Raw genomic sequence first — 288,358 nt, forward strand, 5'->3', positions numbered from 1 at the left:
TTTCACTTGGGGTGGAGGAGAACGGTGACGTTATCTTTGATATCCTATAACTTTCTCTAGTCGCATGAGACACATAGCAGATGACAAAAATCTTATATCTCACTCACTTCACATTGTATGCCGGACTAACAAATGAAATTTGCCATTTCATAACTCGGTGCAGGCATCCATAGCAAGGTGACAATGGAAAACAGATTCCGACAATGGTCAACATGGTAACACAGTTTTTCTCTTAAACATGAGGTGCAGACAACAGTGACTGCCGCTTGAAACCACCAGATGATTTCTGTCCACTCGAGCATTTTGATTTTTTTTTTAAATGTATGACAACATTGTTTGTACATGGAGAAAACATACATTTTGTTAAGCATACACTGTATTTTCAAAAAAGAGATGCTCAAAGCAATGTTCAACTGTATCATGGGATGATTCCAATCATAGTCCCACTTAGCTGGTCTACATCTACATTTCATCAAAGTCAGAGAAACATCACTATGAACCATAATGCCAAGTGACTGGGTTTACAAATTCTGATAATAAGAAAGCTCAATACTCCCTTCGTGACCACAGTTTGAAACCTCATATAATGTGTGAAACATGCACTCACATATTCAGTTCTATGACCAGGTGAGTTTGCTTGGCTCTATCCCACAATGCACAAAAATTTGACTTCCTCGCAGAAACGGTTCCCGCACACACAAGCCAACTTGTGAATCCAACTTCTCATGCCGTTAACCCGTTCCATATACTGAATTTTGAAACCCCCATAGACTGAATATACAGGCAATCAGGTTCCCGTATGGAACAGGTTAGTTGCATTATTGAACCACGATCCCACACTACATGACATGCATTGGACAGCTACATAACAATCTGCCTCACATTTGTTTCCAGCCTTGACAATAAATTAAGCGCTACTATGTATCTTCACATACAAGTCACTCCACAACATCTGAATCACCTGAACATCAGAGCCTTCCAAATGCATTTCTCCCGTAAAAGTACTGATGATCTCTCTGCCTTTTAATGCCATTAGACTTTTGAACAGCTCAATGGCATTAGCGTAATGAAAACAAACGACCAAACAAAAACACACATTTTGGCTGTAACATGAACATGCTGACACAAGAAACTGGCCTCTCAAAAGACTAGAGAAACAATGCAGGTAGAAGACAAGGGATATTATGAGAGGAAACTGCCTAGTAACTAAATATTGCTCAATTGGGAAGATGGAGGTATTTGGCTTAATGGGAAGAAAAGCTTGAAGAGTTTGAATGCATAACAAGTTAACTCCACTCTTGTTAATTTTGAGATATTTGCAATTTAAGTTGCTTTAAAAAACACACACACACAGATAATCACAAGAAATTATAGGATATTTTTTATCATTACTTGAAGTATGTTTTTTGTTATGTAGCATGTGAGGCATCATTGGAAAGGTATTATTTTGCTCCATTTGATGATGGGCTTACTATTTTAGAATATCTAAAGACAGTGCTTGATTGATTACTGTTGAGTCAGAAACCCTTTATTGACATTGCCCCCATGCAGACAAATTAATGGCCATGGCAGAAATCTTGGCACTTCAGGATGTCCACATAAAGTGTTTATAAATCCTTTTACCTACACTGTACTACTGCAAATTGTGTTTACAGTCTTTGAATTCTGCAACCCCCCCCCCCCCCCCAACAAAAAAAGCGCCAGATCACGTCCACTTTGTTTTGTTTCATTTTTGTTTTTGTTTTTTTTGTTTTTTTTGTCATAGACAGCAAGTACTTGGTTTCACCTCTGTCAATGAGTTACTGTTTGATATTGGGAGTGCAATATTTTTGCCACATTCACCAGTGTGTAAATTAATCTCTACTCTGTGCAGGTGCAGCTGCACCCTAGTCCAGGATGAGGATTGTTCATACATCATGGCAAATTGGAAATAGCATGCGGAAGGATTGTACATGGTGGAACCCACTTCCCTCTGATGCCCATAGTCATAACATCAGTCAAAAATATCTGAAGGTCATTGGTATGCAAGGCTGAAAAGTGTGGAAAGCAAAACTGAAACATGAAAATACTTAAATAACGGTGTACGAGATGAGGAAGTAAAATTTGCACCAGCTGTTTTGTTTTTTTCTACACACAGATTACATGTAGTCTAATCACAAAAATATTGGGTCTGAGGTTAAAAACAAACAAACAAATGAACATATTCATTTTATTTTCATTTTTTTCCTTTCACTGAGGCTACTGGATCACATTCTACTAAAACATTGTATAAACTGACCGACAAGAGTTGTGCATGGCCTGTAATCCAGCTGCCTTTCAGGCTCCTGAAAAGTGAAAATGGACAGAGAAAGACAAGCTATTTCACACACAATTCACCTCACATTATAGTTAGCTGTTTCTACAACAGTGTCTCAACCGCCTTGCACCATCCACGCCAAACTAATGATTTAACTGATAATTGACAGGTGTATGAAGCAACTCGAGGTATTCTTACCTCTAAAAACAATTTCTGCAACTTTCACAACAAAAAAGAGCCTGCATTATACATTCATAAGGAACTCATATTTCGCATTTCCTTACATGCAGTGTTTCTTCTTCTTTTTTTTCGAACAAATGCTACCACTTGAGTTAAAGGGTTTGCCAGTGCTACCACTCCCAGCCTTCTGCTCTGTTTCGAGATATAATGGCTAAATAATTCCATATAACGGAATACACAGAGGCAGTTTAAATATCATCCATGGGTCATGTTTATTTAAACGTGTGTGACATATCGGGCATGCCAAAAGACATCCAATGACTAAAGCATGCTATAAATACCGCAATGAGTATGAAAGGTGTGCCCATGTTGATATAGGCTACATTTGCAAATTTATGCCAGTGACTCCTTTTCCCTCATTATACCCCTCCTTCTAATTCTTGTCCCCAAAGTCATCATTGGCAGCTACTATATTCACCAACTTTGTCATAACACGAGCTACCTCTGAAGCTCCGGCCCAGGGCCTGTTTTTTTTTTTTCTTCTTCTTCTTTTCTTTTTCTTTTTTTTCCCCCTGTTTTGAAGAGACTCAACGACACCCTAGGAATTGAGGGCGCTACAACCTGATGATAGCAAAAGGGAGATCCTAGCTCAACCGCACGAGCGGCCTGGAACCCTGAACACTTTGTGATAGTGCTGCAGCGCGACTCTTTCTCACCTGATGTATCTCTCGATATGGCATAGCATCATGGGGACCAGAGACCAAAATACAGGGTTTTGTTCGAAAATTTGCAGCCGATCAGGAAGATGAGATACTTACAATTATCATAGGTGGAATCGACCTCAAATATAACCTGCTATATGAGTCCAATGAATGATTTTGTCTGTGCCTTCAGAGGCCGAGAAATCGTCATATACAGCTTACATATACACAGCACATGCACAATCATACATTATGCATGTTACCTGCATAAGTATGATGACTTGGCCCCTGAATGAAGTGCGCAGCAAGAACTAAAGGCACAGAGAAAACGGTTCATTGGACTCTTATAGCCGTTTATATCTTAGCTTAATACCTATGCTGATAATTGTGTGAGATGTGAGATGAGATGTATCTCATTTCACAGGTCAGCTGCGAATTTTGTAACAAAATCCTGTATTTGGGTCTCTGGCCCCCATGTTACTAAGCCATATCAAGAGATATATCAGGTGGGATAGGGTTGCGCTGCGACCCACACACGAAGTGTTCGGGCCGCCAGTGCGGTTACTAGCTTACAAGTCATGTATGTATGTATTTTGTGCTTTTGAAAGATTCAAAGAACAGACTAATACATGTATATCACATGTGCTCACTCAATGGCATGACAACGCTGGTTGGATGCAGACTCTGAAGTATATCAGAGTCGCTTTCATTCTGGATTTTTTTTTTTTTTCCAGGAATCAGCTGGCAGAGGTAACTGCAGAATTAGTACATCATACAGAAAAACTCACATGAGTCTAAAACAGCAACATAGCAATCAAGGAAAGACGTTTGTCCTTCAGTTGAATATTTATAAAATTCGCAATGCTTCATGAAGACTTCAATAGGGATATTTTTCTACCTTTTTTCCCTTTTTTTTTTTTTTTTTGCACAAGAAGAGTGAAATGCATCACTTTTTTTCAGAGCTACTGCCAGAGTATTTATTTATAATTCATGCCATGCACGAAGAAACAACAGCCGGGTCGCACTCTATTCCTGATAAGATGCTGTTGCATTTGTTAACGTCTTTCTTCCATTGTGCAAATACATGAGTAAATGTCGCTCCATGCATACTGTGAAATATTTTCTCAAAGGAATAAATATCTACCCACTTTACAGATACATTTTTGAATATCCACGGAAACCTACAACCTTTAATAGTAACAATCAAATATTATATATCTGGTCATTAGAACCAAAAAGAAGCCACTCATATATATCTGGAATACATAGAATATGTTAAAATTAAGACCAAAATTTACACCAGGTTTCTCATAAAATGACAAAATACCTGAATGGTAAATGCATAATAAGTTATCGGCTACACATACAAAATACGCTATACCTGTCTCTTCTGACAACTACAATATACGGTTTTCAGAATGTGTACACCTTGTTACACACATACTAAGATACAACTAGACCTACCTACTACCTAATAGATATGTGTAATAACAAGTTGTATGCATATCGTACATACGTCTCATTCATTCATGAACGGCTACATCGAAGGATGCTAAGAGAAGCTCACCACATCTGGTGAAAGCACTCCACTTTCTTATTTCATCTGTCCACCATCCACAAGATATTCGGAACGACAGAGTTGTGCTCTCTCTTTAATAGATTAGAGAAAGCTGCCATTCGAATTTCAAAGTTTTAATTCTAAGGGAAAGCGCAATCTCATTCCTTTCCTAAATGTTGTGTGTTTCATAACTCAGCTATGACAGGAGGTCTACATGTAAATCAATCTCCTATAGAAGTCTGAACATCTTTCCGGCTTTGACAAGTAAGTTCCAATTTATTTGAACCTCCCATTGTGCAAACAGCAACTGGAGCAAAAGACAGGAGCAAGCCATTCCACAAAACTCAACGATAAGAAGAAAAAAAAAAGAATTCACGAAGATTAGAAGTGTCATAGTTGCTAGTCATTCGCATAGTTAGTTACTACTGAGGAAGTGCATAGAACAGGAGTTATTCCACTTGGCACAGTCATATTGACATGACCTTGCAGAATATTGTATCTCAGCCAAAAGTGAACCAACTCGACCTGAACACTGCTGGTAAAAGCTTTCAGGTATGGATTATCAAGTTTTGTCACCCCTTGTGTTAAAATCTAGGGAGTTGTGGGTTAACTGTTAACTTTCATCACTTATTGTTCAAACGGGGAAAGAGAACACCACAAGTGGAAAGGCAGAAATGGGCTTTTGTCGATTTGTTCGGTCGCATTTTTTAGTTTCATTTTTTCTTTTTTCTTTTTTTTTTTTGGGGGGGGGAGTACGAAACATGATACATGTACTTTTTAAGTATGATTATTGTACATCTGGAAATACAGTTGGTAAAATACAACTGCTTTTTTGCTCTTTTTAAAGATTTAAGATCAAAATCAAGATCATATCAGCATGCATGTGTGAGTGTGTGTGAGACGAGCTCACAAATTGCAGTTACCCTTTCTGTACGACATGCAAATATTGCTGTAATGATGGAAGCGGCAATGCCCTGTTTAAAAAGTACATATCTGGCCTTCTCGTTTGTTTGCTAGTACTGGAATACTTCCTACAGAGCAGTCAATTTTGCCACCTGCCTTTTTCCGTCAGCTACAATTCCATATCCCATCCTTCGGGAATAATGTTCACTGTCAGAGCAGTACTACAGAGAGCCATTGGGGAATTTTCCCCCACGCAAATGCCACTACGCTCAGCTCAAGAAAGTAGTAGATCGAGCCAGCTCATTAGCCGCGGTGACACTGGCAAAAGATGGAGAAGTTGACGATCGCGAGGCCTTCACGATCTCTGGTTGTCCGTTCACACTGGCAGCCAAACTTGAATCAATCTTTGGATAGAAAAGATTGGGCCACTAGTGCGCATGCACAAGAGAGAAGGAGTACGCCGTCTGACAGCTGGTGATTGTGACGTAGCAATGCACACCTGTTCATCACAACGACGACGGCATGGTTTGGAGGCACGGCCCCAAAACAGGTGGTGGACTGGTCACATGACAAACTTCAAGAAGTTTCAGTTTCTAGCATTCACAGCGGCAAAAGATGGAGAAGTTTGGCGGGAGTGGGGGAAATGTCCCTAGTTTGAGTGGGAGGTTTTGCAGGAAGTTTGCCGTCACACTGGTAAAACTTTGAGATCTTAAAGATCGGAGTCTGAAACTTCTCAATCTTTTGCCTGAGTGACTTCAAGGCTATTGCTTGCTTTGATCAGGTTCACCAGAGATACATACTCTTGAGCGTAACCTCTTATCAGAAACTACAGAGCAGAGAGTGTGTGTGTGTGTGTGGAAAATGAGTTTGGTGTACCACGCTACCAATGCAAGCAAGAATATTTCTGTCTTATACACCAATCTAATCTTCCCTGCTAACTACTATTGTTTCACTCTCTAACAAGACCAAATTGCAGATTTAGTTTTGTTCAGAGAACAAAATGTCCCATGCTTCACTGCTGAGTGGCAAAATATCAACAGGACTATCTACTCCAGACTAGAATATTGCTTAATCAGGCCTAGCTTAGATCTGGGATTTCTTGTGATATACACCAAAATCTTACTTTTCTCAGAGACATATATCATTTAAATGAGAATCCAACATTCATTTTCTTTTTTTCTTTTTCTTTGTAAGCTGTGTTTGTCATCACTGACCTTATGTGAAATAAGACGACTGACTAGCCAGGCTGTTTAGCCCATATATTTCATGGAACAAATGGTGTTAAAGAAGTTCAACAAATATCCTGAGAAAAGACAAATGTAAACGACATTTGCAGGAAACTTAATACATGAAACACTAAAACTTTACTGACCCATATTACTCCATATGTATTTAATAATAAAACGTATCTTACAATCTAAAAATTGCCATATAATATAAACTATTAAATATCAGACACATGTACCATCTTGTTTTCTTCTAGCAAACAAACTTGTGCTCATGTCCCCACATACCTACTATGCACAGAATATCTCGCACTATTGCATTGCTAACCCATCTGTTATGTACCACACACAGCTGACGGAATATCTGAGAGCATTGAGTTATGCACTAAACCTCATCAGAGCATTCATTGTGTGCGTGTGTGTTATGTCCCTCTCATTCTCTCTCTCTCTCCCTCTCTCGTGAACACATGAATTCAAGCAGCAACTGAGGTCTGGACAATTACCTGTCCGTACTTGGCCAACACTTCCCTCTCTGCCATCATCCGTTGTACACTCTAACTGTAAAATAAAAACAACACCACTGAGACACCAAGCAGGTGACATGAAACCCAAGTCACACCCTATGTGGGCTACATGCCTCAGCAATGTCCATCCACCTCTCGTCCCACACATTGGTGGCGTCCTCCCACCCCCTCCTCTCTCCTCCCTCATACAGCCCGCACGCCGAGGACCGTTTTGGTGTTCTCGTAGACCACGTAGCCGATGCTGACCGCTGGGATGACCTTCATGAAGTTTGGCGTGATGCCCCGATACAAGCCCTTCAGCCCCTCGGACCGGATGATGTCGGTGAATAGGCTTCCCATGGTTGCGTTCCGTGATGCTGGTGAGATTGTCAAAGGGTTATCACAGTCAAAGTTATATTGCAGCCTACTTCTCTTGGCTTCACCCGTCGAGGATGGGCTGATTTTGCTACAACATGCATTTCCCACAGACACTTGCCTGAGTTTACACGTGACTCATCCTCAATGGGTTATAAAGATAACCAAAAATTAGCTGAGTGCAGGTCTAACTCTAATGACTTACTTGTATCCTTAACAACCTACAATTGCCCTTTTCGTGAAAATAAAATCCATGTCACTTCTTTACGGGCTACACTAGAATAGACTTCTTTCATTGCCCGCAAAGCATGACTGGCCATTTTTATGAAAGCATGGACTCAATACACTCATGGGCTATGAACGAAGGTCTTTCTTCCATCCATCATCATTGCTGCCACTTGATTATGTGCATCTTAATGAATCCATTCACATGTTTTAATAGACAATGACGATTGTGTAGTCATGCATTGTCACTGACTAAGGAACTGTTTCCCTCATTTCCGTCATATGTGGCCGAGGTGCCTTTTGAGACTCAACTGCCTTTGACTAAACGCCAGTGATGGGGAAGAGCAAACCTCCAAACAGGAACAAATTTGGAGTCACAAAATTGGTAATTACTGAATTGGACACTTGTGGACACGCATGTAAAGTTTCTTTAATAATGGTAAAATATACATGTCGTCTACCATTACTCTGCATGTTTACTCTGAAAGAATGTGTGAAAAAGTGGAAAATTAGATGAAAAATGACATTCAATCTGCCAGACTATTTGCTTTCTCTTGTAAAGTATGTGCCTTTCCCACATGAAATTGCTTGAGCGATGATTACCAAATACACACTACAACTGCACATGCAGTTTCCTTGATATACAAGTTTTGATCTTCTGCACATATAACTGTTGGATTTTTCAAAATGTTGTGTTGTTAATATCCAGGCTGGCTGCCAGCAAATTATGATGAGATCAAAGCAGGTAAGCATGTTCAAAATGTTATTGTGATGCTTTTGACCGACACAGGGGCATAAATTAATCAACGAGCGGTGAATGTCCATGTGCAGTAGGTCCATGATCTCAGGTAGGACATTACTCTTAAACTTGTGGCAAAGTTCAGAGTCAACTTCTGTTTCACTAAATCACAGTCCAAATACACAATATACAGTATGCCCCCCCCCCCCAAAAAAAAAAAAACCACCCAGATTTCTGCATTGTTATCTTTCAAAATGATTAAACAATCAGAATACCATTTCAGAGTATAAAACTGTAACTTCTTACCTACATCTTGCAGAAAACCCAATTCAATTTGGTTAACTGGTCACCGAGAAATGTGGATCATTGTAAAGCATGTCATGGGTCCATTCTTCAAAGTTTAGCACTTGCATGATCTCAGCATTTTGTAAGGTGTGAGCACCCTGGACAAAACTTGGAGGAAAGGAATTCCTGACATGCTCTACAAATATCCCAATTTCTCTGAAAATCGCAGCAAATCAAAAGGGGTTTTCTACAAGATGTACGTAATAAGTCATAGTTTCATACCTTGAAATTGCTTTTTTATTGATTCACCATTTATAAAGTTATAATTGCAGAAAGTCTGATTGGTTTTTTTTTTCCCCTTTTTTATTTCATTTTATTTTATTTCATCTATTTACTTTTTTTTTGTGGGGGGGGGGGGGACATATGTTATATTGCTTTGACCTTGCTAGCACATCTTATCCAGCTTAATCTCGTCTTTGAATGGTCTCTTTGTATTTCAAGACACTTCACACTTCACACTTCAGGATCAAAGCCAAATGTGGGACTATTGCTCAGAGTCTACTTTTTTTTTTTTTGGGGGGGGGGGCATAAAAACAAGAACATGATCACATGGAAACTGAGAAAACCCTTTCTTCTGTCATAGAAGCCTATAATGGTGTGACTGAATAATGGTGAGTTAAAAGCAAAAGTTAGCATTAAGCCCAACTAACAAAGTATTTCATCTACAACCTTGGGAAAGTCTGTCTTGAACTCTCTTGAAGTGAATGTTACTGCACTGTATTCCATTTGATTCATACTGCATAACAGTCCTAAAACTTAACACTTGTCACACTAACAAACTTGTTACACTGTTGAAGAGTAACAGTTATAGCAATGACCAGGAAAAGTAGAAATTACGCGGTGCGTAATATATGTCCCCGCCGGAAGTAGCATTTTGTAACAAAATGTGCAATATAGGTAAAAAATCAAGGTCAAAGGTCAAAGAAGTCAAAGGTCAAAATTCTGTGTAGAAGTTTTGAAGCCCTCACCTAGTGCCATCACATAAAGCAAATGGAATCGAAATTGGGTAAGAAATGGCGAAGGAGTAGCATTTTGTAGCCAATGTACAATATAGGTCAAAAATCAAGGTCAAAGGTCAAAGAAGACAAAGGTCAAAATTCTGTGTAGAAGTTTTGAAGCCCTCACCTAGTGCTATCACATAAAGCAAACGGAATCGAAATCGGGTTAGAAATGGCGAAGGAGTAGCATTTTGTAGCAAAATGCACAATATAGGTCAAAAATCAAGGTCAAAGGTCAAAGAAGTCAAAGGTCAAAATTCTGTGTAGAAGTTTTGAAGCCCTCAACTAGTGCCATCATATAAAGCAAACGGAATCAAAATCGGGTTAGAAATGGCGAAGGAGTAGCATTTTGTAGCAAAATGTACAATATAGGTCACAAATCAAGGTCAAAGGTCAAAGAAGTCAAAGGTCAAAATTCTGTGTCGAAGTTTTGAAGCCCTCACCTAGTGCCATCACATAAAGCAAACGGAATCGAAATTGGGTTAGAAATAGCGAAGGAGTAGCATTTTGTAGCAAAATGTACAATATAGGTCAAAGGTCAAGGTCAAAGGTCACAACTGAAATTCTGTGTAGAAGTTTTAAAGCTCCCATGTAGTGCTATCATATAAAGCAAACAGAATCAAAATTGGCTCATAAATGACAGAGAAGTAGCAAGTTGAACATTTTGATCACACACGGACGCACACACGGACGGACGGACGCACGCACGCACGCACGGATGGACGCACGGACACACACACGTACGGAGCCCGTTTCATAGTCCCCTGCTCGAACTCGTTCGGCGGGGACAAAAATAAGTGGAAGAGTTTTATGAATTCCAATCAAGCCACAAAATTGCCTTGCACATATCTTTATTCTTGCAAAGCCCTTCTTCGAAACTTTTAAAGGACAAGTTCACCTTCATAAACATAAGGATTGAGAGAATGCAACAATATTAGTATAACACATCAGTGAAAGTTTGAGGAAAATTGGACAATCGATGCAAAAGTTATGAATTTTTAAAATTTTTGTGTTGGAACCGCTGGATGAGGAGACTACTACAGCTTGTGAGTCATATGCGTACAACAGTATAAAGAAAATGTAAAGAAAATTCAACATATTTTCACTTTTTCCGCATAATAAAAGAGCACTTGACTTGCCTCTTTCTAAAGGCAGGGGGAATAATATTACCCATAACATTTGTCGGTAACGAGTCGGGGGAATGTGTACTTTTTTCAAAAGATGAAATTTTGTGAAATTCTCTTTATATTTTCCTTATATTGTTGTACGCATGTGACATCTAAGTTATTCACACACTGCAGTAGTCTTCTCATCCAGCGGTTACTGCACAAAAACTTCAAAAATTCATAACTTTTGAACGGATTGTCTGATTTTCCTCAAATTTTCAATGATGTGTTCTACTAATATTGCTACATTCTCTCAATCCTTATGTTTATGAAGGTGAACTTGTCCTTTAACTCATGTGAAAGCAATTAAGTGAAACATTTAAACAAGTAAAAAGAAACTTCTCCTTTAGAACATGTCCCAAGGTTTACATATGAGAAGGTCATTATAATCATTCCAGCATTTACCAAGACCATAGCAGGTGCACTTACTCTGGGCCTGTAATCTTGTTCGGACCAAGGCGAGGGGGTAGCTTGCCAGCTGGCCACACGTGCTGGACACGGTTCCGCACCCTAGTAATACCACGGTGTTTGGGACTGGCGAGTCGGCGTGACGACTGATCCACGCATTCTTCACTGTCTGCAAAGAAAGTATGGGACAACCATCGAATTGTAACAAACTTGGTGCTGTTTTATAAGAAGCCATTTGCATCTGCAATGCATTTGTTGATGCCCCGATAAAGAAAAACCATCATTTGAGGCATATCATGGCAACTCATCATGCAGACATATTCTACAAAACTTACATTCATTTCATTTTCCTTTGTGTACAAAATGAAAAAAGATGATGGAACAAATATCAATGAAAAATTGCCATATGTGAATTCGTCTTTTCTTTGTAGGCAGGGTAAAACATAAACCCGCATATCGTTCCTGCACATTTGGAGAAAAGTTGGGTCATCGTGTGGGGGAGTGCTACCTGTATTCATCCTATTAATGCAGAATATACCCTGTGAAGCAAACCGTCTGACCTTTGACCACTATGACCCTTAACCTTGTCTTCTGCTAAGTCAATCCCTGCATAAGGGATGATTGCTATCTGGTATCTATTAACTTTATCCTCCTAACACAGAAAGTATCTACTGACCGGTACCCTTTGACCTTTGACCACCATGACCCCTCACCTCATACACTGCTAGGTCGATCCCTGCGTACGGGATGATGCCCAGGCAGTTTGGAATGTACCCTCGGTAGAAGCTCCTTGGCCCCTCCTGCTTGTAGATCTTGACTGCACAGTCCAGGATGCCCTTGTACTGCCCCGTCTTGCGGATGGCCAGGCGTGTCTTCAAGACCTGTTGTCATGACAACCGAGAGTCAATAATGAATGCTTGACTTACATCTCTATGTGCCCAATTTTTCTTTTGCGTAAGAGTGTGTGTATGTGTGTGTGTGTATGTGTGTGAACGTATGTGTGTACACATTTGTTTACATTCATGTTTGTGCCTGAGGAAGACAGAAAGCAGAGCCATACACACAGCCCTCTGAAAGCGATTGAAGTTGGAAGCGGGTGCGTTCTCACCTGCCTGACAAGAGCAGGAAATGCCAAGTATGACGAACAAATCTGCCACTAAATTCAAGTAAAACAGATTTGTCAGACTATATGTGACACTTCATTATCTTGTTCTGTATCTTTACTTTTAACATGATTTTCCACATAAAGGCACATCAAAATTCCACTCAAAGTCTTTCAATATTGGGGGTGGGCAGGAGTGATTAAAGTGCATTTTCCACACTTTATCAACATGGCATTGCATTAGATGTGAACAAGTACGGTCTCTCCTCTCTCTCTCTCTGAAGTTCCCTCGTCCCCTCCTTGAACTCAGTGGATCATTTCATTGACTGTAGGTAGTCTCCTGTTGGAGACTGTGGTGACAGCATTTGTGGATAGAGATCGGAACGTGCACCTACACGTATGCATAAATGCCTTCTGAAAGGCATGTTTTCAAAAATGCCTTTTGTCCCTTTCTTCCTCGTTAACAGTGTATTGAAAAGAAGATATAACCATGCCCATTTATTCAACTCATTGGATTGAAGAAAGCATTTCGATCCTGAAGACACTGAGAAAAATAGTGAAGAAATCAATGAATTCTGGACAATTTCATAATTCCAATGCCAAGAATGAAAATTTGCTAAGCAATTTTTTTCAATTCTTTTAAATCAACTTAACTTAGAAGTCAGTACAAGTCTCAGAAAATACTGCTCTGGTCTTCAAGAAGATGACCTTTTAAAACTTACTGCACAAAGTCACACGATATGTAGTAACACGTTACGGTGTCTGAATTGGCAACTATCCTACGTCTCAGAGCTACTGTACCAGTTTCTCTGAATCCCCACGGGAGCGGATGTACGTAATTGCTACGAGTCTGGGAAACACACCGCCTCAGCAGCCAAGAGCGTGGGAGAAGTCAAAGTTAAAACCCCTTGCGGCAACTTTAAACTTGCTACTCTAATTCTCATCCTCAGCTCAAATCTGAGCTATCTCTACTGTTTCTCCATTTCCAGACTATTTTTTGAAACTTACTAATTTATGTACCGGTAGTCTTAAACTAATATGTCACACTTGGCAGGGACAAGCCAAATATGAAGAACATCTCGGAAACTTCTGGAAGATGACATCTTCTCAATGGCACTTATGAACTAGGACATAAGTTTTAAGGGTGTCTGGACACAGTACCACCTTAACTGAAGTTGTGTTTTGCTTGCTTGGTTTATGATTTTTGTTTAAAAAAAAAAAAAAAGCATCACAACCTGGATTCAACAAAAGCAAGACTTCAATAAACAATCTCTGCATATACGTTATTTGCCTTTTCAATGTATGTTCACAAGTGCTGAAGTACATTAGCTTCATTATTCATCATAGGCATACAGTCATTTGACATAACAATTGAGTAATAAAAGCAACACTTGGAATTATTTGTGAATACAGGTATTTCTCTTTCTTTCTTTTAATTCTTTAACAAGACATAATGCTTACAATACAACCATATATTGCCTTTAAGTCATTCATAAAATTGGCAGAGTCGGGATGTAGACTCATAGCTCATTACTCATCTATAGCGACCCCTGCATGCCAGAAACGATTCAGAACTCTATATTTAGAACCCACCACAGCTTGTAGAACGGAACAATCCAACCATCGCATTTCTGCCACCGGCACTTAGAAAAAGAACAAATCTTCATGACGAGCACTTCGATATAACACAATATGATTAATTTCAACAAGGAGGTATGATTCATATGGAGAAAGTCGAAAAGGTGGGGGGAGAAAAAGTTGGAACATCAAAATATACACCCTTTTGCATGTGTGACTATGAAGTTACATACTTAATATTCAAACATCTGACTACATGTGCTTCAGTATAAGAATGAAAGATGAATGATTTCAAATGAAGCATAAGAAATCCAGGGTTGCACTTTTGCTAAAAATAAAAAAATGATATCACAGCATTTGACACTGATGCTTTGATCCATAATTAAATCCAAAAGTAACTCCCATCCTCTTGACACTAACATGCCGTATCATGCTTCACTCTCATATTTTTATTTGATTGAAATATTGATTCATGGTTGTATAAATCAAGAATATTACAGAAAGACGACTGACAAACGATTAATAGTGGGACAGGACAGAAACACCTCAAAATATAATGCATGCCTCTGTAAACAAACTCGTAAAACAAAGGGAACTATCACTTAAAAGAATGCAAATGTCGCCAAAATAATTCGGTATTTGCCTTATAGCATAGAACCCCCACCCCAACCCCCTACAAAAATAAATAAAGCAAAAAAAAAACAAAAAAACAAAAAAACCTACATATACATACATGTACATACACACAGAACTATTTCCTTTTTTTTCAATGGAAAAAAAAAGAATTTTCTTTCAAAGAAAAAAGAAATTGCTGCCTGGCTCCAATAGATTAAAAACTAGAAATGTCGCTAAGGGGACTGGTATGCCTTTGCCATAATGCGTGATTCTCCTAACAGGTCTATAGTACATGTGGACAATGTGTGATTACATTTTCACAAAATTTGCAAAATATTAAAATGACAAGTTTGTCACAAATGTGTTGAATGTTCACCTTCCTTGACCTAGGTTTAATTGGATGAATAGGAGAGCATGCACTTGGGGATTTAAGGACTTTAACTTGACTTTGACCCATTCATAAGTTTATGCACTGAGTAATTTTCAAGGTATGGAGAAAAAGTGCAATTTCTGTATTGAAAAGTACATTGTTACCATTTTCATCTGGCCTTTGACCCTAAAATTCATTGGATAATCAAGGCAAAACATGCATATGTAGTAAGTTTCAAGATAACTTGAGCCACTTCCGAGATATGGAGGAAAAAGTTAGTTCAGCACTTTCCCTTGATCTTTGACCTTTTGACCTTTGGGGAAAACAAAAAAGGAAAAACAAAAGTTTCCAGAGAATTTCTATTAGGTTATACATGCATATGCCAAGTGTAAAAAAAAAAATAATCCTGCTGGCATTGCATAAATATGAGGGAAATAGTAAAATTTTGAAGTGTTGCCCTTGACCTTTGACCCCTGACCTTTGACCCATGAACCCTAAATTCTCTAGATAATCACTGCCAGTCAGTACATGTATATATACTATGTTCCATGAAGATACCTCGAACAATTTCCAAGGTACAGAGAAAAAAGTGAAGTTTTAATATTTCTACTTGACCTTTTGACCTTTGACCTCATGACCCCAAACTTTGACCAGAGAATCTTAATTGGGTAATACATGTATACACTACGTTTAAAGAAAATATCTTTAGGCATTGCATAGATATGGTGGAAATAGTGATATTTTATGTATTGACCTTGACCTTTTGACCTTTGACCTTGAGCATGTGCACCCAAAAGATGATAGGCACAACTTCACCCCCTAATACACATACATGCCAAGTTTCATCAGGATACCTCAAAAGGTTTTTTAGTTATGCTGTCCACAAAATTCATTACGGACGGACGGACGGACGGACGGACGGACAGACGGAAGGACGGACGGAAGGACGGACGGAAGGATGGACGGACGGACAACCCGAAAACATAATGCCTCCGGCACCACTTCGTGGCGGAGGCATAAAAAACTAAAAAAACACCCCTGATTTTAAATCTTTGAATATCCGACAAAACAAAACACAGAAATTCTCGGGAACCTTGTCAAGGGGACAAAAGGGGGTTTGGGGTCAAAACAGGTGCTGGAGTCTACAAAGGCAATTAATGCCATTTTGCAATTGAATCGTGTCTCACCTCCATGGGATATATCGTGGTTTGTGCAATGACGCCCGCTAGCGACCCGGCAACGAACCTTTCGTACACTTTCAGCTCTTTGCCCTCTGTGTGTAATAACCTCTTTATCTGTCAAAGGGATACAAACAAAGATAATGAAAAATAATCACTGAAAAATTCAATTACTTGAGAAAAAAAGGCCATCACCAGCTGTCAGTTTCTCCCGTTTCAGATCAACAAGCCAACCAAACAAAACTATCTTGAGCTACTGGCAGAGATATAAATAATTTTGACCACTGAAAAGTACTCTGGGAAATTTCTCTCATGATTATATAAATAGATAATTGACAATGATCAAAGAAATGCTGAGGGAGGGACATTCTTTGATCATCCAATTCAAATCATTCAATTTCATGGAATTTTCATGGAATTTTCTCTCATATGGAGTCTTTGTGAGCACAACTACATGCACACACATGTACATGTTTATGTTAAAAACATGACCAAAATGTGGTTTCAATTGGAAAAAAAAAGTCTCCTCTCTTTTACTTTTGTTGTTGTACATAAATTAGCCTGTCAGTGAATTTGAGAAGAATAAATTTGCTATCAATGAGGAGATGTAAACATACACAATCATGCAGTATACATGTACAGTGTAGTATCTTTGCATTTCTTGTCCACAGCCATGGAACAAATGTCTGACTTAGAACATGTAAAATTTGTGGAACAGTCTCTTTAAATGTTGGAAGAATTTTATGCCAGCAACATCAAAAACACATTAAAATGACCCTCCCTGTGAATGCGGCACTATGACTATGTAATGGTAACGCGCTTGCCCTAACTTTCTTGAAACTTCCATGACTTTGACAAAAAAAAAACCCTTCAGATATTTCTGTTGAATTGCATTCCTTCAATATAACTTTTTACCGAGCAGCTTTTCATTTCTCTATTAATATTTGAAAAAGGTCGCATTTGCATTTCAAACAATTTGTTGTTACAAGAAATGGCAAGAGTCGTCAAACAAACGGCATGACTGTGTATAAGGTGCAATTGTATGCTGCCACCATGAGGCAAAAGCCACAACAAAATAATCTGACTGAATCGGGTGAGATCTAACATGATCGTTTCCTTCTGAACACAATCTTTCTTCCACCCCAAACGTTACAAAAGGAAATTCCATGTAAGGTATAAATTCATGAGATTTAAACCTATCATTTCCTTTTCATCATAACCTTTCCTACACCCCCACCATAAAGAAGGAAAATCATTTGTCTGGTAAACTCAGTCTGTCATGGATAACACACTACAAATTGATGCATACACTTTATGCATCTCCCCCCCCCCCCCCCCAATAAAAAAGAAAGAGTAAATTTAGAAAAATAAAATAAATTGATCTCTGTAGCATCTGATTGAAAAATTGCCCTTCATTGAAAGTTAGTAGCTATAAATTAGGTTTAAGAAAGGTTCTTTGTGTGTGTGTGTGTGTATGTGTATGTATAAGTGTTTATACCAAATTTGTTTTGGTTAGAAACGAGAAAAAAAAAAAGACAAAATACTTTCCCGGAGTTAGTTTTCAAATACCAGTATTGCCTATCGCCTTCTCAATAAATCCCTTTACTACAATAATTTTGTTTTTTTTTTGTCACATTTTTATGTATGCATGTTTTATCAAAAGAAAACTAGAAATATCACTTAAGGTGATTAATACCTCCGCCCCATGACGACAGTCTTACCCAAGGAATGATCTTTCCTTGATCTTCTGCCATTTAAATGCCGTTACCATGGCAACGCAGCTTCCGACACGTCCGAAAAATATGTCTTGCACATCTTCCCACCAAGACTATTGTGTGCCACATTTCATAAGCTTTTGTCAAAAACTGAGGAAGTAGTTCAATCCACAAGATCTTTCCTTGATCTTCCGCCATTAATATGCCGTTACCATGGCAACGCAGCTTCCGACACGTCCAAAAAATATGTCTTGCACATCTTCCCACCAAGACCAATGTGTGTGCCACATTTCATGAGCTTCAGTCGAATACAGAGGAAGTAGTTCAATCCGCAAGATCTTTCCTTGATCTTCTGCCATTTATATGCCATTACCATGGCAACGCAGCTTCCGACACGTCCAAAAAATATGTCTTCCACATCTTCCCACCAAGATCAAGGTGTGTGCCACATTTCATAAGCTTTGGTCAAAAAACTGAGGAAGTAGTTAAATCCGCAAGATCTTTCCTTGATCTTCTGCCATTAATATGCCGTTACCATGGCAACGTACTTTCGGGTACTGTCAAAAAATGCGTCTTGCACATCTACAACCAAAGGCACACATCTGTACCAAGTTTCATGGAAATTGGGCAAAAACTGAGGAAGTAGTTTGCAACACAAAATTTTCCATCATTTTGGCTCATAATATGTGAGCTGTTACCATGGCAACATACTTTTTGTCACTGTCAAGAAATGTGTCATGCTGACCTATATCCTAAGACAAACATTCAATATGAATTCCATGAGAATTGGAAGAACACTGATGAAGCAGTTTTGCCATGAAGCATTTTGCCCTATATTTTACCAATAACATGCCGTTACCATGGCAACGCACTTTTTGCCACTGCGGAAATATGTGTCTTGCACATTAACATATTCAGATGAACATCTGTACCTAATTTCATAAAAATTGATCAAAAACTGTGGGAGGAGTTCGCGACGCAAGATTTGTACCCATTTTTGCCCATAATATGCCGTTACCATGGCAACGTACTTTTGGGTACTGTCAAAAAATACGTCTTGCACATCTACAACCCAAGGCACACATCTGTGCCAAGTTTTATGGGAATCGGTTGAAAACTGAGGAAGTAGTTCGCGACGCAAGATTTGCAACGGACCGACCGCCCGACCGACCGCCCGACCGACCGCCCGACCGCCCGACCGCCCGACCGCCCGACCGTCCGCTGATTCCTATATACCCCCTTCAAACTTCGTTTGGCGGGGGTATAATGAATGAATGAATGAAAAAAAAGAAAAAAAGATCATGTCTATGTCGATGAAGGGCAATTTGTCAATCAGTTGCAATAAAAACAACTTCATGCAAGATAATCACTATGATTGATTGTGTAAGAAAGCAGGAAGCAATTCCTAGGGGTCCTCACCCTTTCGTATGCAAAGAACTTGATGGCCGACTCGGGAGCAATTTTGATGACGTTGATGCCGTTTCCTCTCCAGAAGGATGAAATACCGCCCTCTCTGTACATGTGCTTGAAGCCGTCGGATATTCCCACGTTGGGCTTCTTTGAACCAATCACCTGACACAGACAGAGAATGTGGAGTCAAAAAGTCACGCATCAAGCATCTCTTGAGGTATGTTGCTATAAGATCTGCATCTCTGGCAATAATTTTTCCCTTTTCCTCCCTCCCTTCCCCCTCCTCCACCCCCCCCCCCCTTCTTTTGATACAAGACCAGTTCTTTTTCTCTTTCTCTTTTCCAAGACTAACTGTCATAAATCCTCACACCAGTTATTTCAAGGTTCAGTGTAGCAAAAATCGAAGGGACTTGTGACCCAAATGTTACAGTCAAGTGCCATGTTTGACCCATCAACTGAAATCCAAGGACCAACCTTGTGTTAAAGCACTGACATCGCATTTTGAACTAGAAATGTCGCTATGGCAACTGGTATGCCTCCGCCATAATGCACGATTCTCCCAATAAGTGTATAGTACAATGTCGTCACAATGTGTGATGACAGTTTCACACAATTGGCAAAATACTGAAATGACAGGTTTGTCAGAAATGTCTTGAATGTTCACTTTCCTAGAACTAGGTTTGCTATAATTGTCTAAGAGTGCAGACCAGTATTTGGGGAACTGAGGACTTTTACATGACTTTTGAGTTTGACCGACCCTTTTATAAGTTTATGCATTGAGTAATTTTCAAGGTATGAAGAAAATGTGTAATTACAGTATAAAATAGATTTTTTTTTTTTTTTGCATTTAAGCTTGGCCTTTGACCCTTACCCTTTGACCTTCTGGCAGGAAATTTCCCAGATAATCTCCATTAAATACATGTGTATATTAACCCTAACTAGGCCGGGCTATTTAGGTACTTGATAGAGCCGGGGGGGGGGGGGGGGGGGGGGGGGGGGGGGGGGCTCCCAGGCTTAGTTAGGGTTAAGTTTTAAAAATAATCCTGCAAGCATTGCATAGACTACTATATGAGGGAAATAGTGAAATTTTGAAGAGTTTACCTTTAACTTTGACCCCTGACTATTGACCCATGACCCCTAAATTCCCTAGATAATCCCTGCCAGTCAGTACATGTGTATGTACCAAGTTCCATGAAGATACATTGAACCATTTGCGAGAAAAGTGAAATTGCAACATTTTTGCCTGACCTTTGACCTTTAGACCTTTGACCTTATGACATGAAACTCTCTCTGGAGAATCTTCACACAGTAGTACATGTCTAGACACTAAATTTCAAGAAAATATCTTCAGGCATTGCATAGATATGGGGGAAATAGCAACATTTTTAGCATTTGACCTTGATCTTTAGATCTGTGACCTTTTGCCAATTTCACTAAAAAACTACTCAACTAATTGCCCCACCATACGTCATCCTTGAACCAAGTTTGGTGAAAGTTGCTTCATCCAGTTTTGAGTTTTCACGTAAACAGATAAAGTTTAGGATTTCATCTTGATCTTTGACCTTTGACCTCTGCCCAATTTCACTCAAAAACTAATCAAGTAATTGTCCCATCATAAATCATTCTCGGACAAAGTTTGGTGAAATTTGCTTGATTCAGTCTTGAGTTATCGCGTAAACGGATACAATTTCATGAGTTGACCTTGACCTTTGACCTTTGGCCTTTAGCCGATTTCACCAAAAATCTAATCAAGTAATAGCCCCATCATACGTTATACTGGGACTAAGTTATCGTGTAAACAAATGCGGACGTACATACGGACGTACAGACATACGTATGGACGTACGTACGGACGGACAACCCGAAAACATAATGCCTCCGGCACCACTTCGTGGCGGAGGCATAAAAACAAGTAGTGATATTTACTTTTTGGCTATGCTATGGAAGAAAGATTTCATTTCTATTGGCTGCAAAAAATCAGTGGCACATTATGGACTAGACAATCTGGGAATTTTCCAGCAATGATGTCAAAGTCACACAAACAAGCTATTTTGGAAGTGATGACTGTTGCTCCATGCAGACATGACTAATCTTTTTTTTTTACTAATCTCACATTCATTATCATTTGACATCTTATGCTTAAGTTTTATAGGTGCTGCTCTCAGTCGCAACCTCCCATTTTTGTATGCTGTTTGGTATGATGCTTTTATAGTTGGTGACATCTCCTTGCTTTACTGGGTTTGCACTCAGCTCTTCTCCACACTGATGCCAAGGGGCTTTTCCACGTGCATTGAGATATGACACTCCCAAGCACTGACAGACCCCTCCAATTTATTTAAGATCTATCTTCGGGATGGTATGAGTTCAGTGAAATAATTTTCTGTCTCTGGGTAAAGTTCACTATCTCCCCATGTGGCACGCATTGCTATCACCAAAATAAATTCTTATCAGACCCCTGAGTGCTATTTTTGAGGATAACCTTTAATCAATTTTAAAGGATGTGTAAAGAGGGATTACAATTTTTATTAACACCACTGAAGTACAGGTAACGTAACCGCTATTCTACTTGTCATGTTTCATTGTATAAACTTGTACCTTGTCTCCTATATAGTCTCAGTCCCCAACTCCCTCTCCCCTCAAAGTCAAAAAATTATAAAAAGAATTTAAAAAATAACAATAACTCTGAAGCAAGCAAATATTACACTTTTTAAATGTAGACAAGAGACTCTGCCTTACGCAAAGTTTGCGTAAAAATTCTGTGTAAATTTCTGTGTAAAGTCTGAGTAAACTTGATAGATAAATATCAAATTGCATATTATTCTACACTATTGTCTGATTCAAGAAAAGACTGCTTAATGAATGAAATGAAGGAAGCTGAATACTGGATGCTTAACCCATTGAGGACGGGCTGATTTTGCTACACGCATTTCCCATTGACACTTGCCCAAGTATATTCGGGACTCGTCCTCAACGGGTTAAGGTTTTGTCATCAAACACGAGTAATCTATTCTCAGGCTGTATCAGCAAATGTCTATGCCTGATGAAACTTACAGCAGACTCTTATATACCATACACAACTTGGGACTTGTGAAATCACTGTGATATAATGTATTGTATATGTTGAACCAACAAAATACTTTGAAACTTGAACTTTCAGGCAAGACAAAATCACAGTTGTATAATTACAGATTGTTGTATTACATGAAAATTCTTTATAATGAGGGTCCACTGTGTTTTCAGTTCTGGAGCAACCCTCTAAGCAAAGAAGAAGAGTAAGGTGCTTTCTGATTTGTGCGTACAGTAAATGCAGGTGGATGGGGTAGCAAAGATATCACGAAGCTAAAGGTATAGTGCTGCAGATAAGACTAACAGTGTTCATTCATAACAGGAGTATGCAATATGCAATATTTGCCGACAGTTACAACTGTACAAGGTCAGAGTCTATGTTTGCAAGTATACACAAGAGTGAGCAAGCAGTTTCATCATAATGGGTGATTTCAAGTTCAGTGCTAGTACTGGTGTTAGCTCCCAATAAACTGTCTTAAATCAAGCTCCAACACTAACAGTTAGATCAACGCAAGCAATACCCATCAAAATTATGGATACTCAACACTGGCGCAATCTTCACACCATTGTGGAATCGTGCAGGAATTACTCAACCAAAAAAAAAAAAAAAAAAGTGATGGTACTTGGTTTAGGTCATATTATGAAAAGATATAGCAATGGATGCTTTGCTCTAGGCAAGTGATGTGGAAGAAGCTCTAAACTGCCACAGATATATATCAACATATATCTCTGAAATTTAACAATCTTAACCCGTTCCATACTGAATTCTAAAATCTCCATAGACTTAGTACACAGGCCGCCAGGTTCCCGTATGGAATGGGTTAATTTTGCTCCCAGGCCTAAATTTGTGTGGTGATATCTGTAATGTTTGTGTGCTTTCAATGGGTGACTCCATTATGTATTAGCTGAGACTATGCACATACTTGATATGAGTGGGATGTGACATATGAGATTTAATGCACTTCATTTGCAGCTCAGTGATTTTTGTTTTTGTTTTTGTTTTTTGGCTGTGTGCTAACAGTGGCAAATAAAATTGATTTCTTTTTTTTGCATTACAATGTAAAAAGCAATAATAACTTCAATGTGTGAATGCAGGCAGCTCCTACATCAAATAAGTTTCTGAATGGTGGCAAAGCCACTAAATCCTTCATACCACAGAGATTATCTGGGGTCAAGAGAGGGTCAAAGTGCCATACTTTAAAAATTTAGTAATTAAATTGTAACTGTTATTCAGCAAATCTAATACATATTCTGCACTGTAAAACCCCAGGAGGATGAATGCTTGAAGGTCCAAGTGCAATTTTGGTCAAAGTTTGCCTTTTCAGAAACACTACAGAAAAGCTATGGAGATTGAAGTACTCAAAATTTCATACACCAGTCCAAACAAAATTCATGCCTTTAGTTTTACAGTGAATCTGATATTGGTTTCCACAGAATGCCATCAACTGTGCATTTGATGAAAACACCTTAAATGTCTTGAACCAGACGAATATCGGGTCAAATTAACATGTTTTGTGTGTTATTCCTATGCAAGTGTTTGTGGGCAAGTAGAGGAGAGGAACATATGCATGGCTCATCACAAGCTGATTGAGAAACCATGCCTCTCCACACAACACACAAAACTACAAACGTTGTACTTAGTATATGATGCAGTCAGGAGGAGGTATTTTGCATTGCCGGGGAATAGACCAGGCTACACACAGCAAACGAGAGCAGACAATGCACTGTCGGCTCACGCTCCACGGCATGTATGGTCCCTTGTCACATTGTGTGAAGAAAAAAAACAAAACACAACTTCATGCAAACTATCGCCCGTTTCTGGCTCAGCGGGCAATTACACTGTGAATCCCAGTCAGCTGACTGCCCAGGCGCAAGAGTGAATAGAAAAGAAAGTCTTTTGCATGGCCAATGGCTCTCTGGGGTATGCTAGGTAAGGATCTCTCTGGCCATGCACAAACTCCACTATTAGCAACGCACCCAATTTTCATGCATCAATGGTAGGAAGAAAATTGTACTCCCCCCCCCCCACCTCCCGACCCCCCATCCCCTATCCCCACCCCCATTAAGGCTGTATAGCTGGAAACACTGCCACGATTAATTCAATTCTGGTGTTCATTTTTTTTTCCCCCACACATACGCTGTTGCCAAGATATAAGTTTGCAAAATGTCCATTTGAATAAACGGTGATTTTGTATAGCATCATCAATGTATGTAGACTCATGTGTGTACATGATACTTAGCAATGCAAGATCTCAGAGGCGTGAGAATACTGATGCCAAAATACATAATGCACTCTAATCTAAGCTTTGTCCAGGGGGAACAGCAGACATGTGATGCTGTCATGTTCATTAATTTACACTCGACTTGTGATATCATGGTCGTGTACCGTTATTGAAACCTCCAGTTACCCCACCTCTAGATGTAATCTTATCAACTAGAATGTTTTGTCAGTCAGATTACTTTTTCTCTGAAATCTTTCATTTCCACCACCCTACCCCCCCCCCCTCATTTTGGCTTATTCCAACCTCTAAAGTTCACAATCTCTTCATACGATCACTTCACTTCAAACATTTAATCTTTCAGAAAACACTAGAACTTCTCTCTGAAAACTTCCCTTCCCCTCCCCTCCCCATCTTGGCTTACTCCAACCTCCATATTAATCTATTTCTAGATACCAAGTCATCACTTGTGAAACCATTTATCTTTCGGAAGGTACACAAGTACTAACTTTTCTCCAAAAACCCTTCCCTCATCCCATCCCCACACCCCATCTTTGCATATATTCCAATCTCCAAAGTACCTAATCTCTTCATATGATCACATAACTTGAAATATTGCATCTTTCCAGAAGATATGAACTTTTCTCCAAAATCTTTCCTGTCCGCCCCCCCCCCACATACACACCCCTCTTGGCGTACCTGCAAGATGACCTTTAACCTGTCCAGCGGGGCGGTGACCGTCCTCGAGACTGCTCCGGCCGCCCCACCAGCTGCCAGTATCCTCCACCACATTCCTGTCTGCCTCTCTTGCTCCGTAAACTCATCCGGGATCATCACATCCTCACCGATGTCCAGGAACTAAGGGGAAGCGAGGCACATGAAAGAAAGAAAAAAAAAAAGGTATCAAAGAGCTTTCAGAAGAAACATACAGCACCCTAGTAGTTGGGAAGGATGTTCTACGTTTCTACAAAGGCCTTACCACTTTCAAAAGCTTTGTTGTTGTTTTTATTAGAGTCACTGTTGCTGTATGGTCCTCTCAAGAAGTCTCCCTCATTAATTTTTGAGTGTGAAATGGTAACCTTGCATGAAAAGCCCTCATAAATTCTTTATCTATGAAATGGTACAATTTCACATTTTCTGTCAAAGATTTAGAATGTATACATCATGGCACATGAGCTGACCAGTAATCCCTGACTTGAGTTCATTTAGCCTCCAAAAATCAATGTAATCAATATCTCAGTTACTGAATGCTCACTTGAAATTGAATCCAGGCGTGATGACTATTTGTCAGTTCATCAGATGCAATCACATTTGATTTTTAATTGTCACCATGCTCATTTGAAGTTGAATCCCAGTGTGGTGACTATTTGTCAGTTCATCAGATGCAATCACATTTGATTTTTAATCGTCACCATGCTCATTTGAAGTTGAATCCAAGTGTGATGACTATTTGTCAGTTCATCTGATGCAATCACATTTTTTTCTTTTTAATTGTCACCAAGCTCATTTAAAGTTGAATCCAAATTTGTCAGTTCATCTGATGTAATCATACAAGTTATTTTTGTTTTGCATTCATTACATCGTATCTCCAGTAATATCGATCGATCTTAAATTCAAATCGAGAATTCTAAAATCCTGTACAGTGGAACCTCATTCTGAAGTGATGGCATTATAACAAATTCCTCTTATAACAAGGTATATACTGCGAGTCCAAACCCTCTATATTCCTTTGTTTCTGTACCCTGGTATAGAGAGAAACAACATACATTGTACGTGTACAGTGGACTCCCGTTATAATGGAGTCCTCGGGACCGGCAGTTTTCTCTCGTTACATCGAAATTTCGTTATAACTGGACAAATGAACAATAGAAAAGCATAAAGTCGATCGTGTTGCAGCCTACATTTTTAATTCGTTGAAACCGGGATTTCATCATAATCGTATTCATTATAAAGGAAGTGCACTGCACCATGATATAATGAGAAAATCCTCCGATTAATATGATGAGAGCATGCTATGGCTTTGATCTGTGAAAACAATCAACTTTAGAAGTACTGATAATAGCAAAATATATATTACACAGCGTGGTAATTGTCAAGGTTCTTAGGTCCTCATCATGACAACATTCCCCTTATTACTCACAGTTGCATGCCTCCAGTAGGCATAGATATCTCTGAGATCAGAACTGGGGTGTAGCAGGAGATAATTCCTCCATTCATTCCAGTCCACTTTCAGCGTCCCATCCTTGTCCATACTGTTTGCGCCATGAAACAACAGCAACAACAAAAATAAAAGATTAGATCAACAAGAGCACACAACTGAAATTTGACATAACAAGTACATGTATCATCACTTATCACAAACAAGTTCATCTATACTTCAAGGCTCAGGGTGAACCAAAGGAAGACTTTGCCTAGTTTGAGCATTTAAAGTCACACGATAGCTTAATCATCTTCTGTACTGGGCATGAATACTTGTACACTGTACATGTACACTAATAAAACAACCATATATAGAATTCCTTTTGTAGCCTCAACAGACCTACAACTAGCACACAACCGTATATCTTTGTACCTTGGTCTTTTAAATCACTCTTACATTCAGAAAAGTCAGAGTGTTTTAGAAATGAACATTAGCAAGACAAAACATGAAAAATCACTCTATTAGCTGTACACTTCAGTACACCAAGATACTATTACCTCCTCTCTCATGTCATTTTCATGCACTTCTATTCATCCTGTTCAATAAATTGTAACTTTGTAAAAAAAAAAACAAGTCCTCCAGCCATTATGATGCAGCATTGTAGAAATGAATGGCTTTGATCTTTGACAAAAATAATGATTCTTTTTTTTTTTAAAGCAACTTCCCTACTACAAGTAAATAAACTGTACTGTTGTGGCTTTTCTGTTTTCAAAAGAAATCTTTGGTAAAACACATAGTGCATGTACATGTAAAATGCACATTCTGATTACATCCTGTACAACTTACATGAACATACAGTCTCTATGTGGTACATACAATGTACAATGTATGTACTTTTTATTTGCTGTCAAGTATGTTTTCATCACTCTATCCTTGCACATTGTGGCACTAAGTATGGTACATGTATCATGTGATTAGCAGATGTAATTGTATGTACAAAATGTACTTACAATGTACACTAATACAACATTTATCAACAGTATCTTTCTAGAGATACACTTGTAACATCACCCACTGACATTCACTGATTATTGAGGAAATTGCATCAACCTGCAAATATACCGCATTTATTTGCACTGGTAGTTCAGAGTTCATTGAATACGGTATTCACCTCTGCAGAGGTACAGTTGCACCAGACACAAACACTGCTACACTGTTATGGTGGTATTAATTACAGTACCCAATACAACATCATTTGAGGACAAGAAAGGCATTACTACTGTACAATGCTCACGGAGTTACAACCTTGTGCATTACACAGAGTCGTTATGTCTGGTTCAAAGAGCAATTCACTTTACAAAAATGTAAGCTCACTAGTAGCAACGGCAGGAGAGAGCGAGAGAGAGAGAAAAAAAAGAACAACCCATACCATCTAACCCATTACCACATCTAACACAGCAGATCGCTTAGCAATGCTAATTTTTGTTGATGACTTAAGGGGGATGGGGGGGGGGGGTGAAAATTAGATTAAGTGCTCCATCCATTTTGTCCATCGGGACATCATGGGTATTGGTGGATGCAGTCACTGGTAATAGCACAAAGAGATAACTACAACACTGCCCTTCAATTTGGAAAGCTATAAATGAGATTTTCTTTGGAATGCACATTGCAAACAAGAATCATACAACTGCAAATGTGCAGTATTCCAATTGTTTTTTGTGTTTTCAGCATATTACCCCAAAACACATCTTGATAGCAAGAGATAACTGACAGCAACATCTTGTATGAGGTTATGACATACATGTATCATGCGTTAATCATTTCTCACAAACTCACACACAAGGACCATACTTCAGTGGTCTTTTGGCTTTAAAGCCCCCGTTCCACTATCACGATTTGGACCCCGATCTGTCCCGATCTAGCAGATCGGGAGAGAGCGGCAAAAGCGTACGGGGATCGGAAGCATCGTAGCAGCAGCGTGTGGAGGTCGGGGTTGGAGCGGGCATTTTTTTCAAATCGGGAAGAAATTTTGAACCGGTTCAAAATTTCTTCCCGATCCCCCCGATCAAAATTGACATATTTTTAATCGTACGGCAAGCGGGGAGAGCGTAGTGACAGCGTAAATGCAGTGGGGAGAGCGTAGTGACGGCGTAAACGCAGCGGGATGAGCGTAACAAGGTCTTTCTGAGCGTAGTAACATCGGCACAAGAACGGGAAGTAATTTTAGCTGTAATTTTCGAAGAAGAAGAAGAAGAGATGAAGAAAAAGAAGAGAAGAAAGCAGCAAAGCAGCTACCCAAAAGGCGAAGAAAGAGAGACTGCACGTACATGTGATGCTGAATGAGGAGGAAGAGGACATAGCAGAATTTTGAAGAATATGAAATCATCTACAACAGCTGGAGGAAGACGGACTATAAAAGCAAGGACATCAAGAAAAAGCCTTGGAAAAATGAGCACGTCTTTGTTTATACAATGCATTGCTGCAAAAGAACCATGAGTTGAGGAGCCTCTTCGAGATCCACAGTATATTTCTTTGGTTCTGCTGCAGACCGACAGTCGAATCGGGGTACATCGGGACACATCGGGCACTTTTCAGCTCTCTGAACGGGGTAACAGCGTGATAAGATCATATAGATCGTTTAGAGCGTAGATACAGCATGCATCGATCGGATAACATCGGCAACATCGCACTGACAGCGTAGCTACATCGTTCTAAAGCGTACCGGCAGCGGCAGAGATCGTAATGTCTCATTCCCGATCATCGTAGTAAGAGCGTAGCAAGCACTTGGTAGTCGTAACTGCAGCGTACTTAGAGCGTTCTAACATCGTACTGTGTCCAGATCGGCTCCCAGGTTTTACCCGATCCTTCCCGACCTGAGAAAATTGTCAAATCGTAGCGAGAACGGCATAGTGGAACGGGGGCTTAAAGGGATGGTACAGTATTGGTGAAGATGAGAATTGGGCTCTTAACTTTTTGTGAGATACCAAGAAAACACTTACAACAGTGTAGTACAGAGCATACCATTTTAAGAGGAATTCAAGGTTTATTTGATGAAAATCAGGTTTGGAATGACTGAAACATCCAAAAACAAAGTAAAACAAAGCAAACGTAATGAAGTGTGGGTCCCACACTTTATTAGAATCGCTCTTTTTGGGATATCTCAGCCATTTCAAAACCAATTTTCATCAAATAAACTTTGAATTCCTCATAGAATCACGTGCTCTTTCATATTTCATAAGACGTTTCTCATTATCTCACCAAATAATGTTAGAAACCTGAAATTACGTCTCAACCAAAATCCCTTTAATATGTGACAAATAAAAACAAAGTCCCCTCACATGGACATCATAAATGGTTATGTACTATTGTGACTGTACAGTATGATTTCTGTAGATTCAGAGATGATCACATGATTTACAATTGTACATACAGACAGGGCATCGATGATCTATCCTTTTTAAAAAAAGGAAGAAAAAACAGGAAATGTACAATGTTTTGGGTGCATAGACAGACAGACAGCCCCAAAACATACATGATGTAGTGAATCTGGCACCATTCTGAGATGGAGGCATGTTTGGCATGTAACACTGTAGAAATGTAGACCACATTTTTGTACATTGTAATGCTACACTTTCTCTAATGCAAGAATCAATCTTGTAACTTTGTCAAGTAGTGTTCCTACAGGGAAACAACATTGCAGAAGTTTAAGGGCCAAAATGGCATGCATATTTTTGGTGAGAAAACAGTACCTGTATTTTTACCTTTCTTGCAAAACACATGTATAGTGATACAATTTGGGAAAAACAGTATTTCCTCTGAAACCTGCAGTATTTTCGGCAAAAAGAAACCCCTCAATTAAAAATATTGAAAAAAGAAGTAACAGTTACATGTACATGTACACTGTAATTGCAGCATCTTGGCACCAAATGGAAAAAAAAATCACAAGTAAATCTAAATTTGTGTATTATTGTAATCACATTTATGTTCTATATAAATTTATGTAACCAATGCAGCCCATCCCTAACTGTGAAAACCCTTGCCGCATTGTTGTTGATTAAATCTTTTTTCAAAATGAAACCAAAACTATAATCATATTCAATACCATGTCAATGTACACTTGTATGCTGTTCCACAGTCCTTAACCCGTTGAGGATGAGTCCCGAGTATACTCGGGCAAATGTCTGTGGGAAATGCATGTTGTAGCAAAATCAGCCCGTCCTCAACGGGTTAAAGACACAGTTGTGTGTGGAGAAAAGGGTGATCCTATTAGATTGATCCTCATTCGCTGTCCACTGCAGTACGTACATTTGAAAACCACCAATAGCACAGGCTTGCTAGAATAGAACTAATTATATAACGCCTGAAGAGATCCTTGTCATTTGATTGGTTGTTTGACATTGATCATTCGGCCCATTTCACTATGACGTCATCATCCGTGCAATTGCGGCTCCATTTACCGTGCAATTTTGGATCCATATGATTTGCTCCATTGCACGCTCGCTGAGAGCCCTGCACACTACGCGTGTAAAACGCTTGCGATTGCAGTGTGTGTATGCGACAGCGCTCAGTGAGCGCTGTCGCTGAGCGCTGTCTAAATTAATAAAACATCAAGTGACAATGATCTATTTTAGGCATTATATAAAACAAATAATAAATGCTTTTCATTCGTGCAATGGACAGAATATTTCATTTGGTGAAAGATGAAATGTTCGATCCATTCAACTCACTGCGCCTTGTTGAATGGGTCATTTCATCTTTCACCTCATGAAATATTCTGTCCATTGCACTCATTATTTGTATACTGTCAGCAAATATGCGCATTGAAGCATATCCTCATACAAGTGTAGGTACAGTAATGTTTGATTCCAGTCAAGATTCTTCAGCTGTGTGAAAGAGTTCAGTGATACAATTTGTTACAGATTTCTGAATATATCTGAATATATTATTCGAGTTGGGCCAGCCTTCCAATTGCATGGTATCCCCATACTGCTGGGTCTATAATAACCACGCATACCCCCCCCCCCCCCCACCACACACACACACACACACACACACACACACACACACAACACACACATATTTATGTATACAATTGTAACATGCTGGTACAATGCTCTGGGGGTATGGACTGGCCCAGCCAGACTTGTATTTCATCAGTCCTGTTACTCTGCAGTTGTGCAACCATCTGCCTCCCATGTGATTTTCATGTACACTACAGCTGTATGAATCATCACTCCAGCAGAAATCAAAATGATATTATTATCAGACAAAAATGTTTTCAAAACACCATTAAAAAAAAAACAAGTCCTGAGTGAGTAGATCATCTAAGTTCACAGTTTTGCACTGCAATGAAGCTTGAACAATAAACGCATGATGCATATGTTTGTATGCCTGCTTTGAATACACTGTAATACTATATACTCCATGCCTACATGCATTACACATTTGAAGAACTGCACACTGCAACGCTCTCTGTGTTTAACAATAAAAGGCCTCCTAATTTCCCCAAGCTTTCCAATGAGTTTGATCAAATCATGCATATGAGGGTCAGTTCAGCGACATGACTGTGATTGAAGTCAAATCTTCTCAGCTGTTTGATAGGCCACATGCAGTGCACACTTGCCATTATACTTTTAGGCTCTTTGACTTTGGCCACAAGATGTGTATTCGGGTCTGCATCCCGAAGACTAGCTACTGTACCAGGCTGACCTGGGAACATCCCACGGCTTCATCTCATCCCTAAATGTCACTCCCATCATCTCCTCCTGCCTAGCAACCACCATCTGATGAATATCACAGCAGACAAAAGTCACTTAACAGAAATTTATAACAAAAAAAACAAAAAACAAGCACAAGGATTATTAAACTGGACAATGCTGTGATACCTGTCACTTGATTAAAAGAAAATCCCTATGCACCTATTAACTGAAAGCACTGACAAACTGGATTGGGGGGGGGGGGGAGATTCTAAGATAATTATTTGAAATGGCTTAATGTTCGTCATTAAAGGACAAGTTCACCTTCATAGACATGTGGGTTGAGTGAATGCAGCAATATTAGTAGAACACATCAATGAGAGTTTGAGGAAAATCGGACAATCCGTTCAAAAGTTATGAATTTTTGAAGTTTCTTCTCAGTCACAGCTGGATGAGAAGACTACTATAGGTTGTGATGTCATATGAGTACAACTATATAAAGAAAGTATAAAGCAAATTCAAGATATTCTCACTTTTCTCACTTAATAAAAGAACACTCGACTTCTCTCTTTCAGATGTCAGGGGGAATAATATTACCCCTAACATAAGTCAGCAACAAGTCGAAGAAATGTGCACTTTATTCAAAAAGTGAAGTTTTGTGAAATTCTCTTTTTATTTTCCTTATATAGTTGTACGCAGGTGACATCATACACTGTAGTAGTCTGCTCCTCCAGCAGTGATTGCACAGATATTTTAAAAATTCATAACTTTTGAACGGATTGTCGGATTTTCCCCAAACTTTCACTGATGTGTTCTACTAATATTGCTGCCTTCACTCAATCCACATGTCTATGAAGGTGAACTTGTCCTTTAAGAGCAGCTTCGGTGCAAACAGCCTGTGCATTCATACAATTCACTATTGAAAACTGAGCATGCATTCACTGTGACATTTGATTTCAATTCATGCTTTCCGTTCACTATTCACTCACAATTACCAGCCGGGCAACAAGGTGGGTGACTGAAAAGATCACGTGGAAACACAAAGGGGCCACAGACCTGTGTGCTTTCAATTATGGGTTAAGTTATAATCCCCTATTATCATCCTCTAATGTAGGACCTACGTGTCCTTGGCAGGCATTATTCATTTGGACCTTCATGTGATTGTAGCTTGTCTTCAGAGTGCAACTTGTATAAAGTGTATCAACATACAGTGAGCCACAAAGTTGGTCTTCAATCTTCTAGGTGAGTTTTAAAAGGATCTTGTCTTTTCTCTTTCCTAACCTTTGTAAGATGTCTTCCAATGGCAGTGTGGGTCTAAACCTACATGAGATCAAAACTGCATTGCTACAGGATACTGACAGTCAAATAATGTCCAGATCACAACAGTGATTACTTTGAGCTTAAATGAGACCTCATGTCATTTGCTTGAGCATTCCACTACCAGTACTGTTTATCAATTTGCAAAATAAATTTAGCACCTCATACACAATGCCACTCTGAGATGAGATTTATTGAGTGAAATCAATCATTCCAATGTCTGTCTTTCATGGAATTATGATTATGTAAAATCACCCCCCCCCCAAAAAAAAAAAAAAAAAAAATGTGCACAATATGGAAACATGACGAAAAAAAACAAACAACATTTAATACATGTACATACCACCTTGGGAGAAAAGGATGTACCTGCAACGATCTACCAATGCATGCTTGATTGATTGCCCTTTTGAAACACAGCAAAGATGCACAAACAGTTGTAAAAATAAATTTGATTTTCAAATGGACACTTACACACACACACACACACACACACACACACATACACATACAATGTACACAGCAGGGTGACAGTAGAAATAAACAAAAACAAACAAATCATTACCCAGAAGTGGGTTAAATAGTAACGGGCTAATGACACATAGGATTGCATTAACTACAGTGTACCAGTACACATCCACGCCTGACACTCCAGTTTTATAATATTTCTGCGAGTTAACGCACAAATGACAAAATGCAAAAACAATCCCTAAATCAAGGAAGCTGGGATGATTACGTATTGTGTTTTAAAGAACAGAGAGATACACTTGTATCATCTTTTTTTTAAAATCTAGATATTTGTATAAGGGCAGTCAGTGGCAGCAAAAGATTACAAATGTTGTTCTTGTAATGACCTACAGTACAATTGTAAACAACCTGATTGATCAACCAGGAGGAACTGGTTGGAACACTGCCATTGTCCGTAACATTACTCAGGTCAGATTTACTGTAACCACTTGTTGACCAGCATACATAACAGGCAGGCATGTTGGCTGCATGGTACATCTTTCTGCATAATGTGAGGTTATGTACATAATATGCAAGAGGATGGAGCCGCACCATGCGAACGTACACCACCACTACCCTAGAGTAGAGGTACGGCAGAGGGGACTTTAATTAGCTCCGTGACTTTGGACCTGGGGAGCAGAGAGCAGCAAAAGCAGAGAAAATGCATCACTGATTTCCTCTCCTCAGTCTGGCTAATAACACATGACATAATGAGCATTAGGGGAAGTTGCATTATGCATTATGATGGGAAATATTTTTCCAGCAATCTACAGGCAGGCGTCAAAGAACAGAATGGAAAGCCGAGGTCATAATCTATTAGGCTCGGTCACTAGTCTGCTGCATGCAGAGACTCACTGGAAAAAAAGAAAAAAAGAAAAAAAGAAAGAGACTTCACAAAAAAAAAGCATCTTTCAAATTGCGTTGCCAAGGTGACCATTAACTTCACCAAATGATAATGTATCTCCCTTTCCCTCATCCCATGATAAAACGTGTATGAACATTCCAAATACAGTGCTCGTATGTTAATTGGGTACCGCTTTAATAGCCGGAACCCCGCCTAAAGTGCAACACAACTTGGTGTAACAAATTTTTCACATGTTATTTCCACTTTAGTGTGACACAAAAAGAGGCAACAGTGACATTTCACACTGTGACATTCACGATGACTTGTGAATGGAGTTTAACACACAAATAGGGTAATGGGGGCTTAACTTAAGTCAAACCTTAGCAAAGAAAGCTTCCACATAAAATAGATAGTAATGACCATCTACAGTACTATGATGATAGCTCTGTGTTCAGAACAAGACTCCCACTGACATGCAAACAAAAATTCTTTAAACTTCAATCTGTAGCATGAAGCCAAAAAGAAAAATTATTCCATTTGCTTCATTTTTTTTTTTTTTTTTTTTTTGCTGCAGTGCAAATAAAAATGACTTACACATGGGATAGGGCTAAATAAGCAACACCAAGCATGCTCTCTCTGATATTTCTGGGAGAATGGAGAGCAGATGACAGCATCACCAATGCTAATTTGCTTATGTGGTCAAATTCATACCTCTGTGCAATTCCTTGCCTTTGTTTGATTTTGCTGAAAACTCTACTTCATTTATCAAAATTCACTTGAACATAATGGTTGGTATGGAGTTTCATTGGCAAAAATCATGCAAACTGTGGCTGTCCATCACACAAGTCCTCACCAGCACATACTGTACATACACTTGTACATTGGACGTCATACATAACATGCAGAACTGAAGAAATGGTAGTCTTGCGGTAAATCTCTTCAGACCCAAATGCTACAGATATGTCACAGGCATGCAACAAACGCAGCCCCTAACGTTGTACATACAGCATCCCCAAAAGCCCGAGCTGCAACCAAGACCAGACCAACAAACATGGTACAAACTCACATGGAAACTTACTAGCACACACATTCTACCTCTCCATGCTTAGTATCATGAAATGGGGTCCGCTCACGACATCCTTTGCAACCTTTTAACCTGCAGTCATATGTGCGGAAAGACGAAGCAAGTACAAGAGACAGAAAAATGTATAATAGATTAGCAGACTTTTGTTCTTGCATGCAGGCAGAACTCAAAAGCAACAGAAAGTAGGACAGCTTGACACTGACAACAAAATAAGAAATCTTCAAATTGAGAAAGCAAGTCAGGACTATGACAGTATCCCGAATATGAAATGAAAAGGAGTAAACAGCTCATCAAACTTCAAACAATTAACACTGCTCCGCAACGTGCAAGACAAACTGGTACAAAACTAACATTGCTGAGAATATCACAGACAAAATAAAACTAGTCATATATTTTGGAATGTTTAATATGGCATGCCCAAAACTTTTGTACCAACAAGTACTCAGGGTCACCTGATATCAACTTGACTCAGTAATAATCAAGAAGTGCATCAGTAATGTTGAAAATCAAATCAAATTATCATTTGAAGTGATCGGTTGTACACTTCCACACATTACTCTCATTGTTGGCAGAGTATTTTTCAATTTGCTTAAAGGACAAGTTCACCTTCATAAACATAAGGATTGAGAGAATGTAGCAATATTAGTAGAACACATCATTGAAAGTTTGAGGAAAATCAGACAATCCGTTCAAAAGTTATGAATTTTTGAAGTTTTTGTGCAGTACTCGCTGGATGAGAAGACTACTGCAGTGTATGAATAACTTAGATGTCACATGCGTACAACAATATAAGGAAAATATAAAGAGAATTTCACAAAATTCCATCTTTTGAAAAAAGTACACATTCCTCTGACTCATTACCGACAAATGTTATGGGTAATATTATTCCCCTGCCTTAAGAAAGAGGCAGGTCAAGTGCTCTTTTATTATGCAAAAAAAAAAGTGAAAATATGTTGAATTTTCTTTTACATTTTCTTTATACTGTTGTACGCATATGACTCACAAGCTGTAGTAGTCTCCTCATCCAGCGGTTCCAACACAAAAAATTAAAAAATTCGTAACTTTTGCATCGATTGTCCAATTTTCCTCAAACTTTCACTGATGTGTTCTACTAATATTGTTGCATTTTCTCAATCCTTATGTTTATGAAGGTGAACTTGTCCTTTAAGTACTACCGTAAAGTTCCGTGTATAAGACGCACTATTTTTTCGTCGGAAAACGTTGAAAATCGGGGGTGCGTCGTATACACGGGTACAGTCGAATCACGGAAAAAAAATCTGTCATGTACACCCAATTTTATAAGGCCAACTTGGGGCTATGTATGCCCATCGACGTTTGGAAGGTAAGCAATCACTAAAACTTACGGATAAATGAGCGATCTTTCAATCTGGACACACACAAAAGCTGCAAATATGAGATAAACTTACATCGGCTTTGTGCAGTAACGATATATCGATCTGGCCATAGACAACAGCTGTAACAGCACTGCTGTATGCTACCGATGTCAGTCTACCAAGCTACCAACAGCCAACCTAGTAGCTGGAATACGCGATGTACAGGTACCATTGCTAAATTACCGATACCGTAAAACTTTCAATGTACTAGTATCAATATGGCCATAGACAAAAGCTGTAAAATACGGAGTAGGATCGACGCTATGTCACCGTCAATGTGAACGATGTGTGAAGCATGCATGCATATCCATGTCGTTCGTTTGCTCTTCATTTCACGAGGCCACTGTACCTAGGATAGCATAGCTACACTGTACAGTAGCTAGCTAGCTAGCTAGCAAGCCTTATGGCAAAGGCAGCAGCTGCAGAGAGGCTTTTGCAATGGACTCACGTGCACACAGCGATCGGATCGAAGCGCGCTTGTCCATTGCGCGCTGTGCGTGGAAGTCCATTGTTCTCTGTGTGCATGTACTGAAATTATCGCGAGCTGCCTTTTGCAAAAGGCTAGCACTGTGCATAAAAGCATGGTACAATGTACTAGAGACACACATGTTACTGGTAATCTCTCCGGGCGAAACAACAGTGAGTGTAATTACCGTACGCACCGTACGTCTTGCCGTATGATCCCTCTGCTACACTTGTTGATGTTTTTCTTATTTTTCGTAATGAACCTTCCAGTCTGACATGCGTCAATATGCGAGACACCCTCTGCTACCACAGCAAAGATCGTACTGTACACTCATGAGTACGATATGCATGACATATGTACCACGATTGAAAGGCGAAACAATACTGTAGCAAGTGAGTACCGAGACAAGTAGCGCATTTTGCGTCTTCCATATTTTGCCGATGTCCGATGAATACCGTTAAAAGAAAGTATAAAAGGAAACAAAAAATAGAGCAAATACATGCTGCATTCTAGGGAAATTTTGAGCTGAAATAATATGTATTTTACACACGCAATATCTGCGTGGAAATTTTCGTGTGTGTTTTTTTTTTTTAATTTTAGGTCCGAAAGTAGGGGTGCGTCTTATACACGGGTGGGTCTTATACACGGAACTTTACGGTATTTAAAAGTATGTGTGTGTGTTTATGACATACAAATTGTATGTTATAAGATACTGAGTCTGACATTCCTCAATATTTTCTATTTTGATATGTCAGGTGACTGTAGGTGGGAAAAATTGTGTTGATATAATGCAATGTATGAGGAAATACTTTTTAATTTTAATCACACAAAAAAATCAGAATGCTTGTTATTACATAAGTGTTTGCAAGCCAAATCTTTAAAAGAAAGAAAAACACTCACAAAATGAAGCTGTGCACACTCTAAAAGAGCCTTTTTGTTTCTTCTTCTTTTTTTTCTTTTTTTTTTTTTGGGGGGGAGGAACAATCAAATGACACTATGTGCTCATGATATGCACAAAGCAACAAACAAACAAACAAACAAACAACCAAACAAACACACACACAAACAAACCAGAACAATAGTCACACACCTGACATCCAGCAACTACATACCATCCTTGTGATTTACATTGTACCTGCTACCATGTGCTATGCTTTGGATACTGTTTAGGAACACTTCCTCAGCATATCATATAAATATTTTATCAGAAAATTATTTATTGCAAATATGCCAAAAATTTGGTGAGGTTTTAAATTTCTGCGAGTCGGGTGCTATTTACGAATTCATAAACATGCAGAAATATTAACTCTGACCCAACATGAATGTGATGTGCACGCATACATTTCTCCCTCCAGTACTCCACTCCACAATCTGGAATTTAACCACTGGTGAAAAGTGCCAGGAAGTCCCGATTCATGAAAAATTAGACTTGTTAAATATATGGCATACAGAATATGGTAAGCAAGCTATTTACAGTATATCCCAACTGATCACTTTCCAGCAAAGCCACACACATTGACATCACTATCATCGTCTCAGGGCTCAATGAAAACTCTTCATTTGTACTTCAGTGAACACAAACTTGTACCGACACAAAAATGTAACTGTCATCTACCATGATCCAGTCTACTTGTTGTACCCCTAGAATTCTATGGTACAGTACATACGAGTATTAAACTGAATGGTACATTGTACATACATCCTAGGTACCCATATTTGTACACTTTGTGCAGTAAAATCCTTCAAGGCAGGATCACAATGGTGACGAGTGAACCGTGATGTTTCCACCTTGCCCTCTTATAGTGAAAGAACCCAAGGCCCACTCTCACGTGACTGGGCATTGTCAACATACTCGTATAGAGAACAGAGGTGTAAAATGCATGCACCATCATCTTTGAGTTGTAATACTAGTACCCCATTCAGACTAAGCAGTTTTCAATGCGTGCACCTAACTGCATGTGTCAGATTTGACTGAAATACCTCCCTCAAATGACCTATATTTCTCATGCCTATGATTTTCATGAGGGTTTCTTGGCCCGTTAGTCTTAAATGAGGGCAGGAAAAATCATCGATGAACGCTAAGACTTTTGGCTATCGAGTCCTTGAGGAGTAACCAGCGGGTACATCGTAAGGTCAGTCTGAACGGGGTATCAGATGAGGGGCAAAAAAGTTGCAATACCAACCCACACACACTGTGAGGAAGTGAGAAATACAATAATCATGAACAACATACCATCATCCCCTACAGAAAACTCAGCAATGACTATTCCAAACAGGTAAGGGTGTACAGGCTATGCAATCTATGTTGTAATGAGACACATCCAACCAATCCCCCCCCCCCCCCAGAAAAAAAAAGTGGAAAAAAAAGGAAAGAGTACTGGTAATGCTAATAATGATAAAATAAGAAATCAAGTAAACGATTCAGTATCCATTAGAGAGTACAGTTTACAAATTTACACTGTATCTACAATATGCACAGTACCTACACAGGTTAGCAGGAATGGTACCTGCTTTTTGTACAAAAGGACAGCTGAGTGCGCATTATAACTTTTACATGTTATCACTCTGCATATTGAGCATTTGAGATATACAGCTGTATACAAACTATTCTTCTACAATGCACCTTACTGTATCATACTTGACCTTCATGACTTCCTAAACTGCAGAAGTGGTGATTCAAGGGGAAAAATCTTTCTTACCATTTTCTTTTTCAGAACATTTGCTGCCTTGATTAATGATTCACGCTTTTATCTCAAACTTTATTTCTTCTTAATAATGAGCAATTTCAAAAATATAGTGTAATACCGTGAATCATTTTATAGTTTTCTGCCTGCAAAGTTATGTGCAAACTTCCCTCATCTGATTAATGACACACACCAGCTGACTACACGCTTGTGTACATTTGTAGCTTATTCAAATCATTCAAGATACATTAACGGAATAACCCCTGGTACCTAACTGTAAAAGTGGAAATTTTCATGCGAGAAATTTTTCACGCTCTGCCTGGTAAGATAAGTTTTTCTTGTAATTATGGTAATTCCACAGTACTGAAATATGAAGTATCACATGTATATAACAAAAAAAAAAAATCTAAACCATGTATTTCATTTTCACATGAATTGTACAAAAATTTCCAACTTTACAGTATGCCAGTTCAACCCACAGCTATTTTTTGATTTATAATTCATATGATGTTGTCAACAGTAGGCAGTTTACTGCCAAAACCTAAGTAAGGATTTGCCAAAAACTAAGCATGTCAATTTGGCCTATTAAATATTAAATGGGGATAAGTGTATGTACATAGGCATCTTGTCCATCAAACATATTAATGACTGGAATACAGAGAACCGTACATTGTGTAGCTTCCTGCAATTCTGTCAATACTAAGAAGCACAATCATGTCTATGGTGAGTGCCAATACAGTGTGTAGATAAAGAAGAAGGGGAAAAAAATAAGGAAACATGGAAATACAAGGCTTAGACAATGCTGCACACTGGCACTGGTCCACAACCAGACCAGTAAAAATTACAGTTGGACCAGCAACTTTTTCAGGAATGGACCAGTAAAAAATGGAAAAACTGGACACCTACACTATGTACTGGTCCAACAGATAGGTCAGACAGTCTGTAGAAAAAGATGGGTTAGTGTGCGGCCCTGGCTTAGAAACCAGAACCAGGCAAAAACAAAACACAACCAAATAAAATTACCAAGGTCATGATACCCTAACCAGGAACAGAAAGTAAATTCAACATATTATTTGAGTGTTAAGAAAACATATCAACACAATATAAAAGAAGAACTAACTGATAAAGGAACCTCAGCAGCAAAATTCACACAAATGAAAAGGATTAACAGAAACCTCTGTAACCTATGTAGTAGGCCAATGTACTGCATGAGCTGTTATTTTTCGCGTACAGATATTTTCTCGAATGAGGAGATCACAGATATTTTTGCGAGATGATGGTTTTGCCTATTGACACCGACGCTCGTAAATGCACTATTACTGCAGCCCAGGGTGACATTTTCATGTTATTAAATTCGCGATCCAACTTTGTTTCGCAATTCGCCAAAATTAAACCCTCACAAAAACAGCTTTACAGTACATTATCCCAACTACACAAAGGGCAATACACATTTCACTCTGTGATATTTGCCAGAAATACTTGGCTTTAATATGTGTGTTAACTGCAACAGTTTTTTCATCAAATTTTTGGAACTCAAATGCAGCACAGAATATCACAGACGTCACGAACGCACAGTGTACAAGCTGTAATGATTATGAGGTCATCATAAGAATGTACAAGTAGTTCTATCAGTTACATTGCACTATTATCAGTTTGAAGTTTATCACTGTCACATATTTTCTTTGATTAAAGCAAAACAATATACACATTTATGGACACAGTATAAAACTGGCTCTAAGGTAAAGTCTTTTGTCCCTTTATGAAAAATTCTTACAAGGCTTGTACACTCAGATGTACTTTTTGAATATTTGTCATTCAGACATCTAGATAAGAACAGATACATTGTACTCTTGGAGAACAGTCACTTCTCTGAACATGTGCATTCTGGATTGGAAATCTCAATGACAGAAGGTTCACTATTTGAAACTGAGCTCAGACATGATTTTACCATGTACAACTGTATACAATCAAAAAGAATCTTTACTGAATATGTAACATTCAATCATCCTTTAACTCATATTTTTCACCACCCAACTGGCACATCAGCCAAGTTATAAACCATAACCACTTTCCATTCATTTACCTTTTGAGCAGCTTGTCTGCTTCATCTTTGCTGACGTTAACCCCAAGCTTCTTGAGCGAGAGAAGAATCTCATGGACGTCCAGTGCCCCATCTTGGTTGTGGTCGATCTTCTTAAAGACAAGGCGTAGCTGTTTCTCATGCTCTATTACATATTGCACAAACTCAGCAAAGTCCAAGTGTCCATCTTGGTTTTGATCACTCTTTGACATGAATTTCTGGAAAAACAACAACAACAAAAGAGGACAATTGTATTTGTTTCAAATGACATTAGTTCAGTAGTCACATGTTCAGCTTTTTTGCTTTCAGTTTCATTACAACACAATATTAGAAACACCAGCTGGCATGTAGGACAACTGTACAGGCATACAAGAAAAAAAAAGAGGTACAATCAGAGGTACTGCATGTACTCTGATTGTACCTCTTCTTTTTTTTTCTTCTTCTTTTCTTTTCTTTTTTTTTTTTTTTGGGGGGGGGGGTGTAAACCAGAACTTCTGTTCAAACAATGAGAATGTACTTCTACAGTAAGATCCTTTTACCCAAAACATACTGTAGTCCTGTACATGTATCTTGAGGGATGCAAACACCATGTTTGTATAGACCACCTACATTTTTGTACATACAATGTAGATATAGACCATCTACCAACCCAAATAAACAGTAGATATATCTAAAGAAGAATGCAGCACATCACAAGTTACAACCCTCATCTATTCATAGGCCTACTTGATTTGAAGGCCTGAAATAATCATCTTACCATCAAAACATAGTGCATTTCCCACAACAAACTGAAGTTTCAGCTAGAAATAGTAGAATCTTATTTTCCCCATTTAAATAGCTAATGAAAAGGTTCTTATTCTTCTTCATCTTATGCGAAATAAATTTGAACACTGGCAATGAATTTACATGAAACGTGCATCCTTTCTATAATCATACAGATCTATTGTATATTTGCAGTGAGGTACTATACAGAAACCATCATCAAAGTAAAAATCATACATTGTAGAAACACTGAATATACTATTACTAGACTTTGAATTCAATGACATTATTCTCATCTAAAAACAAAAAGGATAAAAAATTCTCCATACTTAGATCTAACACTGAACAGCTGGAATGTAAATTTATAGTTCTACGCAGGCGAATGATTGATTGCAATGAATTCCCAGACTACAGCCTAACCCCATTAAGGCCATGCATGCAATAAAAAAACTCATACAATCACTGAATCTCTGAACTTTTGAATGAGAAGCAGTCCTTTAATAATAGACTATTATTACAGGACTGCTTCTCATTCAAAAGATCAGAGATACTCAGACAGTAATAGTAAGAATATGAATGGGCTCTAGAAACTTAGAATCTATGCCAGTGGCAGGAACTACATGTACAATATAAATTGACAAAGTGGTGGTGTGGAACTGGAAGTGCATCGCCATCAGAGATAGAAAGACATGATGCACTGTCGATTAGTGACAGATTTAGTGCTGAATGTATTTAGCACTGACTGTTGTAGTGTATTCTATTAAGCATCAGTTTGTGCTTGGTGAATGTGGTGGCCTCTCAGTCTCAGCTACTAAAGCTCAGCCTGTTTACCAGCGCCCACCACGGCCAAAGCACCGCCGACATTGCCGACTGGTCCCCGTATTCAGCACGACCAGGCAGTGTCTGAAATGCCTGAGAGGAGGCGACATTACACAGAAGTCAAGATAAGCCTACAGCGTAGCCTACGGCTAACCCGGTTTATTTTGAAGTATCTTCCTCTGTCTGGTTGTTAATCTTTATAAAATCACGATATAAAATGAAGTCATTCAACTCAAATACATAAGTAAAACGTATCATATCGATGGGATACTGAGCTGACATCATATTTAGAATCAACGTTTATCGCTTACTTCAGCATGGTTAGGCACCATATGAACACCCAACCGTGTAAGTCCCTCTTGCAAATCTTCAACGTCTATTCGCCCATCACCGTCCACGTCAAGTTTGGAAAACAGTTCCGCATATCGCTCTTCCTCCTCCTGAGATATCCCTCGGGGTGACATCCCATCCTTGGCATGAGCCTCTATCAAACTCATGATAACTGATCATTGATGTCAAAATACACATAAATTCCCTGTTAATATTCTATCCGATAGTCCGTGGTCAATCATTCCGCCGGCTCCCAAGTTAGATGTACCACATCCACAGCCAGCACGTTAGCACTGCACTTGCACTACGCTGCAGCTTTACTGTGGAAATAAACACACACGTACGTACCTACACGAACACACGAGATCGCGCGCGCCGCTATTACGCGCCGCCCACTTGTACTAGTACAATCGTTTACTATTCATGTACTGTATTCTGCTCTTTTTATCCACGACGTACACAATCGCTACGCTGCAATATGATATTGAACTAAAATTCGTATCACAATGGAATGATGCCATGCGCGCTCTACAAACTGCGTACACGTTTATTCATTCACGGCTAACTTCACATTTACGTTTTATTTCACAATGTCTCACGAGTACAGTTGTACTACGTTAGTAAATGAGAACATCTCATCAACAGTAATATAAAACGTCACAGCGCGAGAATCTGAGTGCACGCTTCTGCATGCGTCACTACCAAGTATTCGTTCGGCTCGATGAGAGTGAATTTCCCTCCCACGCTGAGATGAATGGCTCTTCCGCATTTCCCGGTAGCACTTGAAAGAAATCTAGTTTGAACTTTACATGAACTTTCCAAGTCCGGAGAGCAGAAAGGAGAGAGACAGCTAACACTCTGCTTGAATACTATAATTGCAGGATGAATATGAAAATGAATGCAGAAAAAAATCAAGCCAGGAACTTACTGAGCTGATGATGAACAATTAGAAAGACACAAATGGATCAAAAATGTAGACAGATGTGGATATATTGAGAGATACTCAGTAGACAGAAATATATAGATGTAATGGATATAAAGATGTCATTGATCAAAATAGTAACTTCGGTCTTAAGAGTGTGAAAGTTGCAGCAATCAAAATTGAAATGACATTATATTACTAGTATATCATTTTGACATATAAACTTTAAGTTTTTTTTCTCTTTTTTTTTTGGCGGGGAGGGGGGGGGGGGGATGTGGTCAAGATGGGTACCTTAATTGGCATGTCCAAACACATTGATATGACATATTTCAATTCATGACAATGCTTAAAATTTGCATAGGCCTATAAGTATATTGTGTTTCTATGACTAGCAGACTATGAATATTAAGGCCTACATTTTCTCTATTAAAGGAAACTAAAAGACCATAAGTCAAATACAAATGTAGGTTGAGTAAAAGCAGCATTTTATTTGGAGAACGTATCCCCTTCCAGTATATAAAGATTTGAGGAAAATCGGATGATAAACAAGCCTTTTTTCTTTCTTTTTTTGTACAGTCTTTGCTGGATGATGACACTATACTGCAGTTTATGACATCATTATGGAAGATGACATAAAGAAAATAAAGGAGAATTCCACAGAATTTAATTTTTAACAGAATATACACATTCCATCAACTTTAATACCACATAAAAGGGTATAACACTAAATTCCCCTGCTTGGGCGAAAGATGTACGTAAGTCAAAGCTCAGCTCTTTCGCAGAAAATATAAGGTAGGCCCCCTATATTGAATTAGGCCTATACATATTTTCTATATATTGACAGTCTGATTTTATTCAAACTTTCATTGATGTGTCCTACTAATATTTCTCAGTCCACATTTATATTTGGGTTTTGGTTTCCGAGTGCAAAAACATGAAATTTACACTTTTGCCTCTGCCCTCCCTCATAAAATGAATTTTATAATAAGAGACCCCAGTGTCTTCTCTTGCCTGTGTATCACAATTAACCCTTTCTATGCCAATGAATCAAAAGCACACAAATTTCACACACAAACCAATGGACAGGTGAGAAATGTGGCATACAGAGGGTTATATAACAATCAAGTTTTTGTAGAACAAGATTTACATGAAGAGTTTGTTCGCAAAAACCGATAAGTCCATATTTGCCATATGGAGATATTTGCGATTAAAGGTCAAGAAAAATAAAGAGAATGATAAGAGAATTTTTGTTTCTTTTGACCATAACTTCGAAAATGTACCTTTATATGTAGTGACCAATATATCATTTAAGAGGTTTAATTTTGTACTTTATGACATAGACCGTACTTCAAAATCTTAAAAAATGGACTTGTCGGTTTTTGCGAACAAACTCTTCACATGGTAGGCCTATATAGAAAACTTGGGGTGGGGATCGAGAAGATGACAGATTTGAGGGCTTCCAGGGGGCATGGTGTCCATTTGTATAATATTTTATCACATAATAATAGCTTGAAAGTATGTCTACATTCAAAAATGTATCTACTCAGAGTAATCTTCGGTTTTCAAGATTTTTTTTTTTTAAAGATTCTCCTGCTTTGCGAGTTCTGGGGTCCCCTGGGGGTCCCCAGGAGGTGGAGCTGCATGGTACTCATTTGTATTAAGACGCATTCTGTTACCCTTGATATTAGTGATAACGCCTGCCAAGTTTGGCGACAAATTGATAATATGTTTTCAAGGAGATAAGAATGTGAAAATTGTTCCCAGATATGCCATTAAAAACAAAAAACAAAAATAAAAACCTTGAACTGGTTTTCAATGCACTTACTCATTAGCTCTATCATTTCAGTTTTATAGAAAAGATTTTTTGAAAGATTCCTTAATTTGGGGGGGGGGCATGGGGTCCATTTGAACAAATTGAGATCCTACTAACCCCCTAGAGACTTTGCCAAGTTTGGTGAAAATCTGTCATGAGGTTTTCAAAAAGAAGAAAATGTACAAAGTTTATGCACAATGCACAATACACAAGAGATGGTGAATGATCATAATAGCTCACCTCAGCCATAGGTTCAGGTGAGCTAAATATCCCTGGACATTAATTTGTTCAGTATTGATTTGAAAAAATGTGAATAGCTTATATCAAGAACAAATGGCAAACCAAATACACACCATGCATTGCATGTGTTTTCCTGAGAACTGCTTCCGGTATAAACCTGTTCGTAGTTCCACTTTGCACACAAGTACAATCACAGAGTGTATTTGTGATAACAGGCATGTTGGCATTCAAAATTCACTGAGATAAGCATCTGTGATGTGAAGTGATTATTCATGTAATCCTTCCAAACAACCCTTGTCAGCATTATCCATCTGATAAGAATTCATCAGAAGCCTGGTATTTGGCACTATAATGAGAGAAAAAATGCACAATAATGAAATAGATTTTTTTCCCTAGACATGATATTTGTTAATTAATGGGCCATTCTGGTCACCTGGTTTCATGTAAGTTCATTATTTGTTTGACCATGAATGCCACACACTGCCCACACTCGGGCAGGTGTCTGTGGGAAATATGTGTTGTAGTAAAATCAGCCTGTCCTCAACGGGCTAATTAAATTTGGAAATATATGAATTGCCCAAACCAACTGAGAAAAAAAAGAAAAGAAAAGAAAACCAGGTTGTATGGGGAAAATGTGCATGTATGAGCCTGAGCTAATTACAAACCAGCTTATTCACCTCCTGAATGCTGTTTTTAAAGTCTAATCTGCTGGTCTTGGTGTACCATCCAAAGGAATTAATTATTATTGCTCTGGAAGTTGGCAGCCAGTGTTGCAATCTCAGGGGAGCTCATTAAAGGACAAGTTCACCTTCATAAACATAAGGATTGAGAAAATGCAACAATATTAGTAGAACACATCAGTGAAAGTTTGAGGAAAATTGCACAATCGATGCAAAAGTTATGAATTTTTTAAATTTTTGTGTTGGAACCGCTGGATGAGGAGACTACTACAGCTTGTGAGTCATATGCGTACAACAGTATGAAGAAAATGTAAAAGAAAATTCAACATATTTTCACTTTTTTTGGCATAATAAAAGTGCACTTGACTTGCCTCTTTCTAAAGGCAGGGGGAATAATATTACCCATAACATTTTGTCGGTAACGAGTCAGGGGAATGTGTACTTTTTTCAAAAGATGGAATTTTGTGAAATTCTCTTTATATTTTCCTTATATTGTTGTACGCATGTGACATCTAAGTTATTCATACACTGCAGTAGTCTTCTCATCCAGCGGGTACTGCACAAAAACTTCAAAAATTCATAACTTTTGAACGGATTGTCTGATTTTCCTCAAACTTTCAATGATGTGTTCTACTAATATTGCTACATTCTCTCAATCCTTATGTTTATGAAGGTGAACTTGTCCTTTAAGGCATCACACTGTCCCGAAGTTGAGCTAAGATGGACTTATGTTAAAGGAAACGTTCCAATTTGGTGATTGTACAATCGGGCTATTTGTGAGGGCATCAATTGTATAACTGCAGGTGAAGTTTCCTTGGTTGCATGCTACCTAAAGATTGTACAGTGTACTTGATTTGTGCACCATACAAAGGAATACATAAGGTGTCATCACTTTGGGCCCACCACCCCACCCCCCCCCCACCCCCACTTTTTTTTTAACCCAGAAGTACATAAGAGGCACTAAAAAGAAATAGATATATAGAGATCTTGAAGTGTGATGAGCGGTGAGGATCTTTTTTTTTTCTTGCTTGTAAGCTGAAGAAACCCGAAAGTGACGGAGAAAGATGAGCTGAAGACCATTTCTTCTTTTTTTTTTTTTGCTTGTCAGCCGAAGAAACCCGGAAGTGGAAGGGGAGAGATGAGCTGAGGACCTTTTTTTTTTTCTTTTTGCTTGTTAGCTCAAACCCAGAAGTGCCCCCCCCCCACACGCACACACACACACTTTTGAAAATGCTCCGCCAGCGCTGCTTTATACTATGACTTGGAAATGTAATGATTGTTGTTTTTAATGTGGAAATAAATGAAATTAAATGAAATGAAATCTCAACTTACTCCTATGATACTGTACTGAACTTTCCCTGGCAGCATTTAATAGCAAAAATCAGCATATTCACAGAAGCTCATACATACTAAATTGCACACCGATGGCCAGTCCACAGGTCTAGAAAATTCATTGGTCAATGTGACTATACTGCATTTCAATTATTCACTGATGAATTATTTAGTAGGAGTGGTGCCCTGCTCAGCCTTTCTACTGGCACCTGAACAGTAACATGCCTTGCTCAGCTTTTAATTCTACTGGCTCACGAACAGTGACAAATCCACTCATCATTGGCTTTTTCAGCTCGAGACAATTACTGCTAAAATCATAAAGGGCCTTTGAAAAAGACTATACATGATGCAGGGATGATGTCATAGGAGTAGTTTGGAACCAATGCCAGCTCAGTAGTCACAGCATGGTAATACGACTTGGCTGCTTCGAAAAATTAATGATTTTCTCCCGAGTGTTTTACAAACACTGCCTTTGGAATAGCTTTCTAATAATGCCTAACAAACCAGTCAACAATACCTCTCTGGCACGTAGCACACATATCACATAAAATAAGGTCACAACCAGACACAAAAAGAACACAGCAACAGCAATATAAAAAATTCTTTTTTATGCTCCCTGGTGCTCCAAATTTATTACGTGTCACACAGCAATACCTAGGTATGGTTACCAATAAAAAAATAACCTCTAGAATTATGCACATGAACTTTCAAAAACACACAATCTATCTTGGATTTCTGAAATCCTGAATACTGGTACTGTAGTTAGGTAAAATCTGCAGCCGAACCATGTTCGGCTTGACTAAATCCACACTTATGGACCACACTACTATATCAACCTCTAGCTTCCTTTCAGTATTACAGCTGTATTCCAGACAATGTCTACAACAGATACATGTATACAACTTTCTTTTTCTCTTTTTCAACTAATGCCACATATTCACCCAATAAAATGCACAGAAATCTAAATGAATCGAAAGTTGAATGTGTCTCTTCCAATTTTTTCCAACATGACCATGAAGCAGCATTACTGAAAAGAAACACAAAATATATGAACAGCCACACCCACCAGCGAAATATCACAAAACACACAATAAATGCCATCCTCTAATGTACAAGGTATAGTATTAACCCGTTTAGGACGAGTCCCGAGTATACTCGGGCAGGTGTCTATGGGAAATGCGTGTTGTAGCAAAATCAAACTGTCCTAAACGGGTTAAGACCAAAGGTTTGGTCATCAGTCGGAAATTGGAAGGGTCAAAAACTCTGTGGACCTTGTACGGTGTAAGTACATTTTCTGGTGCTCAAGGCAAGACCTCACAGACATCAAAGATATAATTCATCTCTAAAAGAATACATGTCATTGTGAATGGAAGAGGGTACAAAGGACTCACTAAGGCTTGGAAAAATATGAAGAAAAATGACAGAAAAAAAACCAGAGTAAAACCGTTCGGTGGTTAACAGGGGCGGATCCAGGAATTCTGTAAAAGGGGGTGCCTTTACAAAATTCAAGGAGAGCGTATGCCCCCCCCCCATTTTTCTTTTTATTTCTTTTGTTTTAATAAAATTAAAGGGGGGTGCGCAAAGGGGGGTGCGCGCCCCTGATGCACCCCTGCCTGGATCCACCACTGGTTAAGCAGAGCCATAAGATTACTTTCTGATCATGTGACAGACATTAACAGCACTTGGTTCTGTGCTACAAAGCACCAAAGACATACCATATATGCCATACATTTATATTTAGCAAGTTCAACATTTTGCAAACTGAGACTGGCAAGACATCTTTGCAATTGGTTAGATTTGCAATCGCAAACTGCAGTGAGAGAATTGAAAATAAATATAATTGATCTTCACCCATTTTTGGGACCATATACACTGCATTTCTGTTATGGGAGGAAATATTTTCATGCACAGTTAATTGTGTAAATACAATTGTATCAGCCAACCCACAAAATCCACAAAGATGAAACCATTGCAAAATACTACAGTGTATACACATTTATATTGTAGCTGCATGGATTTATATGATGAGGTTAATCTGCCTATCTTTATCATTGATGTGTAAGAAAATATTGCTCTTGATATATCATGTGTATCTTTGGAGTAATTTACACATAGAAATTGCCAGGTGTGTAGCTTCACACAATAATGTGACCACAGCAGTTCATTTCAGGGACTAACAGGACTGACATTCAAGCTTTAACTTCCTTTCTGTCTCTGCGATGTATTCCACTCTTATGCAGGCTATGTATGTGCTTACCTGCACAACAAACATTTTGTGCTTTATGAACCACAGTCTTTGCCACCAGCAAGGCCACATCAATCTTCAAATGGTGTCTAGGACTACATCATTTGTCTCATGTTAGCTTATGGAAAAAGGAAAAAAAGGGAGGAACGAGACTCCAAAATCAGGTGACTCGTATCATTTCCAGATTATCATATCATTGTCAAATGTAGCACAAGTGTGATGACTTTCTTTATAATCAGGCAAGATAGTCTTGTAATGCAGACAGCTTTCGGAACAAAAAATGCTTGTTCAGAAGAATACCATGTGATGTTCCCACTGAATCAGTTGTAAATTCGCACTTGGTACTTATGACTCTTACCTTACTAAAGTGGATAGTTCTTAATGTATATCATTGATTCTTACATGTTAATTTCTGCACTGAATGCTATTTCAGACCATGTGTGATTCTTTTCTTGGAAAGGCAGAAAGAGATAAATAATGAATAAAATAAAGAATTTTAAAAGAAGATGTTTGCAATGCCATTGTAAAAACAGAGATCCTGCATTATCATCGCAATATCAGGTTATACAAACATTGTTTCATAATGGAAAATTACCCAGAAATTGATTCAAGTGATAGCTTAAAGAAAAAAAAAACATAAATGTGATTGCATTAAATGTCTGATTGTTCAATTACATGTTCAAGGTGTATATTCTTGGCTTGTTTATATTTCTTCCCTTCTCATATTGCTTAACACAAGGCAATCGCCAAATTGTGTCTCGCCCATTCGCGTACATGGAATTAATATTTTTTATAACTCCCAGAAGTTAATCGACCTGCTTATGACCTTTGACCTTGTGGTGACCTTCAACACCCTAAGGTACATTTACCATCCAAGTTTGGTCACAAACGGACAAAGGGATCAAAAGTAATGAGCCATAATCGAAATGCGCCATAAAAACTTAACATTGGGCCCTAAAAATTTGTTGACCCCTGTCTGTGACCTTTGACCTTGTGACGACCTTCACCTTCCCAAGGGACATCTTCCATCCAAGTTTGGTCACAAACGGACAAAGGGATCAAAAGTTATGAGCCATAAACGAAATGCGCCCTAAAAACTTGATGTTGGGCCCTAAAAGTTCGTTGTCCCCCATCTGTAACCTTTGACCTTGTGGTTACCTTCAACTTCCCAAGAGACATCTACCATCACCGAAGTTTGATTGCCATTGTAGCAACATGTGCTGAGTTACGTGTGATAAGAGAGTCTTGCAAGTAAACTTTAACGTATGACCTCCAATGACCTTTGACCTTATCATGTGACCTCTTACTGCACCATAACATGAAGGTACCCCCAGTGCATCCATCACCCAAGTTTGATTGCCATTGTAGCAGCATGTGTCGAGTTACGTGTGATAAGAGAGTCTTGCAAGTAAACTTTAACGTATGACCTCAAATGACCTTTGACCTTATCCTGTGACCTCCAACGGCACCATAACATGAAGGTACCCCCAGTGCATCTAAGACCCAAGTTAGGTTGTAATCCAAGCAACTTATGTGAAGTTATTTGTCAAAAGAGAGTCTTGCAGGTAAACTTTAACATAGAAAAGAGAGTCTTGCACATACTCTTTAATATATGACCTCAAATGACCTTTGACATCATCACATGACCTCCGACAACACCATAACATAAAGATACCCCTAGTGCTTCTATCACCCAGGTGTGGCTGCCATTGCTGTAACAGTTGCCAAGTTATGCATCATAAGAGAGTCTTGCAGGTAAACTTTAACATTTGTGACGGACGGCGGACGACGGATGGACGACGGACGGACGACGGACGACAGACGGACGCCATTTGGATCCCTTAGTCTCGCCTTCACCTCCGGTGGGCGAGACAAAAAGCATTTTGGGGCAATGTCGTTATCAATGCATATTCCAACTGTATGGTGTTATCAACCCGTGCAAGTACCGTAATCACACTTTAATTCTGTTCATGATTCGCTAAATGCAATCATTAACATGACCTTTTCACCTGATGTAAAACCATGTGTGTATACAAGAAACATACAAAGTATGGGCAACCTACAGTATATTTCATATGTTATTGCAAATGTAACAAGGCTATCAACACACTATTTGAGAGATCAGATGGAGTTAACTTACAGAGAGCATAGCAAGAAGACTTAGATATGCTCCTAAGTTGATTTTGGAAGTATGTATTGGTGTGCTGAGCCTTTTATTTCAGTACATTGAAAGAATAAGAAGAAGAAAAAACAAAAATGTTTTGTGGCTAACAAGTTCCCTTGTTATACATTCATATCATCTCAACATTCACAGCATGTCATCAATTCTGTGTCTGCACTCTACTTACTGCATACACCGAATATTTCGTGGGGTTTTTATTTTCACGAATTTCGCAAGTCAGGTGCTATTCGCGAAATTAAAGACACACGAAAATATTGACTCTGATCCCGATGTAATTTGACGTACGTGAGTACACTTCTCTGTTCAGTACAGGACCCCACGATCGTGAATTCAACCACTCGCGAAATCGTCGGGAATTCCAGATTCACAAAAATTTAGACTCGCGAAATATATGGCGTATACAGTATTTAAGCCATGCATGAATACAGCAAACACCACAATTCTGGATCTATAAGGAACATGGTTTCACAAATAAAACACATAAGTCTGAGGTTTTTAGTTTGTATCCCTGCACTATCAACTTGAACATAATATCAATGACACATAGTTCACAGCAACGCTTCTTTGATGTCAAACAAAAAACTAAGTCCTAGCATGTCTTGTTACAATATACGATGTATTTGCTCTTTTGCTGGAGAATTTACCCCAAAGAGAATGTTATCTTTGCACCTTTACAAAGTATCAATGCTACTAATGACTGTTTTAAGTTTTCATTGGGTCTTTTTCATACAGATATGCTTTCACATTGCCCAATGGGTGGCAACCAAAGTAAACCATTAGGAGACCACCACAAAATGTTGACTCTGCACAAACTGTCAACACAGTACTTCAGCTGAATTTGTTATTCTTTTGAACTTCAGATTTACATGGAAGAGGGATCACTTTCCCAGTTAATATGACCACAATAACAAATAAATATCAACCTCATCAATAAAAAAAAAAACATTTTTGAGTCAAACGCATTGTTCACCCATGAAACTTATCATGGGCTTTATGATGCATGGTCACAATTCATGCATATATCTTTGGGGTAAATTCTCCTTTGAAAGAGTATTCCAACACACTGTTCTTTCTGCTGCACTCTTCTTTGAAGCACAAAATAGCATTACACCATGGGGGTGCACCACATTGATAGGACGCCCTCTGCAGGTCTTTACTGTATATTGAGTACGAGAATCCCTCTGCAGCCACACATGCTGATCAGTTTTTGCAGGCGCCGTCTTGCACAGCCCCTCGCAGGCGGTGGTATTCTTTCAGCCTATCGTCATGAAGAGAAAGAAACATTGAGATATGAAAAGAGGAGGAAGATGTGATGGAGAGAAGGAAGAGAGAATGAAAGATAGAAGGATGGAGGGAGAAACAGAGCGAGAGTGACATTAAGCCAATCAGACAGTGATGCTGTGAGCCTCCACTGGGATGAGGTTCCTTCATTTTGCGCTCTGACAGGGCTGCCAACATTCACACATGAAAATGAGGGAGATTGTAAAGAACAATCAGGGAGAAACCTGTGTGTTACACACATCTCAACGGGCATAAATAATTCGAAACTCGGGGAGATTTTTATTGTCATTTACTGTCAGGCAGTACATGTACCAAGTTCCATGAAGATACCTTGAGCCATTTCCGAGATATGGACACACACACACACAAAAAAAAAGGAGTGAAATATCAGCATTTTCACGTGACCATTGATCCTTATGGCCCAAAACATTCTCCACAGAATCTTTATCAGGTAATACATGCATACATTACGTTTCATGAAAATACCTTCAGGCATGGCAGACATAGAGAGAAAATAGTGACAAATTTGACCTTGACCTTTGAACTTGACCATGTGCATCCAACAGTTGATAGGCACGGCTTTGTCCACTCATACATACATATGGCAAGTCTCATTTGGACACCTCACATGGTTCTCAAGTTACACGGTCCACAAAATCGATTATGGACAGACAAAAGGATGGTTAGACAACCGAAAATGTAATGCCTCTGGCGACACTTTGTCGCGGAGGCATAAAAATCCTGCACATAAACTATTGTTAGCCTGTTTTCCACAGAACACTCCTATTTCCTTTTGGTGGTGTTTCATAAATGACATATGAAATGAATTGTGCAGTAGAGAAGAAAATTAGGCAATATCAGAGACGCCAACTCTCCCGTTTTCGACGGGAGATCTCCCGCCAAAAACCCATTTTTGCAAAATCTCCCGTTCTCCCACTTGAGATTTAATTTCTCCCGCCCTGGCTCTGTGTCTCCTGTTGGAAAGGATTTCTTACTTTAATATTGCTATTGTATGTTGAAAAAAAAAAGCCTTAGATAGCACCAGAGAGCATCTAGAAACCTAGGAACTTCGCGCTTCGTATACCACATCAAAATGGAGTCTCCCGTTTGCTAGGGGTTTCAGGCGGGAGAATCTCCACTTCAGAAGGTGCTTTGGGTTGGAGTCTCTGCAATATCAATTGTCTACACAGTTTCTCCATTTTCTTCTCAATCTCTCAATAAATTCATCTTACCTGACTGCATTGACCTTGATGAACCCAAGGGCATCTACTGGCTCATAGTCTCCCTTCACATCCATGCTACAGCGCAAGAAAAGATGAAAAGAAACACAACATGTGTTTAATCAATGTGCGTGTGTCCATGCATGTGTATGTATGTATGCATGTACATGTATACATTTGTATGTAAGTGTGTATGTATGTGTGTGTGTATGTATGTATATACATGTATGTATGTGCTATGTACAAACGTATGATGCATAAACTTCTTTATTCATTTATTTATGTAAGTATAATTTTTGTGAACCTGAACCCAAATGGTGTACCATCTATCATTTATCCCTGTAATTGTAAATTCTGTAATTTTAATGTACTCTGCTACATGACCACGCTATCTTTAGTCAAATGCATAAATACTGCTAATGATGATAAAAATAACCATAAAAATAATTATTCTCTACCTCTAGATGTGTGTCTCCCACTTGAAATATAGCTTTCTCTTTTTTTTCCAAGTATGTACAAAAAATAAGGCTACGGGAGCATCACACAGCATCTATAACTCAAGAGCTTTCAGAGCTTTTTAGTGGGCCCTGCACCCCACCCACAAGGGACATTGCTCGTTGTGTTAGTGATGTGCACAATATTGTGCGCATGTTTGTGCAACAAGTATCCAGTTTGCTAGGATATCCATGTGAGAGAATCTCCCATAAGAGACACTCACGGTTGGAGTCTCTGCTGCTATGAACCAGTTACTTTTCAACACCACTTTGATAATGCTATGACGGTCTCAGTGACCAATTAAGAACAGGAGGATTCCCCCCAGGTGCACTATCTGAAACCTGACCAGCTCTGCATTGTGACCAGTTAAGAACAGGGGAATTCCCCCAGGTACACTAACCTGACCAGCTCTGCATTGTACAAGCTCTTGGAGGATTCCCTTGCATTGATGTACACATGGCCTTTGAAGACAGTCACTGTGACTGTTCCTTCCACGTCTTCCTGGCTTCGAGCAATGCAGTCGCGGGTGAATTCACACTCGGGGCTGTACCAGAAGCCTAGGCAGAGAAGTCCCAAATACCTAGGGTGAGTCTGGTTACGTACAATATCCACTTTACACACAGGCCTAATCTGCCAAATGCACGCCTTTCTCTTTTCATTATTTTTCTCTTCTTTTTGTTTGGGGGGGGGGGGGAGCTGGGAGAGTTTGCACAACACTTATCTGGAACAATGTTGACTTCTCTGTGGTGGTATATTCATGACCAACAATAAACCATAAATATTATTTAAAATCACTCTTATGGCAAACATATTTACAGTATTCATGAAAAAAAAAAATTATCCAAAAGATATACTTATGTATATGTCTGTGTGTCGAATATATCACAGATTGCTATTTTGCATTTTTTCTTCATTTGAGAACAATCCATGTCACCCTTTCATTACATCTAAAATCAATTCACATTCAAGACATGAAACGCTTGTGTGTATACGTGGTATTTCTCCCCTAAGAGTAAAGATGTTGAGTACCTTCATAAACTTGCTCAGAAAAGCGTAGAGAAAGCATCTGCTTTATCCTGCGAACAGCCTGTCAACAAAAAAACAAACAAGCAGAGCAAGTTCTTCAGTTCTAAGTCAGGTGGTGATGATAATAAGCAATAGTAAACTTACTAGTAAAGTAACTGTCACATTTAACTACCAAGAAACTTTCCTCCCTTAATACAGTAAACAGATATTCCAATACCAGAATTTTTTGAAATCATGTATTCCTTATGTATATCATGGAATTCCCTCGTTAGATACTGCCTGCTGGATTTATGACTTGCTTTAGTAGTGACTCAGTTTAACATTTGACTCATGCTAACATTAGCTACCACTGCCACTGCTAGAAACACCACCATTCCCATAACAAATTGTGCTAAGTATCAACACCGTTATCATCCCTCAATCATTGCAATCACAGATTCCTAAGCAACTGAAAAATATATACATATATCTTTTTCCTTAACCACACTTACTTCAACACTGTAGTACTGTAAAACCAGAAATGTTCGTGTGCATTATAATTTCACAAATTTCGCAAGAGCTAAGATTCACAAAATTAAAATGCACACGAACGTTGTCTACACTATGTGTTGATGTTAGTGACAATTCACGAAACTTTCATGCCACATAAATGGTCGTCAGCTCCAATTCGAATATTTCTTGCTTTACAATATAAACTGGTACCACTGCAGACTATTTCTTTCATACTATTGTGATAAACCCATCTCTCATTTTGATTACAACACAACTACAATCACATCATATATACCATCCTTGCTAAATGCACAAACATTGCATTATAAAATATCATCATCAATCTGTTACCACACACTTCCTGTAGGCCGCCCACCATCATTACTATGACAACCGACTGACGTCCAGTCGTTATCTGCCACAGCTACAATCTCCAACACCATAATTGATGAACAACTACTGACCACCAGTATTGCCACTCCCAACATGCTAGTACATGGCACTACATTTTCACTAATGCCACTCCAACCATCGCTCCTACAGCTGTACCTATGCCGTTCCGATCGCTGCCACTTCAACCACTACCGTTGACACTGCTATCGTCATTTCTACCACTCCCGCTCTAGACACTCCAAGGCCTATCACTACTACGGTATATGCCATATATCTATCGAGTCTAAATTTTCGCGAATCGGGACTTCCTGACAATTTCGCAAGTGGTTAAATTCACAATCTTGGAGAACTGTACTGAAGGGAGACATGTATACATGTACGTCACATTCATATTGACATCAGAGTCATTATTTTCGCGTGTCTTTAGTTTCGCGAATAGCACCTGACTCTCGAAATATTCGGCGTATACAGGATTTAAATCACTACCACGACATTTCAACCACTGCAACTCCTATCACTCTCACAAATATACTCTTACCACTAACACCTCAACCACTGCTAAATCCACCACTACAACTGCCACTTTGACAACAACAGAACCACTGCCTTTTAGCAATACCACTCCAACACTATCACTCTCACAACTACTCTTACCACTAACACCTCAGCCACTGCTAATTCCACCACTACTACAACTGCCACTTTCACAACTCATACACTGCCTTTCAACCACTGCCACTCCAACACTATCACTCTCAAAACTACTCCTACCACTAACACCTCAGCTACTACTAATTCCACCACTACTACAACTGCCACTTTCACAACTCATACCACTGCCTTTCAACCGCTGCCACTCCAACACTATCACTCTCAAAACTATTCTTACCACTAACACCTATGCCACTGCTATTTCCACCTCTACTACAACTGCCAGTTCCACTACAGCTTCTACCACAGCCTATCAACACCTGCCACTCTAAGACTACCACTGTCACAACTCTCAACCACTGCTAATTCCACCACTACTACAACTGCCATTCAGCCATTCCAACCACTACCACCACCACTCCTACCACCACCACCACTCCTACCACCTGTTCACTACCTTGTCCATGGTAAATGTCTCAATGTCCGTGTGTGCTGTGATAAGAATCTCTCCAGCAGGACATTCGTACACCCCTGGATTAGGGGAGAGCAAACAGAGAAACACAGGCCTCATAACTTGGGCTATAGTATGGCTCTCAGTGATGGTTACGTTTTAAAGTGTTCACATAATACTGCATGAGCCATTCATCTTGTGGTGCCATTAATTTTGTGACTTTTGCAATTTGAGTGATATCGACATGAATACTGGTAACACTTCAATAATTAATCGGCTCCTGCAACACAAATGTAATGTATGTACATGCATATCGTCTCCACGGTAAATTATTACAAACTTTTCTCTTGAAAGGTACTGCTTTCTCATTTTGTCATTGTGGTTCTTGATGGTAGATTCAATCACTCGGAAAATAGCATTACAAGTCAAGAATGCAGGAAAAGTTACAGCATCAAATATTATTACTAATTTGACAAAAGTGATCATGTACCATCTTAAAACTTGATATGAACATTTACACTCTTCTATTCTGTTCAAAGTGCATATTGAGCAAGATATGTCACCATGCCTCTAGTTTTACACCACTTCCTAATTTTCAGGACACATCCAGGGAATGTACATATTTAAAAAAAAAAAGACAGAAAAAAAGATGGGCTTTGAGAGTCATACCTCTAGACTTCATGCCGATGTATCGATTCTCAACAATATCAATGCGTCCAACGCCATGTCGCCCCCTAGCATCAGAGCACAAATGAAAATGATGAGAAAGCATTTAGGATTTAATATACATCTGAGTGACACATCACAAAACATCACATGCTCTTTGTATAGCCACTATAGGTATGTATCCTCATGATCTCTCTTGTTCATCATTGGCTGATACTGTTTGCTGACCATTTAGTATTACTACTGTAAAACACAATATTCTCGCGGCATGAAATTTTCGCGAATTGGAGCCGACGGCCTTTTTCGCAGCATGAAATTTTTGTAAGTTGCCTCTAACATTCAATGCGTACAGTGTAGACAAGACAGGAACTTTCATGTGCATTTCAATTTCACAAATCTTGGCTCTCGCAAAATTCGCGAAATTAAAATGCACGCGAACATTCCTTGTTTTACAGTAGTTATCTCGGACAAACTGCAAGGGGTAGGTATGAATTATCCATGGCTCGACATTTGTGGCGGCCTGGCGGCCCAGGGCCACTAAAAATTGATGTCGGGCCACCAAATTTCTGAAACGGTTATCTTTGGCTGGCCCTGTCGGGCAACTGAGATTTATAGTGGATTGTTATGCTTGTCTATATTTCAGACCGATACATTTCTTTTTCGGGCCGTGATATTTCAGATTTAAAGATCTTACTAGCCCGATGATAAATGAATGAGGAAAATGCTATCAAAAGGTAGTCAGCATGAGCATAACATGGTTGGCTGAGAACAAAATGAAGGTAGGCCTCAAGGGGCTGCTCCTTGGACCAATGGTAAACAGAGTGAATGATTGAAAGTTTAAAACTAAAATATAGCACTTGTAGGGGCTCAAAATTCATCATTTATCAATTCAAATTTACCAGCAATAACACCAAACTCTACTGAGAAACCTGTCTGGCTGACGTGATTTGTCGGGATAATGAGTTATCCTTTGGTAGTATTTTGTTATCAAGAGTGTGAAATACTAATAGCTGGTATAACAGAATTTTATTCCTGAAATGCCCTCCCCACTCAGTTGTGGGTATGCAGAAAGCTGCTAATACGTGATGATCAAAGCGTGTCCAAGCAGCAGTATTGAATTGCATGCAAAAAAAGCTGCTGGCAATTCACTCTCACACACAATGGATACTGCTCTGGCCCAACACATTGTAATTGATGTAATCGAATATGAAAAATCACGTAGCAACCATGATCAGGTACTGTAAGCTCTGAGATTGTAGTACTTTTAGCAAAGCGTTCTGGCTGATATTTCACATTTTTGTCATTCCCCAAGAGAAATCCTGTTATTACAGCATCATTTCACACATTTTTTATGCATTTTTGTACAATGTATATCTTTGAGCAAAAAATCAATAGTTCTGCAGCCATGCAAGTACTATGTTTTCACTTTAAGAGTATAAGTCCCCCCAATGTGTTTGAAGCAGTAGCATTAAAAAAAAAAATGGTACTACATCAGCATTGGTTTACACAAAACTAGTGTTTAACTGTAACCAAAAGTAAGCACATACCAAGTCTATACTTCACGTTTTCCCAATATCAGCAATGTAACACTTGGATAAGAAATGCTTGGTTTCATTCTGACATGTTGGGCATGACTAAGGGAGCATCTTACCCGATTTCATTGAGGTACAGAAACAGCTCAAGAGGTTCCTTTACCACTTTGTTGTCTCCGAGGTTGCGAACCGAAACAGGAATGCCTGGATTGAAAAAGGAAAATCACTCTATAAGGTCTAGTTTCCACTGCCCTCTTAAGATACTCGTGAGAAGCGCAAGGGTGAGAAAGGAGAAGAGACTTGACAAGCATTCCATAGAGGGATTGTAGATGCTGAATATTTAGCAGAGCTTTGTGAATTTCACAAGTCATTAAAAATATCGCCCTTAGGTGATGATGAGAGCACCAAGTATGCGATCAATCTATTACATGCTACTTGGGCAGGCAGCAGTCGCCCACAGGCCCCTATCACCTACTATTAACTGTGTTCTGCAGGTACAAAATGTAGGTGGTTCCTGATTACAAATTCAACCACCAATGAAATTGGCTTGTATCTCTCTATTGATGACATCATACCTGCAAAATATTCAGTATCTTCAGCATTCCTTAATTCATGGTGGCAAAATCTCTTTGAAATCTCTCTCACAGCAAAGAGAGTAATATAAACTTAACACAGTGTACCTCAACTAATTATGAATGTAGTGAGTACTGGTATGCACTGAATGTCTTTACCAGCAAAACCGTGATCGCACAAACTACTACACTGCTTGATTGCAAGAGTCGTGGACAAAGGGTGACATGACATTTGCTCTTGCAACAGTTGCTCCAGTCTTCTTTTCACTGAAGACTTGAGGTTAGGGCTAGGGTTGTGATAGGCTTTTAGGTTTAGTTTGATGTAGGGATTAGGATTAGGGTTAAGGTTATGTTCGTGGGTAGAATTTATGTTTGGCTTAGCCTGCGGATATTTCATTTCATATTTCGCAGGAGTCAATGTCATGGAACCTGGACAAATATCAAACTTGTGATGTTGGAACAGAAATGGTATGCTGCCCTCTATAGACCTTGGTCAAACAGTGTCACCACAGAGCTTTACAACCAGCATCTGCTTGTAAGTAGCCACGATCCTTACATAAGCAGTTTGCAGTTGACGAACCACCAAAAAATATTTGCTAATGTAAGACAGCAAAGCTGATTTAGTAGAGTTTCCTTTTGGCTATTTCCTCTTTTCCCATTTCAGTTGTTATGAAGTTCAGTTTGTCTAGGTTCTTAGGGTGTCTCACATTCTCATTGACCTGTACTCTATTTCTTTCCCACCACTCTGATTCCTTTCCCATCCATGTTAACAGTTCTCGCCCAAGCTTGTTGTCACATCTGATCCTTTTGTTTAACATTCCATGTCTACAGTTCTCACCCAAGCTTGTTGCCACCTTTATCTGGTTTGTTTTCATTGGTAGTCCGAGTGATTTGGGTTCTTTCATCTTAAGGGCTTTTTACACTTGTAAAATTTTGCTTAGCCCCGGACCAACGGTGGGGCTAAGGGGGGGGGGGGGGGGGGCCTTAGCCCCACCGTTGGTACGGGACTATCCTTAGCCCACTTTCTGTTTACACTCGTTTTTGCCAAAGTGGGCTAGCCCCACCGATAGTACGGTACTATCTGCTAAATACTACTACCTGCAAAATAGCAGGGGTTAGCACCGCAATTGCGGTGCTAGAAACCGCAATTGCGGTGCCAACGAAGTGAGTGTAAACAGAACGAAAAAATAATCCTGGGCTAAGCGACGGAGACGAAGTCCGACCCTCACTGACCAATCAGAAACGAGGTCATCAAGTGCTGCCGGTGCGTGGGTGTACATGTACAGTACACAGCGTAATTATGAATATTCATGTGGTTTGGAAAGTCCGGGGCTAAGAAATATGAGTGTAAAAAGGTCAGTTTTCTCCTTAGCCCCGGACAAGAGATAGTACGGGACTAATTGGCGAGTGTAAAAAGCTGAAAAAATTGGTACGGGACTAACGATAGTCCTGGGTCAGAGAAAGTCCGGGGTTAAGAAACACAAGTGTAAAAAGCCCTTTAGTTGGTCTCTTCCATTGCTGTTTACACCTATTGGTCCTAACAGCTCATTTGAATATGTAAATATGTAAATACAGTTTATGTAAATTGTGTCCATGATGTTGAGCTTTGCTGAGGGCAAGTCAGTCTGAAAATAAATAAGAGTGCTCCTCAGGACTTGAAGCGTGCACAACTCATGTTTACAGTCTGCGTCCCTAAACCTGTAGATTATCCTACACTAAAAATATATATTAGAAGTAAAATCTTGCCAAGACCTCACCTTTCTTGAACTCAATCTGCAGTTTGTCCGCAGTGTCCGGGGCTTTCTCTGGGTCAGTGGTCATCTGGAAGATGCCATCTGGTGCCTCATGCTGTGAAATAGAAAATAAATCAAAAATAAAGGTAAAAGTAGCTTCCCCTCTCAGCATTGTGTCACTGAATGTCACATTTCCAATCAAGATCAAGATCTCTGGTGACTGCAACCTTGACTACTCTTGGAAACATTTTTTCAGGAAATTTTTACCAAAATTAATGTCATTTCCCACTTCTATGCATATACTTACAGTAATTAGATAACCCCCAATTTTTTTAACAAGTTAGTTATGATGAAATTTATGGCATATGTGTTCAACTAGCTCAGCATCTATTCATCATCAGTGGTGCAACTCTCCCCAATGCTTTCACTTAAACATCAATGAAGACATGGAGGCCATGTTGTAGTTGGTTTTAACTTAATTATGGCTATCAAAGCATCGATATAAACAATTACCCTTGCTAACTTGTAAGGTAAAAAAATTATAGAAACAGAAATGAAGTTCGGAAACATTGTGTTTTTACCATAACACATTTGAAAGTCATTAGATGCAAATTTCATATTATAGAATACAGAGGTGACGATGTCTCAATCTTCTGTTACAACTTCATGCTGGTTTCACACTAGCCTTTTGTCAAGGCCCTCTCACTGTAATGGGCGAGCAAAGCGAGCCCAGCCGAGCGCAACAGTGCGAGGGCCTTTTGAGATCTGCTTCACATATTCATGACATGCGAACCCTACTGAATATTCATATTAACGGGTTCCGGTCGACCAATGGAATGGCGCGCTCCCCACATCCTCAGCCTTGGTGTTGTCATGCCTGTTTGCATGCCTCACTGACCACCCGCGGAGGTCTGTGGCGTGCATTCGCTGTATTCAAATTGGGTTCGAGCAGACAGACACGCTGATTGGTCGACTTTTGCTCCCGAAATCGGGGAGCAAAAGTCGGTAATTCAAAGGGCTAACAAAAGGATGCAAAGCAGATTTCAAAAGACCCACACGCAACCCCACTCAGCTGGGCTCTCTTCAGCATACAGCGAGAGGGCCTTGACAAAAGGCTAGTTTCACACAAGATATACGGTACAAGTCTGGTTAGCAAAAATTGAGTTTACAAAGATATATTCAGGCTACACCAGCTTCCATGGTGATGAATAGCAACCGATCTTTTCATTAACAGAGTAGCAGGCCTACCTTTGGGTCTTCCAGCACGCCTGCCTCGTAGCTGATGTGCATCAAGTTACCATCCATGCTCCATGGAGAGCTGAGAGTGACTGGGAGCGGGATGTTGTTAGTCTTGGCGTACTCAAACAGATCTGTGCGCCCCAGGAACCGGTTGTAGAATTCTGGCATCTTCCAAGGGGCGATGATCTAATGAAAAGGATGAGAAGTCATACAAGAAGTGCAAAGGGTAAAAGGAGTCATCTTTGTCACCATGGTAACATGAAAAGTATTTCATCATTCTCTCATTAGCTACTATGGTAACCACCACCATTATCACTGGTAGGTATCATGATGTTCTACCATCGTGAGTATTTATCATCAGTGGTATCATGAGCAGCTTCCATCACCAGGCTGTTCATCATCTCAACTAATGACTGCATCATCCTTACCACTCATGATAATTGTCCCTTTTACCTACTGTTACCATTGTTCCCATCACCTATCATTATCTTTATTGTTATTCACTAAAACTACCGCTGTCTCGGTGACCTAAAGTCACACTGTTTTATAATACATACAATGTAGATATCGTTGTCACAGTCTGAATCACCTGTGTTTCCAGCACCTATCAGCATCAGGGTTATCAATGCCTACAATCAACATCATCACAACTACCAAAATTGTAGAACTTGGTCCTTTCATCTGATCTGAACAACTAGCGCAGGTCTTGGTCATTTAAACAGTGTCTTCTGCCTGATGAGGTGTCTATCTAAAGTGGAAGCTAAAGATATTATTACTGTAAAACCAGAAATATTGGCATGTATTTTTCACACATTTCGTGAGAGCCAAGATTCGTGAAATTAAATTGCACATGAAAGTTCTTGTCTACTATATATGCATTGAATGCTGGTGGCAATTCACAAAGATTTCATGCTGCAAAAAAGCTTACTTTACAGTGACTGAATGATGCCCAAACACATTGGCTATTGCCCCAAATAAAACAGAGAAGAATGGTTGGCTGAGAACCTTATGACATCACAAGATATCTCATACAAATAGGAAAAGTACTCCCTGTATCTCTGAGCAACCATCAGCTGATTGGAGCCAAACTGGTACTGATCCATCTTTTCATATGATTTACCCAATCCCTCCACTGCCAAAAAGCATCCTCTCAACCTTCGCCAACCAACCAAAGCGGCACTATGATTGTAAAGCTGTCCTTTGTATCTCGCTTGTTGTATCAGTGCTTCTACATCTACCTCCTTCACCATCTCAGTAAACTTTTTTGTCTGTTTGAAGTAGTGCCCCAGCATCAAGCCTTTCAATCCTTCCTAAAATATGACAAATATCATATGGCACAGGGTACACTATGTCCAATTTAGCTACAATTGCTCCCAGATGTAGTTGTGAAACTGTAAAATGTTCCCTCAAATTCTAACTCGAAAGCTACTATTTGCTACCCACAAGCCTAAGGTATGGTTAAGTGTGAGATGCCTTGAATGTTTGCGACATCTCCTGCAGCAATTCCCATTGACTTTGTCCACTCCATATTGCAGGACAACCATAAATGGAGTTCAAAAGGCATGCTCTTCTAATGAAGAATCAGTTTTAGCATGGAGGTGCTATAGATAAAGTGGCAACTCTTCTTAACCAAATGGGATGTCCAACATTCCTCTGCACTCCTAAGCCATGCCCAGGGCTGCTCTATCTCCAAGACAAATTTGGAGACTATGAAATATCTTTTTTCTTTGACACAATTCCGTATATTACAAGCTGTATATCAAGCTAAAATCCTGAATGAAATACTATGTCAGGAACAGTTTAGTTAAGAACTTCATGTATTTCTGTTCTCCTCAGAAAGCACCAATCACAAATACATGAAAATGAGGTCCTTTTAAAAACTTTAACATTGTCCATGATCCACATGTTAGCTTCCTATTTTTCAATATGGCATATATGTGACTGTCTCAACAAACTACAACATACTCCATTGTAGTGTCTTCCAGCATTATTTTTTTTTCTACTCTTTGCAATTAAAAGTGTATTTTTTATGCACCATTTTGATTGCTGCTATCATTCAAAGCACACATTTATTGTTGCCAGCCTACTGAAAAAGAGAGAGACCTGCATCAGGAGACGTCTTTTCTTCTGTATGAGAATGCTAGTCCTGATTACTGATGCGCTCTTTGGTCAAAGCGCCTGGGTACCACCTGTTGTTATTAAAGAGCATGACCCCTTGGTGGTGTAATGCATGACTTCAGAGGATAACAGTTAGTTTCTGCTAAGGCCGTTCAAGCACAGAGTTTGGCCAACTCTGTTTCAGTCGGCCCAACTTGGCGTGATGTATTCCTCTTTGTTACATGCTTCCCTAGCAAAGCATCATGCTGCTATATTGTTATCCACTGGAGCCGAGTTGGCCAGACTCGATGCATAGATGGCACTGGTTTCCACTCAATTTTAAACACCTCCCTATTTCCAGCTGCCATCACAGTAACTAGTCAATTACAGCTTGAAAGAGCCAAAGCTATGTCAGAGGACTACTGTTAAAGTGGCTATTGAAAGCAAGAGATTATCAAAGCACAGGGGTGGAAGTTGAGGTGAGAGTTTTCTTCAATATTATCTCCTTCTACAAATGAAATTTGTAAGATCGCAACTGCTGATCTGTAATGGAAGCTGCAGACGACAGGTTCGAATCCGACTGTTTCCTTTTCTGACATGTTTGCTAAAATCACAGATCAGCAGTTGCGATCTCACAAATTTCATATGCAGAGGGAGACAAAATTGAAGAAAACTCAAACCTCACAAGAGATATTTTCGCGCCCATAAGTTTTTGCATTCCCCAGAGTAAGATGAATTTCGCATGATTTTAATTCTGCGTAATCAAGACATTACACAGGGGTACATGTACATATGGCTAGTACAAATATTTGCATGCTTTTGTTTTTGTGCTAGTTTCTGGTTGCATAAAACACACAAAAATTTCCACACCACGAAAATTTCTCCTTTTACTGTATTTACAAAGTACTTTAACATGGGACTCATTTCCACGAAAATTTCTCCTTTTACTGTATTTACAAAGTACTCTATCATGGGACTCATTTCCACGAAAATTTCTCCTTTTACTGTATTTACAAAGTACTTTATCATGGGACTCATTTCCCGTGCCCTTGGTTTAAAATGAGCTTGCTCTTCATAACAATTTTATGTACAACATTCATTTTTCTGTTTTTTCGGGGGGGGGGGGGGGGGTGGAGGCTTTCTGATGTAAGAGTTTATCTTTGAAATTTACCATGTCAATGCACTATAATGTAGAATTTTGTTTTTCATATACATCACTGACTATAAGCTTATGAGCTTGTATGTGTACATGACTTGAAAACATCATGAATGTGCAGAGACTCCAACCCAAAGCCCCTTCTGATCTGGAGATTCTCCCGCCTGAAACCCCTACAGCTGTAGCAAACGGGAGACTCCAAGTTGATGTGTGCGAAGCGCCAAGTTCCTAGATGCTCTCTGGTGCTATCTAAGGCTTTTTTTTTCAACATACAATAGCAATAAGTAAGAAATCCTTTCCAACGGGAGACACAGAGCCAGGGCGGGAGAAATTAAATCTCAAGCGGGAGAACGGGAAATATTGCAAAAATGGGTTTTCGGCGGGAGATCTCCCGTCGAAAACGGGAGAGTTGGAGTCTCTGAATGTGTTTCTTTCCTCACACTAGAAACTGGCGAGAAAGGGAGAACTTACCTCTATGGATGGCATGAGTGCGTAGCAGGAGAGTTCAAATCGGATTTGGTCATTACCCTGGTAGGAAGGGGAGGGGGCAGAGTTTTAGGGAAAAAAGTAAATTACAGGAAAAGGTTGGAGTAAAAAGGTTTGATAAACAGAGCAAAATCAAATGAACACAACACTAGAGTATCATCAAAATCACACTTGAAATGATGCTATAACACTTTAAAGTTTCAAATTTTTAATATATTTGCAAAACCAGCCATATCAGTCACAAAGTTCTATATTTTTATGTTGGATGTGATCATGTCATCATCTCAGAAGACACACACACACACACACACAAATCAATGAATTTCCTATGTTGACATGAACTTAATGTGAATAGCCTGGGCTTCAGACCATTGGAGTCTAGTGACTGGTACGGGGAAAGGAGTGCCACTGGTCTCTATTTTCTACAGGAGTCTAAAGGAGCCTGATCTTTCGATCCTAGCAGTATCTTCATCAGCGGCAAAATGACAAACATTCAGGGAAAGCAGACGATCAATATATTCTGTATGGGAGGGGCAGAGCAACCTTTAAAGTGTACCAATACCCTGAGTATTATGTTTGCTATATAATACACTTGACACATGCCCTCTGCAAAATATTTTCATTTTTTGTCCCTCCAATTTTCATTTATCTGGGTTTAAATGTAAATCTTAAAGAGTATGCATAAGGAAAACAATTTGAGATAGACTACAGTGTAGTCGATCACCTGATTCTTTCAATCGAACGATCGTGCTGTCGATGCAAACGCATATCACTGCATTTTCCATATGCAGTGATATGCAATGCATGTGCGTGATCAGCTAACTGATTGATGTGAAATCTCGATATTATTTGTCAAAACATATGCTTATAGCTAGAATGTGCACACATCAGTACCAGTGCTTACGGAGAAGAACTTAAACGCTCAAATTGTTATAGAGATTTGATCAGATTTATCAAAATATGTATACTTTAACAGGATAATTATGGTTGTTTTTTGTGTATTCTAGCTCTACACAAATTTGATTCTCCAGGGTATAAGTACACTTTAACACACTACTTGAATTCACGATAGGTCTCGCTTTGCAAGGACAGTTTATAGAAGAGAGATCTTATCTTTTTGACGGCTGACTGTCTCACCTTTCCTGTGGCTCCATGTGAGATATACTTGGCACCATTCTCCTTGACAACCTCAATGATGCCCTTGGAGATGCAGGGTCTAGCCAGGGCGGTTCCCAGCAGATACCTGTCCTCATACTTGGCGTTGGCTTGAACGGCGGGCCAGATGTTCTCCACAACGAAGTCCTTCTTCAAGTCTTTGACAACATACTAATGTGGATATATGCACAAAAGACAATGGGAACACAAAAAAATTGAGCTCCAGTAAAGTTTGGGTACAAAATTATCTTTTAAAGAGATACAGTACATCTCTTACTTAATGATGTAATTATACAGATCTGCAAACTTTCCATGCCATGTGACTGAGGAAAAATAATTGAAATACCATCAGGGATATGGGTATGTGGAACTGAGCATTACTCATTTCAATGTTATTACACTGAAATTTTGTCGGAGGTTGGCTGTCTTGCCTACATCAACATCTGCCTATATTTGAATAGTATACAGTAACACACAAAATATTTGATCATTTCCATCATAGATCATCATCACAGGTACCATACATGGATGTAGAATGATTGTCAAAGACAAGAGTGTGTTTGGTGGCTTTAAGAATTGAAATAGAAATCATTTGCATATCAACACAAAAAGAAGAAAAAAATGAATTAATAGAGCCCAACATGGCTTCATGCTCATCTGACAACCCATTCACACTAGTCACTTGGGTGATCACCCCCATTAGATTCAACAGGGAATCAAACTAGGTACACCAGTGAGAAATTTCTTTCATAAGTACTAGTGAATGAGCTCTCAGCTGAAAATCAGGAACGGTTAGAGGAGAAGATTTCTGAAAAGTTACCCAGCATTTTACCATGGAGTTTACCCACAATGCCTTTCATGCTACAGTATCACCAGCGAGTTCCCGCTTGCCCATCTGTGAATATGTGTATCGAAGCATACACTAATCTGAAACTGTTGACTCCAGTAGGGATTTTTCAGCTCCATGTGTACAACTTTCATAGAGATCAGTGATTAAGCTGGACACAATGGCCCTAATTCACGAAGGGATACAATCTTGTCCATGGTTTAAACTACATGGACAAAGACCATGGGGAGCCAAGTGTCACATGGAATATTTCTTTACGAAATCAGTCATTTTGTCAACAAAAGGACTATTTCGCCGAGGAAATGTCATTTCGTTACAAAATAATAATTTTGTCAAAGAAATTACTGATTTCGTAACAAAATATTCCATGCGACACTTGGCTCCCCATGGTTAAACCATGGACAAGATTGTACCATCTTCGTGAATTCAGGCCAATTTGTTAAAGGTGCATGGTCCCGGTGTTTTAGTCAAATGCGTACGTGGGCGCACGGCACAAGTTTCCTATAGAGACCTATATCGACTCCTCTTTGGCGCTTACGCTGTGGCACACTTCCCCGAGTCCGAAGAAGTCCGATCCACTGTAGTCAGTGGTCTGATCACAGTTCAGCTCATTATTCGTCTGAGGGGGATGACAGCTCTAGCAAACTTCTTTTGTAATGTCATAATAAGAAGCACAGTTATATATACACGCACCCTGGCATTACTACAGACTGCGTGATGCGCAGAGAAGACAACAAAGGCAACGTTACTTAGCAACACCTACGCGCTTTACTCTTGATGACAGCTCAACTTCGGCAATCTTCGTATCAATGCTAACGGTGATCGGCAGTATCATCAACAGCGCCCTCTACACTACCGGGACTATGCACCTTTAAAAGGCTTTTCAAATGAGAAAGCCGGGCAAGCCTTCCCACTCCATGGTATCCCATTGCGACCAGGTCTTTCAATGAAAGGCTAAAAACAACAAAAATAGCTCCCCAAATTGAATTTGAAAGGTTTTCAGTGGGGTCAACATCAGGGCTTTGAGAATGAATGGGTTGATGAATATGGTCTGAAATACAGGTTAGCAAGATCTCAAGAATTAAAGGTACTTGAGTAGTATGAATGAAAGTTTGACAGTTCACCAATGATTAAGGATTTCACTTAACTACCCAGGGCTCAGCACTATCTATTATCTCTGATGGCCTGCTTGTGCCACTAAGGCCGCGTTCATGCGGATTTCGTAGCCAGAATCACAAACATGAATCATGATTCAAGACGGCGTTTCAAATCACGGTCTCAGCGGAAGAGCGTTCATGCGGGCTTTCGCAACGCTGATTCTGGCTCTGCTCATTCTTTGCCATTGCGCAGCATACTGCGCAGTTTGACCTTGTCTCTGCTACACAGCTTGAGCCAGACCACCTTATGGCAGTATGCCAACTGTATCAGTCAGTTTATTATAGGCCTTTACGTTTATATTTCGGTGAATACTTTCCAATAAGCTGTGGCATTCAGGCTCTGCCCACAGATCGAAAAATCTTAATTTTTCGTCTCTCCAATTGTTTCCCTTGGTTTAGACACATCACTGCAGCCATTACTATTATCAACTCAATCGGAGAGTAATTACATGTATTATTTTATTAAACAGCTAGATACTATCATAGAATCGGTGTATGGCGTTGATGTAAACCAACAAATGCAAGTATGGTACCGAAACACACGATTCATAAGACGTACACAAGCGCGCGAACAGAACAAGAAGCTGTGGGATACTGGGGATACCCCATGAGATACGCATGCGCACAGCGCACAATGACGTCATAGAATCATGATTGAAATCACGGTTGCGTTCATGCGGCTTCTTCGATCGTGATTCTGGCAGAATCATGATTCAAAACGCCCTTTTTTCCGCGTTTCAGATCGGCGTTTTGAAACGCGTTTAAATGGAAAAATCGCATGAACGCAACGCAACTAAACACGTTTAGCGACTAAACGTGTTTAGAAACGCAATTCTAGTTCCGCATGAACGCAGCCTAAATCTTCAAACCTGACATTTTGGTGGCCCCGGAAAAGAATGTCGTGGCCTGAAGTCAACAGAAATATGACAATCTATTTAGAATCCTAAGTGCCTGTTCAGGCCACCAGAAGGTAGTCTTTTTGGAAATTTGGTGACCCGACATCAATTCTTAGTGGCCCTGGGCCACTGGGCCAATGTCGCTATTAAATGTCGAGCCCTGCTATGCTGTACATATATTTCGTGTTGTAGGGATGCACATCATAAAGTACACACACAAATCTGAAAAAAAAAAGTATTTCATTTCCCATCTGTAGAACTCACAATGTTTGTTTGTTCAACTCAACTCTAAAAACATCTTTTTGTTTTCCTTGAGTTTATCTAAAACATTAATTTTTTTTTTCTCAGCTTGTCCTAAATTTCTTCTACAAAATTATGTTTCCCCGGCTTCTACAAAATCTATGTTCATCAAAATTATTCAGGGCTCCATGGAAGACCATTACTTATTGGTGAATGGACTACCCTGACAAAAGATTAGAAATAAATAAATAAATAAATAAATAATTAAATGAATAAATAAACAAATAAATAAATAAATACAAGACAAACAGGACATCTTAGACATCTTACAGGTCATTCCAAAGTATTTAAAGCCTTTGATATGATTATGAATAGTACAAATTCTTCTGATGTCTACAATTTCACAAGACACATACCGCAATCCCACTATGGCGTACAATTTTGCCAAGGAAGAATGCTCTGCAGAAAGAGAGGAAAGAAGGAACAAAAAAAAGAAAAAGAGAGAAGGGTTTCTGATCGTTGCAATCTTCCAAATTGGAGCCATCTGAAATGCCAAGTGCAGCCTATCTACTTTGGTAATCAAACACGTACGGTTTCCTGGCCACTGCAATTTAGGTGCCTAAACCCGCAGAGAATGCCACATGCATACGAGTCGCATGGCACTACCACTCTGCATGCATCATTATCCTTTTTTCTTTTTCTTTTTTTTTCTCTCTCTGTTTCTGTCTGTCTGTCTGTCTGTCTCTCCCTTTCTTACTCTCTTAAACTTCCTTACAAGTAGAAACATTCCTACACACACACACACACACACACACACACACACACATATACACCTATACAATTGTACATACATGTATGCATGAAGTCAGCTGTGTCTTCAGTCAAAGACTCTAGGTCACAATGGTATCTGATATGTCACTTTCCATTTTTATTTCAAACAGTGCAATGAACCAACCTGAATGAATATTTCTTGCCTATGCAGTGACTATTCAAATACTTGACAAACAGGGTATGTCAGGGTATTTAACAACAAATCTGTTGTATTTCATGGATAACTGAAGCTGCTGGAAAGAGACAATATACAGGTCTCCATATTCATTTTCATCTTTTTAACATAATGTATACGCCAAATATTTCATGAAGTTTTTATTTTTGTGCATTTCACGAGTCAGGTGCTATTCCCGAAATTAAAGACACATGAAAATGATGACTCTGATCCCGATATGAATGTGACTTACACCTATACAATTTCTCTGTTAAGTACAGTACTCCACAATCGTGAATTTAACCACTCACGATATCGTCGGGAAGTCTTGATTTGCTAAATATATGGCATATACAGTACTCATATTACACATTTCATCCATTACCTGAATATGAATGAAGCATTTTATCCTAAATATGCTTTTCCTAAAATCCTGAATTCTAAATGGCTGAAAGCCACAACACATAGGACTTCTAACTTATGTCTGTCTGTTTCACTCTACAAACCCACTGATTGCTTGAACATTGTAAAGAAAAGATCCGCTGATTTGTGATATGTGCTTTACATCAATGGTATTGTTACTAGAAAAACCACAAATACAATGTTATGCACGGAAAGAAACAATCATTATTTCTTGAGGTTTTTTTTAGATGAGACTCGCATGAGCAGTCATATGAGTTTTGGGCCTAACTTGAAAAGTAGGTTGACACGAACTCTGATAAACAGTTATAAGTGTATTTCTGCTTTCTGAATTGCACGCTGTGCGTGACTTCCTCTGTACTTGCTTCAACAATACTCCCCTTTAAGCTAAGACAAAAGCTCAGCAACTGAAAGAAAAAAGAATATTACATCCTCCTACATGTAAAATGATGTTTCTAAGCTGTAAAATCAATTGTTGTGCAAATTCTAATTATTTTGCACTGTTGCTAACGAGAACTCTGACAAGCTTCTTTTTTTTTTGGGGGGGGGGGGGGGGAGATGGGCAGGATCTTTGCACTTGATGGCTTCCAATGAACAAAACTGTTGTGCTAACATCCCCCCCCCCCATAACTATCAACCTGATAGGCAGCCATATTTTGTTTTGTACTTGTAACCATATTCTCAGAGCTGCCAACCTTTGGAAGCACAAATCCGGACTCAGCAGCTCCAAAATCCGTATTTTTCCACCAGAATCCGTAATTTTTCCATCTCCCTCTTTTTGCTATTTTGAATTAAACTCGTCGACATATGAGGCCTACAGGCTCTAAACAAAACATTACGACACATTACGACACATGCCGAAGTATCGAGCTGGACACCAGCACGATAAAGAATCCAAGCTACGCAATGTTCAGCGTTGATTGATTGCTTTCTCGCGCAATGCATGTGTACAAGTGCATGTATGTACCTCCAGAAACTTGCTGGGCTGGTTATGGAAGCTTCCACTATCTAGCAGGGGAGGGGGGATGCTTTCATCTTCTCAAGAAAGCTTCTGTGTGAGCGAATGCAAAACTCTCTTCGGTGTTTCCAACTATTGTTTACTATAAAACATAATCATGCGTTGTTTTCAGGCTTTATCATTTTACTGGATTTTAAACATCAGTATTTTCCGATGTATTCCAATTTCTTTTACCCTGACTGGAATCGGAAACTCTGCTATAGATGATCGCAAAAATGCCGCGCTGTGTGTGGCTGCGCCAATGTGCAAACACGTGGTTTCACTTTCAAGTTTAAAGGAAAGCCCATGTGCTCCTGCCTAGGAGGTTACTGCAAGTTCGATGGATCGAATGCGCCATAGCTGAGCTGAATGGCTTGTTTACGGTAAACATGGAGTTTAAATTCGATACGAAAAAGTCATTACGTCTTTCACGAGGAAAAACATACAAAACAAACAAACAAAAAAACACCTACGAACGAATGTTGATAGCCAAAACTTTGAAAAGTAATAAGCAGTTATGATGAGCGTGAACTGAAATTAATTGTCATGATTTTGCTGTCTAACCAGGTGATGACTGCATCTCATTGGACCTAATCGTAGTGAATTTGTCTGGGCATACGAGATCTTCTAAGTATTTCCGTGATTGCATTTTTAATTGACTGATTAATCGATCCTTTTTTATTGTTCAGGGAACATAAGATATTCGATTAAGTACAATATATTCGACTGTTTGATGTTTCCTACTATGCGCCAAAAGAAAGGATATAGAATCACGATATCTTTGCAATGATTCCTTTAATTCAACTAATGAGCTGGTTCTTCGATCGATATTTCCAGGATACTAACACGCTGTTTATTCCAGTGCGCGCATTCTTTCGTCTGGCACGCACCTGGGTGTGGCACCTGTTTTTGTGGAAATTTCCACAAGGGGAGAGGCCGGGTGGGTGTCAAGTTTCTTCGAGCCGAAGAGACTGCGTGTATTCAGTATTTCACAATCTCTTCGCTCTAATTTATTGTCATTCGTGCTTTCCCCTTATTGTTTGCTGATATTGAACATTTAGATTTAACTTTACGAAGGTTGGTAGATCGTGAATCTTTTTGTTGTGAGGTGTATGTAATTTCTTTTTTTATCATTCTTTGGAGGGGAAAGAAGAGTAAGTGGGAAAGAAGAATAAGACTAAGAGGGAAGTGAAATAAAACGAACGGCACGTACGCTCAGCATTCACAGTAGACGTCTTTTTGTACCAGCATACGGTTTTCATCATCACCATCAGACATCACTCATATCATGTTAGCCTTTTCCTATTAACATTAAGAAACACGCATGGTCCCTCGAGATAAACACCGAGGAAAATAAATAAGTATAACAAATACAAAGTATCAACACCTCCCAACAACACAAATATTTAGAAAAGATAACACACGTCGCTTCGATTCAAAAAAGTATAGCACGAAAGCGGAGAAATCGCCGTTACGAAAATAACAGTGCGAGACACTTGAAAGAATTACGTTTAAATATTTCAAAGCATAAAGAGAACGGATAAAGTGATATAAAATGGAAGAAATCGTACCAAACGAGGTGTGAGAAACAACAGAAATAGAACGATAAGTTTTGTAGTAAGATTTATAGGCCCTAGCAAAAGTTTGCAGCACCGAAAGCTACGCGAAAATCAAATAGATCTACACATTGGAAATTCGGTATTACGACGAGATCCTTGAGATCGTCAATAAACGATACAAAACAAGGGAAATTAATTCACTTTGACCTGAAAATAGTTTGTTATAAGTATTCTGTTACATGAGATCTCCTTTTATAGGCCTAGAAATACATCGAGTTTCCACGATACTCGGGGAAAGAAAGTTCGAACGCTTTTCATCTGCACATACTGCAGTGCACATCATCAGTACACGAACAGAAACTCACCTCTTGCAGAAAAATGATGCAATAACGTTACAAAAAACACACACAACACTCTAAAAATCATTTCGTTCTTGGGAGGCAAGGGAAAAACGGAAGAAGTAGAGAAAAAGAAGCAGACACTGCACAACGGAGCGCTTCTACCCCGACTGAAAACGAAATAGGGTACTGTCTAGAGTGGCAGCTGGCTACAGTGTGTAGCTAAGCTAAGTACTCGCGCTCCGGTCCCCAGCCGGCCGGCCACACATGGGGATCCCATGGCGATCGATGGAAACATCCAGGGTCCGTAGGTGACAGGGATTCACGCGCGCGAATTTCCGTTCGGTGTACACAGTACGCAAGCAGCGAATTGCGTGTGCGCACACTTTTCTATAATGGAAGCTACGAACACACACGTCGAGTACACAGACACCGACACACACAAATACGGGCAACCAGGCAATGAAGAATGAATGAAACATGTACAGTGTGTAGTCTGCTAGTATATTGCAGTTGCTGCATAGGCAATAGGGCATTATCGGAATTTCCAAAAACCGTAATTTTGAGGCGACATTCCGTACTCCCGTAATCGTGATCATTTCCCGTAACAATTACGGGAAATCCGTAATAGTTGGCAGCTCTGTATTCTCAATCTCGTATAAAAGTATTAAAAAACAACATTAACTGTGTTTAAAGAGGTAACTTCAGCATGCATGTCGTTGAGCAGACAGTTGCGGCTGTTTACTGTCAAAACATTCATTCAAATTTTATGTGCATCCTCATAAGAAAGGTTCTTCTTGAAATGTAAGAAAGTCAGCCTTAGGACTGTCTGACATAGCAACAACTACAGCTGTAACACACCATTACTGAAGTTCAAAAACTGAAGTCTCCCCTTCAGGAAAAAGCTATTCAAGAGTTTGATGATGGGCTGCTATGTATTCAAGGGAAGATATCATTGATCCCGAGATTTGAAAGAATCAGTAAGGATGGGCTGATCTTGCTACAACACACATTTCCCATAGACCCCTGCCCAAGTTTACTCAGGGACTCGTCCTCAATGGGTTAATATACAGGTACATGATGGGAAGATGCCTTGGGGCTTTGACCAGATAGAGTTTACATTGTACCGTATGTATAGCATTAAATGAACAACACTTATACGCACTTGTGGATGTCAGTCAGGTAGAATCATTAATCAATGGGGCAGAAATGAAACTCGACAGTCATTATGGCCTCCCCAATTTTCAACCAGCCACTTTAGGGAAAGGTCTCAAGCCATCTGCTGTAACACATACTCCCCTTCAAAGAAGACCAGTGTAGAAGTAATCATTCCACACGACTGCAAATAGATGAGTTAGATGAGAAGTATGTGTGCATTTGTGTGTGTGTAATGGCCATCACTAAAAAAGAAACATCAAGTTTGACAGAAGCTGAGAAATAAGAGATTACAACAAACACAGAGTCTCACAATACGTAAAGTGTACCATCAAATTCACTACTCCTCAGTACCCAGCATCATTATGTCTCTAATGCCTGGCCATTTGTTTACATAGACTGTCCTCTCCATTCAATACAGGCAGCACTCTTTGAAGAGCAGCAATCAGCCTATAGTCTTGCCTTCAGAAACTCTGCTTTTGTTTTTCCCATCACCAAAATCAAGTTCAAATCTGCCTTCATTCAAGCTTTGTGTCCTGAAAGAAGAACAAAAATATGCCAATCATTTACATTTTTCTTCTTCACCGTTAAGAAAAAGATAAAATCCTTCTAAACACTGCACAGAAAAACAATATTGTATAGCAGTCTTCCTTCTTGGTTAACAACAGACAAAGAATTCTGCGCTGCTCACATTTAAGACATTCTGACTTGAACTGGCAGACTGAAAAAAAAAAGTACAATCAACCTCAAATGCTGTGTAAATACTCCAGTTAAATCTAAAGAACGCCTGAAATTAAAGAAAGCAGACACTCAGACACGTAGCTGTCAGACCACAGTCTTTTAATACGGACCATTGCATCATTCTCTTCTCTCTCTCTCTCTCTCTCTCTCTGTTTTTTCTTGGAGGGGGGTGGTTTAATCTCTTCAAAATCTCTACATCCCATTTTCTTTCAATACAAAGTACATGGACCAAATACCTGAGTAAAATACACTTTAGAAAATAAGAGTTGAAGTGAATGATAGCAAGATTTCGTTGAAGAATTATTTCAACAAAGGACAATAACTTACTTATTAAATACTGAAAAGCTTTCAACTCAAGTAGATATCAGTATTTCATTGCAGCATTTGGTAGACATTCATGACCTCACTGAGCGCAGAGTGGAGTTAATACACTACATCTATTTTTAAGGGGTCGGATGAGAGTGCTAGGGTATATGTTTCATTTGATAATCTAGTCATTAGAATAAAATTTGGTTATGAAATATACAAAATAAAATCAGTTGATGTAATTATATTGGGGTTGTGCAATCACATTTTTAAATTTTTAAATATTTTATCTTTGGTTATAATCAGTCATGCAAACCTGATGTTTTGTGTATGATGTTTTGTAGTTTTATTGGAGTAGAGGCAAACCAGCCGTCACAGTATTTTTATATAGTTCTGCTTGTTTTGACAAATGTGGAATATGTTCTTATCTTGCATGATATATTATAGGGCAAGTCCAAGATAATGCGCGCGTTACGTATGGGACATTCAGAGACTTTTATGACCTGAAAAATAGTGTTAATGGCCTTTGATCATATTGAACTTCATCATGGTGATTGATATCTAGGAGAAGTATAAACATGTAAAAAATTGAGAAAAATGACCTTGACAGTTATATTCTAGAAGAGAAAATATGTGCCGTTACGTATGGGACCAGAAAACTTTTGTTTTTTTGAACATTTTTTTCAACCTCAAAACTCTCTGAAAGTATTTCATTCTATAACTTGTAACTCACTGTGATGAAAGTCACAACACTCAAGATTATCACAGGTAAGTTTCATGTCATTAGGCAAAAAGCTCTAATTACAGGTTCTAATTAAAGACAGACATGACGTGTTACGTATGGGACAGTTACGTATGGGACAGTTTGTCCCCCATTCAGTTAGTGTGTGAAGAACCATGTTTATGGGTATTTTGCATAATTATTGTAGTAAAATCAGTTGAAACTACTCAAATACTGATCCAGATTGTCAAGGAAACATTATTCCTCGAATATTCACCATCATAATCATATTCAATCATATTTTTATATTTTCATGACCAACCTGAGTACGCATGCCCTTTGTCCCCCATTCGTTTAGTGTGTGGAGAACCAAGTTTATATGGGTATTTTGCAAAATAATTTTGCAAAATACCCATAAACAAATTTTTGCATAATTATTGAGGTAGAATCAGTTGAAATTACTCAAATGCTGTTCCAGATTGACAAGGGAACAATATTCCCTGTATATTTACCATCATAATCATATTTAATCATATTCTATATTTTTTATGACCAACCTGAGTATGTATGCCCTATTTTTATCAGGATAGTTACTACTCAAAAATTGAATAGTTTAAAGTGTTTACTTCCATTGATGAAGGGCAGTTTGCCATTTAGTTTCAACAAAAAATGACTTGACACAAGAAATATTAATTTTAATAAATAAGCAATACCTGCTGCGTGGAACCCCAGTGATCGAGTAGATATATGATGTCTGTCTAGCAGTCAGGTCATTGATTCGTGTCACACCTCGGTATGTATACCCATGAATTTTGTCGTGGCTACTATTGAAACTGAATAAGGACAATTTGTGTATCACTTGCAATAAAAAGGAATCATTTTACTTTATATATTTTTTTGTATATAGGCCCTATATATCACAACCATTTCAAATTGGATCTCCATCACATAAACTTTGAATTCCTCTAGTCTTAGGATTGTATGCTCTTTAGTAATTCATATAATTGGTTTCCAATCATCTCATTAAATGTTGAAAACCGAATCCCCATTTCTACAAAAACTATACCATCCCTTTAATGCTGATTTTTCATTGTGTATTTTGCCATTTTCCCCTCCCCCTTTCTGAAAATTGTTCAGTCAAGTACATGCATTGTTTCAAGTGTCTCAAACTCAAAAAGTAGCTACAATGTTGGGATGCTTTCTTCAGGATGATTGACCATTTGTGTACTGAGAGACCTTCCCAGCTAGCTACATGCATTCACATGCAATATGTATGAGGATGTCCCATACGTAACGCATTTGTCCCATACGTAACATTATTTTAATGCCTAATAGAATATATTTCTTTTACTGTTTTTTTCTTTTTTCTATGGTATTTAGTTTCTCTAAACAATAAATTAGAACTTTCCAAAAGGGCATTAAAATATCCATAGCAATTTCAGAAAAAACCTAAAAAAATGACCTCAATTTGTTACGTATGGGACATCTCATGATAAGACACGAGCTAATTTGCATAATCATTTGCATAATCCCTAAATTTTTATACCAAGTTAAACTATTTGATGAACTTCTTATGTCCACATATTAATCAAATATCATTTGCTTTCCTTTGAATTAATATGAATTTTTATAAATGTCCCATACGTAACGCTGTGTTTCACATTTATGCAAATGAAGCCCTTGAAATTTGCATAAACTTACATAATATCATTTTTTCCTCCGTGGAAATCAAAACTTCAACTCATAAGCTTCAAAATGATACCAAACACGTCAATATTGAGCAAAGATGAAATTTTGCATTCTGAGGGGACCTTATCTTGGACTTGCCCTATATCGGATAATGCTCAACTTATTGATTTGCATACTTATGATATTTTCCCACTCAATTCTATCACACGTGCAAATGCTTTACTCTGTAACCGTCTGAATGTTTGAATTTGTATGTATATATTTTATGTGATATTATACGCAATTTAGCCCTCGGGCTACGAGATGTGATATGAATAAATAAACCTTTCAATAAATAAATAAATAAATAAAAAATCTAGAAGGTTGTTTTTCCAGGCTGTGCACCTCAAATTCACTTTGCCCCAGTAAACTAAAAACAAGAGCAGAATACTTTCCATTAAATAGCAAACATAATATTTTGGAAATGTTACACTGAGTGCCCTTTTCATGATAGTATATCATCGTGCCATGCCACGATCTGCATTGTACATGAATTTGTTTTTCTGTCACTTGCCGATACCTGCCTTACACATACCCCACGCTCATACTAGGTCCCCGCATCAAGGAGAAAGTCCCGTATGCTGCACGACTTTCCCCATCATGGACTTTCCCCATCAAACCCATAGCCCCAATTTCACGAAGGTGGTACAATTGAAACCATGGTTTAAACCATGGTTTATGCAAATTCCTTCTGTGTAAATACAATTGACAGATTGTGTATGCCAACAGACGTCCAGTAGCAAACGTGCATTGATATGTGCATGTCAAAGGTACACCTATTTCACGCTTATTTTAGACCATGATCTAAACTTGTACCATGGTCTAAAGTTTAAACCACCTTTGTGAATTCAGGACATATAGTGTGGATGTTCATCATTTGTTTCAATGAGAGGTGAAGTTATCATGGTATAGAGGATTGCAGAACCCCCTCCCCGCAGAAAAAAAAAAAAGAGCACTCTATGATACGGTTCCCTCCACTCTGACTGCACTTATGCCTAAATCCACATCACTCCTCTTTATCCAAGGTACGTGTACCACTGCATATTGTAGTGCGGTTTAGCGATGATCCCGTATCCTAGTGACGCGCATCATCACCGAGTTGCCAGGCAGAGTGAGCATCATCCCTAGGCACGGATGTGCTCATAGAATTACACACATCTATGCCGGGCAGATGGAGATTAGCTGTGATTGACACAACACACAATTCAATTCAACTTGCAAACTATATTAATACCGATTTCAGTAATTGTAACCCACCATTAAAATATGATAGTCTATTGATACACATGGATAGATCCAACATAAGGCCGACATATTGTTGAGGGAGGATTTGGCAATTTGAGGTCCACTGCAAAGTGGCATCCTGACTGGAATGCCAGAATGGATATACATGAACAGACACCATGAATATGACTACAGATTTCAGAGAAACAAACAAGATTAAATTCATCTTACAAGTATTCAATATGGGGGCGCTGTGGCATAGTGGATAAGACTCCCGACTCCCGAACGGAGGACCGCGAGTTCAAATCCCACCCAGTGCTTGAAATATGTCCTTGGACAAGATGTTTTTACACACAATGTCCCTCTCGACCCAGGTGTATAAATGGGTACTTGGCAATGCAAGGGTAATAATAATGGCAGGGCCCTCTGGTAGAGCAGTGACAACACTGAAGAGGCTACTCTGGGTAAATAAGACCTTATCATTATTATTATTATTATTATTACTATTGTATTATTATTATCATTGTCATTATCATTTTTATTATTATTATTATCATTATCATTATTTTATTGTTATTATTATTATTATTATTAGTAGTAGTAGTAGTATTAGTATTATTAGTATTATTATTATTATTATTACTATTATTATTATAAGTACAAGAGTCTTACTGTTTCTTTGAAAAAAAATATATTTTGCATTCACCATTTCCATCAACATTCTTATCAAAAGTAACCACTAAAATGTTCAGTAAATTTTCTGAGCTTTTGAACAGGGATGCACCGATGCCATCCATCCTCTACCAGATCCCTGACACCACCGAAATCTAGGTCTCTAATTTGAGACTACATGGACATAAAATACCGCCAGCAGATCGGTGTCTGACCAGGTGCCTGATAAAAATTCTTGCCCAGAAGTATCTGTATGGGGTAATCTACAGAGCAACCGACACCCACAAAATAGAGGAAATGAGCTGGTGCAGATGCACAGAACAGAAAAGTACACCGGAGTGTTTGATTAGTGGTTGGATTTATGTACAGAGGGCATCTGTCATACAGCTATTGCCCTCTAAGCATTAATGGGGGGGGGGGGGGGGGAGGGGACTAGCCTGGAGAGGTTCTCCCTCTCTCTCCTCCAGCTCCTGTTATTGTATCTAGAGGATTTCTCTTCCGCCCCTTGCTATTTTCAGTCTTCAATGCCATTTTCTTGGGTAAATTGGTATTGAGCCAGCCAAATATTAAAAGGGAAACCATCTTCAAAGTACAGATGAGTTGCATGACACTTAAGAAATTAAGCATTTCAACCTCTACTTACAAGAAGACAACTGTCATAGAATATATTTCGTAAATATGTATATTTATATTCAAAAAACTTGGTCATCGACGCAGTTTACTCTAATATTTAACAATCTTGATGACATAAGATGACAATCAATACCAGTAAACAAATTGTGGAATGGGGGGGGGGGGGGGAGGGGAGAATGGCTTTAATTAAAGCATTCAACATTAAGGGTTTAAAAAATCTTCATCCTCCAAAGGAAAGAAACAGACAAGACAATACTAAATCACAGGTTCACTCAGCCATTTTTCACGTTTTGTGTTGGTTTGAATGTGGTGAGGAAAACACATACTTGGCCCTAATCTCTGAGTAACAAAGAATGTGTTATGTGTCACAGCATAAATGTATCTATGGGGCTCATTAATACTCAACATCACACCACGTCAATGTGGGTACAATTCTATATTTAAAGAAGCTATACCATCCAAGGTTTTGGAAGACAATGAAGTGTAACTGACAACATGGCTGATCTTGAAAGGCAAAGACAAAAGAACTTACATACAACTCTGTACAATGAATATGACGTTTTCAACAAAACTTCAGGAAGCAACAAAATTACAGTATTTCCCTGTATGTACTGAATAATGTACTATCTAATTTACATCTCCTAAACTTCATTTTGTAAGACATACTCAACACACTAAACTTTTCTTTTTGATTCCCTCTTCTTCTTTTTATTTTTTATTTTTGAAAAATCTTAAATTTCAGATTTTATCATTTCTAAAATAACCTTTTTTTCTCATTCTTGTGAGCTTTGGGGATTTGTAACACTCCCAGCATAAGTAAAGTTTTCATAAAAATGGAACCAGTGGACATTTTTATGCAGAATTATAATTTTGCATTCTATATGGACTTGAATGTTGCTGAATGGCAATGTGACTATGACATTTTACATATGGTATACCCCCAATTATTGTAACCACTAAAATTTGCCCAAGCTATCAGGGTATAGCTACAAACCGGCTTGTCAAATACCCTCAGGTTTTAGACACCATCTTAACAGTCAGGACCACAGTAGAATCTACAGGGTAACTGACCTTTTGTATTGCAGTGAATCGATTTAAAGATTAACTTTGAATTACATGACATTTCCTGTCTATTCCAATCAGTTTATAATGTAGATTAGACAAAAATACCTAAACAGTAGCTCTAATAGAGAGAGAGGGAAAAAACAAAAGATGCAGAATGCAGCATAGAGTGGCACTAATTGTAGAGTGCTGACATTTGCAAAATAAACCCTCACTGTCATCTTTCAGACAGCAAGCTCTGCTGTATAAACAGAAACCATGACACAGTCATCACCGTCCATACTGGCTCAAATCTCTGAACTATTAAGATATATCTCAGGCAAACACTTTGAATATTATCAAGAAAAATAAATATTGCTGTACTTGTACTTGGCACTTCATACCACAAATTGTCCTTAAATTTCTCTTGTTCTCTCCCTCTCTTTCATTTGTTCATTCCCCTCCCCTTTTTCCAACTCTGTTCCCCCCCCCCCTTCCCTCTCTTTCTCTCGCATTTCTGGACATGGAAATCTGTGCTTATCCTGCCATTTGATTGCACTGTATGGAGCAATGACGTCAAAATTGTACAACTGTAGTACTAGTATCAGCCCCAGGTTACGATATTATCTACGGTAGGCATGTTGTCCCCCTGGGAGGGCTGGCCATTTTAAGGTCACTTCCTTTAATTAGCACGACCCGGTATCATAACTTAATAATCATGCTTCCACTGGCTGTTGTTTGGAAGAGAGAGCCACTAGCATGCATGATCAACTGAAAATAAAGGAAAATAAAATGACAAACAAAACCCGAAACACAATCCAAACCTTGAGCTCTTTGATTGCGTTCTGCCCAGAGCCATTGTCTGTTATGGATAATATGACTCGGGACTAAATCTAGATTATTCCACACCCAGACTGAGATCAGAATCACTGGTATCAACTCCTGTTGTCTCTAAAAACCTTCAATATTCGGGTCACCTTTACATATAGGATTATGCATGCCCATGCACATTAAACTCCTGTCTGTCTGTAAAGCCAGGCTGACACTTGCACGACTTTTGGCCACGATTTTGTCGTGGCAAGTCGTGACCAAAATTTTTAACAATTCAAAATTCTCGTCCGGACATGGCACGCAGGTCACGACGGGTCTACGCACACTTCACGCCAGTTTACGACTAGTTTGCGCACTGGCACGACTCGAGTCGTGCCAATGCGTGCCACAGAATCGTGCAAGTGTCAGCCTGGCATTAGACTCAAAGAGGAGATTTCATGATGAGATTTGATGTAAATGTTGCCTGAGCTTTTGCAAATTACATACATAATATGTATCTTTGGCATGGTTGCTTAGGTTACTCTGAGATGAATTTACAAACAAGCTCCATTGGCTTGAATTCACAATGGTGGTACAAATTTTGCAAATTTCTGCATAAATACGGTTGACAGATTGTGTATGCCAACAGATGTCCAGTAACAAACGCGTAGCGATACATGCATGTCAATGGTACACCTATTTCATGCTTGTTTTAGATTATTGTCTAAATTTGTACCATAGTCTACATTTACACAAGGTTTAAACCACCTTCATGAATTTTTATTCACTGTTGGACCTGCTGAAGTGAATAGGTGTATATGATGAGTTATTTTCCATCTGAATGTATATTCTGCTATTCCAAAGTACATGTGTACAACACTGTATGATCAGTGTAAATGACACACATGTAAATATCTGTAAGACAGCAAGAACACAGTAGTGCATCCAGGATAAATACATTAAGTAGTATGCTGTAATGGTTTCAATACATTATGTGACCGTGCACCACAAAACGAACAAAAAGTCGCATGCACTGAATTTGTGTGAGGACTAAAAATAGGTAAAAAGGGTCAATTTGGTCAATCTTGACTTGATATATTTTCTGAAAGAGCAAGTCTTCTTCTACATTATGCTAAAGTTTGAGATCATAAAAAAGAACAGGAAAGTGTGTTTTTTTAGCAGTTAATCATGAACACGTTTTTAGAATAGTGTGATTAGGTGTGTCTTTAGAATCCCCCTTTCATTTCTTAAAAATCCCTGTACACACTCTTCACTTTCAACTCTAATAACTTTAGAAAGGATGATACTACTGCTTTCAAAGTTGGCCTTTATTATGGACAGAATGTGTTAATAGAACATGCCCAATTTCAGCTTAATCTAATAATCCCTTCATTGTGGTTAAACCAGTGGTTTCAAACCAGTTTTTTGTCCCATTCATTGCACAGGTAGCACGGCTTGGTGAAGATTAAATCCTTGAATAGACCCTGTGCTTCAGAGCCTCTTTTCTCAGTTCACACTTTTCTGGAGTGTGTGCTTTCCTTCCAATATTTATAGGTTAATAGAGTCCATTTGATTTGAGTTATTCATCATTTTAAAGCTTGATCTCTGCTCTTTCACAATATGCTCTTAACTAAAAATCCATGTCTGGCGACTTTTTGTTTTGTGGTGCAGGGTCACATATATAGTACTCAGTCAAGCAAAAGAAATTGGGAAGGGAACTGTTTTTTCTCAAATCATATGCTAATCAGCAGAAGCCACATCATCACAAAATCATGCACCACGTATGAGAAACCTCCTACCCACTTGACTTCTGCCCCTTTCACATGCTTAGCAAATTTCACCTGGCAAGATATTGTGAGAACTCTCGGTTTATAACACTGTAGCATGGAAGGCATCGCAGGTAAACTCTGGGGTACAATGCGGGGTGACTTCTCAAAGATCTCATCCCTGAACCGTTCCTGGTTAATTTGCCGGAGTCCCGAAGAATTCTTGGGTGAAGGTATAGCATGAAAGGCATTGCAGTGAAACTCTAAGGTGAAAAGCGAAGGTCAGCATACTAACAACGTCTTGCGGGCAATTTGCGCATGTGCCATAGCTTGCACTTGCACTGCACAAGAGCGGGCACGAGAAAAACCAAGTGAAAGCTCACTTGCTTGAGTGAAAGACATTTCAAACAGGTGTTTCCCATTTGATCCCCATCAAATCTCTCAGGTGTGCACCCGACAGACTAGTGTAAAAGGGGTATGAGGTTACCTCTAGGGGACCGCGTTCAGAGCAAGAAAAGATTCTGGCTAATCATGTTTCTCTGCAATGTGACCAGATGTTAAACAGAACTGTAGTGATGAAAATTATTTCTGATTAGGGATAATGTGGTTTATTCAGACTCATTTTATCCCACTAGTAATAATGACTTCAACCTGCAACCAACCAAAAACAATTCTCATCCACTCGATGTGTTTGCCAGAATGGGCAATAAAATGAAAATTAAAGATGCTCGTCATACTAATTCCTATTCTACTTAAAAGACATTCCTCACTTAAAGGTAGGGGATACCTTTTACAGACCTCCCAAAATGCAGCAAAACATTCAATATGAACCTCAGGGGACTTGTGTAGGCCACTGCTGAGAAATTTGGAAGTCAACAGTTATCTACAATTTGAATAATGCACAAAACTCAACTACTCAGTAGTTCTGTGTGTCAGCCACACTTAAGCCTTATTGTTGCAGTCTTCTGTATATTTTTATCTATAAACACAAATCTAAAAGTATACGAGCTGATGTAATAACATATAGAGTGTGTGGCAAGAATGTATATAGAAATGTTTATAAGTTTTGATGAACTTTCTTCACAAAATATACATGATGGACACCCATGCAGTGGATGGGTCTGCAAAGCTAGCCTAGTAATGTACTGGAATTTACGGTGAGCCCCGAAAAAAATTCAATTCAAAATCTAACGGTCAATAAAAATGTACTAAATGTTACCTTCTACTTTCAATACTTTATGGGAGTTTCTAAAATGATACTCTCTTCAACATACCACTGTATTTATACAACTCTTCATTTAAGGCATGCAAATGGGATTCCCTACCTTTAACAGCTGCTCTGGAACAACCATGGAGAACATGTTAGTTTTTAAAAATTGTAGTTTTGCAAGAAAATAGTTTCCAAGTTTAGGATATTCTTGCACAAAACCAAAAACCAAAAACAAACAAACAAACAAACAAAAAAGGTTCCAGCAGAATGTACTTCTTGCTATTTTTCAAAAGTAACCTGTTTATGGTATAAGTTTAAGGTTCTTGTTATGGCACCTGCCATCTCTAAGAGGGTATGTAGAGTAGCTTACCTTGATGGCTCCACACTGCGTAGCCTTTGCTCGGATCTTCTCAAAGTCATCTCCCTGTCCAACATCAGCCTGTAAGACACACACGACTCTGCTTCATTGCTTTATACCATTTACCAGTAAGTCTAAACTATTTCGTAGTGTGGAAATTTTTGTAAATTTTGCACACCACCAAACTATCACAAGAGCACAATATTTGAGAAACAACATCACAAACAAAATACATTCATCTGCATGATTACAGCATGCAAAGTTCACTATAATTGGTCCAGCACAAAAGTCAATCATACAGTGTACAATAGGCAAGTTAGACTGTCATTTCCTGTCATTGTTTGACTAATTTTAAGTACTATTTATAAACAAAGCTTAACAACTCCTGATTACTTCCAAACTGAAACAATTACAGCGAAAGAATTATATTTACACAAGTACTTGACTAGAGTCTTCGTTCTTTAATCTCTATCTTTATATCCAAGTCAAGTTTGTTTATTGTCAGCTGAAGAGCAAAACTTTGCTCTCTAATACTACCTAGTCAACACTAGACTCCTTTGATTTAATTCAGCTGATGCTGCAAGAACAATGTTTGACAAGGCAGGAAACTCCTATGCACACTACTCTACACACTTACCCTACGGACAGGAGTACCTGGTAAGTAAAACTGCGTTTGGGTGAGCTTCGAGGTAAATAACAACACATTTGGTGCAGAATGGACCATCAAAGAGCTTGATGTATTTTTGTGGCACTTACAGGTACAAGTCAACAACCTCACCTTGCATTCATGAGATATACAGACATGATAAATTTATTTTTCTCATATGGCACCACAATAAGAATGAAAAATATGGGGCAGCTTGAGACAAACTCAAAGTTTAACAGTGGAGTCGGAGTGTTTTATTCCAGATTCGGTACCAATGTCATCTACGTACCAGGCTGATCTACACTATATGGATAACTGTCAAGAATCCTTGCAAATAATCAGTTCATCCCTTCATCTTCTTGGTGCTTTTAGCACTACAGTCAAACTCGGATACCTCGAATTCGTCGGGACTGAAGAAAATGGTTCGACGTACGCGAATTTCGAGGTACGCGTACGTCGAATTTTCTTCGACTTATCCGATGTTTATCGATGTTCGACGTTTATCGATGTTCAACATGGTGTCTGTTATAGTTCCTACTGATTGTTTGCATGCTTGTCAAGTGGAATTGAATCAACCTTAATATGAATGAATTGAGTGAAAATCGTAAAAATGATATCAAAATTTCAGAAATAAAGACTTTGGTGGCCCGATCGCGCCACCAAAAAAAAAAGAAAAAAAAGTAGGATGTTTGCCTTTACTTTTGAAAATGAACAGCGGTAACAATCGGCTCCGTAAGATGCTAAAATGAATGTCAGAGGTTTGCGTTTAATAACTTTGTGGAAATGAATGAACGGTAATATTCTACTCGGTATGATACTAAAATAAATGTCGGAAGTTTGCTAATACTTTTGGAAATGAATAACGATAAGACTCAGCTCCGTATGGTGCTAAAACTAATGTCAGATATTTGATTTTGCATTCGGAAATGAATAAGGATAACATTCGGCTCCGGAAGACGCTGAAATAAATGTCGAATTTTTGCTATGACGTTCGGAAATGAAAAACAATAACATTCAACTCCGTACGATGGTTAAATAAATGTCGGATGTTTCCTTATACTTTCGAAAGGAAATAGCAATAGCTTTCGGCTCCGGAAGATGCTAAAATAGATGTCAGATGATCGTTTTTATGTTCGGAAGTGAATAGCAGTAATATTCTGCTCCATCATGTCCATACGAAGCTAAAACAACTGTCTGATGTTTGCTTTTATATTTCGAAATGAATAACAGTAACATTCAGCTGCGTTTAATGGTAAAATTAATGTTTGATGTTTGCTTTGACGTTCGGAAAAGAGTAACAATAATATTCAACTCCTTGCGATGATAAAACAAATGCTGGATGTTTGCTTTTACGTTCGAAAGTAAATTGCAATAACATTTAGCTCCTGAAGATGCTAAAATAAATGTCAAATGTTTGCTTTGATGTTCTGAAATGAATAACAATAATATTCAACTTTGTACGCTGACAGAATAAATGCCGGATGTGTGCTCACCTGACGTTCGAAAGTAAATGTCAATAACATTTAGCTCCGGAAGATGCTGAAATACATGTCGAATGATTGCTTTTACGTTTGGCATGTTTGGAAGTGAATAGCAGTAACATTCTGCCCCATACGATGATAAAAAAAAAAATATTGGATATTTGCTATGGTACATTTCGAAATGAATATCAGTAACATTCAGCTATACATTTGAAGGTCCAAAAATGTCTGATGTCTGCCTTGACGTTCAAAAATGAAAAACAGTAACATTCGGCTCCGTGCGATGATAAAATAATAATAGTCAGATGATTCATTTCACTTTCGGAAGTGGACAGCAGTAACATTCGGCTCCGTTCGATAATAAAATAAATGTCGGATGTTTGAAATGAATAACGGTAATATTCTGCTCCGTACGATGCAAAAAGTAGATTGTTGCTTTAACATTTGGAAATGATTAATGGTATTAATCCGCTCAGTTAGATGCTAAGACAAATAGCGGATGTTTGCTTTCACGTTTGGAAATGGATTAGGATAGCATTTAGCTCCGTAAGATTCTAAAATGAATGTCGCTTGTTTGCTTTTACATTTAAAAATGACTAACGGTAACTTTCGGCTTTTTACAATGCTAAAACAAACGTCGGATGCTAACAAATGTCAGCAAATGCTCCCACTTTCTCATTTCAAACGTAAGTTTTGACCTCCTAAATATATAGGCATCAACTTTTATAATAATCTCTACGCCTATTTGCCAAATCTTAAAACACAGAGTAAGATGATTGAATTTTCTATTCATTTGTTTTAGACATGGGCATCTGTATCACTTCAATAATGCTTACTTTAATTAATCTATGTTTAGTAGGACCGATTTAGTTTTTCTAATGCTTTTCCTGATTTTTTTTCTTTGTGTGTCACCAGATTTTACTTTCGACCAACAGAAAATAAAAATCAATGACACTGGTGGCCCGATAAAAGTTAGTGCGGAGCCCTGTCTATTCTATTCTTCATTGTGATCGGCCTAAACTTCCAGATTTTCATTATCGCATTGATGGGAAAAAAAAAGTTTCAGTGCTTGCGTTCTCGGGGAAGAATAAATGAAACAAACTTCGTGAAAAGGCAAAAAAAAAAGGTAAAAAAACAAAGGCACTACGCAGGAGATTGATGTTTTGACAGTGGAGCGTGATTAATGGCAAAGATAGGGTACCCGCTACCTATAACTGTCAACGTAAGCAGGTGCGCCACGACGGTTGAGAAATCTACGCGCACGGTATGACTATCTCGATCAAAAATCAGAACACAGTGGTTAAAGAAAAGCAGATGATGGGCAGCGCGTAGTGCTATCGTAAGTACAACTCCATTGGCACGGGTGCTATGCGCATACCATGTACATGTGTTAGTAGGTGTTGGGGATTTTTCTTGTCAGCTGTGTATCGGGTATTTCTTAATTGGGCGCGCGATTGTTCTGGTCTCAGAATATTTACAATCGAGTGTGAAAACATTTGTGACCCGCTACAACAAAAAGGTCCTAAAGTCGTGCACTGTCGAAGCCGTGAAAATCGAGTTTGAAGTCAGAGCATTAAAATTGGTCAAAACTTACGATTTTCTGATCTTGATATATTATTGGAGTCTAACATGTCTTCTATCATCTGTCGAAATTTTGAAGCAAAATGATCAAAGGAAAGATTGAAAAATAGCGTTTTTCTGAGCCATGTTCTTTGGCGTTTCAACGAAGCAGAAACTGGTTCGAAAATTTGGATTGAGCGCCACAGATAGGTTCCGCCCCTAACAACGACCAGAGTGATCTCATTGGTCAGTTTGCTGCTTGCTGCTAACCGAAGCGTGAAGCTCGCACACTGCCCAGTCGACTGGTGCACGTGCGGGCGGGGTGCGCTATGCTCAGCCGCTTCTCACATCCTGGTCACTGATTGGTTGGTGAGGAGACCGCCGACGCTGATGTGCTTGAATGAACTCTTCGGGGGTTGCTAGGGCTTACCTTCTATTGTCCAGAGGTGAAAACTGACTTGCGTGTCCCTTGGTCGTGATTGCGTCGAAAGGAAGACTTTTAGGGCGCTTTTCTCGAAACAGTGCTTTTCCAGACGTCTCGACATGCTCTCTTTTAAACATCGATATCTCCCCAGCCGATTATTTGTATAAAATGTGTTATATATCAATTTAAAGCAGAAAGATTAGGGGATTATATCATGCAATTTTCAAATAATCGACCTCGCCCGACTTTAGGATCATTTTGTTGTAGCGGGTCACATTTGTGACATGTCTTCGCTGTCCACGCGCGCTTAATCGGAGATGCTGAGTGATGTTTGCAATTTCGATTCGAGCAACATGCTGGGAAAAACAATAAGTTAATTAAGATCGGGACATTAGATTTCCCTTCGAGGTAACCGAAATTCAAGTTATCTTTTTCGAGCTACGCGAATTTTAATACACGGAAACTCCATAGGAACAATTGGGACTTTCATTTTGCCCCCGAGGTAAGTGATATTCGGCTTATCCGACGTCGAGGTATCCGAGTTTGACTGTATATGGAATTATATCCCATGCATAAGTTTGTTTGACCAATGATGGGATTACTGAATTTGGAACATGTGACCGAGAGATGTTTTTAACATCCATGCCCCGGTACTATCACATATATGTGATAGTCTTTTTCATTAGCACTTTTTACATACCCGCAATTGGCATCAATAAAGGTATCGATCACATCTATTGGCCACGTGAGTAGCTATCAAGTTCTAGTGGCACACATCGTTACACATTGCATAATTGTCTATACATCAGAACTGTCTTAGATCTATGGTGAGTCTCGTTCATTCGACGGCCGCAATGTCGCGGATCATGGTTGTACATAACCGCACCAGCGACCCCAACCCGTACCGAGTCGGGGTCGCACGGCAGCCCTATGGCTATCGAAGAACTGCCTGATATGGCTCAGCATTTTGGTGACCAGATACCAAAATACAGGGTTTTACACTGAAATTCATAGCCATACTGTACGATCAGAGGCATGGATGTCTTACAATATGATTTGCTTTAAGAGCACAGTGAAAGATTTTATCTGAGGTTTTAGTCCCTCCGCACTTCATATCGTAGTACAACTTACACAGCGCATGCGCTAACAGCCTTGCTGTCGATCGGGTATGGATAAAACGTAGCACATATTATAATACACAATGTATGCGTGTGGAAAAAAACACACAGGACAGCTAGCTGAGAACTGTTCATTCGCGCATGCGCAGATCATTTTATTTACGTGATGTGTTCAAAATGGCGATATGCATCTCGCAGAGACGGTCTCAAAGATGATGACGATTTATGTTGTTTTCGGAGGTAATGAGGGATACATAGTTGCCTATAATATTCAACAATATGGTAAATTACAACATGTGACTTTTCGTTGCGAATTCAAGTGTCGTTTTGAACGATGAGTTGTTTACTGAATTGCAAGCATCGCAGTGCACTTGATTACTTCACTAAATTGCATACGAGTGGTCGGGGCGCTGTTACTGGTTACAGCGCCCCCCGCCGGGGTTAGGTTGTACAGTACAACCAATTGTGTTGCAACATTCAGCACAATTAACGTTACAAAATGAAAATCTGCGTGGTTGACGGAATACATTTTTATCAAATCTTAAGTTTGTAAATCGATGTGGGATATTATAAAGCAAATCATATCCTCTTTCTCTGGCAATGGATATATCAAACAATCTAAAATCACGTCGGTGATCTACTCTGAGCTGATGAGGTGTCTAAAGTAAGAGCCATGTTGTCTGTGACTGTATAGACTAGTAAGCAAATAATCGACTGCGAAGGTGATTGTACAACAATCTAACAATAATGACATCGCCAAGGTGATCCACGAGGTGTCTATCAGGCCAAGCCGAAGGCGAGGGCTGATAGACACCTCGTGGATCGTGGATCACCTTTGCGATGTCATTATTGTTAATGTTAGATTGTACCATCACCCTCGCAGTCGATTATTTGCTCAAAGTTACTATAAAATGTTCCCTACATTAATTAAATACAGTCACAGACAACATGGCTCTTGTGAAAGTGAAATCCTGGAATATTAAATACAACACATACCGTGTATGCTATGACATCATAGCCCTGCTCAATCAGCCAGAGAAGTATACAGGAGGTGTCGAGACCACCGCTGTACGCCAGAACAACTCTCTCCTTCTCGTTACCCTTGGCCCTCTTGCTTGGTGATTCAGCCATCTTTTCTGGGAGTTCACTTCACTGCCAATAAGCAAGGTCAAGGAAAAAGTGAGAACAACTTGAGACTTGACAAATTGTCGAAACAACCTGAATTTTTGTTTTCACATTTGATCTTTAATGAGTGTTCTAGTCCTTTAACAATGCATACATCTCGATTGTTGACGATCGATTGGCACTTAATTTGTCAAAGAGTATTATAAGACGACAGAGCCTGAGGCCTAACGTAGTGGTTACTCGGGTAGACGACAGGCCCAACCGCAGGCCAGGGCAGGCCAGGGTAGGTGAGCATGCAACCGAGGCTAGCGAAAGGATGGTGTTCGACTTCGATGCGTGAGATTTTTGCCCTTGCTCAACAGCCATTGGAGTGAATATTCATGATTTACGCTACTGTACTGCTACCATAACTATCGGCGATTGGCCTTGACAAAACTTCGGCTTACCTCACGAGGAGAACGGTAACTTGGGGACCCCGTGAGCTGTTGCAGTGTTAGTGCACGTGTACGTGTGTGAATGTGATCTCGCAGTGATGGGAAGCGCGCTGCGTTCAATCCCTAGCAGGAGCTTGGAGCACGAGCAGACAGACTCACACTCAGCTTACCGTACCACCATGGAACAACGAGTACGAGTGTGCCTCCCCAGGGCATTGGCAGCGAGCTGAACACAAAGGCCTGTATGTAGTAAAAATGTGTGTTCTGGGATACACAGGGATCAAGCATCGCCAAGGCGCAAGGGGCGCTAGCGAGTGATGCAATCTCTGCCAACTGGTGTGGTGGTGGTGTGTGGTGTCAAGAAGATGCCCATGCGTGCGCGTATCAGGTGGATTTAAATATGGGGCGCCAAGTGTGACATAGTCTATTTCGTTAGGAAATCAGTCGTTTTCGCTCTTCGTCCACAAAATGTTCATTTTGTTACAAACTAACTGTATTTCGTAACAAAATTATCATTTTGTTTCAAAATGGCTGTATTTTGTAACTAAATGGCTATATTTCCTGAGTAAATGACCATTTCGCTGCGAATAATTACTGATTTCGGAACGAAATAGACCATGCGACACTTGGCGACCCGTATTCAGGATAAGTAAAAACTAAACCGTCGTCTGCTAGCTTTTCGCAGTGGCGTCTTTTGTTTTGTTTTTGGGCGTTTGGTCTTGTTTGTGTGTGCGTGTTAAGTATGTATTGTGTGATCGTATATTCAATAATATGTGTGTGATGGTGTATTCTAAGCTATATTTCTATGTGTTTGTGTGGATTTGTGGTGAGAATGAGTTACGGCGCTTAAAGGGATAATCCTCATCATAGATCGTCCTCAGCGTCGTCATCGTCGTCATCATCATCATCGGCATCATCATCATCATCATCATTGTCATCATCATCATCATAATCATCATCATTTCCCGGTCGAATCTGTGTTGCTGAAGGCTTTCCACAAACTATCACTACGTTGTGCGTGTATATCAGGCAAAAATAAAATGTTGGTACCTTATTAATCACAAAAGAATGTCAAAAACGGCTTATAGTATGCTGGAGGTAGCTGGAGTTTTTTTTTTCTGGGGGGAAATGCTTCTGAGACTTAGCTTGCAACAAGGAGGTATTACCTCCTTGCTTGCAATGAGTGCTGAAGAGCTTCGTGGGTCATGGGATGACCCCTTGTATGCTTATCACAAAGAAGAAGAAGACGATGCTTAGGCTTTATTTTGTATATGTACCATGTAATAAGGCTTTGTTTTGGTTTGTGTTGTTTTTCTCATTTTTATTCTATCTGTAATAATTTTGATGTTTTCTCGTTATTCTGGAGTTGAGCGCAATCCTACACTTGATGGCACTGTAAATGATAACGAAAGGAATCTTTAAGCCATGGCGTGCGAGCCGAGTCAACTGAAGCGATGAGCGTGAGTGGTCCCAGAAAGTGATTTCTTTCTACCTCCCTGGAGTTAACGCAATGATGAAATAATTTCATGTAATTTCCATCATGATCACTCTCGTGATCATAGATTACTCTACAGTGCATTTTTACACGAACAACCTTGGGAATTATAACATTTAGATGCCCCCCCCCCCCCCCACCCATTATAATTTAGTGTAGGGCCTATGCATTTTTATTATGTTCGTTTCCCTCCCTTTGAAAGCATCTTCGGGTTCAGGACTGCTAAAATTTCTGAACCCTCTCCCCATCCCCTAACCCCTGCCGTGGGCTTTTCGCAGGCTCTTCCTGCCTTTTGGAAACGGAACGCCGATCAATTCAGTTCCCTCCCCCCCCCCCCCCCCCCCCCCCCCTTATCTCAGAACTGGTGAGCTCTAATTCCAATCCTTTACTGTATCTCAAGACTCGACATCAAACCCCAACTCGCGTCTCGGGCATAGGAGATATTTTCCAGTTCTAAACAGGAACTCCGAACTCATAAGAAACCAAACGAAAATATAATAGTTTCTATAAGTTTCCAAGATATCTTACAATCCCTTTTAAAAAAAAAATCTTTGGAGTCCAAAGAGAAAGTGAGAGAGAAGTAGAGCGAGAGAAAGAGAGGGAGAGAGAAGAAAACAATCCCTTCTTGAAAGAAATAGAATTATTTAAGATGGTGAAAGGTCAAAGACACGTTATTATAGCATGGGCGTCACCGGGGGGGGGGGGGGGGGTGCGTTGGGTGCGAACGCACCCCCCTTCAGACCCTTTAAAAAAAAGAAAAAAAAAAGAAAAAGAAAACAAAAAACTTCAGTCTGCGAGCGACCTCAACACTGGACCCTAAATAATCATTATTTTTTTATCTTTTTTTTTTTTTGAAATTTTGCATCGGGTACAAAAAAAAGAGAAATCGTGGGCAAAAACAATTCGCACCCCTGGTTCTGGCAGCACTGATTTTATACATATCTACTAGTACAAGTGTATGTGTTTAGTATTTAGATAGATTTTGGACATCCTTCCCGTGCTTGGTCACTTCGACGCCACCTCGCTGGTCATACCTCCCCCAGTCATGAACATAAACCGACACCCTTGACTACCAGTGGCGGATCCAGGGGGAGGGGCGCACCGGGCGTCCCCCCCCCCCCCTCTTAATTTCCAAAGCGAAAAAGTATAGCTCCGAACGGCAATTTTTCGACTGTAAAATGTCAAAATTTTCAAGCTCGCTCGCTCCGCTCGCTGGCATTTAGTTGTAATGCCATTCTCCTGAAGTTGCTGCAAGTAATTGCCGGCAGCTCCACCCGGTGTAGCCTTTAAACAAGGCGACTCGCTCTGCGTGCCCCCGTATAGCGCGTTTACCCCACAAACCTGTTCGCCGGCCAACAGGTTTGTGGGGTAAACGCGCTTTACGGGGGCACGCAGAGCGAGTCGCCTTGTTTAAAGGCTACACCCGGTGCGCCCCCCCCCCCCCTTACTGAAAAAAAAAAAAAAAAAATATATATATATATATATATATATATATATATATATATATATATATAATTTTACATATATATAGCTGCAAACGGCAGTTTTTGGACTGTAAAATGTCACAATTTTCAAGTTCGCGCGCATTTAAATTCTCCTGATATTGCTGCCAGTAATTGCCAGCAGTTGCGCCCGGTGCGCCCCCCCCCCTTAATTTCGAAAGCAAAAAAGATATAGCTTCAAACGGCAGTTTTTGGACTGTAAAATGTCGAAATTTTCAAGCTCGTTCGATTTAATCTTTATGCAATTCCCCTGATGTTACTGCCAGTAATTGTCTGCAGTTGCGCCCGGTGCGCCCCCCTTAATTTCCAAAGCGAAAAAATATAGCTACAAACGGCTGTTTTTCTACTGTAAAATGTCAAAATTTTCAAGCTCGCTCTCTTCGCTCGCTCGCATTGAATCGTTATGCAATTCACCTGATGTTGCTGCCAGTAATTGCCAGCAGTTGCGCCCCGTGGCATGCGCTCCACCCCCCTTAATTTCCAAAGCGAAAAAATTTGGCTAAGAAAGGCAGTTTTTGGACTGTAAAATGTAAAATTTTCAAGCTCGCTCGCATTTAATCGTTATGCAATTCACCTGATGCTGCTGCCAGCAATTGCCAGCAGTTCCGCCCGGTGCGCCCCCCTCCCTTAATTTCCAAAGCGAAAAAATATGGCTAAGAGCGGCAGTGTTTGGACTGTAAAATGTAAAATTTTCAAGCTCGCTCTCTTCGCTCGCTCGCATTTTTAATCGTTATGCAATTCACCTGATGTTGCTGGCAGTAATTGCCAGCACTTCCGCCCTGTGCGCTCCCCTCCCTTGATTTCCAAAGCGAAAGAATACGGCTAAGAACGGCAGCTTTTGGACTGTAAAATGTAAAATTTTCAAGCTCGCTCGCTCCGCTCGCTCGTATGTAATCGTTATGCTCTCCTGATATTGCTGCCAGTAATTGCTAGGAATTGAGCCCGATGCGCCCCCCTTAAATTCCAAAGCGAAAAAATATAGCAACAAACGGCAGGGTTTTTTTTTACTGTAAAATGTCAAAATGTTCAAGCTCGCTCGCATTTCATTTTTACGCCTTTCTCCTGATGTTGCTGCCAGTAGTGCTGGCAGTTGCGCCCGGTGCGCCCTCCCCCCTTTATTTCCAGAGCGAAAAAATAAAGCTCCAAATGGTAGTTTTTTTGACAGTAAAATGTCAAAATTTTCAAGCTCGCTCTCTTCGCTTACTCGCATTTAATCGTTATGCCATTCGCCTGATGTTGCTGCCAGTACTTGCCAGCAGTTGCGCCCGGTGCGCCCCCCCCCCCCCTTAATTTCCAAAGCAAAAAAATATGGCTACAAACGGCAATTTTGGGACTGTAAAATGTCAAAATTTTAAAGGTCGCTCGCATGTAATCTTTAAGCTATTCTCCCGATATTGCTGCCAGTAATTTTTCGTTTCACACCGTCATTCCATAATCCATTTATAGGGGGACAACCCCCTCCCACAACCTCCCCCCTTGCTCGTTCCGCTTGTTCGGGCTCGGTCGCGTTCATGACATCAGTGTAAGAATTATTACTAGAAGTTTACTTGAATTATACCATTTATAGGCAATTTGTTCAATAACAATTTTTTACTTCAAAATGTACTGATACTTTAAACAAGTGGGACTGTTTCAAGTCGATAAAACACGCAAAATACCTGCATTAAATTGCACCATTTACAACATCAAAATGCAAAAAGTGCTCACCGTGGGAGGGGGACACTCCCTCCCACATCCTCCCCCTCGCTCACTCCTCTCGCTCTTGCTTGGCCGCGTTCATGATATTCAGTGTAAATATCAAAACAGGAAGTTTATTTGGATGATACTATTTTACAGGCAAATTGTTCGATATTAATCTACATCAAAATATACTGCTTTACTTTACACAAGTGGGACTGTTTCAAGTCGATAAAACAAGCAAAACATGCATCAAATCCCCCCTTGCTCTCTCCGCTTGCTCGGGCTCGGTCGCGTTCATGACATCAGTGTAAGAATCAATACAAGAAGTTTATTGAAATGATATAGTTTATAGGCACATTGTTCAACAACAAATTCCATCAAAATGTACTGCTATACCTTAAACAAGTGGGACTGTTTCAAGTCGATAAAAACACGCAAAAAGCCTGCATCAAATTGCATCATTTACAACATCAAAATGCAAAAAGTTCTCACCGTGGGAGGGGGGGGGGTACAACAGGCACTTCCACACCCTCCCCCCCCCCTTGCTCGCTCCCTCGCATACTAACGCACCACCCCCCCCCCCCCCTCCCCCAAGATGAAATCCTACCTACGCCGGTGCCCTTTCCCCGCTTGGTTTCCCTCAAAAACAGTAAAAGGGATTGAGAGCTTCCTATATTCCAAATGTCTGTCAAAAAAAAAAAAATCTCGTTACATTAGGGTCAAAACGCACCCCCCTGAAAAAAAAAGCTGGTGACGCCCCTGTATAGGGTCGAATGTCGTCGAAAAGATCGCGACTCATGGGAACGGTAAGTTGGGTAAGGAAGTTATTTCTCCCTTCAGGCGAATGTATGGAATTTCTGCATTGTCTGGCGCCATCTATCGATGGCCGTCATGTCATCTGAAATGTTCTAAACCGTGTTTCAGGAATGCTGTGTGATAAAATAAGAGAAAAAGAATAAGAATTGTAGAGGTTTCTTCAAAATCAATGGAACCAAGAAGTATAAAGGCAGACAAAAACAAACAAACAAACAAACAAAACAAAACAAAAATGTGAGTTATGAATTTTCACGAACTAGAAGTTATAATATAGTCGCAGCCAATATTCTATGGCATTTTTTATGTCACGATCTTCATCATGATTTCATAACAAAGATAGTGTTCTGAAAACTCAAATCTTTACTAATTATTTTTCTGATGAACTGTCAGACGAAAAGCATGTATCTTTCCTTTGTGGCAACCTAGTTTGATAACTCTGACTTATAGCGGGATGGGTATTTCAATACGACCCGAATCATTGCTTCTGTGTACAATTGGAAGAGTGTGAGACGATGAGATCACTGGCGGCCCTATTAATACTGCGTTATTAATCCATTGTGTGCTTTGGGTACTGGTTGGCACAGGAAACCCCATAGCAATGTACATACCGTCAAGAGTCCCTGGCGCAGAGATGGTTAAACACGTGTAAGACACTAACATTTCACTTTTTTTCTGACAAACTGTAAGCTACTGAAATCCTTGCATCTGATTGGCTGAGAGCAAATATTACGTGAGAAAGAAATATCCGACAAGATGCTCCATGAAATGCCCTTCCCCCACCCCCACACGGTTTTCATGAAAGTTGTCAGTCTTTGACAATTTCAGTAAAATCCTTGGTTTTTCATTGTCTGAGAACTTTCCTTTGTATGGTGCACAAAAAGTGGGGGGCCCGAGCCCCCCGGTTCCGCCGGCCATGCCCATTATAGCGACATGATTGTGCCGTCGAGTTCAGTGGAACTGGTTGCATTCACGTTTTTCTTTCCCAATTAAAATGGGTCGAGATACCGTGATTTTGTTAATTTTCTTTCAATTTAATGTGAGAACGTAGATTGTCTCACTTTTCTATACGTGACATAGCATAACGAAAGAGCACTTGACTTTCCTCTTTCAGAAAGCAAGGTAATGATATCACCCTTTTACATTATCATAGAAAATGATAATAATAGCGGCATCTAATCAAAAGTACTCAGTCTACCTAAAGATACTCGTGTCACTTAGTTTATGTCAAAATTATTTATGTCACTTGTTACTGAATTATGCCAGTAACAAGTCCTCGAAATTCATACTTTTCATGATTTTTGAGAATTTGTGGAATTTTCTTTAAATTGTAGTCTATAATGACTTCATCAAATTAAATAATTTTCTTATCCAGGGATGACGGCACCGAAACTTTAAGAATTAGTAACATTTGAGTAATGATTGTCCGATTTTTCCTCAAACTTTCACGGCTTTTATGTGTTCTACTAAAATATTGCTGCTTTCACGAAATCCACATAATTATATTATATTTTTATGTTGCTTTTCAGTAACATTTCCACACTTCTTGGGCCAGCACCTCCCTCCCTCCCCGTCCTCCCTCTCTCTCCCCCAACGTCACAAAGGGATTTACAATAAATTTTATTATGTCGATTTGGAGTAACGACAATACAGCTGTTACAAGCAGGGAGGTACGAGACAGTAAATGTAAAAAATTCAGTAAAATGCATGGCCAGCAACTGACATGCTGTTCATTGATGATTTTTCATTATGATTGTAGCGCCATCTCGTGGCAACCTATGCTACTGATGCCGACGTATACAAAACATACACAGCTGCAGCTGCAGTCATTGGGCCGCCGCAATTATGCACACGAAAAATTTTTACACTGGTCTCGACGTGTATAACTGTGCATGTGTGTGCAACTTCTGTTGTAGGCGCTCGTATCAATAGGGAGCAGATAAGCTGTTTCGACTGTGTATGTCTGTGTTTTCAGATTGATAAGAACGGTAGTTGCAGTCTTCCTTGAAACAAACTTCATGATCGTACCGCTCATCGACATCGTGTATGGATTATATGGATTCTATCCCAGACATCGAGTCGTGAAGATTACCACTGACTGGCTGCGCTGTTTGGTAATCAGGAGACGGTGAAACCTGAAGTGTTGGTAATATTGAGAGATTTTCCATAGCCGTACGAAAAGTCACTCGCCCACCCCGATCTCTCCCTCTGCTGGAGTTGGGCCGTCATACCATCGGTGAGTAGCGGGAGGAGCCAAGGGCAAAGACCCGCTCGCTTGCTCGCTGACCATAGCTAGCTGGGTTATTGTGGGTAGAACCTTTGTCAGACCAGACCTGGCTGGTCCTTGTTGCATGGAAGTTGAGATCAAATATACAATGTAAGTCTCTGAAAACCCAATTTGGTGGCTGATACCCGATTAATGTTAGGTTTTCCGACGTAGAACCTAATATTGTCTTACTAATATATTAAATGCCCATGCATTGGCATTGTGATTGCATTGCCCAGGCCCATCATGGACATACTACGTGGTACTGCTACTAGTACTACTACTGGAAGGGAAGTGTAGGTGCCCATGGCATGCACTGGCCACTTGGCATGGGCCTATACAATAAATGGCTGCTGAGTAGGCTTACAAATACAATTGTATGAACATTGAATTAAGCCTGATGAAGAAATGTTTTCATGTTACGTTAGACAGTGGGTACCGTACCGATAATGTTTGTTGTTCACCGAGAACACTTATTTTCTAATTCTATACCCTGGCCTGGGCTTCTTATTTTTCTTTGGTACAGAAAGTCCAACACCCATATGCAGCAGTGGCCACCAACTCAACCAACTGGACAGGCTTTAAAATGTATTACACAACTCTTAACAGGCTTAAACATAAACACTTGTCAGTGTCACTGGCACTGTAAACAAAACAAAAAAAATCTGACTCTGATATGGGTAAATTACGGAATACCGGCAGCCAGTCATGGATAGGCACCTCCGGCGGCTCTGAATACATACGTGTTTATGCAGTACGTTGTAGGCAAAGCCAAAGTTAAATTGGGAGCTTTGTTCTGAGATGTTTTGATTCAACTGAAGTCTGTACAATCAAGTGAGTACTGGTGGCAGAAAGAGGTGTTGAATAGTACAACACACAAGCAGTTTAGACAAAAGACTTTGTGTCGGTCAAAAACATCAGCATACTGTGTGTTTGAATCACGTCAGGTTCACAAATTGAGTGAGTAGATCTAGTATATCTACTGTACTGGTGACGCTGTATTATAACTACATAAATATAGCATGCAACTAGCTGAGACAAAATTATTGTACCTAAAACCCAGTAAAAGAATAGGCCTAGACAACCTACGTGTGTCAGTTGAAGAAGGGAAATAATCATAAGACAAAAATTTTTAAAAGGTACTGCTTACACTTACATTGACCACAGCATTATGAATCAGCAGCAGTATCAGAGGTTTTGCGGATGGGTGATGACTTGACAAAGGAAAGTAGACAAAACTGTCATCTTCCGTTCGCCTCAAATTGTTTTGAATACCAAGAATCATCATCATGACTTTGTAGAGACGCATATAATACGAGCGGAGGCTTACAAATAGGAATTTCAGAGGGTTTGCTGCCAATGTAATATTGCTCAAAGTGTTGATCAAGGAGAAAGCAAAACAAGTTGAGAGATTCAGAAAATTTTATAGAAAAGTAACAAGATACTGTACCAATAGAAAGTAATTTGTAGAGTCATTGGTATGTTTTCTAGACTATTGTACACACTTTTCACTATCTGTAGTCTACTGCCCTTTTGTGTTTGCTTTGAATGTGCATTGCATTTCTAGGTTGGTTCTACTTGATAAAGCAGCGAAATTAACAGAGCTCACAGACATGTTACCATTGGTGACAGAATTGTGATGCATACCTGACTCCACCAAAAATGTGAAAATGCTATCAATATCAGTGTGCTATAAAAGATTTAACAAACCATGTTGCTTTTTTTTTCACAAATTGGCTCTCATTTCAAATCTTATGTTTGACCCATTGCAGGAATTACTGAAGAGAAGACCGCACGGAAGGATCCCACACCATAAATCTCTTTGTGACGGATCTAGTTTTGCATTCTGCGGATTTACCCGGAGGAGTGTTATCTCTCCTGGCCATGCAATGACTTTCATCATGAAAAAGAAAAAGTTCAAATTCCAAGTGAATTTTGAGCTGGTAGAACTATCATCAGTACCACTCATCAACGCAGTCCTTTTTGGAAAAGTCAGACTCTTAGAGGGCGGCAACTTTGCACAGCTGTCGTCAAGGTGAGAGAATGCTCTAGACTTTCAAGTGAGGTTTTGCAATGGTTTATAATCACTGTACATTGTACAGGGTTCATTAAATGATGCTGACACAATTGTGTATATCATGGTATATTTTCATTACCAACAGCAACGCTGCACACTGGCACTGGTTCGACGGTCCGGGACCAGTAAAATTACTGTTGGACCAGTAACTTTTTCAGGAATGGACCAGTAAAAAATAGAAAAAAAAAATGGGTACTTACTGGTCAGAGAGACAGGTCAGACCAGAAGAAAAAATGGGTTAGTGTGCAGCCCTACCAACAGTATGCATAGTGTGTGTGAAAAGAAGATGAAATAGGACAGAATGCACCTGAAAGCAATCTCTTGTTGATATTATGCAGAGAGCGTGAAGCAATCTCTCTATTAAATTTTGAGTGAAATATGAGAAATATGGGGAAAGTTATGATCAATTGTGTATTTGCAAGTTAAAGATAAAATAGTCATCCCACTTCATACACCAGACACCCATACGAGTTGTCTTACTCATAGGACTATGATATTGCATGAGTAATACAGTGCATAGTGTCTTGTTTTCGATCGCTCTGGGCATCCCGGAAAATCTTGTTTACTTACCACTGATAGCGCTACTCAAGATGTGTCAAGAGATATGTATTGTGACACCTTCTCCTAGACAAAAGAAATTGATGTTTGAATTCCTCATACTGCAAGCCACAGAGAAACCATATTTTTGTCTGTTGTTTTTCTTTATTGTGTATGTGTATACAGTATAAAGTGAAAAATTCTTTGTGAAGTGCATACTGTCCACAAACTGTACTTACCGGTATTATTGAGTCATTGGAATAACGCTAGTAGGTCAATAATACATTGTGCCTCATACACTTAGGTTCCAGCCCTAATGTTGTATGTAATAGCTTTTGACACTGACTGGAACAACACAAAGATGACTCGCACTCTCACAGCATGTGTAATATTCTATAAATTATTGGATCTTTTTTTTTTTTTTTTTCAGGGGATGTTTCCTACTGTGTTTGCTCACAAGTAATGACTAAATTAAAGGCACTTTGTATTACAGGTTTACTGTAGGTTGCCAGTTTGAAAAATCAGGGCTGCAAGGTCTGTGCTAATTGGCTTTAAAAAAAAAAAAAAATCTGGTGTGAAGATGAAGGGCCCTACATGTGTGTACAGCTGTACATGACAGTTTTGGGATTGCAGTGAATGCTAAGTAGATGTACAATAAATGCTTCAAAAATTGAAAGCCTGTGGCGTGGTCTGCTATACCTCCCATTTGTTGTTGTTTTTTCTACCCATAGACTGATGTACATAGAGAAGAAAATGACCATGTCATACAGTATTAGTTGCAATTATTGCAGGGTGCACTTAAATTTTGTTTCATTCAATTCCAATGTCACCTTGAAACAAAGCTGAGAGAGATAGAGAGAGGACCCAAAGATAGCATTCATGTACATAGTCAAACAAGTCATGCTTCACTTCACATAACATTTGCTTCAGATTGAAGAGGAAGGGAAAAAAAAAGATGCTTGTGACTGAAATTGGTAGAAAATATTGTTGATCCGCCTACACTTTGCCTCTGACAGATTGTTGTTTGACGTTGTGGTTAAAAACAATGACATAAAGCAGGAAGACAGCCTACCCATGAACACAATACTATGGAAGCAGCATACCTCCTATGTGGTCATGTAGAAAGTTGCCCCATTATAAACAGTGAAGAGCTAGGGCTCTCTGAGCCAATAAATCAATAAATCACCAGCAAAGGTCAACAAACTTTGAATCCTTGTGAGATAAGCTGCCCATTGATTGTGCTGCTACAATATCACCGAATGTCTTAGATCTGCGACGCGAATGCTTTAAAGACATTAATTGCAATGTAGGAAATAAAAATTGTGTTTTGCACATGCGTGAGACAGCTGCTTCCATTGCCCAGCACAGGATGCTGCGGTCGTCAAAGCATTTGCATTGCAGATCCAAAGCTTGCTGTTAATTGGCTAGGTCAACAATAGAATGTACCACACTTTTGTATTTTGCAGTACTTTGGTTAGTACAAGGTGTTGCTCTCTGTAGATTTTATCCACAAATGTGGAGGAAAAAAAGAAGTAACAGGGCAGTGATACACTGTACTTACATGTATATTTGACATTTAGAATGTACTGTACCCACTACTGAATGTTTCACAATGTTTTTTATTTTTGCGAATTTCGCGAGTTGGGTGCAAGGATATTTACTTTGATCCTGACATGAATGTTGCGTGCACACATACCCTTCTCTGTTTAGTACTGTGCTCCACAATTGTGAATTTAACCACTTGCAAAATTGCTGGGAAGTCCTGATTCGGGAAAAATTAGACTTGGTAAATATGTATAATCTATACAAATGAAATAATATGTTAACCGTTGTGGGTACCTAATGTGAAACAAAAAGGATGGACTGGTGTATATTCTATGCTCCTGTTCTTTATCTTATAGGCCCTATGCCAAATCCCATTTGCGACAGCTCTAACATTTTCACAAGCGACAAGATGAAATGTAGAAATACAATCATTTGCTGATCACAATGTCCCATAGAGATAGTATTGATATGTAGCACTGTGGGATGTTGGGGGAAGTGATCAGTTACAGGATTACAGTCGTGAAGCAAAGGAGTCACCCCAGCTAGGCATTGCCCACACCTCGCCCCATTCAGTGGTGTCTGGGACTTTACACAGCCTAATTTTAGTCTCGGCCCAGCCAGCTGAGGGTGACATTTATTACCACTCTCTGGGTGAACGCTCCACTGACGGTTCCGCTGCGTCACAACTAACGGTCCATACAGCCGTGATCAGTAAATTGTTGCCTAGTCGACATTGGGCGACATATTCCCACAAGCAACACTGAAGTTTTGATACTCACACTAGCACTTAACCCGTTTTAGACTGGCTGATTTTGCTACAACATGCATTTCCCATAGACACTTGCCCGAGTATACTCGGGACTCGTCCTCAACAGGTTAACCATTCACTTTGCTTCTGTCTGTCTACTGTAAAACCAGAAATACACTGATTTCAGGGCATAATAATTTGCGAATTAGAGATGATGGCCTTTTTCGCGGCATGAAATTTTTGCATCCATTGCCACTGGCCTATACTGAGTAGACAACTTTTTCGTGCATTTTTTTTTTTTTTTTTCAAAACCTGGCCCCTCGCAAAATTTGTGAAAATTTCATGCCAGCGAAAATTTATGGTTTTCATTATACCAGTGAATTATATGCTTTGGAAACTGTGTATCGTGGTGAGACACGGTAAAATGAAAGAATTTTTCGAAATCTTGTGCTTTTCAAATCGGATTTAATTGTCAGAAATGGCCTCATTCATTCATAATATGATAACCTTGAACTATGACATTGTGAAGTAAATGGTGAAAATGAATTAAAGTCTTTGTTACGATGTTCTAACATGTACAATGTGTATTCAATCATCTTTGTGGAGATATTGATGAAGATCACATATCTTAAATTAAAACTCCGCAATGTTTGTCATTATGAAGGTTGCTGCATGAACTAAATAATGACCATGATTATTGTTTGTTCCATTTTTACATTTGTAAACTCAGTGATGACCATGACTCTTAATATGAACTCTTTTACTAGGACATGAAATACATGTGTACATGTATGATGTGTCATAATGCTATCAAGCATTATTCATACGGTACTGTACTAACTGTTAGTTTGTCTAAGATGGGGTTTAGTACCTATCCTAACTTTAAAATGCTGCACACAGTTTTTGCAGAAAATTCACACACGGAGTGACAAGGGTTTATTAAAAACACATGCAATGGAGCAGCTTGAGTGTGTTGCCCCAAACTGCAGTGCACGCATGATGTACAGGTAGGCCCCATTGTATCAATGCACCATTCATGTTCTGTACACTCGAGAACAGTGTGCTGTTCTGCAGAGGAAAATCCACATTGCACAGTCAGTGTAAGGAAACTGGTAGCTCGATATGAAAGGATTTGAATAATTTTTGAATTCAATAGCTTCGTGATCCCTCTTGTGGGAGGGTAGAGAAAAAGCGCCTGGGAAAGCAAATAAAGATTTGCTCAAAGAGAGTTGAATCTTATTTTTTCTAGCTCTCTTTCTGCATGTCTTTCACTGAATCTCCCAGTTGAGAATCTGGCGCACTACAAAGGCATTTCATCCCACCTCCGTTTCTCCTTCTCTGTTCTCTATTCCCTATAGATGCTTTCCTCTCTCTCTCTCCATCTCTCTCTCTCTCTCTAGGTTTCTCAAAAGGACTTTGGTGCAACATAGCAATTATTTATGGAATTGCACTTAGGATTTTGATCCCTGGGGGTTGAGTTCTCCCATTACAGGGCCCAATAGTGACATCAAAGCATTGTATACTGTAGAGACAGAGTGCATATTATAATTGCATGGGGTTTTTCTTCCAAAAGTTCCATTGAGAACATATGAAGATATTTCATACAACTGTACTCAGCATTGCTATTGAAATGATAGACTTAAATTCAAACCTGTTAACTTTAGATATAATTGTGTACATGTATGTTGTGCCTAATGTCCATGAGTGGTAAACTGTTAACTTTAGATGTACTTGTAGGACCTTCCTGTACATGTTGAACCTAATGTCTAGGGGTGGTAAATTGTATTAATGACTGCTAATTTGCTATACCATTTGGGTAAATTCAGAGTAAAATCAGAATAATTCTATCCTGGATTATGATACCATTTTTTTGTCCAAAGTCTGTGGATATTGCCAGGTTGATTTAAAAAAAAAAATATATAATTGATTAAATCATTTTCATCCTGGTGTAATCAGTTTGAATGATACAGTAAACATTTGATGAGTATTTTCTGATAATAATAATATAATAATAAATTCTTATATAGCGTATTTCAGACTTGAAAAGAATTTCAATGCGCTTTACAAACAAGCAAACAAATTATACCATAATACAAAATATAGCAACAAAAATTACAATTTACCAAACACAATATATTACTCTACAATTACTATTTCTTAAATGTACATAAAAGGTCAGAGTTGCCAGTACTACTGAGAAATGACTTCAAATTAACAGTCATAGACTACTTTGTATAGATAAGTTTTGAGTTTTTGTTTGAAATTGTCTATTGGCATCTGACTTCTCAGTGGGTCTGGCAGAGAATTCCGTAGAGTAGGTGCAGCAAAAGAAAAAACCCTCTCCCCATAAGACTTTGTTTGAATGGTAGGTAAAACAAGTACGGTAAGTTTCGAGCAGAGGATCGGAGACATCTAGTAGGCTTGTATGGGGTCATGAGTTCTTTAATGTAATGCCAAGATTGACATTATTTCTTGTTGTGCATCAGAGGTAAACTGACACTCACATCAATATGTTATAGTTAAACTTAACTCAATTTATTTGCCCTTAGTTTGAAATTTGCTGATATGCTACATGCCTAGTAAAGAAGTAGTGATATCACACCTTTGGAAATCATAGGAGGGCCTGGGGTCAATGACCATATTGCTTTAGGACACCAAGGACATGTAATATAGAGTCTTACCAGTGGTAACGAAGTTAACTCTCTTTGTACCAACATCTCAAACTGCACATTGACAAGTTGTACAAATCATTGTCAGTGGCAGTGAATACTCCCATGGAGTGTTAGTACCAGGTACTAAGTTCAAGGGAGAAGCCATTTTGTCCTTTAATCCTATTCTTTGCTGCTTAGCAAGGATTATAGGCCTGAACAAGAGGCTTTTAATCCTTTAATCAGATTTGTACCCCAATGAAAAGGTAAAGGCAATTACAGATGGTGGATACTGGACAATGCACTGTCAAGGCCAGTATAGAAGCTGTTCTTCAAGGACTTCCTGTTTACGTCATTTGCTATGGAAAGTGAGTGCTATATGGCCAGGTGTTTTTCTTTTTTAATACTTTGTTAACTTTAATGATGAGTCCTTTTGTCTTTAGTGCTTTTGATATTACACATGTACATCTTTACATCTTTACATCTTTACATCTTTACATCTTTTCATCTGTATGTACACTCTTTCATGAATGTAAAATTAGGTTGCCCTTTTCTAGCAAAAGAATCACTAAGAACAACAACTTCACAGTATACAAAATTACAATGTACATACTCACATGGTAAAGGTTTTGCAATGTCTGAATCAAATACACAATGTAAAAAACAATATTATGACATGCAATTTTAAACCAACCTTTTTGTTCATTGACAATGCCATTGCATTGGTACAATGTATGTGATATTTTGCTAGCATACTAAATTCTTTCTTGGCATTTCAAGACAAAGCAGGTGTTACTGTCTTAAATTGGCTGTAAGTGATTAGTAGGAAGCATGTGCTGTAAAAGTTACCTTTTCTACAATATGCAGTTTGTTTTTTTAAATAAATTCATATGGCTATGATAAAGTAACATGTACAAAACTGTAAGGTATGATAGTTTCATTATTATATAGAGGCTATCTGTTGCACACTGTTTTATGATTCAGAGTGTACAGTCTGTAGGTTTTATCAGCTGAATGAAAGTGAAAGAACAACTTTGTGTCGGTGCAAGTCTTGTGTTTCAAAGTCTATCCCTGTGGTCACATAGGGCACATATTTGTCTTTTGTCATCCTGTATAGGAGGACAAGATGAGATTGAAATATTTGTAGTCAAAGCCTCATATCCTGACCTCAGTTTTTTTTAAATGTATTAAATACGTTCTTTTCATAGCCTTTTCAAGTCTTGTATTGAAAACTTCGATAGTGTAGGTTGTACTGCCGTAAAACTTTCAAGAAGCAGGATGCATGTATGTGAAAGTGAGTACTTGAAAATTTCCCTTGGATGACCTTGCAAACAGAATACTCACGCTGCTGTTTTGTCCAAGAATATGTAAGGACTCATCTTTGTAATACAATGGAATGCCAGTGGTTGCAACAAATCACCAGAGTCACAAAATATAATCTCTTTGAGTCAATGTGACACATGTCTTGATGATTTTTATTTTTTAAGACTGTCAGAAATACAAGAGGAATTGCATACAGTGCATGGGTAAAGTATTTCTTGCATGTACACATGTATTATTGTACGTATTGTATTGATGTCCAGTTTTTGTATAATTTTTTTACTATCCAAGCAGTGTTTTGTTACATTTTTAGTCAAAACAACAGCATTGCATCGTAAAGTTTCATCGAACTGACACTGTGACCAAAGTCAAATTTATCATGCTACAAACTTTGCAAGGGGAAGTAAAGCATTTCATTTGTTAGGTGTAGTTGTAAACGTCATCAATTTAGAAAATGAACAAACAGTTTACATTCAGCAAATATTTGACAGTATTGTTAAAGAGAACAGTGGCAAAAAAACCCCCACCCAAACACAATAAATTATAAAGGGCTCTGTATGCCAAGCCATAAGAATACATCATGTTGGAAAGGCTGAAGACATGCAGTATGTTTAATGTGTCTCTTCAGCACCGAATCAATTTTTTTCCCCTACGTCAGTAATTTGGAGTGTGAAGCGTGGGAATATTAATGTGCAGTGCGTGCTTCCTGATTTACTTAAAATCACAAGTTATTGTAGCATGTGTACAATGTACATGCACTGGATTAACAGTGCACAGCAAAATGCATCAATTGTCAAGTTCTTACATATACAATGTATGTAGATTCAATTACTTGGTGCTATGCTGAATGCTTAATTCCCAGTAAGACACGTGTATGCTTCACATCGCAGAGGGCCTCCTACATAGCTCCAGGCAATTTATTTGTTTGTTTTTTTATCATGTTTTTGTATTTGTTTTTTGTTTTGTGTTTTAGTTCATATGTGCTTGAGCAGAGCAGTACCCTCCACTGCCAATCAACCATACGTGTGCCTATTAACGATGCACCATCCTGTTCCAACACCATGGCGATAAAATGTACATTCCTCTGTGGAGGTGGTGGTTGCTGTTTGAGGAGTTCGATCTGACACGACATTGCACCCGACCAACAAATAAAAGAAATATTATGGGGCTGGGTAAAAGCAGGACTGAAGCTTCTAATTGCCTAGCAAACACAGGAGGTGTCTGCCTGCACAGCAAGGTTACACTGGCTAAATGGCAACTGAGTGGGCTTTCCACACAATGGTGGGATCTCACATGGAATGCTATACATACAGTCACAACAGATCTCGATCACACAGCAAGCTAGTACAAAGAACATCTTGAATAGAAAGGAGGGGGGGGGGGGGAATAATGCTGTACCAATACTGAGTGCCTGAATGGTACAAAGTTTGTTGAACCCCAGACATCCCTATTGTTGTGTGTATTATGCAATGCTTGCTTAGAAGAGCTCACCTTTCATCGTTGGCTGGGCTGAACCCCCTCCCCTCTCTCTTCACGCGCTTCACTTGTCCCCCTCACCCATGTTTCCAAGCTGGCCTCAACATTTGTATAGGCCCTACAAGTAGAATGTTTGTATGAGGGTGGGGGAAGGATAGAGTGAGGTGGATTTAAAATCTCATTGGCAATGAGAGATCACAAGAAAAGGAAAGCATGCAAACATACACAAATTGAAAGAAATTAATTAGAATTATGGATTTTGCATGATAACGTGGATGAGAATAAAGAGGCTGATAGGTCTACACTTAATTACATACATGATGTCACATTGATTCACTCCAATAAAATGTGTTTATAGAGAGTGAGATTGGTAGGTACATTTGCCTTGCCATTGGACAATTTTACAAGCTTCATATACCAGGGTATGTATACTTTATTCCAATTCTGAGAAAGACCAATCATCACAGTAGTTTGAAACCTCATTCTATTTCATGTTCCCAGTTCAAAACAATACTAAGCAAATGGTTTGTTATTGCTGTCAGTGACACAAGTAATCAAGTACCACATTGTACTTTAATATACAAATGGGTTTAATAGTAACCATCGATATTCATAAGAGTCACGGTTTCTCACTTTGTGTGTTTACCAGTATTCATGGCAGCCTATTAATTCCACTAATCCCTGCCCTCCACCCCCCCCCCTCCCCTCTCTCTTTTATTTTTGACACTAACAATAGCAGTGTGAGTAACTGGCAGTACAATGTGATGGGTTTTCTCCTCATTTGTGAGGATAATGTATTGGTACTAGATCACATGGAGCCAACATTACTTGGCATCAGGAATTTATGCCTGTATGTGTAAGTAGGTCAACCTTAACCTGTAGAACTTGAAGGCAAGTCCTGAGAATACTCAGGCAGGTGTGTATGGGAAATGCATGTTGTCGCAAAATCAGACCACCCTCAACGGGTCAATATTCGGGGGGGGGGGGGGGGGGGGAGCTTCTTTAATAAGGAGTTACTCAGCTGAGAAATTTCTATATTAAGTTATGATAAAAACACAATACAAACTTCTCGAGCACAAAAAAAAATTATCTTAGCAGACATGTTTTACCTGAAAAATTATGTCAGTGGCTAGAAGGGGATTATACAATGTAATTGTTTCAATAAAGCAATGGGTTGACATGCATTCTAGAAATGATCTCAAAAGTGAGAACAATGTTGGTTGAATAAAATTACACAGAAGCATAATGTTAGAACCAAAACTATTAATTTTGTTAGATGTATATATCACACTTGTGATGATTTGAAAATTGATATGATTGTGTTATAATAGTGATTATAATTCACAGTTTATTGCTTTCATTTCTTTAATGACCTAGCCTAATGACTTGTATGACTAAATATTAATCATTCATGGTTCAAACTTTAGTTGGCTTTTCATGAAACAAATTAATTGTAATCTTTGTGAGAAGCAGAGTTTATGATACTCCAGCAAACTTTTTCTTACCTCTTTATGACCTTCCCAGGAGGATGTTAAATATTTGGTAGCAAGATAAGAACTTTTTGCATGACTTTGGCAATTGTTGATGTGGCAGTTGACTGAGAGATAAGGGCTTTTTACACTTGTAAATTTTTGCTTAGCCCCGGACCAACGGTGGGGCTAAGGGGGGGCCTTAGCCCCACCGTTGGTACGGGACTATCCTTAGCCCACTTTCTGTTTACACTCGTTTTTGCCAAAGTGGGCTAGCCCCACCGATAGTACGGTACTATCTGGCCCTGCAAAATAGCAGGGGTTAGCAGGTGCTAAGCAAGTGAGTGTAAACAGAACGAAAAAATAATCCTGGGCTAAGCGACGGAGACGAAGTCCGACCCTCACTGACCAATCAGAAACGAGGTAATCAAGTGCTGCCGGTGCGTGTACGTGTACGTGTACGTGTACAGTACACAGCGTAATTATGAATATTCATGTGGTTTGGAAAGTCCGGGGCTAAGAAATACGAGTGTAAAAAGGTCAGTTTTCTCCTTAGCCCCGGACAAGAGATAGTACGGGACTAATTGGCGAGTGTAAAAAGCTGAAAAAATTGGTACGGGACTAACGATAGTCCTGGGTCAGAGAAAGTCCGGGGTTAAGAAACACAGTGTAAAAAGCCCTTAAAGTGAGCATACCAGCGTTGTATCATTTGAAGCAAACATGTAGGGCCATTCCAATTTGCTCTTTGGCCTCTCATTCTGATAAGTTGCAGTGGTCGAACTTACATTAGTATCAAGGTAGTGGAGGACGGAGGATATACAGTGTACAAACGTACCTGGGTTTAATGGGGTAGGGGTGGTTAGTAACACTGAATTATTGCCAAGTGTACATGTAGCCATTAAATATTACTCCACAATCAAACATGGAAATAAATTGGATGTTTATGATTTGGTGAAGTTTGAGCAAGTGATTAAGGCCCGCTCACACTACCCAACAATTGTGTAAACGCATGAATCACGCAAGAAATTTGGTTGTGCGTGCTTGTCCGTCGAGAATTTTCGCTGATTTACTCGATGAAAATCACAGATGAACTGCCTAAGAACTACGGAAAGATCACGCAAAAATCACTTACAAACCACGCACTTTCAGCGCATAGGCACGCAAAGGCCCCAAACAGGGCGAATAGGTGGTTGTGCGCGACGACTGAGGTCCACGGAAAACCACACATAATCTGCGCATTATCACTAATGAGCCGTGTATGAATCGCGCATGAACGCAATAGTGGCAACATTTTCGCGAACAATCACTGATATTCCACGCATATTTCGCGCATTGTTCGTGTAAGAACTACGCAAACTATGCAAAAATTACGTAAAACAGCGCAATACTGCGTAAACTTTTATGCGAAGCCAAGTTTTGAGCTGCTCAAAACCTGGAATCACGTAAAGCGCCGATCCGGCGCACATCGGCGGACAACTACGAAGGTTCCACATCAGATAAACTCATATAAAGAGCAAATCGTGCATGTATCGCGTAAGGCTCGAATTTCTTACGTGCGGTGATTCATGCGTTTACGTGACTTTTGGGCAGTGTGACCGGGCCTTTACCACCTGCTGACCAAATTAAAAAAAAAAAAACTGTCTTAGTGATCATATATTTTGTTAGTTTATAACATGATGGTTTCCAAACTTAATATTTCAGGATGTTGTGGAATTTTTTTTTTTTTCATTTCCATTCATGGACCAAGTCTGTCACACATGACCCAGTCAGACATGGGAAATTGGATCGAGCAACTCTAAACTGCAGGCACAACTAATTTTTAAATTGGAATACAAACTTCTCATATCAGGCTTTGTTACAATATTATAGCTGGGCCACCAAACTAAGTTTTATACTCCTGGGCATAAGTGGACAATTAGAATTTATAAATGCATTCTTAAATTCTTCATACATCAATGTAGATCTACTGCCTGGCAAAAGATCAAAGAATAATTCTCTCACAAGAAAAGAGAGAAATATATAATTACATTATATATAATTATTCTCTTTAACTCTAACAGGTACAATGTATTTTTTATCAGCAAATGTGCAACGTAAGCCTGTATCGTGAAAACATTTTTCAGCTACAAAAACTACAGGTAACCCTTGTATGAAAATATTGAATTTGGGCCAGGAAAGCATTGCTGAAATGCTCACCAAGGTAAAGATATTTCCTCTACAAAGTTTTGTTTGGCATTGTTAACCCGTTGAGGATGAGTCACTTAATGTATACTCGGGCAAGCGTCTATAGGAAATGTGTGTTGTAGCAAAAGCAAATCATCCTCAACGGGTTAAAAATGTGGAGCTGATAGCAATGCACAATTTACACTGCTCTTACTTGTACATTGTACTGTCATTTAACTGTTTTTGCAAAGGTAGCAGAAACACCGTTTCTTCTGTATAACTTTAGTTGAAACAGTCAAAATCCTTTTGTTGTTCTTGTTGTTATCTGGCTGGCCTATATCTTGATGCTATTCTTACTGCATGTTGCTTGAGGCTCGATGTGGCTATTTCTGACAACCATTGTAAAGGTTCAGCAAAAGAGAGCTCCAGGGCAGGAAATTATTGGGAAATCCATGCACTTTCCCAGCAGGATCAAATTTTGTGAAATTTCCTCTTTTTTTTCTTCTGTTCAGCCAAAAACTTTGCCATTGGATGCACTATAATATGTGTATGAATATTTTGTAGCCAATTGGCTTCTTGTGTGTGTAGTGGTAGGCCTATGATATGCTGAGAAAGCAAGAAACAATTTGATACTGAATCCATTTGCTTTAAAGCAGTATTAATACTCTGTGTACAAGTAGGTTTAACTCTTTATGTGCCACGTTCGCACCTCCGACTCAGAAAATGGCGTGCCAACTTCGCATATTCTGCTCAAATGCACAAACCCGCCCAAACAGATCGATAAATCGCCAAAATGCCACAGTACAATAAAGGCGTTTCTCGCGATTCCATTCCTCTCGTCTATAGCTTGCATTTTGTGTGGGGATTGACTAACAAGCAGTGTTTCCTATTGGATTTGCATGCAAATGCTAAGTTTCTGTCACTGCTTTGTGTGCAAAAGTCATACATTTACGGTAATACAGCTACTGGGCATTTGAAAGAAAAGCAATTATAGATTTGCCGTAGAATTTACATCGATGCAAAGGTTGGCCTTTTCTTTACAACTTTACTCACTTTGTCTGCTATTTAGCATAAATCTATAAAAGTTATATACAGATTTGAAAAACAGAATGTTTTCTCAACGCATGACTACATTGGTGTCTCAGAATAATGTGGCACAAAGGGGGTTTCCACCATGGCACATAAAGAGTTAAACAGGGAGGTGATCTCACCTCCCTGGTTTATGATGATCCACAAGTACAGTACCTGTACAATAGACCTGTGATATATGGACAAGGGATACTGTATAAGCTGTTATTTTTGAGAGGGTTTAATTTTTGCAAATTTTGCGAATCACAGTTGAATCACAAATTTAACAATGCGAAAATGTCTCCATGCACTTTGTTAATAGTAGATTAACGTAAGCGTCGGCGTCAGTTCACAAAAACAACATCTCGCGAAAATGTCTATGACCTCTTCATTCACGAAAATATCTGTATGTGAAAATAACAGTGTATACAGTAGTGTAGTTGAATGGGAGGGCAGAGGGGTTCATCAGGGAATACCAACTTGTTCATTTAGACCTTTGATTTTTAGATTTGTGATTATTTTCATTTGGACTGCATCTATACATGTAGTTGTATGTACCTGTGGCCATGTAATGCCCAGGTAAAGAGTTCCCATAGACACCTGCCCTAGTATACTCGGGACTCATCCTTTGAACGGGTTAAAGCTACAAACGAGGTGCTTGACATTATATGGAAGTACACATTGGCATTTACAAGCATGAATATTCTAAGGCAGACATGGGCGATACAATTTGTGCAGCAAGATAGATAGTGCAGTAGCGTCTCAGCTCACCCAGTATGTCGTACGATATGTATGACACACCGTATTGATAATTTGTCATTTCACTAGCTCAGCACCAATCCAGTTGATTAGGTGGCTTGTTGATAAAGTACCAATTGTTATTAAGTTTTCATCAATCTGGGAGCTTGGGGATTTGGCCATTGAAATTGATTTCATGCTCACCAAAGTAGCCTGGGAGTAAATTTTATAAATTGAAACAGGCATTCACAGAACAAGTATCTATAAAGAAAAATGAACACATCTTTATTCTTCATGACAAAGACATCGTTAGTAACCATGCCATCATCCAGGCAGTTTTTTTTTTCCTTCAGACACCTTAATGAATGCTTGTAATATTCAGAATGTTAGTGGCTTTTGTCAATTGCTATTGAAAGGAACATGTCTTTCCCATGAGAGTAAGGTTGTGATGCATTCTATGAGTTTTGATTCCCTTCGGCCCGAATTCATGAAGGTGGTACAAATTAAGCCATGGTTTAAACCATGGACAAAAACCATGGAGCGCCAAGTGTCGCCCAGAATATTTCGTTACGAAATTGATCATTTCGTCGACAAAATTACCATTGCGTTAATGAAATAATCATTTTGTGGACGAAATGTTCATTTAGTTACAAAATCAGGTTCTCTATGAAATAGATGGGATGACAACTACAGTAGGATGTGATGCAATCAGCCGTTTGCATTTATAAGTTGCACACTGCCATGTTTATGTGCTTATGACAATTTTTTTTAATATTCCATATACACTTCTCATAGTGTTTGACTTGATTAGCTCACACAAACTATCAGCCCCACTTGACAGTTTTCCTCATAAATGCAGGTGTGCGGGGAATATTGACACTACGCTCTTGATTCTGCTGTTTTTATTGATCAGACTGGAAAACTGCTCAACAGTTCATGCAGAGCATCTGTTTTCCTCTTAATGCACAGCGCACAGGGTAGCGTAGACTGCGAACCCACTTCTCACAAGCTAGAGTAGTAGAGAACGTCACGCCGTCTGCCCCATCACAAATTAGCATTTGCAAGAAGAACAGCTGCCTTGATTCCTGAAGAATAAACCGAGATGCTCCCTGCTGGCACTCAGAGCGTAAACTTTTCCATTGCTCTTGTAAATGATGACCGTTTGCACATTGAACAAGTTGTCCATGGGACCATCATAACCTTTCAATCACCCCTGATCAGTAATGTATACCGGTATGCTCAGATAGCCAAGGTGTGAATTCCCTAACCATGCCTCTATTAATACTCTATATGCAATGAGAACTATTTCATGTAGAATGTCTGTGATTTTATTATTGAAAAAGAAAAGACTTCTTACAGTTTTAGTTAATATTTCAAAGTCCAGTGACTGATTTGTTGTGAATCGATCTGAACTACATTATGTATGCTGATCATAAACAGGCAGCAAATCGATGAGCATTGCATAACAGGCCCATTCTCACACCCCCCCCCCCCAAAAAAAAAAAAAAAAAGGTTTTTAAAATCAATTCTAGGAATGTAATGGAAAACCAATAATTCTTTTGTGTGTGTGGGTGTGTAGACACAAAAAAATCATGAACTATCTCAATCCACATCGCAATGCAAAATTGAGTCCATCTTGATTTTTTAAAACCCTTCATTTGCTTTGTGCAGTGTGTGCGAACAGCGCATGAAAACATGAAATCAGTTACTTTGATCCTATAATGCATCTCGATGCGCTAGACCTTGCATGAGAGTGCCTGAGATCATGCTCTTGTATTAACCCATCCCATACTGAATTCTGAAATCCCCATAGACATAGTACACAGGTCACCAGGTTCCCGTATGTAACAGGTTTAAAAGTCAGTTCGTACAAGACATTAGAACTCCATGTTGCACATTAAACAGAAAAGGGTAATTTGCAATAACAGGCATGAAGGTATTCATGGTGTAATCCTTATAAATGGTGCTTTCCAACATGTCCGACTAACAGCGAAAAAGTGTTCATTAACCCGTTGAGGACGAGTCCCGAGTATGCTCGGGCAGGTGTCTATGGTAAATGCGTGCTATAGCAAAATCAGCCCGTCCTCAAAGGGTTAAAACCTAGTATGTGGCATTATTGATAAAAAAGTTCGCTATTGCATTCAACACAAAACAATGAAATGAATGCTTCCCCAGTTGGTCTACACAGGTTCATTCTTTGTTTGAACAGGAATTCCATAAATTGTTACGTCCGGCAAGGTTGTGCATAATAATACCTGGTATGCCACTTTGACAAGTGAAGTGCCTAACCAGCTGAGAACGTCATTTGTCCATATGATCATGCACGTACACCAAGTGTACAGTGTGAATTATGACACTGTATGAGCTACAAGTTTTGTAATATTACGAATTGGCTTTTATTGTACATTGGGAGATTTGGACTGGGAGTGATTCACGTGCAGTTGGGTGAGATTTTGGTGGGGTTTTTTTTTGTGTGAATATTCATCAAACTTCTATCACTGTGCGAATGCAAATTTGTCATTTAAGAGGTACAATGTAGTAGAAATGTACTCTGTGCATTTTGCACAAATTTTGCAAAAAGAAAAGAAAAAATTTCATATATGTAGGCCTATATAATATACTGAATGAATTCCGCCAGGCCCGTCTCATTTCATTGGTTCTGGTAACCCACTTATTTGTGGATGCCTTCACCAGCATCTAATGAAATTTCTATTCCCTACCAGCCAGTTCTCCATACAGCGTGCTCTTAATTACATCCTGTATAGGCTGTACTGCTAATGGAAATCTCAAATGGCCTGTACTTAATGAAATGGCAGGGGTGTTCTTTTGAAGGTGATGACAACCTGTTTCTGTATAGTGATATATTGATGAAAGGAATTTTTTTTTTCGCCCAATTCCAGCCACATGAATCCAGAATTTAGCTACACTGTGCCATCTTGAATTAAAGCTAGCTATTCCCTTTGGGTTGGTGCTACAATGTATGATGGGTTTAGTGGTAGTATTTTACATCGTATAGGCCCTACAGTAGCTGATGTAAATGAAAGAGCATGAAATCTTGTCTTTAGTACAGAAATCCCCTTTTTATGGAGCTCTTTATTTTAAAGATAATAAAAAGTTTTGGTACCTCAAAAGTTTCCTGAATTTCCTTGTCTTGGTTTGTGTTTCACGTTAAAGTACGTTGTCTGTGAGAATTACTCGCCCCAAAATGCTCTCATGTCTTAGTAATCATGCAATAATGGTTTCGTACCAGAGCCGTCGCCGTACGGCGTCGATAAATATTGTACGAAACCACTGACTGCGACCAGCAGTGTGCAGCCCATTGTACGCATAGCTAACTGCGACCAGCAGCCCCATACGCATAGCATAATGGGGCTTCGCATTGTAGCATTCAGGATCATGACAGAATTAGTATCGCGGGTAAATGGCAACTTAAAATCCAAAAATTTCTTCGATTTGAAGACTTACCAATTAAGTTGAAGTATTGAAGAATTTTTGGGATTTTAAATTGACATTTATCCTGCGATACTAAATCTGTCATGATCCTGAATGCTACAATGCGAAGCCCGATTACGCTATGCGTATGGGACTGCTGGTCGCTATGCGTATGGGGCTGCTGGTCGCAGTTAATTGCATGATTACTAAGACATGAGAGCACTTTGGGGCGAGTAAGTCTCACAGTGGTAGTTACAGTATATGAAAGGTACTTTAACCTGAAACACAAACTAAGACAAGGAAATTCAAGGAAACTTTTGAGGTACCAAAACTTTTTATTATCTTTAAGTTGATCAAATCAGGGAGGTGGAAACCCCCTCCCTGATCAAATGCTTGATTTATTTTATAGTTGGCCCATAGAAGAAGTAATCACATGCTTACAAATAGCAAGAGCCATGGGACTTACAGCCCGAACTCCCTTTGAAGAACTAGGCAATGAGGGTAGAGTGTGATCCTATTAACCCGTTGAGGATGGGCTGATTTTGCTATAACACGCATTTCCCATGGACACCTGACCAAGTATACTTGGGACCCATGCTCAAAGGGTTAAAATAAAGGGCTCAAGCCAGGACCCTGTGATACAGGATGCATGGTCTTATCAACAGGGCCATGCACTACAGCTACATTAGGTATAGTGTACTGACAGAGCAGACATTGCACTATAAAGTCATAAGTGTCAGACATTAGCCGTGAGACTTATGCCTAATGTCAACTTAATGCTACTGCAATGTTTGTATCTTCTGGATGTGAATGTTTGTAGAATTTCCTTATAATGAATTCTGGGCAGAGGAGTGAAATAAATGATGTCCCAAGTAGACTATGTATAATGTAATATTCAGAAAATGTTTGTAACAATTATATTAAAGAGTATTAAGATACCATTAAAAAAAATAGACAAAGGCAGCTTGTAAATTTACTAGTAAATGTATGATCAATATTGATTGAGGCCCCTACATGCTTTGATAGATTAACTTACTGTTATATTTGGATCCCACGTGATAATTTGTTCAGGAACTATTTTGCCAAACTTCTGGTGCTTCCCTTTAAGATACGAGTGTGTCTATCATGATTAAATGCTGATAGCAGTAATTAGACAAAGATTCAAGACATTCTTGATACTATCCCTGTTTAGTTAACTAAAAGTGACTGATTTCAATCTACAGTGTATATCCGGCTTTGTACTCCATTTACAATGTATACTGTATCTATAGGCTGGTACCGTGTATTAAACTCCCTGTAGCTAAGGATCTTGTGTACATAATTTTCTATAAATGAGGATGAGCAAGTGTCTATGGAAAATATGTGTTGTAGCAAAATCAGTCTGTCCTCAATGGGTTAAATGGTTATAGTCATGGAATCTCCATCCTCTTTAAATAACATCAGTACAGTTGTACCTCGTACATACCTTCAAGAAATATCCATTCTCGTGATGAATGTGTACTTTAGTACATTCGTACCATTTTCATCCCTTTGTTCATAATGGAGGTCACCGATTTTGTGGAATGGTTGGCTAGATAAACTTAGGGATGGTCGAGACAGACATCAATCAATCAATCTATTATGTAATACTTGTATCTTGATTGTTAACCTAATGTTTGAAGAGACATGAAATATTACTTTACTTGATTGTATCTTTAAGAGCTTGCAAAAATACATGTCATTAAAATGCACAATACAGAGTGAGGCTAATGTGCTCTGTGTTTTCTTGATTCTTTGATGTCAGCGCTTTCTAAAATGATAGTCGCAAATGGATTGAGATTTTACAGGTTTTTCAGACGTTTGTGCCACAAGTATTTAATATACAAAACTGAAGGTCAGTAGGCTGAAAAAAAGTACACAAAGTGTGCACTGTATGAAAATTGTGTTATTATTTAGTAAAGCAACAGAAGAATTTTTGTGTTTGTGTTTTTATGCGCTAAAAAGTGCTGAAATGCTGTGCATTAAATCATAATCTCTTTATGCAGGATAGCGTACAACCGTAGCTACAATCCCTTTGCCATTCTAAATCAGTGACACTAAATTTCTATTCAGGGATCTTTGATAACAAGCTTTTATTCCTCTCCTTTTCATTTTAGGGAGGAAATTCAAGATCATGCAGTCCATTGGGGTACCAAGTTTAGCTTCAACTGCCGGATGAGTGCCAACGCAACTTCAGGGATCCTGGAACCGTGTATGTGCCGGGTATCCATCCGAAAGGTATGTTGTCACACAAGTCAAGGATCTTTTGATTTGTTGGTGTAGTCTATACTGTGTAGGCCCCAATATGTTTGATGTGTCTTGTGTCTCAAAGTTTACATTGATTTTACATGCTCTTATGTTTTTATTTGTGCTAAGTCCTGCCAGAGTAAAGATAGAAATTCCAGGATGTGTATGATATACTGTATACTCCATATTGGTGTTGAAGAACATTTTTGTTTTTGTTTTTCTTATTGTCCAGAACGTAAGGGGAATAAGGAAAAAAATCCCAGCCGTATCTCTTGTGTATGAGCAGAGACTCCAACTCTCCCGTTTTCGACGGGAGATCTCCCGCCGAAAACCCATTTTTGCAAAATCTCCCGTTCTCCCGCTTGAGATTTAATTTCTCCCGCTCTGGCTCTTTGTCTCCCGTTGGAAAGGATTTCTTACTTATTTCTATCGTATGTTGAAAAAATAAGCCTTATGTAGATAGCACCAGAGAGCATCTAGAACCCTAGGAACTTCGCGCTTCGCACACATCAACTTTTAGTCTCCCGTTTGCTAGGGGTTTCAGGCGGGAGAATCTCCAGATCAGATGGTGCTTTGGGTTGGAGTCTCTGTATGAGTGTGTGTGTGTGTGCTACGGTGTTGTACTGACAGGAGATCGTCATAAGTGTAGTAGCCAAGGGTGCCAAAAATCTACTTGCCAGCTTGCCGGGGCAACTGAAAACTCACTACAGGGCAAGTGAAATACCAAGCACATGCCTGTTTAATGTATGAGGTCCTTGCCTACCTGGGTGTATTAACGAGTGGGAGAAATGTATTTTGTCATGCCTCTACACCGTGAAAACAGTATATCTTAAAGTGTTTTATGCATTGCATAATGTTGCCTAATTGTATGTGTCATGGGGTTGTTTCACAAAGAATGGTATGGTATGCTGTGTGTGACTTCAATTGTATTTTCACTCCCAAATGAAAGTGAACATTTTGGAGACTTTTTCACCCAGGCATAAATATGCAAAATTAAGTTGGGAACAAAGGAATTTGTCTGTAAATTTTGATCATAATTTGAAGTGGATTCTGAAAAAATTAAAGTAGACTAAATAGGAAAACCAATGACATTGGTATCATGATTGTAAGTTGATCTTTGGAATTTAAGACGACTTTAAAATTCTTCGTGAAACACCCTCTAGAAGCAGACAACCTTTTGTATCAAATGGATTTTTGCCTGTAGTGGTCTTTCCAATATTAATATCAATATTCTATTACGATGTAATGTATGGTATAATGTTGTAAATGAATACATTAGTACATTGTTTTTTTAACTGAAGAATCAAGATTAATCAGTGTTAAATAGATCATATGACCACAAAATTCTTCATTGAGCACTGGTAACTAAGTGTAGGCATGTTGCAGTCATTATAAGAACTCCAAGTAAAAACTTAATAAAAATGAAATAGAACTTGAAAAGCGCAAAGTGCACTGTCGGTCGTCGCCCTTTCCATGGCACACTCTTTCCATTACGGTATGGTCTTCATGTGTACTGCTCGCTTCCATACTTGACTTAATTTCAGTGTATAAAGCCATTAGGCTATGATATTGCATGAATTTTGTATGTGCCATTATACCAATTTTCCTCATTATCTGGTTATAGAAATTTACAACAAAAGTAATTGATGAGTCAAAACTTGATCTCTTTTGTCCTTTCTGCTGTGCATGCTTCGTAGCAAATAGAAGACAAACAAAGCAAGTTAGGAAATTATATCAATGTTTTATATAAATTGGCTTCTTTCAGCTAAATAGATTTATTACCAGGGCATCTAAAATAGAAATGAACCAATCAAGTAGAGTGTAGGTTTACACAGATGCATCAATTTGGTTCCCCATTGGTGGAAAATGCAGTATCACCATTGGTTGCAGCAAATACACCAAATAGCATTTTCTCATATATTCATTGATATCTTGTATACACATACCTAAATGGATGCCGTGGGCAATGCGATAAACAACTTAGACACTGCTGTATTGAAGTACATTGTAATATGAGTAACTTCATCGCCAAAAGTGCAGGGATTAATATTGATATTAAAAAAAAAATAAGATAGACAAAAATATCCCCAAGGACACCCGAAAAGAGACAGGAAATTTACCCATTTCAGAGTTTTCATTTATCTCCCATACTAATAGTACAAGTCCATAAAGGGCAATTTGTATCCTGAGTGCAGTGAGCCTGTCTCTGCAGGCATTTATTCATCTAATGTAAAAGTGAATTTATTTTGTGCCCCACCCCCATGGTTCACTATGCCCTCATTTTGTATGCCTTCCAGTCACCACCAAATTTCATCTCAAAATCATTTGCTGGAAGTGACTATTTCTTTGGCAGCGTACAGCCCAGAGTGCCGTATAAATTTTGTGGCTTGAAGTACATTTGTTTGTGAGTCATGTAGTACTGTATATGCTGTTATTTTGGCATAGATAATTTCGCGAATGAGGAAATCATGCCATGGACATTTTCAAGAGATAATCTATGTTTGTTGTTGTTTTTTGGCGAAGTGACAGCAACGCTGTCATAAGTGCATTATGACCCTACTGCGTGGCAACACTCATGGTTCAACAGTGATTCACAAAATTCGCAAAAATCAAACCCTTATGAAAATAACAGCTAATACAGTAGCATGAAAACAGTGATCAGCATTTCTTCCCAGTTTGCAATTCATTCTACAGAAGTCATGCAATCAACCAGAGTATTTTGGTGGTTTTTGTTTTGAAGACTTTTGCTACACCTGCATATGAGTACCGGTATATATATGATCGTATGATTTATAAAGCATAACATAAAGCAATAACATCTGTGCATCTGTGGACTTGTTTGTTTTGAAAGTGGTTTAAAGGGGCATTCAAGTTGTTCAAACTGGCCTTACCCACTCTGTTGTGTAATGGCACTATCTCAAAACCAGGAAAAACGCTATTGCGGCATGTCCTTATGATTTCCTGCAACCAGAAAAGTGGAAGTGATGGTAAAACCGGAACCTCCGTTTTCCTTCTTTTGTTAACCCTTGAAATCTGCCTCCGGTATCTTTAGCAACAATAAAATTAGTTTTTAGTACAATGATGTAATATCCAGTTTTAGGTCTGACGGTTCAAAAGTACATGTAGGTGTAATACCTATTTATTATAAACATTCTTTTAAGTTGAAACAGTATCAAATTGATCTGTTGCGTGAATGTTAGACGCCTTGTTATTACTTTTGTTATGATACTGTTTCCCTTATTCAAAACTGATGAATAATTATTGTTCATGTTATGTTCTTGGCGTGCTGTAATCCCCAAGCACAATTTCCATACAGTTTGCATGAATAAGGTATTTCATGACTGAATAACTGATTAAATGAATGAATGAATGATTAAATAATGAATAATTAAATGAATATAATTGATGAATTTTGATATGAGTATGGATGGAAACGAGTGCATGCATTCACGTATACAATATTGTACACTTCAAATTGAATGGAATAGTACTCTAGTAAAACTGCTAGATGTTTTGCCATTGAGTCAGCCTATAAGAGTTTCCTGAAACCTGAGAAAAAGAAAACAATAACACAGGCATACCCAAAAACAATAGCAAACAAACAAACAGACATAGCCTTGACTCAAGCTGTCATCTGAGAAGGCTGGGTATAAGTGCTGGTGTGTTTGGAAAGCTGATTGAGACTTACCTGTACATAACCCTTTGAGTGCAGCTGGTTAACATGTATTTCACTGGAATTGTAATGTGACACAGTTGCAAATGGTTCTGACATCATTTGCAAAGATGAAGCCTCTTGATCTACAGTGTAGGCCTACTTAAGGGCTTTTTACACATGTAAATTTTTGCTTAGCCCCGGACCAACGGTGGGGCTAAGGGGGGGCCTTAGCCCCACCGTTGGTACGGGACTATCCTTAGCCCACTTTCTGTTTACACTCGTTTTTGCCAAAGTGGGCTAGCCCCACCGATAGTACGGTACTATCTGGCCCTGCAAAATAGCAGGGGTTAGCACCGCAATTGCGGTGCCAAGCAAGTGAGTGTAAACAGAACGAAAAAATAATCCTGGGCTAAGCGACGGAGACGAAGTCCGACCCTCACTGACCAATCAGAAACGAGGTAATCAAGTGCTGCCGGTGCGTGCGTGTACGTGTACAGTACACAGCGTAATTATGAATATTCATGGGGTTTGGAAAGTCCGCGGCTAAGAAATACGAGTGTAAAAAGGTCAGTTTTCTCCTTAGCCCCGGACAAGAGATAGTACGGGACTAATTGGCGAGTGTAAAAAGCTGAAAAAATTGGTACGGGACTAACGATAGTCCTGGGTCAGAGAAAGTCCGGGGTTAAGAAACACTAGTGTAAAAAGCCCTTTACTTGCCCATGTTAGTATGTAGTGTAGTCTAAAAATGAATGTTGTAGTAATTTTCTGGATTTAGGCAGGGAGGTGGCACCTCCCTGATTTAGGCCTGTACATGCAACCACACCTCCACACATGCACACAAGCATTTTCTCAAATTTTCTCCATCTATGGTATTATTCTTTTGTAGTTTTATAATAAACCTTTAGAGCTCAATTTCATTTGATCATTGATTTTTTCTTTAATCTGAGCCTTACAACATGCAAAAAACTCCTACAATCACAGTTGCTGTGCAGTTATTGTAGAGTTTGCTCGGAACAAATTTTATGTAGGACCCTATCTGTTTACAATACAAGAAGCCAGATTCTTGTCTGATCTTACCTTAGGCAAGGCTTTGAGTGTTGAATTATGTCTAGCATACTGCAAATGTTTCATTAGTGGCTTGCCCCCCCCCCCCCCCCCCCCCTTTCCACCGGGCATGTGACAGTATGGGGAATGATCATTCGGCTTGCAGAAGTTTGGTTTTCCTCTTCTTCATGCCGACAAGATGATGGAATGACAGGAATCCCTAACGAGACGAGACTCAAGCTCTGGCGGCAGCAAAGCGCCCCTGGTGACACAGAAGATGCCCCTAAATTGACACGCAGATGTCCATCGTGTAGAGTATATTTGCATACAGCCATGATGCGGTGGGATCATTTGCGGATACAGTCCCATCACCAACCATCCAGGGATGGATGCCATCAAAAGTCTGGTTCACACCTACGCAAAGCTTCCAGAGATGCCACCTGGAGTCATGTTTACACCTACATGAAGCTGTCAGAAATGTTCATTGTACAAATTAAGTGTGTGTCCTCATTTGCAGTTCTGGCATGTTCAGGGGTCTGTAATTGAAATATGTGCCATGTTTCACTCATGGGTCATCGTGCTAAGCTGTCGTTTGTTGGCATCTGCTTTGAGGCCAGCATGAAGATGAAAAAACAACAACAAGAACTGATCTACAAATGAACACTCTCTGCCTTCTGAAGTAAAAACCTTCTCGATAGGTAAAACGGATTGAATGTCTCCGAGGCATAATCTGACATTAACAGGTCTTGCATTAAGGTGCTCTATTCATACTGATCAGTAATATCTGAAGGTTTCATGTGCACGGTGAAGGAAATGTCATGTTGGCAGTGACGGGCATTTCTACTGCGCCCAACTTATAAATGGCATTATCACTTGTGAATGCTACGGGTATGTTTGCATTGCCTAAAGCATGGAGCTAAGATGTAGCTCCATTCCTGACCCAAAAGGAGACCGTCGCTTGTCCCTCTCTTGCTAGGCCTCCAAATTTTTCTCAGTGGAATTTTCGTATGTACGGGAATAACATCAGAATTGTACATAGGAGGTCAGACTTTATACCCAACATTTTCTTTCTATGGCCTAAGAAAGAATAGCATTTGTCAGTCTTTCTATATCCTTGAATTGCTGAAATAGCATCTTTTATTGACATTGAAATGAAAGCAATTTGTCTGTATTGTTACTGTTCTTCAATGTTAGTGCCTCTGTAGCTAAAGACCTACTGGTATGTCTTTCAATGTGAGTTGGCATTTAGGGTGCACTGAGTTAATTTTCGTTTCTTGAAGACCCAAAATGTTTCGATATATGGGATGCTACCTTTTGTATATTACAGGAGTCATAAAACATGTGTAATGTATCTAAGGACATTCAAGCTTTCTGAAGTATAGGCCCTAAGGACATTTGAGTTTGAGCTAAAAAACAAACTTGTAAACAAACCCTTGAACATGTTTGCTGTGTACACTTATGTAGGTGTCAGTCAGGATGACATTGAAGCATAAACAGTCCCTTGCTATTGTGAATGTTGTATTTTCTTTTTCAATACACGAAAACTTGTTTGTCCAAGTTGTGCTGTGTGTGAAGGTTTTCTTGAGCTAAACCTTGGGTGCTCAGGAATAGTTCCAATATTTTTTCATATTTCGTAGTCCTGATCCAAAACTGCACAGAATTTGTAGCATAGGTGAATGCCATAATAGGAAATGAATGTTGGGTCTCTTTACTTTAATAGCTCAAAATAGGTGAAATGTGTGTGTGTGTGTGTGTGTGTGTGTGCGGGGAGGGGGGATCAGGGCTGATGGGTCAGGTTTGATTTAGGGCAAGTTGAGAATACAAATCACAAGCGACTTTTCTATGAAATGTACTGGTAGATTTATAACAGTGCTTGAAAAAGATACACTGTACCTCTAGATTCCCCAACTGATTCTTTTCCAAAGTCTTGAACACTCGTGATTCAAATTTGATACGGATGGTCTCTGGCAGTGGCCCAGAAGTGAAACTGTCATGCCCAGCTGAGTGCTAGACCCACAAAGTCTTCCACCAACGAAGTCTTCCCTGTAAAAGCCCTTCAAATCTTGTGAGTGTGGCATTCTGATTGCAATCAGAATACCATGGCCATATCTGTGATATGTTCCTTTAACCCATCCACGTACGGGCCTCTGTGTAATCTGTAATATCGTGCCTGCCTAGTAAGTTGGCCATGAACTTGGGCGCGATCTTCCCTACGGCGCGATCTACACGCGAAGAGCATTCATACGTCATTGAAAAAACTGCCTGTGTCATTCCCACTAGGCAGGAGGAATGATGCGTGTACACTCGTGCTAATATGCACTTAGTTGACTCAATACAGCACTAGTTTATGTGAATTTTATGAAAAGAAATAATAAATTGTGCAGGAATTATGAAAAAATATTGTTTCTGTGTATTTCATTGATAAATCCTCTTCATTTCAAGCCATCTGTAATCACATCTTACCCACTTGCGAATCGACGTGTCCATAATGTCCTCGAGCCCCCCCCCCCAGATAGCTCTGGAACATTCCATTCAATGACGGGGTTTTTATTTTGCAACGTTATCTAATAACTCTCATGTAAGCAAGTTCTTGCTATGGCTAATCTATTTTGTAATGTATCATAATCTATCTGTGCTGAGATAGCCTAATTCAAATTTGCAGAGACATAGAAAAAGATTTGTTTTACAATCGTGATACGTTCAACTACTCATTTACCCTGTGCTGAAATCCGCATGTCTGCTCCGCACATGTTATCGCTATCGCTCAAACTTCGATCGCGATGGCTTGTGTGTGTACAGGTACACAGTGCTAGTGTGACGTGTGTGGAGAAGCATGGGGCTGAAAAAACACAAAACTCCACGTGGTGTAGTAAAAAACAAATCGGACGTTCGAAGTCGTACATTCAAGAGCTAAAACAGACAAATAGCGAATTCAAAGTCCACTGAAAAGGTCTTGACATTGTAATGTATGTTCCAAAATCATGTCTGGCTTAGTTTTGAGAGAATTTTCTACACGCACGAGATCAGGAATGAGATCGGTGAACTGGCTAACAACGTGTGTACTGTGAACATGTGACTGGCTTGTGCACATGGCCTAGCTAGGTGATCGTGAGAGTGCGGCAAGAACGCTAGGAATGCACCCGAGATGCGGTGTGTTGCAAATTCTTGGGGTGAAATTAGACTTCCTTGTTCAGCCCGTCTAGTATCTATATTTTTTTAAATAATTCTAATTCTTCATAAAATCACGATAAAAAGACTTCATATATTCATTTTATATTTTAGAAGCGTAACATGAAATATTTTGAAGTTTTTTTCAGTCCAAGAAAAAAAATAGTTTGAATAAAAAAATGATAATAAATAGTCGTTCTTGACTCAAGTCTAATTTCCTGCGCCTTCTTGCAGTTACCCCGCAGTTGCCCATGGATACGATGCATAAATAATCAGCTGTTTACTGAGTCGTACTAGTGTACCACCCTACTGCTCTTGTTCAAATTGAGAGGATTGTTATTTTATCGGCGGCACTTAGTTTTATAACCTCATCCAATTAAAAGACAAATTCAAACATCAAATGGTGTGACAGTTTTTGTCAGAATTCCCTATCAATTTCAACTTGTTGCCAGGATAGTTTTCAGATTTCACTTGCTTCATTATCGAAGCTGTTTGACATTTGAAAGAACTGCTCCATAAGAAATCACCTTTCATTTGTTATTTATTTTCACAAACAAGTATTTTGGTCACTTGAATATTTCTTATTATTATTTCAATGTCATGATATTTCATGATGGTTATGTATTCTGTCTTTACATGGCAAGATGGGATTTTTTTTTTTCCATCCAGGGTCAAAGAAGAAAGTGACAGGAAGGAAACCAAAAGGATAGGGAGGAAATGAAAAGGATACAATGAAACACCTGATCAGCAGGCTCTTTTTTATTACAATGGTGAATGCAGTACATCAGAATTGAAGTACAGTTCTAAATAATTTATCAGTTGAAAAATGAGCAAAGAAAATGGATTTCATCGAGTTCTAAATGAAAACTAAATTAGCATCGCCATTATGATTTAGATCTAGAACCTAGTGCTAGTACTACAGAATAGACCTGATGCAAACTTGTTGTCAAGCTTTTGGTTGAGTTTCTTCAGAGACACGAATTTTGGTAGCACAATACCCGAGTGAATAAGAAAAAGGAAAAAATAAATAAATACACAACTGTAATGCAGGTCTCTAGACCACTCCCGTGCACGAGCGAGCATCAGCCCCCGTTTCTTCAGTGTCACTCTCGTCATTGGCCTAGGCTAGGCTACTCGTGTCGTAGTTTTACTCGCCATCATCAATGTCATACATGGTTACACAAAATAAATTACATCTTGCCATCACCTCAACCACAGCAAAACCCTGAATATCACTCCCATCATAGTCACTCTCAGCTCACAAAACATATCAGCAAACGATACAGACATCGCAGACCTAGCTAACTAGCTCTAAACATAGTTGTAACTACGCCACGTTAGACATTAGTTGTACACAAAAATGAAACGGAGGTGAAAAACTAGTAATGAATACACGAAGATCATCAACGATGGCATATTACCGTAGAAAAAATACACAGAACATCTTGCACCCAAAAAAAAAGTCGCGGTAGAAAACTACGATGAGAAAAACTAGGGTGAAAACACGATGCTTGGAAAGACGAACGATGAAGACACTACGGCAAAAATGCTTACACGGAAAACAAACGAGTGGGTACCACACAAACTACAATGTTTTCGCACATACGTAGATAAGCTACATCGTGTTCAATCAAAAAACTCAACAAACACTAGGACAAAAACTCACCTCTAAATTGTTGCAAACGAGATAATCACTTAGAAAAAATGAACAAAACACTCTCAGAAGTACGATTGTACTCTGAGAATGAAAGATATAGAATGATACGAAAGCAAAAGAGAGAAAAGAGAGAGAGAAATGGACGGGAAACCTAGAGAAGTTACCCACACTCACTAACGTAAATGGAATTCAACACACACACAGTACTAGTATAGTACACGTACACACACAAGGAGATATCGTCAAGCACTCTATGAGGAGATCGATATCACGATACCGCGTGTAAGAAATCACTGCAGTTGCTGGGGCAACAAAGATACATGCGCGCTGTAAACATGAATATTGATTAGTTTCTCAGCAGGCTCGAACCCCTGGCAGGTGTTTTGGCCAATAAGAGACATTCTAAAATATGTTTCTTTGCATAAATTATTTTTCTGAGTCCCAGTAAGGATCTCTGTGATTGGCTAAAATTATTCTACAGCTCCTGGCCAAGCCTGAGGTCCTAGGACGCCCTCTTTTGGTCATAAATAATAAAAACCACGTTTTTTGTGGGAGCTGACGGGGATGGGTTAATCTATAAAACATGTTTCACCCAGAGCTACAGCTATTGGCCAATCTGTGTTTGAGGCCTCATCTTGATATTTTTCACATGAGGACTGTTACTTGCTTTTAAATCCATCAAACCCACAAAGCCTTTTATTTTAGTTTGGAGCTGTACCCTATCATAATATTTACTACTAAATGTTTCATGTTTCATGTAGAGTAAAAAAATACATATTATTGTAGCATTTTGATAATTTCATTTTAATATTTGATTTTGTTGGGTGCATATTTTCAAAAGCTTCATCATTCCTTTAGAAGTTTATAACTTACATTGAATTGGCAACACTTTTTCAGAAGATAAATTTCCTGTATAATATTCATACTCCTTATTTCTTCATTTGGTATTTTGCTGTTTTTCATTTGCACTGATTTTATGAATTTGCCAGATTCAATCGCTTCTCCGAAGCAACCATGCAGTTAGCTTTAGAGATATTGAATTTGTAGTGGCCAGTGTATTAAAGGGGGACAAGATGAGGATTTTCTGCATCGAAATTACCCCAGGCCTTCACCCACACTCACCCACACTAATTACATCGGCCCTACAATGTAATATTCAGGTGGTGGCCGACTGATCGTATGATATACTGTACTCTTCCTTCCCCCCCCCCCCCCCCCCCCCCCCCCCCACTGTTTGGCTTCATGCTGAAATAATATGATAGCTCTGAGAGTGTATGGCAAGCGTGCAACATGCATTATTAATTCCTCCTCTCCCCCTCTCTTTCTCCCACATTGTTTGTGTTTGATTTGTTTGTGCAGATGATGGAATCCTTTCCATGCGCATTCATGTAAGGAAAGACTATCACATGCATCACATGATGGTTTGTTTTTTCAAGTTTTATCCAGGGTAGTGTGCATTATGTTAAAAAGGGCTCGTATTTACGTATCAAATCCATCGATGTCCTTTCCCTGTGGAGGTATACAGTAACGAGCTAGTCAGTTCATGAATCAATTTCTATTGAATGTTTTGTCATACACTGACTCAGTTGCTCAGTTTGCTACAAATTGTATGTTGATTGCTATTATGACACAAATAATGAACATACTGTACATATCTCAGGGCCTTTGATCGACACATAATAAATAGTCTATATATTTTAGTACCTCTCACATGCTTTATTGTTGTAGAGTTAGGGAAGGATTGTTTATGGAGGAAGAAGGGGGGGGGGGGGAGGGGGTGGCCTTGCTTTTGTTTCATAGTGTACAGATGCAGTATGCATTTTTTGTGCAGAGGCTAGAATCAGTGTATTTGAGCACGGTGTTAGAGCAGCATTGGATGTAACACATAGGTTAAAGGGAAGGTAAACCCAAAGAACAATGTGGATTGAGTGAAAGCAGCAACATTAGTAGAACACATCAGTGAAAGTTTGAGGAAAATCGGACAATCGATGCAAAAGTTATGAATTTTTAAAGTTTTGGTGTTGGAACCGCTGGATGAGGAGACTACTAGAGGATATGACGTATGAGTGGACAACAATACTAAGAAAATATAAAGGAAATTCAACAAAAATTCACTTTTCTAGAATTATGAAAGAGCAATGGACCAACCGCTTTCAGAAAGCAGGGGGAATAATTGCTACCCTTAACATATGTCAATATCAAGTTGATGGAATTTGTAATTTTCATGAAAAATGGATTTTTGCAGAATTTTCTTTATATTTTCTTGGTATTGTTGTCCACTCATACGTCATAACCTCTAGTAGTCTCCTCATCCAGCAGTTCCAACATCAAAACTTTAAAAATTCATAACTTTTGCATCGATTGTCCGATTTTCCTCAAACTTTCACTGATGTGTTCTACTAATGCTGCTGCTTTTACTCAATCCACATTGCTCTTGGGGTTTACTTTCCCTTTAAAAAAATATTGTGGTATGTGTTTATTAACATGGATTTGAGAATATTCTGACATTTTCTTTGTGCGCAAAATTCTTAAGTATGTTTTGACCACTTTGTTTTGTGCAGCTAAGGCCGCGTTTATAAGATTTTAGTGCCTAGAATCACTGTTTTGAAACATTGTTTTGAAACATGGTTTCGTGAGGAGGGCGTTTATAAGATTTTTTCCTCGAGCGTGTTGGGACTCTCACTCAGACTGTGCCATTGCGCAACTCACTCTGCGCAGTTTGTTCCTCAGCAAAAGGTCAAACAGGGCGCGCACAAGGCATTGTGACATCTTAAACAGTGTTTGAGATTGCGGTTGCGTTTATAAGATTTTTTTAAACACTGTTTCTACAGAAACAGTGTTTTGAAATGCACTACAGTATTTTGTGTGATTTGAAACAGTGTTTCAAAACACTGTTTCAAATCACGGCTAGCGTTTATAAGATTTTTTTTCTTGCTAGAAACACTGTTAGCCAGAAACAGTGTTTCAAAACACTGTTTCTGGCCAGAAGAAAAATCTTATAAAACGCACCCTTAATCAGTTCTGAGGTGGCATGCAGAGCAAGCAAATTTTTCAAACTCTGTGACTCACAAGTCAAGGTGGTGAGGTAGTCCATGAAGTTTTTGAGAATGCACGTTGCCTTCAGAAAGTGCACAAGCAGAGCAATGCCAAACTAGTCTCACTTGACAGCCCTTATTAGGTTTTTGTGGTTTTTGGAACATAAATATAATATCTCTGCTAAAAGTCATATGCTAGGGGTTTGAATTCATTATGAAAACAAAGCATAATCTTAACTTGTGGAGATGGTTTTTAACCATGCACTATGCACTGCTTGAGAATCATGAAAGAAGAAGTCAAATTATAAAATGATTGAGTGGGTAACAACACTGCCTGTTTTTGTATGAAAAATGAATGTTGCATAACATTCACAATATATGCCACCTGTGAAACAGAAATTTAGTTCTGGTCTGGCTGGCCAATGAGGTAGCGGAAGGTCATCAATTACCATATAATAGTGGCCATATCTAACTTTTTTTTTCCAAGTTAATAAGTCATAGCCTATGATAGTGCTATATGTGAATTCTACTGTTTGTAACGGCATAGAATGGTGTATCATGGGAGTATCAAAGAAACTTTTGAATGTATGATGTAAGAACGCAGAATATTTGAAGCTGTACCATTCAGTGAAATTTGCATTTGTATATATGTATAATATCCAAAAATTGATAATTTGGCTTCCTTATCAAATCCATAACATTATTGCTACCAGACCACTAGGAAACTGCTGATTTGGAACCCTTGTGAGGTGAGGTATATTAACCGTTATTTTTTATCCTTGGCTCTAGTTAATGGTAAGAATTTAATATTAAATTTATTTAATTTCAAGGTTAATTTGATTTTGTTATTATTTCATGAAGACCTACAAGAAGACAAACTGGTAGAATAAGCTTGAAATGGTGAAGTTTGATGACCTGTGCAGTATGATCAGTCAAGTATGCTGTCAACAAACAACAGTTCTCCAACTTGACAGTTCATTTCATGGTATTGAAACCAACCAAAAGAATGTAAAAATCAATAGTTCATTATTTCTTGACAATAGACATGGTGCAATGTACTGCAACACCTGCTCTTTGAAACAGGTGTTGCAAGTTGTTGACAGGATCAGATGATGTGAAATTTACTCAGATACACCTGACACAGGAATGTTAATGATGATGATGATTAGCCAATCAGGTCATTTGCTTGTAAATACCTGTTAAAAGCTGCAAAGAATTTGTGAAGTTGATGGTCCAAAATAAACTGTTAAAAGCTTCAGAAAAGGGGTTGATAATGTAACATACTTCTCAGTAGCTTTGAACAGAATGACTGTTGATGAACAAGCATGTAATAGTCTGTGACAAAATTGTACAGAGGGACTGTGTTTTCAGACCACATTCACACAACACTCTCCCACTCAGGAAGTTTGCGCTCTATTAGATTTCTGTCGCTGCTGTGAAGACAGAAAAGTTTCCCTGGAAAGCTTCACAGGGGAATACCTCTGACTGTTACGATTTTCATTTACAAAGCAAGAGAAACATATTGTTATCTCTTTTTAAACTATTTCAGAAGAGGGTCAATTTTCAAAGACTCTGTTGATAGTGGAGTTTTCGTCACTGAAGAGAAAGTGGATTGTAATGTATGGAGAGTAAAGATATTCTTTGACTTGAATTGAAGTTAGCTTTCTAACTTTTGCATTGATTGAGTGTAGTAATCATCAAAAGTTTTGCTGAAAGAGGAAAATCCTTGTCTGACCCTCTCATGCATACGTGTACATTTCTTTCATGATTTCTTTTGAATGTAAAATTGATCAAAATTTTGCTCAATTCTTTATTCTATCTTTTTTATTTCAATAATCTTTGGATATCGAGAGAACGGATAGCCATATCTGAAAAGCGACAAATATTTCTATTAGTAATAGTACTGTCTGTTCAGCCCTTTTGTTAAGTTTAATCGTATTCACTGTATTTTGCCAATTATTTTACTGACTTGTCCCTGGGAATGCTTAAAGCTTTGAATAATAAAGGAATGAAAAAATGGCCGGTCAGTCACATTTGGCATTAAACCATAATCTTGAGCCTCTCTCTCCAGAGCTGCCCTTTTGTACACACACAGTCTCCATCCCTTCTCATCAAATCAAAAATTTGTATGCGAATTTTCTCTTTCTCCATAAATTCCTTTCTTTGTTATGTTTCAGCTCAGCCTACCTGTGCATTATGTAGTGAGAAGAAGTAAAGATATTTCATGACATGCATTTTAATGCTGCTGTAAGTTGCTAAGATGTCTTTCCAGGGTCCTGTTGCATAAAAGTTCAGATTAAACATACTAGTCAGAAAATCAAACATAAGTCCTTAAATACTTGATTCTCATTGGCTGATACTGGATTTTGATTAAATGACTTGTGTTTTATTGCATCTGTTTTTTATGCATTATGGCCCTGGTATTGATAAGGAAAAGGTCTAACAATTATTGATGTTTTTTTTTTTTTTCAAAATGAAATCTAATCATGATATACATGTAGCAGGCATATTACACATTTTGTATGCAAGCTATCTAGTTTGGTAGAAATCAGTGACACTTTCACTCGTTTGTTTGTTTTATTTTTGCTAGGAAGATGCATTATTTTTTTATTTGATTAATATTTGTTACCCCTGCTAGCTTCAGATAGTCTTGTACTTGAATTCCCTTGAATCAAACATATGAAAGTGTAGGCATTATTATGCAGCAAGAATTTGTAGGCTACTGTTTTTGTGTGGGCTTGATGCAAGCGTCATCATCGAGACTTGCATTGTATGCAGTGCTGAGGACATGTACGGGTGTCAGCAGACTGCACAGTGTACAATGTATGTTATGAGGGAAGCCACGTCTCTTTCTTTTTGTAACCAACTAGTTGTGAGTCATGCTAATCCTTGAGTCTGTACAGGATACAACAATCCGGCTATCCCCTCGATCAGATGGCAGATAAACTTATCATTTCAAACAAAGAAAGGATCATATACATAGTGATACATAGTGGATGCTCCCAGTCCTTGGAGCCGCTGAAAAGCACAAGAGGAAAAGGAAAATAAAAAGAAAGAAGCAACAAAGCTCAAATTTTGATGAAATCTTATCGGGAATTAGAGAAATATGCCTTCCCAGGGAGCCAGTGTGTTTAATAGATGTAATGCTATCTAACACTTGCTGTCTGCATCAATGACAATTTTGAATATTGTACTAATTTCTAGTTATTTCAGGTTCTTCATTTTCTATCTTCATTAATGACAATTTTACATATAATACTAATTTTTAATTATTTCATGTTCTTCATCTTTGAATATCATTATAAGTAAGAATTTCTTGTATGGGGTTACTGTTTGATCATCAATGAATGACATCCGACAGTCTCTGAAGTATAGTCTGTCAATCAATTGTTTAATTTTTATTAAAGGTCTTGAATCTTATTTGTTTATCGATTGGATTTGTTTTGTGTAGGACTATAAGAAAGTTAGTCTATGTCTGTGAGTGTGAATACAAACAAGTTCCTGGATCATATTGATTAATGTTTGAAGAAGGCATTAGGCGTTTTCACATCAGCCTGATGTTTTGAAATAGCGCGCTATTTTCTGACTTGGGAAATTAAGCCGATCACGAAATAGCGCGCTACAATGTATTTGATAATGTGAACACAAATTAGCTAATTGTATCACTCTGATCGAGAAAATTTCTCAAGTCCAACTCGGGAAATTTCCAAAATAGCGGGATAATTGGCGAACTAGTGCGCTATTTGATAATTTGAAATCGCCTCAAGAAATTAGCGCGATGCATCCCATCATGCCTAGCGTGTGTGACCGCGCTCTACTGGTATACCCGACACTGTTTGCGCATGCTCAGCTGTCGAATTAGCTTGAAAAAATCTCAGGCTAATTCTCTTTAAGCAGATGTGAATAGGAAATGAAATAGCGCACTAATTTGCGATCGCGAAAAATATCTCGAGCTTGGATTTTTATCGGGATGGTGTGAAAACGCCTATTTAGTACAAAATATTTTTGTGAATTTAATGGCATTCATGTGTACAGGAAAAAGGGAGCACTAGGCGTTTTCACATTAGCCCGATAAAAATCCAAGCTCCATATATTTTTCGCGATCGCAATTTAGCGCGCTATTTCATTTCCTATTCACATCAGCCCGAACATTATCAAGTAGCGCGCTAGTTCGCATTAATTATCCTGCTATTTCGGAAATTTCCCGAGTTGGACTCGAGAAATTTTCTCGATCAATTAGCGAGCTAATTTGTATTCACATTATCAAATAGCGCGCTATTTCGTGATCAGGTTAATTTCCCAAGTCAGAAAATAGCACGCTATTTTGAAACATCGGGCTGATGTGAAAACGCCTACTATGCTTGTGATGTCATGGACATGTGATACCCGTGACTGCACGTGGATATCTACAGAATGCCTTGCAAGGTGCTTGAGATGATGGAGTACTCCCCTCCCCCCCCCCCCCCCATGCATGTTAATAAAAAATGGATACTACAGTACTTTGTACTGGAAATGCATTTGTTCAATAGGTTTAAACCCTCGTAGGATATGTAGCTTTTAATGGGATCACAATGTTATTACAGAGAGAGAGAAAAAAAAACAAACACACACACACACCTTATGTCATGTTTACGATCAGTTTTCGTCTCATCTCCTTGCCATAACTGTAGTGCATGGCCTTTAAGAAGAGTATTGACTGCTTTAAATGAGCCAAGCTGTAGAAGCATTTCGTCACTTCATTTGTCAGGTTTGCTCATCTTTAGGCATGAGCAGTGGCTCGTTTCGTAGCCAATCCATCACACTTTAGGGTCCAGGTTCCTTGGGTCCAAACTTCCTGTGATAAATAGTCCGTGCTCTCTATTTCATCACCGCCTCTTCTAGGAGATTGCTTCTGGTCACAGGTTTAATATTTTCATTGACAGTAGCTGGACACTTCTTTGGACATCATGTCTGGGGTTAGCCTTTCTAGCAGGAGTGTAGCACTCATGAAACAAACACTACAGGAGCCCATCATCTCTGTGATTTACGGACAAACAAACTACAATGTGCTTATTATATGGCATTCTATACACCATTAGCTCTCCAATTTACTTCCTAACTCAGTTTTCTTGCCCAAGTTGCTGCCATTGTTTAGTCAAAATTTGTGTGATTGTGACATTGATTCAGAATGATGTTCAAGTCAAATTCATTTTCAAATCCCATATTGGCACACTGATTACATAATGAAACAAAAAAATACAACAACAACAACATAAACCCTAAAATACAAATGAAAGTCATACATAAGAAGAGCCTATGACATCAGTTGCATTTCAGTTTCACAAATGTCTGATATCCTATTGCAAAATTACAGAAGGCTGATATAATACTTCCTGGGACATTTTGTGTTTCATTTTCAATGAGGCAAGAGAAGGACCTCTTTCTCAACTGAGCGTTTGTGAATTACAAATATATTTTGTCAGTTTCATTTGCCATTTTGATTAGGATTAATTTTCTTCAATGTAATAACAGAAACAATTATTTCTCTTTAACTACCTTCACATCATATGAAATATATATGGTTTATGGCGTACAATGTATGTACCAACTGTACAGTAATGTCATTGTAGCAACAGGGAGGCATGACAGAGTCTGAAAAGTTCATGACCTTACACTTCTCATGTTGTAGTGCTCAGGCAAGCCTCAAGTTTGTCTTGGCTAGAGCCAACCCATGTTAAAGGTACTATTTACCATTGGGAGCAGTGATTTAAAAAATGTTCAAGATATCACATTTGATGCAAGAAATATGTGTAGGTCAGTTGTATCCCAAAAGATCCTGCCATATAAAAATTTCGTAATAATACCTAAAATATAAGGATAAATCACTATTTTCCCACTGAACCATAACTGTAGATGGTTTAGTCTAGAAAAATTTTCATCATATTTTAACTATTGTTCACATTTTGTATATAAGATTGATTATACTGATTCAAATTTTTACATAGGTTGTTTCTATCACTAATTTACCTTCAAGAAGTATTTTGAAGCACTAAAGCTGGATGTTTGTTTCATCTGCAAATGGTAAATAATGCCTTTAAGGGGACATTACCAGTATTTTCTGTAAGAACAGTGTTAAGCTTTCAAGTATCTTTATGCTTTCATCTAAGAGTGCGGCTTGAGCATTTTTGTAATAGAAATGGTGCAATATAAATGATATTCTATTATTGACATCATTATCATTCTAAAGCCCTTCATCCTAAAGACTTACTGTCACATATTCTTATGATGGTGTTTATTCCTTTTTTTCGTAAATTTAAGAGCAACAGCCTTTCAAACATGACCAAATAAATTTCTGTTGAACCATGAAACACAGAGTAGAACAGTGATGTCATCAGCAACAATTGTTTCCATAGTAACTGGCTTCTAAACAGACAAGGGGTATTCCAGGCTTTGTGCATGGGATTTGCATTGCAGCCAGTCAATCAGGCTGTGTAGTGTAGGCAGGCTCTTTTTAGGGAGGCTACTATTGTAAGGCTAGAAAAAGGGTAAAATTCCTCAGAATTGTATACCGTGGCGATGATGTCACAGGTTGACAATGTACACGTCTGCGGTGCATTGTGTAAATTGTGAGAGGTTGTCAGTTACGTTTACACAGCTGTCACTTTATTTTCTTTTATTTTCTTTCTTCCTTTTTTTTTTTTTTTTTAGAGAGAGAGAGAGACAGAATTTGATTGAACTGAACATCATTTAACATTTGCTATCCCAGTTCATGGCTTTGCACCTTCACACTGCCACCCTGGTATTACATATGTATGTGTATCCTCACTCACAGAAAATGACTTTGTCTTGTACTTTGTTCTTTCATAATGTTTTGCTTGCATCTTTCCCTCATATGACTGTACTTGTCCTTTACCTGTGCATACACATTGCTATTTGCATGGTGTTTTGTGTCCTGCTGACATGGAGTGAAACTCACAATGTAACTACAATGTACAGTATGTAGCCATGTGTCTGTCTGCCTTGTAAACAGGAAAAGTGGTTTTCATGTCAAAACTTGTTTTGCTTTTTAGCAATTTTCAATACCGCCAGCTTTGTTTCATTAGCGTATGTATTCTATATCTCTCGTTGCTTTTCGGTATAGAAGAAAAATCCAGACTTGACCTAAAATTTCACAAACTTCTGTGCCAGCTGTTGGTATTCACTGTCTGTCAATTGATAAGGCTCGTTGAAATTTGTTCAGGTGTTTGTGAGCAAAGGGTTGCATGTATGTTTTATTGGCAGGCATATTTTGACAATTTAAATAAGAAATCAATAGGAAGGACATACAACAGGTGTACAAAGCTTCACTTTCAGCATACAATGTGGCATACTTCATCATAATCATGGAAAGTGTTCTTGTTAGCCAAATCCCATATAGACATAATTGAATTATGATGTATCAACTGTGAGTTTTAATTGATCTGTGGAGGATGCTACAACTAACTATTATAACAAGACAGCAAGATACATACAACAGAGATGGAAAAATTTGGCATTATCTGAAAAAAATTGTGATTTTTTAAAAATTTATTTGTACTCTTTATATGTGGTATTCTGAAATTGCTGAATGATTGTCTAACCATTAGGTCATAAATACCTGTCTGTATGCTGCTAATGCTTTACCTGATATTCCAAAGGAAAATACTGTGGGACCCAACATGCTACATCAAACAGTTGATGTGCTGATGACATTCTGTACTAGCAATTGCCATGGCAACAACAATGAATTTGGAGGGCCAGTTTTGCTGTCACTGGAGCATCCACAGCCTTTGCATGTTACTGTCTTGAAACCTTTTTATTTACCATGGAGCCTGAATTAGGTCTAAAGTGTGATATTACTAAAGAGGTAGTCATTTACTATTGAAGCCAAAACATACAAGCTGTAGTTCTCATGCCTGGCAGAACTGTTGATTGTTGCTTTAAAATGTACACATACTGTACATGTACATGTACACATAAGAAATGTGTTAAATAATGCTGTCATAACACCATTTCAGTTAGGTAATGACGACAATGCGAAATATGAACCAAAAAGCGTTTCCGTAAGTAGAAGTACTACAATCTCAGAGCTTACCCGAATTGTGGTTGCTACAGATATTACTGTATGTGATATTATTTGATTTCACTGATTACAATATATCGGGCCACAGCAGTATCCATCACATGCGAGTCTGTATGCAATCCAGTGCCGTTGCTTGGACATGATGCGATTATCATGTACTAGCACCATTTCACATTCCTCCACTGAATGGGGAGGGCGCTTCAGGAATATACATTGTAAATTGGTTTACCGGCTTTTATTATTTCGCACTTTTGATCTCAAAATACCACAAAACAACTCATTACTAGTACCTCGGCGAATCGCTTCAGCCTGACAAGTTTTTGGTATAAGCTTTTCAAAATAGTGCAAGCAAATTCCAAATTAGTGGCAGATGATTTTGAGCCCTTCCAAGTACTATGTTTTAGCTTCAACAAATAATAATGACATTTGCATTCCACTGTATCAGGATGTTACAGGCTGTGGCATTGTGTTTTCCTGTCAATGTATTTGAATGCAGAGTCATGTTGCCAGTTTCCTTAGGTTGCTGTGGCTATAAACACAAACATTACGCCAAAAAATTCAGAAAAGAGCTGTCATATTCATGTAAGCAAGTAGATCTAGGACAAATTTCTTTGTAATCATGAAAAGATGTATGGAGTCACTTGAAACAATGTTGTCGTCATTGTTTTTTCTGTCATTTTCATTCACAGGAAGTCAAAGGTGGAAAGTCGTATACAAAATGCGGGTTCGTCGACATCAACCTGGCCGAGTTTGCGGGGGCGGGGTCCACGTCCAGAAGATACCTCCTGGAGGGTTACGACACCAAAAACAGACAAGATAACAGTACATTAAAGGTGCGTATCGGAGCGTCTTCATGGCTCGATTGGCCTATGTCATAGCGAGTACCAATTATTTCTTCTCAGAGGGGATGAAGTGCAAATGTTTGTGGAATCAATATCATATCAAGTTTCGTAGCATACAATACTTTCTTCACATCACGAGATCGGTTTTGCGTGTGCTCTATGCGAGATGTGACATGTGGTCTGTTTCCCACATGGACGGCACATCTCACTCGCATGGGTCCATTTACCTAAAAACGTGGTAGCATAGGAATATGGCGGAGTGGGAAGGCTAGCCGGTTCGAATATATTAGAAAATCCCCATAATGAATTGTGTGCAACTCTACTCTGCAATCATTTACACAAATTGACAAGTAAGCAACTCTTCATTCGACTACGAGAATCATCAAGATAGCATTTTGGATTCTAGTACGTGAAATTAGCCAGACATTCTTGAATGCTGGTCGACTTTATTGTAAAAAGAAAATAAAAAACAAAGCAAACATTGCTCTGGCACATTATTGTTATGAAGCCCAGCAAATGTATCCTTTATGCTGTATGTGTGTAAACTGCATGTAACACAGTACTTCGTATCGTCACAAGTGGTGATTAGTTTACACCATGAGATGAAATTACACTGCAGCCACTTGTGTCAGAGCGCAGTGTGGACCTTTACACTGTGTTGGACACTTTGAGGTGTAGTGTTAGTTTGTGACACCGAGATGTGGTCTATGAAAGTAATGTATTCAGTTTAGTGACGCATCATTCACCCACCCACAATGGCTGTGAGTGCCATGGCAGCTCCCTTATCCCTAGTCATGAACAATGTGATTTTTTGCTGTTTCTTCTGTGGTTTTTCATGTGCTGGTAATGACTTGCCACACTGTTAGTACATTGTATTCACCCATCTATTAAATTGCAAGCATACCCAGGACAACGAACACACATTGTTGGACAAGGGAACTGCAACATTCACCTCCGAGAATGCCCAAGTGCCAAGTGAGGCAAATGGGAAAAATATTTTCCATGTATTGAGCGACAGGATATGGAGGCATTGGGGGGGGGGGGGGGGGGGTCTACTTAAAAAGACAACTCTCATTATCATAATGCTCTGTAACCAACGCTGTCCATAATAGGGGACACACAGTTTCAGAATTCAATGTCACTTTGTTGAGCACTGCTTCCAGTGTATCAAATTGACAGCACTTGTACTGCTGTATGTGCTAGAACTGATTTCCATGAGAACTGATTTCAGCATCGAATTTGAAAGCGTCAGCGTTGCAGATCTCAGCCAGCAGCCATATCGAGAAGTGACGTTAGTATGCACCAGAAAAATGGCTGGCTGGGCAAAGGGGGCCTTGAATAAATCATGAGCCACGGCAAGTCGCTGCCTGCCCTGCCCTGCACTGAGATCCCTCAATCAACACAAATATGTCCAAAACAAATTCAGGTCTATTTCTCTCAGACGGAGTAATGCTGCCTTTTTTTCTTTTTTTTTTCTTTTTTTTTTTTTTTTTTGGGGGGGGGTATATACCAAAAAGCTATCTTCTTTTCTATATCCTTTATACCCTACCCTCTCTCACTCTCTTCCACCTCCCCCCCCCCCCCCCATGAAAAGAAAAAAACTATAGTTTATTATGATGTGCAGAAAATGTTTCAATTCCTGTTCAGAATCTTCCTTCATAACTTTTCAAAGTAATCCTTTGATATCATATACTACTAAAACATTTGGGCATGATGTACAACTGAACGGAAGATGTCACACGACTCTTAAGTATCCCATCCACGCTCAAGCAAGGTGTAAGTGAGTCATTGCTTTTCACATCATTGAAAAGAGTGAAGCTCAGTCAGCTCTTTCCAAACGTCCGTTGAGATTCAGTCAAGCCTTCGTAGACTGGCCTCTTGAGGGAAGCATAGAGGTGGCCTTTCTTGGCAAGTGACCATTAGGGACAGGCTGGTGGCCATATTGACTTTATTACATTGTGATAGTTGCAGTAATCATCACATGCATCTCTCCCATATAACACAAGTGACTGCAAACATTCATAGAACATTACTGAGTTGCTTATAAATATCAAATATGAATGAGTGAAACCCCCCCCCCCATGTTTTCTTCACTATGTATCAAATACTGTAAGCCTAAGCTGCTATTTTCGCAAGCAGATATTTTCACGAATGAGGAGGTCATGGACATTTTTGTGAGATGTTGTTTTCATGAGTTGGCGCAAAGCAGTCGTAAGTGCACTATTACACCAGTACATGGATGACATTTTTGCGTGTTGTTAAAATTTGTGGTCCAACAGTGATTCATGAAATTCACAAAAATAAACCATCACAAAAATAACAGCTTATATGGAAGTTGGGTAGTTAACCTTGAAAATTCTTTCCGTTTGTCCCACTTCCTTTCCTTATCTCGTCCCTTTTTAATACCTTTTCCCTCCGTCATCTTCTGCTTTATTACGAGCTTTATTATTTTTAAGTGTCAAATAAATTGTTTTCAAGAATCTTTTTTTCGTTTGGAAAGATAGAAATGGAAGGTGGGAGGATGTTCTAACTGTGATTTACCGTGCTTGTCACTGTTTCAAACATATAACATAATTTTCAGAGCATCTGGGATGTGTGAATGTACAAATAATGCCTCTTCCCATTCTAGACTCCTTTCCTAATAAAAGAAATAAATATTGTAATTTATAGGCAAACAAACATTTTGTAGATTCATGATACATTGATTTATAGGCCAACAGGTTTAACTTGTCAGTTACATCCTCTCTCTCTCTCATCATACCAATTCTCCTTCAGTGATAAATTTAAGAATGTGTGAAGTTCATATTGCCCAACTTATTTTTTTTCAATGTGGTATCAAATAGAACAAGTCAATAGGGCAGACAGAATAGTCTAGACACTGAAATTTTCAGCAAGGCATAGGCCTGCTGTAAAAGTGTGGAAATTGCTGTAATATTTGCAGTGGACTGGGCTCTTGTTAAGATAGCAACAGGCATCATCTTTGGAGATAGTTAGAGATGTAGGCCTACAAAATTGCTTTCATCCACAAAGTCAGCAACGAAAAGTCCTCCAAAATTGGTGCTGCAAGAGAAATTAATTTTGCAAAAGTTTCCAATTTTACACGTAATATATACTTGGCATAGTAGGAGGGAAAACACCCGAACAGTCATAAGAATTATGGAGCCTCCATGTTTTACTAACTCCTGGTATGTGAATTATTCTTTTTGTGGCAGTATTTGATTACATGACATTGCATTAAACTGTGCCCTATAAGCTTTGAATAATGCTCCTTTTGAAAGAGAAAGGATATTAAAGGGTGTGTACAGTTCTGGTCGAGGTGAGGATTTAGCTTTTAACGTTTTGTGAGATATTCAGAAACCACTCTATGAGATGTCAAAGAGCATGCAATTCTAAGGGGTATCAAAAGTTTATTTGATAAAAATTCGGTTTTAAAATGGCTGAGATATCCAAAAACAAAGTGAAACAAAGAGATCCTAATAAAAGGCATGGCCTGTCGCCTTTTATTATTATCACTTTTTGGGATATCTCAGCCATGTGAAAACCAATTTTCATCAAATAAACGCTGAATCCTTCTTTAAATTACATGCTCTTTCATATTTCATAAAAGGTTTTTTCATTATCTCACTAAGGAATGTTCAAAACATGAATCCCCACCTCAACCAGTACTGTACAGTCCCTTTAAAGAGAGAAGAGAGACAGAGGAAAAGAACAAAAAAAAAAGAAAAGAGAGAGGTTAGGAGAATTGCGCTAGCCCAAAGCAGATTATCTCATTTCACTGTCACGTTTATTTTGATTTCCTCATTCTGCCCCCAGGTCAACATTGGAATGTTGCTACAATCTGGCGATCCCTGTTTCAAAGCGTGAGTACTCAAATCATTCCCTGGCCCTGGCATTTGTTTTCATGACCTTTATGTTCTTCTCAGATACAATGCATTTTTTTTTTCGGTCAGTCAATAATTTCAGGACTGGCATGGTGATAAGATATTCCGGGAGGATGCATGAAATAGGAAGAGATAAGTATACGTCTATATAAAGAGGAAAGCTACAGGTCACAGGAAAAGAGAGTATGATATTAAAAGATTTTGAGTGTTTGTGTGTGAGAGAGAAATAGACTGTAATGTAGATTCATATCATATGTTGTTATTATTTTTTTATTATTATTATTATTATATATATGATTTATTACATAGGAAAGAAAGTGGAAAGTGTTGCATAGAGTTTGCATTGTCCTTTTAGTTGGAGGAGACATAAAATTATGTATGCAGGATTTATTATGTTGTTTATCCTTTGTAGGTCAGGTGCCTGCAGTAAAACTAAAATTTGGCTCATCAATTTTTATCATGCTTTGTTTTATTGAAAAGCGATCATGCGCACAATCCATGGATCAATTTTCTGCGTCCATGTCCGTGTTCACAGTTTTTTTAGTAGAATCCTCTCTAAATCATCGTGTGTACACTGTATACAAACGTTTGGAGAGTGAAATTATTCCTGTCTTTAAAACTGAAGGCAGTAGAACAACTAGGCCTAATAATGAAGAAGAAAATGTTTTACATCAGTGTATAAAGGGTGGGGATGCTTTCGTTGAATGCGAAAAGTGCACATCATACACCACCAAGTTGTTGTTTGAATGGTCCTATGGGTCCGTGGCAGACATTTTTGATATATTAGTTTCTTCCGGTGACATTCCCTGCATATGCTGCAAAAACCGTTATAATATCTTTGTCTGCAAAAGTGAAAAATGAGATGTGGATTCAATAAAAGTATGAGGAATGAATGACAGAACGGAGGAATGAACAGCGGAATGAATGACAGAACGGAGGAAGCAGAGCTGTTGGCACTGTCCTATGAGCTCAAATAGAACCGGGGGTTCATCGCAAGTTCAATCAATTCTTGAGACCCAAGAGAATCTGTCTGAAAATATTCTCCAGCCCTGCTTAGAGATGAGGATACAGTATATACCAGTGCTCCCCCATGGAAAGACCAACAGGTGTGCAAACAAGGGTATGTCCAAGGTTATCGTGTACGTGGCCAATTTGCATGGCGGGGATGAGGGATTGCGGCAGCCTGTGTTTTTGACCGTTCCATTCAGTACAAAGTCATCTACTTCTGTCAGTAAAAGGATTTTGCATTGAATTCCTGAGGATCATGGGTGAATTAAAGTTCAACAAAAACGTGCCATTGGAAAAACAAGAGTTCTTGCCCCCTATTTTCCCCTGTATTATTTGGGAGACCTTTATTGTTGTTTGTTTTCTGCAATGAATCAGTGTGAATCAAAACTACTTAAAAAAGAATGCATGAAAAACATCTATCTATCATGAGATTAGAATAAGGATAGAGGAGATTTTTGAGTGGTATGTTTTTCCAAATCAGACCAGAGGATCGGGGAAAAATGAGAGCAAAATTTCATTTTGAATGCTAGTAGTAGGCTATCTTAATAATAATAATAATAATAATAATTGCATTCATATAGCGCTTCATACTGACGTTTCTAAGCGCACTTTTGTTACTCATATCTTACAATGATATCCTTGATATTGGGACCCTTCTTGGTCACATTAAATGTAAAATATCAATGTTTTCTTATGCAAATTATCAATGTCTTATCATTGTCTTCAGAATCTGTTCATAGAGCAGCTTTACTGTCGAAATGTCAATCACATTCATGTTATGAGATATCTCTCTTCATATAGTTGCGATATGAAAATAATGCTCTACAGTACATTTTCATGTGGTTGTTTTTTCCCGGGTTTTACTGAAGCTTATGGTAATGTTCAAGCGGGTATAACATTTAATCAAATGCTTGAACAAATCAATTTGTTTATTTTTTAAATGCAAATATCCATTTGCTTGTGAAATTTTGTGGAAAATCAGGAGACCTTGGGGAGCAAAAGACAGAGAGAGAAAAAAAAATTAGACAAAAATTGCTTTTCTGTAGCTGCCATTGAGGTGGAAGATTCCCAGGTCCTTACCCCTGCCCCATGGTCCCCAATTTCTGCCCCCCCCCCCCAGTTTTCACCAAGGACAAATTTGTGTCAGTTTGTGCATGTGTTTGCATGTTTTTCAGTTGGCATAATATTTGAAAGAAAATGGAAAGATAGGGAGCTCCTAATCCCCTTCGTTACAAAGTCAGCCCTCATCTAATGACGACGTTCACAGGGCGTGCCATGACGAAGCTAATGGTAGCTTTCTAATGATGGGGGCAAGATCTATATAGTAGAAGGAGGGTGACATAGTGACATGAGAGCTATTTTGGTCCAGCTGAAGAGACAGTGAGTTCCCCAAACAACTCATATCCTGCTGCCAGCTGTATCCGGCCTCGATTACAGTTCTTTTGAGGTCACGCCGATCGCTGGCTACGCAAAGAGTCTCGCGTGACACCGATCTCTGCGAACGTTGGAGTTTGATTACACAATGTGTAAAGGCATAAAGGGTAGTATGCATATACCAGAAAGCCTACAGACCTGTCTGTTTTCACTAGAATACCGGTATGGCACGGTAGTGCGAGAGTTGTGGCATTTTTTGAGGAAAATATTGGCGATCCATCATGCTTTTCACTGCTCCGTGATTCGTTGATTTGTTGCCATATCTTATAGGTAGGATTGGACTCAGTGTGTTGTAGTAATATGCTGTCTCTGTTGAAATCAATGCAACAATATTGTGCCATGTGGAATGGATACAGTCATAATCTTTTCTTCTGCCTTTCCTTTCAGCTCTGTTAAAATGCCCCAAGCATACCTCTCACATCTCCTTCAGAAAACAAACAATGCTTGACGCCCACTCATTACTAATGTAGGCAATGAGCATCGAAACTGGGATCGAGAAATCATTGTAGGATGTATCCACGTGCAAGTGATATCGATTCCAAGTGATTTTATCTATACATGTGGCTTATGCATGTTATGCACTGATAGCAGACTTATAGTGACTTTTCAAGGAGTCTTTTGAAATAGATGAAGACTATATCAATTTTACTTTATTCAGACCAAAATGATGTATTCTGTAAGAATTTGCAGCCTGTTCGAAATACTCTCTCCCTGCTGACAGAAATCGGTAGGTTGTGTCGTGAATACGTTGGGCTTTAGCTGCGCAAGCAGCATTCCTTACTTCAAGCATGCATGAAGCCCGGAAAACACATTGTGCTGAAATTAACTCTATTGTCAAACCAGATCCAAGAGTCTGAGGTACAATAAATACTCTGCCATGGATTCTCTGCCATGGTGAGCTGTGATCATATATGCCGACGTCTGTGACGATGACAGTGATGATGTAATCAGCTTGGGCCCGGGCAGAATCCTGACACACGAGCTGTGACTCAGCGTGACGATCCACAGAACAATAGGCTTGAAGGTGCTTTCTGGATGCCATGCAAATGAATAACCTTGCAGTAAAAACTACAAGGCAGGAATTAAAGTCTGATGAGTAAAAGTGCACCTTTTCCATTTTATTTCTTCTCTCATGTGTTTTAGTTTGCAATACAACACTTAGTCACAAATTGATCTTACAGCTACACATTAGCAATGGCAGCTTTACATGCATTCACACTGTGTAGAAATTATTTAGAATGTATTATCAAGTCAAATGTAGACAACTTGACAATTTAGAAGGTTGAAGCTTTGGATCTGCCTTTTATGCATTTTTAAAATGTTTGATGTTATATGTCACCCCAACAAGACAGAATTTACCAGCACTTCCACAGTTGTAGATGTAGTGACCATTGCAATGCTAACAAACTGAATGGCATAGAACACAACTGACGCAAAGACTGTGACATTCCAACTCCTCATGGTCGTGGTACACTTAAAACACATCAGAGCCGACTCTTGATTGATCGTATCACTGTAGATTTGGCCTGGGAACGTCAACCCGGGCAATTTCTGGTAAATTAAAGAGCGTGAGCTGTCACTCTGCATTGGACGTTGCGTGACTCAGAAGCTGCGGATTGCCTGTCCCGTGTTCCTGTCCAGTTTGGTGAAGTTTTCTTGGAGAAATCTAGATCTTACTCATATTGCCCAATTTGTGGGTAACTCCCAGGCACCTGCGGAGGGGAAAATCCATGGATGCGAGCCCCCGAAATAGAACTATGGCTGGTTAACAACATATGAAGGATTGCAGTAAATACTAAAAGAGTCATGTACAATGCATGTCATATTCCATGTGTTCCAATGTAGCAGGGAATCAGACTTTTTATCTACCCTAGCTGGAAAAAAAGAAGAAGAAAAAGATATGCCCACAGAGTACAGTAGAAGAGGAAACTTTTGCAAGAATGTGTGATGAGTGAATTTCACATGGTGCTATTTTGCAGAAGAGAGAAAGTGTATGCCATACATTTAGCCCGTCTACAAATTTTTTGCAAATTGGTACTTCTCGACAATTTCGTGAGTGGTTAAATTTGTGATTGTGGAGTACAGTACTAAGCGGAGAAATGTATGCGTGCAAATACATTTATGTCGGGATCAGAGTTAATATTTTTTGTGTTATAAATTTTGCCAATTCAAGAAATTTATGAAATACTTGGTGTATACAGTATTTTTGTACACATTTAAACATTTCCCCCCAATTTGTGCATGTTTTTATTGTATTTGCTATTTCTGGCGAGCACAAAATTCAAGTTTCTGCACTCCTGGATTTTTTTTTTTGCATTCACAGTCATACAAATATGTAATTTAGGAAAACATAATCATGATATATGTATAAAATGTAGTTTCCTCTTCAAAATAGATCATTCCTATGTGTGTATATACACACACTTTGTAAGCTGAACTTTTATAGAATGTAAATCTTTGGGGAAATTTACCTCTTGTATCAAATGCTTAGAAGAAACATGGTACCTGCAAATTTTTTGTGAGGGATGAACATATGGCAGTGTTTCACATTAAGGTCTATTTTTCCTGTAGCAATGTATTGATATCAGTTTGTTCAACATATTTGTGCTCAGTTGATATAAGCTGTGAGTACAGTGTTGCTGCTTGTCTTCCTTCCCAGTATGATGTTACGATTAAAGGATGAGTTCTTCTTCATGTGGATTGAGAAAATACAGTTATCAGTAGAAGACATCAGTGAAAGTCTGACGAAAATTGGGCAATCCGTTCAAAGTTCTGAGTTTGTGAAGTTCCAGCGCCACCATGGCTGGATGAGAAGACTACTACAGCTTCTGATGTCACATGTGGAAAATGATATAAAGAAAATATAAAGAAAATTTGACATATTTTCACTTTTCTTACATAATAAACAAACACTTGACTTTCCACTTTCAGAAGGTAGGGAGAATACAGTCACCCTCAACATACGTCAGCAACAAGTCGAGTGAATGTGTACTTTTTTCAAAATATAGAATTTTGCGGATTTCTCTTTATATTTTCCTTATATTATTCCATGCGGGTGACATCATAAAATGTAGTATAATTTCCATACAGTATTCTCTCAAATGGGCATGTAGTTACATAGAATTTACTTGATCTCTCCAAAAGCTACTCTTGCTAAAACTCCTATATTGAGTGGTTATAGATAGTATGGGCATCGTGACTTTGTGTCAGTAATCTAGCTACTTCAGATCCTATCAAGCTGAAAGTAAATCATCGTACATTTCTTCAGCATATCAATACCATACATTTATTTGTCCCAAGTCATCGGAAAATAGAAATTGGTCAATAGAAGTTGCCCACGTTGATGAGAGGATGTGTGTGATGATATTACCACTACCTTCTCCTCAACTATGACCTATTTCATTACTTCATGAAAATAAATCTATAGTCATTTTTCAAGCCATGACCCTTGTATTACCCTATTCTGACTCTTGAGTCTTGCCCCCCCCCCCCCATTTTTCATGAATGGATGCAATCTTTTTTTGAAGCAGGAAAAAAATGAGCAGACTTTGATAAATATCCTTATTATACAAATCCTGGACAAAAGGTCTGTTGACCGAGTCAAAAATGGAACAACAGGATAGCACACAGACAACAGGTCACGAACTTTGTGGACTGAGTGGAATTGGCAGAACTTGGGAATTTGATAGAACTGAAAAATTTGTGTGAACTGCAAGGGTAAGAGAGGTTTTCATTGCAAATATTAAAATACCTCACAAGGGAACATGGAAATAGCTATATGCAGAAGTTGAGAAGATTACTAGAAGTGACAGGTGAATTACCTCATGAATACACTTTGATCTTTTCTTGCAGGACAGATCATTTGACCAGATACTGATGTATGATATGGCCCATAATAGATGAAATCCTGCAAAATATTTCATTATTTTTTTTTTTATTGTTGTTGTGTCACATTTGTACAAAGGGTCAGGAATTCTATGAATGCTGTTATGAATGCACACTCTGAATTATTGAGTTGGAGAGCTGTTAGATTTTCTTATCCTCAGAAATCTGGCAGGATGACTATAAAGGAACCTTATAAAAGTAATAACAAGGCTGCCTTGTACTGAGACTACTCCATGGGCCAGTTACACAATATCTAACTGGGAGATACAATCAGGTTAAGATTATATCTGGTCCCATCGTGTGTTGAGCCTAGTGATGATAACAATGATAATGCTGATCCTATCAACTGGTGTCAATAACAATGGGGGATGCCATGTCTTTTTAGCATAATGTCTATTAAATTACATCACGTATTCAAGCATAATGTCACATGATTAATTATAGCATGTTTGATGCTACTGTGTAAAAAAGCAAGAAGATGACACTAAAAATGAAAATGATGGTAAATGTTAACAAGAGGAAAGAGGAGAAGAAAGACGAGAAAAGGTGTGAAGAGGAAGTAGAAGAACAAAAAGAAGTAGTATTGTCTGTTTTTGTACTATATTTAATGTGACAAAAATGTTTATAGGGGTTTAATGATATTATAATTTATATGTTACAGTACACAGGGAACAATAGATTCTATTGGTGCAATTTTTTAATTGATGACTTGTTTGACAGCCATTCATTATTCAACCAGAAATGAAAGATTTTAGTTATTTCCAATGGAATACTTCTACACATGCCAGAAAATCAAAAGAAAACAATGAACCAACACAAATAGCCTATCAGGCAATCTAAACAACCAACAATAAAAGTGTGTTTTGTAATAATTACAGTACTTTACTGTTCAGTCAATTATGTGTTGGTAAATTTTAACAGATGTAACCAATGCTGGCAGTTATTTCCATCCCATTCTTTAAAATTTGCTTTATCTGACTGCAGTGTTATAGCAATCAGTGCATGGTTCCATGACTGAATTTTTGTGTCATTTGTAGAAAGTTTGTTTGACACTCAGTGTGCCACTGTCTTTGAGCAGTGCTAGCATTAGGAGTTTGGAGTTTTTCTTACCCTAGTCAACGATTGGAGAAATAAGTGTCTAGCTCTTTATAGTTCGAATTCATCTATAAAAGACCCAACAAGTTATGTGCTTTCACTTCTTCCAAGGCTAAGATAAAAATGGGCTACACATGGGGTACAATCTATGCGATACTTTATGCTTGATCACGTCATCATACCATAGCTCCTGTGCAATCCTAGATAACATACATTGTTATTCTGCAAGTAAAAGCAGAATGAAAATATATGTGATAGGTAGGTCAGTATAGAAAAAAAATAACCTTCTGCACTTTATTTGGCCCCAAATTTTTAGTAGCACAAAAAGATGTGTATTCTTTTGAGTTTCTTTCTCTCCCATTCTTGATTTATGTATTATATACCAGTATATCCTTTGTTAGCCTTGAGAGCAGCCATTAGCAACCCACCTTGACAGACGTGCTGTCATTCTAGAGCAGAGAGGATATTATCTGGATTACAGTTGCCAAGTGGCAACGAGGATTTGTTGTTGGTGTTGTCTGCATAGTTTACCTCACCTTTTCTTCCTTTTTGTTTTCAATCGTTAAAGCAAAATGTAATTTTTCAGCTCAAATTCCTGCTTGTGAGCCAAAGTTCCTTGAACTGTCGGTGGCCCAGTTCCTATTGTTGTTGTTTTTTTAACTTTGCCTGGGTCCCATGACAAGCCAGCTGATTTCTAAAGAAAATGGTCTTCGGTGGCCCAGACGTGAACCTGACTGGGCTAATCTGTCAGCCCTCAACCATGAATGAAAGAACCAAGGGTTCAATTGGCATGAAATATTTTAGGCCCTTAATAGCTTGTTGCATTCATGGACGTCCTTTACTCTCAAACTTGGGGAAAAAAGGCAAGAAATGCAGCATTTAGTATCAGTTCTCTTGAATTTGGTTAAAACCTCAGACTCGGTAGCTTCTATTCAGACCATACAGAGTTTGAACTACATTTTAGATTAAACCATTTCAGCAACTTTGTCCCACATTTACAATGGTGGATGTATTTAGGTTTATAGTGCCATTCCAAACTCTAATTTTCATCAGACTTGTTGCAATTGTCAAAGTGTAGTTGGACATTTGGGGCATCTTACAAGGTGAAGAATGTTCACACTTTCCTCTCCGCAACGACATGTACCGACTTCACTTGTGAAGAAATCGAGAGCAATGGTAGAATACAAACAAAATATTGCAAATGATGAACAAAAAGAAATCATAGAATTATCATTTTGCCTCCAATAACTTGCCAAATGGCAGGAGGAAGAGTCTATGTGAATGTGTTTGCACTAGCATTTTAATAGTCATCATTGCTTTCATTACCTCTGCAAAGGAATAAGAACTCCAGCGTCCATGCTGATGACATTCAGTGTGAGTTTAAACAAACGGATTATCTTGGCTGTTGGCCAGTAAAGAATTCAACATATGGAGACTTGCATGTTATGTCTTTTATCAATCAGGCACATTCCTGTAAAAAGAAAAAAAATGATAAAAAATATGAGGGGGTGGGGGCAACAGAACGAAAGTATGTCAAACACACAAGGCTCATGTTTGATGGGAGTCAACCCAAAATCATCATCATTCTTTATTCTTTTCATCCTATTATGCTCCTATCGTCCATCAACACAGCAAACCCCCTCTGCGCGATGCGGTGAAGATTTCTTGGACAAATGTCATGTTTAGCTTGGCTTTTTTTTGGGAGGGGGGGGGGCTAAATGTTGTTGACTGGCTACTGGTTATGTGAGGTGAAATCATGCCATAAAGACTCATTCAGCTCCAGATGCAGCGAAGCAATACTTCAGTTTTCTGTTGAAGCAAAGAGGCTAGAAAGAAGAAAATAGACAGACAGACAGACACACACTGACGAAGACGACGTATATCTGTGCAAAGAGAGGAAAGGAATTATGATTGCAGCTACGTGATGTCTGCAGAAACTGTTAAAAAACAAGATGGAAACAAGACGTAAATCACGGCTAAGATCCATCAGGATTTTCTTGACTGCTCCTTTAGACAGTCCTGAGCTGGCATTTTTTTTTGTAAAATTTAATAACAGATAAAAACCAAGTTTACGTGCTTCGTACTAGAGAACAGCATGTTATCACATCCCAGGTTTTATAGGAGATCGTGCACCTTTTATCGCAATTCAGTCCTTTTGATTTACACATGGAGTATAATGATGTAAGAGGCCCAAAGGATGACATGAAGAGATAAGGAAATATAGGAGAATATTGGAGTACCATATGGCACGTCTGTGCAATATGATCACTGGATTGAAGTTTTTGTGTAATTATTTTTCGACCTGCCAAGTCGTTTTGACCCTGAAGGTTTAGGCCAAGGGAGCTTTATACGACTTTCAGTTTTTCGTGATGGAATGTTTGCCAGTCTCTCTTGCCATTCTGCCAAGTCAAGGTTGAGTAATGTTTGAAGCTAGGCATACTGAGTATATGTGTGTTATGGTTTTGAAACAATCACCTCTCCAAACAACATTTATGTGATGCATCTGTGCATACATAACATATATTGTATATAGGCCTGTGTCATGTATATTATATGGCATAGAGAGTGAGATTTATATCTGTTTCATGTGAATATCAAGAAATGAGTGAAAATATATAGATATGAAAATGATTAGAACAAATACCGGATCTGTTAATCGTGTATGCTACATTATATGTTATGTTTCATACCAGTGCAGAGTTCAAGACGAGGTGGGTACAAGTGTTATAAGTGGACGTAGCTGGTTTTTCCATCGCAGTGTTCTGTTATTGATCATGTTGACAATCATGTCAACACAAGTGGAAAAAGAAAGCAAATATATCGGTGAGGTCTTGTGGGGAGGGGGAGAAGCACCATGATGCCGTTTGGCTGTGGAGATGATCTCAGAGTTGAATACTGTGTGACATTACGGTGGCTCAATCTTTGAAACCTTGTTGCACTTTGTTGATTTGAGGCTAGAAACAACAGGACCATTCTCAATAGGATAAAAACATCATGCTATTAGAAGTATCATGTGCAGTACTCCCAGAAACTTCATAATCTATGTTGTCATTGGAGCTAATAGTGCAAGTTTTCAGACAATTTTTGCTGCCATTTTTTTTTTTTTTTTTAATGAGATGTGCTGTATTGTGGAGCAATGCCTTTAACGTCTGTTTACTTCTGTGTGGGTGTGACAGGAAGTGGTGTGGTAAAGCCATGAGCTATAACTACTGACATTTTTTCCAATTGGATGGCTGGTGTTTATTTTGTCTCTAGAGATGACAATGACATAATGATGGGAACAGGTGGAATCACCACTTGGGTTATCTTCATTAGACAGTGACCACAAGAAAAGGAAATTGCTATCATAGTCCTTTTAAGGGTTGGTGTCTGGAAGATGTCTCTTACCAAGATTTTTTTTTTTTCAGTGAAAGCAGTTTTAAAGACATTATTGACCATTTGCAGATGAAACAAAAACCCAGCTTTAGTGCTTCAAAGTAGTTATGTGAGTTAGGGATAGAAACAACCAATGTAAGAATGTTAATCAGTACAATCAAATTAAGTATTGTTAGGTATACAAAATGTGAATGATAGTTCAAATAAAATTGTTTCTAAAATATACTATCTACAGTTATGGTTTATGGAGAAAAATAGTGATATTTCCTATTTTAGCCTTTTATGCATTTTTTTTTTGTATGGTAGGATGTTTTGTGATACAACTGAACTACACATATGCATCAAATGTGATAACTCAAATATTTTTGAATTTACTGCTCTAAACATTAGGCCTATACCATTATGAGATTTTTTTTTACCATTTTGATAAATATAGATGACTAAATACATAAATTCATCTCCAGTCACACACAAGAATTATTGGTTGTTGCATCGCGTTACAAAAATGGTTTTATATTTTAAATAGCATTTTAGTGTGTATATGAATTGGCCTATGGGGTCATCTTGATTAGGGAGTAACCACCAGAAAAGTCAACCACAACATGGTCCAAGGATGTCTACTTGCCAAGAAATTGTTTAGGCCCGACATGATGAGCAGTTCCAAGAGAACTTTTGTCAGGGGAAGTCACCTCCAGATATGAAGCTCCTAACATCCAGTCTAGGGACTTTGTCAAAGACAATAGCATGTATCCTCAGCTTTGTTGTTGGTATAGCTGGGCAGATTTTCAGTCTGGAGATATTTTTCTGAAATTTAAGGTGAAGAAGTATTCGGCTTACATTGTTGCTATATCTGTGATGTCTCCACCTGATTTGAAGTACTTTCATTCGGGTGTTAGTGTCACGGGTGCTGTTCGTTATTCCGAAGGTTTGCTATACCGAAGGTTCGTTATTCCGGATGTTCGTTAATCCGAAACACCCAAATTCCCTATACCTAGAGGTTTGTTAATCCGAAAGTGAAAAAGGGTTCGTTAATCCGAACATTTGTGGCATTATTCCGAAGGTTCGTTATTCCGAAGATTTGTTAATCCGAAAATAAAATTCGGAATAACAAACCTTCGGAATAACGAATCTTCGGGCTGAAGAGCCTTCGGAATAACGAACCTTCGGAATAACGATCTGTAACCTAGTGTCACATACAGCGTAGTAGTGATTGTCTTTCTTTTTCCTTTACTAATGGGCAGGGAACTTGTGCTTTTTTATTGCAAATAAAAGGGGATTGTGCAAGGATCATCACTGCAATCATGAATTGGATTGTAGCATTATTCCAATATTTGACATTCATCTTCTGACAAAATGACAATCATTTTAGTGGGCTTTGTATATAGAATGTCATAATTTTTTTAATCAGATACAGGCAACTGTCGCAACTACGTATGATATGATAAGATCTTTTGTTGACAACAAATGAGCCTTTTCATGTCCCTAATTTTCCTGACCTTATTTCAGTGCCTTATTTGCTGGCATTAGTGATCCATGTGTCCAATACAAAGAGTGCAAATTCTCAATAAAAGTGCCACTGCAGCTGGCGGCAAATTGTCGCTCTTCGAGCAAACCGCTCAGAGTCGTGAATGAGGTCAACAACCTTTCAGATGAGAGCTAGCAAAACGGACCCCGTTTACAGCCCGGCCTCAATTGCGCGGCCGAGCCCCGCAATTTTGTCCGTTTACACTGCTGGGCTCGGCCGCGCTTTTGTTTCAAACCTTTCAATATTTTGTCGTAGTGGCGCTCTGCTTGTAAACAAATGCAATTTGGTATTGTCTGGTTTTCAGACCCTTTGCCAAATGAATTCCGTGGCGACGAAGTCGCCGTTCGGGCAAAGGCCTTTGCCGAAGGAAAGAATCCTTTGCAGGGCAAAACCACCTTAAACTATACTAGTTTTCGACGTTGAGGAGGTTAATATCCTGAATAGCGAAAGATACAGGCAGAGGGTTTGGAAGCCAGACTCAAATTGGCCGCGCAATTGGCCGCGCATTTGGCCCAGTTTGCGTTTACACCAAGAAAAGGCCGGGCTCGGCCGCGGCCGAGCCGCGGCCGAGACCACCTCCAGAGAGCGAGGCCAAATGCGAGGCCAATTTGGGCCTCGCATTTGGCATTTTGCGCGTTTACACTGAAGCGGGGCTGGGCACGGCCGCGGCTCGGCCACGGCCGAGCCTCGCACTGTAAATGGGGTCTTATATTCAGCACAACACATCCTGAGCTTATAACAGGCAAGGACTTTCCAATATTTTCCAGCAGAGTGACATGAAATAAACAAGTTGATCAACATGTGCCTGGACTTGCTTAGGTTACAGTTTGGGATTAATGCAAATGTTCAGGGAGATTGAGTTGAAACGATATGTGCCAAATGAAAACCAGCGACCAGTCTGTGTCTGAGTTAATAAAGTCTTTCAGGTGAATCAAAGGTCAATGTTGAACACAAAACAAAGTCATGGTTCAAATGTCAGGCGGCTCTGTGTGGTTGTCATGAGTCGCTGCCCAGACGCCAGGCGATTATGCCTCCTGTGTTTTTTTCATTTTACTTATGCACTTTTTTCCTGTTTATGTGGGAATTTTCTTGCCGACCATTGTTGCTAGGTGTGGTTGACGATTAAGTCGAGATGTGGGTTACTGTCTACCTTATCCCCAGTCGTGTGTGAAGACGTCACTGGGCATGTTGAAAAGGTCATTGTCATAATAGATGCTCAGGAAGTGTAGGTACATCAGGACTTGTAGGTGCAGTTTGTGTTTGTTCAAGCTAATGCAACACATATTTGCTGTCTTTTTGTACACTCAGTTGATATCGGAATCATCTTTTGATGTCATGATAAAGGTTTTAAGTGGAATCGAGTATTCATTGTGGTGAATTATCCAGAGTTTACATTTTACAAATGAATGGTCTCATGGACAAAGAACTGTAAGAGTTGGCATTTGTTTACAATTACAGGATCAGTCATGCAGTGATATCTGTTTATCCTTGAAGTATCATTCAAATTTGGTTCTTGTGGGTGTTTCTTTTAATATGGAGAGATTGATGTATGGACTCCCTACATTCCAGTTATCAATAGCATACAAAATTGAAAAATCATTAAGATTCAGTATGTTGTAGGCATTTCCTTGTCGAGAGGTTGATGTATTGTATCCCAACATTCCAGTTATTATTAAAGCATACATTACTGAATCAGACAGTCTCTTTAATAACAAAATAATATGTTTGAGTGTCTATGGTGCTTGACAAAAGATACGGGGGCATTATCATGTTTTTGCTGTGTTGTCTGAACTTCGCGTAACCTTGTGTCCCCCGCTGAACCTTGGAACACCAGGCATTGAGCGTTAGTCTTCAGTAAAATAGGTGATCTTCGAGCACTCCTTTCTGTGACATTCTAAGCTGTGGAATTTTGATAAGGTTGGAATTGAACTTTGAGAGCTGAGGTTTCATGTTGAAAAACAAATTAAAGAAAGGAAAGAACTCAACAACAAACAAACCCCAACTCTTGTTTCCTGTGCAATTCATAATCATGACACTAATTGAAAGTTATGGGTAGTTTATTGGGAGGGTGTGGTGACTTGACACCAGTAGCGCTACATTCCTCTCTCTTGATTGACAGTTATAATTGACACCTATGGTCATTTCTTCCTAACTTTGGACCCAACCTTCTTCTTTTGAGTGATGACAAGGCAAATCATGTATAAAAGGCCAAGTGGCATATATTTGGGGGGGGGGGGGATGGAGGAGAGTGGGGGTGGTGACTTCTAGGAGATACTACATTTCTGACACATTGTTAGTACAGCTGAAGGGCAGAATTGACTGGCTGGCTAGAAGGAGTGGTCCGTACATGCAAGAGAGGTGTAAGGGACACTTGAGTGCCTTGAGGATTGATGGAGGGATGGATGGAGAGATAGAGAGATGAATGGATGGATGGATGGATGGTGGAATATATGAGATGGGTAGATGGCAGGGTAGAGGGATGGGCTACATCATGGTTCCACATTGGACTAATGGATGTGATGGATAAGGGGAGGTAGGGAGGGGTAGTTCATGAGTCCATTTTACCAAAGGATGAGGACCCTGATCATACCAAGGAGAATGAACTTCACCTTGCCTAGTACCCCTGGATTACACAAGGGACATCACACCCATGCATACATTTTATCTTTAACCCTATTAAGTTTGCTGTTGGTTGAGACAGATTTAACCTTGATGTGTGATGTGGAATTGAATTCAAAGTTCATATGAAGGTATCCAAAATGTATTTCAGCATTTATACCTCTGTGACTGAGGCATCGTGCACATTTGTCCTATTATCAATGTACTCTGAAATTCATTCATCCTTTGTATACGTGTGTTCCTGTTGAGAGTTGTAGGGTGTATAATCTCTACCTTTTTTGTTCCCATTTCAACCTTTTCTATGCCAGTGAGACAAATTTGTACAAATTTCACACACATTCATATACCTATGGGCAGAAAATCATTTGGGTGCACAGAGGGTAATAGTGTACATAAGCATCTGCAAGACTATCCCATCCCCCTTGTAAAGTTACATAATTTGTCAGAAACCAGTGTACTCAGAACATCTTTTATTACAAACTTTTTAATGGCAATAATTGGAAACTTAAAATTTCATGTCAAAGTACTGAATCATGCTTTAAAGGTAGGGAATCCCATTTGCACGCCTTAAATGAAGAGTTGTATAAATACAGTGGCATGTTGAAGAGAATATCATTTTAGAAACTCCCATAAAGTATTGAAAGTGGAAGGTAACATTTAGTACATTTTTTGACGGTTAGATTTTGAATTGAATTGTTTTCGGGGCTCACCGTAAATTCCAGTACATTACTAGGCTACCTTTGCAGACCCATGTACTGCATGTGTGTCCATCATGTATATTTTGTGAAGAAAGTTCATCAACACTTACAAACATTTCTATATACATTCTTACCACACACTCTATATGTTATTACATCAGCTCTTGTACTTTTAGATTTGTGTTTATAGATCACAAATACAGAAGAATGCAACAAAAAGGCTTAAGTGTGGCTGACACACAGAACTACTGAGTAGTTGAGTTTTGTGCATTATTCAAATTTTAGATAACTGTTGACTTCCAAATTTCTAAGCAGTGGCCTAAGCAAGTCCCCTGAGGTTCATATTTAATGTTTTGCTGCATTTTGGGAGGTCTGTAAAAGGTATCCCCTGCCTTTAAATATCTTCTTTGTTATGTTTTGTTGTGAAGCTGTTGCCTCCTCATCCAATAACAGTGGGAACACGACTTGTTGAAAAACTTGTTGAAACGTGGGTGATGAGCATATTTGCTCAAGAGCTCACATATTTGCCTAAGGGAGGTTAGCATTTGCATCAGAGCTCAAGTCTAGGGGGAGTGTGGTATGTAGGAGTGTCGTAAACACATTGTAAAATTATATCGCATGCAGAAAAGGAAAGATCAGAAATTTTGAAGATATCACAGCAATGTGATTCAACATGGGTTCTTCAATCATTGAATTAGAAAAGAATATGACATTTCTCTTTCAGTATATGTGTGTATTATTGTTTTTATAAAGGTGAAAGTGAGGGCATGGAAATGTGTGATGGACCAATCATTTTGTTTTCCATAGCTCATAATCATGAATCTTTAATATTTCTTTTTGGTGTATAATATATCCTATGTGTGTTTGTGTGTTGATAGAATGTACTTTAAATGAGGGCTACACAAGAATGATCTGAATAAACATAAACTGCAGGCATCCTTGATAGTTGAGTACAAATCGTAGGTGTGATAGACTGCTTACTGTGTAATGGTGCCTTCAAATTAGGCCCACTTTGGTAGGAGTTGATTACGGCTGATCCAAGACACGCATGCATAGAGCTGGTACTGGTAGTCATCATTTGAGTTCAACTTATTTCTGGTTTTTTGATCCACTAACAGGTGGTTAACTCTTTCCTAGCCAGAAGGGAGAATACCATGCACAGTTGTAGTAGCAGTTTTCAAATAGTGATCTGTGAAGATTAAAAAAAACAAAACAAAACAAAACAAAATCCCGTTCATTGAAACACTGCTCATTTGGTAGCTTTTCCAGGAGTGTGTGTGTGTGTGTGTGTATGTATGTGTGTGTGTATGTGTGAGTGTGTGTGTGTGTGTGTACAAGGGAGGGAGGATTTCCATTCATATAATTGCACTGTAAGAGATAACTGAAATAATACTTTGACTTTGTCTTGTATGGACCAGCACAAGGAGATACTCTTTTGCTAAGCTGCTTGTTGCTGCTATACTGCTTTATCAGCAAGGCATTTGTTCCTTTAAAGGGATGGTACAGTTCAGTTGAGATGGGGTTTGATGTATCCAACATTTTTTTTATGATGATTATTTGAGATAATGAGAAATTGCTTCAGAAATATGAAAGAGCATATGATTTTAAGAGGAATTCAAAATTTATTTGATGAAAATTGGTTTTGAAATGGTCAAGATATCCAAAACAAAGAGATCCTAATAAAAGGTGGGTCCCAACTTTTATAATACCGTAGTAGAATGGCTTTGTTTTACTTTGTTTTTGGATATCTCAGCCATTTCAAAACCAATTTGCATCAAATAAACTCTGAATTCCTCTTAGAATTGTAGGTCTCTTAACATTTCAGAAAGTGGTTTCTAAATATCTCACAAAAAGTTAAAGACTGAATTCTCACCTCAACCAATACTATACTATCCCTTTAAACAAGCCAGGAAGGTGGGAGGACCCCCACAAACTACAAACAGAAAGAGCAAAACAATGGCTCCTTCCTCGATCCCAGTGGGAGACAGGGGTCCAATATTTATTATTCAGGAGATGGGCGTAAATGATTGTTTCTCCGAGGCATCTTTGCTGAAGGTGCCCACATGTCTCTCTCTTTGAATATTTGCTGAATTTTAGTTTCTGTTAGCTGAAGGATTACATCATGAACACTGGCCTTGTTTCTAGACAGTTCCTCTATTAATGTGATGTGTGCCCCATCAGTGTTGTACAAATGTATGTATTGTCTATGTCTGCTTGTTCCCTTTAGTTTATCGCTATTTTTTTTCAGACCCTTGGCAAGATTTATATCCAAACTCGCTAATGATATTACTAGAGGTAAGGAATACAAAGTGTTGAAATGGTAAAGGCTCCGCCCTCTTTCCCTGTCCTTCCCACCCCCTCCCCCCTTCCTCCACAGGGGGACCAAGGGGACAGGCCATGCAAAGAGTAGGATACCCAAAGGCCAATCATTTCATAAACATCAAACATCTATTGTTATCCATAAGTTGTAAAGCTAATGATGTACTGTAAAATCAGACACATTCGTGGCATGAAACTTTTACGAATTGGAGCCAACAGCCTTTTTCGGGCATGAAACTTTCACAAATTGCCACTGGCATTCAATGCACTGTATACAAAAAACAAACAAACAAAAGACTGTCACATGCACTTTACTTTTGCAGGTCTTGGCTCCTTGCAAGATTAGGGAAAGTTTCATGCATGCGAAACCTATGTCATCCCCACAGGGGCATACGGCCAGCCTTCTTGAGAACCGAGATTTAAAATTTGCGTGAACATCTCCACAAAGTTTATGCAGAAGTCATACAGGTTAAGCTGTACCTTTAATGGGTCCAGAATAATCATTTTTCATGAAGCCCCAGAAGAGGTAGTCACAAGTTATTTACTGATGTATCCTAGAGGGACACCACAGAGTTGAGGAGAGAGTGGTTGTTTCAAGTTTGATTAATATCTTGAAGCTCAGGTGAGCATCAAGCCCCCATAGGGAGCTTGTTAGATTGTCATCATTATGACCTGATTGTTATTTTTATCCCCCTCTCATTATGACCCGACAGACCCGACTTCAAGCAGCACCAGCTGCCTGGCGACGTGAAGCCAGACACCTTGCTCTTCGGCAGTCTGGCCAACCGGAACGGGGAAGAGATGAACCGCGGGGGCAGCATAGCCGGCAGCAGCAGTACCTCCAGCTCAAGCTCGAGGAGTAAAGGTGCCAAGCATAGAACCAACGTACTTACCTCAGGTACAGCTCACAAACACGAATGTCAATTGGAGAATATTGTTGGTTGTTTCTTCTTTTTTTGGGGGGGGGGGGGGGGGGGGGGTTCGTGGGGGAATGAAAGAGATTCAGGAAGGCTGATTTAGTCGTATCTATAGTGGTAGCTAAATGTTGTGGCTGCTGCTTTTTCAATTTTCATATGCAACAAAATTTGAAATGGTTACAGGACCAATAGAACATCTAGGATTGTAGCTGCCAGTTTTCAGGCCCTTCCAAAGTCATTACACATTGCGTGACACCAAACTGCTGTAGGATTGCTCATGAGAAGTTCTATTAAAATGTTTTGTGATTATACTTATTTTCCTGTTTAAAAGTATGCAGCTCTTACTCAGCTAATTTCTGTCTTGAGCTATGCTGATAATCATAATGCTCTAAAAATTATGATTTTTATTAACTTTATCACTGTGTGTGAAGAAGAATAACTTGTATTTTTCTGTATTGTTCAAAATTCTTCAATCAGGTGAGTGGAATTATTGAGTTTCAAATTTATTGGTGAAGTATCAAAGCACTGACTACTAGTTTTTGAAATGTTCAAAGTAAACACATATGCAAAGTAATCAAAAATGATTTGCACATGATAATAGGATGTTATTCTGCATGATGAAATGTTTTGTGTTGAAAGTTGATTGAAGTTATTCCCAGTCACATGTTCGACAGTGATTTTGAGAGGTTATCCCATCCTGCATTGTAGTCCAATGGCGTGTATTGGAGCAGGAGGTCATTCTTCTGATCTTTGGTTGCCAGGGGAGAAGGGAAAACAAATCAGAGTTGCGCTAGTAGAACACCAGATGACGTAGGCGGATGTGACCCCCAACATGCATTGATCTCCACACTCACACTCCTGCTTCAGTTTTTTAGTGTCTTCTTCTTGGAGGACACGAATACAGTCCCTTGCTGTGGTGGTCATTATGCAACAACAGCCATTGTGTCATCTGCAGACTCGGGGTCACTCAGTCGCATGGAACCGGATTGATCTCGCGCTGCTGGTGACCCTATTCCGCCGGAGAATAGGAAGTTATTGATTATTGTCCTTGGCTTTTTGTGTCAGTCAATGTTGGATGTTAACACATGAGGAGGCTACTCTTGTTTCATGCTGATCATGCATTCATTATTGAGCCCAAACTTTTTTTGGTAACCGTCACAGCAATCTCGGGTGGCTCATCTTGTGTAGGTTGTGTGTGCACCTTTGCTATGGTGACTTTCAAGGGGAAAATGAATAAATTTCTGACAGGAAATCAATAGCCTATCATGTAAACATAACTTCAATTACCATTGACCTTGACAGCCCCTCCTCCCCCCCCCCCCCCCAGTCCTGCAACTACCCCCCACCCATCCTATAAAACATTCTTGGCTCCTGAAACTGCCATATAAAACTTTTATCCATTTAAATTACATTGCCTTACATTACATTAATGTAAAACCAGAAACATTTGCAGTGAAACTTTCGCAAGTTGAAGACACCTTAAAATTTCCTGGTAGGGACAGGGAAGTACATACACATTGTTCCCCCCCCCCCCCCATCCCATTTGCGTCCACTAGTTAAAGCCAAAACATAGTTCTCAGAAGGGCTTGAAATTCATCTTCAACGACTTGGAATCTGCTTGCAATATATCAAAAGGTTCTACCAATGAAGTTATCTAGCTGATGCACTTTACTAGGATAATGAATATTTTAAGATCAGAAGTGTAAAATGATATCAATCATATTGGTACAACTTTTATGTCAAGCATCCTCCCCATTTAGTAGTGGATCGCTAGAATGAATGCAATGGTCGATCATGCCCTAGCAGTCATACTTTCCAACAAAGCTGCATGACTTTTACTCTACAGTGACAAATTGGTTGATACTGCCGTGGCCCAATTTGGTGATTATCAATAATCTATCAAAGAAATTATGTCGCAATTAACCATGACAAACTATGCTCTGAGACTGTAGTACTTCCGGCAAACTTTTTGGGTAATATCTCGTATATTTGTCTGTGTCCAACTCAAATTGTTTCATTGTACTATTATTTCTCACAATTTCCTGTGCATATGCATACATTTTAGAGCAGAAATCAACAATTCTGCAGGCAAATGAGAGCTGTGTTTGTCCTTGTAATTTGAGAAGATGTGCGTGGGTTAGCAAACACCAGGATAGCCGTCACTGGAGGCAAAAATGACTGCAACTAGCAAGTAATTGAAACCAATTCTGTGGAGCGTGAGCAGGATGTGTCTTTTGAAGTGCGTACAGGCTGAAACATTATCAAACAAATGAGCAATCAATCAAACCAAAAGAGTGAAAACCGAGTAGTCTCTACCCGGAAATTCTATTTTTACAGGCTTTAGCGTCATTTCAAAGATGACAACATACGTTCAGAGAAAACAGCAAAACGCTGAAATGAAAACCAAGTATGTTGAAACATGTTAATACGAATATCGAGAGTACAAGGTGAATGTGAAAATCATTATTTTGTTTTCTTGCTAGAATGAGAAGTGCTGCTGGATTATGGTCACTCCTACTGTGTAGGGGGTTATTTTCTCTTTGCTTAAAAATAGTTTACTTGCAAGCATGTTGTATTTTTTGTTTATTTTTGCTCTTCACGGGAGATGCTGTCAGAGGATGTCTGTCCAAAATTTGTCTCACCACAAGTTTCTTGTCTATAGATAACAAGCAAGCATACCATGAGATATTTCCCCTTTCATGTTCACAAAAAAAAAGAGAGAAATGATCGTAGACTTCTTCGTGTGTGATATCTTAGAACTATCACTGAGCCAACAGGCGTAAGATACTTGCGACTTGCGAAAGATACTTTTTTTTCCGTCAGTGATACGCTGGTCCGAATGTAATTCTGAAAGTGGAAGTCCACCCTAAGAATAGGTTTGTAGCATGTGAGCTCACCTTCCATTTGCCTTGTGCATAAATTTCCATGAAATCTCGTCTGCTTTCTTTTTTTACATTATTGATAACAGACTATATACATGTACATATCTAATTTTTTTTTTTTTTTTTGCATACAGGTGTAGTATGGAAAAATATTTACAATGGTTTTTTAAAGGATGCATGTGTGATTGGAAATTTACTTGATGTGAAAAATAAAATTTCTTATTTTACAGTACAGAGCAATTGGGGGGGGGGGGACTGATCATGCTTGTGACATCACAAAGAACCTGCAAATGCCAGGATACATTCATGGGAACCATTCTGTGTAGTATTGAATGATTTGTACCTTCATGCTGCTCCATAATGAAACCATGCAGGTTCACTTCTAGCTCAAGGTCTCTGGTGGCTGGTTTGCCCACTCAAGGGAGAGAGAGAGAGAAAGAGAAAGAAAATAGACAAGTCTCCTTGTCATTTTTTTGTTTTGTTTTTATTTCAGAATGAGTAAAGGAGAATATTTCTTATGTTGTTTATATGCATTCCTTTCTCCCTTGGACTCTCACCTCTTTCCACAATCTCCACAGGTCTGGTCTCGCCCGCAGAACCAGAGCCCCGCATCTGCGAGGAGAACTTCGAGCTGGGCCACTCACGGTCGTCGAGCTACAACTCGCAGCAGTCGCGGGCCAGCGGGTACAGCAGCGCGCACTCAGTGTCGTCGGGCTTTACGGCAGAGCACTTCTCCAGCGCCACCAGTCTGACGGACCTCCCGGAGAAGGAGCAGGTGAAGGATGCCTGGAGGAGTACGGGGACCAACGAGAGGAGAAGAGTAAGTCAGCATCTTCTCACAGAGTTTATTGCAAGCTGGTTTCTCCTTTAAAAAGTTGGTGTAAGCTGGTATCTTCTGGAACGAATTGTTGTAAGCTAGTTTCTTCTATATGTAGTTGTTGTAAGCTAGCATCTTCTCTAAAGAGTTGTTGTAAGCTAGCATCTTTTGCTAAGAGTTGTAAGCTGGCATTATCTTATTTAGTTGTTGCAAGCTTGCATCTTCTTTAAAGAGGTGTTGTAAGATGGTATCATCTTATAAAAGGGTTGTTGTAAGCTTGCATCGTCTTTATAGGGTTGTCAGGTTGTAAGTTGGCATCTTCTTTAAGGAGGTGTTTTAAACCTGCATCTCTTTCAAAGATTTGATGCAAGCTAACATCTTTTTAGGCTGGCATCTTCTATAGGAAGTTATCGCGAGCTGGCATCTTCTTGAAAGGATTTTTGTAAGCTGCCGTCTTCTGTGAAGAGTTGTTGCAAGGTGGCATCTTCAAAGAGTTGTTTACCTTGCAAGCTAGCATCTTTAGAGATTTGCTGCAAGTTGGCATCTCTTGAAGAGTTGTCTCCACAGATTGGGCCATCTTCAAACTTTAACAAATCATGAGCATGACAGCTTCAGGAGTGTGCTCGTCTGAATCTCTATACCTTTGCAAGCAGCTTGCAAGACCATATTTCAAAATGGGGCCATCATATCAAACTTTGAACAAATCAGAGCATAATAACAGGCATACCTATATCTGAGTCTGGTATCTTGGTGATATGATATTCAAAAGCATTTTTTTTTTGTATCATCCAGTTCTAATCCTTAATGTCTCCAAATTTCATTTCCTACTTTTGTGAAAGTTGACCTGTGATGTGAATCATTTATGTACAAACGTAAAGGTTACTAAATCAACCATTCATGAAGCAAAGAGACTGACTTGGATATCGAATATCGGTATTTCCCATATACAATGACTATCATTATAAAGATCATTTTGACATTTAGGATCAATTTTGACTTTGAGGAAGCATTGCTGATAGAGATAAGTCCAAACATGAAAGCTAGATGGCTTTTGTGAGTAAGGAAGCAGAGAGGGTAAACAAAAGTTTTCATCAAATGTAGGAGAGTGGATGTTTGTGCAGCTAAGGGATACAGAGCTGCCAAGTCTCCCTGATTCTGCAGGAGTCTCCCTGAAAATGTCAAAATCTGTTCATGTCTGAATAAGAGAATATTAAAATCTCCCTGATTTGGGAATTATTCTTGCCCATTGAAATGCATGAACACACAGATTTCTCCTTAGTTGCTATGTGGAATCTCCCTGATTTGGATTTGGGAATGTTGGCAGACCTGGGGTTAGTGTTCTTCCATGATTTGACACACACACACACACACACACACACACACACACAAAAGAACAATAAAATGAGCAATGAGACCAATCCTGCTATCCAAGAGAAACTTGTGTCTTTTCTTTTCTTCTTTTTATTCATTTATTTATATATATATATATATATATATATATATATATATATATATATATATATATATATATATATATATTTATTTATTTATATATATATTTTTTTTTTGGGGGGGGGGGGTCGGTGAGGGGAGCTTGGATAGTTGGGAAAGATGCATCAAAAAGGTTCTTGATTCAGTAATGTTTACCACATTGTAGCTACGTAACTTGCATGGCAAAGTGACCTAGATGTGTTTGCATGGAGAATTTGACATTGGGGGACTTCCCCTCTCCAGTTTTGTGTTGACAGATATGAAGCAGCAGTCACCTTCACAGGAACAGGATTAAAGTTTGCATCAAGTTTAGTTAACCATTCCGCAAATACGGTGCAATGCTTTTAAAGTTTCTGGTGCGTTATGGAGACATCTTCTGTATGAAAGACATATGATTCACTTACAAGTGTAAAGCTAAAGCTTGGATTAAAATCACTAAGTGACCAAAATGTCTGTGAGAAGTGAAGAATCTTTTACAGTATTCATTACAAATAAGAAGTATTCCATCTTGTGGTTTCTCACATACCCATTGCTTTGTTTAGTAGCTTCTTGAATAAGTGTTCTTCTGCCAGAATATATCATTATGTACTAAACTGATAACAACTTGTCCACATAAGTCCCATGCTTATCTAAAACTGGACGTTTTGTGCAAAGCAAATATTAAAGAAAGGTTCTCCTGAAATAAATGTCGCTGTTTTTGGTCACAAAACAATAAAACTGGACTTTAATGGCGATAGCACAGCCTCCTAGAATTGAAGTTTTATCTGTATGTTGTCTTGTTCGTAAGGTGATATAATGCCTACCCAAGGATAGCAATGTGTGCAGTACCCTTGTGGCTACATTCCCACTTCCCTATTTATGTCGCCATTGTTTAAACAGGATCAGAGACTCCTACTCACCATCTCTGTTTGTCTGTTCATAAATTGCTGTGTTTTGTGTCGGCGTGCACTTTATAGACCCTAATAACTGAACTGTGTTTGACTCCGACACTCCTCCCTCTAATATGGCTCCTAGTCTTAGATCACATAAGGATGATAAAACTTTTTTTTTTAATCCACATACAGAGACAGTATTTTCTCACTACATTTTTTGACGCTCTCCCCTACATACAGACTCAGTGTGACCAAGCTTCCTTTTACAAACCTTGCTTAATGCAGAAGTGATAATAATAATAATTTAGATAATGATGATGATAAAAATGATAAACATTGTTATAATAATTATTGTAATGGTAATGATAATGATAGTGACACTGTTGATGATGATGATAATGATAATGATAATAATCATCATCATATGACAAATTCGTACAGCTCATGTTATAGAATGTTTCTAAGTAGGCTACTGAATGGTATTTTCACAAAAAGAATGTAAATACTTTTCAATCTAGAAATGTACACTTGTAGTTGCGAGGTTATTAGCTTTTGAATAACACTGGCAACAATTCTTGTAGGGCACGTTACTCCTGCTAGAGTATCTCATCGTGCTATCGGAAACAAATTACAAACTGTAGAAACATTACAGGTAGAGACCACACCTTGGATAGTCATTCTGAATGAAAGAAGTTGTCCAAAAAGATACTCCACAAAAGTGATTTAAAGTGCTCAGTAGAATTCACTGCTTTCAAATAAGAAGATTGGAGATCCGCAGGGATGGAGCAATGAAAAAATATCACTCTTTCCAAATTCGAGCAGCATTTTTCCTCATGTAATTACTGCTGCTTGAACTTTGACTTTTACTGCTTCTGCTTTGCTACTACGTCTACTACTGTCAAACCTGTCTTTAGCGGCCACCCCAACGGAGACAAAAAAAAAAAGTGGCCAATGTAGATAGGTGGCTGCTACAAACAGGGTCGTTAACATGGCATCACTGTAGTGCTGCTCTTCTCAATGACACTTCATGGTGACGAATTCCACGGGACCCTGACTTTTGAGTAAATGCTATAAAAGCTGTTATTTTTTGGGTAGAGATATTTTTGCAAATGAGGATACAGGCATTTTGGGGAGATGTTGTTTTCGCGATTGACACCAAGTATTATCTTAAGTTCACTAATGTCTGTCCATTCGCAATATTTTCACGTGTTGTTATTTAAAAGATTTGCACCCCAACAGTGATATGCAAAATTTGCGAAAAATAACAACTTTTACAATAGTGAAGATCATCTTGGAGGCAAAGGGTTAAAATGTGTCTCATTGTGCTATCCCTGTAGAAACATGCTGAGGCGGAGGAGTCCCAGAGGAGGTTAGACAACACCAGGGTGGACGCTGACGAACTCATCAAGGGCATCATTGACCAGCAGGACTTCCAGAGTGACGAAACATCAGCAGGTACAAGAATGAATTGCTAATCTATTAACTTCTTCACTTAAAAGGGAAATTATTGCTCTCATATGCCTGCAGAAAGGTCGATTCTTGCTCTAAGATATATTATGCATAAAGAATTTGTGAAATGACATCATAGTAACACAATTTTAGCTGGGTAACGGCAAAATGAGCAATGCTGAACAAAATGGTTCAACGGAAGTACTATAGTCTCGGAGCATACCTGATTGTGGTTGGTACGTAAATTTGCAAAATCAATTATTGACAATTGATCAATCAGACCACAGCGGTATTAACCAATCATCCGCGCAGAGTGAATTGCATGCAGCTTGTTGGAAAATATGATTGCTGGGGTACGTAACATTCTACATACCCACCATTCTGAGCGGGGAGGGCTCTTCAGGAATGAAAGTCATATGCATACGATCAAAATTATTACATTTGGTGTCAAATACCCCAAAACAACTCATCATTCTGGCAAATTGCGTCAGCCAGTAAGTTTCTTTGTAGATCCTTTTGATGTGTTACAAGTAAATTCCATATGGTGGGAGACTAATTTTGAGCCCTTCTGAGAACTAGGTTTTGGCTGTATATGTCATCTTCAAATATGCCTTACTTCCTTTTTACATCAGAGCGACTCCACATATTCAAACTGACTTTAAAGGTCGTGTTTACATTTGGGAGCAGAGATTTTAAAAATTTTCAAGATATTACTTTTGATGCATATGTGTAGGTCAGTTGTATCACAAAACATCCTACCATGTAAAATTTTTGCAATAAAGCCTAAAATATAAGGAGATATCAGTATTTTTCTCAATAAACCATAACTGTAGACACTTTAGTCTGGAAACATTTTTATTATTAAAGTATTGTTCACATTTTGTGTATTTAACAATACTCAACATCCATTATACTGGTTCAAATTTTTGCATGGTTGATTCTTTCCCTAACTCATATTGTAGAACTATTTTAAAGCACTAATGCTGGGTTTTTGTTTCATCTGCAAATGGTAAATTATGCCTTTAATGAATAGCGTACAATCAAACAGACACAACTTTAGAAGTCGGGCAAGATATAGTTTGGCATGCAATTACTGTATCGCAAGAAATTGACACTGAGAGGGAGAACGAGATATGTTTATGTGTATGTTTAGTGTAAACATGGGAGTGTTGTCATAATAGTTTTCATTCAGAGTCAAGTGTGCTGACATAAATGCCCATTGTAAAAATAAATACCAGCATATTGCAGGCGCAATAAACAGTTGTGAAATAGTCACATGCACCCATGGTAATTTCCGTCACGTGGAATTAACCGGTTGATACTACGATAGAGCAGATCTGAGTAGGCCTGATAGATGTTACGCTTGGTTTCCTGTAAGCAAGGGGTCATCAGAATTATATTCTGTGTTTATGTGAATGTATAAACACCTGCTGTATCTGTAGTTGGAAATCAATAGACATGTGGTGCTCAGATATTATTAGAGCAGCTTGCTTCTTCTCTGTCATTCTCTCCCTTCCTCCTCTTTTTTTGCATTTTCTTGATATCTCTCTCTCTCTCTATAATATCTATCTATCTAATCTGTCTATCTGTCTATCTATCTATCTGTCTGTCTATATGTCTATCTATCTATCTATCTATCTATCTATCTGTCTCTCTGTCTATCTATATCTATCTATCTATCTCTATCTCTGTCTCTATCTCTCTGTATCTATCTATCTATCTCTGTCTCTCTCTATCTATCTATTTATCTATCTATCTCTATCTTTCTCTCTCTCTAACTATCTATCTCTCTCTCTCTCTCTCTCTCTATCTATCTATCTACCTACATATCTCTATCTGTCTATCGTTCTATCTATCTACCTGTCTATTTTTCTATCAATCTCTCTATATATCTATGTATCTACATGACTGTTTATCTATTTATCAATCTCTCTCTATGTATATCTCTCTATCTCTCGCTCACTATCTATCTGTCTATCTATCTATCTCTCATGTGTTCTGGCATTGAACGTGTCTGTTTTTTTCTGCAATGTTTCAGAGGAAGGTCTACAGCTGTACATTGCCAAGGATGGCTCCACAGCACTAGGAAGCCACCAGCTCAAGAACAGGTGAGACCAGCATGACAAGACCTTTAAAGGAGTTGTATAATTTTGGTCGAGACCTAACTTCAGGTTTCTAACATTTTTAGTGAGATAATGAGAAACCTCTTATGAAATGTGAAGGAGCATGTAATTTTAAGGGAAGTTAACCCGTTGAGGACGGTTTGATTTTGCTACAACACACATTTCCCATAGACACCTGCCCGAGTATACTCAGGACTCGTCCTCAACGGGTTAAAGTTTATATGATGAAAATTGGTTTTTGAAATGGCTGAAATATCAAAAACAGAGCAATCCTAATAAAAAGGTGTGACCCACCTTTTATTAGGATGTCTTATTTTACTTTGTTTTTGGCTGTCTCAGCCATTCCAAAACTGATTTTCATCAAATAGACTTTGAATTCCTCTTAAAATGGTATGCTCAGTGGCGTATCTAGGGGGGGGCAAGGGGGGCACGTGCCCCGGGCGCCACTTTTTGGGGGCGCCGAAAACGAAAAAAAGAAAAAAAAAGAAAAAAAAACGAAGAAGAAAAAGAAAAAAAGAAGGGGAAAAAAAAGAAGAAGAAGAAGAAAAAAAAAACTCGCCCGGACCGGGAAGGAGGGAGAACGGGGGTGGGGGGGGGGGGGGGGGGGGGGGGGGGGGGGGGGGGGGGGGAGAGAAAACCAAATCAAACAAGATGAAAACAAAAAATGACAATGTTTATTGTGTTCACACAGGAATTCCATGTTTTGTAAGCTGAAATTTTGGCTCGCTCGTTGCGCTCGCTCGCCAAAATTCATATAAAGAGAAAAAAGAAGATAAGAACAAAACGTGATGATGACGCGGACAAAATGACAATGTATATTATGTTCACACATGCCATCGTTAGAAGGCAAAATGTTACACGGAGCAGCGGCTGCAATTTTATTTCTTTCGTTCTTAAGCGATCGCCTATTGGATCAAACGAGGGCGCCAAAGGTGTCGAACATATATCATAAGGGGGGGGGCGCAAAAAACCAAATCAAACAAGATAAGAACAAAACGCGGAAATATACAAATTTCGGCTCACTCGCGCGTACTAATTTAGAGTATTTTTTTTCAAGTCCTCAGTTTGTTGGTATAAATCGTTATCTATAAGGCCGTCACCATTAATTTTCTTGATTAGAATTGTAAGATTTAACAAGCAAAAAAATGACAAGAATTCCATATTTTGTAAGCTGAAATACAAAAATTTTCGGCTCGCTCGCTGCGCTCGCTCGTCAAAATTTATCACAAAAAAAACTAAGAACAAAACGTGATGATGACGCGGAAATATACAAAAATTTTCGGCTCGCTCGCTGCGCTCGCTTCGCCAAAATCTATCTACATTTATTACATTTAAATCACCCTCATCTATAAGGCCGTCACTATATCTTTATTAGAATTGTAAGATTTAATAAGCAAAAAATGACAACAATTCCATGTTTTGTAAGCTGATATACAGAAATTTTCGGCTCACTCGCTGCGCTCGCTCGCTAAAATTTCTCCAAAAAAAAAAGAGATAAGAACAAAACGTGATGATGGCGCGGAAATATACAAATTTCAGCTCACACGCGCGTACTAATTTGGAGTATTTTTTTCAAGTCCTCAGTTTGTTGGTATAAATCGTTATCTATAAGGCCGTTACCATTAATTTTCTTGATTAGAATTGTAAGATTTAATAAGCAAAAAATGACAAGAATTCCATGTTTTGTAACCTGAAATACAAAAATTTTCGGCTCGCTCGCTGCGCTCGCTCGCCAAAATTTATCACACAAAAAAAGATAAGAACAAAACGTGATGATGACGCGGAAATATACAAAAATTTTCGGCTCGCTCGCCAAAATTTATCTAAATTTATTACATCTAAATCACCCTCAAAAGACCCCTTTTAAGTGCTTGAAAAAGCATATCATGTAGACTTTTTTAAAGTCCCTACCGGGATGGGCTTGGGGTTGAACACTTTTTCAGAAATTAGGGGCGCAATTTTCGCGCTTGCCCCGGGCGCCGTTTTCCCTAGATACGCCACTGGGTATGCTCTACATTATTTCAGTAGTGGTTTTCTGATATCTTGCAAGAAGTTAAAAGCCCAATCTTCGTCTCCACCAATGCTATACCACCCCTTTAAAAGTGAACAAATGTTTCCCATTTACAGTCCAGCCTCTGTTATCCAGCTATGTTGGGGCCGGTGCCTGTCCAGATAAAAGATTTTGGCCAGATATGGGGGGAAAAAAGTTTATGTACATGTACATGTATCTGCCGACCCAGACGTAAGGAAGCATACTGTATACGCTGTATATTTCGCGAGTCTAAATTTTAGCGAATCGGGACTTTCCGACAATTTCGCAAGTGGTTTAATTCGCGATTGTGGAGTCCTTGTACTGAACAGAGACATGTATATGCGGATGTCACAGTCATATCGGCATCAGAGTCAATATTTTTCGCATGTTTTTAATTTCACAAATAGCAGCTGACTCGCGAAGTTCCTGAAAATAAAAACCTTGCGAAATATTCGGCGTATACAGTACATGTACACGGTAACAATGGTGTAATCTATGCTAGCCTACTTAAAAGTGTAGCAGAGACTCCAACTCTCCTGCTTTCGACGGGAGATCTCCCGCTGAAAGCCCATTTTGGTAAAATCTCCCATTCTCCCGCTTGAGGTTTAATTTCTACTGCCCTGGCTCTGTGTCTCCCGCTTGAAATGATTTCTTACTTAGTGTCATCGTATGTTGAAAAATAAGCCTGAGATATCATGAGAGAGCATCTAGAGCCCTAGAACAGCGGCCACAAGGAACTTCGCACTCGTATGTTCGCAAAGCGCACATCAAGTTTGAGTCTCCCGTTTGCTAGGGGTTTCAAGCGGGAGAATCACCAGATCAAAAGGTGCTTGGGGTTGGAGTCAGTGGTGTAGTTTGTTTTTGTTTGCTTCTACAGAAATTGAAACAGTTTAATGTGAAATTCATAACTAGTTTCCGTAGTGGATATTATAGGTAAATGGTATGAGGATCCTAGCTATTCTAAATGAGTTTTAAATCACTGTTATTTTTGTCTTTGTTGTGTGAACACATCTGGATGATAGAGAAGTCTGGATATGGGATGGCCAGATAATTAAGGTTGGAGTGTACATGAAAGGTTTTGTTTTTTCTGTGCTTTTCTGAAGGGTAACTGTGTTATAGAATTATCATACATCATTTTGTTTCAGTGTCACTCATTTTTTTGCCATTCTCAAATTTTTGCCTTTCTTGATTTCCCCCATACCTGCAGAATGTCAGCTGGCACTTTTGAAGCGGTGGTGATTGACCAAAGATAGTGACCCCTGCTGACCGGTGCTCGCAGCATCCAACATCCTACCAGCGACGGAGCCCGAACGGCTTGGACTATAAAGAAATGAGGGCTGGCATCCCATTGGATCGTTTGTCTCACGAGGCTCCGCATTCTCTCTTCTTCTCTCACCACTGGCCATTGCTAGAGGCAATCTCAACTGTGCAGTATGCGAGAGAGACCTCCGTCACAATCCACTGTGATGTCATCATTTTCTGTCAATGCAGCGTTCTCTCTATATATCTCTTTTCCTTTCTCTTTGCCCTTTCTGTGTCACAAACTATTGTGATTGTTAAGGGCATCTTATAAATTGTGACCCTTAATCGTATGTGGTGGAATCATAGAGGGCGACAGTACAGAGAGTGATTGTTTCACGACAGAAAATTGTGGAGGTAATTCAACACTGTCTCAGAGATGAAGTGTATTTTGATTCTTTTTCTTCTTCTTTTTTTGTCCTTTTTGATCATGTTCATGCTTGAATTCAGGGCAAGAAAAAAATGGTGTTTCTCAGCAAGTCTTACTGCCAAAATATTTCTTGTGAGAGTGTGTGTGTCTGTTTGCATGTGTGTCTGTCTGTCTGTCTGTCTGTCTGTGTGAGGTTTGGTGTTTTCCTTCATACCCCCATTCTCAGAAAGGTTCAGAAAGGGGAAATATATTACTTATGCTGGATTATCTCTTGTTCTTTTCAAAGATGAAAGTAATGAGTTTGGCCATGTGGATGACGGTAAGAGGTATTCTTTATGCTCATGCATATCCTATATAGCACATGTGGATAATTTTTGAGAACTTCAGTTCTATAATACAGATGCATTACTGCACTTGTAAGCACATACAAGCAATTTAAGCCAGTCTTCTCAGATGTGGTGACTTTCCACAGACTTACTGCATGGACCCTCTGATTCCTCTGTATGATAGTTTTATGGTGCAGTCACCCAAACAAGTTTACGAATTACAATTCAAGCGATATTCTGAATGACTCCTTGCATTATGCACCTAAGGATGTGGATCATATATCATTAATATTCTCAAGAGATACATGCGGGACGAATTTTGTGGAATTTCTCATTCAATCCATTTACTGCCGTTCAGTGAATGACATTGCCCCAGCAAACAAGATCCTGCTTTAGCCAAAATTATGACATTGCCTCGGCCGTCTCATGCTTGCAGACAGTTATTTCTAATGACATATACTGCCTTTAGAGCCGTATTTAGCTTCATTCAAACAAGCGGGCTTCTTATCTGCAGCCTAGCAAACACTGTCGCAGGGTAACCAGCGGCACATTCTGAAAAATGCAACATTGTACAAAATGATTGCGGTCGTAGATTTTTGTGAACCTTATGTACTTGATCCTGCACGCTACCATTGTCGATGATATTATGTTAAAATGAAGCGACAAAAAGCTGATGTGGCAGAAAGTGAAGAGAAAGCCGAAGATGAAAGTGGATTCCAACTTAAGGGGGATGTGACCTTTTTCAGAAATTTGTGGTTGTGTCAGTCAAGGGTCAGTAGTCTGTGCTGTGGGTTGAAAATAAAGAAGTCTGTCATACTCTCCGCAGCTTTTGGTTTTACATAGGACATTGGCCTTCACCAGGTTGCTCATTCAAGAAAAATAACCATGATACTGTAAAACATGATATATTCGCGGCATGAAATTTTCGCGAATTGGAGCCGACAGCCTTTTTCGTGGCATAAAATTTTCGCGAATTGCCACTGGCATTCAATGAATGTAGTGTAGATAATAACTTTCGCGTGCATTTTAATTTCGCGAATTTTGGCGCTCGCGAAATTAAAATGCACGCGAAAATTCCTCGTTTTACAGTAATCTGTGGCAGAGAAACAGTAGAGAAAATAAAAGGGGAAGTGAAGGGGGGGGGGGAGGAGGAAGATAGAGAAAAAAAAGTAAAGAATGAAAGAATAGAAAGCCAAGAAGGAAATGCTCAGAGATGATTGCAAAAATTTTATCCAATTCCAATCTGTCACTTTCTGTAAATTCAAAGTTGTTGCTTACACCGTAATAGTGGCTGCAAATAATCAGGCTGTTTTCTTGAATTTGGGGGCTTTTCTTTTTCTCCCCAAGGTATGTACATTTGATGGATGTATGTCATTCTCATAGTCCTTAAGGTCTCTTCCCCTGTACTTGAGCACAGAATGCAGTTATCTTGATCCAAATTTTCTTGGCTGGTTGAAATGGACGTCAACAGTTGATGTCTAAAGTCGACAGACACCTGGAGAAAAGTTGCACATGGCTCATGATCAGATACTGAATTTTAATACAGCCTTTCCAAAATAACACTCACAGAAAAAGAAAAGAAGAAAAAAACAAATGTTTTCTCATATTCTTGAACATCTTAGAGGCACTTCTGTAAGGTTTGTCAGATCCATACATCTACCTCACACTAGTCTCAAGAAGCAGAGACCGACCGGAATATGTGTGTGTATGTCATCGTCATGCCAGTGGCAGATTTGCAAGGCTGTGCATGATGGTGTAGTTGCAGTGAGTATAAGATGAGACTCTAGTTGAGGCTACATTCACAGCCCCACATGAGATATTACCATGACTTCTACTAACACATGCCAAAGCACCCACTGAGCTTTGAGACGGAATACGGTTTGAATGTCTACTTTGGCTGAAGGGAAAATGGAAGATTTGATTGAAATAACCAGCTACAATAGAGGAGAACAATGTTCAAATATGCCAACTCCAGATTATTTGACTTTTCTACATTCTTGAGAGTCGCTGAAGTTTGTGCTGCCCTTTGGAGATGACATCAAAATTTCACAAGACTATTGCAACATGGATTGAGAATTTTGTTGAGGGTAATAATCACTGCTGCAGTTCTAAAAAGATATAAATATATCTTGAAAAGAAAGAATGGAATAACTGATTTGGAAATATCACCAGTCCTGTACATTGATCCTACAAGACTACTGCAATATGGGCAGATTTTGGTGAGGGTAATAATAATAACTGTTTGACTTTAAAAACTAGATATATAAATACATCTTAAAGAGAAAGAATGGAATAACAAATTTGGAAATCTTGTCAGTCCTGTACGTTCATCATTCGATATTGATGATAACATTTGTAGTGAAGTTGTGTGACTGTCAAATGTAGGATGCATCGTGTCCTACAGCTTTTGTTCTCATGAGAGTATAAAGTCTTTCTCCTTTTCCATGGTTCATGTCAGTACCATCCTCTTTGCCCTTTTCCATGTCTCAGTGCAGGACAAAGCCAAAATAGGAGAAAGCTTTCTGTACAAATGTAAACTTCAATAGGTAGTCATATTCAGCACTTTTTTATTTTATGCCATGGTGGTTAAAACCTGTTAGGGACTTTAAATTTGGAGACAGACATTGTTCCTGTGCTAGATTTGTTTTGTCAGAGGGAAAAGAAAGTTAAAAGGCATCAGATTTTTGAGTGGTCTGTTTCTGACCTGTGTTTAAATTTCATTTACTTTATGCACCAAAAGACCAAAACAAAGTCAAGAAGCCTCGCGACGAGGCCTTCTCGCATTACAGAATTATAGCACAAAACGTCGAGGGGGGGGGGGGGGGGGGGTGCGGATTCCCCCCCCCCCCGGCCCTTTTAGGGTTAAGTGTTGGAGCATGCCCACTTGCTTTACATTATTATGTCAAGAACTCATGAGTGTAGCTTTCTTATCTGCTCAGTGAAAATTTTCCAGCAGAGTCATACATTTGTAGTTTTTTGTAGTGAATTGTTTACTAAATCTATCACTTTGCAAGACAGATGTTAGGGATTGGAAGCATTCAGCATTTCATTTGCAGGAGGCATTTGCTTAGATTATTCTTTTCTGGAAAAAAAAAGGAAGAAAAATAGTTTTTTTTTTCTTCTGTAGTTTGTTGTGGTAGATGAGCACTAATCAACCTGTATCACTGAAATTTGTTGATAGGAACTTGGCTGGATGCAGTTTCTGTTCTTTGAAGATGGTAACGAGTACATTCAAAACAGAATATTTAGGACATTTTGATAAAAGAGAGGTAGAATTGTGCAGTTGCTCTCTGGAAACATTGTACCAAAAGGGAGTCATCCAGGAATAGAAAAAGATAATTGATCTGAAAATATATTGAACATAGCGTCTTTTATGCAGAAATCTATAAGAATGAAGAGAATTTGTTTCGCAGAGAAAATGTAGTTACCAAGGTTTTTCTGTTTTGTTGTTACCCCCTGTGAACAAGACCGTATGATCGATTTGCTTTATTGTAAAAACCATGTGGAAGGAAAGGATCTAGCCAGAGAAATTTTATTTCTGGCCACAGAAACTCATACTTTTCGATTGCGTTTTGACAATTGTCAGTTTAAATCATATCTGCATGATACTAGTATGCAGTGAGTAGCATTTTGGCATTTAGTGGCTTTGTATACTTTCTTTAGATGATCATGACAGTTATACCAGTATTGAAAAAGGAAAAAAGCCAAAGTGTTCCTCCAGTTGAAGATAGAAAGAGCACATCTAAGTGTTGATCTTATCATGAAAAAAAAGAACAACTGGGATGTTATAATCCCTACCATTCTGTATACGGTGCTCAGATATGAAATCCTCAAGATGGGGTCAGGTCAGTGATATGGAAGGTGATTTGCCAATAGTTGAGCTCCTAGTCTTGTCCGCGTTGTTATCAAAATATTCTTTTGAAGTAGCAGAGACTCTACAGTGAAACCTTGTTATAAAGAGCTCAGATACAACACAACTCTGTAAATGGGTGAGTGTGCAAGTCCCAACACTATAAATGTCTTTGTTTATGTACCCTGGTGTAGTAAGAAACCTGTTATAGGAAGGGAATTATCATATTATGGTTTTTGTGTTTGTTTTATGCTTTTTTCCCGGGGGGGGGGGGGGGGGGGGGGGGGGGTGGTGGTTAGAGTGGACAGGGATGGGTATGGAAGCAAGTGGAAGTACTGTTGCAAGCTTGAAAACAGGGTGATTTGATGTCACCAACTGGATGGGGATCTATGCTAGTGTCAGAAGCTCATGACATCTCCTGAGTTTAAGCATCAAGTATAAAGCAAGTTCGTAAAGTCTGTTGTAAATCTTAAATGTGCTTTCATTTTTCCTGTGCGAAAGAAAAATATCTTCCAATCTTTTTCAACATTTTATAAGTTTGTTTTGTGTTTGGAGAGTGTGTTTTCTTTTTCTTATTGATTAACACCCGTTTTCCATTAATTTTTGTCACAAATGTTTGCAGTGTTGATTTAACCAGTGGCTGTGAAAGTATGTGTTACAATATGTGTTTTCATAAAAAATAAGTATATTATTCTTAGGCAGTATAGTGGAGTAAAATCTGAAACAAAAAGTCAGAAGAAAAATCAATACTGGGTAATGCAGGATATGAATTCAGTTATAGTGACTCCTGTGTATAGACAGTTCATTAAATTTCTTTTATCTTCATTGGAATCACTATAGGATTAAAATCAGAAGTCATTCAACATGTTAACAGCTATTAACTTTTCACTTTGACTCAAAGCAATTATATGATTTGTGATATTATGTAGGGGACTGAGCTCCAATTATTGTCCCCTGCATTTACCTCGATTCATTTTTTTCTCCAAAGAACGTAGTAGGCTATTTGGAGTTGATTGAAACTCCTTCAATTTTTTGTCACATTCTACATCACATGGAGTTTTGTTTGTTTTTTGTTTGTTTGGTGTTTTTTTTTTTGTATAGGGGGATTAAAAGGAGGATATGCTTGTGTATATGTGTGTGTGCATGGTTATGTTGATGAGTTCAGTGGGTGCGTCTCATAACTAGGGTAAAAGATGACTTTTTTCCCATTTCTCTAAGATATCTCTGTAACCCTGTTTCTGCTGGCAGAAATGAAATGATGATGACAAGTGTGATGATGTTTAGAATGAGAATGATGTACTAAGGTAGTGTTATTTAAAAATGTTGCAAGTATTCCTAAACTGGATGAAGGTTCCCACAGAGGGGAGGAGCAATGGTTGTATGGTCAAATGATTGATTTGATTGTAGGGGTGACATATTGGCAGATTGACCAAGACCCAATCACTCCAAATCTAGAGCATTCGCCCCGTAGTTCTCAGAGTTTTGGAGGGGAGAATGTGTCACATTACTGCAATGTGTTTGGTCTTTGCACATGAACGTTAAGAGCATATTATGGCTGTGTGTACAATTTTCAAGTAAAAAATGTGATTTATTTGTGACAGATGCTTTGGTAAATTGAGAAATAGACGAGTTTCCCAAATTTTAAGCGTACTCAAATAGCAACATTCAGAAATGCTCTCACTTCACATTTTTGTTCTTTTCTATTCTTTATTTTTGTGTATGTGTCTTTGGCAGTTGGGAGCTATATGTTGGTGTTGCAAATTTTTCCCCCTGAGTATGTACATTTTTAAGATACAATACCATGCATGTACTCTGAAAAAATTTCAGCTCTTGAGCTTCGGTTCATGTGAATAGCAAATAAAGTTGGGCACACTGTTGGGGCTTCTTTGCGGAGTAGTAAAAAATGCAATATTGTGCTGATGTGTTACTGTAGATGTCAGCTCTAATCGCAAGCCGCCTGTTTCTGCTATGTCACCGTCATGTATGTGATGCCTCCCTGGCCTAACTGCCTAACTCAATATCTGGTGTTTATCATTGTTAGAAGTCGATAGTCCTATCGGTGTTTGATGTTTGAAAAGACTCCATGCCTACAGTGCTTTGTCAGCTATATAGCATAGCTTTGTAGGACACTTGTCTAGTGGTACCAAGGCTAGAGCTAGAATCGTTTTTGTCCAAACATGTTGCCCGTAAGAACCTAAGGTATCAGAACATGGATGGCCTATCCGTAGTGGAACAAGCGTGGCTGTAGTTTGGTGTCCAGCAAGATCAAGTAAGCATCATACCTTCAATTTATCAGGCGTAATGCTCTGTCTGCCACTGTGTGACCTGTTTGCATACTTGATATTAATGACATTTTGAGCTGACGGGCCTAATGGGGTAAGTGAAGGTGAATGCATCCAAGTGTGAAACCGTAATGTTCAAGGCGTAGCATTCCCCCTACCCCTCAGTGCATATGCAACCTTCTGCAAGTCACGCAGACTGTTCCATTAAATGATGGCTGTACATGATGCGATCCCATCCCATGCCCAACAGCTCTCTGTAATTCTCATACAGGTACTCTGGTACCCTTGTTCAGCAATTGAAATCAAAAGAGTGTCTTAAAAACAACAGATTTACCTCAGATCATTGTAGAAACTCAGTCATCCAGGAAGCTTTTTGTAATTTTTTGAGGATATTTGGATACAAAAGGCATTTCTCGCCACATTTTAGATCACATTCATTGGTCTTGCACTGTCCTACCCATACAGGTGCATTTTCTGTTGTCGGCGAGTCATTTGAAATGAATCAAGATCAGTTATGGGTTGATTTGTTTGCATTTTCAGACATTACAATTACCCATCTATTTATCTGTTCTGTTTGATAGAAATTGTAGAGCAGTAATGAGTCACAAGCAGAAATATTGAAATTCTATTTTTTGGCCATTAGCAAGAAACAAACAGTTGTAAATGAGACTGATGATGACTCACATTTCTAATGAGTACAGCAGTGCAATATGATTGACATGTTTTTCCTGTTTTGCTCATTGATATTAAAGTTAATGAAAACTGTGAATTAAGGGATTCAGGGCAAAGGTAAAGAATAAGATTTTTGTTGTTGTTGTTAAAGTGTTGGTATTGACAGCAGTTAAACATAAAAAGAGATATTGAATGACTGGTGTAAGCTAGAGTTTTCAGTAGTTCATCTTGTTATTCATCCACCATTCATAATACTAATATACCGGTAAAAGTGGGTTCATTCATATAAGTGCCACTGGTAATAATTGGTTTTTTGAGGTTACTCACCGAGAGATGCTTTGAAAATGAAATGTCAAGAGATGTAATGCTGTATTTGCTGTTTTCGCTGCCAAGAATGGCCCACATTGGAAAGTGTCAAGCCCCTCTCATCTACAGTCGGGAATACAGTCAACTCCACGGAAGTCGACGCCGCACATTTGGAATAATCGGCTGAGGCGATGAGAATAAAAAGTCTCAATTGTCATTCACATCCTAATAGTAATAGGTGTATTATTCCTCTGCGTATGCAGAAGTTGAATATTGCAAAAGTTGATGCGCTTTTCTCAGTCCTGTTGAGATCGATTTGCGTGGAGTTGACTGTGTAATGTGATTTTGTCACAATTGTATATCGATTGTTGTAACCTCCCACTATTGCATTTAATAGTGGATGTGATTTTAGCAGATTCACACTGACCTTTCAAACAGGGACACCATGATTTTAACAGATTCACGACTGTCCTTTCAAATAGTGGCACCCTGATTTTGATTGCCTGTTCACACTGTTCTTTCAAATGGTAGCACCATGATATTAGCATATTCACAATGTCCTTTCAAACTGTGACACAATGACTTTTGCAGCAGATTCACACTGTCCTTTCAAACTGTGACACGATGACTTTAGCAGATTCACACTGTCCTTATCTAACAGTGGCACCGTGATTTCCACAATTATTGTTACAGTTAGAAGGGTGTTCTAATCTTGCATCTTATATAAGATATATAGATATCTCACATCTTTGAAGGAAATCCGGGGATCAAAACAAAAATCCTTACAAGTGATCTTTGCCAATTCCTTTTCCTTGTTCTTAAGGCATACATGCATCTTATTGTATATATACATAGTTGTGGCTAAGAAGACTGTGGGGACTATGGAATGCCATCCTGCTGATAGTTTTCTTTCATCTTATTCCTGTTGTGAATTGTTTATACAAAAAAAAGAAAGAGAGAAATGACTAAAAAAAAAAATACATGTAAAGTTATTTGAAAAATTGTTCTTTTATACAATCACTGACAAATTGATAATAATGACTGTGTAAATTTTGTATGAAAACAGACAAACAAACAAAAAAACCTATGAATTTTATTTATTGATCTGTATAGATTGGCTATGAATGTGTATAGAGGTTGTGTGTGTGTATAAACCGTAGTGGAGCTGTGTCGTCACAAAGTATATGAGGGATGAACTTGTTCCACAGACTCCTATCTCTTTGTATTCCATGAAGTCGAGTGTGTTACTCATGGCCAGTCTTCTTCATCCAACCTGTCCGTTTAAAATGTTGTCTAGTCTCTTGTCTAGTCTCTTGTCTGAATGGTTCTGACTTTCAATCATTAAAAAGAGAGAGAGAAAAAAAAAAAGATGATTCAAAACAACAAAAATGATAACAAATGTGTTCAATGGTGGTTTTTTTTTTTCCTCATGATTCTGTGTCACAGTTGTGAGGTGTTGTTTGGTTTGTTTGTTTGTTTGTTTTTAGGGGGTGCTGTTTGTTTTACCTGTTTGTTTGCTGTGCTTATTGGCTGGATCATGAGCTTCAAAAGAAGAGCATTATGTAGTGTGGGCTTGCTGCTGTTGTGTGTCTTGTAGCTTTTAACAAAATAGTGAATCGAATAAATAGATGTATAGATAAAGAGGGGGAGAGATGAGATGAGAGAGAGAGAGAGAGAGAGGGTTTGACGGTGACTCGGGGCCACTAAAGATTTAACGCCAGGCCACCACATTTCTGAAAAGCTTATCTTTTAGCGCAGTTAAAATGTAAAATGAAATGTTTAATTTCCTTTATTTGGGGCCACCAACATTTCGGATTCAAAGATTTTAGTTTCCCCAAATAGGCCACCAGAAAAAAAAAAAAAAGTGTTACTGTCGAGCCCTGATATATGACGTACATACATAGGGCCTACTCACATAAGCCCTACATTCATACATACATACGCACATACACACTTACATACACACATACGTACATACAAATTACATAATACACACACAAACATAATGTATTATGGATAAGCCAAATGTCGTTTGAGTTCTCAATATAAAGTACTATGCTTTTTCGTCGTTCAAACGAGTTTCACTGATTTGGGGATACTCGGGCCGGAGAACTACTAAATGCAGTGAGTATTCCACGTCTTGGTGTGAAGCACTGATACAGCAATCGTGTGGAGCAAATTTGGCACGATTGCGCCATCTGTCGGCAAGACAACCCAAAGATGTGACAATCGGGACCAATGGCTTATTCCTACTAACATGTGTGTATCTATCTATGAAGTTTTACTTGACATTGCTACCAAATACACAGGTCTCTTGTACTCCCTTCGTGTTTACAACAATCTTACACAAGAGTGTGGGATCTTTGACAATACTACAATTACTACAATGCGCGCAGAGCACTTTGATTTGACTCAGGGAGGTGAGGGAGGTGAGACCACCTCCCTGTTTGAATAGAGAATTAGCTACTCTATACTCTTCAATAGCGCCATAATGACGTCAGTAAGTGTACTACAAATTTTTTACAGATATTGTCGTTACACTTCTTGTCAGTGGGAAACTCGAGAATATAGAGTCTAATGCTGAATGGATTTGAATTCAAACAATAGAGGGAGCTTGTATTATGACCACCGTTCAAATGATTTATAATACATGACAGTAATGAAAAGGCAGTACATTGTACTAGTGACATATATGTGGTACACTGTATCAAGGAAGCTCAAACCGTCTTCACAACGAGCGCCATCTACCGAGCAAAGTGCGCTGAAGGTTTCACACCAGTCCTGTTCGCGTCCTGTACTAGTCTTCCATGGACGCACGGTACGTATGTTGTTATTTGAAAAAAAAAAAGATACTAAAAAGTTGCAAGTTCTTTCTGGTAGGTCTCCAAATTGTTTCAATTCGGTCATTAGATTGGCAAAAGGGGCGGGGGGGGGGGGGGGGGGGGGGGTGGGGGAGTTTAGTTCAAACTCTGCACAGGAGTGCGTCTAGATTACGTGCTGTTTCGCTCAGAAATTCCTAATATTCAGAGCACCATATTCTATAATAATCAATAGTCCCTCTGAATTTCAAGATAAGTTTCAGACATCCGCAATAGCTACGCAATAGCTGAGAAATTCTCCCTCATCACCCTCAACTAAGAGCCTACACCAAATTCAAATGCCCATCGTTATTTTGTCTTTTTTTAATGAGCTGTCTTTATTATCTCTGCTATCTTGGTACGAATTTGTGAAGGGGCCAGGGCAAGTCCATTTCCTTTATAGGTGTAAGCCTTATTGGTCACTTTTACCTTGATACTCTGACATGAACCTGCACGATTAATCAACCATGGGAATCGTGAATACAGCATACTCGCCTCTTATCAATGAGAAAAATGGACAGATGGGTATATTGAAAGATACACATGAATGAAGATAGATACAAAATTAAAAAACATGCATAAATGCATGTACAGGCGGATAGAATGATCGAGAGAGTATACGACAAGTACTATGTGTGTTAGTTTGTGTTTGCGTGTTTGTATGAGGGAACGATTCTTGAAATCGTTGTTTCCCACTTACAGAGGTTTGTTTGTTTTCTTTTTCTTTTCTTTATCATATTTTTCCCCTTCGGTTTAAGGTACCTCGTTAAGAAAGGTATTATGGGGAGGAAAAAATGGCCGCCCTTCGCATGTGGACGTGAGTACTTCACGGTGAGAGCAGAATTCTTTTATCGGTGACGAATATGACCAAGAGTGACTTTTAAGTGGTAAATTTTCTTCCTCTTACTTTTCTGTAACTTTTGTGAAACTCAGTGTGGATTTCGTATGCAACTGTGGTCACAATCATGGAGAAAAATTCACCGTACGCAAAGAAACCAAAGTTGATCAATGATCATGCGGACACTGCGGTTCCTCCTCGTGAGTCTCCCGGAGCCGCCGGGGACGTTCTAGCGCGTGACCCCTCTGCTAGACGAGAGCTTCTATCTGCTACGGACAAGCCGTGCTACGCTGCTGTAACAGCCGCCGGCCTATCGAGCTCACAACCTCCACAATGGTTTGTACAGTTTTTCACTGAATTTGAGAATAGACTGGATGTTCGCATTGAGTCACTGCTTGACAAAAAATTTGGCGACCTCACATCTATAGTCACAGAGCACGATGAGAAGATCAAGAGCCTCTCTTTTGATATCGCTAACCTGAGAGATACTGTACAGGCGCTTCAGACTGACAATGGAAAGCTGGAGAGGAAACTGGACGATCTTGAAAATCGTTCACGACGTAATAATCTTGTTGTCTTTGGGATTCAGGAGTCCAACAACAAGGAGGACTGCAAGAAACTCATTCAAGATTTCCTGCGCTTCGCAGATGTCCCCGAAGAAGACATCAGTGATATCCAGCGATGTCATCGAACACCGTCATTTCGACCTCAGGGACAGGAGAATGCTCCACATCATCCAAGAAGGATCCACATAGGTTTTGGTTCCTTTACTGCAAAGGAGAGGGCACGCAAGGCTTGTATCAACAAGCTGAAGGCTACAAGATCGCTGTACCTGGATCACAAAGCATTTGTTGCAGAGGATCTCTCACAACATGTTCTTCAACTTCGAAAATCCAAGGCTGGTGCATTCAAGCGGCTCAAGGAGGAGGGCAAGCGCCCCTTTTTTATTTTTCCTGACAAGCTGTGCTTTAGAAATCCAGACGGAAAGATCACCACAGCATAATCTTTAACACTATGGTATATTTTCTGGAAAGTCGGTTATCACATCGCCACCCATGTTGATTGTTTTTTTTTTATTGGTTCATATACATGTACCTTGCTATGTTATCATTAAGATAGTCGTGACCAGGAAAGATATGTGCTTTCATCATTTTAGAAAATGATCATTACCGGAACCATATTTGTATTAAAAAATAGTAGCATTTACACTAGTTTGACCAGTGAGCACCGAGTACTGTTATTTCTTTTTTTTTTGATAAACACAAAAGGTATTTATCACACGTCATATTTGGACACAATTCAAATATTATGATTAAAATATCACGATTTGTTTCCATTGTACAAAGGTAACTATCACTATTTTTTCCGGAATTATTTGACTTGTTTAAGATGACAAACATGGTTGACCTTTTGAGGAATTCTGTGTGTTTATTAAATGATGAGATACAGTTGTATACAGTCACCCCTAGAGTGTCAGGATAAGGTGAGTAGTGATATCTTATGATTTAAGATATAATCTGGGGCTGAAAATACTTTTGTATTTTTTTAGTGTGTATAAATTTTATATGGTGGAGACAGGGGTCATAAGACCATTAAATTGTTTTTGTTTGTTCTTTTAGAGTTTAAATTTCAAAACTTATGCATGTAGGGGAGAGCGGGGAGAAGTGGGACATTATTTCAAGTTCGCCGATTTTCTTCTTATATCTTTTTATAGAAGAGATTATTACATTTCCTGTTGGGCTTGCATGAAGGTTCATATGGTAGGTTACATAAAGAGCTATAAGCTGGGGGTAGCACTGTTCTCAATTTTCTGCAGTTAATGAAAAGAAAAAAACTTATTTTGGGGGAGAAGTTGACCCACCCGTGGGTGAAGTGGGACAACGGCAAGGGAGAAATGGGACTGTGGGGGTAAAGTGTGACATCCTAGATGGTCTATAGAAATGTCAAAGTTGGAAGGCATAATGAAACATTGGTAATGAAAACAGTCAAACATGCTTTAAAATGATCTTTACTTCAACAAAACAAGTTTGAACAACATGTTTGAAAATCTGAACTGCTTTACATGTAATGCTATTATGAGGGACAAATGGGACACGTTGTCCCAACTGTCCCTCACATGACATATACATAAATATGTACGACTGCTCAGTAACCATGCAGGCATTTGTCAAAAACAAGTTATATTAGTTGCATATTAATAAGGCTCACCACCAGCTTCAATTGTGCCCTTGAAATCATGAACACAAAGACAACAGGTTAATTAACTTGATTTTAAAAAAACATTATATTTTGGGGAAAATTTTCAATAGCAATTTATACATACTTAGAATTTGCCGAACTGCATGGCTTTCTTAGTGTGATGTATGGTTGCTAGGGGCTTATTGTAGATATAAGCCAATCGCTGATTTGTTGAACAGTTTTTGATTCAGAGAACGTGTCCCACTTGACCCGCGTCCCAACTCACCCCGCTCTCCCCTACTGTATTTTGCATCTTCTGTTTGAAGGCACTCTAGTCATCTTTCAGTTACAGTTCTGCTCGAATCGCCACATGCCTTGCACTATTGGTTTGGGCTGTTTTTTTGATTTGAGGCCCTTTACCTTGTAACCTAGTGCAACTCTTTTTTCTTCATTAGTTGTCCTAAATCTGTTTTCGTTTGATGATGTTGGTGTCAATCACTTTGAATAAGTTTTTTGTTTATGCAGCTTTTTTTTTCTTGTGGAATGCTTTCAGTGCTAAAATTCATAATACCCAATCTGATTTTATGGATTACATATTTTTGTTATCTCTATTTATACAGATGTGTACTAATTCATTGTGTGTTAAATATTTACATTATGGATGTTAGATTATCAACTTTCAATTGCCGGGGTATACAAGATCATATAAAAAGGCGAAAAGTGTTCCATTACTTACGGTCAATTGACAGTGATATAATTTTTTTACAGGAAACCCACTCTTCTCCTTGTGATGAATCTTATTGGAAACAGCAATGGGGTGAAAGGGCCTTTTTTTCAAGCTATACATCTAATAGTAGGGGTGTCGCTATTTTAATTCGTAATCATATTTCATTTACTCTTAATTCTTTATTTGCTGATCCTAATGGAAGATATTTGATTTTATCAGTGGTAATTAATAATGTACCTTTAACTTTAGTGAATGTTTATGGTCCCAATAATGATGACCCTGATTTTTTTCTCCAAATATTTGCTAAGATTGAACAATTCACTTATACCCCCCTGATATGTGCTGGAGATTTTAATGCTGTTTTGACACCCTTGGACTATAAAGGTGGTAAGCAAACTCATGCAAATGTTAAATCTAGGGATATGATTTCAGTTTTAATGGAAGAATTCAATTTACATGATATTTGGCGAGACTTTCACCCGAACCTAAAACAGTATACAAGACACCAAAAGAATCCTATAGCTCTTTCTAGATTAGATTTTATATTAGTCTCAGAAAATTTTGTTAATAATTGTGTTAGTTCAAAGATTCTTCCTGGGATTCAGTCTGATCACTCAATAGTTGTTTTAAATTTTAAGGACTCGCAAGTAAAAAGGGGGCCAGGGTTTTGGAAACTTAATTGTAATTATTTACATAATGATTCAGATTTCATTAACACCGTAAAAGCGAAAATTGAAGAATTTAAAATTGTACATTGTTATTCTGAATGCAATCCTAATATTATATGGGATTCTTTGAAGTGCTCAATTACAGCGACCTGTATAGAGTATAGTTCTCGGAAAAAGAAGGAAAGAAATTCCAAAAAAGAAAAATTGTTTAAGAATATTGAGGAAGTTCAGATGAAATTAAGCAGAGATACAAGTAATAAACACTACATTGAAGAACTGGAAAATTTGAATTCTCAATTAAATAAAATTTTTGATTATGAAACCCAAGGCTTAATCATTCGTTCGAAAGTTCGTTGGATAGAAGAAGGAGAAAAGAGTTCGAAATATTTTTGTAATCTTGAAAAAAGGATGGGTGAAAAGAAAAGTATATATAGAATTAAAAACGAAATTGGTGCTGTTATCTCAGATCAAACTAAAGTAGAGAATGAAATTTATACTTTTTTTCAGACTTTATATAAAAATCATATTGAGGATAATGAAGAAGTTGTGGATGATTTTTTGGAATCCATTGATATTCCTACTTTAAACGAGAATGATAAATATTTTTTGGAAAAACCACTTTCTAAAAAAGAATTATATGATACGCTTTTATCAATGAAACACAATAAATCTCCGGGATTTGATGGGCTCCCCGCAGAATTTTATGTAGTTTTTTGGCAAGATATCTCTGATTTACTTTTAAATTCCCTAAATTTTTCCATGGAAAATGGCTTTATGTCTTTTTCCCAGCGGAATGGTATAATCACTCTGATTCCAAAAAAAGATAAGGACCCTTTGTTTTTAAAGAATTTTAGACCGATATCTTTATTAACCGTTGATTACAAAATTCTTGCCAAAACATTGGCAAACCGTCTTAAGAAAATACTAGATCAATTAATTCATACTGATCAGTCTGGGTTTATGAAAGGAAGACATATTGGGAATAATATTCGATTATTAATTGATACAATTCAGTATACTGATTTTCATGAAATACCTGGAGCAATTCTTCTGTTAGATATTCAAAAAGCTTTTGATAGTGTAAACCATAATTATTTATTGAAAGTTTTAAAAAAATTTGATTTTGGAGATAAATTTATTGGTTGGATTAGGTCAATTTATTTTGGAAGAAAGAGCTATGTCTTAAATAACGGTTTTTTAACAAAACCCATCGACATGGAAAGGGGAATCTTTCAGGGTTGCCCTATCTCCCCATATTTGTTTTTGTTAGTTATTGAAACTATGGCTCAAGCTGTAAGACAAAATGATAATATTAAAGGTATCCCTGTGGAGGGAAAGGAGTTAAAGATATCCTTATTAGCCGATGATTCCACATGCTTTGTAGATGGATCTATAAATTCTTTCAATACTTTGTTTAATTTGTTGGACACTTTTGCTGTTTGTTCTGGTTGTAAACTAAATATTTCAAAATCTGAGGCTGTATGGATTGGTTCTAGAAAAGGCTCCCTTGACTTTCCTTTCTCTGAAAAAGGTCTTAAATGGACGCAAAATCAATTTAAAACCCTTGGTATAACATTTTCTTTGAATGTAAATCAGTTATTTAATTTGAATTTTTTGCCCAAATTAGAATCAATTAAAAGTGTACTTAATTGTTGGCGAGCTAGGAATCTCTCTTTGATTGGGAAGATTTGTGTTGTAAAAACCCTATTATTGCCCCAACTCCTCTATCAATTTTCAGTCTTGTGTATAAAGATTCCTAGTAAGTTTTTCAAATCTTTGAATACTATATTGTATAAGTTCATTTGGAATGGGGGCAATGATAGGATTAAAAGGCAGTATTTATGTAATGATTACTCCCAGGGTGGTTTACGAATGATCGACCCCTCGATTTTTGCTCTTTCTCAGAAATTGAATTGGGTTAAAATGTTACATGATGAAAGTTTTGACAGTTTCTGGAAACGTATGGAGCTTTCAGTTCTAGACAATTTCTCTCCGGTAACGGATATTTTGTGGAAAACTAATGCTCCAGAATCTATTTTAAAGAAATTGCCATCTGTTCAGTTAGCCGATTCTTTAAGGTCCTGGTATTCATTCAGAGAAAAATTGGTTAAAATTGAATTTGGATCAGCTTATTCTGAAATAGGTGCATGCCAGTCTTTATGGTTTAATAAGAATATTCGATCCAGATCAAAACAATACTTTGTATATGATAATTGGTTACAGAAGGGTTTGATTTATATTAATGAGTTATTGGATCCTGTTCACCCTGGGAGTAAATTATTTGAAGAGCTGGTGCTTGATTATGATATAGATAAATCTGATAGGAGGAAGTATAATTTTTTAATGAAGAATATTCCACAAGAATGGCTCACACATTCAGAAATAAATCAAGATTTTATTTTTGAAACGACTGTAGGTAAACTTATGCAAACTCGTAAGGTTTCCAAGTATGTATATGATGTAATGTTGGAAAAGGTCATCCCAGTTAATCATTTTTCTTTTTGGAATGACTCATTTAACCTAAATTCTCCCATATGGGAAAAAATCCTTATGAGAAATTTGACAAGCACCATTGATACTCGATTACGATCCTTTTTTGTAAAACTGTTTTATAGGGCAATAGCATTAAATAAATTTCTATTTAAAATCAAGAGAAAAGATTCATCATTATGTTTCTTTTGTAATAAATCGCCTGAAACTTTTTTACATTTGTTTATTTTATGTCCCCATATACTACCTTTATGGCAAAAGATAATAGATATTATAAATCACAAGGAAAAGAAAAATTATATATTTTCTAATTTTGAGAAAATGTTCGGTCTCTATGGAGACTCTTATATATCATATATTTTTTTATCTGTAAAGTATTTCATATATGTCTGTAAATTCCAGAATAAAACCCCTACTTTTGAATCTTTCCAGGCTTACTTAAATAATAATAAAGAAATAGAATATAGAATTTCTAAAAAGAAAGGCAAACTTGGTATTCATTTTCAAAAATGGAGGTTTGACATTTAATTTGCACTGTATATTTTTTCTACACGGTATTTTTGTCATATTTGTTATGTGATATTTTAAGTATCCACTTTGTTTTGCTGCACTTTTTATTATGTGATTCTGTAATTCGATTGATTTTTTTTTTTTTTTTTTTATTCTTTGCTGTAAATGACATTTGTTTTTTACCAATAAATACTGAATGAAAAAAAAAAAAAAAGAAAGGTATTATGTGTTTCACATGGCCATGTAAAGTGCGCTAATGGGGCCGTCGGAATTTTGTTCTGAACATTTTTGTCTTTCTTTCGTTTTTGTTAGCTACTGTTTGAAACAACGATCTGCATCGATTACAACGTATAATAGTATGGGGCAGCTATACTACATCATCAGCTAGCCATGCACTAGCCAATCAGCTACGAGCATTTACCTTGTGGTAACTGGTGGCATTGTTGTACTTTCACATTGTACACTCTACAAAACAAGACCATTAAACCAAATGCTGTTTTGATTTTGTGAACACTCTAAATCTTACCAATTCCAGTGGACCATTGGTCCAAGAGATCCTTTATTATTGTTTATTATGTCCATTTCCATTCCTTTCAAATGTAATTGCATCTGCATACAGTTTAAAAGCAAACAATAACAACAGAAAAAAATAACTGAACTCAGTCTTACCGTCAAGTAATTTCGAACCCGAAATAAGTATATTTTTTTTTTGCCCAGCGTCTTCTTTTCGCCACCATTCTGTCTCTTTAAAGACACACTTAGGAATCTTTCTTGCAGAAAATTGCCCATTCATTTGCAACAAACAAATAAGCCACCAAACTCACAAATACATTTTGTAATCAGCACACACACAGAGACACACACACGCAACACAGACACACACATACTGTACCTAACCAACCACACACAAGGCACCTAATCATATTCGTAGACATGACAAAAAGTACAATCATGCAGTTCGCCTTAATGAACTCTTGAGATGCAACAGATCTTATCATCTTGAATTACCAAACCAAGAAAGGACCAGTGGTGCTAGGAAAATCTGAACAAAACCCAACTGTATGGTTTGTTTGTTTGTTAGTGTGTCTTACATGTAGTCACTTTCGGAATAAACCTTTGTAAGAAATGTCCGAATAGACGAATCGAAAGCGGAAAAGAGTCCATTGTTAAGATGAAATTCGATTTTCATTTGATATCCTTAGCGGAAACGAGTGCATTATGAGGGTTTACACAGGCATAGCCGTAAGAAATCAAGGAATAGCTAGGTGTCTAGTTGGTCAACAGTAATTGTCAGGGCAGGCTCCTAATGGCTATAAGCCATCACATACAGTAGACACAGCGGATCAACAGTGATTCGTTCTTCATTTTGAATACGTCTCTATTTTTCTTTCCTATTAAGTTAAGCCTCATTGTACATTGTGCCACTAGATAAAACCTAATCACGTGTAAATGCCCAAAATGAGACTGACTTATCCCAGAAAAAAAAACTTTTCGCTCCCCCAAAAGGAAGAAATCGCTTAGAGAAATGAGAGGTTTCATTTTACGAGGGATACTAAAATACACTTTTCTACAACTGTCAAAAAGAGATAAGTCGTGGATCATGAGATGGGTTCGATGTATAAGTAGAAGGGTATTAGCGAGAAAATGATATTAATGGGCACCTTCCCGATGTTTGCACATGTCTTAAATACTTACAAAATACTTCTGGGGTTTCTCGGTCTGGACGGGTTCCTATACGTGAAAACCCTGATGTACATAACCACCACATCAACTCTGCAAAACCCTGGAATGGTAGGGTGATTCCTTGCTAAAAACATCCATTCTATCTTTCTTCTTCTTTTTTCAAAGTTTATTTCTAGAGGAAGGCATGGATAAAGGCGCATACAAAAGACATCGTTATAAGATTTCTGCGATCTTTCGTTATGGAGGAAATAACTCTCGAGGCACATTATTCGGTAAAGAAGATAAATGACGTGTGTTACAATCTATGCTTTTGAGCTTTTAACGAACAGAAAATAGTTCTCTTTATACAGTAATTGAAATATTCCTTCAAAATATGTAACAAGAATGAAGCTGGTATACGACTATAGCAGGCCCTCCAAAATATAATACAATGATAATGATAATTGTAGTTAGGTGTAGTAAGTGCAATGTATACAGTCCTCATATACTCAAGGTGATGCATTCATGCTGGACGGAAATTTAATTGTGGCTGAAAGAGACATATCATTATGGATAGGATATAACAGATATTGCATTCCATGCAACTACAAAAGATGTTTTATGCGTTTGAATAATTTCGCAATTTCAGAATGTTTATTCTGTGTGTGCTTTTTTTTCTTTTTCACTTTGTTATTTGTATATCTATAAATTCCACTTATCACACTTTGTAATATCACATATATATGTGCTTATATTTCATGTGGAAGGAAAGATGTACTTGCAAGTTCTGTTGGAGATGGAAAAAAATACATGAAATGAAATGAAAAAAATAATCACCACAGCATCGACAAAAGAGCAGAGACCTTTACTCCCAAAACAATGAAATGGGAATTCCCCCAACACACACACACACACACACACACACACACACACACACAAAACCCAACCCACAATACAGACTCTATGAACGCAAGAGATGAAACTATTCTGAATGATGATTCTATTGGACTTTCCAGCCATCTTTTCGGATGGGGAATAAAAACAAACAAACAAACAAACAAACAAACAAACAAACATTCTGATAGCGATATGTGCAGGGGGTCATCCCACTAGAGAGACACCCGCGAGTCATGCAACCCACGAGTTCGACATTGAAAACAGGTCCTTGAGTCATATACAGTTCACGAGTCATACAGCCAATGAGTTCGACACTTAGTCTAGACAAATAAAGCCCATGAGTTCGACACTAGGTAAAAACAGCCCACGAGTTCGACAGATACAACACCGGGCTTAAAGGTCCAGTTTACCTTTGGGAGCGGTGATTCTAAACATTTTCAAGATATCACATTTGATGCATATGTGTAGATCTGTTGCATCACAAAACATCCTACCATATAAGATTTTTTGCAATAAAGCCTAAAATCTAGGGAGATATCAGTATTTTTCTCAATAAACCATAACTGTAGATGGTTTAGTCTGGACACATTTTTATCAAAACTATTGTTCACATTTTGTGTATTTAACAATACTTAATATTGATAATACGAATTCACATTTTTACAGTGGCTGTTTCTATCCCTAACTCACATTTTAGAACTATTTTAAAGCACTAATGCTGGGTTTTTGTTTCATCTGCAATGGTAAATTATGCCTTTAATGTGCGATCTCGTGGGCCTTGTTAGCTTAGTGTCGAACTAATGGGCTGTATGACTCGTGAGCTGTATAACTCATGGGCTGTATGACTTGTAAGCTACAATGACTCGGGGGCTGTATGACTGGTGGGTGTCGGTCTCGTGACATGCACCCATGTGCAGGTGCATTGGTCGAAATTTTGTTGCAAAGCTTTTGTAATCGAAAATAGACAATAAAAACACTTGGAAAGGTTGGCCATTGATAATCGAAGCCTTGTCCTTCAAGCTGCATGGAGACGCGGAAACTTGATATGGGAATAAGATGGAGATGATGCAGTAAGAGAAGGAGAAGAAGGAGGAGGAGGAAGAAGAAGAAGAAGACAGAGAAGAAGAGGAGGAGGAGAAAGATGAAAAAGAAAAAGAAGGAGAAGGAGAAAAAGAAGAGAAGAAGGAGGAATAGGATGCAAAAGAAGAAGACAGAGGAAAAGAAGAAGATGATGATGAAGAGGAAGAAAAGACAAGGAAGAAGGATGAAAACGGAGAAGAAAAAGCAAAGGAAGGAGAAAATGGTGAAGAACACTACACGAAACGGAAGGAAACGAGAATGATTTAACTTCTCAAAAATGACTCATCCTTATATTGTATCCGACACGTATCACAACACGTCCATTTCGTACAAATTGCATCAAGAAGCCTGCTGAGTTGAGATTATTTATACACAGAATAAGAGCCTGCTTTTAGCTGGACAGCTGTTTTTCAGCATGGCCGTGTATTACGTCGAGTAACAAAGCATACACACAGCAAAAATGTAAACATACACAATAATACACAATGAATGACAAGTACCGAACAGGCTACCAAAAAAAAAAAACACAATAAAAAAAAACAATATTTACAGATATTTACAAACATGAAAAGAAAATCGATATACTTTTTGGACACATTAAGGGATTTCCGCTAACTTCATGATCTCTTTCGTGAAATTTTTGATGTCACTATAATATTGTTCTTAAATTAACAGAAAGATGATTGAAAGTTTAACATGTTAAAATATGAGATGGGTTGTTTCGGACAAAATTAGAACGAGGTTTTGGCATCACAATTTGAGTATATTTGAGTTTTGCAGAGTGTAATTTTCAAATGATCTGAGTTGAACACCAGAGGACAAAGTTGTTGGAGTAAAGTGGGGAACGGAGGAGACATAAAGAGAGATATATTGGTACTTTGAGACGAAGAGAGAGGGGAAAAAAAGACGGATAAAAAAAAAATATTATGTAAAAAGACAGCTCATTTGCCTGATATACACAAGCTCATAACGGCACCGCGGGAGATGATTATTGTGGATGTGACTTTTTGGCGGGATTAAGACCAAAGTGATCCGTGGAATCGTCAGGAGCTTCTTCCACCTAATTATTCCATTTGTTCAGGACCAGAGAGCTGCCAGGCTGCAGTTACATGCTATTTATTGTGCTCCTGAAAAAGCCACGGGTGGCGCAGCAGGATCCTTGGCGGCTTTTGTCCCAGCGAAGCGGGAGAGGTTTTGTTTTACATTATAATGTTGTTCGGCAGCACAAGTCCGGATGATACCGACCCGGGCGACTTACAAAAGAAAGTAACAAGCACAAAACTTGCTTCCACTAGATGATCTGAACATCTATCTGCGTTAAGAACTGCGAAGCTGACAGTTCGAGAGTCACACTTATCCTCTTACGGGGGATCTATACCGGGAAGAAAGAGTGGCAGCCACGGCAGCAGAGACAAATACTCTCATCCCTATGACTACCATGTTATAACTGTTAAGGATGAGGCTACCAGGACGCATCTCCTTGAATGAGATGCAGTCTTTTGAAGATTAGTGTTGGAATTTTTGTGGTAAGGGATCTGTAATCTTACAACCATTCATACAAGCCTCTCACCCCTCCTTACTTGGTATATAGGTGCGATTCTATGCGGTAACTTCAGCTTGATGCTATTTACTGCGTTCACTTTTTCCTCCTGTGAGGTGCCCACGTTGTACAAGCATAGTCTTTTGAGTGGGTACCCTCACTTTTTTTTTCGCAGAATGTATAAATATGTCTGTATGAGAAATGCCTAATTTTGTAATGACTATTGACAAATGTTATTCTTTGCTATCTATGTATCATTCCTTCAAACGCATATCGAATCTATTTTTTTTGTACATTCTGTTGAAAGAAGTGAAAATAAAACCTTTGAATTGAAAAAAAAAAGCAACTCTCTTTTTGCTTAAGTTATATTTTTAACTTGATTTCTATATTCCGCATGGACTGGATAAAGACCTACTGCAAAGTCGCAAGGACTGTTATGTTAAAAGTAAGACAACTTAATTTTTCAAACACCAAGGGTCTACTTTTACCAGCGCAGTGAGCAGCACCATTCAAGATATTCCCACACGTGATACGAGTTGATAGACACCACTGTATAATTATGGTACCTAGAGGATTTGGCTTAAAAAAAAGCAAACGACACGTAACAGAAGGGCAAAATAAGATGACTTATATTTCCAAAATTGGACGAACGTTTTTGTCACAATTTGTCACATCACAAACAAATAGATGACTCTGCTACTCATGGCACTCTTTCCTTTAATAGTGCTTCTCGTGACTATGCTCTTTGTATATTGTGATTATAGGCCTACATCATTTTGACATCTAAATAGTATGTTGTTCTTTTTAATCAGGATGATGTGTTGTACGTGTATGTTTTCTGTTTAAAATTTTTAAACTGAAAATGAACAAATGAAAGGAAATAAAATGAAAAATGAATATACTTACACATATATAATATATAGATATATGTTCATTATCTCTTCATCTCTTTCTTCGAATAATCCTACATTCCAACGAATTTTGCGAAACCATTAGATGGCCTATTTGAAACTCTGTGGCCTTAATTCCTCAAAGTTATGTTCGATAGTATAACATAAATAACTGGTCAGAATTCAAACATCGTTTATGTAGATTCTGCCAAACTGTCATATGACCGTGTTAAGCCCACAAGGTAACTACATTATCAACATTGGATAAAATTGAAATATGGGCTATACGCGTTATAATGATAATGCAAAGAAATAAAAAACTAAGATGGCTTTCCACCAACAACAGGGTACATATGTCATCATGAAGGAATGTTTTCGAAATTTACACCAACAAACCTCACTGACTGAGGAACGAAAACTCATCTTCCTCATTTCCAATTAACGACGGAGTCATTTTGCAAACCGGCTGAAAGTCAGCTTGTGATGCATGCAGCTTGAAAAGGAATAGGCTGGTAAACGAGCGCTTCAAAAAAAAAAAAGAATGACTTCAGAATTTTGGCCACCCTTGGAGGTTTATGGTAGCCTAAGTTAAAACATTCCTTCGAGATAATTCTTCATAGTTCTTCGTGCCAATCAGTTAGCGATCACTTATGAATAAGATGGAGACCGAGAAGAAAATTGCTCTAGATGAGGATTAAAGTTGCATAGAATGAGAAAGGAGTAAGGGAGAGATAGTATAAGGGAGATGAAATGGATGAATACCCCTTAGAGTGGACAACAAATACGACCATTTACATGAGATTATGAAAAGTCACTTGAAAGAAGGGGATAACACAACGGCAGAAAGACGTGCCTCTAGTGGTCGACCGGACGCCCGTAACGTGAGTGACGGCTTGGTCTATAGCTCGGAATATCGTCTTTCGAGCTCTGTTTAAGATTTTTTGGGTTTTTTTTCTCTTCAGGTAAAACGATATATTTGACAATGTAGAATGATTCATAACTGGTTTTCTCGACAAAACGAGAATAAGAATAACAGGAATTGGAAAGACAAAATGATAAGGGAAAGAATATTGAAAATTAAAAACACGCGGAGGAGATGAAATACTAGGACAAAAAGAGGAAAAACCGAAGGAAAAAAAAAACCCTTGGGTTATATGATTCTGATAACAAAAGAATGACCAATAACATAATCAATTCAAATTTCTGATAAAGGAAGTTATGAGCGGCATACACTCTGGACTCTCAAATACAATGGCGTAATGTATATGTAACGGGATTTTATGAAAAAAAATGAGTCTTCTGAACGAAAAGAAATGGGGAGGTGAGAAAATAGCGAAGAAAGAAAATTAAAAGGGAAAGAAAGAGAGGGGGTAGAATACTGTTATCTACTAGTATCTACTTGTATTCAAATGACAGGAAAGGATTTTGCAAGCACTGAACATACAATCAGGGCACCGCCTTTGCTACTTTGAGAAAGAGAAGATGAAGAGGAAGAATAGAACAACGAAATAAGGGGGGGGGGGAGTGAATGTATCTCAAGCGCCGATTTCGTCTCTGTTTGTAAGAAGCATGTTCTTCTCGCTTTCCAATCTTTAAATCCTCCTTATTCAGATTTATTCGAGGTCACATCATTTAACCACTCAGTCCCGGTACCAATTTTCAGATTTCAGATCCATTTGACATCATTACCGCTGAACGATCTCACTTGTAACTTCAACGTAATGTGACGGAATGATATAACCGTATACAATAACTCATCTCCCTTGTAAGATTTTCATGCTGACTAATTTGGATGGATTATCATTGTTCGTGTATAATGAGATACACGGCACCGCCCATTAGCGAAATCATTCACTCAGTGTTACGATGACTTAATTCCCTTCCGGGATACTTCCATATTACAACTCTATCTTTGGTTCATTTCAGGTAGCTTAATTTGATAATTTACTTACACATCCCCCTTCTCTGTAGGTTTTCTTTTAATTCCTGTGATGTTTTCATCCGAGCTAAGCGAATAGTTAATCCTCACTACGGAATGAAGATTTGTACCAGAAGTGATTTGCCCATTTCTGTCTCCCAGATTTTGAGATGGGCGAATGCTTGGGAAAAATCATCAGCCTACTGGGATTTTTTTTTTTTTTTTTTGGTCATCATGCTTATCAGTCTTGATTAAATCTTTACTGTTTGCAGCTTAATTTTCATCCACTTTTTTTTTTTTTTTTTGCGCGCGAAACTTTCAAGACTATTATTATTAACTTATAGGCTTCCTTACTACATTTTGACATCAAACTTCAAAGACTCACTACTCCTATTCAAGACACGTTTTTTTTTTCCTCGTTCTTCTTCTTCTTCAGATCACACCATATTTCACTGTGGATATAATTACGTCATGTGTTTATACAAACAAACAAACAAACAAACAAACAAACATGTCGCTTCTTGTTGGTCTCCCTGCTTCGAGTATTGCACCACTTCAAAGAATTCAAAACACAGCTGCTATAGGCTTGTAACCCTTACAAAAAGATCTGACCACATTACTCCTGTTCTCCAATCCCTCCACTACATGGCTCCCCATACATCAACGTATTACCTTCAAAATCCTCCTTATTGTTTACAAGATATGTAATAATCTTGCTCCATCTTACCTTAAAGACTTAATTTCTTTCCGCTCCTCCACTTCAACCCGTTCTCTTCGTTCTTCCTCCACTCTCCAACTATCACATGGTCCCCGCACCTGCACCCGCTATGGTGATAGGGCTTTTTCTGTTATTTCCCCGTCTCTCTGGAATAAACTTCCTCTCTATATTCGTAATGCTGAAAATGCTGATAAGTTCAAGTCATTGTTGAAAACTTATCTGTTTACTCAACTTTAATTCTGTTGTTTTGTTGGTGTTGTTATATTGTAATATGTACATGTATATAATGCTGTATTTTATTTCAATGTCATACTTCTTTTTTTCCGGATCGATGCGCTTAGAAACATCAGTATTAAGCGCTATATAAATGTTATTCATTATCATTATCATTGTCATGTCTTTATACAAGCAATTGAATAAACAAGCAAGCAAGCAAAAAAACGAACAAACCGATCATATTCAAAAATCCTTTCATATGAATACATTCTAGTAGTCAATTATTATCGATTGATGTGAAAAAGAAACCTATCTTAAGAACTTCATCTCTTTTAAAGGCCAGCGTTGCATATTTTACACTCTTCTCTTGGATAATTCTAAACTGCCTCAGTTAGATTATTGTTTTTCCTGTGTTAAAGCACAAGTAGCAGGAGATCATCACACATTGGCAAGTTTACATCTCGGGAAGAGCAAGAAATGAGCAAAAGAAAAAAAAACTGCTGTTGTTTGAAATTTCGCATAGGTCAGGCAGGGGGGAGTTGGATATGACCGCGACAGTCAGAAAAGTGAAAATGACGCGACCCTTATCATTGGCGCAAATTAAAGAATTTTGTGAGCGCTTTTCACAGGGGAGCCAATGGAATTAGAGCTGACAAGTGAGCGTCGAAGGGAAAAATCGAATTCGTGGGAGACGGGGATATTTCAGTCTCTAACTCTAACATTAATGACCCAAAACGAGTAGCATATACAATTTTCTTACTCATACATACACGTTTTTCCCCTTTTTTCTCACATTGCTGCTCTGCGCATCTTGTGAGAGCTATTTTCATCACTGATGTGTTAGGGAATCATGATCGTTGTTGTTATCATCATCATATTTGTTATTTTGTTATTTATATTTGATGTATTCAATTTTGTTACATTTGATGTATTTTTTCATCGAGAGATATGAAAATAAATTGGAATTGAAATTGAATTGAAATATTCATTATTATCATCCTCCTCCTCCTCCTTCTCCTCCTCCTCCTCCTCCACCACCTCCTCCTCCTCCTCCTCGTCATCATCACCATACCATCATCGTCATAATGATCATGGCTTCTGCATCATCTCAATTTTCCTTGATAGCTATGCGTGAGATAGACTATAGCCAATGAGTTTTCCTTGTCATGGCATAAGCAACTCTGCTAAGGACGTGTGATTTAGAAAACCTCTCTTGCATGGAAGATGAGTTCGGAACAAAATTATATCCTCTGCGTCACGGAATCACGAGATGTATAATGTTTCTCTCTTTCTCACTCTTGGAATCAGACAAAAATGTGGGCATTTTGATGAGGATACTGCAAAGATTTAAAAAAAAAAATCAAGAATCTGCAAAAGGATACATAACGTTACGTTTGGGTTCGAGGACTAAAGAAAGCATGATAATGTGAAAGAGCAAAAAGGGGGGGGGATAGAGCAAATAATTTGAAAGATACCGCCGACACGACGATGTCATCGACGTTTAGAAAGTATCTATCACTAATCTAATACAGTGCCTTCGACGTGAGCATCGGCAAACTTCGGCAAAGATCCTATATTGATTATAGAAAAGCAGAATATGAGCAGCGGGCAATTTTTGTGCACTATACCATTATCTCGTATCCAATTGTCGGCCGCGGAAATTGAATTGGTGCAATGTGTTGAAAAGTTTTCCCGCCAAAAGCATCCTAGAGGTTAGAGCGCCCGGCAGGTCAGTGCACTGACCTCAAGTCTGAACGTGAGCGCCGAAATATGTAGAAAACCCGGATTGATACTAGTACTTCTCCACTAGGCCTTTAACCCTCAAGCCCCCGCTAAAAGAATGGATTAAGAAGTAATTGAATAGACAATAAAGAAAATGCAGTGACACGATCGAATTAGTCTTATACAGGACGGAGGGTTTCTTGAAGGCGTTTTGATTGTCAATAGATGATTAATAAGTCAGATTACTCTTGGCGTAACTTGGAGACCAGATATTTCGGGCTTCTCACAGTCTTAGTATCGACGGAAGGCTCCTGGATGAAAATAGGTTGGGAAAGCATCAGCCTGGCCTATATAGAATGATCATGATGGTCTTCCATTTGGAGTTTTTATTCAGATAGAGAACATGTACTCATGTCATTACTGTCAAGTGTTTTTTAGACTGACAGAAAGGAATTAATGTCGCAATTGTTTTATTTTTTTAGTATCTGTTCCCATGGGGGCACAATGTCCTATTTTTAATGAAATCAAGAGTAACTCGAATCCCTGAAGTTGCTGTACTCGAGTGTTACACCTTGTCAGGGGATGTTTGATTGATTTTGTCCTCCAAGAGTGGATAGAAATTGAAAAACGAAAGAAAAAAGTGAAGAAAACAATCCTTCCACATTTTCAGTGGATCACAACAGAGTGCGGAGAAAGTTAGTTAGGGATAACTAACTGTCATTAAGATCTGTTATCAAATTGACAGTTTTTGAAATTGTACACTATGATTGACATATTTTCTGCGCCAAATACTTTGATCTCATAGATACCATATCGTAAAAAAAATTGAAGATGCTTGTCATCATCGAAATGAAGGAAATGAAGAATGATATAAAATTGAAATTAGTTGCGACCTTAAACTACTGGCAATCTTCTGGGAGAAATAATATATCGAATTGATTGGACACGGAGAATTTTCGGGCGAGAACGGAAAACAATGTCAAAATACAATCGAAAATATACCTGTACTTCCAAGCAATCTTCACGAGTCTTTACGAAAGAATTAAACAAACAACAATTACCATCGTCAGGAGATGCATTACTTTGAATGTTTGAAGTCTGCAGCCTCGCACAAAGAGGATTTTATCCGTAAATCTTTCCGCATCATACCTCGTTCTCTTCATTTTTAAGCTGATGTTGTTACCATGGTTACGGGGATAATGTCTGACTTTAGCTGCCAATTCCTATACCAAGCGCATAGGAATCCACTGTTCAAAGACATCACATGGGAACAGCGTGAGGCAACAATCAAATATCAACAGGTGACTATGATGACCGTTTGTGTGCGTGAGGATGGGGGTAGAATGTGTATGATATATCATACGAATGAATATACTTCAACAAAGCATTCGCTTCATTTCATTTCATTTCATTTCATTATATTTCATTTCCCACAAAAGTATACAATATGACATTTGCATATATACAAAATAGAGTACAATTTCATTACAACATGTATGTAAACATTTTTCTATCAGTTTGAAATAATGCAATGTCTTTTTATTTCATACATGTTCGATTGTGTGATAGTATATCTGAAGTCTCAAGAAAATACTCAACAGTTTATTAATGCTTAAGTTTTTTTTTTAAACTCACAACGGAAGAGCAGCAATTTCCATCTCAATATGACACTGACCACAAAGAATATCACCAAAATAATGGTCATAGATCCACGATAATGACGCTGATGATTATGATGTTGATGTTGATGTCGAGGGTGACGATGACGAAAAGAAGAAGAACGTGGAGAAGAGAAGGAAGTTGCATGGAGCGATTTCCCAACATAATATTCAAATTCCATGCGGACCTTTTAGATAGAGCAAAGGTCCTTCCCAGTAACAAGAAAAGATTCCGGAGGCTTTCCCGACATAGCGATGACTAATGCAAGCTTTCTACCTGAAAGTGCTGTTAAAGTATCGAACGTGAGAAAATTTTATCCAAAAAGTTGACTACATTAGTGAACATATAAATCTTATGATGACGATAATCAACATAATCATAATCAGCTTATATTTGGACGTTCGTTTCTGCAGGAAAACCATCAAATGCTGGGATATCTTTCTCTGCAAAGTCCATTTCAAATGAGTTAATATGTGATCTTTTATTCGACCATGATTTGACAGGGATTGTGTGAACTGACAGTACCCCATGCGCAACGATAAGAGCACAGTCAAGTGTCGTTCACAGTTTGATTGTTTCAGCTTATAGTGATTTAGTATACGATTTATACATAAGAATACGATATGGGTTTGTCGGTGAATTGGGGACATTATAAAGCTAAGCAAAACACATTAAGGTAAAGAAGGAGATGTCACACTTTGTTTCTCACGAAAATTTTGTACGAATGGTCTTTATTTATGGAGTCGTGGGAGGTCGAGTCCGTTTGTCGACACTTTCAATGACATTTTTTTTTTTTTTGCCGCAATTCTTAGTGGTATCACAGGCTGGCTTTTCTTTGACTGCTCGCCGACAATTTTCTTTGCTCAGAGTGTTAATTTGACATTGTCGACGACAAATTTGTCACAAGAGCCGCGATGCCCGCAATCGTGTTTGTTGTGTATAACGTAGGTCTTCATTCCCTATGTCTATCCCTCCCTCTCCCCCTTCCCTCTCCCTCTCTCTCTCTCCCTCGCTTTATCCCCATTCTCTTTCTGTTATATTCAAAGGTCACAATTCTTCAAAGTTTTGGAGGGGTCGCAAGTACTTTCCACGTAGTTAAACTTTAATTCAATAGCAACATAATGTTTTCGAAATGAGGAAATGTTTGGAAGCCCCATTGGGACTTTTATATCTTTCGTAACAACAAATCAGTACTCTTGCTTTTACGCTCGCAAGCTGTTGGATGTTGTGGATTTATTCACTTTTGATATATGTCCATTTGATGTATCCTACATGGAGATTTTCGTAATTATCCGGTAACAAATATTCACAGATATATTACAGAATGAAAGCACTTGTAGACGTCATTGCATTCTTACCAACTTAAGCCATCTACAATCTTGAAAAAGGTTTGTTATAAGTCTCTTTCAGTTCACAATTCTAAATCTATTATTGAGAGCTCCAGCGCACGGAAGTTACACTTATCTGCACTGGCTATAAACTCTAGGACCAGAATTATAATTTCGATTACTCTATTCTATTTCAAGGCATTTTTTTCTTTTGTTGGTAGTGGTTTGTTTAATTGGAATGAGTTACATTCAAGTTCGGTAAACTCATTGTACTCACTCGTATACTTTTACGCTAATTTGAATCTTATCTCATGACTGCATTTCTTCATTTTGAACGCGTTCTTTTTTGTATATGTTGTAATGATATGAGTTTTGTTTTCTTCGTATTTTTCCTGCTTTGGTTACTTTTGGAGCTGTAATTTCATTTGTATAGCTAAAAGCATTTTTTAATTAAACCAAACAAACTAATAAAGAAGAAGAAATAGTTAGCTAAACTTAACTAATCTAAACTAAACTAAACTAAACTAAACTAAACTAAAATAAAATAAGCTAAAGTAAACTAATCTAACCTAAACTCAAGTAAACTAAACTTAATCAAGCCAAACTAGACTGAACCGTACTGAACTAGACTAAACTAGACTACACTATACTAAACTAAACTAAACTATACTAAACTGTATTAATCTCGACTAAACCGCGCTAACCTAAATTATGAGTGTTTGTAGGAGACAGGTCTGTGGGGAGGAGAGACTGTGCTTAAAAAATGAAATTGAAATGTGCTTAAAATCGATCACTAACTTTGTTCAGCATGACACTACTCCGTATACCATATGCAAACGGAGGGGGGGGGGGGGGGTTACGAAAAACTACACCCATCTCTCTAGCACTGTACTCATTTTTTTTTCCTTTTCTGTTTTGAGGAAGGGTAGGTCCCTGCTCACCCGTCTGTAATATGTAACTTATTAGTAACTCGGCTATAGCAGAGATGATTAGTCAGTAGGGAAGTAATATACATGTTATCAGTAAGCACTCAGCGACAGGGGCTGAAATGTTGATTGATGACACGTTTGTGTAAGAGGACGTTTAGAATGTCAAGGTTTGTGTCTGAACCTGATGAGCGCTTGTTCTAGGGGACCTTCAAATAGGAAATCACGGTTTGTTTCTTGACCTGATTTCAGTCTGAACATAACAATCTCTCGTGTCAGGATTGCAAATCATCAATTTTCAATTCTATCTCTGGAGTGAAAGAGTGAAAGAAATTGAAAAAAAAAAACAAACCCGGAAACAAACACATAACTATTGTGGCTATTGCAATGAGCAGCTGGTTGATGCCTTCAGTCGTTAATGACAATTCAGCAAGCTTTAGATCTGCGACGACACTAATAAGGCAGAAAATGGTGTTCTGCACATGCGCGACACAGCTGTTTCCATTGTCCAACCCGAGAGGCTGCGTCGTCTTAGCGTTCGCGTCGCAGATCTAAAGCGTGCTATATTGTCCACTATTGTATTGCATCGTCAAACAAAAGTATTTTTTCATAGAATTTCCAAGTAAAGTCTATTTTGCACTACAGTTCGATACTTCTTGTAGTCATAGAAATTCAAATAACATCTTTGCTTTCTACTTTATATACGGATAGATGAAGTCTACTTCACTCGGTACATCTTGCGAATAAATAGAAAACTTATCTACAAAATTTCGTGTGCATATAGCCATATACATGCAAGTATTAAATGTGTGACATTATGTGTATCCTCTCGTAGATCAACAAGAATTACGGTAAGATGGCGTACATAACCAGGGAGGTGGACCTCCTAGCTATAACGCAGTGTTCTCTTCCCACCTCCCTGGTTCTGCAGCCGTATTTCAGATGATGTGGGTTTTTTTTTTCACTTCAATTTCACTGCACACAAATGGCGCTTACTCATTATCCGCCTTCTATTGTATCTTTATATACACAGATAACATTTTGTTGGCGGGGTTCTAATTTGGTAACTGAAGATGTAATGCTGTTAAATTGCTTCATCATCGTGAGTTCTTTTTACGAATGGGATCGGAACACTGTATTCAACACTCACTTCGCTCTTTAAACGGTTACATTACAACCTGAAGCCTAAAGCCCGTGCAGGTTTTTCGTAATCACGCGCATTTTCCCGCCTCCCTGCATTACCCTATCACTCGGAGGGTTTCATTTCCGGTTTTCTTGTTCCTTTTGTTGTCCTCGTTATTCAATGTTTAAACACGTACATTGTTTGTCAGTGTGCATGGGCAAGGAGGACGGAAATGTTACAATAGTTTCTTAAAAGTGGGGATTATGTCTGCAACGCCGTGTGTAGTCATAAAGGATAATGATAATAATAAAAATAATAATAATAATAATAATAATAATAATAATAATAATAATAATAATAATAATAATAATAATAAGATCTTATTTATCCAGGGTAACCTCTTCAGTGTTGCCACTGCTCTACCAGAGGGCCCTGTCATTATTATTACCCCGGCGTTGCCAGGTACCCATTTATACACCTGGGTCGAGAGGGACATGGTGGGTAAAACATCTTGTCCAAGGACGTAAGCGCTGGGCGGGATTCGAACTCGGGTCCTCCGATCGGGAGTCGGGAGTCTTATCCACTATGCCACAGCGCCGCCACTCAACTGGTCAGTTTTATGAACTATGCTTAGACATTTGAGTATAATGAGTGTGTTTTGTTTGTTTGTTTGTTTGTTTGTTTGTTTATGCGTGTGTGTTTGTGATGAAAATCTAATCTAACTATAATCATACGCCCGGTGGAAAATGTCATCCAACTACGACGTAAAGCGTGAGGATTTCCGCTCAAAATGATGAAGCTGCGCAGCCTTGTTTTTATATATGCACAAGACAGTGTCATCGTGGCTACCATCCATCTTTCCAGAATATGACGTCAAAATTATTTCGTCTCAAAAATAAGGAAATGGAACTTATGAATAGACGTTTGCATACAACTGGCCACATCGGTTCTATGGATAGCTGCATCTACATTGATATTGTATAGGTATTTAAAACATCATGCAAATTGGAAAGATGGTGTGTTTTGTTTTTCTAAATAAGGCGTGTCGTGATTGATTACGCAAGCCCTGTCACGTGACTTCGGATAGGCTAGGCAACTCTAAGTTACCGAAGAGAAACATAGCACTCCATTATTATGCTCAAAATGTATTCTTGGGCATTACTATTATTGCGAAACGTCATCCGCGTTAGGAGGATTATGGCTCTGCTTACACAGTCGAGACAAAGTATATAATCTTATTCTCACCTCATCCAAAGTAGTTGAGGAGTATATGAAGGAAATGACATGTAGTCACATCTAATTTTGAGTAGCTAAAAGAGGTCATTCAAAAATGATTATCTGCCATTCAGTTCGTGACGATGCTCTATCAAGTATATTGTCTTCGGTTGGCTTCTTTGTTCGACATCGCGTTGCCCATCAGCCATGTTAGCTCAGTAATTTTCCTGTGCATGAGAGATGTAAGCTCGATCCACGCAGAAAGGCAACATGGAAATCCTCCTAACGCATCGGAAGTGACGGTTTATTGTGACGCGCTCATTCCAACGATTAAGAACAGAACCTGTTGTTCAAAGTCCATTATATATATCGCCACAACTAACCAATTAAATGTCTCAAGGACACCTTTATGTAACCAGTTTCATCTGCTTTTGGTCAATTCGGCAGTAGGTCTAATATTTTAGCTGGGCCTGCTTATTGTTTTCATGCATGGCATGTTGGTAGAGTTGAATCACATGATCGGCACATCGGCACAAATCTAGTAAGTGTATAATTATGAAAAAAAAAATATCTAGCAAATGTCTCTACAGCACGTCGAAAATTCGTAACTTAAGATCTTGCCCAAGAAAGAACCAACAATGATAGTATCAAGTAAGGGGGAAAAAAGAGATTTAGAAATTTGGCGAACAATAGAAGAATAGATTCCTATATCCTGCTGTTGTGGAAAGGTATAGGCCTACGTGGCTCCCATACTTAAACCATCTCAAAGATCGGAACATAAGATGTGGATCCCGTACTTGTACCATCTCAAGATCGGAACATGCTGAAATAGGAATCACACCCGGGTGCCTGGGTAAAATCCCGAAAGTAATAATGAATGATACTGATAATCACAGCAAAAGAGAAACTTGAAAAACAGGCCAGGGATCACGAATGCCAGATTATGGGTCTTTTATTGGCAAGAGTTAAATTCCCTTGAGAATAAGATTGCTTCAGAGTTTCCTTAAATTTCTTTCCTTATCAGTTTTGTAGAATCGCAAAGAGCCTCTTCCTTCCTGGTAGAGAGTTCGGTTATAGGGTGTAACTTTCTGAAAACAATTTGCTACCTCTTCAATAAGTATGTTCCTGTAGTATGACAGATTATGGATATCCTTCACTCCTGTAAACGGATACGATGTAAATATACAGACTTCAGTTGCTATACCGCTGGGTTTTGACGTGTCTTTACACCTGTCAAGTCAACATTCCTTCTTTTATTTCATTTCGTTATTTTCGCCCTTGAGCTGTGTCACGTCAGCTTGATAGGAAAAGGCCGGTTCAATGTTACAAACCTGTTTATATTATCACGGTCCCTCTCTCTACTCGGAATTCTTCTTTCTTGCCTTTTTTATTTTTACCTCACCGGGCATGTTTCTGATTTCCGCTGAGCTGATCCTCGATGAACATGACAAGGTTGTCAGCCGCTAAATAGAGCCGCTAGCTGGGCTCGAGGGATGGACCCAGGTCCGCGCAAATTGAGTCTCGAGGTGACTCGCTTTTGTGGTATGTTTAGCAATTTATAAACGATGTCATAATATTGAAGATGATGGAAACTCGTAGCACGTGCCCGGGACCAAAGAAAAAAAAAGTAATGATAATGATGATAAACCAGAACACATTTATCAATCGCGTTGAGGACATTCTTGTAAGCGAGACGCAATTTGTTAATTACAACAGCATTCCGGTTAGGCTATGTCATTTTTCCGGGAAATAAAGTGATTTCCGATCATGTTCTCCTTCTTCCTCATCCTTCCCTTCCCTCTCAGCCTCTTCCTCCTACTACTACTCCTCTCCTATTCCTCTTTCTTCTCAACCTCCTTCACCTCCTCCTCCTCCTGTTCCTCCTCATCATCCTACAACTTCTACTCTTCCTCCTCGATCCTTCTCCTACTCTTCGTCAACTCCTCTTTCTGTCTTCCCGTCCTTTTCCTCCTCTTAAATTGTTCCTCGTCCTCTTTTGTCTTTGGTCCTCTTCATGCTCTTCCTTCTTTTGCTTCTACTCCCCGTTCAACTGGGACAGGAACAGAATCAACGAAACTCGACACTCTCTTCATTATTGTTTTCATGACTAAACGTAGAGATAAATATTATATCTCTGTGTGACTGGATCATATCAACCTCTTCGTTCCATACACCTCGTCAACTCAGTATTAGTGCGTACCCCTCTGCTTTTTTTTTTTTTTTTTGGGGGGGGGGGTCACTTCTTATCTCTATCCGCCATCATCTTTTTGGTAAACTGTTATTTTCATGACGCGTCTTTATGACTTCTGCAATTCCAACCTTCCGTCTTTCCCCCTCCCCTTGCCATCAATCGCACCAAAATATTTGCACGCCACTAAGAAATTCCACCGCGCATTTTTTTTTTCCGTTGCTTTGTTCTGCCCTGTTTCCATGCAGGTGCTTGGGGTGAAAACTGACTTCACACGTTCTGACATATCTATCCGTTCTGACGAAATGAAATCGCGCTTTCTAGACCAAACGCATCCGAATTTCCGACCAATGACAACATTTTTGACAGCCCTTCCGTCAACTTTTCCCGACTTTCACCACTACCCCCTCCCTTATCCCGCTCCCCCTGAGAGTTATGATCATCGGGCAAGAATAGCTTTAGCGCTGCATTATGATATCATTGGGCATTGCCCTTTCTTTCACCTGCCCGAAATGTAAAAGGAATACAGCAATTGAAAAATGGGAGGGGGTATGGAGGGAGAGAGAGAGAGCGTAGGAGAGGTATGTAGGGAAGCAGAGAGAGCGTTGGATCTAATGCAACTACTAGTTGCCATTGCATTGAAATACGCCTCCATTACACAAAGTGATATTCCTTATTACCCCTATATATACTTGGACTGGATTAACAGCGAATTTGAGTTCATCATTTAAGCGATTCATCGGCATATAGGCCTACTCCTTTTCACAATATTCACCTCAAAGATATTCATCACTGTTACATCAAGGAATAGTTCTTTTAATCAGTTATTGTACGCACAAATATACACACAAACAGGGCATATGTAGTGAGTGTGTGTGTGTGTGTGTGTGTGTGCGTGTGTGTGTGTGTGCCTGTTGGTGTCATACTATAATTATTAATGTTATCTCCGGCTCCATAAGCTAACGCCTAACCACTGTAGCTATAAACGGTTATGACGCCCCTGACATATAATCTAATCATAAATTTAATATATTATTTAGATGAAACAGGAATAGCAACAAAAACATTCAATGAGCGCAACATATTGTCAGAAAGATATAACATGTCAAAGATGATGGATTTGATGTCTTAATGAATGAATGAATGATTGATTGATTGAATGATTAATTGAATGAATGAATAAGTAACAAAAGATATCATAATGCGCTGAATTGTCCTGGCTTGTTTAGCCCTGTGAACTCCTAATAGTGAGATCGGATGTGCTTGAGATTGTACTAAGAACCCCCGTCTCCACGGAGCTGTGCGTAGCACGACAAGCCCAAGCAAAGCTTAGTGAGTGACTGAATTTAGCCGGTTAAAATTATGTCATTGATGAGTGAAACTCTGGACTTCAGCTTTACATGTGCAGCGGTTCCGAACTTTCATGATTTTATCAATTAAATTAGTATGACGATCTCATTAAACTAACGGAATTCAAAGTAAAATATCCGTCGTGACTTTCGGATTATAACGGTAAATATGGAACATGATGAGACATTCTTGACAGAAATACTATTTCAATGGAGGTGTATATTGTTGTTGTTGTTGTTGTTGTTGTTTTCATTTGATGGTCTTAAATTCAAATGCTTTTTTACTCTGTCTTGAACACACCTGTAGAATATAGGTGGAACTGGAGGTGTGTGTGGTTATAAATGAAGAAATAATAAAAACATATTGTCAATGTTGATCCTGGCTGAACTTCCCCATGCAAGTATTGTACAATTCAAGTATGGTTACATTATAGTAGAATATAATATTACAGTTATCTTAATCGAAAACCAAATGTTTTAGTGTGTAAATAACACCTGCACTTCTTGCAATGTCTGGAAATAAGTTTATTCAGATTAACAAGATGAGTGTTTCAATTTAAGTGATCGTGAATGAAAAACCCCCAAAATTTCGTTTAATGTGCACAATTATTTGGGTTTTTTTAATGTTTTGTACACTTATATTCTTTGTTAAAAATGAGAATAAGTAAATGAAATGAAATGGAACGGAATATGTATTATTCAGTACAAATTACAGATACCAATAAATCAAATCAAATCAAACCAAATTTGATCAGGAAAGCTATCTACGTAATTACTGAATTATGTGGGGTTTTTTAAAGGACAAGTTCACCTTCATAAACATAAGGATTGAGAGAATGCAACAATATTCGTAGAACACATCAGTGAAAGTTTGAGGAAAATTGGACAATCGATGCAAAAGTTATGAATTTTTAAAATTTTTGTGTTGGAACCGCTGGATGAGGAGACTACTACAGCTTGTGAGTCATATGCGTACAACAGAATAAAGAAAATGTAAAAGAAAATTCGACATATTTTCACTTTTTTCGCATAATAAAAGAGCTCTTGACTTGCCTCTTTCTAAAGGCAGGGGGAATACTATTACCCATAACATTTGTCGGTAACGAGTCAGGGGAATGTGTACTTTTTTCAAAAGATGGCATTTTGTGAAATTCTCTTTATATTTTCCTTATATTGTTGTACGCATGTGACATCTAAGTTATTCATACACTGCAGTAGTCTTCTCATCCAGCGGTTACTGCACAAAAACTTCAAAAATTCATAACTTTTGAACGGATTGTCTGATTTTCCTCAAACTTTCAATGATGTGTTCTACTAATATTGCTACATTCTCTCAATCCTTATGTTTATGAAGGTGAACTTGTCCTTTAAATACAAAGATAATCTATTAGCTTGAGTCCAGTTATTTAAATAAATTAAATCATTATTGACAGTATCATAAAGTATTTGATGGATCTTTAAATAAAACAAGACAGTGGAGTCGTCGGCGAATAAAATAAAGATCAAAAGTTTTGCTGAGTGAGTTATGTCACAGGATAGAGCAAATGTCTTGCTAAATTTAGGGAAAAAAAGTGAATAACAACTGACAAAAAGAAGTGCCCATGATATTGTTTTGGCTAGTGTGAGAACAGATGTTTCCAAGGAAATGAAAACAATCACGTGGGAAGGTATTGACGTGAAGACGCACATTTTCTACATTTCTTCTCCCCCTCCCCGCTACACCCTCTGGATGTGGAGCGTATCTCCTCATTTCGATTAGATGGGAAAATATTGTTGCATTATGTTCGCGCTGAAAATACAAACAAAGCAAACGCAAAATAAAGCAATAGAGAAGCCTCCGCCCCCACCCCACCCCAAAACAAAAAACAGATTTATGGTGATTGTTCCACCGTTTCCCAGGGCGGGTGGATGACGAGTGACGATAAGACAACGGCTGAGGCAATACATTTCCAGCGATGATTTATCCTTGGAAGCATCTATCTGTTATTACTTCTGTGAAATACGCTTATACTTAGTTATATCATATATTTCATGAGATCTCCACGATGGAATTTCGACCGGAAATATCGCATTGCATCCCGCAATCCGTCATGAATTATCTCCCTTCTGCGCTCGAGGGGATAAACTTGAGATGAGACCTGATATGGCGGTAATTTGATTTGGAGCAAATCAAGCGGACAAGGGCAAGCACTTGTGATATGTTTGGATCTCTGGATAATAGTATTTCTTTCCTTTCTCTCTGTTTATCTATCTCTCTGTCTTTATTCTATTGTTGCTTACAACACACAAACCCACATACACAAGAAGGGGAGAGGGCAAGAAAGGACAAGGGTGTGTCTTCAGAATGTGTCGTCAATACATGTGTACAAAACAAGTACCCTGGCGAAATACTGTATTTATTTGGGACATCTATCCTTGGCGAAAGAGGCTTCCTCTCTCTTTTCCTCTGTTTTGCTTGTTGATACTCTCCTCCGTCTGCCAAAGTTCCTTTACATCTTTCTTCTCTTCTTTCTTTTCTTCCCCCTTTTTTGTGTGGGTACTTTGACATATTATTTGGCTCATGTATTTATGTGTCAATTCTTTCACTCATTCATCTATTCATTCATTTATTCATTCATTTATTCATTCATACATTCATTCATTCATTCATTTATTCATTCATTCATGCATTCCTTTGTAATTTCTCTTTGATTTATTCTCATCGCAGAAGCTGCAATTGCAATTAACCTATTCGTTGTGAAACAGTCATGCCTCCACTTACAATTGAGTTTCTCTCTTTTTGCATTTTCTTCCATTCCATTTTCAGTACAGCCATCGATTTGTTAACTAAAATGTTTTTCTTTTTTTTTTTACCATTAAAACCCGTTGGACAGTGTAGCTCCATTGAAACCCTTCCTGTGATCGGCAATGGTCAGGCAATAATTGTATCAATACCTATTATACCGCAGGTGAAATTACAATGTATTAAACCTGATGGGCATCATGAATAGGATATAATATATCAGTAGTAATCAGGGACGAGCATCTATAGACACGGGGAAATAAGAATATTAAAGTATGATATTTCTATATAAGTCATTATCAAATTTTAACTTTTTACCTTGCCCTCTAGCACTCATTATGCTAATTACGACCCCTTAGGGATGCTGTTTTCCTCTCGTTTGTCAAAATTGAATTGATGTATGCAACATGAAGTCAATCACATACAGCAATTACATAGGTCTACAGTAGCTATCGGAACTTCAAGCGTTGATTTTAAGCGATCGAAAAAACGATATGCGGATGAGGTTATTAAGTTGTTGTTTTTTTTTCAGTGATATCGCTCACCATTCCTCAGACGATATTTTCTTCAGTCTTGTTTTACTGTCGTCTATCAACATTCGAATAGAGTTCGTATTTCCAGTTCTACCTGACAAGCCACTGTGGATTGCATTACCCAGGCTCGTGTATCGTAGAGACTTTGGCAAAACAGCGAACATGTTAACAACGCTCTAAACGTCGCGATATCGAGGTGGCACATCACCGTGTTATCACAGCATTTCCTCCCATATTTGCCCCTCGAGGCAACATCAACCTATCAATCGACGTCAAACAGCATAAAGGCAAATCATTCCGCCAAGGATTCCAAATGCAGCAAAGGGTTCAGTGAGAGAAGACGCTGCCAGCCGTGTCGGCGTGTGGATGAATGGTGTTCCGTTGCCAAAAGATCTCATCTCGCAGCTCTCAGTCGAGTGACAGGAGTGTTATTTTCCGCCTTCTTCTCTCTTTTTCCCCCCATTAATCTCTCACAGCAAGTACGGGAGGAAGCTGCCTCCGGTCACGTTGCATACTAGTGCCTGATAATGAGAGGAGAATCGGAATTCTTTAATTCCATTGCGCTGAGAAAATCGATGAAAAAATGTGCCTTTCTTGACCTTCACGTAATTTGGGTAATATCAATTTTGTATACGTTGGAAATAATTATGAAGAAATAACCCGGCTAGACTCATTGTTACACTCGTAAGCTGACCTTGTTAAACAAAGGAACTGAAAAAATGAGAAGCGCCAACGATGAATAGAAATCAGGCTAAGAATAAGAGAATTATGGAACGTTCACAGTGCACGTATTTTCTTGAAATAGTTATGTCGGTCAAAGATATTATCATCAAACTAGATGAGATAATGAATGATTAGAAGTGGTCATGTAAACTCACAAGACTAACATTCACAATAGATTTTTTTTTTTTTTTTGCCGAAATTCTTAAGTTTTGGATTTTTTATATACATTCTTTTTAACATGACTTAAAGAAGAAAAATTACATTTATTATCACATCAAATTTATGTAGAGCTTCAAACAATTTAACAAATAAAACCTTGCAGACTGGTTGAAAGAGCTGCCAAATCTTTAACAAAGAGAATGAATGAAATTAAGTTTGTTTTACAATACCAAATATATGGGAGAAATATCATTAAATTGATCACGTCATCTCCTTGTCAAATACGTGTCTGGGACTCTGATCAACTTCATAAATTTGGAAAGTCATGTTCAGCTTCCGGAACAACTTTTGTTTATTCTCATTTTTTTTTTTTCATGAAGCCTCTTCTGTTTCCTCGTATGATGGCAATTACCGCCCGAAGACAATTACCAGCGGTTAAATACTGGTTAGTAATAAGGTAAGAGTAAAGATTAGGGTTAGGGTTAAAGAGACTGTACAGTACTGGTTGAGGTGGGGATTCATATTTTGAACATTCCTAAGTGAGATAATGAGAAACCTCTCATGAAATATGAAAGAGCATGTAATTTTATGAAGAATTCAACGTTTATGTGATGAACATTGGTTTTCAAATGGCTGAGATATCAAAAAAAGTGATAATAATAAAAGGCGACAGGCCACGCCTTTTATTAGGATCTCTTTGTTTCACCTTGTTTTGGGATATCTCGGCCATTTCAAAACCAATTTTCATCAAATAAACTTTTGATACCCCTTAGAATTGCATGCTCTTTGACATCTCATAGAGTGGTTTCTGAATATCTCGCAAAACGTTTAAAGCTAAATCCTCAACTCGACCAGAACTGTACACACCCTTTAAGTTTAGGGTTAGAGTTTGGGTTATAGGGTTAGGATTAGGTTCATGATTAGGATTAGGGTTAGGGGAAGGGGAAGGGTCTGGGGTAATTGTCCAGGGGGCAATTGCCCTAGAACCCCGTTTCTCTGCTGTTCTTGAAAAGCTAACATGAAAACGGAGAGGAGTTCAACTTTCTTTAAAACAACAACAACAAACGGAGAGGAGTTCAACTTAAAAACAGTGCCACAAGAGCAAGAAGTTAACATTATCTCAGTCAGTTTGCAGTACTCACAACAAAGTCTTGATTCCTCGAGAACCCGAAGTTACTACGTTTTTGTTTTTTTCTTTAGCCACAGGAACGCCTCCCAGGCTTTGCCAAAATGAACGGAAATTAGACACTTTACGAGAGGAAATTTGAAGAACATTGTCTTTTTCGTGGACAGAACCGTAGGAGGGCTGAGCAGAGACGTCATCTGTTTTTGTTTTTGCTTTTGTTTTTCTTTCTTTTTTTGTTAGCAAAGGTCATCTTCGTATGAATTTTGGTGCAACTATTGTTGTTCTCACAAGACATCCTGTAAGAAATATCCAGTGACGAAGATCTATTTCAAGAGTCCGGGTTTGTGGCTGGATGGCCTATTACGTAAGTTGCCACACATTAAAAAAAGAGAGACTTGTCGAAAGATTATTGTGCTAATATGGAAACGCACAAACAGCGACATTGGTTATGAAGATTTTTGAAAATAAAAATTAACATATCGAGTTTTATTGTCAAAGTCTAAGATTATTTCTTGTGTGATATTTACCTTACCATGCAGCCTGTCATTTTTATCGTGCATACAGAAGTGAAGTTTGACAGATTTGTTTTTAATGGTATCTTTCTGGTGTCTTCTGCAAACTATCCACGAATCTTAAGCCCCTATAGCACTCCCTCTGTACACACAGTGAGAGGGCTTTCAGGATGGACGGGAAATCGGTGTGATTATTGCGGAAATTTTAGGGGACAAACAACCTGACGAACTCAGCTCTACCCCTAAATCGTTGGTTTTTGTTGTTCACTTTGGATAGCCTTACCGGGATGATAAACGCCAAAAATAAATCTTCTCATGATTTTTAGTGAGTCAGAAATCGGATATCAGCTGTCACTCCTTTTTGGATTCTCTTGCGTCTTATCATCTTTTGTCTTTCTATATTAGTGCGAAATGACCATAGTTCACACCTTTAGCCGTCTACAAATGTCTGATCATGTCTTTATAGAGATTTGCATTCCTCGACTTATATACTTAATTTTGTAACTTTTAGCTTTTAATATATTTATCTCTTTTAAAAGAAAGATTAAAACGTAATATTATCACGATGCACATTGCGTGTAAAATAGATGTCATAAGTGGTGTCGTAGGCAAATGAATGTCAAATCCTCGCAGAATACTAAAATGACATAATCATGAATGTCAAATCCTCGCAGAATACTAAAATGACATAATCATGTATCATGTCTATGCCTTCATTAATTTATAAGGTGCAACCTATTTGGAAAGAACTGTCAAAAGACTTCAAAATTTGCCAAAATTGCAAATCACATAAGGTCTAGCTGGAACGAGAAAACAATAATAAAGACACATACATTGTACTTTGAGGGTCGAAGACGAACTGAAAATCTCAAAACATTCCTGGAATTTTGAACATTGAAAACCCACATGGAACTTTGAAATTTTGAGAAACAGCTGAAAATTCAAAATATAATACCTAAACTGGTAAATCTTAAACACTAAAAAAATTTAAACACACATCTGGAAAGTTATTAACGTAAAAAACAAAACAAAACAAAGTCAAGGAGAACATCGCATACACAGATTAATGGAGGCCTACAAACATGTCTTCCGAGACAGTCAATTAGCGCCCTTGTGTTTGTCTTCAATAAACTAATTTGATAATCCATTTCAATAAAGATGATTACACGCTGCAATTACTAAACAAAAATAACAACAACAAACTACCCAGTTGACCTGCTCCAACTTGAAACATTCCAATACTGTACTTGATTTATATCTTAAATTTAAGAATTACGAGATTGCAGTCATCGAAAGTCACAGTATCAACTGTTCCTTGAAAACATATCAATATCATATATATCTCTTGTCTGGTTTTGATGCGACTTTTATACCACCCTGTTTGTTTGATTTTACTCAATTTCTTAAAGTCAACTTGAACATGGAGCGGCATTGGACTTTAAATCCGATGAGTAGAATATTTACCATGTTCAAAAAGGTCACGAGTCCACGAAATATGACTCCGTAGACCTTCCTTCTCTGGGTATCAGCTTGAGAGATTGTAGACAAGTTTTAACGCGAGGTCTAGGCACTTCTTTGGCAATCATGAAAAGAAACAAACAGACAAACAGATAGACAGATAGACAGACAGACAATTAGACAGAGGAGAAGAGCAGGAAAGAAACTCACCTTCATGTAGCCTGAAAATCTGAACATCCACGAGGTACCTGGAAACCGTTGCTGCAGACTGCCAGGGTACTTGTACAACAAGTCATGTAGGTGCAGGTTTGATATCAGTGGTCACTGTCCTACAGAAACTGATACCGAGCCCTGTGACATGCATTGAAGAAAGGCGCCTTTACGAAAATGACTCATATTGTTATGATAATTGTTGTTGTCATGATTATCATTGTTATCATTGTTATCATCTTAATTGCCATCAGTATAGTTTGATTTGATTTGATATACTGGTTTCTCTAATTGCCTTCATACATGCATGAATCAGAATTCAAATTATTGTGTCATTGCAAGGGGATTCAGTTCTTTTGTGTGCAATGATCATGCAAAAAAGCTGAAACGATGCCTTACATAAAAATAAACTAGCTCGTATTGACTTGCTTCTAGAAGATTGTTATTGTCGTTGTTATCATCATTATCACTATCATTACGATCATTATGATTATTGTGTAGGTATTGTTATCATTAATTGTCAAACGGTATTTTTGGAATGGAATTTAATGGCAGTCTTCCCATCCACACGCTTATGAAAAGTTTTGTGTTTTATTAATTTGCACTTTAGGCCTATTCAAAAGTTATTTGCAAATTAACAATTTTTACTGTAAGTGATGCAAGCCTGCGTGATAGAAATGATAACTGATGATAATGATAACTGTAGATATAACTTTAATTCTTATTCGCATCCCTTCTGGTCATTATCATTTCAATTGAACATGTTGAACTTCATTATTCTAATTCTTTATTTCACATTTCAGCCAACCTGTTACATTAATGGATGATCAGTAGAATATAAAAAAGTAGGATACCGGTACTTTATTTTCATCCAATTCTCCAATTTACTACACCTAATCAAAGTGTTCTGGCAAAATGAAGATAATAATTGTATAGGAAAGTAGTGTTTGTAAAACGTGGCTGTAGCCAAAAGAAATTGTATAACTACGATTTGAAAGACACCAAATAACAACACATCCTTACACACCTTTGCATATTTCCATGCTGGGTTTCCATGTAACTGTCTCTACGTGTGAGTAGTTTTTAGAGTTTTGTAGGAGATGCGTCCTTTTTGCTGAGCGATATTCTCAGTGCATTAATACTAAACAGTGTTACCAACATTATTGAACAACTGAAAGTTAATAGCCGTATTTCCACCGTGATGCATTTTCATGACAAGGCAAGCTGAACATCAAACGCCTTCCCCAAATTGCCCTCACACCATTGGACATTTGTTTCCCGTTAGCGACCCAATTCTTAGGGGTGAAAGAACTTTACCACAATATCGTAAATGAAAAGGCGCTTTAGAAACACCCAATACATGTTTGTTCTCACCAAACGTCTTAACTGAACAATATGGACACACCTTGACCGCGTAACTGATTTAAATTCGCTCGACCCAGACGTTTCGCCCAAGGCAAGAGGAGTCTCTCAAAATATGTCGATGGCCACAAACGGAGAGGAGATGATAGTGATGATGAAATACCGAAAAAGGGGAGAAAACTAATGAGAGCTAATTATTCATTATCGAGTCATATCACCACCTCTTCGGGCCGCTGGGATCGGGGCTTGATTAGATTGCCGCATACCGCTCCTGGCAGGGAAAAAAAAAAGAAAACGAGAAAGAAGAACCGACTGTGAAAGCTTGTCACGATGGGAACTGGTTATTAATCTTGACTTACATCAACTACTACAAATTCACAGGTAGGGGTTGAACCAGGGTATGGACCTGAATTTTTCATGACCTCATTGATTGCAGCAAGGGGCTAATATTGATGACGTGGGATTATCATGAGGATTAGGGCAGATGGTGTCGGTTTGGCGGCGTTTATGGTATCGTAAGTTGTCGATCGACCACTGATACAAAAGAAACACGACAAATCAGATTTGATATAATAGTGTGCAGTCTTAGTAAAAATAGCATCACGAAATATGTCATGCTATGATACAATATGGCAAACTGAAGAAATGATAATAAACGAACAAATCAATCTTTCTTCAAAAACAGAAGAAGAAACAAACGCCGAAAAACAATATTGACTTCAATGTAGGTGATCAAAAACATAGCGATAAAAAGTGAAACGACTTCAAGTTGTATAATGCTGTCTGAAAGATAAGATGACTACAAATGAGTTATAACCAAAGATCAAACTGAATGAAAACAAGCCAAATTATAAAAGAAGATCGACAGCCGTCGGAGGACAAAATCACGATAATATGGGAATAGTAAAACTGTTGGTCACCGATGGGGTTATGCTACTTTGTTGTTGTTTCTTTGTTTGTTTGTTTGTTTTTTAAACCCAAATTTCGTTATAGGGATAGTACTATTATAACAGACAAGTGCAAAGGAGACCACGATGAGAAGGTCAGTGAAAATGGATCGCCTGCAACGGAGTGGGGAAATTTGAAACCATTCGCGTATCGAGATTAATTCTGAAGCGTGATTCGACATGTTAATCTATCGCACGCACAAAGCTCCCGGACTTCTCCGCAGTTTCGTGAAACTGACGTGGCCCTCATATTAAGGATGAACACTGAGGTGGGCTGGGCTTTGGGTGATAGAAGGGCGTCGGACAGGTGTGTGCGCCATCGAGGAACCACCTGTTACTCCGGGGTCAAGTTGTATTTGACGTGACCCGGAAGGAATATCTGACGGTTTGTTGGTTAGCTCTGAACTCGTAATGCGATGCCTTATCAATGACTGTCAAGTAAGTTAGAGAGATGTGTCTCGCAAGCATGCACCGGAAGTTGTCAATATAGTCTATATGGTCGACAGGAATATGTGCATGGTGTCAAGAAGAGAATATGACATTTTGGAATAAGATAAGCTATTTCTTGTTTATGAACCTTCGACTGCTTCATCATGATGTTCGCAAACGCGAAAAATTATCTTTTTTATATCTGCGATGAGGTTGTTACTGCATCTATAAAAGCATGAAGCTGAGATAACGTAAGGTTTGATGTTTAGAGTGCAGTAGCATTGGCAAAGTTCACTGAACGTTGTACACCTTCTCCTTGATAAGATATGAGTTAAGGTAAACGACAAAACGATAAATGAATATGAATGATAAGCAAAACTACCATGGTGATATCAACAATGAATACAACAAAAATATTTGAAAGATTACTACGGTAGAAACCATCAAAATCGTGAAACAATCCCTGAAACTTGGAACTTTGAAGCCTTTCCGTTTTGAAAATTTGAGATTCAGGGAATAATTTAAGAAGATTCTCTTAGCTTGCTCAAGGAAATAAAGAGTGTGTTACAAATTATATCAGTTGAAAATACACACTTGTTTTTATGACAGTTCCAACATTTTAGTCGCATCAATACTAATGGCATGATTAATGAAATCAAGCCATGAATCAGGTAGCGATGAGATATTAAATTCTCGTATGGCAAAGTGCTTCGCTCTGTCCAGAAAAAAAAAAAAGTTCTTTGTTCGAAATGTCAGAGTTGAAAAAGCAGCATCTTGCATAGAGACAGAGAAACCTTCCCTTCAATCCGTGTCTAATTTTCAAAAGAAGACTGGAGAGCTCTGCGCATTACCTTCCTGAGGAAGTGTAGCCAGGCGCCAGGAGAAAATTCAAATCAGCAGTGCTGGACTAACTGAATTTAGTGTCCATTGGTCCGTTGCCAATTTGGACCATAAAGCAACGAGTCAGGTTCACCTGATTCAGGCAAATGAAAAAAAAATACAACTACAATGCAAGTCTATCATGGAATGCAAATCGTCACAGGTCTCTATAATACATACATTTTGTACATGATTAGTGATTTTTTAAAATCATGCTATATCATATATACAAGCACTCAAATACTTATGTGGTTGATTTATGAAAAGACAGGAAAAAATCTATAAATACGAGTGTAGATATGTTCAAAATGTCAATTTTCAACACCAGTCAAAGGTAATATTCACATTATTTGGAGTAACTTACATCCCTGCATGATAGTTATGGGAAAGGATTTTGAATTGTATATGTTTCATATTTCCATTCATGATGGATATTATTACTTTGCCTAGCTCTATATTCCAAATTGTTGACTAAAGAATCAGAAATGCATCATATCTATGTCAAATTCATCGAGGTTTATCTTAATTCTTTTTATTTAAAGAAATGAAAATTTGTATGGCAATAAAATCATTTGAATTGAAGAGAAGTGAAAAGACAGTTGACTTCAATTTGAAATCAACGTTAGAGCGCAGAACTGGTTTATATCTAAGAGTACCTGTCTTTGTTTCTTAGAACGACAACTGAATTAAGTTGCGAATGAAGTATCGAAACAAATGTATTTTAGTCCTGTAGTGTTGACATCTTAAACAATGAGTACAATGCAGACAATTTTTTTCACTCCTTTTGATAGTTGTGAACCCTAATCCTACTTTGATCTTAAATGATTTCTTTCTTGTGAAACTCTGTGCCTCTTTGTAGTAATCCTCACTAATACAGGGCCATATTTCCTAAGGTGAAAATAAAAGTTAGTTTCCTCATATTTCTTGTTCTTTCTTGAAGATGAAGAACCATTTTAATTGAATAAAATGACCCACACTCCCACATAATAATTCCATTTCAAGTTACTTAACGCGGAAATGAAAGAATAAAGTTCCTATGCAGAAGACTGATAATCGCGAGGATTTTCAGTTTCGTAAGTTAATTCAAGCGTCGTTTACACCTTAATGTTCATTTTTTTAAAATGGGGACGGAAGTGTAGACAGGTGTATGAAGTCGATATAAAGTATCCAGCGTCGTGGTTCGGTTATGCACGTTTACCCAGGTAAGAGAGACGGACATCTGAGAAGCAAACCCTCGTGTAATTCAACGATCCGCTGATAGACATTCAATTAAAGTACTTAGATCGACCCACCCCTTGTTTTGGTCGGCCCCTTGCCAATAGACGCTAGATGAATATATAGTCGAGTCGTGTCGGACTGTAATACATTTCGGAATAGAGTTGTAGAAGTTAGCGGCATCTTCACTGGCTATTAAAGACTTCACACCGTCCTGTATAGGTATCCTCCTTGGGGACACGTCTTGAAATATTTTCTTTGATGCTCAATGAATGACATAAGGTGCAATATCAATTTCAGATGCTTCGGATTGAGGTTCATTGAGCATTTATGGTGACCTCTTGGAAGGAATTCTCAAATTAGGCAATGTCCGGCTGTAGTATTCGCAGAAAAATCTCTAAAAGCACAGCTTGCTGGATAAGGTCAAATTGTGTCTGTTCTTTACCCTTGTTTTTTAAGTGTTATATTTCCCATTAAGTACCTGGATGCGACTATCTTCCTATACTATAAAGGGTTCATTCCCCAATCAACCTTTCATACGCTTACAAACACACACACACACACACACACACACACACACACACACACACACACACAATCTGGCATTTATAATATCTTAGCTTTTTCTTTCAACTGTTTCATTTTTTTCCAGATGGATAACTCACAAATACTTACTATTACACATTCTGAACCTGTTGTTAACAAAATGTCAAGTGTGGTATTGCTAACAAAATGCAGTATTAATACATGACACCCGAGTCACGCAAACAATCGCTTCAGATGCCCTTGAATTGAACAGAAAAAATCCTAGATAATAGACACAAAGGCAGCTTTAAAAACAATGAAAAGAGATGACTGCCAATCGTCATTTAAAAAAATGGAAAAGCAAAACAAAAATAAACAAAGATCCCGCTAATGCCTGTCTGCATAAGTTTCTTTCTCAAAATTTTTGAATAGTTCTGTACTGTCGTTGGTTTAGATGAGAATTATAATGCCTTAAGTTAATATCATCTTTATGTTTTCTTCTGCGACAATGTTCCAAGGTGTGTTCGTCTGTTTGTCTCTCCTTACCTGTCTTTAGTCTAGGGACACTCACACACACACACACACACACACACACACACACACACACACACATACACACACACATACACGCACACACAGGAGGTTCTCTTGTCACGAGTCTTCCTTAACCATTCGTTTGATCCAAAGTTTCCTTTATACAAAAAGTTTGCGTCAGCTTTGTAGACGTTTCTGTTCTGGACAGAACGTCTAGGGAAACTGTCGCCCCCTGTGAGAAACTTTCGATTCCGTATTATTTCCAGCTACCCTTCTCGCGTCTTTTAAGCGTGAATCCGTTATAGTGCCAAAGTAGAGTCTATATCTGAATTGTGAAAAAAAAAACACTGCCATCACAATTTGGGAATATACACACATTCAGACAGTTTACAAAGATACGTACATATAGACACGCGTATAAGTGAATACATTTTCACATTGATATAGGCAATTAAGGCATATATATGTAGATTCCTCATATTTCACATGTTTTATTGTCTTATAAGCTGTACTTGACAATTCATCCTGGCTTTTGTATTGTGATGTTTATGTTTTTTTGTATTTGTTGAAATGAGGAATATGAAACAATAAAAAACAAAAAACAAACAATATATATATATATATATATTCCATGTATGTGTATTCATTAACACAACGTTAATTAATTTCATATGACTAAGTTTCCATTTGCTATTTCTATCACATGACAATTCACATATTATATACAAATGTGAATACATGTATTTAGAATATCTTTAAAGGACAAGTTCACCTTAATAAACATAAGGTTTGAGAGAAAGTAGCAATATTAGTAGAACACATCATTGAAAGTTTGAGGAAAATCAGACAATCCGTTCAAAAGTTATGAATTTTTGAAGTTTTTGTGCAGTAACCGCTGGATGAGAAGACTACTACAGTGTACGATGTCACATGCGTACAACAATATAAGGAAAATATAAAGAGAATTTCACAAAATTCCATCTTTTGAAAAAAGTACACATTCCCCTGACTCGTTACCGACAAATGTTATGGGTAATATTATTCCCCCTGCCTTTAGAAAGAGACAAGTCAAGTGCTCTTTTATTATGCGAAAAAAGTGAAAATATGTTGAATTTTCTTATACATTTTCTTTATACTGTTGTACGCAAATGACTCACAAGGTGTAGTAGTCTCCTCATCCAGCGGTTCCAACACAAAAATTTTAAAAATTCATAACTTTTGCATCGATTGTCCAATTTTCCTCAAACTTTCACTGATGTGTTCTACTAATATTGTTGCATTCTCTCAATCCTTATGTTTATGAAGGTGAACTTGTCCTTTAAATAGATAATTTTGTTGTTTTTATGATATTAGACGATTTTTATTGGAAATGGAAAAAGAGATGAAATAAAATGACATGAAATTGATTAAAAATAAATTATATGAAATGAAACTAATATAAGTGAACCAATGAATGAGGGCCGAGTTATCCGATGGCGTTACTTTATTTCCGATATTATATACTGTTGGGGAAAATCACTGAAACTATAAATTTGTAAATTTCTTATATGTGTCCAAATTAAATGTAATTTTGTAATTTGTCTCTGTTAATTTTCACTCTGTCATCTTGAATGTGTAGTAGCTTTTAGATTTGGACTATGGCTGGAGGGCAAAGTATAATTAATTGAGCAAGTGTCGATAAAAAAAGAGCTTAATTACCAAAAGACTATCTCTCGGTTGTCATACGTGGCACCATCCCTGCAAATCATTTTTGCCTGAAATGACCAAGCATTCCGAGAACATTCAGCGTCATGAGGACACGAAAAAAACACCTTAGCTCTTGCTGAATCATGGTGAAAGTTAGCGCCAACGGACATGCGCCCAAAAGGTTAAAGTTCGGCCAATGTCAAGCACATCCGTAGGTGAATGTCTCGTGAAAATGGGCAACCGTTGCTTTTTCCTAATTGCTAATCGCACTCTGACATTATAACATGGCTTTCAAAAGAAGAACCATCTTGCAACTACGTAACAGGACAGCTGATTGTGTGTCTTCGAAGTCTTTACACTCAATACTTTCCTTTGGTTGTAAAGATGATTGGTGACTTTTGTATGTCAGTACGTCAATCTTAGAGAACGCCGATTCCGAACGTCTGCTCCTTCACCTGTCTTTTAGACTTACGTTGACAAGGATGAAGAAAACAAACAAACAAACAATGACGATGAGGTTGACAAGAGCCATTGTTCAAAAGAAGCAAGAGGTGAGGCAGTGATGTAGAACTTTGGATAAAGCAAGTGATAACCAATACATGCCAGAAAAAACGTGTGATGCCCTTTCCTAAAGACTAACACATTTTTCTCAAATAGTTGCACCAATATTGATTTCGAGCACAACAAATCCGGACCCTGCAAAATGAAGCCTCAAATGCCTCTAAGAAGGAAGCAAAAGATGAATCCGACGGGGTGGGATAGACCGTGTTGGAGGTGAACACGTCTGGTCAAAGCTGGAAGAAAAATTAATCAATTAATTTTTTCCTGTGATTCTCCAAACAACCGCTGTCGCTTTGGGCTACCCAGGGGAAGAAAAGGGTTCGATGTTGCTCCCAGACTTTCGGGCGGGATGGCGTTGAGTGATAACCTCAATGATCCGTCGGAATACATGGGGTCATAACCATGAGTCTTTGACTTCGGGAATATATCTGTAAAGTTTGGCACGGATATTTGGATTATTGGTCATGTTTTGATAAATGGCAGGGCCGCTTGGGATACCAAGGGCTCGGAGTTCAGAGACTTCCCAGAAAATACCCAAAGTAATGATAAGAAAATAAGAAAAAAAAGCAAAAAAAAAAAGGAAACCTAAAACGGAGCAAAGATAAAAGACAAACAAAGTAACAGAGGTATGTTTAAAACGATTGATTATATTTCTATTTTGTAGGAACATTTTCTTTTCACCTTTCCTTTTCTTTTCTTTTTTCACCCAGTTCAAACGTTTTTGTCAGTTTTTCATACATGACTATACAGGAACTATCACAACAAGACGGTAATCTGTACTAACACAGTTTGTTACTTAAATGTATCTTTAAACTGCATTTGTGTAGCTACATTGCGTTGTCCATGTGGCATCGAATAAATATTCGATGAATATTACGCACATAAACCTTTTTATGAATGGTGTGAAACTCCTCTTACTAACATTAGTAACAATGACCACTTCAACTACTCACTCAAATACTTTCATATAATTAGACGACAATTTCAAAATGAAAGTAAAATCTTTTCACAAGCCTCTGCATTTTTTTAAAACGAAAATAATGTAAGTGAAGTTTTTGTAAAGTTCTGCAAATATTCTATGGTTGTTTATTCTTTGCCTATGCAAATTGGTCTAGTCTTAGTTTTATGTTACAAATAATGGTGATCACTTATGGTCTTAAATTACTTCCGGTATTCCTTTGTTGTCCTGCAACTCCTGGGATATTGTTGTTCGACTTTGTGTGTAATGTGTGATTGCGTTTCTAGACAATTTATTATATATATAAAACAACGTGAAAGTCGCACACACACACAAAGACGGAAAAAGGGGAAAAACTAATTTAGTATCTCAAAACATCTTTAATAAATATGCTATATAACTAGAAGTATTGTCGATCTAATTAAAAAGAAGATCGTCTAATGATAATGAAGTACTTACCTATCCCTTCAAAAGGAATCACCATGGATGCTCATATTCCGCAGATTCGTAAATCAGAAAATGAAATGAGCTTCGCTAATCACAAAATTAAAACACAGTGAGTACTATCACAAACCTTCGGAATTATAAGCCTTATTTCGTTTTCAGAAATACGAACCTTCGGAATTATATTTTTTGTTCTCAATTTTCGGATATACGCACTTTCGGAATAACGAACCCTTTTTTTGTTTTTTTTTCGGATTAATAGACTTTCAGAATTCACTTTAGATCATTTTCGGATTAACGAACTTTCGGAATAATTTCATTCTAGATCATTTTCGGATTAACGAACTTTCGGAATAATGACACTGATAAGCTTCGCCTAAAGAAATATCTAAGAAGTCAAGAGTGTAGCCTAACAAATAAAACCGCTGAGTTAGCCTCAAAGAGGATTTTTTTTTTCTAATTATGAAATTTCAAGTGCATTCTTGAAACAATGATGTCGGTCGCCGTGACAGTAGCGGGTTCCGTGTTCTAAAAAGAAGATCTAATTAAAGTCCAATAGCTTACTCTTGAATAGTTGCTATGACCGGCTAAGTTCGTTAAAGCACATATCAACCATCAAAGTGTTACCATGGAAACAGCTCAGATAGACACAATAACTCTTGCATGGTCATGTAGCGGAACTCTGTAAGCGCTGTCCACACAGAACGCCTTGCAACTGCCGAAGCGATGCGCAACACTGATAGCTCTGTGGTTAGCAGGTGATCGGTCCGTTGACTGATTGAGGGAAAACACTGACCGGAATCTAACGCCGAACGTTTCAAACTTTTTGCCTTCTATCCTGTCAGGCGGACTGTTGTCTAGTCTCTGATGCAGACATTTCAAAGAATTTGAATCTTGCAGACTATACGCAGGTAGTGCTGCTAAGCTATTTTTAAGAGAGATCTCTGCCAAAGTTTTTCGAAACTGTTGCATGTCGAAAATTGATATTGTGAGAGGCTTCATCTCTCGTTTCATTTCTTGTTTATCTTTTTTCCCCAACCCAACCAAATTAAGATTTTACAAGGAGATCTGAAATTCGCAGGCTATCCTCTGAGCTGTTCATTAACAGTACGCATTATCATGTTGTGAGTTCGGCGTCTTGTGTGATTGGAGGAAGGTTATCAGAGAAGAGGAAAAAAGAAGAACATGTCACGGAGTTCATTATGTTAAGTGATCAGGATTTGGTGTGTTGATTAAGGGGTCCGCACAAGACAAGAAGAGTTGTATTGAAAATGACAGAGTGAGTTAAGCTCACCTGTTCGTCGCAGAAAACAAAGAACAAAAACAAAACAAAACAAAACAAAACAAATATAAAAATTAAAATGTAGCGAAACAATACCAAATAAAACAAAAGAAATGACTCAACAAATAGGAAAAAAAAAGTCAAGCGAATGAATTATAATGGAACGTAATCATACCACCATTAATTGTAACTCTTCATCAGGATGCTTATCACTATTCAGCAAAGTTCAAATTAAATCCCCGGCATGCATGATTAGATAAAACGAAACACAACGAAACAAAACAAAACAAAACGAAACACAACAAAACAAAACTAGATTAAACTAAAGAAAACAATCAAATTTTTTTCTAATGATCATCATAATACATTAGCTTGTTTTTTTCGGCACCCACTATCATTAGTTTCATCTGCTAACCATTGTAAGTTCACCAACAAAATCGTCTGCTTATATAACATGTATAATTGGAATCGAGAGGTCTCTTTGAATTCAAAGCACTTTGGAATAATAAGTAGGCCTTGCAGTGTTCACCAATTGTAAAGCATGAGCAAGTAGCTCCTATTATAGGCTGTATGCTTCAACACTTGCAAGTCTTACACGAGAAAAGTATACTGAACAAACCAAACTTTTGATACACTTCATAGTGCAGAAAAGGATTATGCGTAAAGCACGTGTGCAAATGCTAGCCCCTTGTCAGAGTCGTAGTTAACACGAATATTTATTTATACGTTCTGCTTTAGATCCAGATGGACTAAAACAGGCTCATATAAAATATTTTGTTTTAAATCCAATTGGATCAAAATAGGCTCAGACAGAATATTTTGTCAGCTAGTTTGGTGAATTCTAAACTTTGTGGGAGTACTTAATAAACATGTTGACAAAGTACTTATAAACGTAAGGTTCACGAACTGTTTTTTTTTCTTGAAAAGAACATTTCAATAAGGGTAATATTTCCTGTTCACAGATCCAAACATCATGACCTCAAAAAAATTCTGGTCACGTGAGAGTTACCTTGGTGACCGCCAGCCGAATGCGTGCACCTGTCTGATACTTACTCCGCAACGATTGGTCAAATCGTCTGTCTCAAGAACTAATCTCATTCTAGGTGGCATGAGGAACTCTGAATACTGAATCGCCACAAACAAGCGATATTTGATGACTGGAGGATATGTATGTTTTGGGAGAAACATTTGCAGTAAGAAGAAAACGCAGCGTTGACAAGTTATCCTTTCGACGCTGGCAGGATATTGAGGTTATTAATTCATTTTCACTGCTGGGTTGGTGGCCTCTAAAGAGTGCTTGCTATACATACATATATTTACATTTTTGTTGAAACATGCATACATACAATCTATATAACATGTACATAATATACGTACATATCCCTACATATACAATTCCATAAAGTTTGAAGATCTTAGATTTCTAAGGTGTAGACATGGAATGTAATGCGCAGAAGCCATGTAACGCCATAATATAAACAAAAGACATGTCGACAAGCTTAAACCAAACATACGGTAATCATGACAGATAATGGTATTAGGCGGATTCGCTGGAAGACAGTGCATCCAGTTGTATCGACCGAGGTCTCACATTCAAGTTTGACTGCATGGCGCTGAGTTAATACCCACTCCAAATCCTATTTGTTCAGATTAAACCAGTCTTACCGGAAAAGGTTCGAGGCACTTTTTGTTCTTCTATTTTTTCTCCTTCTTTTACACGAACACATCAGTCACGTGTCTATAGAGTTCCGTATGAAAAGACACGTCGTGTCACATTGTTCCGGCTGATGTAATTTATCAAAACATTCCGATATGGATATCGAAGTGCGAGAGGTATTTGCCAAGCCAATTTGCAAACCGGCTTTCTGGGTTACCACGTACAGTTTTTATGAAGATAAATAAAGAGAATGAAAGAGAACACAGAAAATGTCTAAAGGCACTAAAAAGGGGAATTCTGGACCAGATTAAAGTTATCTGAAAAAAGAGCAAAATTTTGAAAGAACAATCAGTGAGTTGATCAAATTTTGATAAAAATGAGGAAAGTTAGGGTCAAAATGTGAAGGTTGTCTAATCTGTGTAAAACGGTTCTCCAACAGTCATTATGAAAATGCAAATGATGAGTTGATGATGTCATCGCCTCACCACTTGTAATACATAGTTTGTACATAAAATCTTGAAATTTCCAAGTTTGTTGTTTTGTTCAGATACAATTATTCCCCAATCTCAGATCATCATATTTGACTGATCATTTTATCGAATTCATTTAGTCAGGAACAACATATCATATTTTACTCTTTTATTATAGAAGAATTGAATTGTAATCATATATTGTTGTGGGTCTTTTTGTACGCGATCAATGAAAAATTGTGAGGTGATTATGTCATCAATAGCTCCCTAATTTGCATATTGATATCAATTTTTCGAGAACTGTTTTGCAAAAAAATGAGGGAATCTTTGAAATATCATAACATCTTTACTTTCAATTCGATCTATTCTGATTAAAATTTCATTGTTCAGCTTTTGAGATTTTATTTTATTTCTTTTCATAATAAGTTCTTACTGGTCAGGAATTCTCTTCTAAGTCCCATGAGAAAAAAAAAAGGACTTCTTTCTTTATCAATAATATCAGGATCAATTCTCAGAATCTGACATCACAGAATTCAGATGAAATTCAGAATGTAAGGATGAAAATAAGTGGAAGTCGGCAGATGATACCGCCTTTAAAGTGCACTTATTATACGCATGTTTTATGGCCACATACCTAGCTTCAATCTTTTGTTATCTTTTCGCAACATTCGTTTACAGCGGACCATCCTCGCAATAGCGTCACATAATACTAAGATAAGAAGATAGAGATATAGGGTGAAAGAAAGAGATGGAGAGATAGAGGGACAGGAAAAAGGAGAGAAACTGGAAGGAGGGGGGGGGGGGGGGGCTCTAGTTAATGTTCCTGAGAGCATTTTGTATACAGAGCAATTATGGGTAAATCCGGATTTCAATTTAGGTCCACCCGGCCAAGCCCTTCCCGATGTGAAGCAGTCAAAAATATGATACAGATAAAAGAAAAATCTCTAAAATGAGAAATGTGGTTCCGATTTATTCCCATGTTGACGTAAGAAACATGGGTGGATAGGGTGGCGTCTACCAGTATGCTAAAGCTGTCTAAACTATGATGCTATGACTTCGTTTAACCAGAGAGATTTCTGCACTTTTTCAAGTTGACTTTTTTTTTTTTGCGGGGGAGGGGTTGACTTACGGGGATGCTGGCACAACCACAACTGTAGGTTCTTATATTTGTAAAGTACACTTTACAGAGATGCTTTGGAATTGAATATTCCGCAGGACAAAACCTAATCATTAAAAAATCTATGATGCGAACTATCAAGTTTGAAAGTTCACCACCTGCGCGTTGGAAAGAACCATTTTTAAAAATTTAGAATAGGAGTATGAAAATTGACGTAGGCCAGCTCTAACCCATACTTCCGAAAAAGACTCCAAATTGCATTGACAGACATGACCTACTTTAAAACTACCTTCAATTTTGCGAAATGTTTTACATTAGAACCACAAAAAAAAAAATGGAAACGATAAAGAACCTGGCACTAGTGGTCTTATGGCCGATGCATGGACAACTAGCACACTTCACAGTATTACAAGCCGCTTCAGTAATAACCTCATACCCAACCCTCTGGCAACAGATATGTTACAAGTGTAACTCGTCGGGATGGAAACGACAAAGAAATTAAGAGAAACAAAGAGAGAGGGAGAGGGAGAGATGGGGCGGTAGAGAGGGAGAAATAATTCAAATGTGACGGATAGAGAGGGAGAGAGGTACAAAGGACATCCAAAGCTTATCTATACCATACAAACGGAGACACATAGGGGGATATTCATTCGAGATATTTCTCCAGCATATTTCATCAAACTCGGCCTTAGATATGCCAGAGATATGTCAAGTCGTTTGAGATCGGTCTGACCGCTGTAAAACTGAGGATTAACCCCATGACTCCTAAATACAATCAGCAAGATTTGAGATTTTTCGTGAGACACACAATTCTGGTGTATAACGGGTTAATACTAAAGATAGACATTCGAATAAAACCACGCACACACTCAGGCAGCCATACGCACGCAAGAAAGCACCCAGTGTGTAAGTGAGATATAGTTGTCCGTATATCATATCGACCAATATCCCCACTGAGAAGGGGGAAAAGTTGTGCCAGCGAGGTAGAACGAATCGCGATTACCCAATTTCAAAAACTAAACATTAAAAGGTACCAATGCGACGACAGGTCTCAATATAGTTGGGGCCAAAGTTCAAGTCGACTTTCCCCCCACCGTACCAGATGCAATGCTCACCTGTGACCATTCCGTTTCAATAAAGGCAGGATTTTCATACCCCCTGCCAAACTCCTGGAACCTTCCGATATGTCACACTTTTCGCTTATGTCAGGAAAAAAAAAATAATAAGTTGGCAATCTTGTATACTAGTATACCTATATATATATAGGCCCTATACTTCTTCTTTCATCAAGTTTAAAGGGTATCATTTTATTTTTTCCAGTTTTAGGAATTAAGACTTAATTTTAGGATGATTGCTTTAATGACTATATATGCGCGTGAGAAATGAACAGCACTTTGTGGCTATCATTACGCTATAATTATCATAAGGCAATGGCGAGAACGTGAATATTCATGAATAACAAATACATACTAATCTATAAAGCCATTGTTAAACACCCACACACAGGTGCATATTCAGAGACTTGAACAATGTGCGTTATACGCGCATTGCTGACAACATTACACTACATGTGCATGGCTACTGATTTTGATCTGGAATGAATGTCAGTGTCATCCGACCTCTTCTTCTTTATTGTGCGCTGTTGTTGTTGTTGTTGTTTTTTTTTTTTGGTGGGGGAGGGGGAGAGGATAGAAGGCAGAGAAGTGGCAGTTATTCTGAACCTTCGTTACATCTGAACCAGTATGTCTAATATGAAGCATTGATAATATGAAATGTCAAATCCCTCCATAGATTCTTCGAGGTATAATATGATCCATGTTAGAATCAAAGGAGCTCTTATACCTTTAGGACACACACTGATTATGGAAAAAAAATCACTGTCTTGTTGGACTCTGGGAACAAAGAAGCTTATGACGTCACATATCTAGGGCATTTCAAGGCATGCGGCGGAAGCCAAATTCGTATGTCGCAATTTGGAGTTGTCTATTAATAGATCTACTACGTGCGATGCGCTGTATGAGAAATCGTCAAAAAAAAAATGGAAAGAGAAAGATAGAATAAAGGAAAACTAATGCAGCAATAATGCAATTTCTGCCTGCGAGTGTGATCGAGGAAATGTTGCTAAACCCACATAATTTGAGTTTGAATCGGTTTTGACGTCCTGTAGACTTTCACTTCCCCATCGGCTCATCTGCCCGCACGTCTGTTGGCACCACGGCCGCGGCGGAGAAAGATGCTCCCAGATCGAACCTGCGATTTCACTAACCGCGTACAGACTGAATACAAACAAAGATAATGCCTTTTAAGCTGTCACTAGTGTACATCAACGTACATTTCCACTGTTCAGTGATAGATAAAAACAAAATAATCAACTCTTCACAGTCATGTTTTACTCGCAGACACAAACCAAAAATATGTTTTACTCGCAGACACAAACCAAAAATGATGCTAGTATGTATACATGGAGGCCTAAAGAGATTTTCCAGTCTACAGAACAAAAACTTGAGACTTTCATTCTCTTTACATTTCGTTTCGCAACCAATCCTACTCTTTACGGTAAGCTTGTTTCCTTCTCGTTTTTGTTTGTTTGTTTGTTTGTTTTGTTTTTGTTGTTTGTTTGTTTGTTTTTTTGGTTCTCATATCAACACTGGAGACACATACGTCTTTACTAGTCATCACAAAAAATGTTAGTAATGCCCATTTGAATTTTGATATTCCGTCTTTCTGGTTCCGATAATCCGCACCATTAAAAAATACATCTGGATTCCCATGAAAACTGCAGACCATGCATGACACATTCAACAACTTTCTTTGGAGATATTGCTATCCATGTATCTGTAGCAGAGCTACATAATACAATGCCTGTAGATTGAATTGTACTCAATGACTGACAAACAACAGCAACAACAACAACTGCAATGGCCTGGAGTGCAGACGTTATTTCCTTTGACTGTGTCCTCCCCTGAACCAGGGATGTGGGAAAGACATAGATGAAGAGATGACTTATACTGGGAATTACCTCTCAGTAAATAATGACTTTTAAAAGCATTGTTTTATAGGGAAAGTAAAGCAAAGATGGACGTTACTATGAATAGAAACCCCACCTGCGGACGCGCTAAATTTAGGAAAAGTTGTATTTTTTCGGATATTCTTCTGCAGGTCAATTAAGAGGAGGACGTTGTAGAGAAGTCCTTGGTTTCCACAGGAACTCCAGTAGAGAAATGTGAGACTCTATCTTCCGTGGTCTTCTGGCTTCAGAAAACTGGTATACTGCTCGGGTGAAGGATCTCTCATATTTCACAGAGGAATGACAAGAGATGAACCCAATCTTTCTTATCCTTTCCTTCTCTCACTCTTATTTTTCCAGAAGAATTAACCCCTAAAACAGACGGAGTGATTTTTGTTATATGCCGAAGGTTCGTTAATCCCAAAATGAAAAGGTGTGTACTAACGAACCTTCGGAATTAAGAACCCCTTTTTGCTTTTGGATTAACGATCCTTCGGCATAACGAACCCCACCCCCTTTTTTAAATTTCTTCTTCTTTTTCATTTTTGAATCTACGTAACGAACCTTCGGAATAACGAACCTTATTTCATGTTAGGATAAACGAAACATCGGAATAAGGAACCTTATTCATTTTCTGAATTACGAACCTTTGGACTAACGACCTTTCGGAATAGCGAACCTTATTTCATTTTCGGAGTTAACAAACCTTCGGAATAACGAACTGTAACAAAACAGATCGAATATCTTCCAGTGCACATAATTTGTTGCTTTGTTTCCTTCTTTCGTTCCTTATGTTTCAATTTTCTAGCCATAATCTATATTTATTTTATGAGGAATCTACCTTCATTGGAAGTGGACCCTATACTGCTATAAGGACAGGTCTACCCATCCACGATACGCATGGAAACACCCAGTTCTCAGATGGTAAAGCTGTCCGAGAAAATATCAACTACATATTACAACAATGTCGAGACAACGATTAGAGCTCAAGCTTATCACTCCTGTCAATTTCGATTTACAGAAAGAAATATTCCACAGCTATCATTTCCTCCTGAATGAGAGAAATGTTTGATTTCTCACCAATCTAATCTGGATTTACGCATTTCCGAAGTTGCGTTGCATCTCTCCAGGTTTGAGACATTTAATTTTCTGTTTGATGTGGATGATGATATTTCTGCCATTTCTGATTTCTGTCGATCGTTGACGCAGTTTTGAGTGCACCACCGAAAAGTAACTTCAAACTGTAAAAGGAGGTGAGAGTAACAATTGGCTGAATATTCGTCCGCAAAATGATTAAAAGTACAAGCTCATACTAGTATATATTTACCCTCGTAACAATCATGTTAAACCTGAAACATTCGTTTGAAAGTTACGTGTTATGATATCTACAGAAGTAGAACGGAATTATACCCCCCCCCAAAAAAAAGAAGAAGCAGCTAATCAGTCAATTTCCTTGTGAAATTAACGATTTTAGATTTTAAAAAGAAATCATCGTGTCGATTACAGATACACCAATAAGCTCTGAAATGAAATCATATATATTCATATATCATATATCATATATATTTGTTGTTTGTTTCTTATTATTCTATTGATTTTAATTTCCTTGCTTCTTACATTCCCATTGTATATCTCCTGGGTAGACTAAGCTAATCTATCGTTTCATTAAAGCGATGGATACTATGACTTCATTTCTATATTCATCTCATTCAATTGTCATTTGTAACGTATGTAAGTTGCTTTGATTGAAATGACAGTACACTTAACTCATTTTGGACCTCAAGAGGGGCATTTCTAACCTGCTAATGGCTTAACAACAAGAGATGACGAAATGATTGACGTCATTCTTGTATTCCCCCTATCTGCGGTCAGAGTGCCTCTGTTTGGAAACGTCTTCACATGAGACGATGCTACCTGTTCAAACCAAATAAAAAGGAACGCATCAACGGATTGCAGTACGGGAGAATCGGGGATCTTAAAGATGTCGCGTGGGAGGGATATAGGGGTGATGAAACCCCCTGTAGTCCTCATAAAAGTACTCTGGTTATTTCAACACTGAGAATTATTTCCAACTAAAGGTAGCCGTTTGGGAAATGCAACCAGCTTTGTTGCTGCTCTGCAGACAACACGACAATTTGCTGTCATGGCATGGTGCGGTCAGCTTAGAGAACACGTAACGGACTTTCTTAATTAAAGCGCTTCTTGTTTATTGCATAAGTGCACGTTGACTTGACGTCGGGAAAGGCGGAATAAATTCGTGTCACCCTGTTCTAATTGTCTAGCGGTCATGGCGGTTGCCTGTTGATCTCCAACAGGAGGGCATGGTATGAATTATTACTAACTGACACTGAAAAGGGGAGGGGAGGGAGAGAGTAGCAACAAAGATGAGAACGGTGAGACAGCAAGAAATCATGACCGTACTTTTGTACTCATGTTTACACGCCTGATTATGATAAACATTGACTTTGACGAAGACTTCCGACCTCTACCTCAGTGATAATAAACTTCAAACAAAAATGGTGTCATCGGCACCATATACTCCAGGACAATGGGGCTTTCCGCATGCATTTTGGAATCTATACTGCTTAAAGGACAAGTTCACGTTCATAAACATGTGGATTGAGAGACAGCAGTGCAATTAGTAGAACACATCAGTGAAAGTTTGAGTAAAATCGCACTATCTGTTCAAAAGTTTGATGTGAAGACTACTACAGCTTCTGATATTTACTGTGTATAACGATATTAAGAAATACAAAGAAAATCAACATATTTTCATTTTTCTCTCATTGTATAAGAGCACATGACTTGACTCTAGTGTATGCAGAAGGTAGGAGGTGTAATGCTGCCCTTAACATACAATGTCAGTTACAAGCTAAAGGAATGTGTGCATTTTTCATGAAATGAAATTTAGTAATTCTCATTACATTTTCGTTATACGTGTATTGTTCTTCTCATGTGACATCATCCACTGTAGTAGTCTTCTCATCAAGCAGTCACTACACGGAAACTTTGAAAATTCATAAATTTTTAACGGATAATCCGATTTTCCTCAAACTTTCACTGATTTGTTCCACTTATATTGCTGCATAATATCAATCCACAAGTATATGAAAGTGAACTTGCCCTTTAAAGTCACTGTTTACCATTGGGAGCAGTGATTTAAGAATGTTCAAGACATCACATTTGATGCATAGGCCTATGTGTAGGTCTCTTATATCAAAAATTTTGCAATAAAGCCTGAAATATAAGGAAATATCACTATTTTTTCCACTAAACTACACCTTTAGACGGTTTAGTCTAGAAACATTCTTATTATAACTATTGTTCTCATTGTGTATATTTAACAATACTTAACATCAATTATTCTGATTCAAATTTTTACGTTGGTTGTTTCTATCCCTAACTTACATTTTAGAACTATTTGTAAGCAATAAAGTTGGGTTTTTGTTTCATTTGCAAATCGTAAATAATGCATTTAAAGGGAAAGTTATACCCTAATCATATATGCAGATTCAATGTATGTATAGAAACACTAGTAGAACACATCAGTGAGGTTTAAGGAAAACCGACCTTCATAACTTGTCTTATGATCTGTGCATTTTCGCTTCAAAGAGATTTTCCAAAGTGTCATTTTCTGAAATTGAAAAGTATACATTTCCTGAACTATATTCAGGGTATTCCCCTTGCTTCTCAGGATGGTAAGTAAAGTACTCTCTCATCGTACTAGAAAACAAAAATGCGTGGAATTCTGCTTATATTTTCTGCTTATATTATATTTTTATTGTTCCTCTACACTGTAAGATCATAATCTGACGTAGCTTTAATTCTTATCTGGCGATAACATGGATTTAAAACAAAACTTTTAAAAACTATCGTAACTATTGTCCGATTTCTCTCAATCCAACGATGTGTCATGTCACTTTTTTTCAGCATTCATTAAGCCCAAATGCATTTATCTTTTGATAACCTCCTCTGAACTTCAGAATGGTAGCTACAAGCAAGGTAGAAATGAGGGGAAGTGCTTACTCAGAAATATTAAAAGTTCTCTACTTTTCAAGGAAAGATCACTAAATAGACTAACAAATGAAGAGATAACAACCAGAATTGATAAACATCACAATTATTTAGTAGTAGATTAAAAGCAAGAAACATCTAAAGGTATATATGCAATCAAAAAAAAAAAATAATGCACGCACACACATACACATAAACACGCACGCTCGCACAAATTATGCGCACTTCACTGGGCATCGTGAGAAAATGTTTGAATAATATTCTTAACTTATTTCTCCAGCAGCACGATATTTTCAGAAGAGAGGAACATTGGCCTCATCCTCTTTACATCCCTTTTCTCGTTTCTTTTAGTCTGCATTCCTTTCTCTCTCTCTCTCTCTCTCTTCTCTTGCAACAGGTAACCATGAACCAAGGCGCATGGAAAATGTTTATTGAGTCAATAATAGTACAATCACGAAAAACATTTAACAGCGATTACACGTGGGAGGAAAAAAAACATTGACATCAAGTTAATTTGTCGGCTGGGGTTAAATCCGAAAGCGACAAATCGTCGTGCTATAACGCGGGACGGTTCACCCATGTTTCACCCAGATGTTGCATGGCGGGTAATCGCGGCGGATTGAGATGGAATTCGTGTGGAATGCATTAAGGGATGAATCCACGATGCGTCCAGATACGTCAGTCACCTGCCACGGGCTGTGACGAGGCATGAATTGGCGTTTATCCGATTCCGAACTGGCCCTGCACAAGGAGCTCGCAGGTGATCGACCCACCGGATCCTGGCGAAGATTCCTCCGCCAGCTCTTCGGGAGGGAGATGCTGACGAACCTGACCTCTATCTGCGAGCCACAAACATTCGCTGCATCTCATAACCAGTCTGAAAATTTGCGAGGATGCAGTCAATTAGAACGCAATACGAAACGTTTCTGACGCAGTGACATATTATCATTCTGGTAAGGTCGATTTGTGTCAGCACAAGTAAGAAAATCAAATCGACAAAATCTCTTCCACAGGCGATCAGAAATAATGAACCTGGAGTCATCGCAAGGAAGAAATAGAAATCATCATTGAAGTACGACGCTATCAAACTTAGTAAACGATGATTATGAAATAAGATCTTTCCTTAGCATTCTGTGGGGCAATTGCTATTGAAAAAAAAGAGAAGGAAAATCACCTTCAAGTTTAGCAACTCTGCAAATTATCATTCACTCCTTCATATTGTGGCTAACTTTTATCGTGAGGCGGCTTCGCTGATGTTGAAATAATCGAGAAAAAAAATCAAAGCCAGAAATTAAACACGTACAACAGGTTGCATTTCTGTATTTTCTCGTCTTTCATTGGTTACCTCTCCCCTTGTTTGTAATACCCGAGTGTTTAGCTAGATAAGGGCATAATATGCATCAGAACAAGAAGATTGAGCAGCAGAAAATAATCATTTTCATCGTCAAAGTCCACATGTCTGAAATTACCCAGGGCCCTTACCTTGACCCTAACCCTAATCCTAATCGTGAACCTAATCCTAACCCTATAATAAACCAAAATCCGAACCATATAACCCTATACTAGTATACTGTGTTCCGAACCCTAAACCTAACCCTAACCCTATATTCTTTACTCTATCCTTATCACTAACCAGCATATAGCTGGGTGGGTGGGAGGGGGAGGGGGGTAATTGCCCTGTTATACGGTCTAAAACATCGAACGGAATCATCGCGGTGCGGTGGAAGCCGCTCTTGACCCTTGAACAAAAGATCCCGGAATCATGTCCATCCCAATGGGTTCATTCCCAGACGAAAATTTCACCGTCACCTGCCTATTAATTAGGGTGTATAGATGGATCTATGGCAATTACCCCCTGGGCAATTACCCCGGACCCTTCCCCTTCCCCTTACTCTAATCCTAATCCGAACTCTAACCCTAAAACCCAATCCTAATCCTAATCTTTACTATAACCTTTTCACTAACCATTATTTAGCCGGGGGGTAATTGCCCGGGGGGGGGGGGGGGGGAGGGGGTAGTTGCCCTGATAAGGTATAAATTAATGCTATATTTGCGGATGTTGGGATAGTGATAATAATCATCATTACTTCTCTTTATTTCTTTTTTTTTTCCTCCTGTCAAGAAATTCTGGGAAAAAAAAACAACAACAGAGATTTGTTAGTATCATTAGAGAGAAACGCAAACAGTTAGATTAGGAAATTGCTACAAGACATTGTGTTAATTAGAAATTGAAAGAAAGAAATAAAAGAAACATTTGCCTGTGAGAAGTGGTAAGGTATGACACAATTAAGCGTGTGCTTTTTTTTTCATAGTAGTTTTCTTGTTGAACAAGCAGAGTCGTATTATACAGTTTTTTGTTTGTTTGTTTGATAGATACTTTATTTTCAGCAAATCAACATACATAAGTTACATAATCATGAACTTGTAGGAAATATACAAAGTAAATTCAACACAGAGTCATTTGACTTGCGTAAACAACGATATACACTCAGCAAAAAAAGAAAGTAAACACTTTTTCGAAGTCATATTTTTCAAAGAAGATTTTTATGAAAATCAATGTAATATATACCATATTAAAGGTAATTTAATTGGCTATTAAGCTATTAGGTTAATTAAAAAGAAAACTTTACGCATGAGTGAGCACATTCACTTTTGTACTCCAAGGCACAAAATTAAAAATTGCACAAATTGACATGTTCTCTTTCATTTGCAAATGCCCTTCACGACAACATTGAGAAGAAAAGACCATTTTAACACAATGAGAAACATGAATGAAACAGGAAAAATAAGTTTTTGTTCTCTTTATCTCTTTATAACCTCTAAGAAAGCGAAGTGAGAAACTAAAGGGGAAAAATAAGAATTTTCTGTCAAGTCAAACTTCAAATGACATAGGGAATAATAAGCATAAAGATGATTAAATGAGCAGAATTTCTTTACTTATTTCCTTTAATCTCGTGATTTAAGAGTCCATGTGACCATTTCAAGAACCAAACATTATTTACAATTTCTTAATTTAAAAAAAAATCAAATTTCTACCATTTTTGATAATTTTTACTTCTTCTCTTATTTCATTTCAATTTAGATGTGACATAAGATGCTTTATTTTCCTCCATTATTTTTAGCCTTCATTGATCTTTTGGGCTTTAGAGATATCATAGAGATCAAAGGTTTATTTTTGCAACTTAATTCATGTTTCTTTTGGTGTGAAATTTGTTGTTTGTTCTTATTGTTCCATGGAAGAGCACATACGCATGAATGACAACTTGTTCAGTTTTGCAATTTTTGCTTTTGTGCCTTGGAAGAGAAAAACAATGGTGTTCACTCATGCGTAAAGTTTCCCTTTTTGTTGACCTACCAGGTTGTTAGCCAATTAAATTACCTTCAATATGATATATAATACATTAGCTTTCAGCCAAATATTCTATGAAAAATCTAAACTTGAAAAAGCGTTTACTTTCTTTTTTTGCTGAGTGTACATAAGTTACATAATCATGAACATGTAGGAAATATACAAAGTAAATTTAACACAGAGTCGTTTGACTTGCATAAACAACGATATGAAAGAAAATTAATGATATGATATACAATATGCAAATCTATGCAGCAGAGATTACAATAACAATTGTAGTTAAGAAACGATTATGCAGAAGGCCGCCATTATAAGCATTGCTTGAAAAGATGGCCGGCCCGAGGAAAAGATAGGGACGTACTAGATTCGTAACAATACAAATTCTGCTGCGAAGATAGCAGGGGAAAATAAACTATGATGAGTGATGGTGGTGAATGTGCGTGCAGGTGCTTGAAAGTGCACAAGGGCAGATATGCTGGAATTTAGAATAATAAAATTGGTTTGCTGGAAGAGGGGAAGATATGCGATGTTGCTATCGGGAGACCAACTTTAGTCATATAAATTGTTTGTTTTTAGTTCGTATTTGAGATATACTGTAATAAAATGTACTTCTTTAAGTTTGCTTTGAATGAAAACAAGGAGGCACACTGTTTCAATTCCTCAGGAAGAGTGTTCCATGTATCCGGACCGTGATGTCTAATCTACTTTTGAGCAAGTAAAAGCTTTGGATTGCTTAAATGAAAATCATGGGAACGACGGGTAGGGTATGAGTGAATATGGTCATTGGTTACTAGGGCATTATGAAAAAATGGTAATAAATTTCGAATGTGTTTATACATAAATATGCCAGTTAGGTATAAATGTATATCATGAGCTTTCAAAGTTTTTAGGCGATAAAATATGGGATCAGTGTGAGCCAAAAAATTTGAATGTGTGCATATACGAAGAGCCTTTTTCTGGAGAAGAAAAATTGTGTTCAATTTAGTTTTGCTGCAGTTGCCCCATACGATATTGCAGTAGATTATATATGGTAAAAATAGAGTGTTGTATAACATTATTAAGGTTTGATCATTAATTAAGTATTCTATTCTTCTTAAAACACCAGTTGCTTTAGATATTGCTGTTGTAATATTCTGGACATGAGTATTCCAAGTTCATGTTTATCGAGTTCATGCTAATAAAACAATCAACTTACGTGTAATCATAATTTCCTTCGTATTTAAGACTTAAGTAAGGAGATCATACCTTGGATATGTAAGAGAACAGGCTTAAAAAGTGAGACGGTGGAATGCAGTATCACACGGACATCAAAACAGAAATAGATACAAAAAGAAAGACACATCCTTCATCGACTGAACAAATTGCTACTCTTCAGTCGCTTTTCGGTAAAATGGGGATCCTATAACGAATCGTGACGACAAAAACACGGCAATCTCTCCAATCTTTTCTCTCTTCTCTAACTACTTTATACCTTTTTTTTCAAAATATCGTATTCCTCGAGATTGATAAAAAGAATCCTACTTAACCTTGTCTCCTTTTCTTGTTTATATCTTTATTTCTCTGACATGAGAAATTTATTCTTTTTTTCTCTCCCTCTGTCTCTCTATCTGTATTTCACTTTATTTGCTTCAGTTTTCCGCGATAAATGAACCGTAGAAATTGCAACGTTACGTTTCAAGAGAAAAGACTAAGCATATACCAGTAATGTGTTGTTTGACGGATCTCGGGATCTCTTTGATATTGCATTTTTCACTGTTTTTGTAACCAGCGCCGACACAGATTCTGTAGAATTATTATAAGAGTAACAAGAAGTAAAATCGATATTTGCGATCTCGATCCCGCTCTAAATCCGCTGTCCAATTTTCGATGTGTTGATGGAGAGTTGTCCCGACACGGGACCCGCGAAACTGCGTAAGAAGCACACGTTGCCATGACAACGAGCATTCCTATTTTTTCAGTCTGGCTTTACCGATAAGTATCAGAGAGGTATGTTCCAATCGTCACCGTCCGCTTCTCTGATGAGACAGATAAAATCCGCGGCCAGTAGGCCTATGTGATGTATAGTACATGGAAACAAGTTTGTATACGTTAACAGACGATTTGAAATCTACAAACGTGCTCCCGAAGAATGGGAGATTTGGAACATCTTTCATTGGGTTCGTAAACCTGTACTCAGTGGGTAAGACCAGGGAGGTGAGTTACCTCCCTGGTAAGACGCAGTCAAAGTTATGTTTGCCCTAGGGTCACGGTAGAGCTCTTGAATTCCACGTTGTACATTACTTATCAATACACGTTGCATTCCAGAAAAGTCAAACACCTGTTAGGCAACAGTCAATAAAATCAATACAACGAACAATACCAACTAAAACGTGAAGTGGAGACAAAACACAACAACCTGACAACAATCTGTTTTTTATGGCATCGCAATGAAATCACGCTCCCATTTACCCAGGGTAGCCTTTTCAATTTCAATGCTCATCAAGAGGGCTCTGCCATCGCCATGAATTTGAAATTGAATTGAAATCGACATTGTTACTTAACATTGCAAGACACCCATCTGCACAGTCAGTCAAGAGGTGTGGGACATACTGAGTAAACCACGTCGAAAGATATACCAACCGGATGGGACTCAAACCAATGATCTCCTACTTAAACGTCTCGAGCCTTTTCCACAACACCATAGTCAGTGATAGCGAGCTTGGGTATCAATTGATTATGCGTGTTCGTTGACGGAGCCGGTGAATGATAACATACAAGCAAGCGCAAGACCGACGGCTTCCCATATTCATGAGTGCCAATAATACATCAAGAGGTTGTATTTTGCTAAAATGGAAACCTTGAAAGACTGCGAAGAGCTGGGGTGATTATCTTGCAAACAGTCTCCTCCAGCCGTGCGATGGGTTGATGTAAGTACAAACAGACCTCAAAGAAATTGTTTCTCAAGTTTCTAGCTTGTTAAAAGGATGGTATAGCATTGGTTGAGGTGAGGATTCGGCTTTTAAGTTCTTGCAAGATACTTAGAAACCACTTTTATAAAATGTTAGCGAGCATACAATTCTAAGAGGGATTCAATGTTTATTCGATGGAAATCGGTTTTGAAATGGCTGAGATATCCACAAACAAAGTAAAAAAAAGCGTTCCTAATAAAAGGTGGGTCCCACCTTTTATAAGGATCGCTTGTTTTGGATATCTCAGCTATTTCAAACAATTTTCATCAAATAAACTTTGGATTCCTCGTAGAGTCATATGTTCTTTCATACTTCATAAGAGGTTTAACTCACTATATATATTATATACAACACTCACACACACACACACACACACACACACATATATATATATATATATATATATATATATATATGTATATATATATTCATATATGTATATATGTATATATATATATATATATATATATATATATATATATAAACGCTATCTCAACCGAAACTGTCTACATCCCTTTAAACCTTGGCTGCTGGTCCTATGTGACATGCTACCAGCAGTGTATCTGTTTAATTGTGTAAAATGAAACTATTAAGAAATGCTGCTGAAATATCAGTTAACATCAATGCGTCAAAGCAAAATGACAATTCATGAGGGACCAAATTTACCATACAGGACTCCACTGGACTCTGAAAGTAAGAAAATAACATTCGGAAACGACTTACTCACATGATAGTATTTGTTAATTGATATCGGGGCAGGGATGGTATAGTTTTCGAAATTTTGGCGCTTTTGTTGTTGTTGTTGTTGTTGTTGTTGTTGTTGTTGTTGTTGTTGTTGTTGTTGTTGTTGTTGTTGGGTGTTTCTTCATTCCTTTGTACGTCATATGACAAAGCCTTGAAGGCAAAAATCGACTATCTTCCAAATTGAGCCACCAATCACAGTGTTTAGACAGTCATGGTTGTTGGACTTGTTCAGCTATAGAGTGGATTTAATCACATCTTACCTCGTCACTTAAAGTCAGCAAAATGTGCGCATTGTAATTATGGCTTGTTACAAAGTTCAGTATTCTTAGTGCATCAAACCGGGAAATAGTTATGTATTTCATCTTTTCGAGACAGGTGAATTCATACTCTCCAGGGCAACAACAGGAATCAATAAAAAGGGAACAGATATTTCTTCGCTATATTCACGGTCACAATAGAGGCAGGTAGAGGTGTACTTTTTTCTATCCTTCTGCACAGCGGCATGTTGGTAAAATCAAATTGATATCTTGTAAAATTTTTGGAAAGAAAATAAACTGCATGGCTCAACAGGAGTCGGTTCCATTGAACTGGAACTAATGCCAACGCCAAAGACAAAATTTTCGTGATTACATGGAGGTGATGATAGAACCGAACAATGTGGTCGGCAAAGAATGTCATTAGTTCAGGAATTGCAAGAATTCGAAAGGAAGTGGCAAAAAAGAGAGCTTGGGCAAACAAAAGAGAGAAAAATACAAAATAGACGATGTATGGAAAGCTTACAATGTTTAGCACAATCCTGCTGGAGCTCTTATGGCCTCCCGTCGCCGCGATCACACGGGGTAACGCCTCGGTACTACCCCCGAGGTCGGGGCGGGTGCTGGAGAACTTGGCAGTTGCTGTCACCTCTTTCCGCACGTGTAGGCAGTCTACCTCAAACCAAGGAGGTCATACATGTATTGTACCTCCTTGCTCAAAGTGGAGAACTGCTAAGATGAACTTGATGGAATCAGAATAAATACAAAAAATAGCTGAATTTGAGCAGCATCAAGAAAGACAGGCCAAATTGGCTTAACTCGGCCTGTTAATTGACATAAACTTCAATACCAATCTCGCATTCGTATAATGATGACGTCATTTTCATAGAGATCTTCATACATTTTGAACAGACACACACGCACAAACAAAAATGATATGATTTCTCTCGAGTTTATGGAGAAGAATTACTGTGAAAATCTTACTAAATTTGGACGAGTTCCACATGAGAAATGCAGTCATCTAAATGTAAACAAATTGCATTCTCTGTCGTGTTCTCCACTGGAAAAATTAGAATCGACGGTCCTAGTCACATGACCATTTATATCATATAAGAATACTGTTCCCATGTGCACACATCGGTTCTTCGATTTGGTGTTATAAAAATAAATCATCGAAGCATATAGGCCAATTGGTAGCTTCTCATTTATAGGTCGATCTCACCCCTCCTTCACTAACCCCCGTCCGCCACATCGTCCCAAGTCTTAACAGTAACTTACAGATACTGCTGAACGACACGGTTGTCGACCACGACTTGTTCTCTTCATGGATGGATGGGGGAGAGGGAAATATAAATTTAACATCTTCTTGTTCGCTGCTCTCTGTCTCTCTGTTTCTTTTCTTTTCTTTTCTTTTTTGAGTCGGTTACAAAGCCCTTTTCGTTTTTGCTTCAATTGTGAATGATTCAACAATGTTTCCATGCAAGGCCCGGAGGTTTGACATGAATGTTATATTGTGATCCAACCTGAAACAAAGAGTCTGGTATAAGGCCATGGGAAACAAGATTTTGCTAAAAGAATCATCTTTGCACGTGATTGCTCTTGCCGAGAGCTAGACTCTTTTGTTACATGTGTTGCATTAAGCGGAACAGGGAGCTAAGTTCTCCTTGCCTGAAAGATTATGAAAACACGAGATTTTGGAACACAACGGCTTATCTTCAAAATCTGTCTGTATCCATGTACCCAACATGAACCCTACGAATACCTACAATAATTAGTACATACATGTACATGGAAAACTAAGGAGAACAACAGAATGCTTAACCTTGACTGATAACCGTGAAGACACGGTTTATCAGCACGACGGTCTTTTACTAACAATTCTTAAAGAGTCATGTTTTCGTCACATGCACATCAGTCCGTTTGGTAACCAGCCATTCTAGGAACGAATCTCGCCAACAAAGCGATTCGTTCGTGCCTCGCCGAACACGAATTGGACCTTGTTTTGCCGATCTTGCCAAATGGGGTCGAAAAACAAGTGCGGGCCCCGCCAAGCGAGGGTAATTACCAGCCCAGGATGCATAGTGGCGATTAATGCCGCACAAAAGAACTGAGCTGCGGGTAATTTAACAGGTATGCACTCCTGAAGCCAAATGGAAATCATAGTCCGATATATTCCCAAGACTTAACTAATGACGTGCACAGCTGTGCATGCAAACAAAGAAAAAAAGAAATAAGAAACGAGGAGCGAGTATCATAAAAAACCCGCAATTTTGTTCACATTATACAGGTAAACAAGTTTTGTTCAATTTACCAGAAAGAGAGCTATCATAGCTATCGCTCATATCACAATTTGGAGCCAAGATTAAAGTTACTATCTATCTACTGGCAAGTTAATTACATGTTTGATACACCATTTACACAATGACTGATTAATGTTTTTAGTCCATGTGTTGATATCGTACAACAGGAAACTACCCCCCCCCCCCAAAAAAAAAAAAAAAAAAAGAAGGAAAGGAAGGGTGTGTTGTTACGGGTCGTTTTGAATCTTTGTGGAAATTAGATAATGCGAGTGACAGAAAAAAAAATGAAAACAGACAAACTCAATAAATATTGAATAAGACACGAAGAGGAACATTGTGGTGCAATTCCAAGTTCAGTTCCCTATACCACGTGACCGACACGAAGTGGAGGGGGGGGGGGGGGGGACTGTGCCCTTCAATATATATCGAAATTTCCTGCCAGCTCTCCAGCACAGCAGTCCAAATCACCTCGGACGATTCAAACTCATCTGTTGTACGTGATGATTATGATAGCAATAGAATATGAGGAATTTTCAAATTGATGATGCCTTTTTTCCACGCTTCAATTGATGTGGTGAGTCTGGTAAGCCATTTCGAAGGGTGACCAGACAAGAAAATGAGTGGACACAATTCGTTGGCCAGGCATGGTGCACTAGCAATTGACGACATTTTTTCGAAAAATAGGACATTTCGAGTTATCTTTGTCGTGATAAATCGATCTGCTGTCGGCAAAAGCGATTTGACCCAATCGATTGAGGCTAGTCTACAATTCTATTGCCGTGGCCTGTCATTCTGGCCACATCATAGAATATTGTCCAGTATGAACCCTCCCCTCTGCTTCCCCTCTGCACCTTATTCCCTTGTTCCCTCATATGACCCCACCCCAAGCTCCCGAACCCCGGGCTCTCCATCGAGTTCCGTATACCCTGGGGGGTCAATCGTTCAAGTAGTGGTAATGGACTCTAAAGTGGTTTCAGAAAATAGTTTACCATAATTCGCCAATAAAAAGGAACGATGTGTGAATGGAAATATTTTGACAATTGTGAAAAATGTGCATTGTGTTTCGCTTTTTTTTTCTTCCTCTCTCTTTATCGTATTCTGGGCTGCAAGCTGTAGCGCCATCCAAGCGGCAAACCACAATGATGTATCAAACTTCTCTTCGAGTCCAACGTCCTGTCTTTAAAACTTTGCTTCGTATATGCAGATTCGTGCCTGAAAAAATAAAAAATGATATGACACTTTCTGATTGCTTTTTCGTAGCAGCATATTCAAAGGACAACGGAACATATCGGAAGCTTTTCGATGTTGTATTTTGTAAATAGATCGTTTGAGATGCAGATGTTGGTCTGCCAGTCCAATTTACTTTGATTTTGCAGAAAGTAATCTTAATCCCTAACTCCTTCAAGGATCAGAGAGCCTCGAGAGAAAATGCACTCTAAAATCAGCCTGAAGGAACCATGGGAAGCAACATATTTCTTCCGACAAAACATCATTACTAAATTTTTGTCTCCAACTATTAGCCCTGACAAGTAAGTCTCCAATTGACCTGTGCTTTATTATCTTAAAATCTAAATAATAGACTTCTGAACTAATGAATTACTAATAAACGGCACAGCAGGTTAACACGGAACAAGTATATACTGTGGGACGCATGGGTCAAATATGATTTTCCATCGTCTTTTACCCATTTCTTACTGAACTCTGCTGGATGCGATTTGGAGATTATCACCAATTTGGACGGCTTCCTAGCCCCACCTGGACCGATGAACATCGGACGTTCACTGAAATCGGAACAGACAAGCGTTGACTTGAGACAAATTGTTGTCAGTGAAGGAGAAAAAAATCTTGCTCAAAGGCCCAGACAGGCAGAAAAGGGGACCCCTATTCCTTTAGTGTGCATGTAGGCATACGTGGAGACAGAACATGTTTAAAACAGACTATCCTAGTCATCAAGCGCCGGACAGTGCATTATACACGGTAGTTCTCCGCTCCCCTTGTTGAGTGTCTACCGCGCAGCAGATCTGCGCATCGTCTGCGCACAGACAGTCCTCTTTGATTGGGAATAAAAGGAACGGCACTACCTGTTCATGACGCACCGATGCGATGCGGGTGCATGAGTGCGCCCTTACCCCTCATCAGTACTCTTCAACCTCTGACAAGGGACAGTCGCAACTTTCCTTGCACCTCTTTGCCGTGTGGATTAAAATTTGTTAACTCCGATGTTGTCGATGTACGACCATCGCAATCTGTTCTCGTGAGGTCCGGAGGCACCATCATCCTATAAGAGAGAAAATTCGGAGGCTGTGAATATGAACCCTGATTACGGATTCGATATTGTTACGTGAGAAACGCCATTAATTTTCAGGATTGATGTAATGTGATATAGCGCGACATTGTTGCTCCTTATATCCACCTCTGGTCGTTTTACCTTGTAAATGAAAGTGATTACGATTTTCGGAGAGGGAGAAAGAAAGAAAAAGTTTTGCTCACGAAAAAATTTACGCCCCTTCTCAGGACGATCAGCTTCATAGCACGGCTCTCACTTTTTTTTAAAAGGATCTGTCTAAACTAACTTTTTTCTTCTTACATTCCAAGTCAACGTGAATAATTGCTGTGCTTTCAATTGACATTCACGTTGGTGACCCAACGAAGCAGAATTTCAGTGCAACGCGCGCTGCTGACCATCTCTGCCGCCACCACCTGACTGAGAAGCATACAGGTCATCCCTCCTACACCTTGGCGTATCCAGGTGACGAGAGGAACTCCTAGCGTGTTTACAGATCATCACCCCGCCTAAACCGGAGGTTAAGTGGATCCGAATAGAGGGAGGTTAACCGGATCTCACCCGGCGCGTACGCATCCAATCGAACATCGTAGGTGGTTTCGTCCATCTAGAATCTATTTATTTCACGGAGCACGACCCTGCTCGACGCCCACATCTTCCCCGGAATATCTAAAAACGTAACCGTTCTCTCCGAGGCTAGCGGAGCTACAGGTGTAGTTACCTTGCCCATGTAGTGAGTGAAGGAAATTATCGAGAACGTGTTACAGCATCTCTCATCCCAACACATGGACTGACGGACAGCGCCAATCTCCAAGGACATGTGTTCCAATTGATCCGATTTCTCTGAAGGTAATATCCGAAGTTTTCTGCACATTTTTACCCTTTCAAAAGCTCACTTCGAACCGAGCTCAGGAGTTCTGTTGAAGGTCATGCAAAATGTGACTAGGCGTATACATTCCCATGAAGCTCACATACAATGCACCAGTATGGTAGAACTGAAGGTTGCACGTTTTGACATTCAAACTAAAGGAAGAACAATCATTTGCATGCATTTGATATGATCCAGAGTGTACTGAATATTTCCAAAACAAATGTCCTTTAGATACTTTTCGAATTCCATCCTTGCGTCTTTTACAAATTGTAAGACAAGGTAAAAAGCACACCCTGATTTGCTTGAAAAGCTGTAAAGCTTTGGAAACAATGTAGTCTTTTGTGTCTGTCATTTCTGCACAAATCCTCCATAAACACTTTCATTTCTTTTAAAATGTAACTTGAACAACCACTAGTGACTAGTGTGTTTTATGAAAGTGTTTGAAGAAGTAGCCAGGACTCGGTTCAATGCACTAGCAGCTCCCACTCTCAAAAGGGTAGAGAAACGGCTACAACCTGAGGCACAAACTGTCTCACAGACTTTTGATGAGCTATAGATTCGGAGCTATGGACTATAAGTACGTTCCAGGAGAACAAAAAACGATAAACAAAAACAAACAAACAAACAAACAAACAAACAAACAAACAAACAAAAAATTGTTATGAAGTCTGCAGCACAGCAACCGGTTTTCAACACCCCATTACCATTCAACACCCCAGACACCATGAAACTTCGGTCCGTTATGTTTCGCACTTTTTCCCCCCTTTCCCACATTTCCGGACAGGGGTAAATGTACTTTGATATAGACTCCGTGCTAAACATACCACAGTCTATTGGGCTATCAAGACGTGTACATACGAACATATAAATATGTATGTTGTGTGTTGTGGGTGTGCATGTGCGTGTGTATATGTGTGTTTGTGAGATGTAGGATGTACTGAAGCGGCCCACAAACCGCTTTTCTCAACCTGAATTAGAAGAAAAAAAATCCGGTCAATATGATTTGGTTTTGATATTGCACAGACGGAAATACATTGCTTGTAACTCGACTTTTTAGGAAAGTTATATATCCATTCATAGTACATGCAGACATGAACAGAATCTGGTTGTTGCAGTACTAATTTCAATCCTTGCCTGTTATTTAACAAGATTACGCCGAGTTTATTGTTTTTCTCGCAATTTCATGTTGATTGGATGTTGGCTTTTCATAGACCTATTTTCAATGAAAAAAAAGCAAGTATTCTGTTATTTTTAGAACCCTATATAACAACAACAGCTGAATTAACTAATCATTCCATTTTCATGGCGTTCCATCCTCAAAAGCACTGACCTTAATGAAGTTCCGTGCCGTCAATTTCATCTGATTTAATGTTAATGTTACTTCATGGATAGCAATGGCATGTTGACCAAAAAAAAAAAAAAAGAAAACAACAGCAAGCAAATAAAAACCGTCTGCTGTTCTGTTCTGTTCTCGTTTTTTTTTTTGACAAACCAGAACGTGATTTGCTAAATGTATAGTGCCTATAAGCATATCAGGGCATTCGCAACATGTCGTAGACTCACGTCGATATTTCATAATGGCTACAAGCTATGCCAAGGCAATGGCTTGTTTATAATTCAACACTTTTCAGTCTGATTCAATGCTTAAGGTCAGCACTTTTTTCACTTATTTATCTATTATTTTGCTTGGTTGGTTGGTTCTCTGCTGTCTACAAAACCTCAGACTAATGAGACAATACTCCTCTGTTATACCACTCCTCACAATCATACAGTAGTGCATACCGTATGTCTCTCCCCCCTCCCCCCCCCCAAAAAAAAGAGAATACAACGGGAGCCTCCGCAACAATAACTTAAAAATAGTGAATCAATCCAAATACAATTTCAGAATATGACACTATATGACTTATAAGCCACATCTTACAGAAAAACCCATCCTATTTGCTTCAGTGGTCAAAGAGAAATGAGAATTTTTGTAACAGTAGAGCATGTCAGGAATCTCTTCCCTCCAAGTTCTGTCCATTGTGTTCACACATTATGCAGATCCAAGTGCTAAACTTGGAGGAATCAGGCCCATGATATGCTTTACAACGACATACATTTCGCTGTGACCACTCAACCAAATTGAAAGGGGTTTTCTGCAAAACATGAAATATAGGTAAGATGTAAAATTCTGCACCCAGAAATAACATTCAGACAGATTAATCCTATTTTAGTTATTAATGAGAAAATCCGATTGTAATTTTCTTGGGGACATACTGTATATTAGAAAAGAGAGAATAAAAGCGATAAAAAGATTGAGAGAGGGAGAGAGAGAGAGAGGGAGAGGGAGAGAGAGAAGGAGAGACAAAGGAAGAAAAAGAGAGGGGAGGGATTGAAACCTCGAGAGGAAACAATGGGAAGTTATCAGCGTCCCCCTGTACGCCCACCTGTACCTCTCCCCCTCTGGAGTTCCTTCCACTGCCCCCCTCCCCTCCCCCTCTCGATCCCTGGCTCAAAAATACCCCTCTCGGTCTTATTTCTGTGATTGAGGGAAGTGGACCGGATCGCTAATTAAAGAACTTTCCCCACGCGGTCTCGAGATAGTCATGAATAGCTACAATATGCACCAAACATGAACACATGATCATCTATTTTGTATAGGAATTTAGTGACGACGTGGACTTCTTAAGATTGTACTTATTGTATTTAGTCTACGCACAGACAATATTTCCGAATAACATTTCGGGGCTGTCTTGGTTCTCCAGACTATCAATTAGTCTCGAAAACAACATGGTAGCCTGATTTGAACTAGGAGTTTACTATCGTTTGCAAATTTGTACCACGGGCAAAACCTGACAGCCGTTGTAAGATTTTTTTTTTTTTTTTTTGTCCCTGACATTATATAGACTGATCTTAAATTGTGTTATCCCTTTCAAAAGGTTGGACATAACTTCAATGAGAAAGTGTCTGGTCAGATGTTGTCCTAAATGGTTCATTCATTCATTCACGCGTATGGCACAGTGTGCCTGGTTGATACCGTTTGCTGACTATTGCTAGTCAGCTGGGGCTAACCACATCATAGGGGTCGACATCATTCACCCATTTTCTTATCAAATCACACTTTGACTCTATAATGTGCATATCAAATATGCACTGACACGACTACAGTCTACAACTAAAAACATAGCATGCTGATGTTTATTAAAAACATATGATATCCAAATAGCACAAACAAATTCCAATGATGAATACAAATAAAATAATTATGGATGCAAACAAGCCTAGAAATATGACATTACCGACAATGCATCCCAGAAAAAGTCTGCCTGTGTAAATCAGACTGCACACGTTCTGACTTCCTGCTTATACAGTTCTTCAAGGAATGCTAAGATCTTCATATTTTGTATAAAATCTTCCTTAAATGCTCCCTTTTAAAAATGAAATCCAATGACATGAGTGCAATGATCACATCTATGGGATCAAATGCCTTCAAAGTCACAATACACGGCAATAACAGTTTTTAGATTAAACAACCATGGTTGCATGCTTATCCACCACATTAATGCAGTGATAAACGTGAGAGTTTTGAAGCGATTTGGTTAGCATCACATCATCTAAGTTGCATAAATGAATCAGTATGGTCAGTTTAGTGTTTATCATTATTCCGATTTAAATGAAATTCCTACAGTTTTGTGTATATCAGTTAACTCTCTTCAATCAACGTCAAATCGAATACCGAAAGGCATTTTGTTTTTAAATCAGACCTTGAAGCCCGAAGGGCCTGAATCGTCCCGAGACACCCCTATACTCTCTTTTCTGCAGCCGCTGGGTCCGCGGAGACGCTAACCTAAATCCACTGCCCGAAGTTGCTGTCCCTGCAGAGGAAAATTTGTCAAATTCGATGAACTCAAACAAAGTCTCTCTCCCTCTAGGAAAGAAGAGGAAGAAATAAATTCGAATACAAAAGAAAAAAAAATACAGGGGAACATACTTCTAAAGCCGTATGTCAGTAAACATGCAAGGTGTGTCCTTCAGTAGCCGGAGTTCAATTAACCGTCATGTCATATAGACATCAAAAATTATATTTTACTGCCATTAATCAATATCGAAACCAACTTCAATAAACTACCATAAATGATATTTACGCGAAAAGCTTTTGACAATTTTGACATCTCTTTCTGTGACATTTAAATGCCTCTGTTACTTACGCATACGTGTATTTATCCACTGATTTCATCGCTTTCAATATAAAACGTGAATGTGCAAGCATTTTGGCAAGATTTTTGACGAGTCCTTGTGAGACATAATACAGACAAAACGAATAAAGACCCGACCAGACGTGTCCTCAAAAAAGTAATTTATAGATCCACACATATAGACATGTCAGGAAAGTCACGTGGTTTGATATGTTTCCCAAGTCCATAATGAACGTATGTGGCATTTTAGAATCCATAGCAACTGTTCTGTCAACAAAACTGCATGGTAACTTGAAAAAAGACATGTTTTGATGGTTGATAATGTGATTTAGACGTCATGAATGCTTTTAGTCTGGTTTCACCAAGGATGTACTAGGCGAGCCTATAGTACCTCATTGGTTTCACAATGTCACGGTTGTAACATAACAATGGATAGGTAACTGATGATGATGATGACAATCAACAAGAAGCTACCGCATTGCTTCTGCGCAGAACATGTGAGTTTCCATTTACAGAAAAAAAAGACAAACAACAAAACAAAAAATGAACACAAAATGAAACAAAGAAAGGATACAGGATGGAGGTTCGTCCATAATCTAGAAGTGAACTGACTTATTTGTACTCCTCCCCACTCTCCCTCTCTTTTTCTCATTTCTTACTTTCTTTCTTTCTTTCTTTCTTTCTATTTCTCTTTCTCTCTTTCTATTTCTCTTTCTTTCTTTCTATTTCTCTTTCTTTCGTTATTTATTTCTTTATTGATAAATTGGTTTATTAATTAATTGATTAATTGATTTGTTTATTTATTTCTCTGTGTGTGCTAGATACCATCTTAAAAAGCCTTTCAATATAGACTGGTTGATACTTAAAACATTCAGCATACTAAATGTCATTTTTTTTTACTCCAGCTTGTGGGAGCTGACTGTGCTTTCTGAAAAGATATCGGGGCTGAAACTGGACGAGTTAGCCAAAGTACAAATTTATGTTTAACGAAGATGGCTGCCACTAGAGCGTGGACGTATCTAGATCAATTTAGGGTTGTCAAAGTCACGAGTCAATTGAGTTCACGGCGGCAGATAATTGGACGCATTGAATAGCTTTTAGTGTAACTAAAGTGGATGAAGAGTACAGCTGAAATCATCTAAATAGTATATTATTCTAACCCTTTAACATAGGACCCTACATAGAGCTTTTGATACATCCTTCCCCCTCCCCCCCCCCCCCCCCCGGAAAAATGTAATGAATAGACTCACTTCACATCACCTTGTGCATAGCCATCATCTGAAATAAAATGAGACAAAAAAATATGGACATGGAAATGATGAGAAATTAAAATTTCAGCTAAGCATTCCTTTGGGGGATTCATGAAACTTGCTGTTCCCGTTAAGCAAAATTGTCTTTTCCCGTGGGATGCAAAGCTGACCTACCAGGCCGAAGGCCGAGGAGAAAACAACATCCGCAAAACAATTATGATGAGAGTATACTAAAAAGGAAAAGAGACCGATGATGAATTAAACGTCCCCAGCTGGGTCTAGTAGACGGCATTGTCCAAATAATTATCCCTGCACACCTCCTCTTCTTCTTATGTCCATAACGAGGCGGGAAAACAAGATAAAGACAATCTTCCCGGTCATTGTCATCGTGATTAACTGGAGCAGGTATCTGTTATTCAGGAGATAGCGCTCATTAACTCTATCCCACGATACTTCGATAGACGTCGCAGAGAATTAATGCTTGTCAGTGCACTGTACTTGAATATAATTTGATAATGTCGAGCAGAAAAGCAGTTATCGTTTTCATTTATTTTTATTTTTTTTTGACAGTAACGTCTGGATTGTAACAGAAGTCTCGGTTCCTTTCGTCATGGTTGATCTTGGTAGGGGAAAGGAAAGCGAGCAAGTTTTCAAAGAAGCGTTTATCGTATCATATAAAGCAAGATTAAAAGTTCGATTTTCATTCTGTAATCATGCATCTGTATAAACTACGAAACCTCGAAGCAGCTCATTCTTCTCTTACAAAATGTGCGTAAGTATGATCTGAATATCTACTATATACCTAATCTGCACAAAAGTGTAAAACGACGTAGGACATAAACGTCATTGTTAAAGATTATATGGGAGTAAAGAGACTGGTTGGAGTGCCTCTCCTTACCCTTAATCTTTGGAAAAAAAAAGAGGGAATGTCCTCACTACAAATATTATAGAGCATTGCAATGTATAGATTGCAGAAGGGCATATTAGGACAAATGTTGCCAACTTTAACAATGCTTTTCGCATATACTAGTATAAAGGCTGTGGAGGGCTTCATGTCTCTCTCTCTTCTCTCGCCTTAATCAAATTACAATTAATACTATCCTCCTCCCCCCCCCCCAACTCCAATGGTACCACTTTAACGCACATACAGCAAACACATGAATAGAAACATCAAAGCCCAGGGAATATGCCCTGGCCGACGCCCATCAGAAGCTGTGCACACCTACCCAGCTGCTGACGTGGTTTCATGTCTTTTGTCTCATTGAGTTTACGAAACAAATGGGAAAGAGGTAAGTTAATCCAGCCTGGGTTCTATACACCTCCTTCCATGCTCCCAAATCCATGTCGTCACGCTATATGATGTTCATCATAGCATTTCAACCTTTTCGGCACCAGTTTCGGCACCAGTTTCAGCAGCAGAGATAAGTGAAACAACAACAACAAGAACAAGAACAAGAACAGCAACAGCAACAGCAACAACAACAACAACAATAACAACAACAACAACAACAACAACAACAACAACAAAACCCCCGACATCAACAAAACTAAAACAATATCAAAGACAACGGAAGCACCAAAAACGATAGCAACAACATGAACAATGGCAAAACAATGGTCTCGATTATCTCGAGTATATAGGAACCAAAAGGATTGGGCACGTGATACTCAGTGCTGATTGAAACATGACAACCCCAGAGAATAGCGACCTCAACTGCCATGACAGTCGCAGAATGATGCGAGATATTTTGAACTGCAAAAAACAACCGCGCTGATGGGGGAAGTTTTTAATGTCATGGCTTGGTTGAAGAGTGAGGCGAGGTTACATGCCCTGCTCGTGTTTTCGCCGAGTGTGAAAATGTTTCTCCGCTCGGTCACGACCCTGTCAAGTGCAATTTCAATATGAAACTATATAATATGGTGGTGCGCAATGATCCCTCGTGTGTAACAAAAATGGACAAGAAGAAAAACAACAACAGCAACCACCATGAATAACAACGTCATGCCGCTTCCTCCGCATTGCCAGCAGGGCCGTGCAGGTTCGTTGGTACTCAAGAGAAAGGGGACGGGAAGGGGAGGGGAGAGAGGTAGAGGGGGTAAGGAAGAGCGAAAGAGTGTGGAAGGGGAAGAGAGAGGAAAATGTAAGACCAACATTGTTTCCTTCTATTGTTGTTATACATCTACTTTAACAATTTTTGTATCTAGTTTCAAAAGCTTCTCTTACTGACCCACTAGACTTGACCCATGGATGACTTTACAAAGTTATATCGTATATTACCAAACTTTCTGTTTTGCTTTAAGTTGTTTTTCTATAAACATTCTCTACTCTTTTTAAAAGATTGTTAGAAACATCATCCAGTACCTCGATGACGAATAAACTCATCTTTGCTTACTCATGTCATCTATGACCATTATAGATCGACTATGTCAATTAGAATTGTCTTTACCAATAAGATATAAATCGTTGTTTTCTACTTTTACTTTGGACCTTAGATGAAATGTTTAGATAAAGAGAGTTTTCGGTAAACCAATAATGGCAGTACAGTACAGCCGCACCACACTAAGGTTTCTATTGAGTTCCTTATGCTCCTTTTCCAGTGAATATCATACCCCGTATGGATGACCGAAATAGATGAACAAACATTAGGCCTACTAGGTACCCATGATATTTACTGAAGAGAACACTATCCACACTATTATGCAGTACGAGAAAGAACAGACGTCATCTTCATACGTAAGGCAGCTCTTAGGCACCTCTGATATTGAACGAAAGTTACAAAAAAATTCTTATCCTTGTACTTCTCTTTGCCTTTTTACCCTTTGAACTTAGCTTGACACGTGCTGATTCTTTTAAGAGCTTTGAATGGAAATGAAAAGCGCTAACACAGGGGAGATACCACTTACAGGCGGTAGGAGCTTTTAGTCTGGTAGGAATGGGGGGTCCCCATGCACCCCCCGAACACATTTTTTTAACTTACTTTTTTGTAACCCTTAGGGTGTCTAGTTAATGAATTTTTTTGTTCCCAAGAAAAAATCGTGTCCCATGGGGGTCATTGGCGGCCATCTTGGCAGCCATCTTGGATTTTCAGGGAAAATCATTATCTTTCATAACTTTTGAACTACACAGCATAAAATCATAAATAAAGCATTTCTTCAGGGTAAACATGACACGAGGAATCGATTGCAATGGTTATTTACATGATTAAAGCAAGTCTGAAACATGAAAAGCCTAAAAACATGCAAATTTCGGTGTCATTTTCACCGAAAACTACCCAAATAGTTTAACTTTTAAATTACACAACATACAGGGACAAATAAAACAGTAATTTAGAGTTAATACGGCATGAGGAATCGTTTGAGAGAGTTATTTACATGATTAAAGCAAGTTACATACAAGAAAAGTCCAAACATGCGAGGAAAACCAGTGTCGTTTACTCTAGAAATATTCCCAAGTAGTCTATATACATATATACATGACAATCTCATACCTCCTAAGAGTAAACTTACCTCTTTTTCTTAACAGTCTGGTAGGAAAGGGGGGGGGGGGTCCCGTGCACCCTCCTTTTTGTATCCCTTAGGGTGTCTATTTGATTCTTTTTGTCTCCAAGTGAAAATCGTGTCACATGGGGGTCATTGGTAGCCATCTTGGATTTGCGAGGAAAATCATTAGTTTCTATAACTTTTGAACTTTCCAACATACGAGGAAAAATAAAACTTTTTTTCAGGGTAAATGTGACATGAGGAATCGATTGAGATGGTTATTTACATGATTAAAAAATGCTTGATACAAGAAAAGTCCAAAATATGAAAAATTCTGTATCGGTTACACTGAAAAGTACCCAAATAGTTCAACTTTTGAACTATACACAACATACAGGGACAAATAAAACATTTCTTCAGACGAAACACATTATGAGGAATCAATTGAGATTGCCATTTACATGATGAAAGCAAATTTGATACAAGAAATGTCCCAAAAATGAAAAATTAAGTGCTCTTACTCTGGAAATGGCCCAAATATTTCATGCTACATACATGACAAATTGCATACCTCACAAAAGTGACTAACAACTCTGTCTTTAGATCATTGCCCAAATAGGCCTTTTTGTTTTGTATCAAAAACATTAAATAGAATCTGAAGAGAAAATTAATTTCAAGCATTGTCACCCCTCACTTGGTGAAATAGAATAAGAATGTAAGCACTGTGGTAATTCATATGCAAATACCCTTAAAAAGAGGTGACACATGATAATAATGTTGATCACAACACTTAAAAGTGACTAATGGACAAAGATAAAACTTGAACTGAAATTTAACACTCTTTGTGCGCGTTCAATTTCGTTTCATTTTATATTTAAAACGAGTTTGAGTTGGGATATATTCAAGGAAACAATCACTGTGTCAAAATGTCGAGCCGATTTCAAAAATTTAGATGCCAAAATGGTTTCATTTATTCTCAGGTTAAAAAAGCAGTACATTCAAATGTATTCGTTTAAAGTTTATTGTCCGAAAAACAAAAAGAGAAACATTTCATTTGACAGCAGGAAATCTAACCTGTGAATAGGGACTGTATATCAATGTGGATTGCTGCTACTTTGATTTAGAAATATTTGCATATGAATCGCTTTTGTGCTTACATCCTGTATGCATTCAATTCAAGTTCACATTGATTGGAATTAAGTTTGCTTTCGAATTCTTTTAAAAGTTGTCTGACACAAGACGCAATATTCAAGCTATTATCAAAAGACATAATGATATTTTGAAAAGGTTAGCCACATACCGATTAGTGATTGGCTGAACACAGTCACGTGATGGAAGTGCATTCGTTATGTTCGCCCATGGGATGGGCGAACATTTTTGTAATGTTCTCCCATGGAAAAACATTTCCACGTGACAAATGACAGAATTAAGGCCTAGGACCGCACCGCACTTATAACCTCCCTCAATAGCATTTCAAACCCTTCGGGTGGAACATTGGGTATGTTCCCTCCGCCGCCAGTCATCATCTATATAGTTTAACATCTGTGACATGTGTATAATCAAATGCTTTTCATGAAGTATGGAATTAACGTATATTGAAAAAATATAAAGTAACACAATATGACTTCACTTTTCTTAAAAAGTATTCTGAATGCTCATCCTGTGTAACTGCACAAACCACAGAAGCGGTTATGCGATATATCAGGTTTTCATTTCACACTTCTTTAATTTCTATACCGGTAGTCATCATCAAAACGATCATTGTAATCAATGTCTGGGTCCTCTTCTTCATCCTCCTTCATTTCCTCAGTAATTTTCTGAAGCAAGTCAATGAGGGAAGTCGGAAAGATAGGGCCACTTGACCACACTGGCTCCATCATAACAAAGGCTATCTTCTGCCATCCTTGTCCAGAATCAAAGGAGTCATATACAGAGCACCAGAAGATTGGTTGGTCAGCTCCCTTTAAGATGACAAGGCGATGGGTCACACATTTAATGTGTGGGATAAGGTTGTCTCTGCAAGGTGTATATGAGCATGAAGAAATCCACATTGGAGTTTGTCGTCATTATTTTGTTCGCCCTCTCCCATCATCTGCTTTGGATGATGCTGCTGTAAATAGACTTCTCCACCTCTTATGGTCATACATTAGGCATGTGAATGCTCCAATGTCTTCTGTCACCTCTTATTGGCTCTACAGACCACCCATCTCCAAGGTTTAAGTGGGGAACAAAAAACATTGGCACATTTTAAAGTCATGTTGTAGAATTTCAGCAGTGTTCATTATAATGTAATATTGAACAATTTACCACATTTCAGTAAAATATTGCAGAGATTATAATGTCATACTACTCTCTCCTGAATGCTGTATGGTACATGGGGTGGCTTTGTAGATTCTTTAGGGGTCCGACTTTGCCCCTACTCTTGAAGGCACTTGTTACATCTTCCCCTGTAAACACATGTCGTCCAAGTATTGTGGTACAGTAGCCAGCTCCCTTTGATTCTGTATGCCAGTTCAACGACATTCACAATCTGGCAATGCTCGACAGTCCATTTATCAAGGAGGATAGTGAGGGTGACGGAGTAAGCATGGTGTAAGAAGATCAAGAAAATGTCTGTGTCTGGTGTCCTTACCACAGCTGCTTTGTACCCAAGCTTAATAGTGGAATACTCGAGGTAGAGCGCTACCCTGGTGTCCTTCTCCTGATTAGACGGCAGCTCATGGATAGAGCTTATTGTCTCCTGGGATGAATAATTAGGTGAACAAAAAGAATGTAACAGGAATCACATAAGCTTCAGAGAATGTGATTTCTGTTACATTCCTTTTGTTTACACAATGATATGTTCCAAGAGACAATGGCGCGATATCCATGAGTGACTGTCTAACCAGTATAAGGAGACGGACACCAGGGTCGTGTTCTACCTCAAGTGCGTTGCTAAGCTTGGGTACAAGGTAGCTTTGGTGAGGAATCCAGACACACATTTTCTTGATCCCCTTGGTCCATGCTTAATCCATTCTACAATGTAGTATCTTTCTTAATAAACGGACTGTCACGTATTGCCAGGTTGTCAATGTCAATTAACTTGCATTTATATAGAATCAACGGGAGCTCATATACTGTATACCAAAATACCTGGACTGTTTGTGTTTACCGGGGAAGATGTAACAATTAAAGTGCCTTAATGGGTTGGGAAAAGTTGAACCCCTAAAGAATCTACAAAAGCCACCCCATATACCACATAGCATTCAGGTGAGAGTTGTTTGATATCATGATTTCAGAAGTATTTTACTGAAATCCAATAAGTTGCTCAGTATTATATCAGAATAAACACTACTAAAATCTAAGAATATGACTTTACAATATGCCAAGTTGAGTGTTTTTCCTCACAAATCTTGGTGATGGGTGGTCTGTGGAGCCAGAGGTGACAGATGACATTGAAACATTCACATGCCTAAAATGTATAGCGAGGCCCGGGAGAAGTCTATTATAATGGCGTTCGCAGCATCATGCTGAAACAGATGGTGGGAGAGGGCGAGCAACTGATGACCAAATCCAAGGTGGATTTCTCCTTGCTCCCACCTGGCAGAGGAAACCTTATGTCACAGTTTCAATGTGTGAACCATGGGTACCACCTTGCCATCTTCAAGCGATCTGACTAGCCAATCTTCTGGTGCGCTACCTCTTTAATCCTGGACAAAGGTAGCATAAGACAGCCTTCGGTATCATGGATCCGGTGTGGTCAAGTGGCCCTATCCTTCCCACTTCCCTCATTGACTTGCTTCAGAAAGTTACTCCGTAGACGGAGAAGGATGAAGAGGAGGAGCCAGACATTGATTACAATGATCGTTTTGATGATGACTGGAAATTACCAGAAGTGTAAAACCAAAAGCTATAACATATTATCGCTTACCGAATCTGTGGTTTGTATAATTGCATAGGATGAGAATTTAGAATATGTTAGACAAATTAAAGTCAGAGAGAGAGAGAGAGAGAGAGAGAGTGGATTTCTGACTGTCAAGTGATTTTAATGTTTATTTTCAGACAGGAAGGTTTTTAAACAAATACGTTTGAATGAACCATTTTTAACTTAATCTTACATAAGTTTTAATGATAACAATCTGACACCTAAATTGGTGAAACCGACAGAGCATTTTGGTACAGTGAGTTCCTTTATGAAAATACACTTACTCAAACTCTTCAAATACAAAATTATATGAAATAGAAGATGCACACAAAAAGTGTTCAATTACATTTCAGCTTTGAATTTTGTCGATTAGTCACTTTCACATGTTGTGATCAAAATTTGTATGTTCACTTCTTTCGATCTGCTTTTTTAGGGGTATCTGCATATTAATTGCCATCGTGCTTATATTTTTCATTTGATTTCAACAAGTGAGGCGTCAAAATGCTTGGAGTTGCATGTTGCATATTTTTTTTTATATACAAAACACCATATTTGAGCTATGATCTAAAGACAAAGTGCCAAGTCACTTTTGCGAAGTAGTTTGTCATGTATGTATACGGAGTTTGGGTACTCTACGGTGTAAATGACATCAAATTTCTCGTATTTTGGACTTTTTGTATCAAACTTGCTTTAATCATATAAATAACCATCTCAATCGATTCCTCATGACACAGTTTCCCTGAAGGAAATGTTATATTTATCCCTGTATGTTGTGAAATTCAAAAGTTACAGAATTTACTGATTTTCCTCTCAAATCAAAAATGGCAGCCAATGACTGCCCCCGCCCCCGCCCCTCGACACGATTTTTACTTGGAAACGAAAAAAAAAATCATCAAATAGACACCATAAGGCATACAAAAATTTAGGGTGCATGAGGATCCCCCATTCCTACAAGACTATTAAGACTTTAGTGGTTAGTCAATCATATGAGGTATATAATTGTCATGTATGTATATGGACTATTTGGGCAGAGCAAACAACACTGGCTTTTTTTTTTTTATTCGCATGTTTGGATTTTTCATGTATCATAATTGTTTTACTCATGTAAATAACAATGTCAATCGATTCCTCATGCCAAATTTACCCTGGATAAATTATTCATTTGTCCTTGTATGTTGGAAAGTTCAAAAGTTATAGAAATTATTGATTTTCCTCGCAAATCCAAGATGGCTGCCAATGACCCCGATGTGGCACGATTTTCACTTGGATACAAAAAGAACAAAATAGACACCCTAAGGGATACAAAATGGAGGGTGCATGGGACCCCCACCCCCCCCCCCCCCCCCATTCCTACAAGACTGTTAAGAAAAAGAGGTTAGTTTACTCTTAGGAGATATGAGATTGTCATGTAAATAAACCTTGGGAATATTTCTAGAGTAAACGACACTGGTTTTCCTCACATGTTTGGACTTTTCTTGTATGTAACTTGCTTTAATCATGTAAATAACTCTCTCAAAAGATTCCTCATGCCGTATTAACTCTGAATTACTGTTTTATTTGTCCCTGTATGTTGTGTAATTCAAAAGTTAAACTATTTAGGTATTTTTCGGTGAAAATGACACCGAAATTTGCATATTTTTAGGCTTTTCTTGTTTTAGACTTGCTTTAATCACGTAAATAACCATTGCAATCGAATCCTCGTGTCACGTTCACCCTGAAGAAATGCTTTCTTTATAATTTTATGCTGTGTAGTTCAAAAGTTATGAAAGATAATGATTTTCCCTGAAAATCCAAGATGGCTGCCAAGATGGCCGCCAATGACCCCCATGGGACACGATTTTTTCTTGGGAACAAAAAAATTCATTAACTAGACACCCTAAGGGTTACAAAAAAGTAAGTTAAAAAAATGTGTTCGGGGGGTGCATGGGAACCCCCCATTCCTACCAGACTATTTGCCCTTATTCACTAAACTGAGGTTGTGCTAGATCTACTACTCCATCACGTTCAGACCTTATCGGCGTGCTCAGTCTCTTCCCGCCTAAAACTTCCCCGTCACCTGGGGCTCATGAGTGAAACATGCCCCCACTAAAAAGTGAGGAGATAGATTAAGAACTTACCTTAAACTCTCCGAATTACTAGTACCCAAGCACGCTATTCATTATCTAAACCTGGGAACTTTTTTGTGTTGCAATTAAGCAACATAGCATGCATGCCGCTGCAGTGCGGAGTTGCTTGTTGACTGCATGGTGTTATGTTGTGAAATATGCTAAGCACTTACAACGATTACACCCTCTGTTTTGTGCTAAATGAACGCTCGGTCACCATAAGACTTTCTTGTATCATTTTACATGTTACATTAGGTTTTAGCAATAAGAATGAGCAATGTCATATTTTCTATTCTCTAACTCCTTTTTTTTTTTCCTATGGGGCACCAAGTGTTGCACGATTGATTTCGATATAATTTCGTCACGACATCGACCGTGCGACACTTGGCGCCCCATAAAATTTATCCTCAAAGTTAGCTTATCCTCGAGGTAAAGGATCACCTTCTGAACGTAAGTATTGAAGCACAGGATACTCGAGAATTAAAGCTTGCTATACATAAGAAACAACAGACATTACTCTGAATGGGTAAAATTGTTGCTTGCCGATCTGTAAACCTGATATAGGAGGACTCTCACTCTTGGATTCTTTTTCAAAATGTTATGTCAAGATGTGCAAGGGACATACTAGCTGAATACCTACTTTTTCGCTTTCATATCGTACAAATTTTAGCTGTGACAGATGGGGCCGAATTGATGAGAAAACAAGTTTAGAATACCGTCTCTTCATTTCTCCCATTAGAGGTGAAGTTTAAGAAAATCTACTCTCCAGAAATCGATTCGTGAATGATTATAAGATTAGAGGAGGTATGCAAAGATACTAAGAGATCTGGGGGGCATTTCATGAAGCATTTTGTCCGACAAAGTTGTCGGACAAATTTGCTGTCAGCCAATCAGATGCAAGGATTTCAGTAGCTTGTAACAGTTTGTCAGAAAAATATCCGACCAAAACGCTTCATGAAATGCCCCCAGGGCTCTACTCATAGAATTCTGAATGCTGAACACCAGTAGCAGTGCAGAAAAACACTGAAAAAAAAAACGCGTGTGAATTTACGACACTCTTTGCTGGAGGTAATAATAGTAAAAACAAAACAAAACAGAGGAGGAACGCATTAAGGGAGAGGGGGAAGGGGACAGGTGCTATAGAGACGCTCATGTCAGGATATGTAGTAGACACGTAACAAAACACGCCGTATTGGTCGGAGATTTTTCGATATAGATTTCTACAGGGTATTAGGATTTGTGCGACAAACAAGCTCGACAAACGATCTCAAATCATATCCGTGATAATATCTCTACTTATTTCTAAATGTATGTGTGTGTGTTCTTTTTTCTAAGGTATTTATTTCTAACTTTGCGCCTAAAAGCAGGAAAGTTCACAGTCCCGGAAATTGTTGAACGCCTTAATAGAGGTCATGAACCCATACTTCATGAATCCATACTTCCTATCTTGGCATATTTTGCTAGTCCTCGAAATAAGGACCTTTTCTCCTCCTAAGAAATTATGTATTTGTCAACCTTGTTGCTACCCACTCATATCGACATAAACTACGTTCAATTAATCTTATGGAATGCCGATTGAACACGTAGGCTGCTCTTATCCCTTTTAAAAGAAGTAGATTGACGGATCTTAATGTCAGTCGTCACATCAACAATTTTGTTTTCACCTCATCGTCAGCCTTCGTTCTTGATTGATATTGTAGGCACATTGGCCATTTATTACATAGTGACCATTTTGATATGCAACTTTGCTATTTTTAACAAGTACACATGAAATCATCACAATTTCCCCTCGGAATGCGAATGTCGTCAGAACGTCATTATGCTTCTATGTTTTCGTCACAGCAGTGCTTTGTATTTTTTTTTTCAAAACAGGTTTGTCATACAGTACGAATTGCATTCTTTTCTGACCGTTTGTGCGCCTACATGGTTCCTCTTGAATGCAGGTAAAGGTCAAGGAGTGATTTCGTTCGGAAACTTTTAGTTGCTTGTTGCTTGAGGGAAAGCGTAGAAAAGTAACTCAAAGAAGTAAACAATTTATAAAGAAAAAAAGAAATAGAAATAGACGAGGTAAAGGAAAAGAGAGATGAAGGATATTAGATTTTTTATCCTTCAGTAAAGAACTGATGGCTAATCTACCTGTTGCTCTGTAGTCAAACTTTCAAAATTAGATTGAAGATCCTCTCAAGATAGCGCTTGTTTAAACCTGATATAATGAATGAAGCAAAGTGCGAAAGCCAACCACTCTTTAGTATCTCTGAGAGATATTGATTTGATTTGATTTGATTTGATTTGATTTGATTTGGTTTGTCTAATTGATTGGTTCCCGCATTCTATGTTGTGCATGAACACACATTGTTGCTAATGTACTCTTAAGTTGCATACAAAATAATTTAGTCTCAAGTGAATTTAGAATGTATGACAAAGGTATATAAGCAATACAAGAAACAATACAGACGGGCTATGTATAATGACGAAAAAAGTCGAGAATCGGGATCCAATATGGCATATTATTCATTTATCGGTATATGTATTACAAACTACGGTGCACTTCATTATCCCAACGTGGAAAAGGGCACTCGTGCTGCCCAGCCACTATTAGGACATACTTCAATGCTATAAGACAATTTTAATAACTAACATTTTACGGAAGTACTTGATTGTAATTCATTTGATTTTCGTCAAGAATGATGTTTTGCATAAAATTCTTTGACGACAAGAAATTTCGTGCTAATACATTTTAAAGAGAGCAATGAGATTATCGCGCCCGATGTCTTGCGCTCAAAAAGCAGTGAGTTTCGGTATATGCGCACGGGTGGCATTTATGAATCTACCTCACTTGTGTTAAAAATAGATGATCTAGATAATGGTCTTTGTATATATGCCTTTCTTTTTTCATATTTTTTCAATTTCAGAAGGCTTTTTGTCCAGTACAAACCACGTTTTCAGCAGTTCTGATTGCTGAGTCCCTCCTTTTCACCGGAGAGTCAATATTATTGGAATAAAGTGCACAACTATCTGGAAATCAAATTATTTTCATGACATAGTGTCGAATACATGATAACTCATTTGTTTTTAAATTTCATTCATCTGATGCAAAAACAGAAAACGTAGATTCGATCACATTGAACTGATTTTTTCCCCCAATCTAGATGGGATTTCGTTTCGAAAAGAGATGCCGGTATAGAGCTAAGATCCTTTCAAGTTTAGTAGTGTTTATAGGAAGTGGTCTGACGATAAAAGGAATGAAGAAAGCATACCACTGACACCTTCGCAGACAACACTGTTTACTATGAGTTTGCATTTGGCTGCTGTTGATATGTATTTGCTGCTGGATGAATGCTCGTTAAATGTATAACTGAAAGACTCGAAAGCTGGGAAGGTGTTTTGGACACGCCCCTGTGGGCTCGTTCTGTCCGATCGCCATAGCGACATGTGACGACGCCATGGAGACTGGAATGCCACGCCCATATTAGTTCGCTACTAACACAACAGGACTTGCATACCACAGGCAGTCAGTTTTGTTTGTGGTTTCCGTTGTCTTATTGTATCAGTATTCTCCCTCTTTCTTCCTCCACTCTCCAATGTCTCTGTCATTCTTTCCAAATGCCATTTTGCACTTTGTTTTCCCGCGTCTGTAAAATCCCGTCGTCTGGTTGTTGAGCACCTCTTCTCTTCGTTCACTTCCTTTCTCGAGGCATTGGAGTCCATGCAATCATGTCCATCGCCCAAGAGTCGAGACTTGAGAATTGACAATGGTTTGGAATGTCGATTGATATCATGGCGCCAGCCATGACGTCATAATTGTCAGATCATCGTCAAAGCCATATTGTAACGAGACAACGGGGTAGCGAACATGTCAACCGCTCTCATATAAACTTTAACCGGTTTTGGTGGAATATGAAGCAAAACAAAAATGATAGACAGAATTCTGTTGATTTCGACAGGAAGGGAGATTTTCTTTTTTTTTAAATGATTCATCAACCATTCACGCAAATGTTGTTGATAACCGCTTTTTTTTCATAGTGCTTAGGCGTATTCAAGATATTCATTTTGAATAAATGTCAAATTAGTAATTCTGAACTGATGTTTCTACAGAATGTCAAGCACATATGAACAGGACCGCTATGCAACCACGTAGCCGATATATCTCCTCAAGGACTTTTTAGTGGTTCGTGCTTTTGTATAGAAAAGATCAGAATATCTTGGTTTCGCAAACATTTTCGCATTTTTAAGTTTTTGATATCTCAAGTGTCTTCTCTTCCTGTCGTAATTTTCAGATTTTTTGTTGCTTCCTCACGACTTTGTTAAAAAAAAAAGGTTACATAATTCTCCTTGTCTACATACTACTACATAGACGTTATACATTCCCATCTTGGGTTAGTGAGAGTTTATAACTCTCATTACTACATGAAGTACGTTAATCCTGCACTTTCTTGAAATCATAGCCATTGTGGACTGTTATTGAATGTTCCTAGAAAAAATAATATCACGCAAAAATGAGGATTTCGTTTCTAGTAGTCTTGTGGTTGCTGTTGTTGTTGTTGATATCTCTTGTTAGAGGATTAACGTATTTTCCGATCTATGTTTCTATATTCCTTGCAGACTAAAAGCATGGTGATATCATCTCCACACATCACGTGTGTAGATACCCCATAGGCTCACATTCAGCTGTTCGTTCCAGGGTTCTACACGTTACCATGGCGACGGCTTCCGGCGTTGCGGGCATCAGCTGCAGCAGGAACACACTCACTATCCTCATGTTGCTATGTTACGCGCATTCGGCGTCAGCGTCCCGAAGTAAAGACGTTCTGAAGGTGAGAAGAGTTTTTGCAATGCTCTGTGTCTGTCTCCCCCCCCCTCTCTCTCTCTCTTGATATATTTGCTTATCTCTGCCTATCTGTCCCCATTTAATTCTCTCTTTCTATATTTCTCCTTTATTTTTTTCTTTCTCTCTTTCTTTTTATCCTTCTACCTATCTTTCTATTGTCTCTCTCTCTTTCCAGCGGCTTTCTTTTCTCAAGGGGAGACTGATGTTTGGGTAGCATATCTGCTGTAGCAGTGATGGTTTTTCTGAATGGCCCCGGTGAATAAATTGTCACATCGTCCATTCTTTTTATTCTTTTTTTATCAAAAGTTTTAGGTGAATTCATATTTACATGTAAGCTAGATGTTATTTGAAATCTGTAACTGAATTTGAAACTATACCGTCAATATTAAGGGGTGATGGTATAATGAAATAAATGGAATTGACTGAAGAAAATTAATATTTACCACTAATAGCTATCAAGTGATGAATATCATCAAAGAAGTAGACAGTTTTAACGTGTTGTTTTGGGTAAGCACCAATCGCCACAGACACACACGAAAAACAACTAACTATCAGGTCTGAAAAGAGTTGTTCTGCACTCACGAAAAGATGATGTTCTTGCCGTCTGCAGTGTTCAAGGTGGTCATTATCCAACCTTTGTTGTTGATGTTATTGTTTATTTTTCACAGACTTTGGGTAACTCAACAGTGATATCGTCTGAGGAACCCACGCAGCCTACAGGTGAGCAAAACTCAATCATAAAACCAAAACCAAGTACCTGTAAAGAAATACGAATGTTTTGGAGGGAAAAATACTCTTACAGCGTCAGCTATTATAAGGACCCAATTTTGTTTGCATGTAACCAAAATCAATGTACATCAATGTACTCACGAGCGCACGGAAGGAAGTCTCATTTGTTAATTATTGTAATAAAGTTTGGCCATGACTTTGCGTTATAGCCGATTTTTTTTTTATTGTAGTAATCGGTTGTCCATATACTGAAGCACTCCTCTATCTTCTTACATTTGATGTTATCACTATACTCTAGGTATACGGCACTGTAGTTTTTTTTTTTTGGTTTTTTATTCAGTTGTAATTTATAGTTCCAGATATCTCGACGATATCATCGATCGTGTATTGTAATCTCTAAAATTTCAATAACTATTTGTCCATGATAATTTTTAAAAGATCCTAAAAAATTCCCCTCAATACCATTTAATTAATGTCGTAGAGCGCTGCTGTATACTAAGGTGAAATAAAGATCGAACTTTGCAAATGGTCACCCTTTTTTGTCGCAAAAATCCTGAGAAAACACATTTTGCTTTGAAGGCTTTCAAGAAAGGAAAAACACAAATCTTCGTATATAGAGAATTTGGTGAATGGCATTATAGTGATGGATTGCACAGATTTAACCCAAAGATGTGGGCCAGGGGGATCGAAGAACAGTCCTAGTTTAAACTTGTTTGTGAATCAGTCAGATGTTATTGCGCGTGATAGTTTTATTGACTCCTGGATATTGGCGCCATATCCAATGCTAAGCAATGCTATAGGTAGGGCATATAGATCAATCAAATTGTAGATGTAATTATCTGGCTCCTCAAACCACGTCCTACAACCACAACAAGGAGACGAGTTGTGATCATTGATGGCAGTGCAGAGGGAGCGCATCGAAGTGCCGAGCTGTAAAAAGCGCAGAAGATGTGGCAAGAACTTGAAACTATCCAATTTACTAATCATAAATTGTATCGTCATGTTTTGATAATGTCCCTTGAGGACGTAGTAACGAGATATAAAATTATCCGGTACTCGATGCTAAATCCATTTCAATTCCTTGGATCCATGTTTGTTGTCATTGTTCCGGATGAGCCTCGTGCAAGTCTTTTTGTTGTCCGAAACAATTTTTGCTACGTAATTATGCATAAATTTTGCATTGGTTTTCTATGATATTCCTTATCTAACGCTATAGTGTATAGTATGCTTAAGTTTAAGTTCAAGAGTAAATTTATTTTCGTTTTTCCACAGTAACATAATATACATCCCACTTTCGCTAGTGACGGAATGTTATCTCAACAGCGAAAGACACGAGATGCTCAGCAACACAGGGAGATATGAGCTTCATATCTAGCCATGGTTCATGCTACCTTCTGGCAGCAGTTGAGACATTCTCTGTCCCTCTCTCTCTCCCTCTCTCTCTCTCTCTCTGAGTTTCTTATTGATAAACCGAACTGTATCAAACAGGTGTTTTGAAGAAGCTTTTTTTGCAACGTCATGTTCCCTTGGCAACCCTTGCATGCAAGCAAAACCTCAATATACATTTCACATACACTATTAATTGCCTGTACGTGTTCGACATAATCTAAACACTCTGGAGTCCAATGACGGAGGGATGTAATCAACAACAACATGAAATATACGAACCATTGTTGCTGTAAGGAAAATTGAGGAAGGAAAAAGAAAATTCACGAAATTCAAAAGCTTTAGGCCTGGCGGTCATGCTTTATACGCTCAGCGGTAAACGCAATTTTTAGGGCTACGATCGTCTGTAGCGACGGGACATACTTCCTCTCGATCAGCATGTAGGCCAAGCTCGGCCACTCTCTAACATTTTCGACATCGCTGAGAATTATCGCGTGTTATTCTTGCACAAAGACAAGAAGGAGAAAGTGGGGAGGGGAGAACGAGGGAGGGATAAAGGGAGAAATAGGAACATGACTAGCGATTAGTGTGAGACAAAACATATTTAGAAACGTTAAATCTAATTATGCCACGCCATTTCTAATTGCAGTCAATTGTCTATTTCCCCTTTCAATACCCTGAATTTTAATATCATTTTGAGAGGGAAACAAAATGAAAAGTAATGCAAAAGCATACTCTCATTTTGACGTTATGCTTAAACTGCGCACGATGACATATGACTTCGAAGAAATTTGATCTGATGTTACAAAAATCTTATTCGAAAACAAAGCAGAAATCGAATATGTAAATATAGTAAAGTTTCAGCGTCAGCTCGTTTGTGGGTAATCTGGATGAGAGTGATCTAGATCTGATCGATCTTTTTGTGTGTGTGTATACGAGGGTAATATACAGCACGAGAAGAACTTTTGACTTGTATGGCAACCATATTGTGCACAGATTCGTCCAACCTGCGATTATTTCGCGCAGCAGCGAATACCATTATTCCTAGGTACATTCCTTCTTCAAAACTACTTTCTAAATACTGCAAATCAGACCTCACGTTTGATAAGACTTGGTTTGAAAGAGAGAACATTCGCTACAAATATTCATGCTGAATATTGTTTACAGTTCGGGCAGTATCTTTTGATAAAAATCATAATCAATATTTGCACCTATTATGAATTTGCTTTATTTTCCCTGACTGCACCCCCTCATCGTCATGAATTCGTCGTCGACGCTTTTATTGTCAAAAATCGATGAAAGGGCAATAATAGTTCAACAGGCTGACCAACACAACTTGGTCGTTTGTTTGTATGATCTCTAACCTAAATTATTTGCAGTTTATCAAAGCCTGTCCCTAACTTAGCCAAACGTCATCCATCAACCACTGGCACGTACGACAAAAAGATAATCCCGGGCGATTTTGTACGTCGTTGTGTGCTGACCATTGAATTTGTGGCCCTTCAGACACTGGTTCATACATCTACACACCAACCGTTACCCCCCCCCCCCCCCCACAAAACAAAACAAAAAAGTGGCAAAAGAAAGCAGGAAAGAATGAAAAAAGGAACGCCTTGAAATAAACAACGGAACGGGAAAAAGTAATCTGCACAATGTAGGGCAATAACTTGAATTATATTATCGATTTAAGCCCTTCGAAAAAGGGTTATCATGCGTGACGTATGTTTGAAAGGACTAGTTAAGTCGGCCAACAATGGTTGACCCGAATGACAAGACAGCTAGGCTTTGACGAGATGACAGACCATTATCCCAGAAAATAGATTTGTTGTTTGTTGGCTTTGAATCCTCCTTTCCACAAAAGGGTGGACGAAGATTCACACCGCTTCATACCCATCAAAATTTGGGAGACGAGAGACCCGCTGGTGAAATCAGCGAACAGATATATCCGAATCGTGAATTCGATGGACTTGTTGAGTTTTCCATTCCGAGGTTGTCTTGTTTTACAACCTGCGTATTTTAGGGTTCGATCCTTGGAAAGGTTACTGTTTGAAATCCTCACGAAGGTCACTAAATAATTCCATTAGCGAAAAAAATACATGAATACAAAACATAAGATTTTGGTTTTTATTTGTTTTGATTCAGGTATCCATCCGTTCAAGCGTCGTTAAGACTCAATTCAAACTTATCATCAAAATCATTCGTCAGTCTGTCAGTCATTCCAACTATAGCCGAAATCATTGTATCGAAACCAAACCAGTTCTTTATTCAGGTGTGAGTTTCTTCAGTTTGTCTCCCTCTACAAATTAAATTTGTTAAGATCGCAACTGCTGATCTGTAAATCAACAAACATGTCGGGAAAAGGAACCAGTGGGACTCGAACCTGTCATCTACTGCTTTCCGGGCAGCGACACTACCACCAGGCTGTCCCTGCGTTGCCGGCAGTGACACGGTTCGAGTCCCACTGGTTCCTTTTTTCCGACATGTTTGTTAATTTACAGATCAGCAGTTGCGATCTTAACAAATTCAATTTGTAGAGGGAGACAAACTGAAGAAACTCACACCTG

The 288,358-nt window shown here is 38.5% G+C and overlaps 4 protein-coding genes across 4 annotated transcripts in view; 2 read left to right on the forward strand and 2 right to left on the reverse strand.

Moving 5' to 3' along the window:
- Positions 1-6,095: 6,095 nt before the first annotated feature.
- Positions 6,096-45,252, reverse strand: LOC139744285 (calcium-binding mitochondrial carrier protein SCaMC-2-like). Its single transcript, XM_071654734.1, has 9 exons — positions 44,978-45,252; positions 43,089-43,303; positions 27,017-27,128; positions 25,576-25,734; positions 19,601-19,753; positions 16,476-16,583; positions 12,337-12,504; positions 11,645-11,792; positions 6,096-7,744 (listed from the first exon to the last, which is right to left on the reverse strand). The coding sequence occupies exons 1-9, from the start codon at positions 45,161-45,163 to the stop codon at positions 7,572-7,574; spliced, it is 1,422 nt and encodes a 473-aa protein (XP_071510835.1). The 5' UTR covers positions 45,164-45,252; the 3' UTR covers positions 6,096-7,571.
- A 5,293-nt stretch (positions 45,253-50,545) lies between these two features.
- Positions 50,546-97,744, reverse strand: LOC139744295 (argininosuccinate synthase-like). The gene is made up of 14 exons (XM_071654746.1): positions 97,660-97,744; positions 97,085-97,240; positions 90,872-90,940; positions 71,038-71,226; positions 69,886-69,942; positions 66,171-66,347; positions 64,947-65,037; positions 62,737-62,821; positions 61,089-61,153; positions 60,426-60,499; positions 58,436-58,493; positions 57,807-57,963; positions 56,924-56,989; positions 50,546-55,668 (listed from the first exon to the last, which is right to left on the reverse strand). The coding sequence occupies exons 2-14, from the start codon at positions 97,217-97,219 to the stop codon at positions 55,611-55,613; spliced, it is 1,281 nt and encodes a 426-aa protein (XP_071510847.1). The 5' UTR covers positions 97,220-97,240; positions 97,660-97,744; the 3' UTR covers positions 50,546-55,610.
- Positions 97,745-105,121: 7,377 nt separating this feature from the next.
- LOC139744306 (early estrogen-induced gene 1 protein-like) lies at positions 105,122-184,349 on the forward strand. Its single transcript, XM_071654756.1, has 10 exons — positions 105,122-105,373; positions 107,176-107,438; positions 126,760-126,880; positions 148,218-148,361; positions 152,184-152,230; positions 170,923-171,107; positions 174,587-174,828; positions 178,526-178,643; positions 180,676-180,745; positions 184,000-184,349. The coding sequence occupies exons 2-10, from the start codon at positions 107,293-107,295 to the stop codon at positions 184,043-184,045; spliced, it is 1,119 nt and encodes a 372-aa protein (XP_071510857.1). The 5' UTR covers positions 105,122-105,373; positions 107,176-107,292; the 3' UTR covers positions 184,046-184,349.
- A 99,190-nt stretch (positions 184,350-283,539) lies between these two features.
- LOC139744756 (uncharacterized) overlaps positions 283,540-288,358 on the forward strand; it is a 25,700-nt gene continuing 20,881 nt past the window's right edge. Inside the window, exons 1-2 of the mRNA XM_071655181.1 lie at positions 283,540-283,665; positions 284,348-284,399. Coding sequence (XP_071511282.1) covers positions 283,549-283,665; positions 284,348-284,399 — 169 coding nt within the window. The 5' untranslated portion in view covers positions 283,540-283,548. The remainder of the gene's footprint in view (positions 283,666-284,347; positions 284,400-288,358) is intronic.

This window comes from Diadema antillarum, unplaced genomic scaffold, assembly GCF_040938485.1.
Source record: "Diadema antillarum isolate AM-2024a unplaced genomic scaffold, OU_Dant_1.0 scf00000035, whole genome shotgun sequence".
Taxonomy (NCBI): domain Eukaryota; kingdom Metazoa; phylum Echinodermata; class Echinoidea; order Diadematoida; family Diadematidae; genus Diadema; species Diadema antillarum.

Excerpts from the sequence above, each read along its gene's own strand:
- LOC139744306 (XM_071654756.1), top strand. The coding sequence starts at position 107,293 with ATGACTTTCATCATGAAAAAGAAAAAGTTCAAATTCCAAGTGAATTTT. Across the intron at positions 126,881-148,217 it reads GCCGGGTATCCATCCGAAAG|GAAGTCAAAGGTGGAAAGTC; the intron begins GTATGTTGTCAC and ends TTTCATTCACAG. Across the intron at positions 152,231-170,922 it reads GGCGATCCCTGTTTCAAAGC|ACCCGACTTCAAGCAGCACC; the intron begins GTGAGTACTCAA and ends ATGACCCGACAG.
- LOC139744285 (XM_071654734.1), bottom strand. The coding sequence starts at position 45,163 with ATGAGTTTGATAGAGGCTCATGCCAAGGATGGGATGTCACCCCGAGGG. Across the intron at positions 19,754-25,575 it reads GGTTAAAGGTCATCTTGCAG|GTGATTGGTTCAAAGAAGCC; the intron begins GTACGCCAAGAG and ends TGTCTGTGTCAG. Across the intron at positions 7,745-11,644 it reads AACAAGATTACAGGCCCAGA|CATCACGGAACGCAACCATG; the intron begins GTAAGTGCACCT and ends CAATCTCACCAG.
- LOC139744295 (XM_071654746.1), bottom strand. The coding sequence starts at position 97,219 with ATGGCTGAATCACCAAGCAAGAGGGCCAAGGGTAACGAGAAGGAGAGA. Across the intron at positions 90,941-97,084 it reads ATGATGTCATAGCATACACG|GCTGATGTTGGACAGGGAGA; the intron begins GTATGTGTTGTA and ends TGTGTCTTACAG. Across the intron at positions 55,669-56,923 it reads ATCAAGGTCAATGCAGTCAG|GCTGAAAGAATACCACCGCC; the intron begins GTAAGATGAATT and ends TCATGACGATAG.